Source organism: Phocoena sinus, chromosome 21, assembly GCF_008692025.1.
Source record: "Phocoena sinus isolate mPhoSin1 chromosome 21, mPhoSin1.pri, whole genome shotgun sequence".
Classification (NCBI taxonomy): domain Eukaryota; kingdom Metazoa; phylum Chordata; class Mammalia; order Artiodactyla; family Phocoenidae; genus Phocoena; species Phocoena sinus.
Window position 1 is genome coordinate 10,846,483 of NC_045783.1, and position 288,358 is coordinate 11,134,840.

The 288,358-nt window shown below is 48.7% G+C and overlaps 4 protein-coding genes, 2 long non-coding RNA genes and 1 pseudogene across 24 annotated transcripts; 4 read left to right on the forward strand and 3 right to left on the reverse strand.

The window, feature by feature from the left end:
• Nucleotides 1-5,914: 5,914 nt before the first annotated feature.
• LOC116746650 lies at nucleotides 5,915-31,372 on the reverse strand. Of its 7 annotated transcripts, XR_004347821.1 has the most exons (8): nucleotides 30,846-31,372; nucleotides 30,036-30,270; nucleotides 29,598-29,709; nucleotides 21,757-23,524; nucleotides 21,115-21,223; nucleotides 15,790-15,911; nucleotides 11,568-11,718; nucleotides 5,915-10,443 (listed from the first exon to the last, which is right to left on the reverse strand). XR_004347821.1 is itself a non-coding variant. In XM_032618179.1 (7 exons), the coding sequence occupies exons 1-7, from the start codon at nucleotides 30,895-30,897 to the stop codon at nucleotides 21,197-21,199; spliced, it is 843 nt and encodes a 280-aa protein (XP_032474070.1). In that variant the 5' UTR covers nucleotides 30,898-31,372; the 3' UTR covers nucleotides 21,042-21,196. The 7 variants fall into 7 exon arrangements, 1 of the variants encoding a protein (XP_032474070.1); XR_004347819.1 differs by having other exon boundaries at nucleotides 5,915-11,718; XR_004347816.1 differs by lacking the exons at nucleotides 5,915-10,443; nucleotides 11,568-11,718 and having other exon boundaries at nucleotides 14,867-15,911; nucleotides 21,757-21,836; nucleotides 21,991-23,524.
• On the forward strand, nucleotides 14,790-18,560 carry LOC116746652. The gene is made up of 2 exons (XR_004347822.1): nucleotides 14,790-14,874; nucleotides 15,105-18,560. It is a non-coding gene; the product is annotated as an uncharacterized LOC116746652 (long non-coding RNA).
• LOC116746653 lies at nucleotides 20,971-27,701 on the forward strand. The gene is made up of 2 exons (XR_004347823.1): nucleotides 20,971-21,043; nucleotides 27,007-27,701. It is a non-coding gene; the product is annotated as an uncharacterized LOC116746653 (long non-coding RNA).
• Nucleotides 31,373-31,499: 127 nt separating the features above from the next.
• CLN8 (CLN8 transmembrane ER and ERGIC protein) lies at nucleotides 31,500-44,613 on the reverse strand. 13 transcript variants are annotated; one of them, XM_032618168.1, is made up of 5 exons: nucleotides 41,967-44,283; nucleotides 40,247-40,870; nucleotides 38,540-38,621; nucleotides 33,784-34,127; nucleotides 31,500-32,626 (listed from the first exon to the last, which is right to left on the reverse strand). In XM_032618168.1, the coding sequence occupies exons 2-5, from the start codon at nucleotides 40,853-40,855 to the stop codon at nucleotides 32,561-32,563; spliced, it is 1,101 nt and encodes a 366-aa protein (XP_032474059.1). In that variant the 5' UTR covers nucleotides 40,856-40,870; nucleotides 41,967-44,283; the 3' UTR covers nucleotides 31,500-32,560. The 13 variants fall into 13 exon arrangements, with proteins under 13 accessions (XP_032474059.1, XP_032474065.1, XP_032474068.1 ...); XM_032618166.1 differs by lacking the exon at nucleotides 31,500-32,626 and adding an exon at nucleotides 44,363-44,554 and having other exon boundaries at nucleotides 32,633-34,127; nucleotides 41,967-42,174; XM_032618169.1 differs by lacking the exon at nucleotides 31,500-32,626 and adding an exon at nucleotides 32,633-33,253.
• A 3-nt stretch (nucleotides 44,614-44,616) lies between these two features.
• On the forward strand, nucleotides 44,617-46,792 carry LOC116746897 (putative cuticle collagen 155). The gene is made up of 3 exons (XM_032618664.1): nucleotides 44,617-44,687; nucleotides 44,776-45,548; nucleotides 46,308-46,792. Exons 1-3 carry the CDS (start codon nucleotides 44,617-44,619, stop codon nucleotides 46,325-46,327), a joined length of 864 nt encoding a protein of 287 aa, XP_032474555.1. The 3' UTR covers nucleotides 46,328-46,792.
• Nucleotides 46,793-47,430: 638 nt separating this feature from the next.
• On the forward strand, nucleotides 47,431-48,995 carry LOC116746808 (annotated as a pseudogene).
• Nucleotides 48,996-75,150: 26,155 nt separating this feature from the next.
• Nucleotides 75,151-220,939, reverse strand: DLGAP2 (DLG associated protein 2). Its single transcript, XM_032618450.1, has 12 exons — nucleotides 220,882-220,939; nucleotides 169,105-170,174; nucleotides 156,937-157,148; nucleotides 128,283-128,430; nucleotides 123,161-123,380; nucleotides 101,843-102,192; nucleotides 100,900-100,941; nucleotides 94,903-94,988; nucleotides 92,859-93,274; nucleotides 83,779-83,870; nucleotides 77,764-77,916; nucleotides 75,151-75,369 (listed from the first exon to the last, which is right to left on the reverse strand). The coding sequence occupies exons 2-12, from the start codon at nucleotides 170,104-170,106 to the stop codon at nucleotides 75,151-75,153; spliced, it is 2,940 nt and encodes a 979-aa protein (XP_032474341.1). The 5' UTR covers nucleotides 170,107-170,174; nucleotides 220,882-220,939.
• Nucleotides 220,940-288,358: the final 67,419 nt, after the last annotated feature.

Sequence of the window (288,358 nt, forward strand, 5' to 3'; positions counted from 1 at the left end):
TAGAAGTATGAGGAAAGAAAGGGAAAGGAGGAAAGGAAGGAAGGAAGAAAGAAGCAAAGAAGGAAAGAAAGGAGGGAGGGAGGGAGGAAGGAAGGAGGGAAAGAAGGAGAAAATGTAGAGAGAATTAGTAGAAGTATGAGGAAAGGAGGAAAGGAAGGAAGGAAGAAAGAAGCAAAGAAGGAAAGAAAGGAGGGAGGGAGGAAGGAAGGAAGGAAGGAGGGAAAGAAGGAGAAAATGTAGAGAGAATTAGTAGAAGTATGAGGAAAGAAAGAAGGAAAGGAGGAAAGGAAGGAAGAAAGAAGCAAAGAAGGAAAGAAAGGAGGGAGGGAGGAAGGAAGGAAGGAGGGAAAGAAGGAAAGAAAGAAAGAAGATACAGTAAAAATAAAATAAAGTATAATATAGTTATTATACTAAAAAATATTTTAAAATATAAAAGGGACGGATAGAACCCTAGGACAAATGTTGGAAGCAAAGCTATACAGAGAAAATCTTACACAGAAGCATACACATACACCTTCACAAAAAGAGGCAAAGGGGGAAAAATCATAAATCCTGCTCCCAGAGACCGCCTCCTCAACCTGGGGTGATTCGCTGTCTAAAGGAGGGAAGGAAGGAAGGAAAGAAAGAAAGAACGAAGGTAAAGTACAATAAAGTTATTACAATTAAAATTAATTATTAAGAAAAAAAAATTTTTTTTAAAAAAACCACGGACGGATAGAGCCCTAGGACAAATGGTGGAAGCAAGAGTATACAGACAAGATCTCACACAGAAGCATACACGCACACATTCACAAAAAGAGGAAAAGGGAAAAAAAAATCACAGATCTCGCTCTTAAATTCCACCTCTTCAGTTTGGGATCACTCCCTGTCTATTCAGGTATTCCACAGATGCAGGGCACATCAAGTTGATTGTGGAGCTTCAATCCGCTGCCTCCGCGGCTGCCGGGAGAGACCTCCCCCTCTCCTCCCTGCTCTCACAGCTCACAGGAGCTCAGCTTTGTACCCGGCCCTGCCCCTGCGCGCAGGTCGCTGGAGGGCGTCTGTTTTTTGCTCAGACAGGACGGGGTTAAAGGAGCCGCTGATTCGGGAGCTCCGGCTCACTCAGGCTGGGGGTTGGGGGATGGGGGAAGGAGGGCACTGCGTGCGGGGCGGGCCTGCGGCGGCAGAGGCGGCGTGACGTTGCACCAGCCTGAGACCCGCCATGCGTACTCCCGGGGAAGTTGTCCCTGGATCCCGGGAACCTGGCAGTGGTGGCCTGCACAGGCTCCGCGGAAGAGGGGCGCGGAGAGTGACCTGTGCTCGCACACAGCCCCCCTGGTGGCAGCAGCAGCAGCCCCAGCGTCTCCCGCCCGTCTCTGGGGTCCGCAGTTTTAGCCGCGGCTCACGCCCGTCTCGGCTTGCGCCCGTCTCTGGGGGTCGAGCTTTTAGCCGCGGCTCGCGCCCGTCTCTGGAGTTCCTTTAAGCAGCGCTCTTAAACCCCTCTCCTCGCGCACCAGGAAACAAAGAGGGAAGAAAAAGTCTCTTGCCTCTTCGGCCGGTGCAGGCTTTTCCCCGAACTCCCTCCCGGCTAGTTGTGGCGCACCAACCCCTTCAGGCTATGTTCAAGCCGCCAACCCCAGTCCTCTCCCTGCGCTCCGTCCAAAACCGAAACCCGAGCCTCAGCTCGCAGCCCCGCCCGCCCCGGCGGGTGAGCAGACAAGCCTCTCGGGTTGCTGAGTGCCGGTCGGCACCGATCGTCTGTGCAGGACTCTCCCCGCTTTGCCCTCCGCACCCGTTGCTGTGCACTACTCCGCGGTCCCGAAGCTCCCCCCTCCGCCTCCCGCAGTCTCCGCCCGCGGAGGGGCTTCCTAGTGTGTGGAAACTTTTCCTCCTTCACAGCTCCCTCCCACTGGTGCAGGTGCCGTCCTTATTCTTTTGTCTGTTTTTTCTTTTCTTTTGCCCTACCCAGGTACGTGGGGAGTTTCTTGCCTTTTGGGAGCTCTGAGGTCTTCTGCCAGCCTTCAGTAGGTGTTCTGTAGGAGTTGTTCCACGTGTAGATGTATTTCTGGTGTATCCGTGAGGAGGAAGGCGATCTCCACGTCTTACTCTTCCGCCATCTTCCCCCGTCCTCCACCATTTATTTACTTTTGTTTTTATTTCCATTACTCTAGGAGGTGGATAGAAAAAGATCTTGCTGTAATTTATGTCAAAGGTTGTTCTTCCTGTGTTTTCCTCTAAGAGTTTTATAGTGTCCGGTCTTTAGGTCTCTAATTCATTTTGAGTTTATTTTTGTGTATGGTGTTAGGGAGTGTTCAGATTCATTCTTCTACATGTAGCTGGCCAGTTTTCCCACCACCACTTATTGAAGACACTGTCTTTTCTCAATTGTATATCCATGCCTCCTTTGTCATACATTAGTTGACCATAGGTGCGTGGGTTTATTTCTCGGTTTTCTATCCTGTTCCATTGATCTATATTTCTGTTTTTGTGCCAGTACCATATTGTCTTGATTACTGTAGCTTTGTAGTATAGTCTGAAGTCAGGAGTCTGATTCTTCCAGCTCTGTTTTTTCCCCTGAAGACTGTTTTGGCTATTAGGGGTCTTTTGTGTATCCATACAAATATTAAGATTTTTTTGTTCTAGTTCTGTAAAAAAATGCCATTGGCAATTTGATAATTTGATTGCATTGAATCTGTAGATTGCTTTGGGTAGTATAGTCATTTTCACAGTATTTATGGTTCCAGTCCAAGAACATGGTATATCTCTGTATCAACTTGAATTTCTTTCATCAGTGTCTTATATTTTCTGCATATAGGTCTTTTGTCTCCCTAGGTAGGTTTATTCCTGGGTATTTTATTCTCTTTGTTGCAGTGGTAAATGGGAGTGTTTCCTTAATTTCTCTTTCAGATTTTTCATCATTAGTGTATAGGAATGCAAGAGATTTCTGTGCATTAATTATCCTGCAGCTTCACCAAATTCATTGATTAGCTCTAGTAGTTTTCTGGTGGCATCTTTAGGATTCTCTATGTATCATGTCATCGGCAAACAGTGACAGTTTTACTTATTCTTTTCCAATTTGGATTCCTTTTATTTCTTCTCTGCTGTGGTTAGGACTTCCAAAACTATGTTGAATAATAGTGGTGAGAGTGGACATCCTTGTCTTGTTCCAGATCGCAGAGGAAATGGTTTCAGTTTTTCACCATTGAGAATGATGTTTGCTGTGGGTTTGCCTTTATTATGTTGAGGTAGGTTCCCTCTGTGCCCACTTTCTGGAGAGTTTTTATCATAAGTGGGTGTTGAATTTTGTCAAAAGCTGTTTCTGCATCTATTGAGATGATCATATGGTTTTTATGCTTCAATTTGTTAACATGGTGTATCACATTGATTGATTTGCATGTATTGAAGAACCTTGCATCCCTGGGATAAATCCCACTTGATCCTGGTGTATGATCCTTTTAATGTGTTGTTGGATTTTGTTTGCTAGTATTTTGTTGAGGATTTTTGCATCTATATTCATCAGTGATATTGGTCTGTAATTTTCTTTTTTTGTAGTATCTTTGTCTGGTTTTGGTATCAGGGTGATGGTGGCCTCATAGAATGAGTTTGGGACTGTTCCTTCCTCTGCAGTTTTTTGGAAGAGTTTGAGAAAGATGGGTGTTAGCTCTTCTCTAAATGTTTGATAGAATTCACCTGTGAAGCCATTTGGTCCTGAACTTTTGTTTGCTGGAAGATTTTTAATCACAGTTTCAATTTCATTATTTGTGATTGGTCTGTTCATATTTTCTATTTCTTCCTGGTTCAGTCTTGGAAGGTTATACCTTTCTAAGAATTTGTCCATTTCTTGCAGTTTGTCCATTTTTTTGGCATAGAGTTGCTTGTAGTAGTCTCTCAGGATGCTCTGTATTTCTGCTGTAACTTCTCTTTTTTCATTTCTAATTTTATTGAGTCCACTCCCTTTTGATGAGTCTGGCTAACGGTTTATTAATTTTGTTTATCTTCTCAAAGAACCAGATTTTAGTTGTATTGATCTTTACTATTCTTTGTTTCTATTTCATTTATTTCTGCTGTGATCTTTATGATTCCTTTCCTTCTGCTAACTTTGGGTTTTGTTTGTTCTTCTTTCTCTAGTTCCTTGAGGTGTAAGGTTAGATTGTTTGATTTTTCTTGTTTCTTGAGGTACGCTTGTATTGCTATAAACTTCCCTCTTAGAACTGCTTTTGCTGCATCCCATAGGTTTTTTTTTTTTTTTTTTTTTTGCGGTATGCGGGCCTCTGGCTGTTGTGGCCTCTCCCGTTGCGGAGCACAGGCTCCAGACACACAGGCTCAGTGGCCATGGCTCACGGGACTAGCCGCTCCATGGCATGTGGGATCTTCCCGGACCAGGGCACGAACCCGTGTCCCCTGCATCGGCAGGTGGACCCTCAAACCACTGCACCACCAGGGAAGTCCTGCATCGCATAGGTTTTGGATCATTGTTTTCATTGTCATTTGTCTCTAGGTATTTTCTGATTTCCTCTTTGATTTTTTCAGTGATCTCTTGGTTATTTAGTAACCTATTATTTACCCTCCATGTGTCTGTGTGTTTTATGTTTTCTTCCCTGTAATTGATTTCTCATCTCATACTGTTGTGGTCAGAAAAGATGCTTGATATGACTTCAGTTTTCTTAAATATACTGAGGCTTGATTTGTGACCCAAGATGTGATCTATCCTGGAGAATGTTCTGTGTGCACTTGAGAAGAAAGTGTAATCTGCTGTTTTTGGATGGAATGTCCTATAAATATCAGTTAAATCTATCTCGTCTATTGTGTCATTTAAAGCTTGTGTTTCCTTATTAATTTTGTTTGGATGATCTGTCCGTTGGTGTAAGTGAGGTGTTAAAGTCCCCCACTATGATTGTGTTACTGTCGATTTCCTCTTTTAGAGCTGTTAGCAGTTGCCTTATGTATTGAGGTGCTCCTATGTTGGGTGCATATATATTTATAATTGTTATATCTTCTTGGATTGATCCCTTGATCATTATGTAGTGTCCTTCCTTGTCTCTTGTAACATTCTTTATTTTAAAGTCTATTTTATCTGATATAAGTATTGCTACTCCAGCTTGCTTTTGATTTCCATTTCATGGAATATCTTTTTCCTTCCCCTCACTTTGAGTCTGTATGTGTCCCTAGGTCTGAAGTGGGTGTCTTGTAGAGAGCATATATATGGATCTTGTTTTTGTATCTATTCAGCAAGGCTGTGTCTTTTGGTTGGAGCATTTAATCCATTCACGTTTAAGGTAATTATCAATATGTATGTTCCTGTTACCATTTTCTTAATTGTTTTCGGTTTGTTTTTGTAGGTCCTTTTCTTCAGTTGTGTTTCCAACTTAGAGAAGTTCCTTTAGCATTTGTTGTAGAGCTGGTTTGGTGGTGCTGAATTCTCTTAGCTTTTGCTTGTCTGTAAAGCTTTTGAATCTCCATGGAATCTGAATGAGATCCTTGCTGGGTTGAGTTACCTTGGTTGTAGGTTCTTCTCTTTCATCACTTTAAATGTGTCATGACACTCCCTTCTGGCCTGTAGAATTTCTGCTGAGAAATCAGCTATTAACCTTATGGGAGTTCCCTTGTATGTTGTTTGTTCTTTTTCTCTTGCTGCTTTCAATAATTTTTCTTTGTCTTTAATTTTTGCCAACTTTATTACTATGTGTCTCAGCGTGTTTCTCCTTGGGTTTATCCTCTATGGGACTCTCTGCACTTCCTGGACTTGGGTGGCTATTTCCTTTTCCATGGTAGGGAAGTTTTCAACTATAATCTCTTCAAATATTTTCTCAGGTCCTTTCTCTCTCTCTTCTCCTTCTGGGACTCCTATAATGTAAATGTTGTTGCGTTTAATGTTGTCCCAGAGGTCTCTTAGGCTGTCTTCATTTCTTTTCCTTCTTTTTTCTTTATTCTGTTCTGCAGCAGTGAATTCCACCATTCTGTCCTCCAGGTCACTTATCTGTTCTTCTGCCTCAGTTATTCTGCTGTTGATTCCTTTTAGTGTAGTTTTTCCTTTTAGTGTAGTTTTCACTTCAGTTATTGTATTGTTCATCTCTGTTTGTTAGTTCTTTAATTCTTCTAGGCCTTTGTTAAACATTTCTTGCATCTTCTCGATCTTTGCCTCCATTCTTTTTCCGAGGTCCTGGATCATCTTCACTATCATTATTCTGAATTCTTTTTCTGGAAGGTTGCCTATCTCCACTTCATTAGTTGTTTTTCTGGGGTTTTCTCCTGTTCCTTCATCTGGTACATAGCCCTCTGTCTTTTCATCTTGTCTATCTTTCTATGAATGTGGTTTTCATTCCACAGGCTGCGGGATTGTAGTTCTTCTTGCTTCTGCTGTCTGCCCTCTGGTGGATGAGGCTATCTAAGAGGCTTCTGCAAGTTTCCTGATGGGAGGGACTGGTGGTGGGTAGAGCTGGGTGTTGCTCTGGTGGGCAGAGCTCAGTAAAACTTTAGTCTGCTTGTTTGCTGATGGGTGGGGCTGGGTTCCCTCCCTGTTGGTTGGTTGGCCTGAGGCGACCCAACACTGGAGTGTACCTGGGCTCTTTGGTGGAGCTAATGGTGGACTCTGGGAGGGCTCATGCCAAGGAGTACTTCCCAGAACTTCTGTTGCCAGTGTCCTTGTCCCCACGGTGAAACAGAGCCACCCCCCGCCTCTGCAGGAGACCCTCCAACACCAGCAGGTAGGTCTGGTTCAGTCTCCTGTGGGGTCACTGCTCCTTCCCCTGGGTCCTGATGCACACACTACTTTGTGTGTGCCCTCCAAGAATGGAGTCTCCGTTTTCTCTAGACCTGTCAAAGTCCTGCAATCAAATCCCACTAGGCTTCAAAGTCTGATTCTCTGGGAATTCCTCCTCCCGTTGCCGGACCCCCAGGTTGGGAAGCCTGACGTGGGGCTCAGAACCTTCACGCCAGTGGGTGGGCTTCTGTGGTATAAGTGTTGTGCAGTCTGTGAGTCACCCACCCAGCGGTTACGGGATTTGATTGTACTGTGATTGCGCGCCTCCTCCTGTCTCATCGTGGCTTCTCCTTTGTCTTGGGTGTGGGGTGTCTTGTGGCGAGTCCCAGCGTCTCCCTGTGGATGCCTGTTGGGCCGTCAGTTGTGATTCTGGTGCGGAGCGTCCCTGTGCTCGGCCATCCTGAAGCAATCTCAGTGCCATTTTTTTTGGTCAGTGCTTCTTCAGCAGCTGTGATTTTGGTGGGAATCCTAGGAGAGGCTGCAGCAGCAAAGACCAAGTTGAAGAGGCTGGAGAGCTTTATCCCCTTTTTGCCTCTAGTTTATCTAAAGTTTTCTCCAGCCCAGAAACCGATTTATGTCCTCACACTTGTAGGAGAGGAAATCAGACCTTTAACATTTTTGGCCAATGCAGAGCTCACCTTTTGGAAGGTTTGAATCCTTTCCTCCCAGGCCCAGGCAGCCCATCAGCCCCTTAGGGACAGTCAGTTGTGGAGGAGTTCCAACTCAGAGAAGAATGCACACTTTGAAAAATCCACCCCGTGTCTGCTGATTGGAGCATTTAGACTACTGACATTTAAAGTCATTAATGGTAAGTACACACCTATTGCTATTTGTATTCTGTTTCCCACTTCTTATAGTTTCTTCTCTGTTTCTTGTTTCTCATGTTGTGGTTTGATTTGTCTTTGGTAGTATGCTTGGTTTCCTTTCTTTTTGGTTTTTGTGTATCTGTGGTAGGTCTTTGATTTGTGGTTACCATGGGGCTCATATGTTGACCCATAATTATATGTACTTGCTTTAAACTGATAGTCAAATATTTAAGTTCAGACATGTCCTAAAATATTTTTTTTTACTCCCCTCGTACAGTGTATATTTGATATTATAGTTTACATCTTCATGTTTATCCCTTTACTGTTAGTTATAATTGCTTTTACAGTCTTGTTTTGTGTTTCAGTCTACATACTGGTTTCAGTGATCTTAAGTCCTTAGTATATATTTGCCTTTCCTATTGGGCTTTTCCCTTTCCTACAGATTCCCGTTACTTCTCTGTTTCAAAAAGACCCTTCAACACTTCTAGAATAGTTTTAGTATTACTGAATTCTTCTGGGTTTTGACTGCCTGAGAAATTCTTTATCCTTCTGTCTCATATGATGATCTTACTGGGTGCAGTATCTGAGGTGGCAGGGTTTTCCCTTTGAGAACTCTGTTTATATGCTGCCCCCTTTAGGCCTGCAAACTTTCCACAGGGGAATCAGCTGATAGTGTTATGGGGATTCTCTTGTATATAACTCTGTTTTCCTGTTGTTGCCTTTAGAATCCTCTATAACTTTTGCTGTTTTAATTGTGGTATGTCTCAGTGTGAGTCTCTTTGTGTTCATGTTGTTTGGGACCCTCTGCGCTTCCTGTACTTGGGTATCTGTTTCCTTTTTTAGGTTTGGGAAGTTTTCAGCCATAATTTCTTCAAAATACATTTGATCCCCCTCCTTCTCCTTGTGGAGAATCCCTATTATGGAAATGCTGACACAATTTTATATTATCCCATAGATCCTGTATGTAGCTTTCTTTTTTTCATGTGTCTTTCTGTCTGCTGTTCTGATTGGGTGATTTCTATTCTCTCTCTCAGTTCACTTATGTGTTGTTCTGTCATTCAGTCTGCTATTCATTGCTTCTAGAGCGCTTTTTAATCTCAGATTTAATTACCTGTTTTTTTAAATTATCTTTTTGATTAGGCTGTCTTTATAGTTTCTAGTTCCTTATTAAAATCTGTGCTTAGATCAATTCTTAATTCAGTTAGCATTTTTAATTCATTGTCTGGTAGACTCATTACCTTTGTTTCATTATTTTTTCAGGGCTTTGCTCTCTTTCAGTTGAGAGTAGTTCCCCTGCGTTGTCGTTTTTCTTAAATTTCTGTCTGTGTCTGAATTTAGGTGAAACAGTTACCTGCTGTGATCTCGAAGGGAGTGGATGGCTCTGTTCCTTGAAGTGTTTTTTCCTTCTTTCTGCATTGGGGCCGTTGCTCCGAAGGAGGGGATTGCTGGAGCAAGTGGGGCTCATGTGCTCACAGAGGTCTGTGCTGGTGTCTGCCCTTCCGCTTGGATGCAGCCCAGTGTCGCGTCTTTCCCGTTGTGGCTGTCCGAGACCTAGTGCAAGGCTGTGGCGTGGAGTGGGTGGGTGAGCAGATTAGCTCAGCTGGGAGTGGGGGATCGTGTGCTGCAGGGGTTCCAGCAGCCCCACTGTTGTTAGAGGGTCTGGGCTGCCTGTGTGGTGCACCGACAGTGGCTGCCACCACCCCATCTGGACCTCACCCCGGGCCCCTAGGCCACTCCTGTGGCCCTCGATTGAGTCTCCTCCCAGGGCCTGGCTTCCCTAGAAACACTGCTGAGGTGTGGCATGGAGTGCATGGCATGTCTCCTCACTCGGACTGGGGAGCCTGGCAGGCTGGGAGCCACTAGGTCAGACCTCTCTCCAGCCTGTCCAGTGGCGAGCCAGCACCTATGCAGTCCTCGTGAACGGAGCCTAGGCTTCTCCAACCAGCCAAGGGAGGCTTGTGTCCACTACACAGGGCCCCAGGCCTGGGAGGCCCAGTCTGGCTTGCCTGGCTCACTCCCAAGGGCACGTGTCCACCTGCACAATCTCCCTCTTCTTAGTACCCTCCCAGGGGCAGGGGTCCCGAACCAATGCTTTTCTTCCTGTCCTCGCTGGTTACGTATCTTCCTGCAGCCTTGGTTGTACAGCAGCTCTGCCAGTTTCCACGTAGTTCCCCTGAGAACTGCTCCACGTGTAGATGCATTTGACGTCTGTGGGAGGGGGTGAGCTCCACGCCCTCCGCTCCCACCTTGTTCTCCCTCCTCTGGGGGTCTCGACAGTGCTGTGACTCGGCCCCTCCTACCCAGCTTGTGCTTCCTTCTTTATCACTTGCAGATCTTTTCTGGTAGGTTCGAGTCTTTGTCAACAATAGATTCTTCGCACACTGTAATTCTGGTTTGCCCTTGAGAGCAGGCGAGCTCAGGGTCTCCCCTCTGCCATCTTGGGAACTCTCTCTCCTGCGTGTAACTTTTGACTCCCCTAAACTCAACTACTATACTATTGACCAGAAGCCTTACCGGTAATGTAGTCAATGAACATATTTTCTATGTGTGTATTCACTGCATCGTCACAGAGAAGTAAGCTAGAGAAAACGTTAACGTCATAAGGAATACTTATAACACTGCATTTATCGATGATGTACGTTTACAAGGTGAGTCATCTGTCAGTATGTCAATATTATGATATAAAACACTGAGAGGTTCCATATATTACTAACACTAGGCATCAAAAACAATGAAAATTCATTTTTATTTACAGGAATAATGGTTCAGGCATTGATAACGAAGCAGCAGCAATATGATGTATGTAGTGTGGACAGGAGTGTCACCTGCCATTCCAGTAAACAAAGATACTGGGCACAATCTGGCCACCAGCCGCTGCAGCTGTCCTGAGGGCGTGCCCTGCGGGGATCCAGGAAACATTCTGTGCTCTGGGTACCAGCCCTAGATCGTTTAAGTGCACATCTAAAGAATAATTTCAGTGAGGCCAGATTCTTCATCTTCCCATACATACAAAAGCACTAAAATTATTAACCTGAACTGTCTGGGGCTTTGGTGTGTGTGATAAGCAGTAATCTTTGACTAAATTCTTGTCTTCCAGCATAAACTCGATGCATCTTGGTACCTCCCTTACCTGCTGAGAGGCTGTCTCCTGGGCTTAAAACTTTAACTTGCAGCTTTTGGGTTGTATGTTTTCCTTCAGTCAGCGGCTTTGGTGACCTGAAGGGAACGTGGAGCAGGCTTCTCCTCTGCCTGAGCCCTGCAGGGACTGGCCAGCAGAGGCCTCTTGTGCCCAGCCGTCTCCTTGGTGAGCCCCCCTGGTCTCAGATCTCCTGTTACTGGCTGATCCTATTGTATTTGGTGGTGGATAAATCCCTCACTGGAGGGGAGGAGGTTTTCCTTGAACTTAATTTCAAGAAGAAGTACCTGGGTTATCCCAGTTGAGGGATGTTGGGGAGATTTTACTCAGTTGAAAGACACTGAGTTTGGTTGGACTGGGAAATTAGGTGGGAGACTGACATGTCATTTTTCCTTTATTTGGCTACTTTAACAGATTATTGGAATAAAAATGAAGATGTCCCTTCTTTGGAGCTGAAAGCCCTTATGAGCCATCTCCTTCCTGACAGCACTGGCTTTCTCAGGCAACTGGGGAACTTGTGGGAGTGGTGGAGGTAAGTCCTCATACTGGGCTGCCATCTGTAGCGGGAAACCCACTCATCTCAGCTGGGGACACATAAGAGCCGGCCACTCGGTGCTGCAAGCACCCACTGTGGTCTTAGGCTACAGAAAGTAGGACCTGTAAGAGCGCTGCACTGGCTCCGGGCTAAAAATCCCAAGGAATCAGGCTCACAGCCAGCACACTGGCCCACCACGGGATCATCAGTAATGATTCTTACCTCAACAGATGGACCTTGGAATGGGAAACAAAGCTTTCAAAACTAAAAGGACAGATTGCTAGCCTCCAACTAACACCCAGGCCAGGTTCATGTACAATACGTATGGAATTTATACCTGCAAATACTCACGTGATTGGAGAAACCACACTAAAGGAGATCACAACCTAAAATGGCCATATTTGGGTTCTTCTGACATTCCAAAATTTTCTTGTGTATGCAGCTAGCGAAAGCAGTCCATAGGATCAGATGGAGTGGAATGCTTATGGATATTTAGAAGCTTCTAAAAGACGAAATGATAAGCTTTTGCAGGAAATCAACCAAAACTCTATCAACATTTCTGAAAGCTGCCAGTATTACCCCTGCCTCTCCCTCTGCTCCCCCTCACTTTTCCATCCCCTCCGCCCCTTGCTGCTTCCTCTCCCCCCAGCAAAGGAGGACATTAAATCAGAAGTACTTCTATCCCCCTTTAAGGAGAAACCTTTCCCAGGAAGAGGGCAACTGTCCTCTGTGCTTACATACACACCCTGGACTTGAGCAAGACTTAGGGCTTTAGCTAAGGGGTTTCCTGACCCTAGTCAAGGCCCATTGGGATATGCAGGGAATATGAGTTAGCCATCCAAACCCGTGAGTTTGGGTTTGCAGATATGTATCCAGTAATACAGCTATTCCTTTCTGAAAGTAAAGCAAGGCGATGGATAGAGAAAGCAGAATGGAAACAGCCCTTAACAAACTTCGATTTTCGAGTAAATTACTCATTTATCCCAGAGTTTTTCCCAAAAGCCATAGCCTAGACAAAAATTCAGCAGTGCAAACAAAAACAAGATAAAATCCTAGATTATGATGTGAGAGAACTTCTAAACAATATTCTGGCATAACATCTGAATGTTCTCTAACCACCAAAATGATCCTTTGCTTAAGTCCATTTCAGAAGGTATAAATGAGGAATTGGCTACTGTAATTAAAAAACACAACTTAGGTTGGTCAGTGTTACATACAAATGCCCTTACCACGCTGGCTGATGAGCTTTTCAAAATCAAGTCATCAAAGGAGAGGATACATCTGTAAAAATCGTGAACCTTCGGGACTTCCCTGATGGCACCACAGTTAAGAATCTGCCTGCCAATGCAGGGGCTACAGGTTCAAGCCCTGGTCTGGGAAGATCCCACATGCTGTGGAGCAACTACTGAGCCTGCGCTCTAGAGCCTGCAAGCCACAACTACTGAAGCCCGTGCTCTGCAACGAGAAGCCTGCACACTGCAACTAGAGTAAAGCCCAGGCACTGACGCACTGCAATGAAGACCCAACACAGCTAAAGGTAAATTTATGAAAAAAAATCGTGAGCCTTCAACTGTGCCAATTAAGTAAGCAAGGTCAGGCTACAGTTAACAACCCCCCGTTCAGTCCTCGACTGACAGAGGAACCTAGCATTTCCTTTTACTGTGTTTAAAAAAAAAGAAAGAAGGAATGTAGAAAAATGAAAGATCTCAAGAACAGACTAGATTTCAGATCAGAATACCGAGTTAAACAAGAATAGGGCTCCTCTGAGGGAACAGTGGGAGTCTTTCTTCTGTAACACCCTGGGAGAAGCAGAGAGACAAGACAGAGAGAAACAAAGCCCTAATAGATACAGGGACCACCTTTTCAGTTTTAAACCAAAACCAGAGGCTCCCTCCCATGAAGTAATACTTCAGTGTAGGTGGTAGGGATTTCTACTGCACCTCTTTATTTAGGAGAACTTAAAGGAAGGCACTCATCTTTTCTAGTAGAAAGCACCCCTATTCACCTGACAGGAAGATTTATTAGAAACTTACGAAGCCCATATTTCCTTACTCCTAAGGGGGAGATGTTTTGAGAGCTGATTTCCTTCATCATACAATGTTTGTGAGCCATGGTCAAGGTGATGCTGACGAAGACTTGCTAGGCTTAGTACCTGAAGAGTTACTGACATATGGAAGTACATTCCACACGGCCCGTTAAAAGGACCCGAGACGAGAAGAACCGCGTCAGTACCCAAATGGAGGCAGGCAGCCAGGGAGGGAGTAACACCTGACACCAGCTTACAGTGAGAAAGGCTTCACGCCTTGCACCGGCCCTCGTAACACGCTCATTCGGCCAGTTGGCAAACCTAATGGCAAGGGCTGGAGGTTTGTGGGGGGTTTGAGCTCTAGCAGTGCCACCATTACTCCTTGCCATTTGTGTAGTGCTAACCCCCATGCCTTTCCGTCCTGTGTTCTAAACAGTGACTTTTCTGTGGCCTCTGCAGTGCACTGTTTAGCATCCCTGTGCATCCTGGTAGCCAGTACCCTTTGCCTTTACTTGGGATGAACGGCAGCATACATGGACTGTAACGCGGCAGGGCAATACTCACTTTCCCCAGGTATTAAAAACGTACCTAGATGATCTAGCTTTTCCTCATAAATCAGTTTTGATACAATGTGCAGGTAACTTGCTATTGTGTTCAAATTCTTTGATAAATAGGAAGACAGCCTGTACTTCAAAACTAGCTCAAAGGGACAAAGTGAGGAAAAGTTACAATTTTGTAAGGCTAATGTGAAATCTTTAGGACAAATGATATCTAAAGGACCTTTAATTGACAGTGAAAGACATTTTGGCTTTCCCTGCCCCTAGGACAAAAGGGCATTCGAGGGGTTTCTAGATCCTGCAGGCTATTGCAGGAACTGGATTACAAAGTTTTTATTTTAGTGGCCCAACCATTATGTAACTTGTTTAAACAAGGCCAAGCCGAACCTCTGGGAAATAAAACATTCTGAAGCCAGAGAGACACTGAAAAGAACCCAGCTTTTTATGATTTACCCCTTTTTCTCTTTGTACGTGAAAACAAAGGTGCCACACGGAGTATTAACCCAGCAACACGGCGGTTACTACCCACCGATAGGATATACAGCCAGCAGCTAGCTGCAGTAGACAAGGGCTTCCCCCGCCCTTGTCCTGGGGCTGTCTCAGCAACAGCTGTGCTGCGTCCTGAGTCACTCTCACCATCTTTGTGCCCCATGCCATGGAAGCTTTACTAAACTCTCATCACACACTTATTCAGGCCGATTAACTTCTAACGAGATTGTCTCGCTCTCACCAAATGTCTCCCCACGGGTGTGACAACTTAATCCAGCTACCTTGCTCCCAGAAGACTCAGACGTTATCTTTTCTATCCCAGGACTGATTTTCAAGAAAGCCCAATGGATAGTCCTGACTTTGTTACTCATGGGTGGTGTGTGTCTGTGAGGACCTCACGGGAGGTGCCAGGCTGGCTGTGCCATTGTTCCTGCAGTGTCTGTCCTAGAAAACGGTCCCTTGTCTCACGTCTCTTCTGTCCAACAGGCTGAACTAATAGCACCGAGAGCCTGCCCGTTGGCAAAAGGAAAGCCCGCTAATAGCTACACAGACGGCCGCCATGCTTCTGGGGGGGACCATGACTTGGGTATGCTTTGGCAACAGGATTTCTAACATCCCGAGGACAGCCTATTAAAAATGGTAAACATGTAGCAGACTTGTTGGATGCCATTCTGCAGCCAGGTGCACTTGCCATTAAGGTATCATTCAAAGGCTGACACTGCTGAAGCAAAAGGAAACTCTTTAGCTGATCACGTTGCCAAGACTGAGGCTCTGCAAAACGAAAACAAGCAACTAACCACTGCCTTTCCCTTTCAGCCTCCCAGAAACCTTACTGACGTGGTCCGGTTTCAAGGAGAGGCACCAGAAAACAGACACCTGGACACACAAGGGAGGCAGCCTGAACTCACACAAAGAGCTGTGGATACACCCAGACGGGAGGCCTATCCTTCCCTTTGAAGCTCAATATTCTATTTTGCAATATATTCACGAGTTAACACACTGGAACCCAGGTAGACGGTATTATGGGGTAAAAAACTGTTGAAAGGCTTTTGTGAGAGCTCGGGAATTATTCAAGATGTACCACTTGTCCAAAATATAAGCCAGGGAAGCCGTTACATAGTTCTCAAGGGAATCTGCCACGACCTGCAGGTCCCGTTGCGACTTGGCAGACTGATTTTATACAACGCCCCCCTCTCAAGGTTATCAGTATGTTCTTGTTACGATTTGTGTGTTTTCACACTGGGTTGAGGCATCCCATGCTGAAGGGCCACAGCCCAATCTGTAGGACATTTTATTTTACCAAGAGTGATGCCCATTTGGGGAGTCCCCTCAGAACCACATAGTGACAGAGGAACTCATTTTACTGGACAAACGGTTAAGATTTGGCCAATTATGCAGCATTTCCATTGTGCTTATCACCACCAGTCCTCTGGGTTAGTAGAAAGAACAAATGGAACAATTAAAACCCAACTGGCTAAGATGATGAATGCTTATTCCTTACCTGGCCTGAGGCCCTTCCATTGGTTCGCCTCAACCTCAGATCCACCTGTTTTGGAAAACATTTGTTTCCTTTTGAGATTATCAGGGGGAGACCAGTGAGACTGGATGAGGGATTATATGAACCTATAGTAATGAAAAGGGATAGATTACGTTATTGCAAGGGTTTAATTGAATTAACAGGACGTTATAAGTGTTAATGCATAAGTTAAAGCATAACTTATCACAGTACGCTTTCTGTAAATGATGATCAGATGCCCTATGACCTATAACCAGGAGACTCTGTATACTGGAAAAGGCATCATTTAAAGGACTCTCTCCAACCTCGATGGAAAGTCCCTATCAGGTTCTTTTAAGTAGCTCATGCACAGCAAAATCGAAGGTAACTGACTCTTGGATTCATATTTCCCACCTAAAGAGGCACCGGTCTGGTCTATAGAGAGGACTGCTGACCTCAAACTCACCTTAAAGCGATGCTCTGATAGGAAAGAAATACCAATGCCAGGACGAGAAGACGACGACATCAGGAGACAGCTATCCCAAGGTGCTGGACCTGACCGTATGATTATTTATAACATTTTTTGATTTCTTGGACTTTATGCACATGAATCAAATGTTTTTCTGTCATGGGTACGATCCTATGCAGGTTTTAGAAGTCATTGCAGTTGTTGGGTTTGTGGTCAGTTACCTACATCCACTACTTCTGGTTAGTGGGTTTCTCCTCTCCAAGGCTCTGATTGGATAGCCTGTAGAAAATTTTAGAAAAAAGTAGTTCTGTCTGAGCTGCAACTGATGCTCCTATGGGAACCCCTCACTTGGCCAGTCAAGCATCCTTGCTTTGACTTTGGCCATAAATGAGTTTTCCCTTAAAGTTACTCAAGCTCAGTCAGAGCAACAAGCTAAATTTCAGTCAAAAATGATAACTTCCTGACTATTATTAGGAGGGACCCCCCCCCCCCCTCAGTTATATGGCTAATACCAGGCTGTGGTCCCTTAAGGCGCCCCCCTATGTTGGGAACAATTAAATCACACTAAAGATATTCAGCCTAATTAACACCAGAAAATTAGGCTGGGTGCCTTAATGAAAAATGTCAGTGTATCATCATTTCCCTTAAAGATAGTGATTGATATGGAACAGACTGGGTCAGGCACCCAGGAGTATGCTGGGTTGCACCTTATGGAACTCAGTGGTTTTGTGGCACCAATCTGCATCCCTGGCTTCTTCCAGGATGGATGGGAAGATGTACTTTAGGATTCCCTAGGGCTCAAGGCCACTTGTGTGCTAATTTAGAGATGACTCCAGCAAATTTACCAAGAGATCTGTATTCCCCTGGTATGATCATGTAGCATCTATTTTTATGCTATTAGTAGGATTGGAAGATGTACCTCCCCATATCAAAGCCTTAACAGAATTCACCCAAAAGCCCCTAAATGATTAATCCTTGAGGCCGCCTCTATGATGAGAAAAGTGGTATTACAGAATCACACGGCCCTTGATAGCCTTATAGCATCTCAAGGAGGCACCTGTGCTATAATTCAAACCGAATGCTGTGTTTTCATACCAGACAAATCCTCTGCTAGGATGCATTTAATGACCACATGAAAAACCAGATTTCTGCCTTAAGTGATTCACTTCCTAGTCTTGGTGATGGTTGTAGGGAGCTGGTTTGGTTCTGGAACCTCATGGCTTAATTCCCTACTTATGACTTTATTAATGTTACTACCTGTATGATATCCTGTCTGTTTTATAAGATCGTTGTCTCTTGTATTACCCAATGTGTAACCAGGCCTTTGACAAAATTAATGAGGCAGTCAGTCACATATGACTCTATATTGAATAACTGGAATGGTGCAACTCTAGATATGAGAAGAAACAAGGAAAAACACTTCCCGGATCATAACAGATTAGTTAAGACAGGTGATCCAGAGAATTTTAGTCAACAGGGCCTAATCCAAAAATACTACATTGGCCTATCAAGTCCTCATCTGACCTACGAAATGAGAATTCCCAGCACCGTGGGACAAACTGGCCATGAATGGAGGGTAACAGGCCACATTCTGTGCTCTGGATACTGGCCTCAGTTAAGATGCACACCTGAAGGATATTTTCACTGAGCCCAGACTCCTGCATCTTCTCATGCATAGAAAAGCACTAAAAGCATTAACCTGAGATGCCTGTTTTTGTGGTTAGCAGGAATCTTTGTTCAGCATTTCCTATTTCAAGCAAAAACCTCCTGCATACGTACCCTGGCTCCTCCGTTGCCTCTCAGGCCTGACAGGCTACGTAGTCTTCAGTAAGGCCCCCACAAACTGAAGGTTGTGCGTTTTTCTTCAGTCAGCAGCAGCCTGGTGCGGCTGACACGAGTGCTTCACAGTGGCCTAGCCTATACGGTAATGAATGACTCGGTATGTTTTTTATGGCTTATAAGTCATATTCATAACACAGTATTGGAAACATTGTTACATAAAAAGACATTTATCTGTTATCTGTGATAGGCTAATCCACCATCTGTCCAACTACGAGAGAGGCAAAGATCTAAAACGTAAGAGCACTAACACATTCTTAATTTTATATCAAATACCACTCACCTTATGCCTGTGTACGGATACACTAGTACCTACATGTATTTCATGCATTCATGACATACCTGACTCTCGTTTCAATATTTCTAGGCTGTGTGGTTTGAGTTTTTTTCAGATTGTTGCGAATCTCCAAAAAATTTCGAATATATTTATTGAATAAAATCCACCTTTAAGTGGACCCATGCAATTCAAGGTTCACCTGTATAAGGGGCTGGACGAGAGGAGAGGGTCTCTACAAATTGGCAGATGATTACATGGGCTCTGTCCCACCTGTTTGACAGGTGAGAAAAGACATGGCTACCTGGCGAGCTCTCCCAGCCCATCGTTAGTGAACCAAACTGGGGTGCAAGGCCAGGTTGTGGTGAAGGAACGTGCAGCGTTTGTAAGGCATCCAACAAGGAGGACGGGCAGCTTGTGCCCCAAAGACCCGGACCCCCTGCACCACCACCCCATCTTTTAGGGGAGGGTTTGTAAAGACAGTGTGCGGGGGAGGGTTGCAGGGTGTGTTGCCCTCAGTGTTCAGGATAGAAAAAAGATTCTCTAGTGAAGTTGTCACATGAATTTGTATCAGTTCCCTTCAGCTTCACTGTGCCTGACCAACTTTAATTAGGAGTCTGGGACTAACAAACCCCACAGGACCTACGGCGTATAAAGTAAACAAGGACCTACTGCATAGCCCATAGGACCTACGGTATATAAAACCCAGGGAACTACACTCAACACCTTGTAAGAGCCCGTAAGGGAAAAGAATTGAAAGAGCAGAGAGATATATATGTACACGTGACTGAATCACTCTGCTGTACTCTTGAAACAACACTGTAAATAAACTATACTTCAGTAAAAATTAAATATCATTGATGCTTAATTAAAAAGTAGTACCTCGTAAGAGTCCTTCCATCTAGGTTGGAGACAGTCCTTTCAAGGATGCCTTTTCCAGTATGTATGATCTTTATCCAAAGAGACTGCTGTGATAAGCTTCAGAAACAAACTTGACAATTATGTAACATAGCTGGGATAGTTAAGGAGTTTGGGATTAACATGTACATGCTACTATATATAAAATAGATAACCAACAAGGACCTACTGCATAGCACAGGGAACTCTGCTCAATATTATGTAACAACCTAAATGGGAAAAGAATTTAAATGAGAATAGATACATGTATATGTATAACTGTATCACTTTGCTGTACACCTGAGACTAACAACCTTGTTAATCAACTATATACTCCAATATAAAATAATTATGTAACATAATGAGCTACCTGGGAGGTGAGTCTTAGTAAATAGACCTCAATTAACAAAACTAGAATTATGATATTTTATCAACCACCAGATTTTTCAGAATTCCATATAATTTCTAGAATATATTAATAACATTTACCCATACAGTATAACCTAAGGAGGCTTAACACTCATTTGAGAATGCTTCCCATGTAATTAAACATACTGAGCAATCTTAGTTTAGTCTCTCTCAGATGCTTTGGGGTTCCGGGTTCCTTTTTTTTAACCTGTCACACCTTTTTTTCCATATTAGCTTGTCCCTTATTTTCTTTCCTATTTAGAAATAACCAGCTTTAGGACCAAATTACTTTTCCCCTTAACAAAATGCATTTTCACTCCTCTTACCTTCTTTTAATGAAAACAAACATCCTACTTTTCTTATATACTGAAATGTTTCCCTTATTTTAGTAGCCTTACATATATTACAACTTTTAACCCTTAAAAACTGTAATCTCTGGCAAAAACAAAGAAGCAATTGTGATCATACCACCGTTTACTGATTGGAAAACTTATGAATATATTCTACAACCTCCGGAAACATACATCTTCTCATAGCATAATTTCTTTCCTCAATGTGGTATAAGACATGTGTCTCAAAAACCCAAACCCAAACGTGTTTAGGTTTTCTCTCATAAGACAAAAGTGGGTAAACTTAGACTCATTTAGCAATTAATTTAACAAAACTCTAATGTTTCAAATTGCCAAAATTTAACAAAACTCTAAAGTTTCAAACTGCCAAAATCTAGAGAGACTATTTTTAAGTAGATTTTCTAAAACCTAGTTATTCCCAAAGTTCAACTCCCAGAACTCTTCTTATTTACATTTAACTTATTTAAAAGTTCCATTGTATCAAGTTATTTTCCTTGTGACGATTCTGTAACAGGATTAATAAGATCTTACTAACTTTCCTAAATACAATAAAAATTATAGTTCATGCCTCTGAAGGCATCTCTGTCTTCAGGCATCAACAAGCTTAAATTTTAACACCAGATATTTAATACCAAATATTTCCCAGATCATGTGAACCTGAAATTCATTTGGGTTAGTTACTTTTATATTTCTGAGAATTTAGATAAGCATTTAATTTCCTTTAAGCCAATTACATAGAGCTCATTTACAAATTAATTTTGATAGCATCTGGAGGTAAACACATATCTCTATAACATACAGACACCCATACAGACACAGATCTCAGTTTTCCTGCTTGAGTTAAAACTCTCCTTCCCTTTTTTCTCTTCAGTCTCAGGAACTGGAGATTGTCAGAACATCTGTATCTCCAAGGCACAGGGAGAGTAAAGCAAGTTCCTCTTAGGAAGCCAGCTTCCTCTCACTGCATATGCAGGAACCAGTCTTTTAGAACATCAAGAGAGCCCCATTTTGGCCATTTTCAAGGTGAGAGTTCCTTCAGTACCCAAATAGCCAATTCAGTTTAAATAACACAATAGCGCATATCATTCACTCACATTCACACAGCTCACTTCCGGACAAACTTGTAGGTGGCTCTGAGTCAGGCTGAAGAGCAAATTAAGCAGTTTCTACGAGTGTCTACACCACGTTCAGGTTACCAGGGCCCTATAATGAGGGTCAATACCAGGACGGTCTCTGAGAACAATTAATCTTTTCAGTGGGGTCTCCCCCAAAACCAGGACCCCTAACAAGGTTCAAAACCAGGAAGAGAAAACAGGGTTTGGACTCGTGCACCATACCTACCCAAGATAAGAGCCAAACCCATTCCAAAAGGCTCACTTTGATTCAATAGTATAAAGGCTAAAGAATTTCATACCATTTACCTTCCCTGGTTTTAGATGAAATATGGTGGTGTGATTTAGAGAGCTACTGGGGCCATTTCTCCCTGGACCCCAAGAAATACTGGGGCTAAGCAGTGTTACAACAAAATAACATTTTCTTCCTTTACATAGGAGCCTAGCTGAAAATGTCCCAGTTTTGTAAAATACACCCTAGGGGACTCCAAGATGGAATAGAGCTCTGATTTCACATTCTTTCACACAGCCAGTGTCACCAGAACCAGACTAGTGTCCAGGGCTTCTCAGGGTCACAGTTCCCTAGCACAAGCATCCCTAGCACAAGCATGGAAAGTTTCCCACCTGCTGTTCCAACCGGCGTGCAGATGAGCCGTGGTCTAATAGGGGGCGACTGTAGGCAGTGCCAGGAGACCGAGACACTCCTTGACCCAGAAGGGAAAACCTAGTTAAAGTGGTGCTCTGCTCAAAACCAGATGACTAAGTCCTATGCCTCCCCTCTCCCCAAAAGAAAAATCCCAACCAAGGCACCCAGTAGGGAAGAACACCTGGTGTTGACACACAGGTTCCACCACTTACCAGATGTCTCAGACCAGGACCACAGCCTTGCTTCCTTCATCAGGGAATCGAAAGCACCATGGCCCAGCGATGTCCAGTCAGCGGCAGGCACTGGGGGCTGTGCCTGAGACAAAAGCGCCCGGGCAGCTGCTGGACAGAAAGAAACACAATAAATTCCAAAGTAACAAAGTGGTCATGTTCTTTCTAGAACAGGACAATACATTTCCAAACAAATACCAAAACGATAGACTTTTTTTTCTAAATACCACATTTTTGGAAAGAAAATAACATTACTAAATAACGCTTGCATTTAAAAGTAAATCAGAAGGGGGTTAAGAAATATTTAGAACTGAATGAAAATGAAAACAAAAATGTCAGAATTTGTGGGACAAAGTTAAAGCAATACTTAAAGGAAAACAATATTCAATATAAAAATTTACAAAGAGGAAAACTAAATAAACTCAAAGTAACAAGAAGGAAGGACATAAATATAAGGACAAATAAATAGATTATTGGAAAAAAAAATAACCAAAAACCCCTACTGCTTGGAAAGATGAATGATATAAACAAATCTTGAGGAGATACAAATAAACTATAGAACCAACCAAAACAACTAGACATTAAGAGGTTTGCCAAAATATATTTTTAAAAAGCATGCATTAATAATGATGAAGTGTAGATGAAAGACATTTTTTGAAAATATAAATGGTGAAATTGCAACAAGAGCAAAGTGGGAACTTCAATCAATACACGTTATAGAAACTGGAGGACAATCAACGCTCTCACGTCACACGATACGGAATAACCTGGACTGACGGGCGAAGGATGAAGAACGCGATTCCCAGAGCCGCCCCTGAAAGCTGAGTGCACAGTTAAAAAGGAGAAATTACAATGGAGCATGAGAACAACAGACCGACTCAGAAGCGGCATGGGCACGATGAACAAGAGCGGATCAGGCCTGCGTCCACCCAGATGAGTAGTTACGTTAGATGCATCAGACTAAACAGAACCGCGGTGTTGGGCTGGAGAACACGCTCTCATGAGGCCCTCCCCTGCGTGACCTGCACAGGCGCAGAGAGCCTGGGGGTGACGGCTGGGGAGACACCGACTCCGAGGTGCTCGACGGGCAACCGGGCTTCAAGAGGCACAGAATCATCAGGAAGAAGAGGGACACCCCACACCGCAAACAGATCAACGGGAACAGGGAGCCCTCACGATGAGCCTGCACCGGCGACACAGCTGGCAAGCACGAGTGGCCACACGGTCGGAAGAGACGGGAGGGGCGGTGCCGGGACCCCAGCGTCTGCTCGGGCCCGGCAGGGCAGGGGGCCAAGCCACGTGGACCTGAGCCCCCTGGTGTCAGCCGGGAGAAGAAGATCCACAGAGGCCTGGACCCAGTGCTTCCACTCCTGCGATGACCCCGAAGCTCCGGCCCACAGCAGGTGGGGCACACGGGTGTCCCCTGCAGCACGGCTGTGACCCTGCGGAGCCGGAGCCCGTCCGGGTGGGCGGCGCTGAAGGCCTGGATCGGAGCGACACGGGTCCCCTGCTGGACCTGGAAATGACAGAGAGAACGTCTGTCTCCACACAAAAAAGTACTGAGTGGGTGAACAACCAACATCCGTCCCCAATGCCATTTGTACAAAATGACAACAATACGTGCTTTTAAAGGAACATGTTCACATAAAACTTGCAGCCAGCAAGTACAGTCGGCGCCCTGACCGTGTCCCCTGGCCAGCTGGTCCCTCTGTCTGCAGAGTGGCTGCACCCAGGGCAGGCAGGGAAATGCTGGCACTGACGCCCAGAAGCAGCCCCACCCACTACTGCCGAGCCGGGCCTCAGGGCTGTCCGTGCTTCCCGGGCCAGGATCCATCCGGCTGCCAGCGGTGGACTGAGAGCTGGCCTCCTCCCCCCCTTTCCTGCTCCAGCCGCCTCCCTCCAGCACTGAGTGTGCTACCCGCCCTCGTCTCAGTGTCTGCTGGGAAGCGATCCGACGCGGGACAGCAGCACAGGGCGAGCCCCACAGAGGACTGGGGGACGGAGTGGGGACAGGGAAGAAAGTCACAGTCCTTAAGGGAAAAAGGCCCTGCCGCTGACCAGTGGTGCCGGACCTAAGGAGGGTGATGGGCCCAGTGTCCTCACCTGAGGCCTGACAACAAAGGCTCTGCCTGCCCTGATCTCAGGAAGTGGCCGAGGAGGACAGTGGTTCCTACTTGAACTTTTTAAGGGTAAACAATTCTTTTATAGACCTAGTATACTAAGTATACTAAAGCTTTCTCCTCACAGCCCAAGAGCCTGTATGATTCGTACACTGAAACTAACTGGGCTCAAATTCATGTCCATAAGTTTCAGAGTTTTGTTAACTGGCCTATAACATTTCCACTGACAAAACAGTAAGTGATTTTTATTTTCATCTTCTGCTTAAGAGGCCCAGTCAGGTGACTGTTCGGCCTGAATGTTAAAAGCTACGAGTTTATTTTTTGCAGGATTGTAAATGACACCCAAGATACTGAAAGTAATTGTCAACTGATGTATTAAAACTGAGTTTCATTTCCCAGACTGTGCGTTCTAAGCATGATTTATTAGAACACCTTACTACACTAGAACTAAGACAGACAAGAAAAAAAATTACCTATCACTACATAGTTACATGCACAGAATCAGTTATCTCAAAACTCTCTTTAAAATTTTGAAATCTGAATTTTCTATTTTGAGTTTCTTAAGAAACTTACTGAGGGGCTTCCACTTCCCTGGTGGCACAGTGGTTGAGAATCTGCCTGCCAATGAAGGGGACACGCGTTCGATCCCGGTCCGGGAAGATCCCACATGCTGCGAAGCAACTAAGCCCGTGCGCCACAACTACTGAGCCTGCGCTCTAGAGCCAGTGAGCCACGACTACTGAGCCTGTGTGCCTAGAGCCCGTGCTCCACAATGAGAGAAGCCACCGGACTGCAATGAAGAGTAGCTCCCGCTGGCCACAGCTGGAGAAAGCCCACGTGCAGCAATGAAGACCCCACACAGCCAAAAATAAATAAATTACTTCTTTTTAAAAAACTTACTGAGACCTCTATGCAAACAAAATTGAAAATGTAGATGAAATAGATAATTTCCTAGGAAAAAATTTTACTGAATTCAACCCCAGTTGTGACAAAGCATAAAGGGGCTGGTTTACACAGAAGAAATACAGAAGCTCATCAGGGAACTACCCCACAAAAAAAGGACCAAGCCCAGGCAGTTTCAAAATAGAGAGTTCCACCAAACTTTTACAGTTCCGATAGCTCCAATATGAAATTACTGCAGAGAACAGATTTCAATTTTCTTTTATCAAGCAAGCATAACATACCTGAAACTGATTCAGAGAGCCCTCACACACAAAAGAAAATTTTAGACCAATATCATTTATGAACTTGTAAAATTCAAATAAAATACTATGTAAAGTTTCAAACAAAATATTAGCAAGTAAAGCAGACTCTCATACCACATTAAGAAAGCAAAAGTCGGACTCCCCTGGTGGCGCAGTGGTTAAGAATCTGCCTGCCAATGCAGGGGACACAGGTTCAAGCCCTGGTCCAGGAAGATCCTACGTGCCGCGGAGCAACTAAGCCCGTGCACCACAACTGCTGAGCCTGCGCTCTAGAGCCCGTGAGCCACAACTACTGAAGCCCACGCACCTAGAGCCCGTGCTCCACAACAAGAGAAGCCACCGCAGTGAGAAGCCCGCGCACCGCAATGAAGAGTAGCCCCCGCTCGCCACAACTAGAGAAAGCCCTCGCGCAGCAATGAAGACCCAGCACAGCCAAAAATAAACTTAAGAAAAAAAAGCAGAAGTTAACAACCAAGCGAGATTTGTGCAGGAACACAGGGTGGTTTGATGTGGGAAATCTACCAATACCATCTTAATAGGCCTGAGATGAAAAGCTGCATGATTACCTCCAAGATGCTGGAAAAAATTTTAACAAAATTCAACACCCATTCTTAACAAGCACTTCAGATAATCTGAACAGAGGGATACTTCTGATCACGAAAATACCCTAAAGGCACAGGTTCCCAGAAGGGGATACCGAGGACTCTGCAAGGACTTGACTACCTCTGCTGTTTAACATCCTGTCGGGCATTCGCCAATATAACTAGACAAGAAAAAACAAAGATGGGCCTAACAACTGGAAAAGCAGTACAAAAGCAGTACAAGCATCTCTATACACAGGGTGGTATTATGCTTGGGAACTCTAGATAACCAATGACAAAACTAACTCAAAAAAAAATTCAAGTTAGCAGGATATAAATTGACATGCAAAAAGCAGTAACCTTCATGTACAAAAATTATAAGCAAATACAGTGGGAAAGAAAAGCCCTTTAAAGATAGCAAGAAAAGCAATAAGCAGCTTAGTACACCAGCCAAGGCGTGTGCAAAACCTGCATTAGGAGAAACTTGAAACATCCTGGACACACAAAAGCGGACATGTCAGACTGAAGCCGGCCGCGAACCCTCTGGCCTGGCTATCGCTGAGCTCAGGGTCCCACGCCTGCCTGCCCTTGGCTCTGGGTCAGCTTTGTGACAACAGAATGTGGCAGGAAGGATGCTTGAGGGTTTCAGGCAGGATGGGACTGGCAGCCTCGCCTCCTGTCTCTGCACCATGAGCCTGAGAAGCCACAAGTCCTCTGAACTTGCGCAGCTGCCGCGGGAAAGGCCTGAGGCCACGTGGAGGAGAGGCCCTCACCGGAGCAGCCCTCCCGCAGGTGGCAAAGCTGCCCCGGGCCCTGCAGGGCGGCTGGGTGACCGCATAGAACAGAGCAGGGCCCAGCCAACCACCTGTGACTCCTGACTGAGAAGCGGCAGGTGTTTCAACCCACAGAGTTGTGGGCGGTTGGCTGCGCAGTGCTGGTGACGGGAAGAGCAGATGTGAACAAGTGGAAAGGCTTTTCTTGTCCTGGGACTGGTGCCTCTGCACCACCAAGATGTCAGACGCCTCCAAGTTACTGCGAAATGAATGAGAACTCGACAAAAGACCAATAACCCCCTTTTTTTGTTTTTTGCAGTTCAACAAAACTATGATATTATAGTTCATTTGGAAAAATACACAAAAGTAGCTAGAAAACACTGAAACAACCCACAGAGTCTCTATGATGGAAAAACCGCTGGACTGACCAACAATGACCAACGGGAGAGGACACCAAGACCAGAGACGGAGCCACGCGCCCAAGAAAATCCAGCTCGAGAGAAGTGGCATTTCAAACCAGTATATACAACAGTGATTATTTCTGTACGTTACAAACGGATCTCCAGGATAAGTCCCGTTACCGTCTGTCACCACGCAAGGATGCTACATAATTATTGACTGTTTTCCCCACACTGTACACTTGATAAATGGATGAATTGGATGGTATGTGAATTATAGTTCAAGAGAGCTGTTAACATGAATGAAATCTGTCACGAGGAATAAAGAGAACAGGATGGAGGCAACAGAGAAGGCAGTGACCTTTCTCTAAACACAGTGTTTTGAACAGTTTTGACTTCTGGATAATATTCTACACGTGCAAAAAAATACAATCAGATTAACAAGAACTGGAGAAAACCCTAACACTGAATGCAAAAAGAAACAAGTGCACAGGACTGTCTCTCTAGTAACATGATCACCTGAAGGCGAGGTGGGGAAGGAGGAGGTTAAGTAACTGAACACAGAGCACTGTGACTGTACACCCTCGGAATAAAGAAAAAAATTCTGCAAACTCTTCTTGGTTGTTGGGTTCTGTGCACGGGTGGCAGTTCTGCATCTGTGTGCACGTATGGACGTGTGACCCATGTGTGACCTCACTGATACCATAGCCAGAGTCCCTGCAGAGCAGGACAGGATGGGGCGGGCGAGGCGGAAGGGCCTAGAGGCTGTGATAACCCGCTAGCAATGAGCACATGGCACACTTACATCCCGATTCCCAGACACCATTCCTCACGAAAGAACCAGGTCCTCGGAGAAACGGGTGAATCCAGCACCGGGACAACACAGCACGAGGGCATCCTGTCGCAGAGAAATCAGGGAGGTAATCGAAAACAACGACGGGTGTGAAAAAGGACACTGGGGGCAGCCTGAACGCCCCGGCGAAGCAGGGACAATGTATAAGGACAACAGGGAGTTACACATAACCTCCAACCTGCTGTGCACAGAATAAAGCTACGGAATGAACCCATGAGCCCGTATTGATAATGCATTAAAAGTAGGAAGACTCTATTTACGACAGAACGTGGCTAATCAATGTGGAAGGAACGATGGTCGGGAAGTTGACAGTCCGCGAGCATTGCGGGAAGAGTGGGGTTGTGAGCGGACGGTAAACCTGGGGCAGGAGGCGGCTCCGTGCAGACACGGGACCGTCGGTGTCACCGCCTCCCCCCACGTTCCTCATTAATGACAAGAGGGATGATGACAACTGTCTAGTGAGAACCAGACAACACCACGACCCGGCCACCGAGTTTCACACACTAACGCCTCAGGGTCTGAGGCCCAAGAAGGACAGCGACGCTTACCTGGTTCTCCAGCCAAAAATGCGTCCCTGAGTCCAATCCTGACAGAGCTCCCGACCCGCCCACCCTCAGGGGGCTTCTACCGCACAGCTGGCTGCTATTCCTCCGAAATACCCAGGCTGTCGAAGAGAAAGAGGCTGAGGGACGTGACACCCAAAGGCCGCAGGGATCCCGGGCTGCGTCCGGGCCAGGAGAGCGAGGACAGGAGGATGGACGGGGCGGCCACCCGGCTAACCACCTGGCTGCACATCAGACCAAAGTGCAGACTCTGTGCCATCTCTCTGGCTGACGCCAGGTGAGGCTACTTAGGAGGACGTCCTCCGTCACAGGCTCACGCACGCAGTTATCGAGGGGTGACGGACGCGGGGAAGCCGGGAGACGGGGAAACACACGGCAACATGGTAAGAATCGGTAAACCCAGGTAAGGGGTGTATGGGGTTGTTTGTTTGTATTTACTATTTTCCCAACCTTTTTCTAAGTTTGAAATTAGTTCAAAATAAAAAGTTGAAGATAAATATAAAATGGAACAAAGCGCACACTTCTGGGGGCCTCGCTTCCGAGAGGGTGCCGAGTCCCGCGCCACCGCCGCCTCCCCTCCGTCAACGAAGATGCTTTTGACAAAGGTCAGCAGGGCTTCCCTGGTGGCGCAGTGGTTGAGAATCTGCCTGCTGATGCAGGGGACGCGGGTTCGAGCCCTGGTCTGGGAAGATGCCACATGCCGCGGAGCAACTGGGCCTGTGAGGCACAACTACTGAGCCTGCGCGTCTGGAGCCCGTGCTCCGCAAGAGAGGCCGCGATAGTGAGAGGCCCGTGCACCGTGATGAAGAGTGACCCCCGCTTGCCACAACTAGAGAAAGCCCTCGCACAGAAACGAAGACCCAACACAGCCATAAATAAATAAATAAAATTTTAAAAGCCAAGCATTAAAAAAAAAAAAAAAGGTCAGCAGCTTCAGACTGGAAACATCCTCTCTTGAGGGCTAACTGTCACAGGCTGTTCATCTGAACCCAAATGAAAGACCACGAGCAGGTGGGATGAAAAGGTTCAAGGTTCGCATTTCTGTAACTGGGCCTCCTGTGGGGATGGGGACTCCAGGGCAGAAAGTCCTTCTCACCTGACAGGCGATCCAGAGGGGGCGGGCCGGGCCGTGCAGCAGCGCAGAGATGCCCCCGGGGACGCCTGCTTCCCGGGCCTTAGGCTTGTCCCCGTGACAAGGGTGGGGGAACCTGTGGGCGTCAAAACTGCGTGTTAGGCAGAAAGGACGCAGGAAGGGGTGATGGCTTCCTGCTCCAGGCTTACCCTCCTTGGCAGAAGACATGCACCCCCAGGACCCCTCCCACCCTCCCAAGCCCACCTCATACCCGGGGGTGCTGAGGGGCGAGGGGGCTGCAAACCCAGCTGGCAAAGGACGAACTGATGAAGGTTAACCCACGGTTGAATAACTGGCTCCAAATTAAAGTGTAAACCATCATTTTCAGTGAATGTGGTGTTTTTCTGAGCTTTTTTTTTTAAAGTGAATACATGTTTCATTTTGAGACAATCAAGCAATTACCGGAAGACGGAAAATGAGAGTCCTGGCGTGGCTGGCCTTGAACTTTCTGAAGCTTGACTTTCTGCACAAAATCCGTGAAGGCTCCAACATTCCGGGCTCTTGGTCTGTCTTGTGCGGAAATAAAATCTCTGGAGTGGACCAAATAGGCTCCGTATTTCTTGGAAAAGAGCTGAGGGTGATCTCGATACAAACCAAAGAAACTGTGGCTGAAATGTGCCCCCTTCCAACTGTGGTTCTGTTTGAAATACAAGTAAATATTATGAAGTTTACAAAGTAAAAGTTTTCTAGTAGAATGTCAACAGGGCACTTCCAGATTAGAAGACTTGACCTTCAACACCTTTCTTTAATAACTGAGGATTTTAATGCTGGGTTAATTTTGGGAAACTTTTGACTTGGGGGGTTGGGGGCTGCAGGGAGAAAAGGCTGAGGTCACGGGCACCCAGTGACTCAGCCCCGGCTGTTTCAGCAGGTCACCGCAGACCTGCAGGCTGGGAGCGCAGGGTCAGGGTGGAGGCAGATTCGACGCAGCTTCACCTGGGAGGGGGAAGGGGGGGACACGCTCTCTGTTCGCGTCCTGTCAGGGCACTGATCCCATCACGGGACCACACCCTCATGACCTAGTCACCTGCCGCCGGCGCCACCTCCTGACACCGTCACGCTGGGGGTCAGGATGCCAGCATGTGAATTGGGGGGGCAGGGGGAGGGTACACAGACGCACAGAGAACACCCACAGGCCTCCACCTGACACTGAAACCGCACGACAGTAAGAGGGAAATACACACATACAGTGAGAGAGGAGTGAGTTCTCACCGTGGGCCCCCCGGGGCAGAAAGTTAGAAGCGGCTCCCACGGCCCTTCCCATCGTGTGGGACGGGGTGTCACGGTGCAGCTTCCTTGCTCTGCGTAGCTGGGCTCGGCCGGGCTGCGGGGAGCTGCAGGCCCCGGACGGGCAGGGTCCGCTCCAGAGCACTCAGAGGAAGAAAACATTTCTGAGATTTCCACTTCACTAAACATGACCTGGCAAGACAATGTGTACCGTATAGTCTAGTTACTGAAAAACGGGAAGATTTATTTAAAAAGAGAAACGTTGAATTAATAAACTCTCCCATTAGAGCAGAAGTTTAGTAAAGATACAGGTAAACTGAAAGCATCCACATGCATCCATAAGGGGTGGGCATCACTCGGGGTTTATTTTGGGTGTCAACCTCACTCTTACAACTAGAAACGAGTCTGACCTTTGGGGACGCTGGCTCACCTGGCATCCAGTCCCCTCCTCCCGTGGCCGCTGCCCCCAGCGCGGGGCTCCAGCCGGCCACGTGGGGAACTCCGTCGCAAAGGGCCAGATGAGGGTGAGCCCAGGGCCTGAGGAGGGAGGAGCCTGAGGGCGCCTGCTGGAGCCGCCCCCCCACCCCCACCTCGTGCTCTGATCCCGAGCCCGGCCATGTGCACAGTGCCGGTGCTGGAGGGAGAGGAGACAGGTGCCCTGCTTTGCTGCTTTCAACACTCTGAAGTACGTGACAGCCATTCCAGCCCATCACCCCATCACCTGACCGGCCCTGACGCAGACACGGGTGCTGCAGACAAGGCTGCATGGCCCCCCAGGGGCGCCCAGCCTCTCGCCCAACCCAGAGACCCCAGCCCTGCCCCGGGAGAGTCGCCCGCGGCCCCGGCCTTCCAGGTGCCAGAGCCGGGCCGCCGCTCCCACTTCCTAACTTTCTAACTGCCCTTCCCGGTGGACCCCCGTACCTGCCCGCTGACGCCGCCGCGGCCTCGCTCACCAGCGGCCGGGCATCTGTCCCGCGGGGCTGCGGTACCTGGACAGACACCGCAGTGCTCCAGTGCTCTGCGTACGCGGATGCAGCTGGGTCTGGTGGCCAGGGTCAGCCGGGGCCTGCCGCTTGCTTTCTGTGCTCGTAGACGCAGTCTACGGGCCTCGGCTTTAAAGTCAGGGCGTGGCCGCTGACCGCCTGCGCCACCTCGTAGCCCCAGGCCCCAGCTCTAAATGGGATCGACGGTGCCTACTTCCTAGAGCTGTTCGTGCCAGGAACCGAGGAGCCCTCGGTGGCCAGCGCGGCGCCTGGGAAAACCCAGCGGTCCGCAGCAGGGACAGCTGGCGGAGCCGCAGCGATCAGAAAGACGGGGTCTGAGGAGGGCCAGGGGCCGACACCCCCCTGCACACCCCCCGACATCTCTCTCTATGGCCTCATCCCGTTCGTGCACGGGCTGGGCGGAGCCCGCAAAGCACCCACAGCCCGGAAGGCAGCACCTGTCTGGGCAGCGAAGGTGCCTGGATGCTGGATCACAAGCCTCAAAAGGCCCTTTCTGACCAAACGCCCCTGCCTCTGCGGTCCTCACGGGAAGTCGGGTCGGGATGGAGGCAAAAGCACCTTCACTGAGATGAAGGATGTAGAGACTGAGCCCGGGGAAAGTCAAATTCCCAGTGAGGGTCACGTAAAAATTAAGTATTTTATACCTTAAGCTGAGTTCAAACCTTGAGCACGTGCAGATTTATCATCACAGTTGTATCACCGAGACAGAAAACCTCCACAGCAATGTGAACAGTGTTGAAAGAACGGACATGCATTCGGGTTCTGTAAACATCGGTTACTTTATTAAAGTTCTGACCGGCTGGAAACACAGCCAGCTCCCCCCCACCACCACCACCGCTTGCGGACGGGAGAGTGGGTGGCAGGTGCCCGGGGTCTTCAGCGAGGGAGAGAGAAGTCTCAGCAGGGACACGGTTTGCTGGATGTTTCTAGGATTGAAACACTTCTCAAAATGACACAAGCAGGTATCACATCTCCTGACCTACGTACAGTCAAGTCACAGTACCAGAAATCAGCACACACCCTTCTGAGGGGCCAAGTTACAGACCAAGCACAAGGTACACGTGATTCTCACGACCAACAAATGTGTTTTTCAAAAACAGTTCAAGGGCACTTTCAGTAAATACGAGATTTTCATTTTAATTGCCCACTCATGGCAAGAATAAGATGTCAGTACGTATTCGTCAGTAAAATTGCGGGTCGGCGTGTAGATTCCACCGGGGCCCCACACGGTAAAGGTGGTGCCCGGGCTCGTCACCGGGAGGTGAGGAGGGGGCCCTGCAGCCGGGCACTCCAAGGGGCCAGGTCCACCCACAGCTCGCAGGGAGAGTGACCAATGCCCCGACTTGAAACCTAGAGACACACCAACCAGGGGGTAGGGTCTGGCGAAACCTACAGAGAGACACCAACCAGGGGGTTAGGTAGGGTCTGGCGGGGCACCTGTTTGAAACTTAGTTAAAAACAGCTCTAAAATCTAGACAAATCTGATTACTAACACCTCTCTTAATGTGTCAACAGAGAAACACAAAACGGAACCAAAACTCTTCACCGGATGAGCTTCCCTGGTGAGAAGACCCCTCCGCCTCCCCCAGCCGCAAGCCAGGCCGATGCTCCGCGCTCACCACGAGATGGCGCTGCGGAGACGCGGCTTACATCTCAGCCCTGGGAATGTCAGCAGGGTAAGGGACCGGATTATGTTCTCGTGGGACAGTTCTCTCCAACTAAAAATAACGGGGCTGTTGAATAAGACGCACACACGCTTTAGTGCGACCCGTCCACGCGGGCCCTCCTTGGGGCGACGGCGCACACAGGCCAAGCTCGCGGGAATGAGCACATCGAGCCGTGATGTCACCACGGCGGGACTCTGTCCCCGAGGCGCGCTCAGGTGTAGTACTCGGTGCCACGTGGAAGTCAGTACTCACGCGGCCTGGGGTCGGCGCCGCGGGGACAGTCGGGGCCGAGGCCGCTACCTCGTCTTCTTCGGCGGCGCCGGCCCGTTGGGGCGGCCGGGCGCGAAGTTCCAGTCCACAGGGTTGAGCAGCTGCTGCGTCTTCTTGCGGGTCCAGTAGGGGTTGATGAGGACCGTGAGGAGGCCCAGCCCAACCACGAAGAGCGCCCAGTGCGGCGGGAAGAGGCTGCGGGCCAGGCTGTCCCAGTGGCCCAGGCACACCCACCACATGTGGTAGGTGAGGACCATGCGGCAGTGGAACAGGTGGACCATCAGCCACTGGTTCAGCCTCCAGAGCAGCGAGTCCGCACAGCCGGCCTGCGGGCAGAGCGGGGGTCAGGGCGGGCTGACTCGGGCTCACAGCGCCGCGCCCTGTCCCCGCCCCCTCCCGGCCCCGCCCAGCCGCCCGCAGACCCACCCAGCGCGGGCCTCCTGCTGGTCTGCGCCCCCGGAAGGAAAGTTCACACCTTCTAAGCTCACCTCCAGTGCTTCTTCCCTCGACCGACCGTGCACCGTGCACACATCGAGCAACTAACTACCCAACTACCCAACGCTGACCCAGTGAAGCTGGAAGACACGCTGGTCGTGTCCAATCAGGCTCGCCGGGCCCCGGGGGCAAACGCTCTCAGAGGAGACAAGCTCAGGATGAGATGTGTGTCCTCACTTCTTTGTTTTTCGGTATTTTTACCCCAGTAGACCTTGGACACAAGCCCAAATGGACTTGCCTTAAAATTATTCTAAATTCACATTAAAGCTAGCTGTAGCTAAAACCAAACAGGGAACTTGAAAATGCTATACAGCAGACTGTGGGCACAGAGGCGGGACATTGTGGCGGGGACGTCAGCACCTGGACAGCCCGGCACCAGGACAACAGGTACCAGGACAGCCCACACACCTCAGACCCGTGAGCTTGTGCACACCGGCCTCTCCCCGCTGCGTTCTGCCCGGGCTGGAGCGTCCTCCTGGGCAGCTCCCCGCCCCGACACCGCCTCCCCAGGGTAGGGGCACGTCTGGCACTTGCAAGAGGAAAGGGGGCAGTGGGGAGGGGCCGGGAAGGTGGGGACGCCTCGCCAGGCAGCAGCCCGGTGACGCTGGGAACGGGCATGGCCTCACTGCGGCCACACCTGCGGAGCCACAGGGGGACACAGCAACTGACCTCTGGAGTGACGACATTTTAAAAGAGAAAGAAAGGGGAATTCCCTGGCGGCCCGGTGGTTAGGACTCTGCGCTCTCACTGCCGAGGGCACGGGTTCAATCCCTGGTCGGGGGACTAAGATCCTGCAAAAAGAACCCAGCCTCCTGCCTGGATGATCCGCCTCTGGGCGACCCAGAGGTCTGCAAGGCAGGGAGGCAAGTAAACGAAGGAGATGACGGACCTCACTTCTTCGACTTTTTTATATACATTTCCCCTCCTTCTGGGAACGAGACCATCACCGCAGAGGGACTTGAAAGGAGTCTTGGATGAAACGAGGCACGTTATCGTTATTATGTGCTTGGATGGAAAACACTCAGAAGACGTTACATCTTCCCTGCTTGAATGCATCCACAGATTTAGTCCAAATAAGAGGATACATCAGTATTTTTGTCAACTTGTAACAACTTTAAGTAAAGCCACTCATGCAGTGGAGTAAATGCACGAGAGCAAGGAGGGCTGAAGGTGCCTCAGCAAATAATGAGATACGATGATGCTTCAGAAATAACAGATAAACAATGCAAAACGCAGAAGTGAATAAAATACAGGGAGAGTTGGCACTGGGCAGCGTTTCGAACCCCCAGGGAAAGGATGGATAATGTAATTCCATTAGGATCCTTGCTCACCTCCTGGGAAAATCCAGTTGGATCTTACTTAAAAATACTTTCCAAATGGACTAAATATCAATGTTTAAAAGGAAAAGAAAACCATAGAGTACTAGGGAAAAAACCACAGTTTTACAGAAATAGTTTTGTACTCATTGCATGGGTAGGCATTCTCCACGTTATGCTAGAATCATGACTTATACAAGTAAAATTCCTTGAACTGTGCAATTAGACAAAAAAACAATGTTTCTCAAACGCAAAAACACTTGCGGTTTGAGGTTCTCAATGATAGATTCCTCACGTGGGAAAGATTTAGCCCTTGCTCTGGCCTGAAGGACGTTAAATGTACAAACTGTAGAGTGGGAAGGTGAGCTAAGTGTGTCTTGGGGTGAACATACAAACTGCAGAGTAAGCTACATGTGCTTGGGGGCCGGGGCGCTGCTCACCCTTCCAACCTTGCAGGCACTGGCCAGCAAGCCGTCTTCGTTCCACTTGCTGCTTCCTTCAAAGTTCACAAGATGTACTCCTTTCCATTATCTTGCCCACTTACTAAAAGCAGCCATCCTAAATTCCTAATATTCATACCAGAAGCATGAACTTCTACTCATACAGTAATTACATTAAGTTCAGAAAACTCCAAGCTTGAGAAGTGAGCATTTTTGGTCCTACTCAGACACTGAAATTTTTGGGTTCAACATCACCAAATGCTTTGAGAAAAGCAGGGTCAGTAACAAAGTGAGACTTAACCGTGCAAAGGTTACTTTGTATAGCTGGGGTCCCAGCAGGTAGTGTTCCTGGTGTATACTTATTTACACATAAACTGACTGTTTTTTGTACCACGTCGTTTGCATCTGGACTAGTGTCTCCGTGGATGAATCATGTTTAGATGTTTGAGTGTGTAATTCATTTATTATTATTTCTAAACAACATTTCAGAATCAAACTGGAGGAGGAAATGGAAGCATGAGCCCGTCTGGGGTGTAAACTACGTTAAGTTAGTGGTGACACTGGGTCCTGACATCTGTCTGTATCTCATCAAATCAGACCCCAATGGTGAGGATTCCTGGACCCTGATGCCCAACAAGGAAGAACTTGGCAGCTTTATGAAAAGCTTAAAGGATTTCAACGTTTTACACGGCGTTTACTCACAAGGTTCAGTAGTATCTGAACTAGACCAAGACCAGGGCTGTGTAGGCACACGGGCCCTGGGCTGTCTTAGCCGAGGGGACAGCTTTGCCGTGGAGACACGGGCCGCGTGGTGAACACGGCAAGCGGGAAGAAGTGGGTTCTGGGACCACCCTTTTCCGTCCTGAACGAACGGCACCCGAACACTTTAGAGAAAACAGAAAAAACCCCAAACAAAGTGCCTCCCTCTGATGGCCGCCCCACAGCTGGGGTCTGTCTGCTTCCTGAGCAGTGGGCCCACCCGAGCTGGGGAAGGGCTTCCAGAGACCCCCGCCCAGGAGCCTGACGCGTGAGGGGCCCCAGGAGGAGGCCTGGCTGAGCAGCAGCTCACAGACAAACTCTGTCGTGACGAATCAGGGGCCCATCGAAAGGGCCCTGCACCCGGGACAGACTCGCCGAAGCGGGCAGGGACCCCAGCAGCACCCTGGGGTCAGGAAGAGACCCTCGGCCCGCAGCTTCACGCAGAAGGGGGAGGAGCTGGTTCACGTGCTCAGCCCCCCAGCTGTTTGGGGGGCTCCCTGGCCGCTGGCCCACAGTCCAGCTGGCAGAGGAGGTGGAGGCGGTGGCCTGGGCTGGTGGACACACAGCCTTGCCCCACCCAGGATCGGACATGTAAGCAGACAGGAGCCACAGCTGCCTGCCCTTCCCTGGGGAGGGAGAATGTCAAGGGAGAACCTCCAGGGCCCTGGCTAGGCTGACTGGTGGGATCTCTCCTGGGTGAGGACAGTCACGAGGCCAGGGAGAGGCATCTGCTTCGTCTAATGCACAGACACCAACAGAGAGTCACGGAAAATGAAGAATGAGGCAAAGACGCTCCAAACCGAGGAATGAGACACATCTCCAAACCCTGCTGGAGAGCAGTCACACGATGTACCCGACAGAATTAAAGGCATCTGTCATAAGGGTGCTCGCCGAGGTCAAGAGAACACGTGGGAACAAGTGGAATGTCAACGAAGAGACAGAAATGTAAAAAAATGTACCCAACAGAAATCAAGGAGCTGAAGAATACAATAACTGAACTAAAAAACTCACTAGGGGGGACTTCCCTGGTGGTGCGGTGGTTAAGAATCCGCCCGCCAATGCAGGGGACACGGGTTCGGTCCCTGGTCTGGAAAGATCCGACATGCCGTGGAGCAACTAAGCCCGTGAGCCACAACTACTGAGTCTGCGCTCTAGAGCCTGCGAGCCACAACTACTGAGCCCGCATACCTAGAGCCTGAGCTCCGCAACAGGAGAAGCCACCGCAATAAGAAGCCCACGCACCACAACAAAGAATAGCCCCCGCTCGCCGCAACTAGAGAAAGTCCACGTGCAGCAACGAAAACCCAACGCAGCCAAAAATTAAAAAAACACGAAAAACAAAAAAAACTCACTAGGGAGGTCACCAAAGTAATCTACAGTCTATAGGTTCAATGCAACCCCCGCGAAAATCCCAGTGGCATTTTTAACAAAAAAAAATTTCTAAAATTCATGTGAAACCACAAAAGACCCCAATAGCCAAATCAATCTTGAGAAAAAGAACAAAGCTGGAGGCACCAGGTTTCCTGATTTCAAACGATATTACAAAGCTACAGAAATCAAAACTGCATGAACTGCCATACAAACACACAGACCAGTGGAGCAGCATCAAAAGCCTAGAAAACATCCACACAGACACGGCCAACTGATCTTCAACAGGGTGCCCAAAACTCACAGCAGGAAAGGGGTAGTCCCTTCAATCGGGTGTTGCTGGGAAAACTGGACACTCACCTGCAAAAGAATGAAACTGAACCCTTATCTCACACCTTACACAAAAATCAACTTGAAGGCGGAAATGTAAGACCCAAAACTCCTAAAAGAAAACATAGGGAAAAAGTTTCATGGCATTCGTTTTGGCAATGATTTCATGAATATGATACCAAGAACACATACAACAGAAACAAAAATAAACAATTGGGACAACATCAAACTAAAAAGCTTCTTCACAGCAAAGGAAACAATCAACAGAGTGAAAAGGCAATCTACAAAGTGGGAGAAAATATTTGCCAACCATATGTGTAATAAGAGATTAATCTTGAACATATGTAAAGAACTACAACTCAACAGTAAAAAAATAACAAAGAACCTGAGTTAAAAATGGGCTAAGGGCTTGAACAGTTTTCCAAAGACAACATACAAATGGCCAACAGATAGACGAATAAATGGTCACTGTCACCGGTCATCAGGGAAATGCAAATCAAAAGGCAGTGAGATGTCATCAGAGAAACAAAGACAACAAGCTTTGGTGAGCATGTGGAGAAAGTGGACCTCTGTGCACTGCTGGTGGGAACACACAGCGCTGCAGCCGCTGCGGGAAACAGTGGGGGCGGTTTATTTTCTAAAAACAGAGCTACCTGATGACCCAGTAAAGGAACCGAAATCAGAATGTGGAGGAGATATTAGCACCTCTACGTTCACTCACAATAACTAAGACTGAAACACCCAAGGAAGATGTGCTTCACACACGCAATGGAAACCCGTTCAGCCTGAGAAAAGAAGGAAACCCTTCAATGTGCAATGACATGGCTGGACCTTGAGGACAATCACTCAGCGAAATAAACCAGGAACAGAAGAGAAATATGGCATGAGTCCACTTATATGAGGCATCTGAAATAGTCCAGTTCCTAGAATCAAAGTGTGGATGGCAGTTGCCAGGGGCTGGAGGGAGGGGAAGCGGCGAGTTACTGACCAACAGGAGTGAAGTTTCAATCGTACAAGACGAATAAGCTCCAGAGGCCTGCTGTGCACCTGTGACTACAGCTGACGATAATGTGCTGGACACTTAAAGATTTGTGAAGAGGGCAGATCTCATGTTGGGTGTAAGATAACATAATGTGAAATAAAAATTTTAAAAGATATGTATGTAGACATATATTACTTTGTTTTTTTAAAAAAAGTATTTGAGGGGCTTCCCTGGTGGCGCAGTGGTTGAGAGTCTGCCTGCCGATGCAGGGGACACGGGTTCGTGCCCCGGTCCGGGAGGATCCCACATGCCGCGGAGCGGCTGGGCCCGTGAGCCATGGCCGCTAAGCCTGCGCGACCGGAGCCTGTGCTCCGCAACAACGGGAGAGGCCACAACAGCGAGAGGCCCGCGTACCGCAAAAAAAAAAAAAAAAAAAAAAAAAAAAAAGTATCTGAAACAAAGAAAAAGCATGTTTTCTAGGGCTTACAAATACTGCCAGTTACTGAGTAAGACACACGATCCACCGAGTCTTTTTTGCGATGGGGCAGGAAGCCTAAAAGAGTTGTTTAAAATGATTAAAATGGAATTCAACGAAAATGAGCTTCTTACGGACTGTAATACTCTAATCCAGCCTGGTGATGCTGTGACAGCACAGGCCACAAGGGACCAGCAACACGGGCATCAAGCGGGTGAAGGTGCTCACTAGCCGCTCACCTCCCGCTGCGGAGCACAGATGCCGTCTGGGGAGCGCCTACCTTTAGGAGCATCCAGGAGATGCAGGTGAAGGGCGTGCTCATCTCCAGGAGCAGCGTGATCATGGGCAGGTAGTGGCCCGCTTGGAGGTTGACCACGGAGCCGAGAAACCCGAGGAAGGCGAAGAGGTGGTGGACGGCCAGGAACCCGTCGAATGTGTGGAACAGCGCATTGGACACATGGAGCGCGAGGTTCTCAAAGAGGAAGAATCCGGTTGCCGTGGTGATGTGGAACCAGCACCAGTTCTGCTGGCCAAGCACTTTGTCGGCCTGCAGCACGGGGTCCAGCAGCAGCGCCCGTAGCCCCGCCGCGGTGCCCTGGAGGCCAAAGACTGCGCGCGTGGCCGCCAGGTTCCAGAAGACCTGCTCTCGGGCCCCCAGGGAGCGGTAGGTGGCGTTCAGGGAGGATGACAGCTGGTGGCAGGCCACGAAGACGCCCAGGTAGAAGGTGCAGCCGGCAGCCACCAGCGCCCAGCGGACCTGCCCGGAGGTGCAGTCCAGGTCAAAGACGCTGCCCGCCGGCCCGCTGCTCGGGAGGCTCATGCTGCCGACGTCGTACAGGCTGGGCCGGGGTCCACACGCTGCACCAGGCCACGGCCCCGGGACCCTCATGCGCCCATCCTCCACCTGGACAAAGAAAAGAGCCTTGACCCTCCCCTGGCTGAAAGGAGCCGGGACGCAAGGCTGCTCCAGCACCACAAAATGGATGTTAACAACTCTTCTCCTCGAGCTTATGTGTATTCAGTGACACAAAAACAGCAAGAAAACACCCGCTGGTGGGACAGGAGCACGAGAGAAAGTGACACGAGGGACGGAAGGGGCAGGCGTGGACGCGGCAGGAAACAGACACGGTCCCGACTCTCCAGTGGATGCCCCCCGTAGTGGCAGTGACAGCCCACAAAGTCCCCCAGACAGAGCACACCTAGAGGAGGATGTGCTTCCGGAACCCACGGTGGGAACACTGCCAGCCAGCGCCCCATCCAGAGCTCCTTGGACCCTCACCTACGCTGGACAGCAAGCTCCGTACTTAGGGGAGTACGTGTGTGTACATCTATGTGTGTGTGTGTGTGTATATATTTCTGTCTACTGTGATGCTCTGACATCGTTAAGTCCCGCCTGGCTGGGCAGAGACAACCCCCCGCCAGCCAAGGGCCCAGCCAGGAGCCCGCCTGGGACCTATGCCGACAGCCCGGCCAGGCCCGGCCTCCTCTGCCTGCCCCGCCCCCGGGGAGGTGGCCCTCCTCTGCCCGAAACACCCGGGCCGGGTGCCCGGCGGCTCGGGGCAGCCCTGTCGCCCAAAGCCTGGCAAAATCACTAAAAGCAGCCAATCGCACGTGTTCCCCCCGCCCCGCCTGCCTTTCCTCTGGGAACCCCAGTAAAGGCCGTGGCCTCAGTCTTCCCTCCGTCCTGTCCTCCGCCCCCTGACCCCCTGGCCATCCCCCCACGTGCCCGGCGTGGCCCTGCCTCTAGGACCCGAGAGCATAACGAGCTTTGCTTTCCTCTTGTGGCCACACCTTACTGAGCCTCTCATAGCAGAATCCAGAAGCATCTGGTCCCGTATTGTGGAGCTGATGGGGGCGGGGTCAGGGGCGAATACAGGGAAGGGAGAGGGGGTCTCAGTGCTGGGCAGAAGGAAGCTGCACCATCAAGAACTTAACCCCATGCAAAGGGTCGCTGCACAAACTGGAAAGTGCCGAGAAACAGGCTCCTCCGGAAACCTCACCTTGTCCTTTCCACGAGCCTGTCACGCGGTCTGGGCGACTTCCCATTTTGCCACGACTGCATCTCTACGCTCCTGTGGAACCTCTGCCTTGAAACGGGAGGGTCCCCAAGACTCTGAAGAGCTCTGACTAAAACAATGACTCAAGCTTGCCCAGGGCGAGTGGTTGGTATAGGTGCCCCTTCACGAAGGCTGGGGGGACTCCAGGGCACTGGGACCAAAGAACAAAACAGTGGGTTCTGATCTTGGTTCCACTATTTCGGAGCAAGGAAAACAGGACTCCAGTGTCTGACTACAGGAACGAAAAATACACATAAATACAGCAGAGTGGGTGCCGGGTGCTAATATGAAGTACCTACTCCGTGCCAGGCACGTTCAGTTAGGCCGTTTAACCTGCTAAACAGGGAGTCGTACATTTCCAATGGAAAGAAGAGAGCTCAGGTTTAGTTATTTGCCTCAAATCAAGAAGCTACCCAGTGGGGCCTCGGATTGCACCATGATCAGGACTCAGAGCTCTGGGCCCAGGTGCATTAGATCACCTGCAGGTTCGTCTGTCCTTCCCACACCGAGGACGATGCCCAGGCCCTCTCCCAAGGTCCTGACTTCGCTGCCCTGGGGCGGGGCCAGGCTTGGGTGTTTCTTATGTGCCCAGGCGCTCTAAGCAAGTGCAGAACCACTGAACCGGCATGAATTCCAGTCCCCCCAGATGTAAGATCCTGTGACTCCAAGGAGGGAGGGTTTAGTGGCTTCCTTTTCCTAAAGCAGGCAGTGTCCTGAAGACCTGAGAGGCTCTTCTGTGCGCCGCAGGTGGTTTTAAATGTAAGCCAATCCAACAAACCCTGCTTATCCTGGAGAGAAGGCCTGAAACAGCCCTTTTCCTCCTCCCACCAAGAGGCACAAGGAGACAGACGTGGGGTCCTGAGGGCCGGGGCAGGGCCTGAGAGGGAACGGAGAGTGGACAAGCGAGGCTACAGCACAAAGAGCCACCCGCCAGCCTCAGGCTCCGAGCACGCGGGAGAAGCCTGCTTCTGAAGCGTGGGCCCAGCCAGGGTGGAGGCCGGGGCGCAGAGCCAAGGCCCAAGGAAGAGGAAGGCTCCAAGGCCCCAGAGACCCAGGAAAAACCACCGTCATCTCAAATTCACCACCGAGAAACCTCAGCCCGGCTTCTGGGTCCTCAAGCCTTCTAGTAACCTTTCTACAGAAAGAAATGCAGGCGGGCTAAGGTCAGACGCTGAAATACTCAGCTGAGACCGATCAGTGGCGGCGGAACGCTCGGGGCCATCACAGAAACAGAAACAACTTCCTGTAAAAACCCAATGCTCGCCGCCCTTCAATCCCTATCAACTCTCCCCCATCTGGATCGCTGCTCAAACCCGCCTCGGACACACCCTCCTACACAGCCGCTTCCACAGAGCTTCTGGGCCGGCTGGTCTGGTCCAACCTGTTGCCCTGGGTCCCGGGGACACACAGGTGAGGTGGGTGACCCACTTGAGCCATGATGGGATGAGGCCAGGCCTTGGGTGGGGGTCCGCAGCAACCCAGGCGGCCCCCCCGGAGCCCTGCGGTGGCCCGGCTGCCCCGTGGCTAGGGGGCACCCCAGGGCGTGGCCAGGCCCTGCTCCGGAAGGCGGCACAGACCAGAGGCAGGCAGAGCTCCAGGGCTCGGCAGCCACCCACCCTGACCACACCCCTCACCCATCCCGGCACGGGGGCACTGGGTCACCCCGTTCACCCCGAGCCCAGCCCTAGGGCTTCTTCGTGTCTCCTGAGGCCGCCGTCCCCGTCCCCGTCCCCGTCCCCGTCCCCGCACAGCCGCAGAGCCAGGACCCCCGCTCCTCCAGTCCGGGGTCCTCGGAGACCCGCCCCGCAGCCCCTGCGTCTCAGCCGGCCCAGACTTCAGTCTGTGAGGTCAACCCAGCAACACTGATAGGGTGATGAGGCACCGTAACGCCCCTCTCCCCCCAGGGGATAATCCCAGTGGCTCCCTCCCCGACCAGCATTCCTGGTGGCAGCCTCTGGCGGGCTTTCCTCCGCCGGGTCCTTCCTAGGCGATTTAACCTGACCTGTGCTCCCTGTTTGCTCAGGAATTACGTTTCTAACATTTTGAGAATTATACTGCGACAGTTTGTAAACATATTTTTCCAAAATTAAAATACACGCTCAACAAACAAAATTCAGAAAATATAAACAAGTCCCACAGAGAGCACGCCGTGGACGGTCTCGGCCCGTCTGCCAGTGTCCTCTCTCGGGCTCGCTGCCCGCGGGCCGGCCGGCTGCACCCCTCCCACCGCGGCCCGAACCGCGGCCTGAGCCCACGCCCGGCTCACCTGCGGGCGGAGCTGCCGGAACTCTGCCCGCCCCGCCTGCAGACGGAACGACCGGACCCCCCGCCCGACCCACCTGCAGATGGGGCGACCTGAGCCTCTGCCCTGCACACCTGAGGACGGAGAGGTGGACCCCGCCCCACCACCCACAGTCCAGGCAGGGCCGCCAAGCCCCGCGGGCCGCACGCGGGGAACTCGGGGCTCCTCCGCGCCAGGACTGGGGGCTCTCAACTCCACGAGAACACGCCGACGGGACCCGGAGACCCCGCCCCCCCGCCCGGCGCCTACCTGCGTACGGATGTGTCGTGACCGGCGCACACGTCGCCGCGCATGCGCACCCGGGGGCGGGGTCTAGCGGCGGCCGGGCGCTACCAAAGCGTTAGCCGGGGGGGCCTCGGGCTGTACCACCAGCTGGCCGCTTGGGGGGCGGGGCGGAGGCGGACCCGATGCGCTCTCCGCCCCGCCTCTCCCGCCTCTACAGTGAGCCAGCCCCGAACGCACCCCTCACGCCCCAGGTCGATTCCTCCCGGACAGTGATGAGCAAGGCAAGGGTCGCCCTAGCCGACTGCACTCGCGCTGGGGTCCTGGGGCCCCCTGGGGGGAGCGGCCCGGCAACTCTTCTGTGCCCACCGCCCCGGCCCGCGGACAGGACCCGGCAGAGCCCCCATGTGACCCCGAAGCCCAGCCCCCCGGAAGGCCCGCTGGGCCGCGCAGCCCGGCCGTGACTCAGCCCTGCGGCCCTGCCGGGTCCACGCGCAGAGGCCGGCCCGAGGCCACGGCGCCCGGGAAGCAGGGTCAAGTGCAGTTTCTCTTCGCCACTCCCTGCGGCCGTGCGCAGGGGACCCGGCTTCCCTCCACCCTGTTCCGCTCAGGCCGGCCGGCTGGGCATGCGGCCCGAGGGTCGCTGGTTGTGACGGGGCAGCAGCTGGCATTGCTCAGCAGGCGGCTCCTGTGGTCGGCGGACTGCGTCCCGCGGGGTGTGGGATGGACGTGTGAACCGCCAGCCGGCGCCCTCCCCGCCCGCGGCCTCCCGCCCGCGAGGCCCGCAGAAGATGCAGCCGAGGGGCCCAGAACCTGGCGCAGCCTCCCGGGCTTGGAGTCGGACAGCCCTGGGCTCCAGACTCGCCAGCTGGGAGAGGTTGAGAGAACCTGCTTAACCTGGAGCCCGGCCTCGGGTGTGAAGGTGGACGCCCGCCTGGCCGGGGGCGCCCCGAAGCTCACGTGTCCCCATGGTCTCACCCCGCAGCCTTTCTTACTTCAGGGTACTTATCACCATTGGGCCTTCTGTACTTTCATGGGTTTGTCTTAGTTATCTGTTGATTTTCTGTGTCCTCTGACTAAAATGCCAGCCGCATGAGAGGGGAACATGGTCTTGTCAGTGTTTTATCCCCAGCCCTGGAACGGGCTCGGCACGTCACTGGCGCCCAGTGCACGTCTGCGGAAAGAACAAGTGAAATCGCACCGCGGGTCGTCTATGTCCCGCTCCCCTCCCCGCACCTACCCCCCAGCCTCCTGTATGAGAGGCACGCAATCGTTTTACAGAGTTGAATTAAAAGCATGACAGCATTGAGGCTCGCTCTTGTTTTGTGCTGTCCCCTTCCCTGTAAGGTGGTGCAGAGAGCCACTGCTTCAGCTACCTCTCAGGACTTCTCCGAGGACGAAATAAGGGGTTTAAATTATCAACGCCCCTTGAAAATTCAGTACATTGGGGAGGTTTACATTCACGGTCAAATTAGGCTGCTTTTCTGATTCTCGTCTAGGCTGAGGCTAAACCCCGAGTCCTTAGTGTCCTGTGAAAATAGACGTAAATGCTCGCGGTGCCACCACCTCCACGGTCCCTGCCTTCATTCTCGGTTCCTCTGCAGTGCCCAGGCCTGCCTTTCAAAGGAGAAACTGGGGCTCAGTGATGACCTGCTTAGTCATGCAGGCGGTAAATTCCTCAGCTTGTTCAAGGATTGTGTCTTTCTGCTCTGCTATCTTTAAAGCATCCTGTTAAAAACATTTTTTTTCAAAATTTACAGGTATAACTGGTGATACATAACCCAGCAGAACTGAGAAGACTTTGAATGAAATGCACCCTGATTCTTGCTCACAACCTGTCATACCCAGTGAGGCACCCAGGTTTCCAGCCTGGCCACTGGCCCCCCGAGGTCCATCTCCTCCCAGCTCCAGCCCTCTCCCTGCCTGACAGCAAGGTCACTGTGTGTGTGACATCAAGCTAAGCCCTTTCTGTAAATGGTCCTTTCCCACCTCAGTTGAACGGCAGGCTCTTGGACGCTCTTACCCACGTGTCTTAGATGAGGAAACAGGTTCACGTCGGTGAGGTTGGGCCTTGTTCTGCTTCCTACAGCAGCTCAGGATGAGGCTGAGTTTTGGGGTTTCACGCCGTGAGGACTTGAAGAGGACTAAAAACTCCCCAGGAGGCGGCCAGGACGGCATCTCGTTTTTTTCTGATCGTATAAGTAATACATGCTCATTGTTTGTTTAATTAAGAAAAAAACGGGCTTTTAAAAGACATTAGCAGAGGGGTGGTGCGATTTATCCTCTGTGCCCATTTCTTTCTAAGAAATAAGCTGGTGAGGGAGGGAGGGGTCTCCCCAGTTTTAAACCTGGGAGTTACTCAGAAGAGAGCATGGCTGGCTCTGGAGCACAGATGTCCCCACACCCTGCTTCCAAACGGCAGTTTAAAGCCCTGGAACCCAGGCTCGCCATCTGCGGACGATGGGTCCTAAATAAGCACGGGCCTCTGGATTTCTGAATACCAGTGAGCGGGGTCTCTCTCCCTGACCCAGCGCTAGCTGGGCTTCTCTCCATCCTCAAGGCCTGACCTTGGGTCTGTCCCTGCGTGGTTAGTTTAACTTTAGCAACCCCCCCCCCCCCCACAACCCTGGATATCTGATCAAATTCCTCCCGCCCCCACCTCGCTGTGTGATCACCTGAGCTTGCCTTCAGCAAGAGTCCTGCTGCGTCCATCCCGTTCAGGATGCCCCTGGCCTTGATGTTTGCTCCCAGTCATGTCCAGTCCACCGCCACTCCAGACACACACCCTGCTCCTTGGCCGTGATCCCCACTTGTCCCTGTTGTATTCGGAGCTGAGCCAGTCACCCTTCCCCCCCCGCAGGCCCTGTGGTGCTGGTCCCTACACCAGTCTCCGTGGTGCCCTGAATTAGAGCTGCCTCACTGTCCTTAGCTAGTGCCATGAAAACTCCTTCCTCCACAACTGTGGCAAAATGAAAGCTTCCTGGGCCGCCACCGCCACCTCGGAGCCCGGGCCTGGAGGGCGGTGGGGCCGCGCACGGAGCCCCCGCCCACCCGGAGCTGCCAACACCGCCGCTGCGCTACACACAGGTACCCCTGGGATGGCGTGAGCGCTCGCCCAGCAATGGACCCTTGTGTGACGCTGTGGCAGTTTCTGTTGCAGCTGTTCAGAGAGCGAGGCAATGGCCACATCATCTCCTGGACCTCCGGGGATGGCGGTGAGTTCAAGCTGGTGGATGCTGAGGGGGTGGCCCGGCTCTGGGGGCTGCGCAAGAATAAGGCCAACGTGAATTGTGACAAGCCCAGCCGGGCCTGGCGGTACTACTGTGATAAGAACATCACCCGCAAAATGAGTGGCCAGAAGTTCATCTCCAAGTTTGTGTCCTACCCCGAGGTCGTGGGGTGCTCCACTGAGGACTGCCCGCCCCAGCCTGAGGTGGCTGCCACCTCCACTGTGGCAGATGCGGGCACCACAGCTGTACACGCCGTCCCTGGGGACACTGCCTCTGGGAAGCCAGGCACACCCAGGGGTGCAGGAGTGGCAGGCCAGGGCGGCTTGGCGCGCAGCAGCCGGAACGATTACGTGCGCTCGGGCCTCTATTCCGCCTTCCTCATCCAGCCCCTGCAGCCGCAGCCACAGCCGCCCTCTCATCCTCAGCCTTCCACAGTGCTCCCCAATACCGCCCCTGCAGGGGCAGCAGTGCCCCCCAAGCCCCTTGGAGGCCTGCCTGGAGGCTGAGGAGGCCGGCCTGCCTCTGCAGGTCATCCTGACCCCACCCGAGGCCCCGAACCTTAAATCCAAAGAGCCAAGTATGGAGCCTGGGTTGGGCCGGCCACTGCCCCCAGAAGTCAAAGTGGAAGAGCCCAAGGAAGAGTTAGAAGCCGCAGCCACTGGGGAGGCGGGTTTGTCTTGGAAGCCGTCAAGGCTGAGCCCTTTGAGCCCAAGGCCGAGCCAGAAGCCCCTCCCGCGGAGGGCGTGCCAGCCCGGCTGCCTGCGGTCATTATGGAAACTGCGGTGCCGGTGGGCTTCCCTGCTACCTACGCACACATTGACCCCGGTGCTACTGACGCCCAGCTCTCTGCCCCCCAGTATTCACTTCTGGAGCACCCTGAGTCCCACTGCACCCCGTACGTAGCCCGGCCAAGCTCTCCTTCCAGTTTCTGTCCAGTGGCAGCGCCCAGGTGCACATCCCTTCCATCAGCGTGGATGGCCTCTCAACCCCCGTGGTGCTCTCCCCAGGGCCCCAGAAGCCATGACTATCACCACCACCACCACCACCCCTTTCTGGGGTCACTCCATCCATGCGCTGAACTTCTCTCCAGCCAGCCGTCTCAAGGAGAAACACAGTTCAGCTGACAGACTCGTGCTGTGGTCGTGGTTGGGTGGGGATTCTTAGGAAAGAGGATCTCTCAGTAACTCTTCCACAGAAAACATACAACTTCTCCCTTCTTGGTCAGTCCCCCAGTGGCCGCTCTTACACGTCTCCTACTGCAGTGGTGGGGACAGTTTATTTATTTAATTTTTGAAGGCCACCAGGAGGAGCCTGGCCCTCTTTGGTGGTGGTGGGGGAGCGGTTGGCGAGGGCATCTCCCCCATCTCCACATTTTTTCCCCAAGGTGAGACAGTCGGGGTCTGGCTTGAGAAGGAACTTTCCTTATTTATTTCTCAGGCTGCCCTTGGGGAGCTGAGGGAGCCCTGTCTCCATTTTGGGGTGTGGGTAGAAGAGCTAGATTGCTGTAGTTTATTAATCCTGGCCGTCCCCAAGGGTCCAGGAAGAATTTGTGCTGTTTAACGGTTTGGGAGTTTTGGCCAAGGAAGACTCACACCCTTGGGAATGGGAATATCCACCTCCCCGGCCTTTCTCTCAGACAGCTTGTCCTTTTTCAACCACCTTTTTTGGCCGGGGAGGAATCCAAACTCCTGGGGTCCTGCCTGTTACCTCCCAATGGAGGGCTTTTTGGGGGAGTGGCCCCCGTCTGGGGGGCCCCTCCAACCAGTACTCCAGGTCTCCCTGTCCCCCACCCCCTGCCACTTTGATAGTATAATCTATTTTTAAACAGGGCTTTTCAATAGGGGAGAGGGAGGCATCTCTTCCTATATCTGAGATAGGGTGGGTGGGAAGGGAGGGATTTTGGGGGGAGTCTTCCTGCCACCCCCAAGTGTTTATTTTTGATACCAAACGTGTATTTTCAGCTCCCTCCCTCCCAGCCCCCCAATTTCCTGCGGGTGGGTACAAAGGACTCTTTAAGTGTCCCTGGAGTTGGGAGGGAGGAATGAGGGACATAAAGCCTGTCCCGTGTGAATTCCAGGCTGGAGAAGGGCGGGGTCAAAGGACTCCTGGGTTCACCTCCCATCAGCAACGGCCCAGCCTGGGCCTGGGGACCTGGGGGTTGGTGATTTGGGGGACGGTGCTACACCTGTCTCCACTGTTTGTTTTACTTCCCCCAAAATGGATCTTTTTTTCTAAGAGTCCCAGAGAATTGGGAATTGTTCCTGTAAGTATATATTTTTAAAGGTGAAAAGAAAGAAAGAAAGCTTCCTGGAAAGAAAAAACATTTTTCATAGAAAAACATGTCTTCTTAGAATCATTCCTGCTCCTATGAGTATTCATTATGTCCATTTCTTTTTCTGAAAAACATATTTTGAACCACAAAACATGGTGCCTATGGCTTGGGTCCAAGAGTCTCAAAATGTGCTAAAGGCTCAAACTGGGGGCTCGACTCTTCCAGATATTACTCCTACTGGCTTGTAACCCTGGAAGGGTGGATTAACCTCTCTGAGCCACAAACACGCAAAGAGGAGATTGGTCTAAAATCTCTTCCAGCATCAAGGCTTCTGCTCCTTGAGTGTCATATAAGTCAGGGCCGGGTTCTCTCTGTTGCATATGATGACCTTAAAGCTAATGGATGTAATTATCTTGGCACACAAAGAATCCTTAAATCTCAGTTGGCCAAACACCGGAACAACCAGTTTTTAAAAACGCCTCGATAAGATTATATTGGTTCAAGGGCTACAGAACCAGGCTGTGCTTTTGGGGTCGACCACCTCCCTCAGGGCCAAGTCTGGACATTTTTCACAGCTGGTGGGGGTGGGGCGGAGGTGCCATGGGCATCTAGTGGGTTGGGGCCGGAGATGATGCTACATGCCCTACGATGATGCATTGGGTGGAGCTCTCAACAGAGAAATGTCAGCCATGGGGGGGCCGGGGAAGAAAGTGCCCCAGTTACAAACTGAAACCCTGCAGAGAGGCCCCCAAAGTAGTCGGTCCAGTTCCATCTCTTGGGTTGGTACCAGATGGTATTCAGGTGACCTGGAGGGTCAAGTGCAACTTTGAGAAATGCTTAATTCATATCCACAGAGAGATTAATACCCTTGATCTTTCACCTCGGTTACTATCTTAGAAACAAATGTACAGGCTCAAAATTCGCCCTCCCTTCCCCCACCCTCCAAACACAGAACAATGTGATACACAGATCAAATATATAGACATACAACGGAAAATGGAATGTAGTGTTTCCAAAATGTCACGTAGAATGTTGTAAGGTAGATCCAAAAAGCCACACACTGAGATGGGACATTTGCAAAATCGCCAAACGACGAAAACCTAGTTTCCAGTTTTCCTCCCTGGGAACTGCCCTGTCTGATGCAGAGACAAGGATGTGAGACTTCGGATCAGCTGACCAGAAACCATCAACGGCAATTCGGAAACACACTCTCGATTCTGAGGTCTTTCTCTCTTGTTAAGTCACTGAACCAAAGTCATCATGAAGGAGCCAGGTCCCAAGGCTCTCCAGCTCACCATGGACTGAGGGCCACCGATAACCAGACAATCACTTCTCCTCACGACGCCCTCTGCTCAGTAAGACCAGGGCAGAGCTACTCTGGTCTTAATAATTACTTGGTAGGCGTGAGGCATGTTACAAACAAGGTCTGAGTCATTCTGCACAAGAGTCACCCAGCACGAGGACCACAGGACGCCCATACGTCACACCGGGGCCGTGGTCACACCTGGCATGGGGCAGGGTGGCCTGGCACCACATCCAAACCCGAGCCCAGCTGGCAAACCTGTTTAGTGTAAGTCGTCTGAAGGTAAAGAGAGGCAGCAAGACTTAGGACGAAGCCTTCAGTGGGTCCGACAGGAGATGGTCTCGCCTTCACCAGGTAAAGCTCACCATGTTGGGGTGACATTGACATGCGCTGACCTAAGAGTCACATTTTCCAACAAAAGTGCAGACAGGGTGGCTTTACTTCTGCACACTGCCGACTGGTCTTTTGTTCTTTTCTACCAATAAATATTAACCCCGAAAATCAATGTGCTTTCAACCTCCAGGTACCTGGGAGTGAACTTCTTGCTAGTACACAATTTACTTAAGAAAATAACAGAATGGTTTGTGCTAGGGTTTACAAATACCGAGAGAAGAGACAGGGCCTGAGCTCAGGGTACTTACTATATTGTAGAAAACAATAATACCCATGTAGATAATGCTTTAGATTATAAAGTTTGTTTCATAAACTTTTTCTTCAGCATGTGCTCTAAGAATACTAAAGTGAACAAGTAACCACAGCCATTTCAGTTAACCCTGATCCATTCCAAAAGAAGAAGAGATATTGCTATAAGACAGAATGTATTCTCAATTGAGAAAGTCAATCTTGGTTTAAAGCGTTGTGTTTGTGTATTAAGGATGTGTATTAAGGATGTTTTTATTGTCTGTATTTACGATGCTTTGATATCTTGGGGCCTGTCTGACCAGGGAGGACTGCCCCTCCCAGGCTGAGCAGACCACATGTAAACCACGCAGGACAAGCAAAAGTTAAGAGAATTCAGCACCACCAAACCAGCTTTACAACAAATGCTAAAGGAACTTCTCTAGGCAGGAAACACAAGAGAAGGAAAAGACCTACCAAAACAAACCCAAAACAATTAAGAAAAAGGTAATAGGAACATACATGTCAATAACTACCTTAAATGTAAATGGATTAAATGTTCCAACCAAAAGACACAGATTGGCTGAATGGACACAAAAAATAAGACCCATATATATGCTGTCTACAAGAGACCCTCTTCAGACCTAAGAACACATACAGACTGAAAGTGAAGGGATGAAAAAAGACATTCCATGCAGATGGAAATCAAAAGAAAGCTGGAAGAGCAATTCTCATATCAGACAGAGTAGACTTTAAAATGAAGACTATTACAAGAGACAAGAAGGACACTACATAGTGATCAAGGGATCGATCCAAGAAGAAGATATAACAATTGTAAATATTTATGCACCCAACATAGGAGCACCTCAATACATAAAGCAAATGCTAACAGCCATAAAAGGGGAAACTGACAGTAACGCAATCATAGTAGGGGACTTTAACACACCACTTTCACCAATGGACAGATCATCAAAATGAAAATAGATAAGTAAACAGAAGCTTTATATGACACATTAGAGAACATGGACTTAATTGATATTTTTAGGACATTCCATCCAAAAACAACAGAATACACTTTCTTCTCAAGTGCTCATGGAACATTCTCCATGAATGGTCCATATCTTGGTCACAAATAAAACCTTGGTAAATTTAAGAAAATTGAAATCATATCAAGTATCTTTTCCAACCACAATGCTATGAGACTAGATATCAATTACAGGGAAAAAAACTGTAAAAAATACAAATACATGGAGGCTAAACATTATGCTACTATATAACCAAGACATCATTGAAGAAATCAAAGAGGAAATAAAAAATAACAAAAAAAATATGACAATGAAAACATGAGGACCCAAAACCTATGGGATGCAGCAAAAGCAATTCTAAGAGGGAATTTTATAGCAATACAATCCCACCTCAGGAAGCAAGAAAAATCTTAAATAAACAAGCTAAACTTACATCTAAAGCAATTAGAGAAAGAAGAACAAAAAACCCCCAAAGTTAGCAGAAGGAAAGAAATCATAAAGATCAGATCAGAAATAAATGGAAAAGAAATGAAGGAAATGAAGGAAACAATAGCAAAGATCGATAAAACTAAAATCTGGTTCTTTGAGAAGATAAACAAAATTGATAAAGCATTAGCCAGACTCATGAAGAAAAAAAGGGAGAGGACTCAAATCAACAGAATTAGAAATGAAAAAGGAGAAGTAACAACTAATACTGCAGAAATACAAAAGATCATGAGAGATTACTACAAGCAACTATATGCCAATAAAATGGACAACCTGGAAGAAATGGACAAATTCTTAGAAAAGCACAACTTTCCAAGACTGGGCCAGAAAGAAACAGAAAATATGAACAGACCAATCACAAGCACTGAAATTGAAACTGTGGTTAAAAATCTTCCAACAAACAAAAGTCCAGGACCAGATGGTTTCACGGGTGAATCCTGTCAAACATTTAGAGAAGAGCTAACACCTATCCTTCTCAAACTCTTTCAAAATATAGCAGAGGGAGGAACACTCCCAAACTCATTCTATGAGGCCACCATCACCCTGATACCAAAACCAGACAAAGATGTCACAAAAAAAGAAAACTACAGGCCAATATCACTGATGAACATATATGCAAAAATCCTCAACAAAATACTAGCAAACAGAATCCAACAGTACATTAAAAGAATCATAGGCCACGATCAAGTGCAGTTTATCCCAGGAATGCAAGGATTCTTCAATATATGCAAATCAATCAATGTGATACACCATATTAACAAATTGAAGAATAAAAACCATATGATCATCTCAATAGATGCAGAAAAAGATTTCAACAAAATTCAGCACCCATTAATGATAAAAACTCTCCAGAAAGTAGGCATAGAGGGAACCTACCTCAACTTAACAAAGGCCATATATAAAAAACACACAGCCAACATTGTTGTCAATGGTGGAAAATTGAAACCATTTCCTCTAAGCTCAGGAACAAGACAAGGTTGCCCACTCTCACCACTATTATTCAACATAGTTTTGGAAGTTTTAGCCACAGCAATCAGAGAAGAAAAAGAAATAAAAGGAATTCAAATGGGAAAAGAAGAAGTAAAACTGTCACTGTTTGCAGATGACATGATGCTATACATAGAGAACCCTAAAGATGTTACCAGAAAACTATGAGAGCTAATCAATGAATCTGGTAAAGTAGCAGGATACAAAATTAATGCACAGAAATCTCTTGCATTCTTATACACTAATGATGAAAAATCTGAAAGAGAAATTAAGGAAACACTCCCATTTATCATTGCAACAAAAAGAATAAAATACCTAGGAATAAACCTACCTAAGGAAAGAAAAGACCTGTATGCAGAAAACTATAAGACACTGATGAAAGAAATTAAAGATGATACAAACAGATGGAGAGATATATCATGTTCTTGGATTGGAAGAATCAACATTGTGAAAATGACTCTACTACCCAAAGCAATCTACAGATTCAGTGCAATCCTTATCAAACTACCAATGGCATTTTTCACAGAACTAGAACAAAAAGTTTCACAATTTATATGGAAACACAAAAGACCCCGAATAGCCAAAGCAATCTTGAGAAAGAAAAACGGAGCTGGAGGAATCAGACTCCCTGACTTCAGACTATACTATAAAGCTACAGTAATCAAGACAGTATGGTACTGGCACAAAAACAGAAATACGTATCAATGGAATAGGATAGAAAGCCCAGAGATAAACCCATGCACATATGGTCACCTTATCTTTGACAAAGGAGGCAAGATAAGACAGCCTCTTCAATAAGTGGTGCTGGGAAAACTGGACAGCTACATGTAAAAGAATAAAAGTAGAACACTTCTTAACACCATACACAAAAATAAACTCAAAATGGATTAAAGACCTAAATGTAGGGTCAGACACTGTAAAACTCTTAGAGGAAAACATAGGCAGAACACACTTTGATATAAATCACAGCAAGATCCTTTCTGACCCACCTCCTAGAGAAATGGAAATAAGAACAACAACAAAAAAAAAAAAACAAATGAGACCTAATGAAACTTAAAAGCTTTTGCAAAGCAAACGAAACTACAAACAAGATGAAAAGACAACCCTCAGAATGGGAATAAATATTTGCAAACAAAGCAACTGACAAAGGATTAAACTCCAAAATATATAAACAGCTCATGCAGCTCAATATTAAAAAAACAGACAACGCAATCCAAAAATGGGCAGAAGACCTAAATGGACATTTCTCCAAAGAAGATACACAGATGGCAAAGAAGCACATGAAAAGCTGCTCAACATCACTAATTATCAGAGAAATGCAAACCAAAACTACAATGAGGCATCACCTCACACCAGTTAGAATGGGCATCATCAGAAAATCTACAAACAACAAATGCTGGAGAGGGTGTGGAGAAAAGGGAACCCTCTTGCACTGTTGGTGGGAATGTAAATTGATACAGCCACTATGGAGAACAGTGTGGAGGTTCCTTAAAAAACTAAAAATAGAACTACCATATGACCCAGCAATCCCACTACTCGGCATATACCCTGAGAAAGCCATAATTCAAAAAGACACATGCACCCCAATGTTCATTGCAGCACAATTTACAATAGCCAGGACATGGAATCAACCTAAGTGCCCATCGACAGAGGAATGGATAAAGAAGATGTGGCACATATATACAATGGAATATTACTCAACCATAAAAAGGAATGAAATTGAGTCATTCGTAGTGAGGTGGATGGACCTAAAGTCTTTCATACAGAGTGAAGTAAGTCAGAAAGAGAAAAACAAATACCGTACGCTAACACATATATATGGAATCTAAAAAAAAAAAACGGTTCTGACGAACGTAGGGGCAGGACAGGAATAAAGACGCAGACGTACAGAATGGACTTGAGGACACGGGGACGGGGAAGGGTAAGCTGGGACGAAGTGAGAGAGTGGCATGAACATACATACACTACCAAATGTAAAATAGCTAGCTAGTGGGAAGCAGCCACATAGCACAGGGAGATCAGCTCGGTGCTCTGTGACCACCTAGAGGGGTGGGATATGGAGGGTGGGAGGGAGACGCAAGAGGAAGGGGATATGGGGATACATGTATACGTATAGCCAATTCACTTTGTTATACAGCAGAAACTAACATAACATTGCAAAGCAATTATACTCCAGTAAAGATGTTTTTAAAAAAAAAAGAAAAGAAAAAGAGGAACAGATAAGGTCTGCGGAGCTTCTGTCCTCCTGTCTCCTGTTGACATATGACTGGTAAATTCAAGTCAAGCTGCCTTGAAAGTTCTTTCTGTAAAGTAAACCCAGGAGCCAATGATGCAAAGGCTCATCCGTGAATCTGGGACAGGGTGCTACCCAGACGCCGACACCATCCATCTCCAATCCAGGCTTTAATTTGGCTTCTTAATGACCATTTTGGTAACAGACATTGAATTATCAACAAGCAGGAAGCAGAAGACTGTGGGGCACCCAAGGCTGGCCTGGAACTGGGGTGCAGCTGGGGGGGGGGCAATGTGACGAATCTGGGTGCCACTGGGGACCTGTCAGGTGGGGGAGGGCAGGGGCTGCCTGGATCCATGGAGACACTCCTGTTTTAGGCGAAATCCCTCTGAGCTCAGTCATGTGAGACACGGAAGAATTTAAACATTAAATTGTAAACTCCGCACATAAAGCACCTCGGGGCCAGACAACCACCACTGTGCGGGGCGTCCCTGCAGGCGCTGCACCCCGGGCCCTGTGCAGGGCGCTCCGGCTGGTCGCAGGGGTTCCGTGTGAGGGTTGCGGTTGAGCCCAGTGGCTCGGACCCTCGTTCAGTGTCCACTACGTGCCGGGTAGGCCGTCGCTGGGGTGGAAGCGTGAAGTGATGATTCGGCATCACTCGATGCCTTCCAAGAGCTCCGGGTCCAGGAGAAAAAGAGGCACCTCTTCTCGTGTATCCCATACGGCCTGCTATAGACTGTGTGTGTCCCCAAAGTCCACACGTGGACTCCTAACCCCCAAGGTGGCGGTGTTGGGAGGGGGCCTTTGGGAGCTGATGAGGTCACGAGGGTGGAGCCCCCGTGATGGGACCAGTGTCCTGATAAGAGCTCTCTCTCTCCAGCCCCATCCCCTCCCTGCCACCTGGGGACACAGGGAGAAGATGCCGTCGATGAACCTGGAAGGGCGTCTGTCTGTCCTCACCAGACATGGGATCTGGACGTCCAGCCTCCAGTATGTGAGCAGTGAACGTCTGCCTTTTAAGCCCCCGACCCCTGGGGTAGTTACAGCAGCCAGAGCTAAGACATGGGTGCAGCCAGCGTGCACCCAGGACCACATCTCTGTCCGTATCTGTCATTCTATTTAGAATGTGGATGTATAATATGTGCATACAATAGGGAAATCAGTGCAGAGAAATTGTGTGTTCTCACTGCTGAGAAGTGCCCAGCCGGGAGGCAGGCTCAGGCCCGGCCGCCTGCACTCAGGACACAGTCCCTCTCACTTTAGGGTCCTGTCGGTGTCCTGGGGCTGCTGTAACCAAGTGCTACAACCGGGCAGCTTAGAGCAACAGGGATTTATTTTCTCACAGCTCTGGGGGCCGAGCTCCCTTGGGAGGCGCAGGGGAGGGTCTGTTCCGGGCCTCCCTCCTGGCCGGTGGCAGCACACTGCCAGTCCTCACGTGCTGTGTCCAGACCCCCTTTTCATAAGGACACGTGTCATATTGCACTAGGACCCACCCTAATGACTTCATTTTAACTTGATTACCTCTATAAAGACCCTATTTCTAAATAAGGTCACATTCTGAGGTGCCAGGGGTTAGGACCCCACATATCTATTCTGGGGGGTAGGGGGGGCACCTAATCCACATCCCGTCTCCACTAGATGCTGCTGAGAACAAAGCTTTCATACCCAGGAGGCTATAGCTTTCCCACTGAATTTTCATGGCCGCACGCATTTGGCAAACTTTAGAAGCATCAGGACTGCGTTTCAGTTTCATGGTTTCACCTTCAGAACTTAACTACTGCACCATATCCTTGGACTATATAGAATTCATAGAAATTTAAGTCAATTTCAAATATCCTTGGAATTTCATTTTATATGAAAATAATTCGTGAATGAACGCGTTGCCCGGGGCTGTTGTGAGTATCAGGGCCTGGTTCACCCAGCTGGGGCGCGAGGCAGCCAGGCGAGAGGGCGTGCTCGTCTCTGGCTGGTTCGGTGGAGTCAGCAGACACATGACTCACAGTCATGAGCTGGGGGCGGGGGGCGGGGGACCCGGCCCTGCTGCTGGGCCCCAGGCACTCACATCTGGGGGCAGGGGAGGGTGGCCGGTAATTCCGGCTGGTTCAAGCAGGAAGCACTTTGCAGTCAGTCCTGGGAGGGGAGGGGAGATTCTGGTTTGTGGTCCTACAACCTCTCATGTCTGGGGGGACGTTAGGGATCCCTGTCCTGTCCTCTTTTCCTCCCTATTGGCCTCGATATCCTTCCTTTTTCTTCTTCTTTTTTTTTTACAACTTTATTGGAGTACAGTTGCTTTACATTGTTATTTCCTGCTGTATGACAAAGTGAATCAGGTATATGTATACATATGTCCCCATATCCCCTCCCTTTTGCATCTCCCTCCCACCCTCCCTATCCCACCCCTCTAAGTGGTCAGTTCTCTTCCTTTGGGGTTTGAGGCAGAACAAGAGGAAAAGGTCGGGGTGGGCGTGAGCAAAAACGAGAAGAGAAAGTGCAGGAATGGGGCTTTCCTGAGAACAGTGCCTTCTCAGCAGCTATCCCTGGCGACTGGACAGGCGACTCAGGACTCGGGCAGCTCAAGGGGGCGGGGAGCCTCCTCCCCACGTGTGGAATGTCGGGAATGTCCCTGTGTTTTGGTCAAGCTTCAATTCCAGCGTGTGGATCCCCAGGTACCCTGTAGGCACCGAACACGGAGAGCTGGGGGCACAGAGAGCTGTGGCTGGTAATCCGGCCACAGGGTCACCCCAGAGCGACGACAGCTGAGGCCACAGCCGAGGTTGCCGTCCTCCTCGAAAAATATTTGGAACTACGGAGTCGGGGCTTTGGTTTTGTTTTGCAGAAAGTATTAGGCTGGAGGGAGTGCCATGCGATGTTCTTTTTTTTTTTAAATGTTGAGCCTTCTTTTTAATTAATTAATTTTTTTATTTTTGGCTGTGTTGGGTCTTCGTTTCTGTGCGAGGGCTTTCTCTAGTTGTGGCAAGTGGGGGCCGCTCTTCATCGCGGTGCGTGGGCCTCTCCCTGTCGCGGCCTCTCTCGTTGTGGAGCACAGGCTCCAGACGCGCAGGCTCAGTAGTTGTGGCTCACAGGCCTAATTGCTCCGCGGCATGTGGGATCTTCCCAGACCAGGGCTCGAACCCGTGTCCCCAGCATTAGCAGGCAGATTCTCAACCACTGCACCACCAGGGAAGCCCCGCCATGCAACGTTCTTACAAACTATTAGAGACTTAAGATTTAAACCCCTTCAAGCATCAAAACAACCCACAAGGAAGCTGGAGCAGGCAGGCGCAGCCTCACGTCTGGGCCGTCACCTGGGAGTTGCAACAGCAACACGCGGTCCAGAAGTGAAAGGAGTTTCCAGCAGCGCTGACTGAGCAGCCGCGTGTCCCAGGGCTGCATCTCGGGCCACGAGGGTTAGAGTTAGGGAGTGTCTCCACCACCTCTATCCACGGCAACGCTGGGTCTGCTTGGGGAAAACATTTCATCATCCTGGAGAAGGACGATGCATTTCGCCACTAAGTCACCAGGGCTCACCCAGTGTTTACTCGGTGCTTCCTGTGGGCCCGGCTCGGGGCCCCGAGAAGCTGTTTGGCTTTTCTTGAGATTTTTTTTTTCTCCTGGCCCTTTAGGGAGAGCTTTGGCGCTCACAGGTCACGCCTGCACTTCGCTCCCTGTGCCGAGGTGTCAGAGGTCCCCGCCGCCGGCCGCCCCCCGCCCCCCCCCCCCCCCCCCCCCCCCCCCCCCCCCGTCTCCACACCTTCTCCCGTGACGTGACCCCTCCCCTGTGCCACAACCATCCGTACGACTCTCCATCTTCCCGAACTGCCGCTCTGCCCCAGTGAAACACTCACGCCCATGCCTCTCCCTGCCAGCCCCTGGCAAACCCAGGACTTTCGAGTATTTCTGTGCAGCTCATGTCTGTGACCGAACTGCTGGGGCGCCAGCCCTCCCCACGCCCCCCGCCGGAAGCGCCAGCACAAGCACTGAGCACGGCTTCTCCGTCCCCGCGTGCCGCCCCGGACCCCAGGGTGGGCGGAGCTGGGCGCACCCCAGGCGGGGAGGGACAGGCGGCAGGGACGCAGGGACCATACCCAGCACCCGCTCAGCTGGGGGGAGTCGGGTGGGAGGGGGAGGGGGAAGGAGGAGAAGGGAAGCACAGTTAACTGGGACCCCCTCTTGCCCTGCCTCCCCCCTCAAGTACCTTCTGGCGCCTGAGACGTTTCTCCCTGCCTTTGGTGTCCTGCGGTCTGACTGAGGTCGCCCAGGTGCGACTTGTATTTACCCGTCTTAGTGGTGCAGGTGCTTCTTGTAGCTTCACGCCTTTGATTGGTTTTGAAGGACGTCACCGGCCGTTTTCTCCTCCTTCCTCTTGCGGGACCCCGATTGCACGCACATCCCACCTGCTCTCCTGGTCCCGCTGCCCTCGCGGTGGCCCTCACGCTCTGCTCAGCTCCACGACCGCTTTCTCCGCGCGTCTGCGACCCTATAAATTCTTCTCCTTCGCTACATGTAATCGGCCTTAGAGTTCTCATTTTCGGTTATTACATTCTTTTCTTTCTAGAATTTCCACGTGATTCTATGTATATGATTTTCACTTCTCTAGCGAGACTCTCCATCTGCTCTGAATACAGAATCACATGACTTTTTAAGCAACATCTCATAACTCTGATTCTGGAATTTCCCATGAAACTGCTTCTACTGTCTGTTCTTATCTCTTGGTTTCTGATAATTTTTTTCTGGTATTATCTCTGCCAACAAATTTTTAACTGAATGTTGATTATTGCATCTGAAAATATTGTAGAGATAGTTTGAGGATCTGGACGTATTTTTCTTTCACTCTTGGCAGGCGTGTGGGTGGGGCGAATCGTTTTAATCCAGTCAGGATTGAATCCAGTCAGGGGCTGGGCTTCAGGGTTTTTGTATCTTGTTTTTGGTGAGCTATTCAGGTAGTGAATAGTGCATATGTTTTGTGTTTAGAATTGTGAATTGGAAATTACTTTGTACGCTTGGTTCAGACAGACTGGAGGAATGCGAGCTCAGGGATTAACATGCTCAAATTGTGGCAGCAAGTAAGTCAGCGAAGGATCAGCCTGACTGTGCAGTCAGGGCCCCGGGGGCTGGGGGCACAGGCTCGCAGATGGCCGAGGAGGTTTGGTGAGGGGGTGAGCCTACGGGGCCAGCTGGGGGGTGCTGAGCACCTGCCGGGGGGGGGGGGACTCAGCTGTGTCACCTACGTTACCTTAAGGCTCAGCACAATTCCTTACGAATTCTCATTTTTCTTCTTTTACAAGAACAAAGCAACCAAATTAGTGTGGGGAATGGTCCCTGTTAATCTCCGGCCTTGAGACCCAGCCTGGCCTCAGGTAAAACAGGAACTGGGTGTTATCCTAACCTTTCCCATTTTGTGCCTACATCCACTCTCTACCCTCCCCACCCGTTTCTCTTTTTTTCCTTTCTTCCCCCGAAGTGTAGAATGATTAAAACATTTGAATTATGAACAAGGCCCTACTGTATAGCACAGGGAACTCCACTCAATATTCTGTAATAATCTAAATGGGAAAATAATAGATACATGTGTATGTATAACGGAAACACTTTGCTGTATACCTGAAACTAACACAACATTGTAAATCAACTATGCTCCAATTTTTAAAAAAGTAAAAAAAAAAATTTGAAACATGAATGTGGACTTGAAATAGTGAAATAGTTTATGAGTTAAACCAAAAATTAAATTTGTGTACTTCCCTGGTGGCGCAGTGGTTAAGAATCTGCCTGCCAATGCAGAGGACACGGGTTTGAGCCCTCGTCTGGGAAGATCCCACATGCCACGGAGCAACTAAGCCCGTGCGCCACACACAACTACTGAGCCTGCGCTCTAGAGCCCGCGAGCCACAACTACTGAGCCCACGTGCCACAACTACTGAAGCCTGAGTGCCTAGAGCTCGTGCGCCGCAGCAAGAGAAGCCACCGCAATGAGAGGCCCACGCACTGCAACAAAGAGTAGCCCCCACTCGCCACAACTAGAGAAAGCCTGTGTGCAGCAACGAAGACCCAACGCAGCCAAAAATAAATAAATAAATTAATTAATTAAAAAAAACACAAAAACAAGAATTAAATCTGTGAAATATATAACCTGCAAGGTACTGTCCAAACTCCCCGACTAGCTGTGGACAGCACGGGTGCCCGATTCATCTCCGTCTACAATGCCTTCTGCCCAGAGACGCTCTCTCTGCAGCAGGAGTAAGAAGGCTGTTCGTGGAAGAGACCCTGTGGGGTGAACACTCTGGCCCAGTGTCAACTGATAAATATTGTCTGCACAAGACATGGCTGCTTAGAGGCAACAGTTACTGGTTGATTTTGACTAGGGATTAAAATAAAAGATTTGTCGTTTCCTACTACACCGATCGTATTAATTTTCTTATTAATCCAACTTGGGGTTTGCTTTCTGAGTCATCTCCTGTCAGTTCAGAGAATTGCTAGTTACAGAATATAATCCTTATTTCACGTTTTCCAGGGTGACTATAACTTGGTGACAGCTTGTATCAAACTGCTCACATTTTGAAGTATAACGTTGTTTTACCAACCCCTGTTTATTCAACATCCTTGAACAAAGATCGATATAAAAATGACACTGGCTTTATGTATTTAACTAAAAAAATCAGTGTTTAATTTCAGTGTTTACAGCTGAGCCTCAGGAGGCCTGCTGCCCTCTAGTGGACGATCCTTGAGCTGCAATGCTCTTCACCTGTGATCTGGTGAATCCAGCTCCATTCACTGCAGCCAAAAATACCCCTGTATCCCCAGCAACGGTAATGAGTTGTTGCTGAAGTTGTGCCCTGTGCAGCTCCTTATTATGCATAAATATGCAAAGCAGATTTGCTGGGTGTCAGTTACTTAATTCAAATGAAGACGCCTGTCCAGTCTCTTCTTGGTTATTATGGAGGAAGCAGCCTTGCATGTGTGCAGCAAATTGCTACCCTCAAAAGCCAAGTCCCTGTGTCACCTCGGGAAGCTTCCATCCATCCTGCTTCAAATGGGGGTGCCCTGACGCTACTTCCCAGGGAGACTGCTGTGGGGATGAGGGCTGTGGAAGGCTCTACAGCTTTGCTTGGTTTCATATCTTACGAAACTACTTTCTTTTTTGCATAGTTAAAACAAGCTCTTACAAGAGCTAAATATTTCCTAAGTTTTTACGAAATTACAGGTCCAATACCCTGAGTGAGCACGGGATCACCTAGAAAGGCTGGACGTGGAGAATTTCAGGGGCACCACAGAAGGTCAAGGATTCATGAGGATGAGGCTGTAATGTTTATGAAGGAAAGTCACATGTAAGAGGAGTTCTGTCCAAGGACCCTCTCCCACCCGCGTGGTGTGCGAGCCTCGCCAGCTGGGGGCCAGCTGACCCGGCCTGCACACAAGGTCTGGCCTCCCCCTGGGGCTCAGATCACAGGGGCCCAGCAGACTCGACCTGGCAGAGGCCACAGGAAGGGAATCATGGGAGAAAGTGGGGTTTGAAACAGAGAAAAGGCAACGGGAGAAACAGAGTAAAAAAACCTGTCGCCCAATGATCTCAGCACGGGCACCTGGTATCTTGGCAGGTGCAGAACAAGCGCTCACAGCAGGGAAGCCACGCTCCAGGCCGTCCCCCCCACCACACGTGTGGGGTGTGCCATGAGGGCGATGCCCTGACTGCTGCTTCCGGGGCCATCGCTCAGGGTCCAGCTCGCTGTTCACAGCCTGGAGGGCGAGGCAGCGTCTCCCGCGGAGTCCAAGAGCATCCCTCCTGAGCGCTGTCTATGAGACCAGGGCCCCCAATTCACTGTCCCTCAGCCGTGCCACCAACACTGTACACACAGCATCCACCCACCACCTCGCATGGAGCGAGGCTAGTTACTAGCTTGTAAGCAAAGAACATCTGTGACCTGTCACAGACCTAACACCCTCTGAGAGAAAATCTGTCTGGTAGTTGAACATAAGTGCTAGGTCCTATAAGTCTCTCTCTCTTTTAAAATGACAGTATCTCCAGCGCGGTGCCCAGGGCATAAATGTTGTGCCGACACAGGCAGGACCTCAGCTCCCGAAGAGGCTGGATGCTTCCAGCAGGGGCTGCGTGTGGAGAGACCGAGGGGGTGGCAGGGGGAGACTGGAGAAAGGGGCTGGAGGACCTGGGCCTCAGAGAGAGGAGGCGTCCCTCGGGGCCTCTCAACACCGGGGTGTCTGTTGCGAGACTGGGTCCCGGGAGAGGCAAAGGGGGCCGTGGGGATGCACACGAGGGTCCCACATGGTCTGCATCGTCCCTGAGTCTTGGCTTTGCAAAGCCTGTTGTGGGTATTTTCACACTCTCAATTGTAGAAGACCATAGCGGTGGAATGAGATGGTTTGGAAATGGATTTTCAGGGGCACTGACTGGACTCTAATTGTTTGGGGGAAATCCATCTAGTCGATTTTTTTTTTTTTTTGCGGTACGTGGGCCTCTCACTGCTGTGGCCTCTCCCATTGCAGAGCACAGGCTCCGGACGCGCAGGCCCAGCGGCCATGGCTCACGGGCCCAGCCGCTCCGCGGCATGTGGGATCTTCCCGGACCGGGGCACGAAGCCGTGTCCCCTGCATCGGCAGGCGGACTCTCAACCACTGCGCCACCAGGGAAGCCCCATCTAGTCAATTTTAAAGTAGCACAAAAGTTGCAGCGAGCACTCCCGGGAATTCGAAGGGGTGTAATTTGTCTGGAGGCCAAAGCTTAAAGCTTTGAAAACCTTTGTTTCTTTCCTGACATAGCATCTGTGTAACAATTCTCTGAACGTATTAAGTGATGATAAGTGAAGAGCTAACAAAACAAAAATAAACAAAAGTAAGGAGCAGAAATCTTTCCAACATCCTACTTTTCACAAAGCAACTCATTTAAAACTTCAAATAATGGAAAACAAGCTGAAAACATCCAAACTGTGGTATCTGACTTTTCTAATCATTGTTTCTTGCGTTGACGTTGTTTTAGTTCATAGGCTATTTTGGGGAACATATTGGTTTACAGAAGAATCGAGTGGAAAGTACAGAGTTCCCATATAATTCTTCACCCTTCCTCCCAGTTCCCCTGTTAACACCCTCATGGATGTGCTACATTAGTTACAACTGACGAACTAATATGAATACATTTAAAATGAATATCATACAACTTTCCATGCACTTTTACTGACACCTGGGAAAACAGCATTAAGCTGTATGTGGATAAAAGCGTAAAGTTTTCAATGAAATGCCGAGTAAATTAAAACTTTCACGGAAGGATTATGGGATTAAAAAAGAAAAACATATAAAGCTTTCTTTTTGCTAATTATAGGTATGTTATAGCAAGAAGCAGGGTGATCACCTAATTTATGACAAAGGAGGCAAGAATATACAGCGGAGAAAAGACAGCCTCTTCAGTAAGTGGTGCTGGGAAAACTGGACAGCTACGTGTAAAAGGATGAAATTAGAACACTCCCTAACACCATACACAAAAATAAACTCCAAATGGATTAAAGACCTAAATCTAAGACTGGATTCTATAAAACTCTTAGATGAAAACATAGGCAGAACGCTCTCTGGCATAAATCACAGCAAGATCTTTTTGATCCATCTCCTGGAGTAATGAAAATAAACATAAAAACAAACAAATGGGACCTAATTGAACTTAAAAGGTTTTGCACAGCAAAGAAAACCATAAACAAAACGAAAAGACAACCCACAGAATGGGAGAAAATATTTGCAAATGAAGCAACCGAAAAGGGACTAATCTCCAAAATATACAAACAGCTCATGCAGCCCAATATCAAAAAAACAAACAACCCAATCAAAAAATGGGCAGAAGATCTAAATAGACATTTCCCCAAAGAAGATATACAGATGGCCAAGAGGCACATGGAAAGATGCTCAACATCACTCTTCATCAGGGAAATGCAAATCAAAACTACAATGAGGTATCACCTCACACCGGTCAGAATGGCCATCCTCAAAAACTCTGCAAATGATAAATGCTGGAGAGGGTGTGGAGAAAAGGGAACCCTCTTGCACTGCTGGTGGGAATGTGAATTGGTACAGCCACTATGGAGAACAGTATGGAGGTTCCTTAAAAAACTAAACATAGAGTTACCATATGACCCAGCAATCCCACTCCTGGCATATATCCAGAGAAAACCATAATTCAAAATGATACATGCACCCCAATGTTCATTGCAACACTGTTTACAATAGCCAGGTCATGGAAGCAACCGAAATGCCAATCGACAGACAAATGGATAAAGAAGCTGTGGTACATATATACAATGGAATATTACTCAGCCAAAAAAAGAATGAAATAATGCCATTTGCACCAACATTGATGGACCTAGAGATTGTCATACTGAGTGAAGTAAGTCAGGTTGAGAAAGACAAATATCATATTATCGCATATATGTGGAATCTAAAAACATGGTACAAATGAACCTATTTACAAAACAGAAATAGAGGCACAGATGTAGAAAACAAACTTAAGGTTACCAGGGTGTGAGGGGAGGGATAAATTGGGAGACTGGGATTTGGGATTGACGTATACACACTACGATATATAAAATAAATAACTAATAAAGACCTACTGTGTAGCACAGGGAAGTCTTCTCAATACTCTGTAACGGCCTCTATGGGAAAAGAATCTAAAAAAGAGTACATATGTGTATATGTATAACTGATTCACTTTGCTGTACACCTGAAACTAACACAACATTGTAAATCAACAATATTGCAATAGAAAGTCATAAAAAAAAATAAAGAGGTAGTGTGAGCGAAGGCTAAAATATTAGGTATGTGCTCTCAGTTATTTTGAAATGGTTTCTCTTAACTGAAAACTTATAAATCATGATTGTTCTCAGGCGAGTTGAACGGAAAGGATTCGTAAATGGGTTCAGTTTCCCGAACAGTCCTTACGCGGAACTCACGAGCCTCGGCGGGAATTCTCAACGAACGGCACACAACTCACCGAGGGAAATCAGACCACAGTCTCACCCGTCCTGACTAGAGACTTTTTTTCTCCATCTTGCCGCCGCCATCAACTTACCTCGAAACCTCGGCGAGGCCGGAGCGGGTGGAAGGAAGAAAGCAGTTTGCAGAGACGGGAAGCAAGTCCGGGGTGAACATGGGGCGGGTGCTGAGGAGCCTGGTTGCCCCCACCAGACTGTCCATGCTTCCTGGGGGGCTGGAGGGAGAGGCTCAAAGGGGGAGCCGCCTGCACTGACCTCCTGCAAAAGCCAAGGGGCCAGAAGCAAGGAGGCGGCAGAAGCCACGGGAAAGCAGGGATTCCCAGCAGGCAGCGCGAGACTAATTGGCAACAGGCGGGAGAAGGAAGCACAGGTGCCCTCGATCACGCTGATGCGAGAAGAGCTACCCAAGCAGAGCGGCGCCCAGCCCGCGCCCACCCAGGGGCCTTTCCCCGCGGCGGCCTGGGGGTTCCGCGGAGACAGCATCCCCCGCTCCCTGAGCCTGAGTGGCAGACCCCACACGTGCCCTGACACGCCTCTTGTCCTGCAACGCAAGAGAATCTAAAACACGCATTAACTGGTTACCGTCGTACTTACTAGTTTTAAGCTCGTTTTCATCTGTGCCATTTTTTGCATCCATAGGAAACCTGTCGCCTTAATAAATGTCCTTTTCTTTTCAGCAGGTAGAGGAGGCGAGTCCATTTCAACAAGGAAGTATATACTGGGGGAAGGGTGCAGTTCTCCGGATAAGATTCTTGGGTCTATATAATTATTCTGAGTTTAAAAATCACACGAGAATTCACTCCAATAAAAAGTAGACATTACTTTTCTCCAAAAATTTAATCGCAGAACTATTTACAGGAGGTGAACATCAACAATACAGAAATCAGACGAGAGAGGCATTATCCTGGAAGAAAAGGTGAGCGCGTTTTTCTTATCATCAGCGGAGAGTGAAAAGAAGTCAGGAGGAAAAAGAACCCAAATGACACAATCCTTCAATGCCTCGAAGGACCAACATTCTGAGAAGTTATTGACAAGAAGAAAGAAAGTGTGGTGTGGACTGCGTCCTGTACATTCGGCGCAGGCATCCTGCATGCTAGGAAACAGAATTTATCAAAAGAACCAGAAAAGCATGAGAAAGAGAATTCCATAAAATCGTTTAATTCCAGTGAAGAGTAACTTTGTACAGATGTCGAACATTTGGCTCTCTGTTCATCCTCATTGTTGATGTGACTTCATATGTATATATATTTATATACTTTAAAAAAAAAAACAAAAAACTTTAACAGCTCGTTTCCTGGTTCTAACATTCCTCGAATTTCTGTAGGAGGCATTTCCTTTAGTCCTCAGGCCACACCTGGGTATTGTGGCATGTGACATGGGGGGTGGGTGTGTGGACCGCTCTCCGGGCGGGGAGGACCCGCACGGGGAGGAGAGTGACAGCATTTGGAAATAAGAGTTCAGAAGTAGCCTAGGATTCACTACCGGCGAGGGGAAACTTTTTGAATTCAGCAAACCGGTTATAAAGTGGAGGGAGAGAGACGTACTGAGCCCTTTAAGTGATGTGATAGCAGTCAAGCGATGGGCTGGGCCGTGGCGGGGTGAGATGGGCAGGGGGGTGTCAAAGAGCGGGTGAATGGCACCTGTGAGGTACCACAGACAGCCTTGGAGCTCCCTTCTTGCCTGTTCGCCAGCACGAACCGACATCCTCTCCCTGGTCTGCTTGAAAGACAGAAATGTGTACACAGGTCTGGCAGAGACCTTTCCTTTCACCGTCGCCTCTCCTCCACTGAGGATGTGATCGCTTGCGTTCCCGAGGCTTTCAGGTTCAGAATAAGCACCCATGATGAAGAGTCACATAAAATCTAAGAAAGGGAGGTAAACCCCTGTTACCTGTGTATGTGTGTGTGTATATACAAAATCTTTTAAAAAGTAGTGTTGTCGTAGGTAACTAACATTTCCTCTGCAAAGAAGTCATCTGTCAAGAGTTGAGATTGAAACTTGAAATAATTTCTTTAAATGCTGGATCAAAATGCCAGGGTTAGGACAGCAATTCAGGAAATTACGTGGATTTCTCGATGTTGCAAGGATGAAGAGGTGGAGTTTCCTCGGAGCGTTCCCACGGGGCACTTCACGTTCTCTGAGGTGTGAAACGGGGTCATTATAAAAAGCCAGGCCAAAGGGGCCAGTTTCACAAACCTTCAGCGATTTTGGTACGTCTGATTCCATCCTTGGCACTGTCCCACATGCTCAGCTTTCTGTTTCCAAATTATTTTTTCTTTCTCACGTTCACGTTTCACTCAAGAGCTCGTCATTTCATCTAAGATGACGCTGTGCTTAAGCAGTGGTGAGAACATCACCTCATTCTGGGTGGTGCCTGGTCCTTGTTCGTGGAAACATCTAGAAGCGCTTGCCATCAAAGCCAGAAGAAACGGAGAAAGGCCCCCAGTAGTTCTCCATTTCCAGGCCTTCACGGAGCTCCTGGCTCCTGCCGAGCCCAGACAGCCCTCTCAGGAGGGGACCGCTGCGTTTGGTGGTCCTGACCATCTCTGAGATGCTCAGGAAGCGACTTGACCTCCGCACACATCCGCCACACAGAAGGGGGCCGTGGGCATCGGCTTTATCAAGAACGGACACTTTCACACCTGATTCCAAGGAGCTCAGAGGACGTGAATGTCATCAGTCTTCACAAAATGTCTGTGAGGGCGACGGGGATGGGAGAAAACTGAGACGCGGGGTCAAGAGAAGTTGCGGCTGATGTAGGAACAGAAGCCGGGCTTCTCATTCGACTCGAGAACCGTCTGCAGCCACTCTGTGCTAAAGGGCGTTTCCTTAAACTGTAAAAGGGCGCCTTTCCCAGCATTGCGTCCACTGCCCACACTTACTGCAACTGTCAACTTCGTAAAGGGACCAGGTGGACCCTTGCTGTGAAGGCACAGGGCTCTGACGGGACCTGATGCCGCGAGCTTTATGACAAATGGTGCAGGGGGTGCTGGTGAAGCCGCTTCCACGGCTCCAGCCTGGTGGTGAAACGTACCAACTAACCAGCAGCTGCTACGGTCTTGGTTACTGACGCTTGAGGTTTTCTATTTTATTTTCAAATTCTGGAACCCTGTATTCAACCAAAACTTTCAAACAAGTGTAAACAAGTATGCAGATAAAAACAAAGGAGAACCTCAGGGGCTAGTATATGAAACCACTGTCTTCAACTACCTGATTAGTATGTTAAATTTGCAGTAAAAAGAGAAAAAAAATCAGCGGTTCAGGCTCTGAGAAGAAAGGAGGTGCCTGGGAAACGTGCACAGGTGAAAGATGTGGGATGGAGCAATATGGCTCATTGCTGGGAGACGTGACAGGATTGTCCCACTTTTCAGAAAGGCAGGGAGGTGCGGCATCCAGGTGCCCTCCCCAGGCTTGAACCGTTGGGGCTGCCCTTCTCCATCCGAGGTGGGCACGTCCCTGCCTCACTGGCTGAAGTTCTTGGAGGCCTCCACTCCCCTGGACCAGGTGCTGGTGACTCTGGCCAGCCTGGGGGCCCACACGTTCCCAAGCTGGTTCCAGATGAGGCACGTGGGACCTTCCGGGAACCCGACAGAACCCTGAACGAGGCTGATGGCTCTGCCAGCAAAAAGCAGCTCAGGCCTTGGCCACGTCTCCCTTGAGATGCCCCAGTGGCCTCCAGATCCTCAGGGCGCTCGAGGTCTGTGCGATTTGACCCAGTTACTGCCAATGGGAAAAGGCTTTCTGATGAGGACCGTTCCTCCTTTCTTCTGCTCCCTACTCGCCACTGAAAGCTTTGGCCCAAATCAGGCAGCTGCTTTGAAGAGCCCACATTCAGAGTCACTCCAGGCACTTGGACCAAACGTCTGCAACATGACTTTTCTTTCCAGGCAGAGTCCACCCTGGACCGGGCCGTGGATCTGAGTGAATATGCAACGCGGGATCTTTGAACTAAAGCGATGGATACGGTGGTTGCTCCACATGGTATTGGGAAAGGCCAACGGGAGCACAGACCCCAAAAGAAATGTTCAAAGCCCAAGCATCTGTGGGCTCTGGAATCGTGTTGTCTTCTGGTCATAAATTTGGCCACTTCTACAGGATCTAGCAGGGAGAGTCCCTCTACTTTTAGGGTCACTGACTTGCTGGTTACTTTTTTTTTAAAGAGGGAATCTTAAATGTAATCTGTTATTTTTCCTAATACACTTTTCTACTATTTACTGCCGGAAGTCTTTAGTCTCGATCTTGAGGTGCAAACATCAACATTTCCTTTTAAACAAAAATGTAATGTTTTGGTATCATACAACAGTTCGATTCTTCATACCCCATTCTAGGATGGTTCTATAGATTTGCTGAGGAAAAAATGGTAATGATGGTCACTGAGAACAACTACTTTTAAGTTAAAGCCAACAATAACAAATGAAGACGTATGAGATGAATTACATCGAAAGCGCACTTGTGAACAAGTGACATTTGCCTTGTTTGGGTTTTGTTAAACTTTAGGACCCTGTTTATCATACTTGTGTTCTGACTTGGAAAGTTAAGTAGGGCCTTCAGCATGGCAACATCAACTCGTTGGCTGTGAGGAAAATGATTTCTAAAGGGGTACCTGGGTTATAACGGTTATGGGCTGTATCTTCAGGGAATACAAGTCTGTGATCACAGAGAACATGGCACTTTCCATCACAATGTTCCTAGAACATCGTGCATTATTTCAACCATATTCTCAAATTTACGTATAATCTTTTAGTAAAGTTATATCCACGACGTGGTGAAACGATCACAGGATAGTTCTGTGTCTGTAGAAGTGACTGTAATAAGTTAGTGTGATGGACTGACACAGTATTATAAACAGTTTTATTTTTCTTTACATGTACAATGTGTAAACATGGCTTATCGTCTGCATTTCATGATGGGATGTCACCATGAGAACGGATATATTGCACTTGGTCGTGTCACACAAACGGGTACCATTCCATCAGACCCAGCCGCAAGCATCCCCCCTGCCCCCCGTCACACGACCTTCTTTGGAACAACGTGGACCAAACAGGGGTTCGTACACGTTCCCCACTTCGCATCAACAACTGATGTCAAATTTAGTTGTAGGTGAACTTGCTCACCAAGGGATGGTTTAGGCCAAGACTTTTGGGGATTTTAAGATAAAAATGAGTCTACAAAACATAAAGAAAATTAATCCAAATCCAGCGAGTACTTTGGTTTAAGTCAGCATCAGAGAATCTGGGATCTAAAATCATTATTGTCTAATTTTATCATTTGTTGGTATATATTTTGTACAAGTTCAAGGAAATGAGATAAAACCCATCAGCTTCCAGGCGAGGCACACGTGAGTAGGTTGGCAAACACGTATGCAGTTTACATTTCCCCACGTGAATGAGTACACACCGAGTTTTCTGTGGTTATTCCTAAAGAACTGTTCGTCTTAATAATACATCATGTTTAGCGTCTAAAATGCCAATGCTTGCAAATACGTTTGTCTTTAACATAGTATACTGAATACAGGAAGGAGCGTCATTATTGTATACTACTCAGGATTTAGGTATTTATTTAGGTAGAAAAAATGTTTAGAATACTCTGGGGGAAATAGGATTCATTTATAGAAGAATATTTCAGGGAATTTTTTTTTTTTTTTTGCATTTTTCAAGGATATACATTCGTACTGATTTTTGCTTCCAAATATATTTTAAGGCTGTTTGGTAAAATATATACCAGATATGAGGTTCCATTTACAGGGTTTTGTCCTTACAGGGAATTCTTAACTACTCAGCTTTAAAAAAGTAAAACTTTGAAGCTAAACATGCTTTAATGTCATCTGTGCTCCTACGAACCCCATGCTTCGTGAAATGTAGAATACGAGGAAAAAGAAAAGCTGCAGGCGTTAAGGCGCGCCCCAGCTGTGCAAGGACCTTACCGAAGGCTCTCATACATTATCAGGCTGCAGGGAGAGCTGGGTGCGTCTTAAAGTGCGAGTCAAGGTAGGAATACAAAGTGCTATGGGGGAGGGTCTGTGCTGCTGGGCTGGGGGCACAGCACTCGGGGGGCCACAGGGGACCCGGCGTTCGGGCGGAAACGCCGCGTCACCTGCTTTTACCTGGAGTCACAGCGAGGACTCTAGTATGGGGTCAAATGGATAAATCCACAGGCGCTTCCTCTGAAGTGATGTCTGAACAGACACACACACCGTCGGATTGGAACAACGGTCACGGCATCTAAATTTCATGAGACGAACGGGAAACCTTCCGTTAGAGACCTTCCTATTTTTCTCTGGTGCCAATCAGAACCACGAAAACGAAGGACTTTTGCTGAAGTCCACAGGTGGAAATCACCATGTGCCCTTGTTCTTTTTGTCTAAAACAGGCAAGAAATGTATTCTTGACTTTAGCCATACTGCATAGGACAAACGAATTCTGGAAAAATACAAATGTAAACTACGTTTCTTCTTTACCATTTAAACTGAGAGATACTTACCACTCACATTCATGTTTCTTAAACTTTTTACAACATCACGACTGTCATTTTAAACAAGCAAACGTTTTGTTTTGTTCTGTTTTAAAAGGATACCCTGGAAAGTCAACTGACAGAGCATTTGAGAATATATATACATCTATAAAGAAAAAAATCACATGGTGCATAAAGGGTGAAACTTAAAGACAGAACCATGTGTGACATTTTAAGTTACAAAGGAATAAAAAATAAATGACTCTTTTATCTGAGTGAGGACAACTCTTTGCTCTTTTCTACTCCTGCTACAGAAGTGCCAGCCTTTCTTAAGACTCTGCTCTGTTTCCATCTGTCTCTCCCTGTGTGAATGAACATTCAGCTGACTTTCTGACTGTGTAGATGCTGCACTGAATATCTGTGGCGGGGGCGGACTCCTCACCCCCCAGGTTTCTGGAGAAGCACACGGCGGGGAGATTGGTGGCTGGGGAGATGACTTCTCATCACCATAGACTTGGCACAGAGAACCACGTGAGGGGTCAGCTGGGTTCAGGGCACGGTGACCCCAGGCCACGGGTGGGGTCTTTCTTTCCTGCACTCAAGCTGTAGCACCTTCCTCTTGGGTGTCTAATGCCTCGAGTGAGTGGTGAGATGCACCCATTCATAGTTTTTTTTGTTATTCTTGCCTCTAATATCACACAATTTATAAAAATATAAATAACAAAGTGTGAACTGGGTTCCATCTCGAGAGGTGTTCCTCGTACCCCTCTGAGAACAGAGTGGGTATGTCAGGTGTCCCCATGCCTCTCCATCCCTGCTGACGGGAAGCCAGGCCATCCGGGGAGAAGTCGTCGTGGCCGTGAGCTCGCGAACCGTGGACGTCAGGGTGTTCCAGGGTGTTTATGGCACAAACACAACAGCCGGGGCGAGCTCGCTGGAGGAGTGACACAGGAGTGACCAGGGATGTGATGCACGGCACGGGTGATGGGAAGAAGGGGAGGGAGGGGCGGGCCCGGAGCCCTAGAGCCGGGTCTGGGCCTCGGGGATGTAGATCTCGATGCTGTCGGCCCGCTCGCTGGCCGAGCTCTGGCGGAAGGACGCTGCCCTCTTGGCGGCCGCCAGACGCCTCCGGGCCTCCTGGCGCTGTCTGTCCGGCAGGTCCAGAGACTTCTCTCGGGTGATGGGAAGTTTCCCTTTGGGGGGCTTCTTTGGTATTGGAGGGGGGACCTTTCTTTCTTCCTGAAAAGCATCACAAGTCAAAATTGGGGCAGTCAGAGGAGCCCGGCCGTCCCCCCAGCTCACAGCCCCGCGCCCACCCGATGCCGCGTGACCCTGCCCGGGGTGGACCTGCTGTGCCTGCCCCCAGATCCCCGGGGCGGGGGAGTGTTTACACACGAGGACATCCATCCTGCATGTGTGCGTGGGACGCCGCCCTAGTCTTAGAGTTATTTTGACCCTGTTGCTGGGCGAACACTTGACAAGTGCTCACAGGCTCGCTCACGTTCTTGAGTTTCCCAGGGGTCTCGGAAGATGCCGCCCGACAGCCCTGTCCTATGCGACAGTCTTTTCAACAGACTCCAAGGTCCAAGGACACGGAAACCTTCTCGCAGGGTGTCCCAGGGAACCGACGTCCAGATGCTCTACTATGGGCCTTAAGCCCTTTGACATGAACTAGATATGATGTTTCGCTTCCTTGGTAAAAGGATGCAAACAACTATTTCTGACCCTTAGCTCGTGTTCTCAAACAAGTCACCCCAAGATACGTGTATGCCTCTTCCAGAAAGAGAAATGGCACAATTCTGCCGCAAAGGAACACACAATGCTTGCAAGGGTCCTGGTGGAAGGCCTGTGTCCCACACTGTGTTCTCTATTTGCTGTGGCCCCTCGCTAACAAGGCTGGACCTTCCCAGTGGATGGAGGGCGGGAACTCCGCAACCAGTATCCTTGTCAGGAAAGGGGATGTTACATACGGGGCCTGGATGCTGCCTTTTCTGAGAAGATAGCTGTTGAGGGGGGCACCCACTCCTCTCTTTCCCTTCAGCCTCCAAAAGAATCCGAAGGGCACTAGATGGGCCCGGGCTTGGCCATTAGCACAGGTTCAGGTGAACACATGGCAGAATCTTGATGTTGTGTGCTGTTGTTTTTGGCAGGAAGATGGTTTTGGTGTCTGACACTTTGTTCCCATGACTTATTTTAAAATGACTTGGACCAGAAGCAACGTCCCTCCCGGCTTTTCGGCAGGGGTACAATCAGGGGTAATTAATTTGTGAAGACTTGCAGCTATTTCAAAATTTAACCCCTGCCTTAAGTGCTTGACTGTGATTATCTCTCTCTCTCCTCTCCTTTCGCAGCCTCTGAAATATGGGACTGTAAGAAATCAACCATTCTTGTGAGTCTCCGTTTTCAAGAGGCTCACAGATTCCCTGCAGTGGAAGCGGGGGTGGGGGGCAGGTGGCCGAGCAGATCTATGAGGCAGAGGGTCAGGACTTGTGTCCCGGGTGCAGGACACGGAGCCTCGGCCGCGTTCAAGGGCTGCTCGCCTTCTGGACGGGGTGCTGTACCCTCAGCAGGAACCGTGTTCATTTTGAGGACTACTCTCTGTGTGCAGTTGAGGTGGAAGGGATTATATTAGCTGTCAATTACCGAAGAATGAAAAATAGGGAGGATTTTTGCATATCATCAGACTAGTTTGATAAGTTGTATTTTTAGTGATTTCTTTGAAGAACTTTTTCATTTGGAATCATTACTTATGATTTCCTTCACTTCAAAACCAAACCATAGATTTCCTGGACTTGCTTATGTACAACCTGATGGTTGGCGGGCCCCTCAGCCCCGTTATCTGCGGTGGAGCGATGGCCTCCAGCCTGGAGCCCCACAACGATGGTGGGCAGCACGTTTCTGGGAAAATGGCGGCTGCTGCTGCTGCTTTCATTCTAACTATCTAGATATACACCCTGAACGACAGATTAAACACCACTGTCCCAAGTATGTTGGATTAATTTTCTTTATCATTTTAATTGATAATGTCTGTCCAGAAACATCAGATTATGATAACGTAGAACTTCTCTAAAATGTGTTAGGAAGTCAATGTCTTTATAGCTAATTCACACTTATCTATCAGCCCCAGTAAAGATGATCTCTAGAGGGAAGAGGTGAAACCATAGCTTCAAACTTAATGGACATTTTCAGCCTATTTCAGGGCCAGGAAGTCTACCTCTTCAAATTGTTCAGGGAAGTTTCAAGTGTTCCCTGTCTTCAACTGCAGATGTGCGACTGGAAAGTTTATCTCCACAGGAGGCATTGTAACTGAACTGAAACTTCCCCGGTGGGAAGCAGTCTCCGTACAATCCAAGCAGAGGTTTGATGGCGATAACGCAGGGGACAGACCCTACCGGAAACCAGACCGCGGCAGACAGCGTGAGTTTTGTTGGTGTCTTCCGGGAATTGTCAGCAAGAAAGGGTCTCATTACACATGCTGACGACTTTAGCTCCACCCCGATCACGTACACATGGGTTTATCCCTGAAAATCGGATCCCGCACTGTTAATCAAAGACCGAGACACACATAATAACGTGGCATTTGGAGCACGCGGCCTGGACGCCGGGAGGTGGCAGCGGCAGGTGGGGGGTTACCTTCCTCTCCGGGGACGCCAACTCCTTCCAGTCACTGAGCTTCAGCTGGTGCAGCTCGTCAAACTTCATGCTGACGTCCTGGACGGACAGCTGCAGCATGTCCCAGTACCCGGCCAGGTCCTGCGAGGTGGGCCTGGGCATGGCGCTGGGGTCCTGCCGACACATAGGCGCAGGTTAGAGCTGCTGAGAACTCGGAGGGCGGGGGCGGGGCTGCTCTTCCCAAGGAAGCGGGTTAGGGAGAAGCCCCACGAGTTCAGAATCGGGTGCAGATATTCCCGAGGGCCCACGAGGATTCAGGAACAGTTCCCTTAAGTATTTGCTGACAGTTAAAAAGTCTGAAGAGGCTACATTCTGTATGGTTCCAACTCTAGGACCTGTTGGAAAAGGCAAAACTATGGAGACAGTAAAAGACCAGTGGCCATGGGGGTTGGGGGGAGGAGGGGTGACCAGGTGGAGCACAGAGGATTTTTAGGGCAGTGAACCTGCTCTGTGGGATGCTGTAATGGTGGATGGGTGTCATGATAACTTTGTCCAAACTCGTAGAATGTCCAACACCGAGAGTGAGCTCTGATGGGAACCACGGAGCCTGGGTGGTGGCGTGTCACTGGAGGTCCATCAGTTATAATAAAGGACCACCTGGTGGGGATGCTGATGGTGGGGAAGCTGTGGTGTGTGCGGGCAGGGGGTGTATGGGATTTTTCTCTGTATTTTCACTCAATTCTGTTGTGAACCTAAAACTGCTCTAAAAAATAAAGTCTATTAACCTGATTAAGAAAATGGGCAGAGGATCTGTCTTCCAAGGAAGACATACAGATGGCCAACAGGTGCATGAAAAGATGCTCAACGTCACTAGTCATCAGGGAAATGCAAACTGAAACCACAATGAGATGTCACCTCACACCTGTCAGAATGGCTACCAACGAAAAGACAAGAGATAACAAGGTTAGTGAGAACGTGGAGAAAAGGAAGCCCTCGTGCACCGCTGGTGGGAATGTAAATTTGTGCAGCTGTGATGGAAAACAGTATGGAGTTTCCTCAAAAAATTAAAAATAGAACTAGCACACAATCCAGCAGTTCCACGTCTGGGTATTATGTGAAGAAAACAAGAACACTAATTCTAAAAGATATATGCACCCCAACGTCCATAGCGGCATTATTTATCAATACAATAGCCAAGATGTGGAAACAACCTAAATGTCCATCAACAGATGAATGGATAAAGGAGATTACATATATATATATATATATATATATATATATATATATATATACACACACACAATGGAATACTACTCAGCTATAAAAAAGAACGAAATCTTACCATTTGAAACAACATATAAGTCAGATAGAAAAAGAAAGATACTGTATGATTTAACTGATATGTGGAATCTAAAAATTAAAATGAGTGAACAAAAACCAAAATGAGTGAAATAGAGTCATAGATACAGAGAAGAAACGGCTGGTTGCAGAGGGAAGGGGGTGGGGGGAAGAGAGAAATAGGTGAGGGAGATTAAGGGCTATGAGCTTCCAGTTGCAAAATAAATGAAATGTACAGTGTGGGGGATACAGTCAACAATTATGTAATACCTCTGTGTGGTGACGTATCGTAACTAGATTTACTGTGGTGATCAGCTTGAAACATCAAATCACTATGTTGTGTTAACAGGAACTAACAGTGTCGTAGGTCAGTTGTATTTCAAAAACAAACAAAGAAACAAACTCTTAGAAAAAGAGATGAGACTTGTGGTTACTGGAGATGGGGTGGGGAGTGGCAGAAGGGAGTCAGAAGGTACCAACTTCCAGTTACAGGATAAACAGGTGCTAGGGATGCGATACCCAACACGATAAATACCACCAACGCTGCTGTGTGTTATACAGGTAAGCTGTTAAGACAGTAAATCCTAAAAGTTCTCATTGAGAGGAAAAATATATTTTTTCTATTTCTTTACCTTTGTACCCATAGGAGATGATGGATGTTCGCTAAGCTTACAGCGATAATTATTTCATGATGTATGTAAGTCACATCATGATGTGGTCCCCCTTACATTTATTCAGTGCTGTATGTTAATTCTATCACAACGCAACTGGAGGAAATGAGAAGAAGAAAAATAAAGTCTACTGAAGAATACACGTGTAGTTACAGGCCTTCACTGTTTCATTTTGAAAACGCTTTCTTGGAACCTGGGGATGGTGGCACGTGTTAAGGCTCCAGCCGCTTGACAGTTTATTCAGGCCCCAGGGTTCTGGTCGCCTGTGGGGTTACTGGGAAGCTGGTGCCCGGGGAGGGTCTGCAGTGCTGCTGGTGGTCATAGGCGCTGGGGAGATGGGCCTGGAGCCACGGCCGTTTCTGTTTGTTCCCTGAGCCGTCTCAGCCCTGCTTCTGAAGGTCAGGGATGCCCTACAAATGTACCATGTATATTTCGTCGCTCCCATGTGGAGGGAGGGCAGGCACGTTGATCTCCTGAAGGGTCAGAACTGTCGTGCAGGTGATGTCACGGAGCGGCACACAGGCAGCCAAGGGTGCACGTGGCCCCGAGGTGGGTTTGCTTCTGCACATGGCACCTGATGTATGTTTAGTTTCAATGAGTAGTCTCTACTTAAAGCTGGGTGACTCCACAGGAGCAGAGAGCCAGTGGCCTGGCCACGCCCCCGGCGCCCAGCGATGGCTGGTGACCACGGCCTCAGGTTCCCCGGGCTGCGTGACCTGCCTGCAGGCACCTGAGTTTGCCACCCTCGGTGTGTGGATTTTTCTGGTGTGGTTCCCTCGATTCAGTGCGGGGCTATCTCAGGTTAAACAGATAGAGAAATTTCTGATAGGTAAACATTTATCTGAATTCGCTTAAAATGTGCCATTTCCGGCTTGTTCATAAGTCCTTCCCATGAAGCACATCAGGAACTTCTATTTGGTTGGGTTTAAACTTCCTTTAACCTTTGTCTTAGTCCATCTGGGCTGAGAGAACAAGAAAACCACAGACTGGGGGCTTATGAACAGCACAGTCTACTTCTCCCAGTGCTGGAGGCTGGACGTCCAAGGTCAAGATGCCGGCAGATCCTGTGTTGGGTGAGGACGCCCTTCCTGGTTCACAGACGGCGTCTTCTCTCGTGTCCTCACGTGGAGGAAGGGCTGGGGGCTCCCTGGGGTCTCTGTTATGAGGGCACTGATCCCAGCATGGGGGCCCCACCCTCATGACCTCGTCATGTGAATGTTTGGGGACACAGACATTCAGTCCTGGTTCCACATCCACATCCACTAGGTCACTCTTTGAGCCCCGCCTGTTCTGCTGATGCAGCCAGATGGCAGCTGTGCTGACCTGAGGGCAGACGGTAAGAACCACTGTCCAAGCGACTTGCACAAAACGCCCTCGTTTTCTCCTTCTCCGTCTGGAGTGAAAGTTGCAAGCCAGGGCCATTGTCTGCAGTTTGAAGCTCGTTCTCCATTGAGCCACCAGGAGGCGAACTGGGCGTGTGGATCGAGGAGCCCAATGGGCAGGTGCAGTGTCAGGTGCAGGGTCAGGTTCAGGGTCAGGTGCAGGGTCAGGGTCAGGGGAAGGTTCAGGGGCAGGTGCAGGTTCAGGTGCAAGGTCAGGTGCAGGCTCAGGGGCAGGGGCTGGGGCAGGAGGTTCCTCCAGTCACCTGGGTTGTCATGTACTTGCCTGTCTGAGCTCAGCCACTGCTTGTGAAGAAGAGCAGAGCGAAGGTCTTGCCTCTGGGCCGTGCTCTGCAGGTGATGGGGGTGCACGGGGCTCTCTGGACAGTCGGGGCTGGGGGGACTCCTCCCCCCAAAGGCGGGTCCTCAGCTGCTCTTCCGGAAGGTGACACAAGTACAACGTCCTCTCCCGCAGGTGCAGGCGTGATGGGGCCTGAACGTGTCCGAGGGATGGAACGGCTCCCCAAGTGGGACTTCGGGCCCTGGTCCTGCCCCACGGCTGTGCTGAGGCTCATGTCGCCCGAGAGTGGACTCTGTGGTCACCTACCCTCCCCGCTGGACTGGCGAAACCTTTGTCCTCCGGGCTCCCAGGGAGCAGAGGCCGTGGTGTCGGTGGAACTGGGCACGGCCAGGGTCTGGCTCTGCACGGGAGGTGGCTGCATCCGCGTCCACTGGACATTCGGACGCCCGATCTGTTTGTGTCATTTTTTCATGTCAGTGGTGAACCAGGCCAGTCCCCTACCCCAGCAACGTGTACAGAGCCATCCGTCCTTGCTAACCGCAGGCCGTGGGGTCCAGGTGGGATGTGGGCTCTGAGGCGCCATGTTCCGGAACATTCTTTGGGAGCTGTGTGTCCTGAGAAGGGCTGAGAAGAGACCGTGGGTCGTGTTCAAGTACACCGTTAGACCGGCCGGTCTGAGCGTGACTCCATTTCTCCCTGCTCTGGGGTGCTGAGCCGCTGGCCCGAGAGGTACCGATATCGACCCGCCAGCTTCCAGGGTGGGTCCTGCCCAGTGTCGTCCATCCTAAACAGCTGGTGGGCTCTTGACGTGTCTCCTTGACTGAAAACTAGTCACCGGCCTAAAGTTGCAAAGTGTGGACAGCGTGGCTTTGCTGAGCAAGGCCCCTGCTTGTACGGTCAGCATTTCAGCATTTCTGCTGACAGGCCTGTTTAGGGCCCCAACCTGACCTCCTCCAACAAATGCTCCAGACTCTTTTGGTCTAATCCTAGACGGAGGTCAAAAGAAATGGAAGCAGTCACGCCAGACTTTTGAAGGTTAACACAAAACGCAACCTGACATGTATAAGAGGGTGGATAATTTTTAAGCTTATAAAATGCAGATTTTATAAGCTTGAACAATGCGTCTCTGCTGAGTGCAGGGTGCTGGAGATGGGGACGACCCTCCCCACCAGACTCGGTGGAATGCGGACCATGCTCTCCAACGGCCTACATCAATTCCTTAAAGATGATCCATTAAATACACACGACGGAGGACGCTAGAACATGCCCAGTAAACGTAATAACTGAATGTTTCCACAGCTGTATGCTTCTTTCAGGGACTCTAAACCTGCCTGTTTCCCCTTTCAAATGTCGATTATAACTGCACGTCATAGGCAACCAGGCGGTAACTCTTTAAATTTCATGATGAACTGGAATGGGATTAATTGGAAAATATTAGAGAAAACATACTTTTTAATGATCCTGATTAAAAGGGATAAATTGGCAACTCTGACGTGCTCTGCTGCCTTTGATGTGGAAGAACGTTCTGTAAATCCACACGCCTCCTTGTACATTTAAAAGCCGAACAAAACAAAATCAAATCACCTTGAACCATTGCTATGGGAGACCTTGCAGAGACTTGTGTTTTAATGAAAATGTTTGGTCTGAAAGAAGTCAGTGTATGGATTATAAATAAAAGAACCTGTAAAGTAGCGTGATTACTGTTTAGTTATTTCTCCAAATAATATCAAGTGAATACTTTCTTTAGTCAGATAAGGAAAAGTGCGTGTGTAACAATATATATTTATATTTATTTATACATAGTATAGTATACATATAAGCATACATATAGGTAAGAGTGTCCCCTTGATCTTTTCAGGAAGATCAGAACCAAGTTTAATGCCAACCGTATTACCTAATTTAGTCCATGGTATTTCTGTTCACTCCTGACTGTAACATATAAAGCACAAATTACTTCTAAAATCTCTTCCTAATCTCTTGCATTGTGGTTGTTTACGTGTTTCTATTCAAGCCACCTCCTAGCACCGTCCTCACTGTGACATCCACCGTGACAGTGATTTACGCTTCCCCTCCATCCTGGGGTCCCCTGGGGGACAGCCAGGTGGCGGAGCACACCCCTCACGGCTGGGGAAACACCTGTCTCCTTCCCACCCCTGCCCATACCCCCATGGCCTCTCTGCTTTGGCTGCACTTTTAAATCACCCCCAAAGCTGGGAGTGTCCCCCTATTCATTCACCAGGCTGCACATGTGCAGGGATCTTTTAACAGGCGGGAACGCGGTGAGCACAGAAAGAACGGACGTTCAGCTTGGTTACAAGGGGCCGAGGTTACCTGAGGATCCACTTACCATGTTCTGTTGGCAAAGCCAGTAAAACTGTTGGAATTTCTGCGACATCAGAAGCTGGGCACTGCCAACAGCGCTCCTGATTTTCCCGAGAACTGTTAAGAAAAAAACAAGGTCAATTAAAAAACAAGAGCAAAAGCATCACACAAAGGGGATATGACCCAAAGAGCAAAAGCTATTATTCTATCATCTCTGTTACTGGAGGTGAAACTGCTGAGTTATTATGGCCACGGGCTGAACTGTCTTTCTGTCTGCTCCATTCCTGAGCAGGAAGGAAATTCAAAGATGACCTGTCCTACGGAGAGAAGCAAGTCAGAAAGAGAAAGACAAATACCGTGTGCTGACACATATATATGGAATCTAAGAAAAAAAAAAAAGGTCACGAAGAACCTAGGGGCAAGACGGGAATAAAGACACAGACCTACTAGAGAATGGACTTGAGGACACGGGGAGGGGGAAGGGTAAGCTGGGACGAAGTGAGAGAGTGGCATGGACATATATACACTACCAAGTGTAAAATAGATGGCTAGTGGGAAGCAGCTGCATAGCACAGGGAGATCAGCTCAGTGCTTTGTGACCACCTAGAGGGGTGGGATAGGGAGGGTAGGAGGGAGATGCAAGAGGGAGGAGATATGGGGACATATGCATACGTATAGCTGATTCACTTTGTTATAAAGCAGGAACTAACACACCATTGTAAAGCAATTATACTCCAATAAAGATGTTAAAAAAAAAGAGGACCAAATGCCAGCTACTAGGATACTTCAGTGTTGGGGGAAATTTAGCTTAGAAAGGTACTGCTAACACCACCAAGCCCTTCGGGGGTCAGCAGGGTGACCAGTTCCCCCGACCTGCTCACATCACCATCCGCTGACCCGTGGAAGTGCCACGTTCGGTGGTAGTGAGAACATCCCGCTTTGGGGCACCCTGTGGGCCAGCTCAGCTTTCAGGGGGTAGGAAGTGTCAGTTTAATCCAGAAGCGATTTCTAAGTTGTAAGACTTTAATCAAATAGCACTTAAAAAATGTAAATAATATAGTTTTGTCAGTGGAAAGGATTTAACCAATTACCCGATAGCTGTGACAACTCTGGGATTTTCACTGGGCAGATAAAAGACTTTGGGCATGAAATTTCTGGGAAAACCCCACACCTGCTACCTCCAGGGGCCTCCATGCTTCCCATCTTTCTGCCCCAGTCCTTCCTTAGCCTGTGTAAACGTCGTCATTATTTTGGAAATAATAGCTTTGGTGGATCCCAGCTCCCATGATCCTCAAAAGCACGTAGCAATCTGTAGGAGAACGTTTCTGGCGACTATACCCAGGCCCACTTATCTCTGATGTTTTGTCTATATGCAGCAGTTCCCAGCTATTTCACTGAGCTTACACAGCATCTTCCTCTGATGGCCAGAAGCATCTTCTGTTCTGGGTCCCCCTTGAGACTCTGTGCAGAACACAGATAACAACCAGCCACACGGACCCCCTGAAACTCAAAGTCGAGCCAGTTTGCTAGGCTGGCCATTCCCTCAGGCTTTCAGGAGAGCAGGGCAAGCTTGTCTCCAGTGCCCTGCGGGCAAGCCTTCAGGAAAAAGGGGGTTTTAGCCTGGAGGTTCGTCCGTCGTGAAGCAGACACAGCCATCACCACTAACAGGCTAGTTAAGTACTTACTCTGGACAGAATGCTTACGTCCTTGAGGTTTTATCTGGAGAAGAGCCCACAAAAGCCAACCCTATCAGCACGTGAGTCACCTGGGGGTCTGGTTACAGGCAGATTCTGACTCAGGGGGTCTGGGGTGGCGCCTGAGACCTGGCATTTCCACAGAGGTGGAGCCTGAGTCCAGAGAAGTAAACTCAATTTTGTTACCTTTCTCCCCAATTTCCCAAACATTAGTAATTTTGACAGGCAGCCTTCAATAAAATGACTTGAGACGTTTAACGTGCGTTAGAAAGTGGCATCAAAGACTGATTTCTGAGCCTGGCCACACAGCTGCTGAGACCCTGTTCCTCGGCCTCCCTCGAAGGGAACGGAGTCACAGACACCGTTGGGAAGGGCCTCGATACCACGTAACCAAGTGTCACATGTTGGAACTGATGTCCCAGAAATAAACCCATTGCTGTGAGGGGTGCTGAGGACACATCCTAATGTAACAGAATCAGCCACACAACAGAAGGGATAGCACAGCCTTCATCTTTACAGGGTGAGGACGTGGCCCCACAGACAACGTGTTCGTAACATGATGCTCTCCTGGGGAAGTTCATGGACTGCCACACTTCTTAGTTTGCCTGTGTTTTCTTACTTGTCCAGATTGTTGCTCTCCAAAGTTTTATTATGGCAAACTTCACACGCAGAAAACTTGAAAGAAAGTATCACAAGCAACTCCACCCCATCCCTTAGAATCACCAATCTCGGAGTGCGTTTATTTTCCTGACCCACTTGGATAAGCTGTGGCCAGAGCCCCATCCGCCATCATCCTGTACGACCACAGCGCCATGACCGCTCCTAAGAAATGAATAGTTCCCTAATATCATCCAATTCTAGCTTGCTCCTAAAATATGAAGAAGAATTAAAAATGTAACTTTTAATACAAGTGAGTTAGCTGGATAACACTCTGGCAACCTTTCAGACTTAAAAAAAAAATGTTGTCTTGTCAGCATCTTGACACCTGGGCCCTCGTGTCTCCTACCAATCCACTGCGGGAGGGGCTTACTCCCCCAGACCCCCCCATCCCGCCCACCTCCTCTGTCTGCTTTGCCTTCAGCCTTGCAGGAGGGCAGTGGGGTTGGAGCACCTCCTGGAAGGGCCGAAAATACTTCCTACTTTGTTTCCCCAAACTGAATATGTTTCTGCAGCTCTGGTCCCGCTGCTGCTGAGTGGAAGTTAGTTTTGTTTTTGAAAAGTTGAATTTTCACTTGTAAACCCCTGTAACTTGCATGACTGACGAAAACCTTTCAAGAGACTTGTTTTAACCAACCTGTCACTGCAGGACTATATAGAAGTGACTCATGGATAAGTGCACGTCTTTTCACTGACTCTATGCTTCCTGAAATGGTATTTATTTATTTATTGTTAATTTCTCTAAGCCTCAGTTTCTTTTTTTTAAAATTTAATTTTATTTATTTTTTTATACAGCAGGTTCTTATTAGCTATCCATTTTATACATATTAGTGTATATATGTCAATCCCAATGTAAAAAGTCAGTTTTACCCATTTTGAGGTTTTAATCCCCAATCTTCATATTCTTCTTTAAATGCACTTCCACGGAAGTGTTAATATAAAGTACTTCAGTTTATCATCTTTAGCACAACATGGATAGGTGGGTGATATGTGGGTGTTGACTTAATGCAGAGGAGACTTATTATAAAGGGTATAAATTGATGATTGCTAGAGAGAGATAATGGCTGTGAGAGTGTAGCTGATGACCTGATTGCAAATGGCAGGAGAATTTGCTGCTCAGTGAATGGGGATGATTCTATCTGATACCTATAATGTAAAGAGCTTCCTATAATTGCAAGGAATTTGGGGCGAAAATTCAATTTATTCTTTTCCACTATCCTTCCCTCGTTTTGTCACAGTTTAGACACTTTCTTTCAAGAGCTACAGATTAGGACGTATGCTCATCAGAATGCAAACCTACAAAGAACCTGAGACAACCCTGGCCTTTGATGTACAAAGAAATTTGATGAACTGACTTTGCTCCTTTAATTTATTTTTCACGCGTGTTCCACAATTTTCAATTCTATCTAAATTTGCTGTGAAATGCCAGGACAACATTTACACTATTCTTTTCTTTCAAAATTCGAGGTGGGTTTTTCTAAAATCGGCAGACTGTTTGAAATGATCATTTGAAGATGTATTACTCCGGGATCTCTTGGGATTCCTGCCTGACTCATTTCGTAGAGCAGGCTGGGGGGCACGGCTGCTTCCACAAACCCCCTCGCTTCCGGACCTCTGGCTTTATCATTTTCGTTTCGTTTCGTGTTTCTTGAGCACACGTTTCTTTTTATGCTCCAGTTTGCCTGCGGCCACTGGGTGGCTGGGCTGCGTGGGGACATCTCCGTCGGGCACTTACCACATCCTTAGCAAGAGCCGGGACACAACCAGGCTTGTGTGTCCCGGCAGGGGTCTGGAAGCAGTGGCTGCACGTTCCCTGGAGGACTGGTCAGGTCTCAGAGGCTGTAGCAGCTGTGCTGCTCAGGAGCATATCATTAGCTCTGGTCTTCAATGTGCTGTCTTTGCCGATGCGGACTCCTGGGCAAACTGCAGACCCAGGGGCAGATTCTCTGTGGCCCATGATCTCCTCGTCCCCTGCATTGCCACGTGGCCCACGAATCCTCAGGGTCACTCTACTTGTTGTCTGCTCTTCCCCGGGCACAGCGACCGAGCCACGCCCCCTGCCACCGCCGCCATCCAGGGAGCATCGCCCCTCCGCACGGAAGGACTGGGGGACCCATGCTGGACACCGAACCCCGACGCCGGCGTTAACGTGACTAGTGAAGCCGGGGTCCCTTAGATGAGGAAGGAAATCATCAAAGCCCCCAGCTCTGTGAGTCTGTGGGTCCATGCATCGGACTTGGTGATGTTCAGATTATTAGCTTTGGGGCAGAGCTGTTTTGGGGGCGAGAGAACGTCCCAACACCTCTCGAGAGACCCCATTGTTGAGTTCCTTATACCATTCATATTTCTACAGACCTGCTGAGTGAGATCTTTGTGGTTCTGGAACCATTTCTTTTATCTCAGAAAACATACTATTGTTTTTATGCCACTTACCCGTTTGGTTTAACATAACACAAAAAATCCCAAAACACTAGTCTAGTGATGGTTTACAATCCCTCCAGAAAATATAAATATATATATAATATAAATATATTATAAATATATATTTATATATCTATATAAATATAAATAAATATATACCTAAATAAATATATATTTATATTTATAATATATAAAATATATTATAAATATATATGAATATATATTATAAATATATATTTATATAATATAAGTATATTATAAATATATATAATATTTATGTATTAACAATAGGAAGCCTGCTTTAACATGCCTTAACTTAAACCAGTATTTAACTGGGCTCACGACGTTTTTATTAACCACAGAGGGCGGAATGAATCTAAATTTGTTCAATCGATTCAGTGAGCTGTGATTATAAAATTACAGCTCGGGAGAAAAGTTATCTCATGTAATGGAAATTTCAATATTCCAAGCTCAGGGTTTTGGTTCAACAGCCATTTAATTTAAGTTTCGCTTTTTGAAAGGGCCGTAACCAATAACCCTGTATCTGTTCTTAAAATGAGGACTGGACTTGCAGGTGATCCGACCTTCAAACATGACTAGGGCAACAGCTAAATGTGACTGGCACGGCGCTAGTTTAACGGGCAAAGCATACAGTTCAGGTTCAAAACAACTGTTCTGTCATCCTTGGCCACAAAAAAAGAAAGCCAGGCAAATAAGAGAAGAAATTAAGAAAATCATAAAAAGGATCCAGCAGATCTGTTCTCTGTTCTTTGCCTCTGAGCCTCATAGAAATGCAGTCACACGTGGTTATTAAACGGTGGCAGGAAAACCCACGCAGAGTCATGATTATTGAGCTGGTGCCTGAGGAACGGGGTCTTCCCCAGCCTGGCCGAGGGCGACTGCAGGATGCGTGGGGTTTAGATGCTACGCTTTAAGAAGGTGTGAGCAGGGCTGTGACCACCCCCCCCCCCACCCCCCCCCGCCGGGTGTGAAGGCTGCACCTCTTCCCGCCTTCTTCCTCTCTCTGACCCTCAGCTGCACAGGGCTTCTGCCAGGCACTGCTGGTGGATAATCGATGTACCAAGTGTGAGCCTTCCAGGAGCCTAAGATGTCAAACGACAGCGGGGCCGGGCGGTAAGAGCTCTGGGAAAACGCAGAGCCGTCCCCGCCTTTGAGCAGCACGTCCCCAAGGCAGTGGAGGACGACAGAGCCCAGGGACTCGAAAGGTAGTGGCTCAGCCTTCCCCTCGGTCAGGTGCAGAGTCCACGTCTAAGGGAAGGTCTTCCTGGAGGGTCTCCCAGCCAGTTCTCTGCCTCTGCTTGTGCCCCTGATCCTGCTCTCTCATCACCATCCCCCCACCCCCACCTGCTTGACCAAACCCACCTCCCCGTAAGGTCCAGCCCAGATGCCACTGTCACCAGGAAGCCTTCTCGGACTTTCCCTGCTGGCAGCATCTCTCAGGCTCCTGGGAGAGTCTTTTAAAAGCACTGGATCTGCACTGCTCTTTCTACACTTTATATTTCTCACTCGCCATGAGCAGCTCTGCCCTGGTCTTACTTCACCCCTTCTTAGGTCACTGCAGCTTCCGTGCTATACACTCCTTTTCGTATCCACCTGCAGTCTATCGAACGACTCATAGTATGGGTTCAGCAAATATCTGCTGGGTGTTTCCAAGATACAGAGAGTCCAGAAGAAGGTCCCAAAGGTGCCAAAGAGGAAAAAAACTTGTGTATGGAAATACAATTGAGGGACGGCAGAAACTCCCTTCCCTCTCTGCCTTGTTGAAGGAAAAATGTGTTCTCCGGATGTCCAGTAATAAGACAACTGAACATCCTGAGTGATGGACTGTTATTGTTGATGTGGGTCACTGCAGATCATCAAATCGTATTTTAGACACAGTACACTTACGGCATTACTCCCAGAATTTTCTTGAACGCCCCAGTGGCAAGAAAATCATAACTTAGGACAATGCTTCAGCGCTGAAGCCTTTTAATTTCACCTCTTAATTTCCAAGGGCTGAGGCAAAACCAAGTATGTATTTTAAGGCTCAGGGATTCTCTCTGGACCACAAATGGGTGTCACAGATTCAGAGAATCAGAATGAAGTAAACGGCCAGGGATAGGGGCTCCACATTTTCTAAAAGAGCAGAAGAAGACAGTGTTAGGATACAAAGGACAAGTTCCCAGGAGTGGAACATCTGGATTGAAGAATGTCGGGCAGCGTGGTGGGAAAGCACAGCTTTTGACAAAAGACAGCTCTGACTTTGAGCCTGGATTCCACTGCTCTACTCTGTGGAATGTGGTGCCAGATTTTAAGCTCTCTGAACCTGTTTCTTTACTTCCATAAAGGCGACAGTATTTTCTAGGTATCATGATATGCTGAGCCCTTGAAGATATAAGTGATGCCCTTAGCGTAGCCCTTGGCACTGCGTTCAGTACATGACGGCTTCGGGATTTCTTTTAAAAAACATATCTTTAAAAAAAACTATAATCCTTGATAAAATCAAAACTGAATTAATGGTACACACTAAATATGGAAAACCATGACACGGCGGGTTTTGCTCTGTGTTGTCTTACAAACACAGCAAGGACTAAAGGCCTCCGTCTCTTCCACGCACAGAGGGAGACCGGAATCTTGTGGATGTGTCCTAAATGGTGTAAATCCACATGATTCTAGAATAAAATGCTACAGACATACTGTGGGGTAAGCCCTGACAAGGGTTACCTCTTGCTGAACTGTCCCCCCATCTCCTCCCCTTCAAAGGCATTTCATGGAGGAACCACAGGGTGTAGGAAACACATCCCCACTCATCAACCTCAGGCTCACGTCTTACAAGCCCCGAGGACCGCTCACCAAGCCCGGGCTGAACGCGGGGGTGTATACAGAGCGGGAGCTGACAGTCTCCTTCAAATCCCGGGTCAACTCTGGGTAAAGGGTATAAATCCCTGATACAATTCAAACGGTTTCGCCCCGTTGAAGCACATACTGACAAGTGAAGAAAGGCTGCGGGAAATGAGGGATTTTTAAACATCGGATTGAGCGCAGTCACCGTCGGCTGTGCCCTCGGCAGGTGACACGTGTGGACAAACGCATGGGGGCGGTGTGACTTTGGCAGCTACATGCAGCGATGCCGCATGGCCGGGGCACAGGCTATACTTCCTCCAAAACCCTCAGCGTCTAGTACCCACTCCGGTGAAGGAGGTGTGGGGTGTGATGACTGACAGAGGGATGTGGGAGAAGAGAATTGGGGATCTGAAGGCATGGCACTCTCCCCCTTTCTTCCTAAGTTAACAATGTACATTTTAACAACTCAGGATCAAAACACCAACCATTTTCTTGGACTCCTCAGTGGCCAGGGCCACTGTGTCTATAAGTTACCGTCCTGATACTTTCATCCTTATGCCTCCACTGCCAGGATTATTGACATATTCTCCTACAGCAGAGTTCTGGACATGCAGTGTCAGGGCGACATTTCCAAGGACATCAGGTGTGCTTTTGAACTTCAGGATTTATAGTGATCTAGCAATTGTACAAAGGACTTCATGGAAAAAGAAAAAATTTAAAAGAGCATGCTTTGTCGAGGTAAGACATTCAGAAACGCCTCTGTGAAACTGTATTTGGTAAAGACAAAATTTGTTAGTTGTATGTACGTTGCAATCATTCTCGTGGTATTCTTGGTCTATAAACAAAAGTCAGGAGGTATCTGTTTCGAAATCAACACAGCAATTCATAAAGGATGCTGCTTCCGGACAATCCTGACAATAAGTTTCTTCAGGGAAAGGGGAGGCTGGTGCCTTTCTGCGCAAGAGCCGGAGACCCACCTGGCATAAAGGGTTGGGAGCAGATCTGCGCTGCCCACACGAGGTCGGGGAACTTAGGTCCCCACCCGCCCGGGGATGGGGAACCGGGAGCCGCCATCACCAGCTGGCTGGTTAGTCGTCTACCGCAGCCAACGTTGCTTTGGCATAAAGCCAATGCAATTTCTTCTAAACACGGGACAGTCATGATTCTAGAAAACAGCTGAACTGCTCCATATCAAGTCTTTGCCAGAATTCAGGAGAACCGGCACGTGGGACACGAGATAAACTGCATCCCTGTGAGCACAAGCCATCCTGTTATCCAACAAACAAAACAAAACAAAAGGATGCCCTTTAATACTCTAGCGATTGCTTTTCTGCTCGTTTACTGTGTCTGAGAATTGGGGGGAGGCAGTAGGAAGCCCACTCATTTAAATTTACTCAGGGACCCAGGGACTCTGCCTGGGGATTCTGCCATTTGTGTTACGGCAACATCAAGAGTGTCTACAAGCCTCAGAGGAGACCTGGGCCCTTACTTTCCTCCGCGAGGTCGTTCTCCTCCGCTTCCCTCTCCATCTCTTTGCACCAGCCTTCCATCCTCTTTGTCTCGCTGTGCAGCAGCTTCAGAAACCAAGCGCCGTCCCTGTGGCACGGAGACACGCGGCCGCCATCCACCGTGTCCATGGACGGCTCCAGCCAGGGGTCGGGAGGGGGCAGGTCGGCAGTGTCCACGGGGGTCCGATAGTCCTCTCGGTAGCTGAAGAGCCCCTGGGTCCGGACGGTCCGCACCGCCCCGTACTGGGTCGGGGTGCTGGGCTCCGAGTGCCTCTGGAAGGAGGACCCGAACTGTAGGCCCTTGTCCTCCGTGGCGACATGTCCTGGGAAGCCCTCCAGCTCCAGGTCCGCCTGCACCGCGGCCGTCACGCTGTTGGAACGCTTAAAGCGTCCGCACCTGCAAGGGAGGCAAGGGGGACAAATGGGGCCTTTGCGAGGTGGCCTCGTGTAGCAAAACCTAGATGCACTCATCAGGAGTGCGCCTGGGCCACAAGCCGGCACCTCGCAGGGAAGACGAGTGTTTTCATCTCTATTACAAGCACTTTGGTGCTTCATCTGTGGCAGAACACCATTTGGCTTTGCAAACAATGAACCTCTACCTTCTACCTAAGTTTCAATGTCTAAATAATGCCCACTTAAGACTTAAGTTTATTGTACGACACAAGGAGGCTTGATGTATCCCGTGAAGCCACGATCTTGGGGTGGTCACTTGCCTTTCAGAAAGACGCTACAAGTTTACTGTCTTCTGTTTGTGGCATACACGTAAAACGAAGCCCTGCTGCTTCTTTTATGTCTACAATTCCTTTAAGTAATAACATCTGTGTCCTACTGAGTTTTGGTGGCTATTCCTATCACAGCTTAGGACATGAGTTTCTCCTCCTATCTGAATAATGTAATATCATCCCAATTTTGTCTTTTATGCAAAACAATGAATCCAAATTCTGACCTCGGCAGGTGTTCAAAAAACATTTTCATCGTATGTATTTAAATGTCAGTCATCCCACACAGCCAGTTACTGAAATGACTGGCAGAAGTGAGCTTATAACAGGAGTGCAGATTTTGCTGGTGAGAACTGTGTGTGTGTGTGTGTGTGTGCGCGCGCGTGCGCACGTGTGCATGTGTGTCTGCACATCCAAACTTTGCCCATGCTACGTGTTTTGGCTCCGCAGTAACTGGCCCCCCAGATGGCACACAGCTGTGAGTACAGCTGGTTAATGGACCTGCCACCATCTCCTGCCCTGGAGGCAAAGGAGCTGAGAACAAGCCACCGCGGGGGAGGGAGACAGCCAGCCCAGGTCCCCAGGTACAGACGACGACGTGCGGGTTCTGAGAGCTTGGCATCCTGGGGAAGCCATCAGTTTGTGTTCTGAATTCCTTGGCAATCAAAATCTTTGCAGGTTGGTCCTAAAGCCCTCCACCGTGAGCGAATCACCGGGGCTTCACGATGTAATGTGCCCATCAAAATTTGTGCTTATGAAATTTACAAGATATGCTATTTTAAATATAAAATAAAATAGTCATCCTGTTTTTGTTACAAAAACAACACTCCTGTAATGGACTTCTCTGTGTTTGACAGTTTGAGGGGTTCCTTTGAAGTGTCACAGTCCCAGCACAGCTAAGGTCTTAAACTTCTTTCAATCTCCCTCCCTCTCTGTCTTTCCTTTTACTTTTAACATGATAAGGTGAGAAAACCTGTGTTTGTTTCACCCTCAGCCTGTTTTTTCCCTTTGGATAAAGGACTGTAACATTCAGAGCTGCCAGCCCCCCTGCTTTCGTAGGTGGTAAATTACTTTAGAAGAAGCGGGTCCCCTGCCGCTTGCAGAAACAAGGCATAGGAGGACGTTAATTCACACTTAGAATGATATACGTTGAAAAGTATAAAGATATGACCCTGTTTCCTGGCCTGAATTATTGATGGTCAAATGGCCTGAATTATTGATGGTCAGTGTCGTCTAGACACTTGCAGTCAGGTTACAAACCAAGAGCCCCGCTTGGGAGATGGCGGGTATTTGGGGGGCTGGTTACCGTTTCTCGTTCTCCACCTGCACGCCAACAGACTGGTACTCCCGCAGGCCACGGCTCTCCGTGTCAGAGTCGGTAGCTGTTTCCACCTAATTCAACACAGAACACCTTATTTTAGAACCGAGACAAGGGACCTGGGTCAGGGACTATTTGTGTGTGTGTATTCATTTGTGGTAATTAATTATGTATCTGTTTAATTAATGCAGAGATGCACTTGACCCAGGAAAATGACAGAGAGGGAAATGCACTCATAGTGGTGTAAGTTGCTACTGTGTTTCGTCAAATTCTGTGTCACCACTTGAACTCAACACGGCACCTCAGTCTTTTAAATGTATGCAAATGAAATGGCTTTGTTTCGCTCCGGCAAAAAATAGGCTCGGTTAGATTGCATTGTGAGAGGACTTAAAAGCTCTTATCACACCCTACAGGTACAGCATGAACCAGAGAGAGCTAACAAAACACACACGCGATTTAATTGGACTGTGCTGATGGCTGCATCCACATACAAGAACACACGGAAGGAATTTAGGCATTTACCAGGAGCACCGAGGCAACCTCTCCATCTGCGCCTACACAGAGCTGTCTCTCTTTTTGCTAACGATGTGCCCAGAGCAGGGCGATGTCAGAACAGAACAGAAATCGTACATTCTACACACAATCCTTATGGCGGCTGCGCTTGCCAAAAAGTCTCCCCAAACCCAAAGAAGCATTTATGATCACCACTGGTGTCAAGTTAACTCATGAGAGAATTCTAGTAGCGCAGGTTTTCTAAACAAACAAACAAACAAACAAACAACCCCCCACCTGCCCCGCAAACTCTCAGTATGAAAAGTCTGCAAAACCAAAGGTTAGTTTAGTCAAATATTATCCCAGCTACTACACTGTCCCTTTTCCTTTTCACAAAGAATATTGCCTATTGTCTCAAAAGGACTTTTGACCCCAATCCACAAATGTCATAACTAAACTGTCAAACACATCTTTTCTTAAAAATATTAATGATCGCTGCAAAGGTAAGATACAAACCATTAAACGAATAATCAGGACGCTCTCCTGTGAGTTATGAGAAAAAAGGTGTACTTAACAATCGTGCCTGTAACTTGGAATGCCCCTCGGCTAAGCCTTTGTCACTGGGGGCTGACTCATTTTGTGGTGAGTAGAAGTCGTGGTACTAAGAGCGAGATGGCATTGGTTTTCCGCTGACCCCGCACCGGGTACCATGCTAAGAGCAGACAAGTGTTACTACACCTGGTGCACGTGATACCCTGTGTCGTTTCCAGCCACATCGAACACTGAGGAATCAGAGAAGGTGAGTAACTTGCCCAGGGGTGCGCAGCTTGTCGGGGGCAGAGCCATGCTCTGCACTGATCCGCTGTGGCCAGAATTAACATGGCCACGTGGAGACCCTGCAGCTCCCGGTGGGCTGTGGAGCTGGGGACAGCAGCCGGGGGCTCCCCACTGTTTATTGGTGTAACTCTGAAAACATGCACAGAAGTCATCTCTCATTTGTGTTGCATATTTTGGCGGCTGGAACAGGAAATAGGTTGACTGCAGGGGGAAACGTGCTTGAATAAAATTCCTAACCTTGCTATTAATCACCACGTCTTTTGAGTTTCAAGTGGGTCATGGCTCACATAAATGTTACCTTGCTGGGTGGGGAGACTGTTATTGTTTTACACAAAAAGATTGCAATAAAAGTTAATATATTAAAAATGTTACCCCATGTCAGTGCAAAAGGAGCTGCCTTGTGCTTTAACTGCTATTCCACTCTATGGCTATAACCTGATTTATTTAATCAGTCTTCAGTGGAGGGATAATTTGGTTATTACTAGTTTTCTGACATTGTCAATGACACCGCTATAAATACATGTCTGCACGTGCATGGACTTTGGTGACTATACTCCCAGCCCATGTGGTGGCTGAGGCAAAGGTATCCCATTTTACAATTGTGGTAGGTATTGTCGAATTTGATAGATACATAATATGGGTGAAATTGCTTCATTCGTATAGTTTTAGAGAGGTATTTGTAATGGAAAGAGCATTAGCTTTTCATCATAAAAATGTTCCAAGTATTTGCCTTACTTTTTCCAGTCTTAGGATTCTGGTCTAAAGAAGTCACCTCGACTTCTAACAAATTATAAGGTGACACGTGGGGACAATAGGAGGCTAGGAAAGTAGGATAATAGTAACATATGGTACGTTTTCATTTCTCATGACACAGAATAGCTGTGCAGCTATGAAAATGATGGCTTAAGAATGACACCACGAAAGATGCTCACGATACAATGTCTACTAAGGAACGTAGACTAGCAGGTGGCGTGAGCGGTCAGATCACAAGACGTGTGTGCACACATCCAACATACACATCTTCACAGGTACATAAACATGCCATAAAGTGACGAAAAAATACAGCCAACGTATCACAAAATGCTTTTTTCTTCCTTTCTCCAGTGTGTACGTTTTCTCTTATAATTCTCTTATTTTTACAGTGAATGAGGAAAAGCAGCTTTGCAGGCAGTCAAATCCTGCCGCTTGCCGGCCGTGTGGTACTTGGGTAAATCTCTTAAATTCAGTGGAGTCTTTTCTTCCTACTCTCAAAAGCGAGGGAAGCGCTGGGCACCTGGCCTGATTGACGTAAGACTCTTTGGGTGGAGCCAGATTCAGCTCAGTTTCTCCACAGCACATCTAATGCTCTGCCCTCCCACGCCCGCTTTTAAGATCATCAGCTATATTAACGATAAAGTATTAAATTCAAGGAGTTTATATTTAATGACTTTTTTAGATTTTACAGTGTTTGTCATATGAAGCCTTTGTCAGAAAAACATGAAGACAGCTCTACTTTTCAGAAGGTAAAGGTGAAGGGGGATATGATCCCGTGGTACAAGGCCAGGGTGAGCTAAATATGTATCATTTCAGAAATCCTGGGACAGCTCTATGTAGATGGGGAAAAAAAAGTAAATTTGGGACACAGAAAATGAATTACTGTTTTGCACGGTGGAAAGGAAATCAAAGGGATCTTTTCCCGAGAGAAAATTCTGCCTAGGAGGGTGAAAGGATTGTAAAGGTTTGGAGAAATATATGCGTACATTCATTTTTTTTTTACAAGATCCATGGTGTTCCAGGCATTGAGAAGAAAGATGAAATCAGCAAAATCCCTGTATTTTAAGCGAACTCTCTGTGAAGCAAACGCTGTACTGGAGGTGCTCACTGATGAAAGGGGAAAGGACCACCCCATCACTGCAGTGAGTGGTGGGCGCCGGGATCCGGAAGCCCCCGCCTCACTCTCCCCGGGCCTCAGTGGAGGGACGGGTGCTGAGCCTCGGGCCAGGAGGAGCAGTGGGAAGGGCGGTCCCGCACAGGCCAGTTAGGGAGCAAGGAGTTTGGTGTGGCCGGTGTGTGTGTGAGTGCACACGTGTGTGCCTGTACACGCCTGTACGCATGTGTGCAGCGCACGCATGTACACGTGAGCGCACACGTGTGACTGTGCACGTGTGCGCGTGGCCCGCGTTTTCGGGAGGTGAAGGCTGATCGCCCGTAGTTGGAAGCACCAGAGAGAAGCAAGCTGTCACCAGGATATTTGCTGGAGCTCCAATCTCAAGTTTTTGCTCTAAACTGAGCTTATTTTAGGCTCTGCCTTCAAAACTTCACACATAGCAAAGTGGGTACATTGCTTCCCATACAAAGTCCCCGCAGTTCCCTCAGGGACTTATTACAAGTCCAACAGTTAAATATGATTTGCCAGCCCTGCTCTGTGAGATGCTTGCAGCCCCCGCAGGAGCAGTTAGGAAGGTGGGGGTGGGGGGAGGGAAGGCTTGCTGGAAACGTGAAACGGCTGGGACTCCGAGGGCGTCCTGGGTCAAGGTAAATCAGCATCACCACAGAGAGGACGTTTAAACCCAGTAACCAGCTGGTGACACCGCAGAGTGGGAATCGCTCCCATTTTAGAGATGGGGTGACTGAGGCAGACGGGATTGAAGGATCCCTGACATTAAACCACATCCCAGGGTCTGGGAACAGTAAACGTGTTCTACAGAGTTTCACACGCGCACACACACACACATACAAGTAGAAACTGCAATAACAGACAAACCACAGATAAAAACAAAAGTGAGCACAAAGAAAATAGCTAAATGTCACCACCATCGTGAGGAAAAGTGAGGTAGGGCCAGGTGTGGGCTCCAGGTGAGAAGACAGGTGTGCTGGCCGGCATATGTCACCAGGAGGGACCCAGGTGTAGTGCACACCTGCAGGGCCTGGGGCAGGATGTCACGAGAGGAGCCCTGAGCTGAGCCCCTGAGGACCCTACACATCAGTGCTCATCCTGGGCCCGGGCTCCAGGGAAGGTGCAGGCAGGAGGGCGCACTCTGCTCGGTGGGAAGGACAGTGTCTGTACAATGAACAGACTCTGCACTGTCTAAGTTTCCCCGACAGCTGTAGTTCTGGGGACCCGTCAGGTCCTGGTTCTGGCAGGCCAGGCGGGAACCCGTCCCCCCAGCGCTGGACGGGCTCGCAGAACACCAGCCACCCTGCCCTGCAAGCTGAGGACAGCGTGATGGGGCCGGGGGCGTTGCCGCCCTCCACGAGGGGTCATGGGGTGAGAACCACAGCAGGCTCCCGGGGGCGTGTCACCGCAGGACCCTCATTTCTTCCCCTTCTGTGTGCGGCAGGAGACTGCGGGCTGGGGTCCCATCCTCCCCCTGTGGCTGTCGACCTGTAGGCAAGTGACTCACCCCCAGCCTCGGGCTCCCCGTCCCTGACGGGGATGTGGCTCCAGCCGGCCCGTGGGGCTCCCGTGAGGATGAGGGCAGCTCGGGGCGGGGCTGGGACGCAGACTCAGCAGATCCACACGTGGCCCCAAGCCAGCCCCCTTCTTCGCCCTCAGCGTCACCTCTACATTGTGCCCCGCCCACCCTGACGCCCTCGAGCAGTCTTCTAGAGCTTTCTAGGCACCTAGGGGTGGTCCTTCCATCGGCTCGGTCTTCACTTCATCCCTCTTCCCCCCTGTGCCCTCGAGCTGGCGCCCCACACCCATCTGTCTCCCAATTATCCTGACACTCGAGTTTCTTGGACGACATCTTCTTTGGCTTCCAGCTCACTTCCCTTGGCCACCGCGAGGTGACAAGCTCGCATCGTGCTGTGACATGCCACCAGGAGGAAAGCGGAACCCCTGCATTCGCACGCTTGCCCACACTCGCCCACCGACACTGACCGAGAGCTCGCTATGTGCCAGGCGCTGTGCTAGGCGCTGGGTACCAAGAGGCGGCAGGTGCGCCCGGCCGGCACGCGATGCGCAGCTGGGGGCGGGTCCGGCGAGGCTGGTAGGGAGGGTGGCCTGGGCAGAGCGGGGCACCTTCTGGGGAGAGGCACTGCGGCCGGAAGCAGAATGGGGCGTGGGGGGGGGGTGGCTCCTGGGGTGACTTGCAGGCAGGAAGTGGTGGCCGGATAAACTCGCTTTATGGGCGTCTGGAATTACCTGAAATTATCTGAATTACCTGGAAAGTTCCCGCTATTTTCGGGTAAGTTAGCAACTCCTCGTGTTTGGAAGTCGACCCTCCAGCCTTGTTTGTGGCTGGGTGGGCCGTGCCCCTGTGGGAGGGGGCGGGTGGGCAGACCGGGGGGCACACGTGCCCAGGAAGGTGACCTCGGCCTCCTGAGCTTGGGGGCCTCACAAGTCTCGTCTGGAGACGTGAGTCTAACGGCAGAGTGACCCCCGAGTGAACGCCAGCTGCCCCCGTACCAGTACCCCCCGCCTGGCCAGGCCTCGGCTGCAGGAAGTCGCCTGCCCGTTTGAGCCCCAGTTTCGTCCTCATCAGAGTGGGGCTGATTCTGTGTCAGCAGGGGATGCAAGGGTTCCCTGCAGGAATATGGGAGCACCTAGCATAGAGCCTGGCATATAGAATCAGGACAGAGAGAGGTGACATGAGCAGTTGTATGAATAATCCAAAAAGGGAGAAAAAATAAAATTCATGCGTACTTGGCTTTGGAGTATATTTTGGTACTTACATCTGACCTTGGGTATGGCTGATGCTCTGGGAATTCAGAATCCTAAACAAAACAACGAAGCCACAGTGTGGAGACCGGGTTCAGAGGACCCAGACCAGCGGGCAGTCTCCCCAGCCTGCGTCCCCCGGCCCCCGACGCCCAGGACACGGCTCCCCTCTCACACCTGCTGAGCTCGCAGGCCCTCCTCCCTGGCGCCAGGGAAGCCCTCGGCTGGACTCGGGCTGGTGGAGGCGCCCGAGCTCGCCGAGGACGCCACGGGGAACCTGCCTGGCTGGCCGACACCACCTCTTGCAGGGAGTCACAGCAGAAATCTTGGGAAACGTGGTCCGCGCGAGGCCTGTCCTGGGCCGTCCCCGGGTTGGGGCAGGAGCTGGATGGTGCTCTTCCTAGCCAGGCGCCTTCCCCGCCCCTGCACCCGAGTGGACGCGGTGGTGGGAGCTGGCGCAGGGGCAGCCCCTGCGGCCTGAGTGGAGGTGGCTCGGCCCTCAGTGCTCAGAACACAGTGAACCAGAGCTAACCCACCAGCGTCCTGGGGTCGGCGCGGGGACTTTCGGGGTCACCTCGAGTGGCTGTGAGCCCCTTTTTCGTACAAGCAGCCCTTCCCTGTCATTCACCTTTGGTCCCAATGCCCTTCCTCCCCACTCTGTTCGGCCACAAGACTAAAAATCAGGTTTCAACCACAAAACCTCCTTCTTAAGTGTCAGAATAACCTATTTCCATACTCTCCAAGCAGCTGGCAGCCCCTGGAAATGCCTGGGGGGGGCCCTCCGGGTGGCGGGTGGGCCTGGCCGGGGCATCCCGCCCGCTGCACCCACAGGCCGGTCTCCCCTGAAGGCCGGGCCCAGGATCTGGATCCTCTGGCCCCGGCGGGGTCCCTGCGAGGGCCCGGGCCAAGGCCAGCAGTGCTTGGTCTGTGTCACCGTGGGGGGCACGCGGGAGGTACCTGGACCCCGATGGAGGAGCGCCGGCTCTGGAGGAAGCTCTCAGCCTTGGACACGAGGGGGGCCTTGTCACTGGTCCGCGCCGAGCCGCCCTGGCCCTCGGCGGCATGGCGCTGGGCCGCGGCCGTCTCCAGGGCCAGGCTCATGGCCTTGTTGCTGTCCAGACTGTCCGTGGAGTTGTAGAGGCCGCGGCCGTCCTGGGGCCACGGGGCCATCCTCTGGGCGCGGCTGTCCTGGTAGGCGTCCTGCGTGGACTCGGTGCTGCTCTGTGCCGTCACCGAGATCAGAGGCTTGGAGGTGGCGCGGGGGGGTACGGGCGGTGGTGTCTTTTTGTAGTTGGTGTAGGACACGGCTGGAAGAGAGACAGAGGCCCGTCAGCGGGGCCGGGTCCCCGCCGCCCGCAGGGAATCTGGTCCACGAACGAGCCCTCCCTTGGCCACTGGGCAGGTCTCTCCCCGACGTCTAGCCTAGCAAAATGAGGCAGAGTGTGGGGAAAACCCTTTATGCTCAGAGAGAGTCGACAGGGATGTGTGTATAACCGCGAAAAACTATAAAAACACCCCCAAGTCCAGCAGAATAAGTAACGTCTGACTCAGCGGGGCAGAAGGAAGCCACACCATCGTCTACACGCCGGTCAGGGTAGCAGGCGAGACGCTTATAACTCCAAGTTAAAAAAGCGGGGCCTACTCGATTCTATCCAGCCTAAGATGCAATATATTGTAAAGAAAACCTGTGAATGGAGAAAGATGAGACGCACATTTTAACCACGGGCATCATTCCTACCAACGCTTCTGATGAATAGGTATTCTTTTAATCACGGAGAAAAACACACAGTATCAGAAAGCTCTTTGCTCCCCATAAGTACACACTCCCTGGGTACAAACCGTAGGAGGCAACTGAGAGGGGACCCGGGTCTCCACGTCTACCCGGTTCATAACCACCACTTCGCCTCCTCTGAGCCCTGCACACACTGGAGTTCTACACATGACGCTGACAGTAAACCCCCCAAAGAAAATAAGTGCAATTCGACATGAAATGATATTAAATGCCTCTTAGAAGGCACCCAAAATTCATCAGATATATTTGCTGGGCTCTGGGTGTTACCAATTTTCACAGCAGGAATATATCACATCTGCTCTGAAGGAATGGGTTTTCCATAGGTGCTGGTCGTGTTTCTTTACCTGGAAGGAAGGATTGGCAGAAGTGTTTCCGAGAGGGACCCGGGCACCCTCATCACCACGCAAAGCACGCACACCCACGCAGGGTGCAGGCGTCGGGGGCTGTTGGCCTGGGGACCAGACGTGCCCAGGAGGATGGCCTGGGAGGGCCGAGCCTCATCCGTGAGGACAGACGGAGCAGCTGTTTCCTTTCAGGGCCTCCAGACACTGTGCCCGGGGATCACCATCCTGCTGCTGTGTGGAAATGCACCATTTCCTCTCCTGTTTGTGGGGACTTCAACCAACATTCCTAACCTTTACCCTCTGTGCCAGTGATTTTTAAATCTGCGTGAATGGATTTTCCCAAGAAATAAAGCCTCAAATGTCATCCCAGATGAACACAGGCAAATAAAACAAAATGAGTTTGTCATGTCAGGGTGATCTTAAGACATAACAACTTCGCATGAACATTTATGAAATGCACACATTTTCGGAAGGATGAATGCGAAAGAGGTGCTGAAGGGTAGGAAACACAGGGGGGCACACGATCATTAGAAAAATGGGCTTTGAATATGGTTTACACCCGAGAAACCTCTAAAAGCATTCTCTTTAAAGACACTCACCAAGCTCTAGAGGAAAACTGTGGAAAGCTGACTTTATTCAGGGCTTTACTGTGGGAGATTCCGGTGTTTAAGGAAAGGCTCCCAACCTCCAGCACTTACCACTAGTTGCTGTTCTAAATAAGCCCGAGTCTGGAGGCTGTGTCGCCAGCCGAAGGAAGTGGCCCTCCCGGACGTGGGGCTGTGAGTGGCTCTTCCTGTTTCCCCTGGAACGTCATCCACACCCCAGGGTCCTTGTGCCTCAAGTCCGCTTCTTTAGGGCACCTTCAACATCCTCTCAGCAGGCCTGTCCACCTGCGCTGTCCTAGTGGCTAAAACACTTTGGTTTAAGGAGACCTCTGTCCATCTGGGTTCAGTCAATCACAAGGCATCCACCACCGACCCTGTGGTCCCTCCTGCCCTGGTCCCGCCCTCTGTCCTGTCCTCTAAAGCCTGCAAAGCCTTGGGACCGCCAGACCTGCTCGACACAGCCTTTTAACCTCCCTCGCACACCTACCGTCGTGGCCCTGCCAGGCCCCCTCAGAGCACACCCAGGACTGAACGGGCTTGCTGAAAGCCCAGCATCGTTCCCATGGGGCCCAGGTCACTAGGACACAAGGTCCTAGGAGTCAGGGAGCCCGGCCCCGTCACCAGGCTAAGGAACTGCTCCAAGAGAGGAAAACTGCAAAGCAAAGAATACCTGCCTCTTCAAGAACGTTAACTGGTGAATGTTTTATAAAAACATGCTGTCACAGACATAGAGAATGGACTTGGGACACGGGGAGGGGGAAGGGTAAGCTGGGACGACGTGAGAGAGTGGCATGGACATATATACACTACCAAATGTAAAATAGATAGCTAGTGGGAAGCAGCCGCATAGCACAGGGAGATCAGCTCGGTGCTTTGTGACCACCTAGAGGGGTGGGATAGGGAGGGTGGGAGGGAGACGCCAGAGGGAGGAGATATGGGGACATATGTATACGTATAGCTGATTCACTTTGTTGTACAGCAGAAACTAAGACACCATTGCAAAGAAATTCTACTCCAATAAAGATGGTAAAAAAAAAAAACCAAACACGCCGTCAACCTGTGGATGCTGTGACTCCGGATGGTTGGAGTTTGCAGCTTCTTCCCCGTGGGCATGAAAGTCACCGGCTGGAGAGCGCGTGGAGAACAGGGAACCCGCCTGCACTTTTGGTGGGAATGTCAACTGGTGCAGCCACTATGGAGAACAGTGTGGAAGTTCCTTAAAAACTAAAAATAGAGCTACCATATGATCCTGCAATCCCACTGCTGGACATATACACAGAAAAGACAAAAGCTCTAATTTGAAAAGATACACGCATCCCTATGTTCGGAGCAGCATTATTTACAAGAGCCAGGACACGGAAACAACCTAAATGTCCATCGACAGAGGAATGGGTAAAGATGTGGTACATACATACAATGGAATATTACTCAGCCATAAAAAACAATGAAATCTTGCCACCTAGAGATTATCACGCTAAATGAAGTAAGCCAGACAGAGAAAGACAGATATCACATGGTATCACTTATACATGGAATCTAAAGTATGACACCATGAACTTATTTACAAAACAGAAACAGAGTCAGACATAGAAAACAAACTCATGGTTAACAAAGGGGAAGGGATAGATTAGGAGTTTGGGATTAGCAGATACAAACTACTCTATATAAACTAGATAAACAACAGGTCCTACTGTATAGCACAGGGAACTATATTCAATATCTTGTAATAAACTATAATGGAAAAGAATATGAAAACGAATATATATGTGTGTATCTATCTGAATCACTTTGCTGTACCCATGAAACCAACACAACATTGTAAATTAACTATACTTCCATAAAAAATAAATAAATTTTTAAAAAAGAAAGGGAAATCTCCCATATTTCCATTCTGGTTCTTTCAGAGCTACAGTAAATCTTCCTTGCTTCAGACATAAAGTGATGTAAGTGATGTAAGCTGCCTTCTCTCAGCCTCAGTTTGCTCATCTGTGAAAGGGAAGCAGCCACAACGTCACTTATCTGCGGTCGCGAGGATGACGGGGAACAAAGCTCACGCAGGGGCGGCGGAGCGCGGTCTCGGGGAGGGCGGCCCTGACAGCGGAGGTCGCTTACAGCTGCTCATGGCTCCTCCCCCAATGGATAGAAAGACAAACACCCACAGCAACCAGCACTCGGCGCCACCTCATTTCTTCGGAGGCTGTTACCAGGTCACCGTAGGGGTGTTTATGAGACACAGCCTCGGGGAAGAACGATCAGTGTGCACCCCGCCAGGAGCACACCCAGGGGCACGGCTACAACTGGGAGAGCGTCTCTGTGGCCATCTGAGCTCTCCATCCTTTAGCCTCATGGAAGCTGCAGAGCAACCTTGCCCATTGATGGCACTTGTTCTTCCATTTCCCAGATGAGAAAACGGAGGTTCCAGTATCTTTAAACATTTTCCTGAGGGCAGCCAGAGAGTCAGCGGCAGGACGGGACCCAACGCCCCCCCAGCTGCCGACTAGAGAGACTCCTTCCTCCTTTCCCTGACCTCGACCCGGCTCAACCTGCTCTAATCCCTGGGGTATTCTGGATGGGACCCCTGCATCTAATCCCCCGCCATCCTCTGAGGCAGCTGTCCTCAGGTAGGCAGTGTAGACTCGGGTCCTGGCAGCCTTGCCGGCTGCTTTGCACCACTGGCTGTGGAGTTCCAGGGCTGCCACGCTTCCACGATCTGTTCCAGGGGACGACCACGTGACGTCCCCCCAGAACGTGGGGCTCCCCTGAAGACATGTGGGCCGACGTTTAGCTAAGTGGCCCAGGGACCGTTCTGGCTGAACACGTGAGGATTTCCCGCCCCCTGGGATCCAATCACCATCTTCTCGATGGGGGAAGTATGTGCAAGGGTGGGACAGTTTTAAGCCCCCGAATGTATTTATCACTTGTCACTTGATTCCCCTTGAAATGGCTCCAGTGAAAATCCAACACATACATTTATAATGAAATAAATAGGCGCTACCTAACGTTTTGAGAGTAAATTTACACAAGTGAAAGAAACACATTCAGAAAACACACATAAAAATTTCCAGGCACCCAGACATCAGATCCATTAGTACACATTAGTACAGAAGTCCAAATGGGATTTGTAGCTTCAGACGTAAGACAGGCGTTTAACACACATTTTGAATGTCCCTTTTGCCACCCTCTCAGGCCCTATAGGCACACGATGTGATCCCTCGTGTGACTTTGAATGAGGCTGTTTACTGCTGACAAGGCAACACTCTTATATTCTTGGTCAACTGCATGCTTTTGAATTGGAAAATTTAAAAATTAAGCGTCGGTTGTCAGTCTTGGGTAAATAAAAATTAATGTACACGAACTACTTTAGATAAGTAAAATAACACGGTGACAGAAGTTTTGAAAAATAAAGTGTATCAATGTACTCGTTCATAAGTCCATTCTTTTGACCAATACATGTTGGTACCTACAATCTCATGGAGTAGAATTGTATATTCTTAAACGCCTCCTTAGAATTAGAATTAGAAGCTGGGAAACATAGTAAAGAAAGGACTAAAAATGCTAATTTGAGCATGTTAATTTGCTGCCACGGATTAAAATAAACCATTATAGGCAACATTTTACACATTCAAGAAAAACATTCGATTATTCAGTTGAACAGTTTAGGTAATAATGAGTGAGCTCATTGGTAGTTACAGGCTGTATCATCTATCATTTTCTACATGTAGGTCAGACAAACATTATATACGAATGAAAATTGTAATTTTAACTTAGCAATGTAATTCTGCCAAAGTGTATACAGCTTCAAAAAGCAGATGGATCAACAGAGAGATTTCGAAACATCCCAAGATTTGTTTCAATAAAAGTGATCGGAGATAAATTTTGAAGTAAAAAATGAAATGATTACTTAATCTTTAGGTGTCTGACGGCCTGACTACTCTATTCTTATTTTTTAATTGTGTCCAGGCAGGAACATTCTTTTGGGTTTAAAAGCCTGTCATCGATCGCTTTCACCATGTGTCTAATGCTGTGAAAACCCCTGGAGATTTTCAAGTGGCTTCCTGATTCTAGGGAGAAAGATTAAAAGGCACTTGTGTTTTAATCCATTTCCTGAGTTAGTCTGGACTCTGCTTATGTCTTGGGGATCAGATGAGTTGGTGAGACTCACCCTGAAAATAATGGGGGTGACAGAAAGCAGCGGCTCTGTGACGTGCCTTCCCTCAGTCTTTTGATACCAATGTGAGATTTTGTGCCACCAAGAAAAGGTTAATTACACTATTTAAGATGGAAGGAGCCATGCATATAATACATTTTAGGGAGATTTCTATGAAAATTGTACTAAACTAATAGCAGTGATACTTAAGGGGCATGTTTCTCTTCCCTGTTAGAGCGGAATGAGGACCACGTTAGAGGCAGGTGAAAACCGTACTTTCCCAGATATGTGCGGTATATATATGCGGGATTGAGTTAATCTCATTGGGACCCTTTCTGAAGAAATGGCTCAAAGCCCTGGTCAGAAGGGTGTGAGCCGGGCAGCTGGGGAGAGGCTGCATCTGCTGACCCTGCTGGCCAAGAGAACTGTGCCCAAAACCTCGTAGATGATTTATCCTGATTGCGTGAGAAGGGCCGCATTCCAGACAGCTTTGTCCAACAGCATAGCCCGGAGCCAAATTTAAATGACCTAAACTTCTGAAATATCTTAACACCTCAACTCCACCTAAACATCAGTTCCTCCGCATTTGAGCTGCATTTCAACTGCTCAACAGTCACGAACAGCCAATGGGGACAGTACTGGACAGAGGCCAGAGAACATTCTCATTGCTGGACGGTGCTGGTCTAGAGGTTTTCTCCAGGCAAAGTGGAATCAGTATAAGCAGCCCCCATCTGTTCAACAGATGACATAAAGCAGAGGACATCGGTCATAAGGACTTCCCTTTAGGTCTTCAAAGTGTTGGGTTAGCGAATCTACTGACGGAGAATTTGGAGAAACACGTCTTATTGGAGGTAAACTAACTTGAATGGGATGAGATACACTGCTGCTCAGGCTATACTTCCACATGGCTCTGAGTAATCTCAAATGTGAATACATCGTTACTTTAAATGCGTGCCTAGTTATCCCTCCACACCTGGAATTAGCATTCTGTCATATAAATACGTAATCAAGATAAAACATTTTTCGAAAGTCAGGCATCGCCGCCGTTCTATATGAATGTAACAGCGACACTTAAATTCACTGCACTCTTAATTAGAACTTCAAAGATAACAGCATAAAAGGAATTACAGTCATCAAGCCCATGAATGTCTGATGAGAGTCTGGATACTGGAGAAACCAAACCAAAGGCAAAGATTCGACACAAAAGATTAAAGCTATTTTGACACTTTAATTAATGTTAGTCTCAAAACATAAGTGTAGATCAAACAGGACACAGGAGTCCTATCCCACCGGGGTGCACACAGTGGTTTCCCTAAAGTTACAAAAACTTGCCTGGGTCCCCCAAGTTCTGGGGCAACCTTGATGGGCTGGTGGCACAGACATCTACCTCGGATGTGTTAATTGGCAAGAAATTATAGTCTAACCAGCATCTAACATCTTGCAGACAGTAAAATGAAGTGATGACAGCTGTTTCACGGTTTGAGACACTTCCTGTTTTCATTTTAAATATTTAAAACTCACTTTGCACAAGAAGAACTTGGATTTTCTGAAAAAGAAAAACTGAGAATGAGCCAACTTTTAAGGATGTGAAGAATCAGATAAGTTTCTAAGTACAGAATTCTGAGTGTTCAAGGGCCCAGGCAGTAAACAAAACGGTAACACAACAGGGAATTGATTATAATGACGGTAAGCGCTGAGCTTACAGAGATCAGATAACAAGACAAAACGATGAAAACGTACGGGTAGCAGAGGGTGTCTCTCCCCACCCCGCCCAAATCAAGTGTGACACAACCGTGTCCCGCGTCTTTTGAGAATGGGAGGCTTTAAACTTAGATGAAAAAATTTTTTGAAAAGAATGATTTATTTCAGTGGAAAAGCTGACAGACCAATCACAGGGACACAACTGGGTGACTTGGGTCAATCTGTTCATGGAGAATTTGCAGATCAAGTAGTGGAAGGCGCTGTCCTGTCCTCACAAGCAATATGTGGGCTGCTCTTTGTTTCACTTAGGACGTTTAATCGTGAATAAAGTCTACATTAAAATTGTGCCAGAACTGTATTTTTACCACCAAGATGTGGGAGGGGGTAATTCTTGGGTGGGGTTTTGTTTGATGGTGAAATCACCGATTTTCATGTCTGCTCATGGCAAATAAGGAGTATGTAGCTGTGACCCACTGGAGTTAAAGTATCCAGAGTTACTACACTACTGTCTCTTGACTCAAGGAAAGAAAACGACCTTCCAAAGAAACAATAAATAAAATGATAAAGCCGATGCTACTTGCAAGGGTAAAATCAACCCATAACTTCTGAGCTATTTATACCTACTGATGCTCGGCGTCTAAGGAATACATCCTAAAGATTGTCTACTTCTCCCGGAAAGTTCCATAAGAAGGTTGGAAGACCCCCCAAACCTCTAATACGGACAACATAGTCACAATCTCAAGGTGACTGCAGTAGAAACACAGTCATCGATCCTGACGCACAGGACAAGCGTCAGAGGCATCTTCTGTGTGTGCCGTGTTGAGATCAAGCAGTCAGCTGTGCCAATAAATCAGAGCTCCCGGCTGGGGGCTTCCCGGTGACCTTTCTGAGCCTGCTTGAATCAGTAACCACTAACAGTTTGAGCACGGACAGCTCGTGCGGCCAGGATGCTGGCAGCCACTAGGGGCGTGGGATGGGGTGTAGCGGCTCTGCCTGGACGCAGTGAGACGGCCGTCAGCGGCCATGGGGCTCCAGGCCCCGCTCACCTTCTGCAAAGGATGGATCCAACTCCCTTACAAAGCTTGCAGACCCAGCACAAGGATAAATACTGTGCAAAGACAACGTGTCTGTGAACTCCTGCTTCGTCCTGGCCATGGAACTATATCTGCTCTGAATTCCCCATTAATAATGGGACCCTGAAAACCAGAGGCCTCTAACAGCGTGAAGGGCTCACTGCAGCCTCCGATCTCCAGGAAATCGTGTCCCTCCCTGGCCTGCAGGAGAGGGTGCATTGAGAGGAGAGGTTGGCATGGAGACTGCACAGTGAGTCATCCCCGAGCCCGGCCCTGAGATAAAACAGGGAGGAGATGAGACATGGACCAAAGTGGCCATTTACTGTGCTTTTCAGAAACTGCTGGCAACGTGTCAGTCTGCCAGCTGCCTTCCATTCCTGGGCTCCACCTCCCACGATATTCTTTATTAAAAAGAAAACCTGACTCTGACACCTGGAGCTGGAAAACAGATGACGCAGAGTCTGTAATGAAGCACAAAGAGGTTCTAAATGAGTCCCCACAAAGGGCTGGTTTGCTGATCCGTGCGTCCCTGGGTGTTTGCTGGTGACTGCAGTGTGCTGTCAACGTTACATGAAAAGTTTTATTCTCAGCTCTGAACTCATAACATCAATCACAGAGTGAAAACCACCTGCACTGGGAACAGCGCTACCACCTGAGGGCAGCTCAGAGAGGAAAACATCCCTTACTAATTAACCCGTTTGTTCATTGTTTTCATTAAAAACTCACAACTATTTCTTCAATGTTTAGCACATTCCAGGCCATGGGGACCCAAGAGTGAGGAAATCCTGGCTTTCCTGGTCTTTTGTCCCAGGAGAGGAGACGCTGAGCCAGACGCATCATTAAAACACACAGGATGCTCTAGGTGACAGACTCCAAGTGCAACTTCATGACATGTTTGTGAAAAGTACCACGGTGTGTATAAAACCCAATTGACTTTTCTAGTTTAATATTCAGTTAGCACCAGGTTCATGGAATTATTTTCTTAAAGGAGAGAGAGAGAGAAACACAAACACCTCCAAATTCCACACCTGCATGTTAATGAATGCATGACTAGAAAAAAAGCCAACCTAACTGAAGGGAAAAGCGGAATCATTCAAACGGGACTTCAGAAAAGGAACTCCCTGATCTCCAGTCACGGGCAGGGCTTCTAAGTGCCTGGAGTGTGGGCGGGGCTTGCCGTGCGCGTCCACACCTGCACGACGGCATCCATCTTTCTTCTCCCTAACCTTTCATATTTGGCTCTGATGAGCACAAATCCAGACTGAGACTAGACACAGAAGCTTTTCTGCAGCCTGGAAGGTGCCCAGTCAATCAGGCATTTTCCTGCGTCTAACTCTCAGCGGGGAGAAGACTCCACCTGCCCCGGTGGTTCTGCGGATTCGCGCAGTGAACAAAGACATCAGGGCTGCGTGTGAGGTGTCTGGTAGCCGAGCACTGCAGGCAGGAGCTGAAGGGCCACGCAGACCATCCTCGCGAGGGATGGAAGTCCAGTTGCCCACAGCTGCCTCTGTGGCCTCCACCCTCTGGGCACGCTGGGGCTTTGGGCCTCCCTGACGATGGAGCTGACACCTGACTGAAGACCAGGACAGCGGGGGTCGCTGATCAAGAGCTGAGCTGAGCTGAGCTGGAAGACGCTCTAGCCTTGACGCTGAGGACCCTGGGCTCCCAGGGGACTTTCCCGCTGCTGTGGCAGGTCTCGCTCATTTCTGCCAGCCTCAGGGCTGCCCACTGAACACATGCAACCTAGCGGGTTCCCCGTTTCAGCCACGCAGGACACCTGTCAATCCTATTGGCTTCAGCACTTGGACCTTGGGTTGTAGGTTTGAGAGAGTGAATGGGTTTCTTTGTTAGCACTACTCCCCAGATGCTTGCCGTGTGATGCCAGAATTATGCTGAGTGGGGATTTTCTTGGCAGAAGTGGGTATGGAGACCTAGATTTGGAGCAATAGTAATGGAGCCTGTATCTGTCCTTTCCCAAATATCTCTGCTTCAGAGACTCTGTCCCCACGCTCCTGTCATCTACATACGAGGGATGCAGATGTAGGCTCTGAGCATCCTTTGAGAAGCACACGGCACCTGCCTCTTCAATGACCCCAAGTGCCAAAGTAACTCATTTCCTTTCGGCACCGTCTGCCACCTAGTACAAGCCTTTCAGAAAATTCCCTCACAGTGACAACTAAGCCTCAGTCTGCAGGGAAGAGTATGTGGGAGGAGACTTCTCTGTCCCACAGTTAGGATCTAAGTCCATGCCGTAAATATTCGGAAGAGAAGAGAACTTAGAGCATTTCGTGAATCATAGCCCACTTTGTAATAACTCACCATAGGGATCAAATGTTAACTACCAAGTATTCGCAGAGAAAATTTGAGCATGGTGATTATCTATTTGCAGGTGTGTCCAGAGCTTCTAAATCTATTTCAAATTCTGTTTCCCTTCATTTCATGAAGCATCTCTTTAGTACTTTAGAGACATCAGACACAAAATAAAAATCCGTGGATTTGATTCCGTTAATTGTGTGACTGATCAAAATGGCAGTGCAGGAAAGACCTGCTATAAACCCATAAACCGATAAAGAAAACACCAGCTGTCCACTAGAGAAAGCGATCACAGCACACACAGACAATTTAAAGAACTGGAAAGGTGGCCTTGTCCCATATTTGCCGTATGGGTTTTTCTCCAGGAATTCAGCGGACCTACACCTGTTCATGCCAGAAACGAGCACTGTTCCTTAGCTGGCGAGCCTTTCCCTTCTTATGTCTTACACTCATGGTAACACTGGATACGATCAATCAGTTCATTCTTCCTTATGTAAAAAAGTAATAAACTTCCAAAAAGTAATAAACCGATAAACAGAAGTATAAATGTTCTTTACGATAAATCTGCTGGGAATTTCAAAGCTCTCCCGTTATTTGTGTTTAAAAAGCACAGCATGGCTCTGCATCTTAGTGGCTATGTTAGGATGAAATAAATCCAATGTAATTATTTATTTTATAAAGGAATGCTTTACACATATGAATATGTGTTTCCTGTGGTCCATAGAACTACTTCCTTACAATGTTTCACTGCCACCTATCTGTCATCTGAAAGGAATCCAGGCAGATATAACCCAAATCCCTAAAACCATGAACCAAGCCCACCATGTATATGTGTATAGCACTCTACTTTTCTTGGCTTCTGAAAAGGGGTTGAAAGATTAACCTCAACCTCATTCAATCTCTTCCTCCAAACCTGGGAATGTTAAAATGGCCTAAACAAATTCTGTTTTGGCCTAATACCTCTACTGAAAATAAATGATAACCAGCCAGCACTAACTATAAGGTCGAGTTTTGAATAGCTCCAGTATCTTCGTAAAGGCAAAAGGAAGTTAGCGGTGGAATTTTTTCCTCACTTAAAAAATATTTTGAGCTATGTGTATTTGGCTTTTGGACATCCTCAATGTTAGAGAAAGGCAGTTCCCTCAAATTCAGTTATATGCCTGAATAATTCTTACCTTTCCAGGGAATCAAAATCAAAATTGGAAGGATCACCTGAAATGATTTTGCAATTAGTGGGCCGCTAAGGACCTCTTTTCAGAAGTTCTCAGATGTCATCTGAGGGGTAATTAACAGGCATGGGTTGCTGCCATTCTGGGAAAACCTCTGCACTTGACCTACATTGCAGGATAAAACTTCGGGATATTATTTGTATGTCTTTTCCCACAATCCTTCCCGTTGCAAGCAGCTCTGGGGTTCCTCTCTGCAAAGATTTTGTTGGGGGAAGGTAACTCCAGCTTAACCTTGTCTTGACTTTGGTAAAAACCTAGACAACAGAGGTTGCCCAGGGGTCAGCGGGGAGAGGGCAGAGAGCAGAGTTCTGCAGAGAATGGCGGCAGGAGGAGAACCTGTGCGTCTCTGAGAAGCTGAGTCCTGACCATGCAGTGGAGGCCCAAGGACCCTGAGGCCACACGGAAAGGGACACGGAGACCTTAGGGCAGCGGGTGTCTGTGACCGGGGGCCTCCAGATGCCTTGATGCCACATGGGAGTCCTGGCCTTGTAATGCCCCGGGTTCACCCCAAAATGACCAAGGCTGAACACTCAGAATTGGTATTGAACTGATTTAAAGAAAATAAACTACTGTGTTATTTCTTGCCCAGCTAAGTTGTAGGTGATCCACTCACATGTCACACTGAATATCTGATAAAGAAGTTGGTGGGTACCATGAGTTGGTACCGTCCAAAGAAAAACATCCGAGAGAAAAAGCAGAACGGGAGGTCTGAGCGAAGGGCTTAGCAGAGGGGGAGTTTAAATACTGAATTTTAAATATTAAGTGAGTGCAAACTGTTAGTGTAAATAGATTTAAATATTTCATACACTGTAAATTCTCAAGTCAACCGTTCTTACATTCAACAAATATTTACTGAGTCCTGTACAGCCCAGGTGTACAGATCAGGAGACTGGGCAAATCGAAACTCAGCGGCAGCAAATCCCAAAGTGCCCAAGTGTGGTCCTGACCTTGGCTGATACTAGGGAATACAGTAACCAAAGATCAACGACGCCCCAGAACCATGGGTTTGTGCACTGTCTTGGGCAGGATGTGCCAGCCTGTGAGTGGCAGCCTTGCTTAGTAGTGACAGCGGCATTTGTGATCTCCAGCTGCTTTCACCAGAGCCTGGTGGGGTAAGACTGGTCATGTAGCTGCAGGTGCCCGTGTGGCCAGCGCGCCATCAGTGCACCATGAAAGACCCCACCCCGAGCACACCTCGGGCCTCCTCGCCCTGCGGTGTTTGCACACATGCTGCTGCTGCTATCAGAAGGCACGTTCTCTGTGACTAGCAGTGAGAGGACAAAGAAACCCTGGGCCTCTCTGGATGCATACTGCCCCCCTGTTGTGTACTGTGTCCTTTGATGCAAACTGAACACTCGTGGGTGGTAAACTCCAGCCCCTGCTCTAGAAGTCTCTGATACAGTGTCTAACAGCCCCTAAAGGTGCCCGCTCTCGTGGCAGTGGAGGAAAGACAGTCAACAGTAAAAGTTAAAATAATTTCTGATATCGATTATCTATAAGGAAACCCAATACTGCAAATACTGAAAACTGCACACATCGAGCAGAGAAATCCTACTGTGATACCTGCCGCCGGGCTGTGACCCGTCAGCAGCTCGGTCAAGCCGACACCCTCCTTCTCAAGACAACGTTTTAAATTCAAAAACTAAAATGCAGAGGATTAAAAAGTTACATAAAATATAATCATCAAAATGTTAAAAATGTTTGTGATATGTTCCTGTCCATTAATGCAGTACATGATGAGATCCGGCAACGGGACGAATAACCACTGTAATTTCCAAGCCTGATGAGCGTAAACGGTGTTTTCACGATCCCTGCAGGAATCGTAGGGCGACTCTGAACTGACACTCCCGCACGCTGAGTTAGACGCGCTGCTAACATGAGCGTGTTCCGTAGCATTCCTAACCCAGGGCATTGTGAGTTACAGTTAGACGTCAGAAAAAATAAAGATCCACTTTTTATCCCAGCTCAGTTCATGTGGCCCCGAATTCCTGGATATATGAGGGACCCCCAGGGGCCCATGGATTCCAGGTTGGGGACCTCAATTCTGGAGCCCGTGGCCTCTGTGGGGAGACTGTTGCCAGCTTCCTTGTTACAGTTTCCTGCAGGGCGTCAGCTGCAGACCCGCCAGGTGAGGGTGGGAACCTTCTCCCTGGAACTACATGCCCTTAACCCAGCGGTCAGGATGAGCTCCGGGCCCTGCAGCTCTGCTTCTGCTGAGTCCTGGGCCCTCCCTCAGCCAGCTGTCTCTTGGTTGCGTCTGATGCTGGGCCTCTCACTCCCTCCTTTATGGTGATGGACACTGGCTTCTCCGGCTGCCACCCTCGGTTCTCTTCCTAGACCAGAATTTCACTTGCCCTCCGGCTCAGGCATGCTGACAGCCCTGGTTAACGAGTCACCCATCCAGTGCCAACCCAGTCCCGGCAGCGGGGACACTCTCAGGGACTCACCTGAACCGCCAAGTGGGACTTCTTTTCTCTGATGTCCCCAGGCCCCAGGGGAGGGTGTGGCCCCCAGAAGGTAGCATTTGCTGCCTTGGGTGTGAGCCTGGGCCCGCATGTCCACAGGGAGCACACTGTCCTGTAGGCCGGCTCCCTGGACGCGCCTAAAACCTGTCACGTGATTGTTGGTAACCGCCGGCCTTCTGAAACGAATAGTGTTTTCATACTTTTAGATCTACCTGATTGACCATTTTCAACGTAGCTTATCAACATCTGTGAAAACGCCTTTCATCTTAATGAACCCTCCCCCTGCCCCGTCCCCCCAGCCACAAGGACAGAAGATTCTGATCCATCTCGTTAAAGTCCAGGTTTTTGCCAGAGAGAGAGAAGGCCTGCTGGTGAAAATTCTCTGTGTAAATACTCTGACCATTTAAAATACAGAACCTGAAGAAATATTCTTTGGAGATACTGTATTAGTCACGTCCGTCCAGAGAAACAGACCAAGAGAATGTATCCATACATAGAGAAAGAGGTTTCTTGTGAGGAATTGGCTCATGTGACTACGGGGGCTGTCAGGACCGGAGGTCTGGGGGGCCTGTCAGCCAGCTGGGAGAGACAGCTGATGGGTAAGTTCCAGTCCGAAGGCAGGCAGGCCCAAGACCCAGGAAAAGCTGATGTTTCAGTTCAAGTTCTAAGGTAGGAAAAAGCAGATTTCGTACAGTTGGGCAGGGGGAATCCTCTCCTACTCCGGGGAAGGTCAGCTTTTTGTTCTGTTCAGGCCTTCAACTGATTGGGCACGGCCCACCCACATTAGGGAGGGCAATCTGCTTCACTCAGTCTATTCACTCAAAAGTTAACTTGTCAAAGAAACACCCTCACGAAAACACCCGGAATAACGTTTGACTAAACATGCAAGCCTGGCAAGTTGACACATAAACTTAACCATCACCGGTATCACACATAGAATTTTCCAACGTTCCTCAGCTGGAAACGCCTTAGTCCTCAACCACTAGTCCAAAGCAAACATCAACCAACCACTAGCAAACAGAATGGGAAAGACAGTGATAGCATAAGACAAACAGGCTTCAGGCAGTCTCCTCTTCCCTTTCTGAACGATGCTTCAAAGGATAATTTTTCTTAAAGGCGAATTCTCCAGCAAACAGAAATACCTAACAGGAAACCATTTTGTGTAAGTCCAAATACACCACATTAAATTGTCAAAGTGTTTCTTGGAAACCATAAGCAAAGAAGAAAAATCTGAAGTTGCAAAAGTAACAAGTGCATTATATTTTTTAGTGCATTTTAAAGATAATGTATGGAAAATTATTAAGTCCAGATAATCAATAAACTCTGTGTACATACAGGACTTTATGCACACATTTCTCTGATTTCCAATGTTAATTCTTTTCTACCTCATCGCAAGGAAAGAAAACTAAATCCTGACGGTGGATGATTTGATTGAAAAGCATTGCTACACTCTTTCTTCCTGAGAGCAAAATTATTTTCTTTTCAAAGTTCTTAGAATATTTTATTATTTTGTGAATTTAAATAACTTGCTTTAATTTAATGCTTTTTTAACTAACATATTGTAAGAAATAAAAGCCATAGTATCAATGCTTTCTAAACATATTTATAAGAGGATGTAAGTATACGCAAATAGTGAATATAATTTGCTACCGTAGCCTAAATGTTTTGCCATCTCATATCTCTATATCTTTAAAAGGGAAGTACATTTTTTTTATTTTTTATTTTTTTGTGGCCAAGCTCACGGCCTGTGGGATCTTAGTTCCCCGACCAGGCATTGAACCCGGGCCCTCGGCAGTGAAAGTGTGGAGTCCTAACCACTGGACTGCCAGGGAATTCCCAGTACATTTTAAACATAAATGTAAGTTAGGATTTTTTTGTTTTAGTAAATATGTACTTTTGTTGGAACTCATCTGATGAGGGATAGGAGGGAAGGAATTAGATGAAGAGCAAATCAGTGAAGCCTTCCTGGAGGAAATGATTCCTGCGTTGACTCTGAAAGCATAGTTAAGAATTAGGCAAAAAAAAAAAAAAAAAAATCCGAAAAAGCAAATTCTGGCCTCAGCAAATAGGATATGCCAAAGCCCAGAAGTGAGAGACTGTGAGGAGGGGTGAGTGCCAGGCGAGGGGGTGAGAGGGCAGCTGGGGGCCAGGCCAGGTCATCCAGGTCACACACTGAGTACAGACACCGTCGCCTCGGCTCATGGAAACCACAAAACCATGGGGGTACCAGGTGGGCAGTGCTGGACCAGGCTGAATTTTCAGAAAGTTGGGTGGAGGGTGGGTGAGAAGGCACTTAGGGGACCAGCTGGAGGGCTAAGCAGAGCTCCAGGTAAGCACGGCCAGGTGCGCAGCAAAGAGGGGGATGCAGATGCAGGGGGCGGGCTGCCTGGGAGGCCTGAGGGGTCGGCCCCACAGCGTTTGGATCTCTGCAGGATCCTAAAATCTAGCTGAATGATTCATTCATCCATCCGTTTCTTTATGCAAGCATAAATTAATTCATTGAATCACCGATTATTCAAGACGTAGGATGTTAAATGTTAAATCCGACTGGTTCACTTCTCCACAAGTTAAACAGTTATTTCTTATAGTGACTGATCACTCCTGCTGTCGTGATGGCCCCATGGAATCCCCAAGGGTCCTGGCTCGAGGAAGGAAGGAGGGTGGGAGTTGGAGGGGATGTCATGGGGGAACAGGCTGGAGTCACGTGGCCAGAGCTTAGGAAGGTGCCTGACTGCACACGATGGAGACTGTCTTGGGAACTGGAAATCATGATGTGTGCTTCAGGGACAAGGTACCATAGAAACATAGACAACCAAATAAAACAAGGTTTATGGCTGTTTCCTCTGTCGTGCTTTGAATGGATTTTCCCTTCCTTGTAACGACTTCTGGAATCAGTTCTGACATATGTTGAGACAATTTTTGACCCAGAGAAAAATCAGTATAATCTAATTTTATAGAATTTTCCTCCATGATATCAATAACCTTCTCTCCCTAGGAAAATCGGGTGAAATGCATATTTAGACAAGTAAATCTATCTGATAAATCATTTCACAGATGAGAAAGAAACCATGTGTGAAACGAAAGTAGATGTTTTCAAAGCCACTTCATTTAGCGAGAGGACCCTAATCAGTAAGTGGATTTTTTCGTAACAAGAGAAATAGTGGGATGGAGATACGCCCAGGTTGCAGGTCCCAGGGCAGAGCAGTGGATTCTGGTCCTATTTCAGCTCCCTGGAGATTAGATCGCAAGCATCTGTTTCAGCTGAATCACCACCGCCTTGAAGGGTTGAGGGAAAAACCGGTGCACTCAGCCCCCCAAACAAGCAAAACATTTACTAGCAGCATGAACCTGGCAGGGTTGAAAATAGAATGCCTAGCATCAGAAAATCTACAAACAACAAATGCTGGAGAGGGTGTGGAGGAAAGGGAACCCTCTTGCACTGTTGGTGGGAATGTAGATTGACACAGCCACTATGGAGAACAGTATGGAGGTTCCTTAAAAAACTAAAAATAGAGCAACCATATGACCCAGCAATCCCACTACGGGGTATATACCCTGAGAAAGCCATAATTCAAAAAGACACATGCGCCCCCCAATGTTCATTGCAGCATGATTTGCAGTAGCCAGGTCATGGAAGCAACCTAAATGCCCATCGACAGATGAATGGATAAAGAAGATGTGGTACATATATACAATGGAATATTACTCAGCCATAAAAAGGAACGAAATTGGGTCATTTGTAGAGATGTGGATGGACCTAGAGTCTGTCATACAGAGTGAAGTAAGTCAGAAAGAGAAAAATAAATATCATATATTAACACATATATGTGGAATCTAGAAAAATGGTACAGATGAACCAGTTTGCAAGGCAGAAATAGAGACACAGATGTAGAGAACAAATGTATGGACACCAAGGGGGGAAAGTGGCAGGGGTATGGTGGTGGTGGGATGAATTGGGAGATTGGGATTGACATGTATACACTAATAGGTATAAAATAGATAACTAATAAGAACCTGCTGTATAAAAAAATAAAAAAGAAAATAGAATGCCTAATACATATTCTAAAGCTCTTAATGAGGCTTTCATGCATATGGTTGATATTTAATTATTATTAGAAGAATATTAATACTACATATTTGCATTCATATAGGTGAGACAACAAAAGAACACCAACTTTCATGTTTCAAGCTCAAAAAGAAACATTTAAATAAATCTTATGCTTCAAAATAATCACCGGGAATGTCTTTGCAAATAATGTTTTTTGGGAATTATTTTCAAAAGCTAATTTTAGAAGTATAAAAGAAAATCAATGTGTCAAAATAATCTCTCTCTCTCTCCACACATATGCACACGTCAACCAAGGATAGCTATTAAATGTTATATGATCTTCCAAGCAGTATTTTAACACAAAACCATTGAAACCCTGTTTTTGCCTCTCCGACAGGAGACTCTGAATCTAACTGGAAGTTCAGCTTTAATAGAAAGTGGGCATTTACATTGTGCTCACTTGCACGCTTTCGTTTTTCTACGTTTTTCCAGACAGAGGTTTCTCATTTCTTTGGTATTTTTCACAGTCTTATTAAGTAGGCTACTGTTGCATGCCATCTCAATTCTATTTAGGAAAGAAATATAAATATTCAGTTTACAATGCTTAGAGTAAAACAGGGAAGGGAGGAATTAAGGATTCACCTGCACCTACATTTCTTCAAAAAGGCAACTTGTAATTCGATATCTCAATTATTTCAAGGCAACTCGCTATTTCTCCTAAGGTTTTCCATCTCTTCTCTTACTTCCCAGACCATTCCCTAACTCTGGAAGGCACGCCTGCTCTCTGGCTCTACCACAGTCTTGAGGAAACTGTGACTCCATAACTAGGCCAAGATCCAGGAGACACTTTGAAGAGAAGCATTCTGGGTTTTTTTTTTGGTGCACACATGTTGGGAATACAGAAATGTACTTGGTTAAATGATACGTACATAAATTAGAATTGTAGTCTGAGCTCTGCACTGGTTCTTATATTACCTCTATGAAACCTGTTTTATTTTTATTCTTCCTGGAATGACAGCTCTATAAAGTCATTCCCCACTAGGTAATTATTGTTTCAAAGCATTTCTGAAGGCCAGGAGAGAGCTTAATTGTCACTTGCTCGCAGGAGACACTCAGCGAATACGGGTGACTATATCAGTAATTACCCCTTAAGTGTGTTTTTATAAACTGCAAGGACGGTAAGGCTCGTTACTTCCCTAAGTTTGCTCATTTTCCACCCCTACGAGGGGCAGTCCCCAACTTCACGGACAACAGGGTCCCCAAGGGGTGCAGTCCTGCCACCCACAAGCCCCCGACGGCCGCCCCTGCAGCCCCGCGTGGCTCCCGCAGGGCCGGGCTTCCTGAACAGCACCCACGGTGACTCCCGGCGTTTCTTCGCAAGGAAGGCCCCGGGCTCAGCCGTCGGAGGGCACCACCACCTCCACCCCGGGCCACAGGACAACATAAAAAGATCACCGAGGCCCACAGCACTCTGCTCACTAATCCTCAGGCTCACCTAATCAGTTACTCAGAGCTACCACTTCTCTTGGACACCACGGAGAACCGAGAATCTGACAAGCTAACCTGCCCAAGGTCTTAGAGGGATGATGGAGTGGGTTTGAATCTGGCTCGCCTTGCGTCCCACCTACAGGTGCTGCGTGGGACAGCAGAGGTTTATGGCAGCGGCCTGAGGCCTGCAAGTTGTCATTACATGCAGTCGCCCCAAAGTTGTGCTCACTGCCTTGGCTTCAGACACACCCAGCTCCGTCCATGGCGTGGTGACACGGGCCCTCCCCCACTCTGGTCCCCAGTGCTGTCACCTGAGCCAGCTTCTCTCCAGTCCTTCCCAGAACTGTCCCTGTTCCCCCTACCCCACACGACCGCAGGTCCAGATCTCACACTCTTCGCGTCACCACTGCTTGTGCCTGGGCTGCTCGGCTTGGCCTTTCTATGCGGCTCGGCGACTCTGATGCTGGCTGTTTTAGGGGTGTGCCCAGGCCATGCTTATTCACTGTGTTGTATAAATAACCATAGTGCAGTGATATTTAGTTTAGGTGGTAAATTTTCAAAGGGGTGGATGTGGTTTTCCCTAAGAACTGAAGGAAACTGTGACCTTGAACCTGCACAGCCCCGAGAAGATGAGTGAACTTACACTGACAATCGATTTGCTCTACAGCACTGAACCCTGGTTATGGATCTCCTCACCAGGCCACAGAGACTCAGGCTGGACCTGCACCGAAGGACCCTGGGAGGCATCGCACGTCAGCTGAGGCTTTCCTGCAATCTGTTAATCTTTGGGATTTGAAACACAATCACCATCCAAATTTTCCTATATAAAACTTTATGAAGACTCTACTTGAGTATTGTAAAGTACCTTGACAAGCAACAGATTTCATCCTAAGAAGAAGAAAGGTTATCTATGAAAGAAATGTTTCAAAACATCATTGCAGACAGGACCGTGTCACAAGCGTAACTGGGAAGTGTCCAAACATTTGGAGGGTAACTTACACCCACTCCTCGCAGGACAGAGGTGGCACATGCCTGTACGTGCCCCCGGAAGGTCAGAGGGTGTGCCTTACCTGCCGAGGGTCTAGCAGTTGAGCTGACGTCAGAGGGAATCACCATGGGGATACGTTCATCGTCTTGGGAGTAACCAGCTTGAATGGCTCGGAGGTAACTGTGACTCCGCGTGCGGAAGCCTCCCGGGAGGTCCAGGGCGTCCATGGCCTGAGACTCCACTTCACTGAAGACGGATTCACACACCGACTCGAGCTGCCCATTGACGTCCGCCTCGCTCATCTGGAACGACCGACAGCCCGGGTGATGGCGAGACCCAGCCGAGGTCATCACGGCCACGTCGCAAAAGAAAAGAGAGCACAGGTCACCCCCACCTTCACTTACCATCTTCCATTTTCAGCGTAATTAATGTGAAATCAGCACTGGGAATCGTTACGCTTGGGAAACAGCTTATTGTGTTATTTCTTACAAAACACTAAGGAAAACCGCCAACTCCCAAGATGTCCTTGAAAGCCTGTGGACCCCGAGGCAGAACTTTAAAGCATGGCTGGTAGTTACCACCAGCGCAAGAGAGACGGGGAGCTTAAGAGTTTCACACGCTGTTCACAACGTTAGTCTTCCCTCTTTCTCCGTTTCCAGGTGATGCCTTTGCGTCCTGGACTGTTTACAGCTCAGACAACCCCAGGCGTGGAGGCTGTACCCGCGAGACTCATGGAAACGGCTCAAGCTATCTCACGCTGCTTCCTCTCAGCGGCCTGGAAACTAGCGCCCAGCTCGGCAACGCGCTCACATCCTTGTCCCAGGAGAGCAGCACAGGCCCGTGTCCGGGGCGGTGCTGCTGGGTACACACAGCACGGGTATCACCTAAACTCCGGCGGTGCTGTTTCCCTCCTTCGGTCTGGGACGGTAGTGCCTGCACTTTGTTTGATGGTTCCGCAGGTAAAGTCATTATTTTCAAGCCTGAGATTTAAGTTCCAGGTAGAGAGTCACCCTGGGGACCTAAACGTTCCAACTGTATTTAAAAAAGAAATGATCAGGCTTTGGTGAGTGGAGGGGTCATAGGAGATGTGCACGCAGGGGCCCGACCGTCGGGTGAGCTGAGGGCCTCCATGTGTGCAGTTGATGGCGGGACATACCTTCTGAGGTTTCTAGGTGGTAACGCTCGTGTGTTTCCCAGGAGCCAAGTCTAGAGGTTTTAACTGGAAACCCAACAAAGTGACATAGAACACTAATGCAAGGTTAAAGAGCACGGGGTGGGGGAGGGATGGGAATTTTAAGAACGAAAAGCCCCAGTTGGGCAGGTGACGTGCAGCTGCTCCCAGGCCCAGGGTTCGTGGGCAGAGGCGGGGGTGGGCCTGGGGGGCTGGTGTTTGCCCCGTGGTTGGAGGGGACTTGGATGAATGGCCCCGCCTTCACTGCTCCTGTATTTAGGGCCCACCCCCCGGGGGGCACCGTACATGTTCACACGGAAGTGTGTGTGGGGATGCCTGCGGTGACCCTGACACGGGAGAGCTGAGGCTCTGGGGGGCGTGGGAAGGTGTGAGTGGAATCAGGGCTCAGGCAGAGGCCACAGACGGGGCTCGTGGAGGGGCCCGGAAACCTGGGCTGGTCTCCCTGCGCAGGCAGACCCTGCTCTCCGAACCCCCCTGCTCCCCAGCACCCAGTCACCCCTCCCAGCCGTGTCCTTACAGCTGCCACGACCTGGTCACTGTCTCAGCCCAGCACGTCCATTAGTCATTCATTCCACTGCTTGAAATGTCACCCACAACTTCCTGAACACCCCCGGTTATGTTGACAGGTAAATTAAAAAGTATTGTTTTAAACACCAAATTAATCCTTTTCCTCTAATTGTTCACAGAGTAAAAGCAGGTAAAAGAATCAGATTTCCCCTTCAATAAGGAAGACACCTTCTGCCCACCTCTAATTTCACACTTGGGTATGGGTCCTGGCTTCTACCTGAGATGCTTTACCTGGCTCCCCTGCTTCTACCTGAGATGCTTTACCTGAATCCCCTGCTTCTACCTGAGCTTATTCAGGAGCTAGAATAATGGCTCTTTTCCTTTCACTGGACAAATCCCAGTGAGAACAGCCCATGGAGGAAGGTGCTGAGAGGGACTTAAAGGCGGGACTGCTGGCCCGAAGCCCAGGGTAAGAAAGAGAATCTTCAGGTTGTTCAGTCAGAAAAGACCAGAGAAAAATTACTGGGCGACTGCATCACCCGAGGGTGTCTGACGTCGGAAAGAGACACAAATTCAGGGCAAAGACGAGTGACGACACCCCACCACGACCGCCTTGGGTGCCTAGTGAGGGAAACGCATCTGAAACACTCGCACTGGTCTGAAACGACATTTTCTGGAGTACAACTTCCTTCCAATCTAAGTTTTCCCTTATGTGGAATTATATCAAAAAGGCTCAGATTGTGTTATGTCATTTACGTCAAAGATCCACGTCAGACAACCTGAAAAAGCCAGAAACAGTCATGCTGCCAGCGTCCACCAGCTCCAGGACGCAGGATTTCGGTGGATCCCTCCCTTTCTGCAAACCCGCCTGCGCCCAGGAGCTTCTCCATCGGGAAGAGACACTGTCGACCTTGCACGTGCATTCCACAAACGAGTGATGGACGTTTCCGTGAGGACCATTCGGCCAATGCTTCCAGCTACAAAACTGATCAGTGAGGTTCTAGAAACGAAGGGGACTTTTTTTTCACCCAAACAAGTAGTTGAGAAGGATCTCAAACTGGTCTAGACAGGAACTGAAGTGACCTGTTCTCTGAGAGCTGATTCGTTCACTAGCTTGAGGGAGATTTGGAAAAGTGGGTGTTTTGCTTGGCAACTCAAACCACAGCTCGGGCCCACTGGAAATGTCCCAGGAGGACGTTAAGCCAGTGCGGTAAATAACCAGTGTGGGCTGAAGCAAACAATTTCTTTTGTGAACTATAAACGCAGGAAAGCACTTAAAGTGCTTCTGGAGAATGTGGGCACCGAGAAACGAAAGAAGAGAAAATTGGGAAGATGGTGAGGAAGGTGACTGTCCCGTTGGTAGCAGAGAGGTCGACATACAGCTGGGGGCGGGCTCCTCGGGCGTCAGGATGGATGACAATTCCAGAGCAAGCATGACGGTGAGGGTATGGGGGCCCTGGGACCGTGCGCACAGCTGCTAGGGGTGAAAGATGGGGCGGCCGCTGTGACAAACCATATAGAGTTTCCTCAGAAGGTTAAAACTAGAACTCCTGTCTGATGCGGCAATGCCACTTTTGGGTATACGTGCACAAGAACTGAAAACAGGGACGTGAACAGACACTTGTACACCCGTGTTCACAGCCGTGTTACTCACAGAAGCCAAGAGGGGGAAGCAACCCAAGTGCCTGTTGATGGACAAACACAATGTGGTCCATTCACCCATGGAACATAATTCAACCTTAAAAAGGAAGCGAATTCTGAAACAGGCTACCGTGCGGATGGACCTGGGGGAAAGTGAAATAAACTAGACACAGAAGGACACATACTGTATGTGTCACTCGTGTGTCCCTGGAGGCCTCAGATCCACAGAGACAGAAAGTAGACGGTGGGCAGGGGCTGGGGGAGGGGAAAGGGGAGTCAGTGTTCAGTGGGGACAGTGTCAGTTTGGGAAGACGAGAAAGTTCTGCAGATGATGGCGGTGTTCGCCCAACAATGTGAATGTACTTAATGCCTCTGAACTGGACACTGAAGAGTGGTAAAGACGGTAAATTTTATGTTATGTATATCTTACCATAATTAAAAAAGGATGCGTGACAGAGAGAAGCTACGATCACACGGAAACAGCTTTTCAAAGATGAGAAAAAGATAAGAGACGACGGCAGGACCTGACACGGAGGAAGACAAACGTCCTTCCTTCAGTGAGGGAGGATGCAGGGGGCCCCCCTGCCCCCGTGCGGGTCTCCTGACATCCCCCTGCCCCGGCACCCGTCCTGATGTGCAACAAAGCATCCGCCGCAGCCCTGAGCCTCCCGGGTTCCTGGGAAAAGGGAGCATCGTCAGAATCATCCGAATGGTGGATGAGCAGAAACAAAGTGAACGCAGACTGTCTAGGGACCGCGACCTCAGGAGATTCGGCCAGGCGGGGCCGCAGCACAGATGCCGCCCCAGGGGCAACAGGAGCAGCTCAGAGACTCACTCACGCCCTCGGCCTCGGGACCGTTTTTTTTTTTTTTTTTTTTTTTTTTTTTTTTTTTGCGGTACGCGGGCCTCTCACTGTTGCGGCCTCTCCCGCTGCGGAGCACAGGCTCCGGACGCGCAGGCTCAGCGGCCATGGCTCACTGGCCCAGGCACTCCGCGGCATGTGGGATCTTCCCGGACCGGGACACGAACCCGTGTCCCCTGCATCGGCAGGCGGACTCTCAACCACTGCGCCACCAGGGAAGCCCCTCGGGGCCGTTTTGTCTTCCCGCCCAGGGAGTCGGCGTAGCTGTCCCGTCCTCAGAGCTTGCCCGCTCCCATGACAATGGCCACATTGTGAATCCCAGGGCGAGACTGAAAATATTCCATCGCACCGGCCATACGTTGGGTCATAGGCACACTGAGAAGCAGGCAGCGGCGTGCACGAAGCGGCGACTAGGATGTGAGGGGTGCGGAGGGCCGGGTCCAGGGGGGGAAGAGGGAGAAGGTCTGTAGGGACGCGGTGAGGCCCCCCCGGCAGGTCCTCCTCTTCCATCTGGGGCCTCCGTCTCGCTCAAGCAGTAAGAAGCCAAGGGGAAGGTTTGGACACACCTGCCACCTGGCATCTTCAAAGCATAAGGGAGGGTGTGACCTTGCCGTCTTTCCTGGAGCTGAGAGGGTGTCTGTCCCCAGAAACACCAGCAAACTTGGGCAGCTGGCGCTGGGAGACCCTGTGTGTCCCCTCGGGGTGGGACCCAGACCCTCCACATGGGGGGCGTGACACAGGGAAGGAGGCTGCTCAGCACGGAGTGGACGGAGGGGACGGAGGCCGAGACGGCCAGCTAGTCAGCCACCCCGGCTCAGAGCAGGTGGGAGAAAGAATGACAGAGCCATAAATGCAGCCCCTGCCCCCCGCAATTAACCTTATAATGTTCCCGGGGGTGCAACCAGGCCAGGATGACTCCAGGCTGGAATGTGCGTCTGCTCGCGGCCTGCGGCCCTGGCAGGGGCTGACTCAGGGCGGGGTGGGAGGGCGGAGGGACCCCACCTGGCTGACGCAGCTGGCCTGGCTGAGGGTGCTGACGGCCCGCATGTAGCTCTGGTTCCGGGAGCGGAATTTCGGGGAGCTGTAGTTGGCAGAGGGGTCCAGGCTGTGGCCGGCAGGCCCGTCACTGGCAGCTTGCAGGTAGCTCTGGCTACAGGAAAGACACGGAGAGAAGAGAAGAGGCTTCCGTGAGCATCGCCGCAGGGCCTGTGCGAGCATCGCCCGGAGGCTGTTACCAGACTTCGTCCTGCGGTGGACACACCTTTGCCTCATGTAAACATGCCTGACAGACACTCGCATAGATGCGATTTCCTCAAAAGCAATAGGGGAGCCTATTTACGAACTTGCTTTGAAACCTGACTTTTTATGATCAGGTAGTGACATCAGGATCACTTCACATAGAATAAAAAAGTGCTGAAAGCACAGGTAACTCACACACCATAAGGGTGAATTGGGGTCAAAAAACCATGAGAGTCTCATAAAAATCATGGTAGCTTTTAGCAACTTTACACACTCAGAAAAATAAAAGAAAAAAAATCAAAGGCTTGCCTTCAGTTTTAACTTAGGAGAAGTGTGCAGATCACGCGATACAGGCAGAGAGCAGACCGAGAAATCAAATCCACATTTTGTTATCGTAATGACCATTTTCTCTCAAACAGCTTAAAAAATCTATTTCCTCTGGTATCCCTTCTTGTTATTTTGCAAAATGTGAGAAGTACGGGAAAACCTTGAGGGTGTCTGGCACGTAGAAGCTTCGGCTTAGCTTACGTTTCTGACTAACTGAACTCCTTTCAGGTTTTGGCGACAGACTTTCCACACTATAGTGAGAATTCCTCTTATTTGACCCCAAACTGGAATAATGTGGACACAGATAATGAGTTTATTCTTCTTTCGTATTGCAGATCACAATGGGAACATGAAATAGGATCAGTGCACAGGCCTGGGTATAAAAACGTGTATAAATATCAGGTTGCTAATTCTGACTCTGTACTTGGCTGAAGAATGTTCCCTTGTTTTTCAAAGTAAATTCTTGATGTAAATTGTTTTCTCTGTGCCTTACTTCTTTAGAAATGGGGCAGAAGAGAAAAAAATGGGCTCAATGAAAAGTTCTGATTAAGCAAAGCCCATTTCTTATAAAGTCATTACTTTGGGTAAAATTAATAATATGTATTTTTAGATATTAATAGAATACAATTTATATCATAACTTATTATAATAATAATTTTTGTTTTAAAACCAGGTGTATAACATATTCCAGCTCCTACCTTCCTTCTCTCTACTCAAAACAAAAAAACAAAGAAAAAAAAAGAAAAGGAAAGGGAATGGGAGAGAAGTGAGTGTGGAGCCAGCTCTGACCTTGGCTCGTAAAGGGTGCAAGCCCCTGCCCACGTCCTCGTCAGCCCCGCTGCTCCGGGCCGGGGTCTGCACCAGCACGGCCGCGGGTCCCTTTGCGCCTCCGTGGGCCCGCAGCTGGAAGCAGGCAGGTGTGCGACCACCCACAGCGCTCACGGCCGCCACGTGGGGCGCAGGCTAGCTTGGACGTGACCTCGTCAGCCTCACCTGCACCGTGTTTAGTCCAAGGCCACCTGCAGGGGCCTGAGCATCGCGGCCTCGGTGGTGTGTGTGGAGGTGTGCTGCCCGGACGCTCAGGCTCTCAGCCTCATGTTTGTGTTTGCAAAAATGAAACCTTTCTGGGTTCCCCTCTCCTTCTGTTTCCTTGAATCGCTGACCTCACACTACGATTTCTACCTGTTAGCACTTTTAGCTTCCTTCCTTCCGATAGAAGAGCTTTCCCTGCTGAGTAACACCGCTCTTCACCGTTTCAACATTCTCAAATTGAAGTTCTGAGAATCTTTAAGAGAAGGGCTGTGTCTTCTTGATCTCTGTATCCAGATTTCCAGCCCACAGCCTGGCTCCGTGAGCCGGGGGCTGACTCAGAACTACAGCAAATGCCCCTTTGGTGGTGGCTGGGTGGGACCCACACACGATTCCATGTATTTGTGATTCTACGTTTCAAATACATTTTAAAAAACTCCCAACCATCTCCTTATTCCAACACAGGGTAGCCCCTTAAAGAAGAGCTTCCGCTATAGAAAGCTAATCAGGTTGTTTTCTTTTACAGACTCAACAACAGTTAACGTTTGCTATACACTGTTATGCTGGATCCCTGCAAGCTTCTGACCCGGTACCAACCCATTCAGCGCTCGCGGGAACCCCACACGGTAGGGCCTCGTTGTGCAAACAGGCAGACCGAGGCGCACCTTGCCCAGGTGCCCCCGGGGCGAACGCAGAGCTACACTCCGGGGCCAGGCAGCCTGGCTCCGAAACTCACACTTTTAGCCCCAAGATTGCGGCTGGTGAGTCACAGGAGCAGACGGCCCGAGAGGTCTGGTCCTCTATCACCAAATGCTTTACACAGTTAAAAAAAAAAAAACCCAACTGTGCCTCATTAGGGTTAATAGCACTTTCAACATTTTAATAGCTTGGCATCTTCTAATACTGCCCAGGAAGGCCAGCGATCCTCAGGAATCCCAGACCCCAGATAGATCAGGAGCTGAGACGGGGAGGAGAGTCGACGGTGGAGGGGCAGGGCTGCCGGGACCCACTGGAACCGGGGCCGGGACCCCAGGACCTGTCCCTCTCCCTCAATTCCTGACGACGGAGTTCTGCTCTTCAGAAATCCGTCTTCGGGAGTTGATACCACTTTGAAGTTCCCTTGAAGCCCCCCAGTTATACCCTCCTACTTCGACATCCCAGTTGTCAGGCGTGGAAATACATCTTCATGCATAGACTTTCCGGTGGCTCAGAAATTCTTAAGAGGAAACCACAGAACGTTTTCTAAGATAACATGAAACATTTTTTTCCAGGTTTTTTCCCTTTCAAATGATGCCCACGTTAGACAGTCATATGTGCGTAAATGAGATTGGCAACCTATTTTGGAAAGCTGTAAGAGTGAAGAGGAGTCGTATAAAAGAGGTTTCCTAGTTTTCTACTTCTTCCTTTCCCTCTGCAGACTGTGTCAGAGTTGTTTGCTGGATCACAGGCTCACAAACCTGTTCTGTGACTCCGGATCACTGTAAAAACAAATTCACGTAACAAAATACATGCCAGGCCTCTGTATCCAGCTATTCAGATCCACGTGGATATGCTTGAATATTCAGACAAAATAAACAATTCTCTTTTTGTCACCTTAGAAAAACAGTAAAGACTCTAAGTAGGTGGTATGAAGGAGAAATAAAAGAAAACAATTTTTTTCAAACTAAATGTGTTTATTCTAGATACAGAGGGCAACTTTACATCTTTATAAATGGAATCTGACTGGAATGGCGTGCATATATGACCACTGTCTTCACTGCATTACATGGAGAATGGAACATTCTAAACATCATTACATCATAGGGGTGTGAGAGTGTGTGTGTGTGTGTGTGTGTGAGATACAGATGTGTGTGCTACTCCTCCTACAAAATGGAAATTATTCTAATGTCTTTCAGCATGCATGTCACATACGCTTGCAATTAAGTGATTTCAGAAAATTTTTTTTCCAGATTATTTCCATATTTAGACTAAAAGGGTCCTTTAAGCTTTAATTGGAGTCGCAGGAGATGAAGGTGTGCTTGTGCCCTAATTACACCATGCTGGGCCGGGGTGTCTGTTGGTGACAATGCAAGCGCTCAGACCCTAAAAGTGACCCTGGAGGACCTGGCACTCGGGGCCTGGGGACAGCTGAGACCTTCCCGCCTCTATGGAGGCTTCTGAAACGGGTCAGGAATCAGGCTCAGAATCAGGTTCCTTCACCTGACTTGAAGGCTGGCGGGGCTCACGGAGGAATGGCTCATGTCACGTGGCTGGAAACGCATCCGGAGAGGAGGTGGCTGACGTCCGGGGTTCATTTGCAGCCCGGAGTCCGTGAACTTCCTATACTCTGCCGAGGCTGCCCTCGCGTCCTGCACTTTCCCCTCGTGCCTCGCTCGACCGTTTGCACCTGCCGCTCTGATTCTGCTCCTCTGTTCCTCACATGCATTATTATACTGACCAGCACCCCCTACGGGGTAAGGCCTTTGTACCTTCCCACTAAATTCTGCAGATTTCCTCGAGCGGGTGCAAGGAAAAGCGTCAGGCACGGAAGACAGCAAAGATGGAGGAATAACTGCTGGATAAAAACGCAGGGCACCCAGTTGAGTTCGATGTTCAGAGGAACAGCAAGTACCTCTTAATATCAGTATGTTCCAAACGTGTCCCAAATGGGATATCCCCATACTAAAAAAATGCACTGTTGACCTGAAACTCAAATTTCACTGTTTGTCTTTCTTACATCTGGCAGTGCTACAACGGAGGTGTGCTCAGGGTCATGGTGTCGGGGACGCAGACGGGAGCGTAGGTGTTCCTAATGCACAATGTCTGGGAGTTTGGTAGAAACGTCTTAGGACACACCTGGGGGAGCTGACGGGGGCGGGGGGGGGCTGCTCAGATGGGGCCCTCATTTTTCCGGGTCAGATTTTGTCCAAACGAAACATTTCAACCGTTTGATTTTTTTGAAAAGAACAAACCTAGGTGAAGTCATCAAAAGAACATATTTTTTTCTAAAATAGAAATCAAGGAATAGAAAAATAAATACCACTACATTGTGATAAATTGAGACAAACTGATACACGTGAAATGCGCAGATCTCATATTCAGGACTCAGGGAACTCTGACAGTTTCTTTTCTGTAACCCTCCCCCACATGCTCAGCGGCATTCTGGGTTGTCACTGTTCTCAAGCTGAGCCATTGGACTGAAAGTGAAGTGGTGTCTCGTTAAAGTTTACTCCCCATTTCCTGGATGACTAATGACGTGATGATTCGTTATTTGTACATCTCCTTTTGTGAAGTGACTTTTCAACTTTTGACCCCCATTTTTAATGGTGTTATTTGTCTTTATAGCTTTGTTTTGTGGGAGTTCTTTATGTATTCTGTATTCAAATCCTTTGTCAGATATGCATTTTAAACATTTTCCTTCACTTTGTGGCTTGCCTTGTCCCCTCCTTATTGGAGTCTCTTGGTGAGCAGAAGTTTTAAATTGTGATGGTTAGACTCACTCTTCTGTCACATTGATATATTCTGTCTTTTTGTGTTTTCCTTATCCTGAGAGATTTCACCTCCCGCGGGACAACTGGAAATGCCTGGAGATATTCTGTTGTCACAACTTGAGGGGGGGTGGTGCTGGGCAGAGGCAGAGATGCTACCAAAACTCTATCGTGCACAGATAGTCGTCAACTGAAAAGAGTCGTCTGGCCCCAAATATCACTAGTGCTGAGGTTGAGAAACCCTGGTCTATTCTGACACCAATAGCTCTCTGTCTTAAGGGCAGATGGTCTCCAACCCAAAACAGCATCATCCATATTCTTCTCCAGTGAGTGCACATTGGGCATTCATCAAAATAGACTATATTATAAAACAAACCTTAACAAATCTGAAAGAACAGAAATCATACGAAGTATGATCTTGGACCAAAATAAATTAAACTAGAAATCAATAACAGAAAGATTTCTGGAAAATGCCCAAATATTTGAAAGTTAGGTGTGCAGTGACTCAATTTCGATATGAAAACAGGTTCTGAAAAGCGACCTGTTTGGTCCATCTGATTAGACTATTTGATGTCCATGTGATGAGTATTTGTTCATCTTTATTAGCAAGGATTAAAAGATGAGCAGATTATCAAGACTCCTACATCTTTTGGTCAGACTATGTATTTTGGCAGAGTATGTGAAGAAGAGACTCAGTTTCTAACTGAAGAACTCTACCTTTTCTCTGTCATGCTGAAAAGCTGATATATATATAATACTATGTAGGTAATATTCCTCCCCTTAACTATGCCTTTCTTGGGTTTGTGTATGTTGAAAGAGATAATATCTTTTGAGGAACTTTGGCATGGATTTGGTTTCAGTTGTTTTAAGGAATAATTAATGAAATGCCTTTATCAACTTTCCAAACTTTGTTTTTAATATATGAATAAAACAGACCAAGGAGCTGGATCTCCTGCGATACTCACATGCCTGCTACCCATCAACTAAAGCTATCATTACTGTCTTGGACAAAGTGGCGGAAGATAAAATAAAATCTTTGTGCGAATTAGTCAGTAGGGTCTGACACATGCTAACGATGTTGCTGACTAGCATAGCACCTCAGTATTTCAGCACCTTAGTACAATAAATTTCAATCAGTCGACAATAAAGTGAGTGTTTCAACTAGAAAAAACAAAGACAAAACAAAACAACATCAGTCTTCTGAACTGGTTCAAAGAGAAGTCTCAATGGAAATTTAAACCTGTCCTGTACAGATAAGCAAGGGCAGGGAGAAAATCTAGAATGAACCATGTTGTATTAGATTACAGTCAGAGACATCGGTATGAATTCATGTTCGGCTTGATACAGATGCAGATGGGTAGACAAAGTAAATAATTATAGATAGAAGCGTGTATCCCAGCTCTGCCTGCTAAGGAAACCAGCAGTGAGCACACCCAGTGCCCAGATCTTGGTTTCTAAACACCATTCTCCTGAAAGGCAACAGGGATCCTTGAAGAGACAGCTGGTTCCAGGGCTGGAAAAAATCAGATAGTGCAAGTTGTCTAACTTTGTTCTTCTTTGTCAAGATTGTTTTGGCTCTTCTGAGGTCCTTTGCATTTTCACACACATTTTAGAATCTTCCTGTCCGTTTCTCTAAAAAGTGAGGCTGCTTTGAATTGCATCGGCTTTGACTGAGTTGGCACTGAAATGACCTCAATCTGCAGAGAATTAACATCTTAGCAACATTGCAGTTTCCATCACAATTTCTCTCTCCGTTTGTGTTGGTCTAATTACATGCATACATGCTACATGTATACGTGCACATCTCATACATATACAGTGAATTCACAGATAAATGTCTCACACAGATATCTAGCACATTCATAACACACTCCAGAGTGTATGGCTGCTTTCTGTAGCAGAGTTAGTTCTCCGGAGCTCCTACCTGGGGCGTTTTATTTTTACATAATGTGGTGGTGGTTTTTGTCATCTGTTTGGCTCACAGACGTCTCAGTCCTTTTGTTGTTGTTTGTTTAGAGAATTCGCCACTGTGACAGGCGGAGGTGGGCTCCTCTTGCAGGACTACACACGTTAACTAGTTCCTTTCTCAGACTCCCCTGGAGCCGGGGGAAGGGCACATGACCTACGGTCCTCTGATGAGATGCATTCCCCCAGACCTGGGTGAAAGCCAGGATCACGAAGCAGAGTCCACGCTAACGGCGGTATCTCGTTTACAAGGTCATGTGGCCGGGGTTCAGCCCGTGGGTGTCAAACCGAGAGGTGTCTACACAATGGGGCTGGCAGGCACTGGCTTCACTACGGCAGTTCCCAGTGAGGCTCTTTCCCTGCTGGAGATCCTCCCTTATTTTCTCATACATGTCCCTTCTGCTTATTTTAAGAGCCCGCTGCTGAGTTTATGACCCTCTAAGCCCTCTGTGTGATGATGAAACTGTGTTTCATGGATGCCGAGTATTCCAAGTGGCAGCTGAAGCCACACCTGGATTTTTACAGAGAACAGCATCCCCCAGGGTCCCTCTGGCTCCACTGAAAGGCTCCTCGGGTCCATTTTACCGAAAACACTGTTGATCCCAAGACCCTCTAAGGCACATATCACAAAACTGGCCTTACTACCCATATTTGTATTAGAAATTGCTGAGTGTAACCAGAATAGAAGGTATCCACTTAAACCTTTGACATTCAGCATTTCTGAGGTTTATTCTTTGAAATTCAATTTGCTAGCATCTTTCCCTACAATTTATTTTTCCAAAGAGACACAAAATAGAGGTCAATATTAGTGAACTGTGTACGCAGAGTCCGTATAAACAGAGAGGAACCCAGAGGCCTGCAGACCAACATCATCAGTAAGGACCACAGCAGAACAACCTCTCTTAGGAGATGTTTTTCGGTGTCAAAATGCCCTCCCCAAATATGTGTACCCAGCAAAATGAGTCATTCATCTAACACACATTTATTGGGCACCAAGGACAGAAACAAAATGATTGAATACTCGCACTTGTTCTCAAGGAGCTTGCTGGGTGGCACATAAATTTTAATAGAATTCGATTTTCCAAAGGATATATTTAAAGAGACCCAATGTCTTTCGAAAAATCCTCTTCTTCTCCATTCAAATTGCCTTATAGTTCAACTTAAGAAATGTATTTTAAGGAAAAGGTGGCACTATTGCTCAAAGGATTATGAGCTAGATTCCACTGTAAGGAAAGCAGAGAGATTAAAAAATCAGAAAGAACGACGAGTATTAAGGAAAAGCTCCAATTATTTATCTTTCATGTTATGACACTCTAGCAGCACCAATGGATGTAAATGTATCAAGGTTCATGAAAAAATCTGCTCTTGTTACAAAATGATGTGCCTGTAAGCCTTCAGAGATGAAAGCATAAATGGATATAAATAAGAAAATTGAAAAGGTAAAATGAGGGATACATTTTATACAAACATATTTATATTTATACATACAGCACAATATAGTACAGAATACATTGAAAATTTACATTATTAAGTAGATGAGGTTCAGCCAGTTTAAAAACAGTCTGGGAGCACAATAGCCAGGACATGGACGCAACCTAAGTGTCCATCGACAGATGAATGCATAAAGGAGATGTGGCACGTATATACAATGGAATATTACTCAGCCATAAAAAGGAATGAAATTGAGTTATTTGCAGTGAGGTGGATGGACCTAGATTCTGTCCTACAGAGTGAAGTAAGTCAGAAAGAGAAAAACAAATACCGTATGCTAACACATATATATGGAATCTAAAAAAAAAAAAAAAGGTTCTGAAGAACCTAGGGGCAGGCCAGGAATAAAGACGCAGACGTAGAGAATGGACTTGAGGACATGGGGAGAGGGAAGGGTAAGCTGGGACGAAGTGAGAGAGAGGCATGGACATATATACACTACCAAACGTAAAATAGATAGCTAGTGGGAAGCAGCCGCATAGCACAGGGAGATCAGCTCGGTGCTTTGTGACCACCTAGAGGGGTGGGATAGGGAGGGTGGGAGGGAGACGCAAGAGGGAGGAGATATGGGGACATATGTCTATGTATAACTGATTCACTTTGTTATAAAGCTGAACTAACACACCATTGTAAAGCAATTATACTCCAACAAAGAGGTTGAAAAACAGAAAACAAGCAAACAAACAAGAAAAAACCGTCTGGAAGCTCCTCAAAAGGATACATCTGATGTTCCCAAATGACCCTGCAGCTCCACCCCCAGGTATGAGAGAATGAAGATAAGCGTCCATATAAAAACTTGTGCAAGAATGTTCACAGCAGAAGTATTCATAAGAGCCCCAAAGTGGAAATAACTTAAATGTTAATCAAGTGATGGATGGATAAATAAGCGGTGATGTAGCCACACGACGGAATATCATTCAGCCAGAAAAAGAGAGGAAGAACCGACACCCACCACAAAGTGGAGGAACCTTAAAAACGTGCTGAGTGAAGCAAGCTGGACACACAGGGCACGTATCGTAGGATCCCACGTCCATGAAACATCCAGAACTGGCAAACCCGCGGACACACAAAGCACATTGGCGGCTGTGGCTGGGGAGGGATCTGGGGAGTGACTGCCGGTGGGTGCGGGGCTCCTTCAGTGTGAAGACACGTCCTGACATTGATCACAAGGACCTCTGCGAATATACTACAAGCCACTGAATTGTATACGCCAAGTGGATGAATTGCATGATCTATAAACTGTATCCTTAGTAAAGCTGTTCGGAATCAGACAAGAAAAGGACAATATTTAGTTTTCTGTCACTTGTCAATTGAAGTGAAATGTATGTTCACAAGGATGATTTGGGAGGAATTTTCCAAAGGAAGCTGAGGCCCCATCCACCAGTTCACGGTGTGTTCAAGGGCCCTGGGCATCACCGAGAGGGGAGGGGAGGCCCCAAGGCCGCACAGGTGACCACAAAATGGTTTCACTGTGCTCATCGCCTTTGAGGCTGTCTATGATTCTCTGGGGAAGGGACGACAACCCACTTACTTCATGAAGACAAGGGGATCCTTCCTGAGAGGAAACCCAGGGCCCAAAGGTCCCAGAGCAGGCACTACAGATTCTGCACAAAGATCACTACCTCCAAAGCCTGCACGTGTTACTTTAGTATTATACATATATTTTAAAACATCTGCAATGCATTATTACAACTGTGTGATAAAATAATATTTCAGAAGAATACAAAACCGTGCAACGGTTTCTCTCCAGAGCAGAGAGCTGCCAGCTTTGGTTCTGGCGCCATCACTGACCCAGGGCCTCAGAGCCAGCACAGGGCCTCGTGCTTTGTTTCCTCCTTTAGATGAGAGAACTTTAAGTCACGGGGCTGGGGGTGGTCGCTGAAATGGAGCAGAGCGCAAGGTCTCAGATTGCTAAGTGGAAAAATCCTACCCTGAAGCGGCACCTTAGGCAAACAAGGATGGGGAAAGTTTGTAAAGCTAATGGAAAAAGTACAGGCTGGTCTCACGAGACGGTCCGATTGGTGCAATCGGGAGAAATTCTTGCCACCATCCGCTTTCTGAGCTGTGAACAAAAAGACCTCATGAGGATATGGAAATGGCCTTCCTTCTCCGGGTTGTGATAAACCTTCTACTCTGAAAGGACCTGCACGTCACCATCCACGTGACCGGAGACAAACGCAAAAGGAGGGCTTTCAGCTTCACCTTAACATGAGCCCCCCAACCAACCCCTGCAAAGAGGGAGGGGCTGCGGGCCGAGAAGAGCAGAGGTTTGCAGCCAGGGGACCTGGGTCCGGGGTCTGAATTTCCCTCTGTCCACCCTCGCAGTGTGAGGCTGAGCGCGTCACTAACGTGCTTGACCCAGACTTTCTCCCTGTGACAACAACCAGCCCAGCCCCACGCACTTCAGGGCCGTGCAAGCGGTTCAGTGACTCAGGCCGCGGCAAAGGTTCAGAGAAGCTCGCTGCCGAGTCATGACCTCCATCCCAGTTCTCTTACCAGGGCTTCAAAGACAGAGGCGACCGCAGTATGTACCTCGTCACACCACGAGGCCCGTACAGAGTGTCAGGCTTCCCTCCGGCAGTGCTGGGCAAGGGCTCCGCTCAGAGACTACTCGAGACCATCGCAGGGGAATCTTCCTCTGGCCTGAGATCCTTTCATTGCTATTTACATCCACACCTTCTTCTATGCTTGAGATGGTTTTTTAAGCAAGTACAGAGCTTTTTTCTTTATTAAAATTTCTGACAGTTGCCGGTTTATAGTAAAGGCTAGTGTCGGGGCAGCAGGAAAACATCCATTTAACGGTCTCACAAGTGCTAACCTGTATCACAATCCCCTGGGGGCTTGCCAATAATGCAGATTCCTAGATCACATTCCCAAGATGGATTTAAGGGTGGGGTCAACCCCAAATCCAAATTTTAATAAACATTCTAGGTGATTCTATGCCAGGTGGTCTATGGACCAGCCCTCACTTTGAGAAACGCAGGTCTACTTGGATAGAAGAAGAGGGGAACCCACTGAGGGACCTTTTGGAGAATCTAGATGTTTATTTCATCCACAAACAATAATAAACACACTCTTGGAAAGTCTTTCCGCTGGTGCTGGGAGACGAGGTTTGTATCTGCGTGACGGGGAACTGCCGAGCACTTAGAGCTGGGCCCCCAGGGCACAGTTCACTCAGCCCTGCTTCCTGGAGAGAAAGCCTGAACCCACACAGATGCTGACCACCTCCGGTCAGAGTCCAGAGTGTCTGGTCACCGGTTTGGTCGTTGTTTAAACATCTCGGGCACCCCTGTGCCAACTCTGCTCTGAGCACTGAGAGTGGTGACGTGTGACTGTGGAATCCCTGACACAGGGCAGGTGGGGATGCAGAAATGGGGCCCTGAGGTCCTTGTAGGGCGGGGAGGCAGGGTCGGGAACTCTTCTCTTGGAGGAGACTCGAGTGTAATCATTGCCCTGGAGCTCATCAAACATTAAACAGTCACGTATTGACTGGTGTATCCTGCCCGGAGAACAGTGAGGGAACGTGCAGCCTGGCTTGGAAGCATCCTAACCCTTTCCCAGGCCTGGTCCCTTAGACAAATAATCACCAAGACAGGATGTATTGACTGTTCAGCCCTGAGCTGGGCTTGGTGCCTCACCCGAGGGCGGGGAAACGGGACACCAGATCAGTGACGTGACGCTTATACTGATGTCATCGCCTGGCCCAATGGTTTTACCAATGGCCAGGACATTAGGGGTGTGGGTCAGACAGACCTGCGCCTTCAGGAAAGGCGCTCTCGGGGCCTGTCCGAGGTGGCGTGCGGTCCAGTGACCAGCTTTCCGAGTCCCTGCTACGTAAACATTCAGAAGAAGCCTACCAAATAGGACAAGACGAGCACTGCTGGTCGGGCTAACCAACCTGTATGGCTTATAGGTAATGGCGGTCCCTTAGGGAGTTAATTCCATTAACACGCTAACTGGTACATTGGATGAATACCTTACCACTGATTAACTTGCTACCTATGTATTTAACTACTATACCTCTTGGGTGCCACCACGCTGGGCACAGACGTGAAACACAGAACTCGCCTGCACGTGCACGGAGCTCACGCTCTCGGGGGGGAAGAGACTGCACACAGACGATGATAATCGACGCTAACTAAATACCTTTGGACCGTGGTGGTCAAAGAAAAGTCAAAGTCCACATTCAATGACTCCAACGTACAGTTGGCAAAAGGAAGCAAGATAATGGCAGTGTGGATGGAAAACCCAGAGAATTTGTGAGTGATGGGTGCAATCAGCCAGCCGTGGAAACAGCGGCCGCCCTGGGAAGCACTGCTACGGGTCCAGCACCTGTACCGTAATCGCTTCTGGATTAGCCAGCACAGTTACTGCAAGGACGGTGACTTTCTCAGAAATTCGGCTGTCTCACACCCAGAATCTGACTGTTTCTTGCTGTGGCTTTTTCTGCCCTGCTGTGGCCTCCATCACCTGAATCAGGAAGGCTGGTTACTGCAGCATGACTGGTCTCCCTGCCTCTGCCCTTGCAGCTTCTCCAGGCCAACTTCAACCCCGGAGCCAGCGTTCCTGCTGACAAAGAACTTCTCCTTGACAGGCTTCAGTTGGGCCCCTCCGAGCCCCGGCCTCCTGACTCTGCCCCCAAAGAGCCCAATTTTAGGGAGAATCCAGCCAAGTCGGAGTAGCCAGCATCCCTCACCCGATATCTGCTCACTCCCGGTTCCGATGGGGTTCCCTGTGCCCCACTCTCCTCCAGGTGAGGTCTGATCACCTGCCCGCCTGCAGCAAGAATCCTGTAAGGTGTGTTTGGCCAGAATCCCTGAGCCCTGATGTTTCCTCTTGGAGACTTTCCGTCCGCGACCCCACCCTGCTCCCGGGCTGGAACCCCTGCTTGTCCTTGTGTGTTCACAGTTGGGCCTGGTCCCTCTACCCCTGTAACACCCATCGCAGTGGTGGCCACACCCACCGTGATGGCTCTGGACAAAGTCGGCCTCACCCTTCTAATCAGGGTCATGGGTGACTTTTCTCCTTAAGGCTGTTAAGACATGAATTAGATGACTTCACCTGTCTGCTCAAACCACTGGCTCCCTCTGCCCCCAAAGTAACGCGGCCATGGATTTATGATCGTGTGGATGGTGGGGCCCCGCTAACCTGCCCTCCCACCCAACCTATCGCCCCTCGCCTCTCTGACAACGTTTCCCCTCCTGGTGACTTATTCCAGCCTCACCGGACCCTGCTTCTCCCGTGACTCTACAGCACGCCCCGCTCCCCACCAGGAACTCAGACATCCTCTCAGAGGTCCTCATGCCAACACCTGCGCCTGGCTGTCCCCTTCCCGGGAAGCCCACCCTGACCAGGCCACTTCAACTGCAACCCCCTCCCCAAGCCACCCACATATCCACACTCGCAGGCCTACCAGACCCCCAGACTCGGATCAGTTTTCCCTGTGGCACTTCCCGCCTCTAACATGCGACGCCCTTCGCTCATTTATTACTGACTAGTTATCACGTGAATGGTGTGTCTTCCCCTGTTGCACACTAAGGACCACGAGGCCTGGGATTTCCGTCTGTTTTGTTCATTATGTTTCTAAAGCACCTAAGCAGTGCCTGACACCTCACAGGAGCTCGGTCAGTATCTGCTTGACGGGAAATGAACAAATGCCCTGAACTGGACTGGGCAGTGCCAGCCTGGATGGGCCATGGCCATCCCTCCCTGGCTTGGGAGGGTCTGGATGTAGCCAACACACAGCAAAGCAGGAGTGAGTCTGCAGGGTTGCTGCCTGGACCTCTGCGGATGCAGGCCTCAGGGTGTCTCCAGCCCTGGACACTTTGGTTTTATCAGTCAGCACATTCCCCACTTTGCTTGAGCCTTTCGCCTTCAGAGCTAAAGATCCTGGATCAGACGTGACCTCCAAGCAGTGATGTGTAAACGGATGGCGGAATTGCTGAAGAAAGACCTGATTTCAGTGACATTTACCAGCCACAGCATATCATTAACTACAAACAACGTTTTGCAATAATTTTGAACCTACAAAAAGTTCCAAGAATATTGCAGAATGTTTCCATACACCTTCCCCCACCTCTCCTTAATGTTCACATCTTACATAATTGTAGTATAGTCAGAAACACCAGGAAATTGGAACTTATTAGAATTTGACCAGTTTTCCCACGAGTGGTCTGTTCATGGTCCAGGATCCATCCCAGGCTGCATTTGGTTGTCCTGGCTCCTGAATCTCCTCCAACCTGTGACGATTCCCCTGTCCGCCCTTGTCTGTCATGACGGATCTTCGGAAGAGTGTTCATCACTTATTATGTAACTATCCCCTCACTTGGGGTGTGGACTTTTTCCGTCATCAGGTGGAGGTGATGCATTTCTGGTGAGAACCCCTCAGAACCCCTCAGAAGCTTGCTCTGTGCATCGTATCCAGGGCGTATGATGTCTTTGAATCTCAGACGGTTGATGTCAACCCTAATTACCTGGTTAGGTGGGGGAGGGTCCTTCTGGTTCTCCACTGTGACATTTCTACTGTTCCCTTGATAACTAATACACGTCTTGAGGCCAAGCAGACATGAGCCTTCGCTCGCCCAGCGGTCACTCTTGCTGCGTCAGTTAACGTGGCGGTGCCGGCCCAGGCGTGCTTTTCTTTCCCCTAATCCTCCTATGTTAAAACTTCTACTGCAGAAAAGCACTGTCCTGCTTCCCCATCATTTATTTATTCGGTGCTTTGGAAGTATCAGTATGGACTCACGGGCGCTTCTTTTGTGGATGACAATCCAATACTTTTATTATTTCTTCTGTGGCTCAAACTGTCCTAGTTTTGGCCACTGGGGCTCTTTCAGTTTAGTCTGTGTCTTTCTGACATGTCCCCACCATGCCCACCCCTCCACCAGGCCCAGAAGACAGAGAGAGCGGGCACTCGGCAGGTAGGCAGCACCGGGTCTGGGAGGTCTGGTCTCTTACCTGGTCACCAGGACTGCGGGGGCCACACCTCTCCGCCACTGTAGACTCAGTGTGTCCAGGCTGGACTCAGCACCTTCCCGATGTCTGCTTCTCCTGCCCCCTCTCACTGACTCACACCCCCAGCCCCGCCCAAGTTGCAGCCTTGGGGGCTCGCCTGTGCCTGCTCCTGTGTCCGGCTCTGTCCCTAACGTGTACCTCCCGACACATTTTCTCCACCCCGACTGCCATCACTAAGGCAGCCCCTGACAAGTCATCTGGATTTCCTCATAGACACCTAATTCTGTCCACCCAGACAGACCGATCTCTCTAGAATAGAAATCTGCTAGCCTCTTTGAAATCTTCAGTGGCTCTGTATGACCTTCAGGAACCATTTTTAAAGAGAATTATTAGCCTCACAAAGGAGCTGAGCGGGACACAAAGTTACAGTAAAAATTATCTCTAATAACCACACATAATTGGCCCCAGCTAAAACTTCCTTATAAGCAATTCCATCCATCAAATATTATTAAGCACTTACTCTGTGTCAGGATAACGAAGACTTGTTCTGTGCTCTCAGGAGACTTAGAGGGAAGTCTGGTAACGGAGACCACATCGAATAAATAAATTCCACGTCAGCTGGTGTGCGCAGAGGACGGGGTATGTAGGGAGGACACATTCTGTTCTACCCTGCAATCACTGCCTTTGTTCCAGTATTTTCCCTACTAGCACCTGAGATTAAATGCCACTGAGGCAGTTAAATACGTATTTCCATTTTTCTCACTCCATTATATTTTCTGACTCTTGATTTTATAGGTTAAATATTTGATTACCTACCACTGTATAAAATAAGAGGTACATGCTACTTAAGAAGAAAGAGTTCTTTGACTATTGCAATGTTTAATGACAAATGCTGAATTTAATAACAATTTGATACTCACTGTACAAACGTAAGAATCAATAGTAGAATCTACTATCCTGTTGTGATAGGAGATAATCACTAAATGTACCTCCATTTGAAATAAAAATAAGAGTGTAACTGTACCACAAAGAGATCATAAATGGGGTCCCAGTCAGCTAGCCATGTTTGTTGAACATTTACTGGATGACAATTACAGGGATAATAAAAAGAAATGAGCATACACTGTCATTCAACTTAATCAAGAAGTAGAGAAAAACACAGAAGATAAAAAAGAAGAATTATGACATCAACTGTGCAGGAAAATGACAGATGGAAAACTCTCAGTATGGGAACTCTGCAATAGCTGAAAGTCACCCGATGTTGGGAAGGGGGCCCGATGCTGGGAGGGGCATCCGTGCTGGGAAAGCCCTTGACTGTCTGGACCAGGGGTATGTTGGAGGCTCCTTTTCCAAGTGCTCCTTGTGGTGTTGGACTTAGAAGTGATTTTAGAGAACTCCAGGTAAGTAACCCTCAAATGCTCATCCCTTTCACTCCATCATGGAAGAGGTTCCCTGGTGACAACACCAAGCCACAACTACTCCCAATGACACGCATCTCTCCACCAGCATCTCTTACTGTAAGTCTCATGTAACATGAGCCTTGGAGACACAAAATGTGGGGATACTACTGGGAATACATTTCATTTTATGGCTTTAAAATCCACATAAAATTATAATTCCACTTGCAGCTGAAAAGTCTAATGAAGTCACTGAGCATAAATTTATTACTATTGTAACTTTACAACACAAGAAAATTCATTTAAATGCAGTGTTATTATTGGAGAGACAGTAATTACAGGTTACGAGGGGGCTTAGAAGACAATACAACTGATTTTCAATATCTTTTCTTATTTTAACATTAATATATGCTTTTGGAAAAAGTTTAAAAATATTAAAAAAAATAAAATTCAGCTACAAATCCACCACCCAAAGATAACCATTACTAATATTTTAGCGACTTCCTTTTTTTTTGGCTGTGCCACTGGTTTTCAGGATCTTAGTTTCCTTACCAGGGATTGAACCTGGTCCAGTGGCAGTGAAAGCGTGGAGTCCTAACCACTGGAGTGCCGGGAAATTCCCTAGTGACTTCCTGTATTAGTTTGCTGTGGCTGATGGTTCATTTTATGTATTGACTTGGCTACACTGTGGGACCCATATATTTGGTCAAACAGTATTCTAGATAGTGCTGTGATGGTTTTTTTTTTTTTTTTTGGCTGCAATTAATGTTTAAATTGGTGGACTTTGAGTAAGCAGATTGCCCTCCATTATATGGGTGGGCCTCATCTAATCAGTTGACAGTCTTAAGAGGAAAGACTGACCTCCTCGGGAAGAGAAATTGTGCCTCCAGACTGTCTTCAGACTTGAGCTACAGCCTAAATTCTTCCTTGACCCTCTAGCCTGTCAGTCTGCCCTGCAGAATTTGAACTTGCCAGCCTACACAATCATGAGAGCCAGTTCCTTACAGTTAATCTCTCTGTCTCTGTCTCTCTCTCCACACACACACACACACACACACACACACACACACACACACACACACACACACCCTATGTTTCTGGAGAACCCTGACTAATACACTGCATAATACATTACCATAAATTCATTGGCTTAAGGCAACACTCAAGGGTTAGCTCACATCAGAACTGTAGGTCACAGTCTGGCCCATCATGGCCGGGTCCTCTGCTCACGGTATCACAGACGGACACCAAGCCTCCAGCCAGACTGAGTTCTCACTGGAGGCTCTGGGAAGAATGAACATAAGTGTTTTTTTGATACATATTGCCAAATTTCGCAATAAAAGAGATTTTAAAAACACTTTCAACCATGATAAAATGATTATTTCAAAAGCAGTTTAGCTCATCAAAACCTCACTTTTTAAACTCTATGAAAATGATTTCTGTCATTTAAAATTAACTGTTTAGTTTTAGATGCCTAGTTAATATCCTGGCACTCTGTACATTTATTCATTTATTTACTTGATATCTTATTTACACACCCAGCTCTTAACATACACTTACTTCTTGGATGAACAAATAAATGGAGAATTCATATATTAATTATCATACACCAAGGAAGACGATGATTTCAATAGACTAAATCATCTTTACTACATTTGGGAGAATTGCATATAATGTGACTTAGTAAAAATCACTGCTGCTTCAGGTTTACTATTCGGCTTAATTTTATTTAATTTTGCACCCAAATCTTACAGATTTGCCTCTCTTTGCTCTAATCTCTTTATTCAGTGCATTCTCTGGAAACAGTCAGTGCTTTGACAGCCACTGGCTTCTGGTTTATTAACAGAAAGCCCTGTCTGACCTCTCACAAGTGCTCAGCTGATCCGTGTGTCACTGTTAGACGTTTGAAGTCCACAGAGGTAAAGACAGTGACTTGTGTTTAAAGAGTGATTGCTTTCAACACTCTTCACTGTTCAAGCGTGACAAATTCTTTGTCCATTATGCTATCTGAACTCCGGCACTCAGCATGGGGTGAACTGAGGAAACGTCCTCAGCTCTGTGCTGGAAAGCACATGTCACACTTAGATGAATGGGAGCACAAAGGCCAAAAGTAGCTCTGCGGTAGACTGGAGAGTGAGTGAATGCATATGCAGCCGTGAGAGTGACCGGGAATGACGACTTTTGGGGGAATCGAGAGCTCATACAATGAGAAATGGGAAGACATTGGAAAAAAGAACAATATTTTATCTGTTTCTCTAAAATCAAGTTCCCTGCCCAAAGGGCTGGAAAGGAAAGGTGGTCAGTATTAAAAACTCTACACAATACTTAAGTTTCAAAAAGTAATTAAAAGGAAGAAAAATAGTTACTAGTGGCTACTACATTTATCCTAGTAAGTTGATCTTTCCTTCATTTAATTCATTCAAACCCTTGATCAAGGTGAAAATCAAAACAAAATTGCAGACTATCCAGAAAGTAGGGACAACAAAAGCATCACCTATCAGGGTATGTGTGAGGCAGGTATAGGTACACCCTTAGGAACATTCATCATAGTCTTAAACACTTTCACTACTAAGTAAGCATTCAGCTGAAGAATGAGAGAAATAACAAATTAGATCTAAGGAAATACAAAGAAAAAATTAACAATAAGAGCATAATTACTGAATTAGAAAACAAGAAAACAGTAGAGAATAATAACACAGAGCTGATTCCACAGTCTGAGAATCAAAAGCTGAGGATTTACTAGAGAAACAATCAAAATAAATGAAGAGGTGTGAGGGTGAGATCCTGGTGACATCCATGAATAGAGACAGAAAAAGGCCACAGTGCTGTACAGGTCCACCTTCCTTCACGGACAGACGCCTGCGGAGTCTGCAAAGCCTGCAGTGGGATTGCTTCGCCAGTGAGGGGAGACCTGAGGGGCACAGCGCCAGGTGTCCCTTGGTCCCTACCTCCTGTTCAGTCTCTGATGAGAGACATTTTCAGCTACCTGGGAAGCCAGGAGGTCGCACTCTTCAGAGCTGCAAATACACACTCGCAGTGCTGGCAACAGCTTTAACGTGACCTGGCACAGAAAAAACCCCCGTGGTTTCCTCCAGCTGAAATGGAGGGTGTGGAAGTCACCAGACCATGGGTAGCAGTGGAAACTGTGAAAGAGAATACTTCTCCATGGAGCATATGGTTCCCTATTGGTTGAAGATTTGCACACTTAAGGTGTGTGATATTTTCAAGGAGGCTAGCATCTGGTCCTTTTGGGACTAATTATTAGAGAGTTTAAGGAGTTGAGTGAATGTGAATGGGCTTTCACACATCTTTTCAACTTATAAGTTTTACTTTTAGAAACTTTAAAAATGATGATTTTACTGGTGCCCTTAATAGCAGTTCACTTATTAAGTTGATTAACAATGATCCCTGACTAGGGATTCACAAAAAGTCAGTTTTCTTCATTCGTTCAGTGTGTATGGGGCCCGTATAAAATGCCACACAGTGAAGATACGATGGCTGTTATAGACAGGACATCTCTCTGTTAGGGAAAGCAGACACGCGTATGGTAGAGGCAAGGGCGGAGGACTTGGGAAGCGCCCAGCAGGGCACTGACTCAGGAAGACCCTCAGAAGGAGGGAACCCTGAGCTGGTACTGAAGGGCGAACAGGAGCGCGGAAGTGTGAGCCGATGGTGCAGTCAGGAGGCTGCAGGGAGTTCAGCAGGGCTGGAAGGCAGATTGCCAGGAGGCTTGGGAAGGGTGAGAAGAAAGGCTTGCCAAGCTGCGAGGGGCTGGAGGGTGAGGGATCTGCCCTGGGGCGCAGCCAGGTGCCCTGGGTGCGAGGATGCTCAGAAACGGGACGCTGCGGGGAGACAAGCTTGTGATACACTGGGCCTGGGGTCGGTATGTGAGAGATGCTAGGAGCTGGCGGGGGGTTTTGCCAAATTCAAAAGGGAGCCGCACATCAGGAAAGAGCAGAAAAGTCAAGATTGATGGCCCTAGAAATGGGGAAAGTGGCCTTGCGGGATGCTCAGTGAGCTGTTCTAGATGGACCCTGCACGCCCTGTGCCTTTCGGGGTTTCTCGGGTTGACCCCACTGTGGCCCCGAAGCAGACCTGACCCCTCCCCAGCGGCCAAGGGGCACGACCAGTTACTACCGGCCAGTGAATTCCAGGAGAGTCACAGGGCAGGTGTCTAGGTCATCGAGACGACCAAGTCAGTGTACATCTGGAGAAAAGGAAGCTCCCTTCTCCGAGCGCACGTGAGGAGCCAGAGGGACCATCTGAGCGCATCTTCCCAGCTCTTCTCCAGCGCTCACCTCCCAGCTGGGGTTCTCTCCTGTGACTCGTTCGATCTCCTCTCCAACCAGCGGCCAAGGGGAGTGTCTTATGTTGCCTGATGTGAACCAGCAAAAAGGGGGTGAGGCTGCAGGGCTCTCCCCTCCTCCTGTCCCGGATTAATGTTTATGCCTCGACACAGAGGAGCTGCTTGCACACACTCCATTTTACCGCCCTCTGTTTTTGATTTCGCAGGATTGGGTTTTCCAGTTCTGGTTCAGTTGCCCACTGTCAGCATCCCTCCCTTTCCGCACAGCTCTGGGCGTGGTGGCAGGCGCACGGTCCTGTAGCTATTATCACAACGCAGATATGGAACGGTCCTTTTTTTGCACAGCCCCAGATGTCTGTCTGTCCTCGTACTATTCCATATTCGTGCCTGAAGAACTTCCTTTAATATTTCTCCTAGTACAGGTCTGATGGCAATGTTTTTCTCTGCTTTTGTTTTTGTGAAAAAGTCTTTATTTCACTTTCATTTTTGAAAGATACTTTCTCTAAGTCTAGAATTCTGGGTTAATAGGTTGCTCTTTTAATACTTCAAAGATGTTACTTCATTATTTTCTGGCTTGAATACTTTATGACAAAAAGTCTGTGAAAATTTTTTGTTCCTCTGTATGTAATGTGTCTTTTTCTCCAGCTTTCTTTAAGATTGTCTCTTTATCCTTGGTTTCTGGTAGTTTGAAAATGACGTGTGTGGCTTTTGTTTTGTATCTGGTACTTATCTTCCTTGAGATTTTCTGAGATTCTTCAATCTGTGATTTAATGTCTTTCATTATTTTTATGAATTCTTGGGTGTCATGTCTTCGAATGTTTCTTCTATTGACTGCTTCCCCTTCTCTTTTCCTCCCAGGATTCTGGTGTGTTGGACAGTTTGATATTTTCCCACAGTTCTTGAATGCTCGTTTCCACTTTTTATTTCTTCCATTTTTTTCTTTGCGTTTCCGTTGGGTGATTTCTGTGGACCTATCTTCAAGCTCACTGATTATCACTCAGTTATGCTGAGTCTGCTGAAGAGCTCAGCAGCAAAAGTCCTTACTTCTAACACCATGATTTTCATCTGTAGTATTTCTAGCCGCCTCTTTCTTCTAATTTTTCTCTCTCTGCCAACTTCCCTTCTGTGTATGCGAGTCGTCCACGTTTTCCCTTAGATCCTTTGGCATTAATTCGTTATTTTTAGGTTCTCTCTGATAGTTCTGTCAGCGGCTATCTCTAAATCTCCTCTTGGCTGCTCTGTTTTTTGAGAGTGGCTTTTATTTTCTTTTATTGTGTCTTCTAAGTTCTGATATTTCTGAATAGATGGCACATTTGCATAAATGAAGGTTAACACTATATACAGAAAAGGGACATATTGAGATGTCCTGGTCCCAGCCCTATTGCACCTACTTCCTCTTTATTCCTTAGAGGTAAACATTTTTATTAGTTTCTATTTATCCTTCTATTGTTTCTTTATGTAATATAAATATGATTATTTATATTTATATACATATTTATACTATAATTTATAAAAATTTATAATATAAATATGATGACTTTTAATCTTATCTTCCCATTTTATTATAGAAAAGTGGCAGCTACATACTAATGTCCTATGCTTTGCTTTTTAAAGGTGATGTAACCTGGATCGCTCCAAATCGGTACATAGAAATCTTCCTCATCTTTTATAGCTGCCTAATATTCTAGTATATTCTATGAATAATATTCTACCATTTTAATGCTTGTATATCTATTATTCAATCAGTACGACAGTGGTGAACTCTGGATTGTCTTAAACTTCTGCTATTACTGATGATGTTGCAATGAACATCATCTTACTTGTGTCACCGCTTACAGGTGTATCCAGAGGCTAGACTGTCCCAAGCGGGACCCAAGGCCTACGGATGGGCTAGTAGGCAGTTTACAATTCCTTACAGTGATATACAATGGAACTGTGCGCATGCTTGACAGCAATTTCTTTAGAATAAGATTTTACATTTTTGGCTTTAAGTGGAATGCTAAAATACTCTCTAAAAGTTTCAATTATCGATAAGGTATGTAAACAGTCTTTTTAAAAAACTAAATTAAATTATTTTTGGCTGCATTGGGTCTTCGTTGCTGCACGCGGGCTTTCTCTGCTTGCGGTGTGTGGGCTTCTCATTGCAGTGGCTTCTCTTGTTGAGGAGCACGGGCTCTAGGTGCGTGGGCTTCAGTAGTTGTGGCACCTGGGCTCAGTAGTTGTGGTTCGTAGGCTCTAGAGCACAGGCTCAGTAGTTGTGGCACGCAGGCTCAGTAGTTGTGGCACACGGGCTTAGTTGCTCCGCGGCATGTGGGATCTTCCTGGACCAGGGCTCGAACCCGTGTCCCCTGCATTGGCAGGCAGATTCTTAACCACTGTGCCACCAGGGAAGTCCTGTAAATAGTCTTTTCTGGCCTTTGTCCATTTTTATAGCTACAGTGCTCACTTTTTCCTTACTGATTTGTAAGGCATCTCTTCGTATTAAGAGTACAAAAATGTGTCACCTGTATTATGGAACATTTTCCCAGGTTTTTATGGTTGTTTTACTTTGGTGACAGTACTTTTAGCTTGTTGATTTGTTTGTTGGCTTTTACCATGAATACGTTTTTAGTTTTATGAATTAAAATCTGTCAGTGTCTTGTAGTTTCTCACTGTGGAATAAGGTTTGGATATGCCTTCTCCAACCCAAGATTCTAAAATATTCATATATACACATTCATGTATCTATATACACATGTATACACATACATGTATACACTCACATATATACACACACACACACACCTGTATATACTCACACATACAAATATGATTCTTATGCTTATATCTGTAACCCACCTGAGTTTATCTTTACATATGAAGTAGTTCTTAAAATAAGCTCTCCTTTCTCTATAAATTTAAAATTCTGCCTTCTTGAGAGAATGACTCAGAGATGTTCAAAATTATTAGAGCTTTGACTTCTCAATTCAACTAAGCAGAAAAAAATACCCCCGATTAAATCAGTTGGTCTACCTTTCATAATTATAAAAAGTGAATTCTCCAGATACTAATACATAAGCTAATTTAAAAATCTAGTAAATCAGATTCAGGAGCATCGTGAAATGTGCACTTCATTTAAAATAATTCTAAATTGTGTCTGCCTATGGGCAGGGTCTGACCCACAGAGAGACAGGGTCTGTCCCCGGCCTGGGGCTCTGATTTTCCTGATCGCTCAACAAAACTGTTGAGAATTCTGAGCAGTAAGACAGCTGTGACAGGTCTTTGCGTGTCTGTTTTTGTTTCATTTTTCTTTCGAGAGTGAAAAGACTTCCTCTCACCTTGCACTCTATAGAGAACACAGCAAGGTGAAGGCGAAAATCCTTGTATGTGTAATAAGGACATGCACTCAATTATTAATGAGAAGACTGACTTTTTTCTCGGTTTAACAGCAGGAAAACAAGACAGCGTTCAACAGAATCACTGTTCCCAGAGGTCAAGCGTTTTGAGTGCGTGCAGCCTTCACAGAAGGGGTTTTAGATTATATGGCTCAAAAGGGCTGGTAACAGGCAACTAAACAGCCAATCTCGTTTCAGGTCTTAGCTGGGCAGATTGAAGAAGGGCTGCTGGGAAAGTCCATTTTATACCAGTGTTTACTGTGACTTGGGAGGCTCGTAAAATTCCTAAGGTTTCAGTGTGCCCATATGATAATTCAACGATAAGAACATCAATCCATCAAATTCAAACTAAAGTATAATTACTAGGTTCACCTGACTATTTCATCTGCATTCTCAAATACCATTATGAGTGTGAACAGAATGAATGGTGCATACTGAGAATAAAACCTAAAGGAGGTCGGCAGACACCAATTCTTATGTTTATCCCTCGACTCTTAAACCGTTCTGTCAGTCAGCTCCTGCTGGTGAAGTTCTGTGGTGTCAGAGGGAAAACATTCAGTGCACTGCTAAATCTGATGGCTTTCAGTCATATTTTAAACACAACTTTAGAACTACCACTTCCTTTCCCTCAGAGATCACGCTGGGCCCCAGGCACACGACCCTGCTATTTGGGTGAGATACTTTCCTCGGACATGGGATTAAAAGAACTTTTCATTTCAAACCCCTGGTCCCTTCCGTGGCCTTCAGTACCTCGTTCCTCTGACTCAGGGCTCTGTTCCATAAAATGGGCACAGTTTTTATTTCCCTGGGTAAAGAGTTGAGTTTTCATGACGCCATTTAGGACGAAAATAAGTGAAATTATATTGAAACCTATAAAATTCTAAGATGTGCTAAAAGCCTAACAGACAATAATAACAACTTACTTGATATACCTCCCAGTAACATATTTTAAAGAGAAATTTCATATGTTAACACAAAGAGCGACTTGTTACGGGAGTTTCACGGACTTTGCAAATAAGCAGAGGAGTCCTGCAGGGCACGGTGTCGTCTGGACATGTCACAGGGTGCTGCCCCCTCCCCTTCACATCTCCATCGCAGTGTCAGATTTGGGGGAAAAGAATAATCCACACACGTGTGAGGAGAATTTAGCACAGTGCCTGGCACGTGTCGGAGGTATGAACGGAGTGATAAACACAGAATAACGGGAAGAAGGGCCCGACCGAGGGCTTATCTCTGCAGACAGAGTGGGCAGTGTTTGCAAGGCCAACGCAGACGTAAGTGAGCTGAGAACAGGAGCAGGTGTTAGGCAGCATCTTCTATTCATTTCCCCCCAAGTTTCCCAAGGTATGAAGTGCAGTGGGTGTGCTGGGGTTAGAAGCCTCTGTGGATGAACCCCCGGCTCCACTTCCACACGCGGATGGTGAATGGTTACTCTGTCCGGTGGCCTTGCCTCTCCATCACTCTCTTGGGTTTTTGAGGGAATTTTTACGATGGTGGGTAATGATGCGGGTTTTACGAATGTAAACTCCTAACAATATCTTCTGAACATCGTCAGCACTGGCGCCTGGTACAGATGAGGGGAGGGACGAGAGGCAGGTGCTGACCGCTGAAGAAGGGAATCGTGGTCCCGCGGGGAGGACTCAAGGGTTGGGGACAGGGCTCCAGGGAGCACGACCAGTCTGGGGTCAGCAGACAGGGATAAGGGACTTTGTCAATAGGAAAACAAAGTGCGTAATTCTTTTTTTTTTTTTTTTTTTTTTTGCGGTACGCGGGCCTCTCACTGTTGTGGCCTCTCCCGTTGTGGAGCACAGGCTCCGGACGCGCAGGCTCAGCGGCCATGGCTCACGGGCCCAGCCGCTCCGCGGCATGTGGGATCTTCCCGGACCGGGGCACAAACCCGTGTTCCCTGCATTGGCAGGCGGACTCCCAACCACTGCGCCACCAGGGAAGCCCCCGTAATTCTTAAAAGGCCTGATCCCTGGTCACAGTTCAAACACTGCTTGCTTTTATTTCTTTTTCATGGTTTGCTTTCTGAGTGCACAATCATGAAATGAATCATGAACTTTTAAAATGAGGAGTTAAGTCGGTGGCCCTACCCAGTGGATCAAAACCCCAAGACCTGCTAAGCACAACTGCTGCCCAGGGGGGTGGGGTTTTCAGATAACCCAGAGTTCTCAGATATGTCTTCAGGCACCCCCAAATGAAGCTGGGGAGACCGATGCCTGGTCCAGCCCTCGACGGCTGCGTGCCTGGGTCAGGTGATGCCTCTGGTTCCCCACCCCTAACCCCTCACTTCTTAAGTTCCCAGCACAACCTTCCACTGACAACCTCTTCCAACGGTTTGCTTTCTTTGCTTACATGCCCCCTTCCCATTACCCCTCTGTAAGCTCCACAGGGCGAGCCTCTGGCTTGGCTCCTAGGCACTGATTCACAAACCTCCCCTGGCCACCTCCTCTGTGTAAGGCAGCGCCTTACCTTAGGGGACCCGTAAGGGACGAGACAGGCGTCACTGCCTCCCTCATCTGTTCGTGCCTGGCATCCCCAACACAACTGCCGAGGGATTTAAGTGAACGAAGTCATAAAGGTACCGTTCACGTTTGTCAAATGTAGGATACGGGTCAATTCAAAATTTAAATTTTTCATCCTGTGAGGTAACATTTAACGGATGACTGGATTTATCAGGAGAAATCACACCATTGTTTCACATGTCGCCGTGTGCACGGGGCACGGGTGGGGGATGACACAAAGGTGACACCCTGGTCACAGCCTCATCCTCTCACTACGTTACGAGAACAACTCTGGATGCAACACTGGCAAAGCACTGAGCTGCTGTTTCACCCTCTTGCTGAACCTTCACACCAGAGAAGCCACAGCTCGTGGTGGGAAAAGCAGACAGTTCTTTGCACTTATATCCAGACTTAGCTGGAAGGACCAAAAACACACAAGGTGACTGCTAAGAATTACAGTCATATTTTCATAGTTCAAATGAATAGCCGAGTTCCTAGTTTCCTCTGTTTATGTTCTGGAAATTAGTTAAATTTACCAACAGTGTGTCTTTGCATGCACCCCTATGTTCACTGCAGCACGATTCACGATAGCCAAAACGTGGAAACAACCTAAATGTCCATCGACAGAGGAATGGATAAAGAAGATGGGGCACATGTATACAATGGAATACTATTGAGCCATAAAAACAATGAAATAATGCCATCTACAGCAACATGGATGGACCTAGAGATTATCATACTACGTGAAGTAAGTCAGAGAAAGACAAATAACCATATGATATATCACTTACACGTGGAACCTAAAATATGGCACAAATGAACCTATCTATGAAACAGAAACAGACTCACAGATACAGAGATCAGACTTGTGGTTGCCAAGGGGGAGGGAGAGGGACGGAGTGGGAGTTTGGGATTAGCGGATGCAACTAGTATATATAAACTGGATAAACGACAAGGTCCTACTGTAGAGCACAGGGAACTATATCCAGTCTCCTGGGATGAAACATAATGGAAAAGAATATCAGAAAAGAATGTCTCTGTGTGTATAACTGAGCCACTTCGCTGTACAGCAGAGACTGGCACAACATTGTAAGTCAGCTACACTTCAGTTAAAGAAAAAACAAAAAAAAACCCAATGTATTTTTGGACAAATATATAAAGCATATGCTATGATATTTGTAAAATTAATCCAGTTCCTGCCCCCACCGTGCAAAAAACTTGTTGCCTACATGTGCACTTGTGAAGTTATAGTAAACAAAAAATTCCCCATTGTGATTTTCACACACACACACTCACACACTCACACAGATGTGCTCCTGATCAATTGCTGGAATGATCACACGGATGGGTCATCGGCTATGATAGGTACTTGAAAATTAATATTTGACATAGAAACTGCCCAAGTGTATTTCCTTAATTACTATGCAATGAGTAAATAACCGAAGGTCTGATTGCTTTTTTTTTAAAGGACTTGAAAATCGACGGCCATTGAGCCTAATATTTTCAACCCAGGACTTTTTCTAGGGTGTTTGGACAACCGGCCGCGGTCAGTGTGAAAAGAGCCCTGGGCTGGGGTGAGGGAGGCGCGTGGGGGGCTTACGTTTGGAGGTCTCCCGGCGGCCTCTGTCCGATGGACTTGAGCAGGGGCTCTGGCCGGAGCGCCACCTTGGGGGGCATTTTGGGGCTGGAGTCCGACTCCCCGCTTTCCTCGTCACCCATGGCTTTGATGTAACTGCCACTCCTCGTCCTTCTGCAGGGAATTTCCTCGTCTTTGCCCCCCGTGGGGTACCCTCCCCACTCGTCCTGGGGCACCTAGGAGAGAACAGATAGGGCGTGCGTCAGCCTTGGCGTCAGAATCCCGTTACTGCCTCTTTGGGGACAAACCCTCGGAGCTCGTGAAGACACAGCTTGTTATGGTCACTCAGCAGTGAAAGTCACACGCTTCTTAGGGGTCTGTCATTCAAATCCCCAAAGGACATTAATATACAACTATTGTTTTCTCCCCTGTTATAAAAGTAATAAACGTTATGGGAAAAGTGAGACAATGTTAGAAAGAAAAACCCGTTTGTAGTCTCAAAACCTGGAAAAAAGCACCACTAACATTTAGATTTATTTCCTTCTGGTAGGAAAGCAGTTGAAACTTGAGAAAACTGGAAAAAGAGGTCCCTAGTGTGGAGAACAAGAAATAAGAGGAAGAAGGAGACCAAAGGAGGACGCCCTGCTGCGTGGTGAGGGCTGACAGGGGTGCACCCCACAGTCGGGCCCCCACGCCAGGGCCCTGCACGCCCGGGAAGCACACACTGCACTGGGTGGGGACTCAGACCCCGAACTCTGTCCACGGCGTGGGTCCCAGCAGAGCGACGCCCCCTCAGCGCTTCTGTGTCACTTCCGGGGTGCATGGGCTACGCCGCGTAGAGGATGAAGCAGGCCTGTACTCCGTGTCCACCCCCCATCTGGGAAACCCGGCGTCCTCACACAGCACACACAAGTCTCAGGGTGTCTACACCGCACGCACCTGCCCCGTGCAGCTCACCTTCCACCGGCCGTGACCCTTACAAAGACCCAAACCACGCCAAGCAGCGGCCGAGGGTAGAGGGCTGCACGAATCCGCACGTGCCCGCACCGTCACACGGAGTTCCGCAGTCCAAGGACCTAACACACGTGCTCTCCGTGCTGCAGGACGCGATCTCCCAGAGTACTCTTCACCGAGACAGAGGACGGAGCAAGTCTGTACTGACGGTCTTCGGAGACAGGGTTCTTCCTGTGGTGACTATTCCGAGACTTCCGGACACTCAGATCACCCCAAGAGGAGTCCTGCCATTTTTCCAGCGTTTTTAAAAAATTTTATTGAAGTCCAGTTGGTTTACAATGCTGTGTTAATTTCTGCTGTACAGCAAAGTGACTCAGTTATAGACGTATATATATATATATTTCATATTCTTCTCCCTTATGGTCTATCACAGGAGACTGAATAGAGTTCCCTGTGCTATACGGTAGGACCCTGTTTTGTATCCATCCTATATATAATAGTTTGCACCTGCTAACCCCAAGATCCCAATCCACCGCTCCCCCAGCCCCCCTTCACAACCCCAGTCTGTTCTCTGTGTCTGTGAGTCTGTTTCTGTTTCGTAGATATGTTCCTTTGTCATCTTTCCAGTTTTGATGGCGCCAGTGGGCCCATTTGTCACCATCCCCGCCAGGGACGCGCATGCCTGGATGGAAAGGCAGAGTTTTCAGCTGAAGGCACCTTTTCTCCATTTTCTTAAAACACATCTTCAGACATCTCGCATGTTACAGCCCAGGAGGGGAAACGGGGGATGGGACAGGATGTACCTTCTGCGGTTCCGGCCAAGACAAGCAGGGACAGGGCGGCCCCTCACTGAGAGGTGAGGGGGTGGGCATCAAGCCCCTCCAGGCCCCGTGGTGACACGTCGTGGGTCCTGCCTGCAGTTTGTGTTTTAAAACAGCTCCCCCTCCGCCCACCCCAAGCTGGCTTAGGTCCACGGGAAGTGCGTGGAGACATCGCAGCCACACACAGGAAGAGGAGGGGGCTTAACAGGGTGGAGATTCCAGGTCCTCAGTGGACCGTGGGGGTCCGCAGCCGAGTCCCTGCAGCTGCAGAGCAGGGGCCGTGTGGGTGGCGTTTCCAAGCTCCGTGTTGCCGGGTGCTGAGTGCCTGTCTCCAGGGGGTTTCAGGAGGACAGTGACCCTGGGGGTGGTCCAGAGTGGGTGGGCGGGCACGAGGCCACAGACGGCAGTGCAGACCCGCCAGAGACACGGTGGGAGGAGAGAAAGGCCCGGTGACGGAGCAAGCAATCAGTCCCCGGGGAAACAGGCGTAGATTTACGCACATAGAAGGTATATCCTGACGCTCAGGATTTGGGGCACGAGGAAGAAATGACTAAGGAAGAAGGAAGACTGAGCTTCTCTGGGCATTTAGGTCCTCATCCATGGGTTTTCTTAACAAAAGTCAGTTTTCCACCATCAGAACAAATTACCAGGATGGAGACAGATGTGGGCACAGGCATTTCCACGCCATTTCACGCCAGGTGGTAACGTGGGTCCAACATTTACAGCCACGTATCAGAAGACTTCAGACTGTGGGCGCCTCTGACCCAGCAATGTCCCCAGGCAACAGGATTCATGCCAGGGACTGTGAACCATTCATTAGGGTCAAAGGAGGAAAACTGATAATATCTGATGGGGTGGCGTGAAATATTTACTACAAGCATGCCGTGGATACTGTGCAGAAGAACTGATAATAGCCGACGGAGGGGGTTCATGGGCGGGAGCATTTTTAGAGTATGCGCTCCATGTTCTTATACTCTAACGACAGATATGCCTGCAACATGCATAGACACATAGCCGGAAGGATGTGGAATCATCCCTGGGAGATACTGACTGCGGGTTTCTCAATGATTTTTCTTTATACTTATGTCTTCTAAGTTTTCTACGTGGACCATATATCTTGCTAGTGTAATAAGAGGTAAACTTTAGAAAATTTAGTCCCGAATGACAGTACATTTCAGTAGGAAGGCAGGCATAAAAGAAAGTGAATTATGGTTTGATTAGGGCTACTGAAGCAGGTGTGGAGGGAAAACAGGGAAGCAGCCAGTGGAAGCTGTGGACAGAGAGGAAATGATCTGGGAAGGCCTCCTGGAGAAGGGGTCTGGGCTCTAATTTCCTGGGATTTGAGCAGCAGGCAGATAGCCAGGACATGGAAGCAACCTAAGTGTCCATCAACAGATGAATGGATAAAGAAGATGTGGCACATATATACAATGGAATATTACTCAGCCATAAAAAGGAACGAAATTGAGTTATTTGTAGTGAGGTGGATGGACCTAGATTCTGTCCTACAGAGTGAAGTAAGTCAGAAAGAGAAAAACAAATACCGTATGCTAACACATATATATGGAATCTAAGAAAAAAAAAAAAGGTCATGAAGAACCTAGGGGTAAAGACGGGAATAAAGACACAGACCTACTAGAGAATGGACTTGAGGATATGGGGAGGGGGAAGGGTGAGCTGTGACAAAGTGAGAGAGTGGCATGGACATATATACACTACCAAACGTAAAATAGATAGCTAGTGGGAAGCAGCCGCATAGCACAGGGAGATCAGCTCGGTGCTTTGTGACCGCCTAGAGGGGTGGGATAGGGAGGGTGGGAGGGAGGGAGACGCAAGAGGGAGGAGATATGGGAACATATGTATATGTATAACTGATTCACTTTGTTATAAAGCAGAAACCAACACACCATTGTAAAGCAATTATACTCCAATAAAGATGTTAAAAAAAAAAAAAAAAAATGAAGAGGGAGGCACCAAAGGCCCAGGAAGGAGGAGGCCGGGGGTTCCTCTATGGGCCGGGCGCTCCTGGGAGGGAGGCTGCAGACGGCAGGAGACAGATGGAGAGGAGCCGGGAAAGATGCGTCCCCACTGGCAGCTTCATGGAGTTTTTGTGAATTAAAAACATGTTTCCGTAAAAAAAAACAAAGATTTCTTCCCCAGCAGCTTGTGAATTAACTAACAAATGAGAGCAGCTTGTATTTTTTTGTTTCTGATGTAAGCCGCCAATTTCGCAGTCTCTGACAGGAGAGATTTCAATACAGAAGGAGTGTAAACCAGAGTCAAGCGTGGGCTCTGAATACCGCTTCCAAAGCACATGTCTCCAGACTATCAAAAGAACAAGGGAGTGACACGAAAATGCCACCGTGCCTGAGTCAATAACTCTTTCTTGGGTACATTACAGCGTCAAAAACCTACAATGGCAGGTAAGGGTGGCCAGGGTTGGCCCCAAACCAACAAGTGCTTTAATGAACGAACAAATGAACCTCCTTTCACAGTGACCACTGACCTCTGCTAATCCATGCGGGATCTTTGCTGCATTTAGCGATAATTATTACTTTAGTTCCTACTTGCACAGAGTGATATTTACGATGTCTAAATAGGCATTTTCCTAAGGTTGAGAGTGTACAGTTCAGTGTCTCCTGCTCCTTGCTTGAAGGAAACTTCAACGCGGCAGGTTAAAATGTCCTTTCTTCCTTTCAAGCAGCAAGGCACGGGTGACAAGGGCCAGGGTTTTGTAATAATATTCTCTTTCGGGTGTTGAAACAAGGAAGAAAATGCCATCAAACGCTGTGTGACCCTGTAGGGAAATGTCTTCTCCATTCATTCCAGAGAGTTTTTGTGTTTTGTTTTAAATGCATACCAGGCACGCTCGCCACTGGGAATATAACTGAGAGCAAGACAGCTGGGCTTCTCAGTTCCAGGTTGTTACAGTAAACAACAACGGTTCCAAGTGGGGACACCCTCTAGGGCCACCCAAGACATCCATCGGGGGCAGCCGCGAGTGCCACATACTTGGGGGACACGACCAGCATCCTGGGGGCCAGAGATGCTCGTCCTCAGGAAAGCACGACACAATCCCATCCCCATGAAGAACTGGCTTGTGTGCTGTATGCTTTTCTGTCTATAATGACCTGAGCCTTGAATCTAACTCTTCTTTGTATGTAAACTAAAGTTTTTTTGCTTTTTTCATTTGCATGGTTTTAATGAACAGTGGATTTTTCAGGAATGCAACTCACCACGTAAATCAAGGGAAGAGAGAACTTTGTTTGGTGCGATGCTTCCCCAAGAACTGTTGACCGTTGCCGATAATCCCATCTGGTGGGTGAATCTGCTGGTGGTGCGTGAATCATTACTACTCCCTCCACGGGTCTAAACTATTGTGTCTTCATCCAGAAACAAACTTCCGAATACTTCCTTCTGTACATGTTTGTCATGTGCCCAGACATTTTTATATTAAAATTCATGTTCTTAGTTAAAAGTGACCCTCCTTTTATCTCTCTGTTTTATTAGCGTTTGGGCACATTATACACGTAAACAAACCTATCCAGTTGACCCTTGAACAATGCAGGTGTTGGGGTGCTGACCCTCCATGCAGCCAAAAATCCGAGTATAACTTGTAGTCAGTCCTCCAAGTGCTTCGCTCAGCATCTGAGGAGTCAACCAGCCGTGGATCATGTAGTACTGAGCATTTACTACTGAAAAATTCCACCTACAAGTGGACCCATGCAGCTCCAACCTGTGTCGTTCAAGGGTCAAATCTATACTCAGAATAGTGTGTGTAGGTCGGTTACACGTGAATTTCATTTTAGAACAGTCCGGGAGACACCGTGAAATATTTGCTATAAACAGGATACTTGGTTTGACATGTTTAGGAGCCATGGTTACGGGCAGGAAAGTTGTTTAAACAATAGCACAATGGGTATAAATGCGTGGACTTTGGAGAGGGCGTGGTTTAGCTATCAACAGGCCTCCTAGGACCTGAGAAGGCGTCTCACAAGAAGGTGTCTCACATGTTCCAGAACCACTGTGTACAAAAACAACTTTCTGAGGTTACCAACTTAAAACGAGGGATCAAGGTGAGCATTACCCCGATACGACATATAAACATCACGTACCCCTTGATATGATGCACTGAACAGGACACGATATCACTTTTGGGTATTCTTGCCAAAAACGCATAACTTTCATCATGAAAACATCTGAGAAACCCAAATTGAGAGACATTCTACAGAATAACTATAATTCTTCAAGAGTGTCGAGGTCATTAAGGTAAGGAAAGATTGGGGAACCACCATGTATTGGAGGAGATTAAGGAGACACGATAACTGAAAGATTGTGGGAACAGAAAGAGGCCATCGGGGAAAACTGGTGAAATTCAAATGAGATCTGTTTCTAAGTTAATAATATTATAACGTTGTTAATTTCCTGATTTTGATAACGGTGCTAGGGTTATCTAAGTTGTTAACACGGGAGAAATGGGGCGAAGGGTATACCTGTTTTCTTTTCTATTATTGCAACTTTTATGTAAATCTAAAATTATATCAAAATAAAAAGAAAAAAATTAAAAAAAAAAAAGGAAGGCGTCTCATAAGAAGCCTTCCCAGCTGAGCTCGGACACCTGGGAGGTGGGTGGTGCTGGGAGGGGTGCTGAGGGCGGGGAGGCAGGGCCCGGGAGGAGGTGCAGGCGGAGGGGTCCCTGCCCCCAGCCCAGGAGAGTCGGCTTCTGATGAACCCAAGTCCACCTAGTTCTAACTCTCACGCTCTTGGGACGATCCCAGTGGTTCTCAGCTGGGGGTAATTCTGTCTCCCGGGGACACTTGGTGACGTCCGGAGACAAGTTTGGTCATCTTCAAGGTGGGGGGACTGCCTCCTGGCCGCCGGAGGCTTGAGGCCAGGGATGCCGCTAACATCCTTCCCTGACCCCCGTGCACAAGAGAGAACCGCCAGCCCAAGCGTCAGCTCTCCTTTGATTTCCACCGTGCACATTCACAGTCACACACAGCCCCCGTCCTTCCTAACTGGTAAACGTGGACAGAGTAGAATATTCACGCACACAATATTATTATAGGTTTATGTAACGACTGATGATTTTCCAAGCGCCTTTCTTACGCTGTGTTGAGTCTCACCGCAAAGGGTGATGTATATGAGTTCAATGAGGCAGAAAGGTTGACAGGGCTCACGGCTGGCAAACACTCGAACCCCAGCACCCTTCAGTGAAGAATTTATCTCAACAGTATTTCCCAAATGCCTGTCACAGGCCTGAGACCATACGAGGGACTCAACACTGAGTGGGCCGCGGCCTGCTGGAGGTGATCCTGTGTGCTGGTCATCCATGAGTCCCCTGTCGGCACTGTCCGTATCTGCCGGGCACTGTCCCCATGTGCTGGGCACCGTCCATATGTGCTGGTCACTGTCTCTACGGGCTGGTCACTCTCCTATGGGCTAGTCCCTGTCTCTGTGTGCCGGGCACTGTCCATACGTGCTGGTCATGCCCCCCATGCCCTCTCCGGTCCCTGGTCTCCTCCCCCCACACCCTCCCCTGTGCCCTGACACTGAGGGAGCCTCTTGCCAGTCCGTGTCCCTTAGCCTTCGGTTCTGGTTGGCTCTGCCGAGGGCTGCACTGCGGGGGGAGCTGGGGGGGTGGTGTGGAGCGCCTTCCAGAGCTCTCTCCAGCTTCGGGCCCACGGTCTGTCAGGAGCTGCCTCAACCAGGCCTCCGAATGCTGGGGGTCCTGCTTCCACGGGCCCCCTCTCTCCAGACCCTGCCCACAGGCCTAGGATGGTAATGGTTTCCCCTGTGCTCTGGGAATGGCTCCTTTCAAACCCTTCCCAGGGGATGCCACTGCTCTCCAGGACCCACCCATCCACTGTCACGAAAGAACAGAGACAGCAAAATGACCCACGATGTGAGCGTGTCTTATGTGCTGATGAAATCGGCCAAGATGTGCACGTGGAAACACAAGAGACCGATTGTGAGAAGTGCCCGGAAGAGGGACGAGGGTTTCCATGGGGACTCCGGGGGGAAGGGACCCGCCACCTCAGCAGGTTTGGGGAGTAACCCAACCCACAGAGGGGCCAGAGAAATCTCCTAGTGGCTGCGATGCCAGCCATTCCCGGCGGGGACAGCCCCTGGGCTCCGGGGTCTGGGAACTGGGTGAAACAATTAAGTTTGTGAGAAGCTTATCAGAATTACTGGTTTTCTAGAGTTGGATGGTCTTTATGAGCCCTAATTCCAACCATCCTGAAGAGTCATGAATCCCGCGAGAGCACAAGAGGCTGGGGGCTCATCCATCCTCCCGATCACCCCGATTCCAGAACCACCCAGATGCCTCCAGTGCCTGGAAAGACGCTGGCTTTGTTGAACTGACATCTGAGTATCTTTTCACTGCATCCAGGTGTCCTGCGGCATCACAGGACAAACGAGCCTCCTCGTTCCTTCATTCGGGGCTTTATTACGAGTCCGACCCCACCAGACGCAGGGATGATGCGGTGACGGGGGTGCGGAGTCCTGCTGGGGAGACAGATCGTAGACCGGCGAGCAGAGCAATGCAGGCGGAGGGAGGGACGGGGACACGAGACACACTCAGGACAGTTGGGGCGGCCACGTCAGCCAGGGTGTGGGAGGTGGTCAGTGTCAGAGCTCAGCTCTTAGTCAGGAGTCAGCTCTCACTTCCGATCGCGTGGAAGCACACGTCCAGGGCTCTGGAAGCCTGAGGCCCCTTGAAGTGCTTACTGCAGAAACCAGAGGCGGCCCCCTTTGGTAAAGGTGGGTGGTTTTTCTAAAGCACAAACAGAACCCGCGGAACGAATGTCACCGGGAAACGCAGTGTTTGTAGGATGTACTTCTGCGCGCGCACCGCGTACTTCATCAACTCTATGACCCAGCTTCCGCTCTGGGATGGAGGATGCTCACGACTCACGGAGCGTTTGGAGCCCTTTCCCGTGAAGGACGGTGGGGCAGGCTCGGTGCCCAGGTCTGGGGGCGTGCGGACCTCGGTGGGATGGAGGTTGGGAGCGGGGCTGAAATACTCTGCAAGTGTGGGAAGATTTTCACGCTTCCCAGTGGCTCTCGCCGCTCCACGGTCCTTCTGCCCCTCCCCTCCGGCGGCTCCCTGGAGAGTCATGTTGGGACGGGAACTCTTCCTGAATTAAACACCAAAGAAGATGCTGCCTTTGGAACAGCAGCATCACTAGCACGGACACCGGGGTAAGACCCCCCCCCCCGTCGCCAGGAGACCCTGCGGGTCTGGACCACCAGTCAGGCAGAGACAATCAAGAGAGGAAGCGGGGAGGGAGAGTGAAGGAGGCCTGCGGAGAGGCCAGGAGACCAGGACGGGAGAAGGGGGTACCGAGCTGGTGCTGGCCCCGGGCTACGTGCCGCTGCAGTGCGATGTGACGGGGGCCAAGGCCTGTGTTCCTGGCATGTTCCCACGTGTCCCCGCCGTGTTCTCTAGACGACGCAGTTGCCCTCACCTGTCCTCCCATCAGGGCCGGGAGGGCACCTCCTACCTTCGTGTCCCTAGAACCCAGGGCAGCACGTGACAAGGGGGCCACCTGTTCCCTGAGCGAACCCCCCGCAGGTCACCCGCCCAATTAACGTGACATTCATTAACACTCTGACCTTAGACGCTTTGTCTGCTGATGGAGAAACTACCAAAACAAGCTCTTTCAAAGAAAAGGGACCATAATTTTCTTTCAATTCTGCCTATTGTCTGTTTTGACCTACTTAAAAACATAAAGACTCTTGCTCTAATGTTAACTATGTATTATGTACAAACCAAAGGTAAAAGTGAAAAGCAATCCTTTGTTCGGCTTCAAATCTCTCTAGCTTTTGGTGGAAAAAGAAAAGCGTGCGAGCGTTTATTTCTCCCTTCTGTTCTTGTAAATCTTATTCCTACGGTAGCATCTACAGACAAATTCTTCCGATCCCCCTACCTTCTGGCTGTGATATTAAATCTGCGCTGGCGAGGATCCAGAGTTTTGTATCCTTCCCCAGAAAGCATAATGCAATCAGCACGGTGAAGCCCCGTAGCACAAGGTCCTGGAAGTCCTAGGCCAACAGGACGAAGGAGCCTGGGAAGGAGGCGGAGCTCGCGATGCTCCTGGCCTCAAATCTCCCCCCCCATCCCCCCGTGATCCAGCGGGGCCCCAGGGAGGGGGGCGCTTGGTGGGAACCCGTCTCCTGAGTGAGCGCCTCACCCGCGTTTCTCTGGGGCCCTGTGGCGCCGCCCTGCCTGCGATGTGGCTCCCACCGCGGGCGACCGTGGCCCAGACTGCTCTGAGGCTGCATCGTGAGTGGCCTCCAGAGTGTCCCTTCACGAGGACCACGCGGCTGGGTCTACGACTGCCCACTCCGAGTGAGGCCCTGGGGGGTTTGCGGGCCTGCATGATGTCATTCAACACCGGGGGTTGTTCCACCAAATCACAACTTTTCACGGGACCCAGTCACTTGTCATTTCTCACACATTATCATATAAGGACGAACGTTCCGAAGTCTGGAAACGGGGTTTTGCTGGAGCCACGGCTGGAGGGACGACCCTCTCGCTCCAGCAGGCGAGGTCCTTAGTGACTCTCACGCTAGCAGTGGGGGACCACGGGCGGGGGGGCTGATGGTGGAGGACCGACCACCGCCTGACAAACACGAGGGCCCGAGATGCGGCTGTGTGACCCCTTGAGACCCCACAGTTGGAGCCCAGACTGCGGGGAACGTCAGACAAATGGGTTCCTAACCACCCCCCAAAACAAAATCCCTGGGGAGGACAGTGGTGGCAAGAGAGAGCAAAGAGAAGGAGACAGAGGAGAAACCAACAGGTTTTTCATGGACAGGTGACCCCACCCCACGCAGGCCCCTGATCTGGACGCTGATGCCAACACACCGTGAGAGAGGACTGTGGGCAGACAGGGAACCCTGGACATTGACCAGATATTGACACTCTGAAGAACTGTGATTCCTTAATGTCTTAATGGCACTGCAGTTCTGCTTCCAAAGGAAGAGCCCTTACCTTCCAATGTGGGTCTTTTAGAGATAAATACAGAAATACCTACTTAGGCTATGTGGGCTTTGTTTCAACATAACCTGGACCGGAAGGCAGGTGAGGTACTGATGGGACAAGACTGGCCCTGAATCGATCGCTCCCGAGGCTGGGTGATGAGTGTTTGGGGTTCCTTATGTTGCACTCTTGCCTTTATATCGGATTACTAGTTTCCATGATTAGCAGATATTCGGTAAGTGGAGAGGGGACAGAAAACGTTTAAGAGGGAGGCCCTGAGGGGTACGAGGTGCCCCAAGAAGTGTTGTGGAAAAGTCAGGTCACTGAGTCGGGCACCCAGGGGCCCCATACCCCAGCCGCAGGCCCATCTTGTTGTGCTCAGGGGACACTGCATTGGAGATTTCCCAGGACCAAACACGGACACAAACAGGAGAGTTTTGCTTCTCTCACAATGACTAGACTGGGCCCTGGATGGATTCGTCATATTTCTTTAGAGATGTACAGGTAAAAATTTCATATTTATATATCACTGGCATTTGCTACCTACAAGCAAAATTTAAGTCTCTCCCATTGCTACAAAAATACTATTTTATCCATCTGCCAATTCGCCTCCTTGAATAAATCTTCCTATAAAAGCAATTTGGTTAGCATTTCCTTTGCAAACAGAACCGCTGGGTTCTGGACCACGTTCCAGGACGGCAATTGGAGTTGCTAGAATGATCTGTAGCCACCTGACGCCCGAAAAGATTCACAGTTGTTTATCTGTTCCATTAATTGACCGTCTGATGACTCAGCCAGCGTTTAGCGCGGTTACTCATTATTCCGTGAGGATTTCTCTAACCCAGAGCACAGCCTACAGCAACTGCTGTTGGCCAAGTCGAAGGGATTGTGAATTGGAATACAAATTATACATACACTGGAGGAAAACTTCAGACTTTCCAGCTTTGCTAACAGCACTGTTAGCTAACAGAAGTGATTGCAGAGGCCTCTTAAAAGGGGTGGGTGCCTCTCAGTGGGTGGCGCTCCCCTAGCTCCCTCAGGGGTGGCATGGTTAGGGGGCCCAGGGGAGAAGGGAATGACCTAAAACAGAGAATTCCCGATAATGCCACCTCCAGCCAGCCACTGCCTTTAATCTGCTTTTGCCTTTGGTGAATGTAGTTCATCCGCACCCCAGGGGAACGCATGTGGTTTCCATAATCACGCTCCTTGGCTTAAAGATGCTACTGTCGGGTAAGACCTGTGAACTCACTCAAGACCAAACCAGCCACTTTCAAATGGGAAAGCACTACCATGGGCTGACACACGTCTGTGGCCGGTGCTACATCCTGGCCCGTCGTACCCAGGGCTACGGTCTGGAGGAAGGACGGGGCGTCCTCCAGGGCCCTCCCCACTCGGCCTGCCGAGACAGCACGCAGTGCCCTCCCTTACCTGCAGGTAGTGGCAGGGCCGCAGTGGCGGCTTCAGCTCCGGGGGCCCCAGCGGCTTGTCCAGGTGCAGGGAGCTCTTGCGGTAGGCCTCCTTGGCCTGGCTCACTGTGAGTGTGGACCAGGAGCTGCGCTTCATGTACTTGGCGTCCGGCGCCAGGGCCAGGCCCTCACAGGCTGAGCACTTGACGTCGCTGTTGCTCTTGGAAATCCTCAGGGAGAGGTCCCCGAAGGGGCCGGCCAGGGCGTCGGGGTAGCAGTGGGCCACGGGGTCGGCGGGGTGACGGCTGAGCACGCTGGAGGCTCGGTAGGTGCTGTCACTGTCCAGGTTGTCGTCCGAGCTCCACCAGCTGCTGAGCCCCGAGCGGTGCCGGCCCTCGGCCTTGCGCTCCCGGCTCTTACTCCGTTTGCCGTGCTTGGAGTGGTGGCCGTGGGCGTGCTCGTCCGCCCGGCCGTCCCCCTTGGTGCCGTTGACGTGGCCCTTGGACGAGCCCTCCAGGGAGTGGGACTTGGTGAAGAGCTTCTGCACGGAGTGGACCAGGTGGCGGATGCGGCCGGGGCTCTCGCTGCGCTGCTCGGCAGCCGCGGAGGTGCGCTGGTACTGCAGCGTGTGGAAGCCGTCCCTGTGCAGGGGCAGCTGCTTCTCGAACTGGTCCAGCAGGTTGGCCGGGATCCGGTTGGTCTTGGCGCCAGCGTGGGCCACGGCACAGTCGTCCCTGGTGTCGTAGTGGGAGCTGTAGTGCATCCGGGGAAAGGTGCTGCTGGACACATGGTCTCCCAGTGCCACCGGCAGCATCACGCAGTCGGAGTGGACGGAGGCCCGCGGGGAGCAGCGGTGACGCTCCATCGGGCAGCTCTCGGCCGGGCTGAGCAGGTAGGGCTGCCGCACCTCCGGGCCACGGTGCAGGTAGCTGTGGCTGTGCTCGCAGTCCTCGGGGGGCGTCAAGCCACAGGTGTGGCCGGAGCACAGCGGGGGCTGGTTCCGACTCCCGGGTAAGCCTTTCATAGCCCTCAGCGCAGGGGAGTACCTGTCTTCATTGAAGTGCTGAGTCGGGGACCATGAGTGCGGCTGGTCTGTCGAGAGAACACAGAAGCACCGTGTCAGACTCGGTGGGAACACGGGCGGGAGCCCTCGCTTGACACCCTTCCCTCTACGCGTGGACTATTTGTATCCCGTGGCCACTCCTGGTCTGGACGCTCAAGTGAACAACCATTGTTTTATACCACATCGCCCGCTCCAAAGTGTAAGAGCATTAAAAGCAACTTTGATATTCCCCGGTGTGGTTTGACAACTACGAATACTTAATGCCTAACACATTCATCAGGTCTCCTGACAGCAAGATTTTGTGGTGTTAAACAGATGAACTTTGGGGGAAAAAAACAAGTTACATTTCAACTAGACTCGCGTGTTGTGGTGCAGTTTAAGAAGTCTGAGAAGTCACACCTGGTATTTCATCAGCGATGCTGCCTGGTGGGCTGACGCACCACGTGCTAGGGCGTTGGTCACGAATCATTTAAAGCTGTGTCCTCACTACGCAGGCGAGCAGCGGGGGTGACTTTCTCAAGGCCACCGTCCGCGTCAACGCGAGGATGGAACCAGGATGTCCTGACTTCCTATTTCAGATGGTTGACTTTGAGTTGTACGGTTCTACTCAGAAACGTCAGGGAAGAAAGGTCTGATTTTGTGAGCTGCACTATTGAACACAGACCCCCGAACCACCAGAGCTGATCTCTGCAAGATGCTGGGTTTGCTGCTGCTGGGTGTCCCGGTAGGAAGAGAGCTGAGCCCAGTGGTCGAAACGGGGGCCTCTGGGCGTGGACTAGTTAGGGTTAGGGTCCCAGTTCTGCCAGCACTAGCGTGGGACTCCCGGCAGGCTTCTGTCACCTCAACTGCGTGCTGGCAACAAGCAGAGGTCCAGGAGGAGGACCCGCTCAATGATTACTTTTAGCTACATTATGATTATAAGTGTTACCATTTTCAATTCTCTTGGGTCAGCATGTATAAAGTCCAGGGTTTACTGGATTCCAGGCTTTGCTAGAGAAGCCCCTTGCTCCACTTCTGCTTCCTGATGTTCCAGCGTCTCTGCTTCTGTTGCTTCCAACTGGTCACCAAACAGATGCAGGAGACACAGACTCTATTACAGTATATGATATGCCTGTATACTGTGTATGCATAATGCACATATCCATATAGAATATGCAAACCTAGTATATAATATGCATATAATATAATCTATACAGGAAATACAGACTCTATTATAGCATATGATATGCCTATATACTATGTATGCATAATGCGCATATCCATATAGAATATGCAAACCTAGTATATAATATGCATATAATATAATCTATACAGGAAATACAGACTCTATTATAGCATATGATATGCCTATATACGCATAATGCACATATCCATATAGAATATGCAAACCTAGTATACAATATGCATATAATATAATCTATACAGGAAATACAGACTCTATTATAGCATATGATATGCCTATATACTATGTATGCATAATGCATAGATCCATATAGGATATGTATACACAGTATGTTATTTGCATATAATATATAAAGGAAATAGACTCTATTATAGCATATGATATACATATGTAGCATGTACACATAATGCATATATCATATATAATATGCATACATTGTATATAATATGCACACCTTGTACATAGTACGCATATAACACATACAGGAAATACAGACTATTATAGTATATAGCAGGGGTCCCCAACCCCTGGGCCACAGACAGCTACCGGTCCATGGCCTGTTAAGAACTGGGTGGCACAGCAGGAGGTGAGCGGCAGGTGATCCACGGAAGCTCCATCTGTATTTACACCGCCCCCCATCGATCGCGTTACCGCCTGAGCTCCTCCTACTGTCAGGTCAGTGGCGGCATTAGATTCTCACGGGAGCGCGAACCCTACCGTGAACTGCGCATGCGAGGGGTCTAGGTGGCATACTCTGTGAGGATCTAATGCCTGGTGACCTGAGGTGGAGCTGAGGCGGTGATGCTGGTGCTGGGAAGCGGCTGCAAATACAGGTAATCATCAGCAGAGAGGTTTGACTGCACAGAGACCGTAATAAATCGATTGCTTGCAGACTCAAATCAAAACCCCATCAGTGGTTAGCAAGTGAAAACAAGCTCAGGGCTCCCACTGATTCTGCATTATGGGGAGTTGCATAATTATTTCATTATCTATTACAGTGTAATAATAGAAATAAAGTGCACGATAAGTGCAAGGCGCTTGAATCATCCCGAAACTATCCCCACCCCCCTCCTCCCCCGTCCGTGGAAAAACTGTCTTCTACAAAACTGGTCCCACGCGCCAAAAAGGCTGGGGACCACTGGTATATAGTATACATATATAGTACATAATATGCACATATGGCATGTAATGTAATGTATACCGGAAATACAGACTATTAGAGCATGTATATATAATGCATATATCCATATAGAAACTGCATATACAGTATGCGTGTAATATATGGAGAAAATAGATCCTATTAGAGTGTATAATATGCACGTATAGCATGTATGTATAATGCATATATTTGTATATAACATGCATGCATAGTATATAGTATGCGTGTAATATATAGAGGAAATAGATCCTACTATAGTGTATAATATGCACATATGACATGTATATGTAGTGCATATACTCATATGTAATATGCATATATAGTATATAGCATGCATATAATATACACACAAAATAGCTTCTATATTATAGTGTATAACAGGCACACATAACATGTATACTTAATACATATATTTGTGTCTAATATGCATATACTGTCTATAGCATGTGCAGGAAACACAGACTCAGGATGGCAGGCTCCCTGAGGCTACCGGCTGGCCCCAGCCCCGTGCCAGGCCCAGAGCGGATGCTCCAAGCTGCGTGGTGACCAGATACGCCGGCAGAGCCCCTCACTCTAGGTTCATCTCTCAGCTCTCCTGGGAAGTATCCTGTGCTTTGTCACATCAAACTGCTGCTCCTTCTAAAACTTCCTCCGCAGGTCCTCTCCACGCTCTGCTCCCCAGGCTGGGGTGCTTTCTCCAGGATTTGCTCTCCGAGACTCGGCTCCAGCACCACCCACCACAATTCAGACAATGCCTGGGCCCCCTGTGCGCTGTCCTCAGGCTGAGGGTCCAGAAAGGGATGATAAGGGGACCTTCTCAACGCGTGAGAGCCTCGTCTCCTCAGGAAGGAAGCCGTCTGAGCCCCGACCTACCGCGGTGTCCAACAGCCTCTCCCCAGGGCCACTGCCCGCCTCGGCACCACTGTCCTCCTCCATCAAGAGTGTCCCCCACTCACCCTTAACTCACAAAGCCTCGCCTGAGACACGCACAGAGCCACCCACCCTGACCCCCAAAGTGGCCTCCAAGGGCCACTGTGCGAAACAGGGAAGAAAGTTGAGAGACATGAGGCTTCTCCCTGATGACCGCCAACCCAGCTCTCCCAGTGACCCACACAAGGGAAACGTCACCCCCTGCCAAGGACACTGGCCCAATGACTGGTCCAAGGTGTGGAAATGGAGCAGGACCCCATGGGGCCCCCCAGGTACACAGGCCCTGCCGTGTCCCCCGTTCTTGCTGGTAGAAAAAGGCTTTCGTTTCCTAGGCCTTCCACGAGTCCCAAAGAGGAGACTCAAGCGGTTACTAGTTAGGGAAGTGAGGGAATTGCAGAAATAAAGGAAAATCAGTCAAGCAAGAAAGGTAATGAGAGATTAAACAATAGTTCAGTGATAAAACAGAGTCCTAGTTCCTCCTCAAGGGATGTACCTATCATCTGATACATAGCTTGGGGCTGCTCTGCAGAAACCAGGACCCCTGCCCGGGTGGAAGAGGGTGACTACAGGCTGAGACCCCAGACGGGTCGGAACCAGGAGGTTGAGGATTGAGATTTCTGGAGCATCACCCCGTTGCCTCACCACCGACCAGAAAGTCAGAAGAAAGTCACGGTCCCTGCAGCTCTCACCCCAGAGGTTGCCTTTAAAAACCTTATGCTCAGGCCAGCCAGTAACACGGATCAGAGACAAACCTACGTCTCCCATCTTCTTGGTTGTTGCCTCTGGATCAATCGATTTGTTTGGCCTCACTGTGCATCTGGCACACGGACCTGGGTTCGACACCAGTGTGGATTCCAAAGGTCCCCTTTTCAGGCTCCAGAACTGCCACCTGTCAGGCCAGCTCAGATGTGGGAACGCATTATAAGAAAGGGACTCGGTTTCACGGATCCCTGAGAAGTTAGGGGCACCCTGGGAGCAACTGACAGCAGGAGAGAAAGTAAACCTTTTCTGAGGATCCCAGGGGCCTGTCTCTCACTCTCTCCTGCACGTTCAGAGCAAACGGTCCCCAATTCCAGGGTCCGTGGGCCCTTTATCTCCAAACAGAGCTTTGCTTCCTCCCAGTGTGAGGTGCTTCTCTGTCTCACGGGAGTGGTCATCCCATAATAGCTACGCAGTGTCTGTCCTTCTCAACAGCCAAGTTATAACTGGAGCGCTTCAATATATCAGGAAAGGATATTTCTGATTATGTTTTAATATAATTAAATGCAAGTTTTCAAAGGAAATTCAGTATTCAATTGATAAACAGCAAAAACTGTGCTCTGTAATGTAGACTTTACAGCAGCATGAAGTTGGCATCCTATTACCTTTTGCTTTATTTTTCCATTAACATGTAATTTAACACAATTCTAATCTTCCTCCATGTTAAAAAGCCAGCCCATTATTGCTCCACTCACGTATCCCGTTTCTACCTAATGTTTAGCCTGCAAGCTACACTATGAATGTGGCTCCATAAAAGAACAGCATAAAAGAGAAAAGTTTAACTGAAATGAATTAAATTTGATTATGCCACACATTGATAATATTCTCATTTCCCCTGAATTCCCTGACATATGCGTGGAAGCTCACACATTACCTCTCAAAAATAAAACAGTGACAACACACAGGATAATAATCCACCGTAAATAATGGTGATACCAAAACATATAATGAGGGCTTGTACTCTATAGGTTTTTTAATAAGTCTACATAACATATAACAAATACCTTAGGGGCTGGTAGTTTCTCTTTGTGAAAGTGAGGTAACAAACACAAAATGCGGAAGGCGTCTTAGCTTCCTAATTTACAGCTATTCACTGAACCCTTCTTTGCTATTAAGCAAAAGAAAACAGCAATTATCATCATTAGTCATTAACTGTCTCCCCAAATTCAAGCTAGAATGTAAATGCACATTCTACTGCTGGATTTCATGAGACTGTTGCCATACCCAGTCTAAAAAATATATTTTGAGTGGTGGAATGAAACCTTTTAAAATACAGCTAATGTGATGCAGTGCTCACTGTGTGTGAATCGTGTCACAGGCTTTACCCTCCTGGCGGCCCCCTGGGAGCAGTGACTGTCCCCAGTGCAGGCTGAGGGGGCCAAGGCTAGCAGGGCAGTTGGGCAAGGCTCCCTAGGTGGCACCACACGCAGACACACATATGCACAGGTACACTCTCGTAACAGAGCTGCATCGGAACCCCAGCATCCCAGCTCTGGGCTGCTGGTGGATAGGGAGGATGGAGGGGGCCCCTGTGCCCTTTCTGGTTAAACCAGGCTCATGGTTCCAACACCAAGCCCAGCCTGAGCCACCCAGGCTGGACACACACACTGCGGCAAGGGGCCCAGGCCCAGGTGTTTGGGGAAAGCGTGGAGGCCCCTGCCTCCGGGTATAGACAGGCATGGCCAGGCCCTCCCCAACCCCACTGTGGGTGCTTGGAGGTCCTTCCCCCGAGGAAACCAGCTTTGTCTCCCTCTGCCGGAAGCTCACTTACACCCAAGCTGCCTGCCTGCTTGCATCTGCCTCTGATTTTATCCCCCATCGGGGGGAGGGACAGACCTTCCACTGTGTCACTTGCCCCTGCCCTCACTTGGGAAGGAAAATCCTGTAGGAGGGAGAGGGCCGCTGAACTAAATGGAAAGAACAACCCAAGGAAGACAAAATGAAGAGGCAAAAACGTTATCCAGTGGACCACGGTGTTGCTTGCTAAATAAAGAAGGATATATTTTCCCCAAACTAGTGGAACTTATCAACATTTCCTCAGAAATTTCAGCTGGGTCTTGTGCAAAGCCGTGAGGCCTCCCTGGTGGTCCCTGGAACCGCCACTCCCTTTGCCTGCTGACTTGTCCTCCTCACCACTCCTGTGTCCTCCCCGCTGGCCCCAGCAGCACTGGCTCAGCCCACTTCCCTTCACGACTCCTCAGGAGCTGCAGGCCACCTGGCCATCTCGCCAGGACCTTGCGACACAAGTGCAGGTCAGGGAACCCAGAAAGAAAGAGCCGAGTGGACCTGTTCCCGTATGTAACGTGTGAAGGTATGAAAGATGGGGCCCACCATGTCAAAAGGAGCCTATCTGAAGCTCCTTTTAAAAAGTTTCCTCAAAAACTAAACAGAAAAGTTCAAGATTTGTATCCTGACAGCTACAAAATATTGCTGAAAGAAATTAATGATGCTCTAAGCAAATGGAAAGATATACCCCAAAAAGAATGTATAACTGAATCACTTTACTGTACAGCAGAAATTAACACAACATTATAAATTAACTATAGTTCAATAAAAAATAAAGATATCCTATGTTCATAAATTGGAAGAATTAAAATGGTTAACATGGGAATATTCCCCCAAATGACCTACAGATTCAACAATCCCCATCAAACCCCCAACTGGCTTCTCTGTCAAAATTCAAAACCTGATCTTCAAATTCATATAGATAGAAAATGAAAACTAAATCTAAAGCTAGCAGGAGGAAGGAAATAATAAAGCTCAGAGTGGGGACAAATGAAATAAGAAACAATAGAGAGAGTCAGTGAAATCTTCAATATATGCAAATCAATCAACGTGATACACCATATTAACAAATTGAAGGAGAAAAACCATATGATCATCTCAATAGATGCAGAGAAAGCTTTTGACAAAATTCAACACCCATTTATGATAAAAACCCTGCAGAAAGTAGGCATAGAGGGAACCTTCCTCAACATAATAAAGGCCATATATGACAAACCCACAGCCAACATAGTCCTCAATAGTGAAAAACTGAAACCATTTGCACTAAGATCAGGAAAAAGACAAGGTTGCCCACGCTCACCACTCTTATTCAACATAGTTTTGGAATTTTTAGCCACAGCAATCAGAGAAGAAAAGGAAATAAAAGGAATCCAAATTGGAAAAGAAGAAGTAAAGCTGTCACTGTTTGCAGATGACATGATACTATACATGGAGGATCCTAAAGATGCTACCAGAAAACTACTAGAGCTAATCAATGAATTTGGTAAAGTAGCAGGATACAAAATTAATGCACAGAAATCTCTGGCATTCCTACACACTAATGATGAAAAAATCTGAAAGTGAAATTAAGAAAACACTCCCATTTACCATTGCAACAAAAAAAATAAAATATCTAGGAGTAAACCTACCTAAGGAGACAAAAGACCAGTATGCAGAAAATTGTAAGACACTGATGAAAGAAATTAAAGATGATATAAATAGATGGAGAGATATACCATGTTCTTGGATTGGAAGAATCAACATTGTGAAAATGACTCTACTAGCCAAAGCAATCTACAGATTCAATGCAATCCCTATCAAACTACCACTGGCATTTTTCACAGAACTAGAACAAAAAATTTCACAATTTGTATGGAAACACAAAAGAGCCTGAATAGCCAAAGCAATCTTGAGAACGAAAAACGGAGCTGGAGGAATCAGGCTCCCTGACTTCACACTATACTACAAAGCTACAGTAATCAAGACAGTATGGTACTAGCACAAAAACAGAAATATAGATCAATGGAACAGGATAGAAAGCCCAAAGATAAAGCCACGCACATATGGTCACCTTATCTTTGATAAAGGAGGCAGGAATGTACAGTGGAGAAAGGACAGCGTCTTCAATAAGTGGTGCTGGGAAAACTGGACAGGTACATGTAAAAGTATGAGATTAGAACACTCCCTAACACCATACACAAGAATAAGCTCAAAATGGATTAAAGACCTAAATGTAAGGTCAGAAACTATCAAAATCTTAGAGGAAAACATAGGCAGAACACTCTATGACATAAATCACAGCAAGATCCTTTTTGACCCACCTCCTAGAGAAATGGAAATAAAACCAAAAATAAACAAATGGGATCTAATGAAACTTAAAAGCTTTTGCACAGCAAAGGAAACCATAAACAAGACCAAAAGACAACCCTCAGAATGGGAGAAAATATTTGCAAATGAATCAGCTGACAAAGGATTCATCTCCAAAATTTACAAGCAGCTCATGCAGCTGAATAACAAAAAAACAAACAACCCAATCCAAAAATGGGCAGAAGACCTAAACAGACATTTCTCCAAAGAAGATACACAGATTGCCAACAAACACATGAAAGGATGCTCAACATCACTAATCATTAGAGAACTGCAAATCAAAACTACAATGAGATATCATCTCACACCAGTCAGAATGGCCATCATCAAAAAATCTAGAAACAATAAATGCTGGAGAGGGTGTGGAGAAAAGGGAACACTCTTGCACTGCTGGTGGGAATGTGAATTGGTACAGCCACTATGGAGAACAGTATGGAGGTTCCTTAAAAACTACAAATAGAACTACCATATGACCCAGCAGTCCCACTACTGGGCATATACCCTGAGAATACCATAATTCAAAAAGAGTCATGTACCAAAATGTTCATTGCAGCTCTATTTACAATAGCTAGGAGATGGAAGCAACCTAAGTGTTCATCATCAGATGAATGGATAAAGAAGATGTGGCACATACATACAATGGAATATTACTCAGCCATAAAAAGAAACGAAATTGAGTTACTTCTAGTGAGGTGGATGGACCTAGAGTCTGTCATACAGAGTAAAGTAAGTCAGAAAGAGAAAGACAAATACCATATGCTAACACATATATATGGAATCTAAGAAAAAGAAATGTCATGAAGAACCTAGGGGTAAGACGGGAATAAAGACACAGACCTACAAAGAATGGACTTGAGGATGTGGGGAGGGGGAAGGGTAAGCTGTGACAAAGTGAGAGAGTGGCAAGGACATATATACACTACCAAACGTAAAATAGATAGCTAGTGGGAAGCAGCCGCATAGCACAGGGAGATCAGCTCAGTGCTTTGTGACCACCTAGAGGGGTGGGATAGGGAGGGTGGGAGGGAGGGAGACACAAGAGGGAAGAGATATGGGAACATATGTATATATATAACTGATTCACTTTGTTATAAAGCAGAAACTAACACACCATTGTAAAGTAATTATACTCCAATAAAGATGTTAAAAAAAAAGTTGATTCTTCAGAAAGATCAATAAAACTGACAAACCTTTAGCTAGACTGAAAAGAAAAAAAAGACTCAAATTTCTAAAATCAGAAACCAAAGTGGCGGATTACTACTAATCTTATATAATTAAGAAGGATTATAAGGGAATACGATGAACAACTGTATGCCAGCAAATTAGATAACCTAGATGAAATGGACAAACTCAAAGAAACACACAAATTACTTTGAGAAGAAACAGAAAATCTTGGCAGAACTATAAGACGGAACTATTGGGTTGGCCTAAAAGATCGTTTGGGTTTTTTGTGCAACCCCAAATTCGCAGGATACAAGATCAAAACACAAAAATCAGTTGTGTTTCTACATATGAGCAATTTCCAAAAAGGAAATTGGGAAAGCTATTCCATTTACAATAACATCTAAAAGAATAAAATACTTGTGTCTACATTTAACTAAGAAGGTGAAAGGTTTGTACACTGAGCATGATAAAGGAGTGCTGAAAGAAATTAAAAAAGACCGAAAGAAATGGAAAGACATCCTATGTTCATGGATTGGAAGACTTAATATTTTTAAGAATTCAATACTATCAAAAGTGACCCACAGATTCAATGCAATCTCTATGGAAATTCCCGCTGGCGATTTTGCAGAAGTGGAAGAACCAATCCTTAAATTCAGTGGAAATTCAGTGGGCCCCAAATAGCTAAAACCATCTTGCAAAAGGAGAACAGAGTTGGGGGACTCACACTTCCCAATTCCAAAACTTGCTAAAAACCTACAGTAATCAAAACAGTGTGACTCTGGTATAAGGATAGACATATAGACTAATGGAATAGAATTGGGAACCCAGAAATAAACCTATACGTCTAAGGCCAATTCATTTCTGGTACAGGTGCCAAGAGTGTTTAGGGAAAGAGTAGTCTTTTCTATAAAACGTGCTGGGACAACCAGATTTCTACCTGCATAAGAATGAAGTCGCACCCCTATCTCACACTGTGTGCAAAAATGAACACAAAATGGATCAAAGACCCAAAGAAAGGTGTAAAAGTATAAAATTCTTAGAAGGAAACACACATGTACTTCTTTGTGAATGTGGATTAGGCAATGCTTTCTTAGATATGTCATCAAAAGCACAGGAAAAGAAGAAAAAAACAGATAAAATGGACTCCCTAAAATTGAAAACTTTTGAGATTTAAAAGACACCCCCAAGGAAGTGAAAAGACAACCCGGAGAATGCGAAAAATGTTTTGCAAATCAAGTATCTGATAAGGAAATTGTATCTAGGGTATATAAAGAGCTCTTATGACGTAATTATAAAAGACAAATAGTTCAAATAAAAATGGGCGAAAAATCTAAACAGACATTTCTCCAAAGAAGATACACAAAGGGCCAATAAGTACATGAAGAGATGCTCAACCGTCACGGGCCATCAGGGAAATGCAACTGAAACCACAATGAGATACCATTTCACATCACTAGGATGTCTAAGTAAGAGACAAAGTAACAAGTGCTGATGAGGATACAGAAGAAATGGAACCTCATTCCCTGCTGGGGGGCGTGTCAGATGATGCAGTCGCTTTGGAGACTTCTTCAGAAGGGTAAACACAGAGTAACCATGTGACCCAGGAATTCAAACGTGAGGTACATGCCCCAGAGGAATGAAAGCAGATGTCCCCACAGAAACTTGTATGTGAATGTTCATAGCAGCGTTATTCGTAATAGTAAAAAAAAGGAAACCACCCAAACGCCCATCAATGGATGTACAGAAGTGGTTATGTCCATCCAAATGGAATATTATTCTCCGATAACAACCAATTAAGTATGGGAACACCGTACAGCATGGATGGACCTTCAAAACAATATGCTAGTGAAAGGAGGCAGTCACAAAGGACCACTATGACATGATTCCACCCATATGAAGTGTGCAGAAGAGGTAAATCCATAGAGACCGGAAATTGATTGTTGAATGTCAGGGGCTGGGGCAGGAGGATAGGGGGTGACTGTCAGGGTGTGGGGTGATGAAAATGTTCTAAAAGTGACTGCAGTGGTGGTCGCACATATCTGTAAATACAAAAAACACTGAATTGTACATTTTAATGGTGAACTGTATGGTAGGTGAACTATATCCCCATAAACGTCTTATAACTGAATAAATATATACGAAGAAGACATAAAAACACAAAATTGACTATATACGAAGTTCCCTTTAAAAAATTTTCCTCACGTGTTTAGAACTCAGTAAAAGACCTGTTTAGTAAAATTTAGGAAAGCAGTATGCTTGTTGGTTTGCTTTTAAACGTCCTCTCTCTCCATGGTAGGACGGAGGTGATTGAGCTGAGTCCCATTAATTTGACTGCTAGGGAGCTCAGGGCCAATTTGGGGTCCACAGACAGTCACTTGTTTCCCTTTGCTCCTTCCTTCTTACTGAAAGTTCTCAGATCATGGTTTCAAATTTGCATTTATATTTCATCAGTATATTTTACATGTTTTTGCTATTCACGCGTCACATTCTTATAAAATGAGATGAGGAATAAATTAGTGAATAAATTAACTTTAAGTGGTATGGTAATATTAGTTCAAGTTATACAGTAAACGGATGAGAGTTGTTGAGTCACCGGCCGGACGACGGCTGGAGAAGCGCGAACGCACTCCGGCTGCGCTGGGGTCAGGGTCAGGAATCCAGCGAGCTGGGGGCCAGCGCTTTGCTCACTCCTGTTATCCAAGGTCTGACAGCTCACGCACATTTGAATTTCCTTACCCATTTGTGGTTTTGCCTTTATTTGCCAAACAGTTCAAAGCCCTTCAAACCTGGGCTATGCACCAGTATCACCCGGGAAGCATTTCAAAGCGCGGTCCCCAGGCATTACCCCGGACACGGTGGGACTCTGTCTCTGGAGCCGTGGCAGCTCCCCAACCCGTAAATGTCGGACCCTGCCCTCGGCTTCACGTGGGGCACTGCTGTCACTTGTCAAGTCCTCCCCTGTGGCTTGTGTCCCCAACTAGCGCCTTTCACCTCTGAGTCACCGTGTACCTGGTGGGGGGCGGGGAGCGTCCCTTGAAGGACTGTCACGTCTCCATCATGGCTGGTAACTGAATGAATATGTAAACAAGCAAAATTAATAAAGAGGATTTGTGCCCTGGGCTTTGCCAGGGGCAGGACTAGCAGGGAGGGCTCCAAGGTTCTTAGGCAAAATTTATATCCTCTACCAGCTTCTAGGCTGGAGTTGCTGGAATCACAGAACTGCTTTCCAGCAGCTGGAGCCTTTTGAAGGGAAGGTTCTGTATGAAACGCTCGCCGCTTCCAAACTGTGAAGCACTGGGGGCAGTACTGTTGAAACGGCTCTGCTGCCGAGCTTTTCTGGCCCTTCTCTCTGCTTGTTCTTTAATGCTTTTCTTAAATTCTGCTTTTGTAAAATCACGGCCCCCAAGGGAAAAAACGCTCAAAGCTTGTGCACTTTCAACCCGTTTTCAGAGGCACAGCCGCGTACCCCCGGGGCGCTAACGCTGCCACGGTTCTTAAGCTGAGGGCCTTCGGGCCTGCGGGGCTCAAGACCCTCCCCTGTGCTACAGATGCAGGTCAGCTCCCTGGGCCCCTGGTACTGTCCGTGGAAGCAAAGTTCTCAGCTGCTCCCTGACCTCAGACGGGACAGGCCCGGAGGAGGGGCGTCTGGGCCGTGATCCAGGTGTTTTTCTTTTACTCGCGGGGTCACAGATGCTCGGACGGAACAGCCCCGGGGGAGAGGCCGAGGCAGGTCGTCCGCGGTGAGAGCCTGTCGTCCCCCTCCTCTCGTAATGACCTGACCTCATGGTTCAGTCACCAGTCCACCCTGCATGTCCCAGAACCTGCCCAGATGCAGGCGGTGACAGGTGACAGAAACAAGCGGCACGCCGCAGGCCAGGGACGGAGGGAAACGCGGACAACCAACCCGGGAGGGGTGACAGTGTGTGTGAGAGCCTCTCCCCTCTCGTGGGCCTCGGGGTCTGGGAGGGGTCGGGCCTGGGCCGGGGAGGGGCCTGGCGGGGATGCGCGGACAGGGTGGAATCTGCGGGCAGATCAGCTTGGAGGCTGCACGGACTTGGTCTACTCCCCGGAGCCGAGCAGCGGCAGAGGGCCGTGTCTGAAGCGCTCCGGAGCTGTGAGCACCGTAGGGGATGAGGCCACGCGCTCAGGCCTCCTGCACGCCCCAGCCCAGGGGGCGGCGACAGGCAGTGCCCTGCACCCACGTGCCCTGTTCACAGGTCGCAGCTCTGACCCCCAGAGAGTCTGGAGACGGGGCCCGTGAGGAGAGCGCTAAAGGTTAAATGAGGTCCCCGCAGGGCCCTGACCCGCAGCACTGGTGCCCTCAAGGGAAGCGGGGAGGACACAGCGAGGAGGGCCCTCTGCCCCCGGGCACCCTGGCCTTGGACTCCCAGCCTCCAGAGCGTGTGAAACAGACGTCTGTGGTTTAAGCCTCCGGCCTGTGGCGTCGGCTGTGGAGGGAGCGGCAGGGGGGTGGGCGGAAATGCCGGCACGTGGGCAGTGTGACCCCCAGCGCCACCCTCCCCCGAAGCTCACCGTCGGCGTGTCCCTGGGAGGAAACGGGGTTCAGAGGGGGCAGTGGCAGCCCTGAGCCCGGGCCCCAGCATGGCTCTGAGGCAGCATGGCTCTGACGCGGGCTCCAGGCCCCGCCCCTGTGGATGTGATTGCTGCCCGCTACCTCCAGGCCCATCCAAAGCGGGGTCCGTAATACCGAGTCACAACCGTGTTGTAACCCCTGGTCACTCCTGTCCCCGTATACAAAGGTGTCCTCCTCTCAGGAGCCTCATGGGGGTGTGAAAACCAACACCGACACGTCCACAAGTCCACCTCTGACCCCCGAGCCAGGGCCCCGCGAACACACGTTGTTTCAGCTTCTTCGGGTCCCTTTGGACACGAACGCTGTTTGTTACGAAAACAAACAAAACCCACAAGCGTCGGATCCCATCCTGGGGAGGCTGGAAGACAGGATGAGGAACGTCTTCCGTGACAGGAGGGCGTGTGCCAGAGCCAGGAAACCTAGGCTCCGTCCTCCGACCCCGCAGACACGGCCTCCGCGATCCGGCAGCTCGGTCCTTTCAGAAGCTCCGGGGGAACAGCGTGGGCCTCCGTCTCGGACGACAGGGTTTGAATCATGAGGGTAACATCGAATTCCTAGAGGAGGGGTCACAGCACCCGGCAGAATCTCAGTAGACAAGGCAGCGCGAGCCGCCCCCACCCTCAGGAGGAGGAGAGGGTCACAGCATCTCCAACCCCCGCGGCCCCTGCAGGGCGACCACCACCCGGGAAGAACCTTCCTCTCCTTACAAAGAGCTTTACCGGATCGTACGCTGAGCCTTAAACAGAGAGCAGGGATCGAAACAAACTTAACATGCTTTCCATTTTCCCTCCATTCAACTCTGGTCTGGTTTCCAGGGAATTTCGGATGGTGGAGGGAGCGCGTTTGGCGGTGAGAAGAAGGCACAGCCTTTCTGAGGCACAACACAGCCTGCGGGGGAAGAAGAGTACTGCGGCCGTAAAGTAGTTCCTGAACGCACTGTAGAGCTTTGCGTTAGTGCAGAAGTGTATTTTGGGTGGATTTAGGTGGAGATAAAAAGAAGACAGAATTCAGCATGGACGGCGGGGTAACAGGAAGGACAGGAAGAAGGGAGGAGAGAGGAGGGGGCAGCCCTGCAGGCTGCAAAGAGGTTCCTGGCCGAGGGGCTGCTTTCCCTCTGCCAGAAGCCTGTGGTGGCGGGGGGGGGGGGGGGCCTCCCCGCCCACTCCACGCAAGGCCACGCCCTCCGCAGGGACCTGCATCAGCCTGCATCCATGATCTCCCGCGAGGCGAACAGCTCTCTTCCCTCCAAGGTCCTCCCTGTTCCCAGGGCGGTGCTTCTCTCTGCGTGACCCTCCGCACTTTACTGGACCCCACCCAGCCTTGAAGACCCACTGCACGGGCTTTCTCCTCCCACGGGTGTTTCCCCAGACCCTCCACCTAAACTCACTCATCCCTCCTGTGAACGTAAACAGAGTGTCTCGGCTCTGACAGTTACACATTCATTCACACATTCTTCCATCTACCCATCCTCACCCTCAGCCGCCCAGCATCCACAGGGCACCAGCTCACGGTCAGGTGTTGGGACCGTCCCTGTTCTGAGGCAGCAATGCCTGAGACGCTCATTTCAGTGGAGGAGCGAGCATGTGAGCAAACAGAAACCTCTGCGCCAGAGAGAGGCACGTGCAGACGGCGGGGAGCTGGGTGAGAGGGACCTGGGCTGGCGAAGAAGGGTCAGGGGGTCATCATCCACAGCTGACACGTGACAAAACCACTGCTCTAAGAACGCGATTTCCCAGGGTCAAACGGCTCAGGGGTCCAAGTTCCCGCTAGACCCCCAGTGCCCTGACTTCAGCTGTCCTCCTTCGGCCTGCCTGCAGCTTCATCCAGGACAGCGCTCACTGGTCCCTCGCCTGCTCCAGGTGCTGGGGACCCCACGCTGCTTTTTCCTGCTCCTCTGAGCTGACGCTCGCAAAAGGTTTAATCCCGTAGATGGATGAACTGAATGGGGGCCGAAGCTGCCCCCTGTCACCCCTGTTGCATCCCGGCAGGGACACCAGCCTTCTCAGGTCTAGCCATGCGGGACAGCACGTGTGTTGTCTTCAGCCTGCTTCTCTTCTGGCTTCTCCACCTCCTGGAGAAATGGCTCACCTCCCAGCCAAGCCCGGTGCACTCACAGTCTAAGGGGCCCTGGGGACGGGGACAGAGCTGGCGTGCGCGGCCGCCCACACTTCGCAGGCGTCTGGACTGTGGGTGCTCAAGCGTGGTGCACCCAGGGGGGCTGCGAGAGATTCTCAGAAACACCTCTTCCTGCAGCCCTGCGGCCGCCTTGTTCAGGTGGATAAAAACGGCCGTCTGTACAAGCACGTCAAGGAACAGTGCAACCCCAATTCACTCTTTTTAGTAAAACCAAATCCACTGCCTATTCTTCCAACTATGCACATGTGGACAAGAGGTCAGTGTGCTGCCCCAAGGCACAGCTGCCTGACCTCTCATGACCTGCCCACATGTCACACGACCTTCCATAAACCCTGCTTCCCGGCCATCCTTCAGGGGATGAGGGACTGAGGGAGGTTCCTGTTCCATCGTGGTGTGAAGCCAAGCCAGCACATTGCGGGTGCGTTGATGATGGAGAGAATAAATCACACCTTCTTTCTCAGGGATTTGAAATCCAGACATTTGGAGACAGAGTCTGTCAGTGCCGTAGCAGCAAAGCAGGGGGACATCTCAGAGGCTGTGTGGGATGCCCAGGTCCGAGGGCACGATGCCCAGAGCAGCAGTGACCCCATCTGCACGGCCACTCCATCTGGAAGGATGCTCTGGTCCCCTGCAAGCAGCAGCTGGGTACATGCTGACAGGGTCCTGTCTCCTTGAACCCTCGTGACCCCTGCAGCAAACTGACCTGAGGCATCTGTTCCCGGCAGCAGAAAGAGCTTCATAAGGGGACACTTGGGGGATGAAAACTGCACCTTAGGCAAATGGAAGCAAACTGCCAACTTGCAAACTTAACTGACCAAAGGAGGATTTCACCCATTCAAACCCAGTCTCGGCTAATATTTAGGATTTTATTAACTCCTGTAATTTGTTCCATAGTGTATCCTGCAGTGTTGATTTCGCGCACACACACATCCTAGTGATTTAACTTGGCTCTTAGATCGGCAGTTTCAATCAATAATTTGTAAGACATGCAAGTAGCTTTCTTTTTTACCCCCATTAACTCCACACAGATCAAAGTTCTACTTTAAAAGAAAAGTTGCACCTAGATGTCTTTTGAAAGGACAATGTCAACATGTGGAGTTTTGTGATTCTAAACTCAGGTGCCGAACTCTTCAGCTACTTTTCAGAATTTCCTTATATTTTTGATTAAGCATTTATGGTGAGCACGTTGGCAACTTAATTACCAAATGACTTCTTATTTATGGGCTAAATAAATAGTTTTTTTTTTTTTTTTTTTTTTTTTTTTGCGGTACATGGGCCTCTCACTGTTGTGGCCTCTCCCGTTGCAGAGCACAGGCTCCGGACGTGCAGGCTCAGCGGCCATGGCTCACGGGCCCAGCCGCTCCGCGGCATGTGGGATCTTCCCGGACCGGGGCACGAACCCATGTCCCCTGCATCGGCAGGCGGACTCTCAACCACTGCGCCACCAGGGAAGCCCAAAAAATAGCTTTTAAACAGATCTTTATTCTGCACTCAAAAACAATGGCTTCCAAAGCACAGAAGAAAATTGCTATCAGTTGTAAACCCAAGCCCGTTACTCATGAGGCCCAAAGTCATTTCTGACTCTTTATCAGGAAATTTGCCTTGTGAAATACGCGTGTAGCTTCACAAAATTATAACTGTTTTCCAATTCTCTTTCTCCCTGAGTTCCTTTGATACAAATCAGTCTCCTTAATTTAAATCAATCTCTCTCTCTCCTTTTACATAGTTTTTGATGATTATCTTATATTTCTGCCTTGACAAAAATGTATAAGCTGTCAGCAATGTCTGTTGCCAATTCCCAAAGTATATATCCAGTAAAAGAATGCTTGTTTTAAAATATTTGATTTTTGACAATTACTTCATAAGCAATTTTGAAATAGGAATTCATAGTAAATTTTGAGGTAGTGATGGTTACCTTAAATGTCTCAATTTATAAACTTGAAGTTTTATGAAAATGAACTTCATTTTAAGATTTTAGATGATGGAAACTCATAATACAATCCCTGGTGTAAACATTTTAATTTAAAATCCATGCTCTCCACCGGAAAGGAGTCAAGACAGGATTCATTTAGCGCCAGCGGTGCCCGGCAATTTCCAGCAGCAGAGGGCTCTTTTGCTAAATCAAATGATAAAGGAAGCAACACCAATACGGATTTACGCCGTTAGCTCATTTTCCCCCAGTATCAATGACTACGACTGAAGCTTCATTAATAGGGAACATTTCTTTGGGGAGAATGTCTCACTGGAGAACATTTAGATCAGCCCTATGCATGCGAATGACGCATCTGGAAATAGTTTACATGTGGGAAGAGGAGGGAGAAGTACAGGGGCAGGTGCGCGGGGCCCACCTGCAGCAGGTGTGGTGCTGACGTTTCCTGTTCCGTTTGACCATACTTCTCCCTCCTACAAAGATCCGTTTTCAAAACCTTTGAATAGAACTGAACCTTCTTTTACTGTGTTACAAGTCAGAGACAGAGGTGTGTCTACAAACCAGCCCCTCCTTTCTACTCACGTAAAAAATAAAATTGAAGTCAAAATATATCTGCACATTGCTACGAATCAAATAGGTATGTTAATAATTAAAACAAGCTGTTGTGGCCAGAAAGTGGCAAAGTGTGAATCCTTCACTACGGGAGGGTGTTTATAAATTAGTATGACCTTCTGGGAAATAAATGAGGCAAAATCTTAAGAGGCCATGAGAATCTTTATACCTCCCAGCCAGGGAAGCATGCGTACAGTCTTCTGCAGAAGGGGCAGTCTCAGAAGATGAGGTCACCTCTGCACAAGGACGTTTCCGGTGATCTTAGAAAACCGACCTCCTGTTTGTTTGCTGGTTTATACGCTGACACGTTCCAGTGAGGATTTAGTTTGTTTTTACAAATACAAACGAGAAAGTGAACTAAACTGAGAAAATTTAACTATGAAGCAAGAGAAAGGAGAGTAGGAACGGTGATGGGGCCAGGACCTCCTGTCTTAGCTACGGCTTGATTCTGACGCCCATTCGAGGAGAGAAACACCCGATTCGGTTACCTGCATGCTAGAGACACAAGAGTCACTCAGAAAAAATGCAATTTCTAAGTCACAGGATTTGAAATCCAGACATTTGGAGAGAGAGTTTGGTTTAGTAAAACCAAATCCATCGCCTATTCTTCCAACTATGCACATTTGGACAAGAGGTCAGTGTGCTGCCCCAAGGCACAGCTGCCTGACCGCTCATGACCTGCCTGTGTCATTTCCTCCTCTGTGTCCCCTTGCAGGATATATTTTCCCAGCTTTGTTGGGACATAATTGACATATGGCGTTAAGTCTAAGGTATATAGTGTGATGACTTGATACACGTACGTATCGGGAAATGTTTACTACAAGAAGGGTAGTTAACACGTCCTTCCCCTGACGTCTGTAATCACCATCTGTTGTTGCTGTTGTTAGGATGAAAACAGTAAAACTCTCCCGTCTTAGCAACTCCAAGTATACAATCTAGTGTTGCTGACTATAGTCGCCATGCAGTGCGTTATGTCCCCCGAACTCGGTCACCTTATAACTGAGAGTTTATAACTGACAAACATCTCCCCATCTCCCCACTTCTTAGGGAATATAAAAATTCTTAGAGAATATCAAAATATTAAAAAGGAAAGAAATATCCCAAATACTAATATCCTCAATGTTTAAAGAAATCATGAAGGTAAGAAAAATAATTCCCTGAAAAAATTAGCAGGTAAAATGAAAATAATTTCATAGACACAAATTACTAGCAAAATATTTTAACCTCACTAACAATCAAAGGCCACCAAACCACATGAATAAAATATCTTTCAGAAGCATAGATCCATTTTCCAAACTGTGGCACCTGGGGCTTTGTCCTAGAAAAATAATAGAACAAAGAGAGGAGGATGGTCTCATTGCACAATCACCTTTTGTGAAATTGGTTCCAAGTCAAGAATACACACACACACACTTGCATACACACACAGGGCTGTCTAATCATCTCAGTATTGAACAGGTCACCATAGTTTTAATCAACTGCCCCACTTTTTTTGTGGGGGAGGGAATTTAAGTTACTTCTAAAAATAGACTTTAAGAAAGTTAAAAAGAATAAACTTTCAGCATATTGAGGGCAAAGTGAAGTTATAGAATATACTTTGTGGGGGATTTGGGGTTTCTCAACATTCGTTAAACACAAAAAGTTGGAGAGAAATTTCAAGTTAAAGAGTGTTAGAGAACAAAAGGAATTGTTGTACCTAGCCAATTATATTTGGAGTCCAAAGATGCTCTTCAAAGTGGGACATTTCCGCTGAGTTCCCCGTGGACCCCTGCCCCGAGCCCTCAAGTGCCCCTTCCCAGAGGGGACGTCGTATCCACTGAGATCACTGAAACCACGGTCACAACAACTTTTACGCTGGATGGGCCAATTTCGGACACGTTAACTGCCTGCTCAAGGTGCAATTATTCGCCAATTTTTTCACGTTGTACAACATCAACTTCTGTTATTTTTAGCCACTCACCGTACCGGCACTGGTCTGGAGTTTGTAGCAGCCCCAGTTCTTGGTGACGAGTGTTCTTTGGGTAGTGAATATTTTTGGAATTGGTACTTTTTATAAACGTTAATTTATCTCAGCATTAGATGAACACTCCGTTCTCTAAATCATCACCTTCCTTCCAAAACCCGTGGTCCATCTCACTGACCACCGCTGAGGCAACAAATGAAGGAAATGATAAACATTTCCTGACATCACAGTTTGACCAAAATCAGGAAAGTTAAACCACATGAACATTTAAAGAAACACTGGGAAACAATAAGGAAGAAAGTGGGATTAAATACATGGATGGACCTAGAGATGATCATACTAAGCGAAGTCAGTCAGACAGAGAAAGACAAAATTATATGATATCACAAATGCGGGATCTAAGATATGACACAAATGAACTTATCTCCGAAGAGAAACAGACTCACAGGCATAGAGAACAGACTTGTGGTTGCCAAGGGTGGGGGGACGGAAGGAATGCGAGTTTGGGATTAGCAGAGGCAAACTAGTACATATAGGAAGGATAAACAAGGTCCTACTGTGTAGCACAGGGAACTATAGTCACCATCCTATGATAAACCATACTGGGAAAGAATATGAAAAAGAATGCATATACATGTATAACTGAATCACTTTGCTGTACAGCAGAAACTAACACAACATTGTAAATCAACTATCCTTCAGTAAAATTAAATGATTTTTTTAATGAGAAAAGGTTCTTACTTTTCCCTAGCATCAATATTTACTTGTGGGGAAGTCACTCAGGGAACTGGGGCTTTGGTCTGCGTTCTTCCTAGTCGGGCCCTCTCCTCGGTGACACCGTCCCGTTTCTGTCACGTTTCTTGGCCTTTTCTCCTGTTTCTAAACAGGAAACCAGAAATGCTCGTTTCCATACCCTGGGGGCCCCTGCTGCCCGCAGGATGGGGGAGGTTGGCGGAGGCCTCGGCAGCCCACGCCCCCGTCCCCTTGCTCCCAGCCCCTGCACACACCCCGTCCCCCATCTGGCCCCTCGTAGGCCTCCTGCCTCTGACGGGGACTCTGCACGTGCCCCTCCCTGCCCCCTGCGCGCCCCCATCGTCAGTTCTCTCCACCTCCTGCCGCCTCGAGGGTGGGGCAGCCTCTGTGACCCCCCCTGCCCGTGAGGAAGCCCGCAGACCCTGCCTCGCTTCCCAGTCAGCGTCTTGACGCCTCAGGGCAGTTTTCTGTATCTATTTCAGTGCAGAGTTTTGGAAAAAAACAGATCGTTAAGAATGCAGGTACCCCGCCTACGACCAGGACCACCGGCCACCGCACTGTCACGTGGATTTAGGTGGTTCTGTGGCAAATGCCCGTCGCCCCTGCTGGACGATCACCAGAACGGGAGGGCCAGGTGACACGGCCCTTCTCCTTCCCGAGGCCTCGCCCCGCCTGTAAACACTCGGACAAACACTAACAAAGTTTCTATCAGCTCAGGGCCGCTTCCCTGGGAGACCCCAGCCCGAGAAAACAAGGTGCTGCAGCCACACCTGAAGACGGGCCCCGTGTCCCAGCCTCTGGGCGGGGGGAGGAGCCCGACTTCCCTGAGCCCCAGGCAGCAAAGCAGACGGGGTCCCCCCCCCCCCGACCAGCCCCCTCCTGGCTTTGTGACGTTCGCTCCCTGACTCTACTGAGTACCCCCCAGCCCCCAGATCCGTCACGCATCCTTTAACCCCTACCCCCTCCGTCACCTCTGCACAAACCAGAGTCGAGTCCAGATCACGCTGGCCTGTCCCCTTTGGCCGCAGTTACACTGATCGAAATCCGTCCTTACACCTGCCGGGTGTCAGACGCCGGGCAGACGGCACTGGGCGCTCGGCGCGTGCTGTGGGATTCCTGTGCTCGTGGGTTCTGCTGTTTTCTGACATGTGCTTATGTGATGCTCCCTCAGGCCTTCTTTGATGGATGACGATGGAGAGAGAGGGACTGAGGGCCAGTCAGACACGGCCCCCAGAGGCAGGAGGATCGCAGTCGGGACGGGCTGACGGTGGTGGCGCTGGGGTCCGGACCGTGGCTCGGTCGCGGCCCGACTCTATTCCCTTGCGGAGGGGCTGGGGGACGGAGAAGGCTGGTGGGGGGCTGCAGGGGACGCTCCGAGGCTACAGCTGTGTGCAGGACCGATGGACGATGGTCTGGCTACTACGATGTGTGGGGAAAGAAACCGCCTCGTGGGCGAAACACAGGAAGGAATGACCGTTCCCCCTTTGAACTCCTGTGTCCCCCCAGTTCATATGTAGGAGTCCTACCCCCGTGCCTCCCGACGTGGCTGTATTTGGGGGCGGGGGACACTAGAGAAGCACTTCAGTGATGGGCCCTGATCCAGTGTGATGGGTGTCCTTAGAAGAAGAGACGAGGACCCAGGCACGCACAGAGGGGTGACCGCGTGGGGACGCAGGGAGGAGGTGGCTGTCCACACCCAGGACAGAGGCCTCGGGGACCAGCCCTGCGACGCCTCCCTCTCGGATTCCAGCCTGCAGGACTGGGGAGTAAATGCAAGCCCAGGGCCCTGTAAAGAGGCCGCCAGCGAGAACACCACGGGTCGCTGGCAGAGGCCGGGCTCCGGCCCAGCCTTGGGACCCGAGGCCGATGCCGTCCCATCCCTCAGGGGCCCCCCGGGACAGCCAACTCGGTCCTCTGCTGGGAGGACCCCTGCTCATCAGAGCACAGACAGCACCTGCTGCACCAGTGAACCTTTCCACAGACGAGAAGTAGTTTACTGGAGCCTCAGAGCCCGACTTCCTTTCTTCCAAACCCGGCACACGAAGAAACCGCTGAAACCACCAGGTCCTTGGGAGGCCAACGCCTGTGCTCACGCGCCCGCTGGTTTTTCCAACGATGTAGCGACTTCCATGGGCCCTGATCTACCATACAATTCCTCTTGAGCCACGAGAGAAATTCAACTCACTGACTGAATTTGTCATACTGAGTTGTTTTCTTCAGTCGTTTCATTCAATAGATTTCTTTTGAATCCCTATTAAGTTCCCAAAGTGCTGAGAGAGGCTGGGATGGACGCGCCCTCGGGGGCCGGTCCTACATCAGTGAGAGCAGATGCACTCCAGCGCCTGGATGCCAGGTGTCACTCCTGCTGAAACAGACAAAAATGAAGCGCGGAGGCCCCCGAGTTCTCAGGGACTGCAGTGTCCTGCCCTTCAGGATCTGGACGCCTCAGCCGTGGTCTGGGCAAAGTTTGGGATCTGCCTTGGGACTGTGGAGAGCTGGGCTCGTACCCAGAAGTCCTTCCCAGTTTCTGAAGGATGGCTCCACAGCCCCATTGCAGACCTGTAGTGGGATTCCCAGGACGGCCCAGAGACCCCAGGGCCGCCTGTGTGGGGTAGGGCAGCAAGTCCCCACATCTGCATGGAGCCTTAAACTGCAGGCCAGTGATGCTGGTTTCAACTGGGCCACGGCCACTGGCCCAACGTACGGCTCTCCCCCTGGAGGCTCTCCACGGGAGCAGTGGATTCTCCTCTGAACGTTTCACTGAAGGGTCATGTCTTAATGTCATGGTGTCCACTGAGAGCCCAGAGTTGGGGGACTGGGGTCCCTCCCACAACTTATTTTTTTTTTTAATTTTTGCGGTACCGGGCCTCTCACTGCTGTGGCCTCTCCCGTTGCGGAGCACAGGCTCCGGACGCGCAGGCTCAGCGGCCATGGCTCACGGGCCTAGCGGCTCTGCGGCATGTGGGATCTTCCCGGACCGGGGCACGAACCCGTGCCCCCTGCATCGGCAGGCGGACTCTCAACCACTGCGCCACCAGGGAATCATCCCCCCCCCCCCCCCCCCCCCACACACACACACAACTTATTTTATTTGAGGAGATTCTCCGGACGGACGATGAGGTCGCCCTTCAAGGTCGTCCTGCTGGTGTTTGGCAGAGCCTGGACACCGGTGATGATCGTTCCTTGGACAACGGTCTTGCCAGCACCCCTGCCCATCTTTATTCTCTACAGTTATTGTGAAAGACAGATGAGAAAATGTAAAGCTGTATCCTTCTCAGTCTGCAGAGCTATTCCTTGGTTTTTATTCCAAAATTCACACAAGACTACAGAAAGGATAAATGGCTGCTGTTTGCTAGTTAACATGATTTATTTGTTTGGGACACGTTTAATGTCCTACAAGTTGAAAGTTTTGGAATTACTATCCAAAATAGGTAATTTCCGTCCCCTCATTCTGCTTGCTCATTTTTCTTCTCTCTGACAGAACAGAAGCTTCTGCGTTGAGCTCCCACATCTGGCCGGCTGCCTCCCATGGGTTACCTTTGTCCTTCCGACAGCCATGCTCAGAAGGTGTCCGTACCCCGTGTACTGATGAGGAAACCAAGGCACCACAGGCACCAAACCTGAGCCCAAGATCTGCGGTGGGGCGTTGCCATGTGTCCTTGGCACCTGGCATGAGCTGCGTGCGTGTTTACTGGCTGAACCAAAGGAAGGTCCCCAAGACAACTGCCCTGACGTCCGACCTCTCCTGACCTGCCCCCAGGCCCACCGACGGAACGCGGCCGGCCTCCTCTGTGTCCAGCCGACCCAAGTCGCTCCGGGCGGACCTGGAGCTGCTGAGGCAACAGAGTTTGGTGGGGAAGAGAAACCTCTGTGTTACCGGAGACACCACGCTAGCAAAATGTTTTACAGTAGGAGGAGTCGAGAAGGGATATGGTGAGCGACTGTGCCCCATGACCATCGGCTCCATTAAAACGTGCTCTACATTCACCGCATCTGGCAGCTTCCACCGAGCCATCGCTGTGACATCGAGAGCATACTGATGGCTCCAGCCGTCCTGTGACTCCCTCTGCAGCCAGCCTCCTGCTTTCCCACCCCCGCCTCTGCCCACCTGCGCGGGGACCCTCCCTCACGGCAGCCCCTTCTGCCCCCCCAAGGGCCCCCCTGCCTACCCCGCCCATACTGCATCCCTACAGCTTTCTCTTCCAAAAGCACAGCCCCGACACTGCCCCTCCTCGTTAAACAAACAAACAACCCCAAGACCTCTGAATTGCTCAGTATAAAATCCAAACTCTCCAGACAGGCGAGGTCCTTTGTAGTCTGTCCTCAAAAGGACCCTCCACTTTTATTTCTCTGTTTCTCCTTCACATGCTGGTTGCCCACGACCTCCTTCAGTTCAACCTAAACATCAGCTCTTCTGTGGGCGGGGCCACCGGCGGCTGAAGTTGCCGGCGGGGCTCGCACCCCTCCTCCTGCGTGCAGTGTCCCTCCTTGCTTGTCCCCCACCCTCACCGCCACCACGTTTGTACGGCTGAGCCCTTCCCCTGTGTTAGTTTCCTCTGGATGCTGGGACAACTGACTGACTGTCAGGAGCTTAAACAGCACTCGTTGGGCTTCTGGTCTCTGGTCTGGCAGGTACGGAGCTTGAGGTCGCCACCCCCATCCTCACAACGAGTAACAAACTGAACAAACTGAACGCCAGCGACTCTTCTTAGACACAGCAGAGAACCAAGGTCACTGATGCAAGAGTTGAAGACGCACACAGGTGGATACAGAGAATCACAACTTACCAGAGCAGAATCCAGGGCTGGAGCAGAGGAAACTGAGCTGTAATTGAGGACTTGCTGGAGGCTCTGTGGGGACAAATCTGCAAGGGGAAAATTCTAGGGGACCCAGTCTTGGGGGACCCACGCTTTGTGAGAGGTACCTCCAGGAGCCTGCCTGGTTCTCCCAGTGAAGATCTGAGAAAAATCCCCTCACTTGCAACAGAGGGAGGGAAAGGAGCCACACTGAAATACACCAGAGCATGCTGTTCTCCTTAACAAGTTCTCTCTTCTGCAGAAACTATTCTACCAGAGCTAACTTACTGGGGTTGGTTAGAGCCCGGCTGAGCTGGCGGAAGCCTCCCTAGCCTTCCTGTCTCACCTAAGTGGAGAAAAAATCCAAAACAACAAAACACGAAGTTTTAGCCTCTGACACCTACAGCTATAGTGTCAGTGAGCACAGCCCAACTACTAGAGAGAAAAACATGGCACCTCACACCAAAGACCTTTCACCGAGTACATCACCTGTAGCTTTTAACCAAAGGTTATAAGGCAAACTAAAGACAACACGGTTTGAAGAGATGCAGAGCACTAGAACCAGAGACAGATATGGCCAGAATGTTGGAATTATCACACCAGGGTTTAAAACAGTTATGATAATTACACTAAGGGTTCCCATGGCAAAAGTGGATGTAATGCAGAAACAAAGGAGTAATGGAAGCAGACAGATGGAAACTCTAAGAAAGAATCAAAGGAAATGCTAGAAATCAAAAACACTTTGACAGAAATGAAGAAAGCCTTCAGACTGAACACTGATGCAAAAGGAAGAATCAGTGAGCTTGAAGAAATGTCAATAGAAACTTCCAATACTGAAATGCTAAGACAAAATGATTTAATTAAGAGGCAGGACAGAATATCCAAGAACTGTGGGACAATTAAAAAGGTGTAACACATTCATAGTGGGAATACCAGAAGGAGAGAGAGAAAAAGGAACAGAAGAATATTTGAAGCAACACTGACTGAGAATTTCCCCCAAATTAATGACAGACACCAAACCACAGATCCAGGAAGCTGAGGGAACACCAAGCAGGATCAATACCAAGAATATACATGTAGGCACATCATATGCAAATATTCAAAATCAAAGACGAAGAGAATATTTGAGAGAAGCCACAGGAAAAAACAGCTTCCCTGCAGAGGAGCTAGGGTAAGAATTACACTGGACTTTTCTTCAGAAACCATGCAAGCCTGAAGAGAGTGGATGAGATATTTAAAATGTTGAAAAAAGAACCTCACTAATTTGTAGTTCTATATTCAGCAAAATATCCTGCAAAAGTAAAGGAGAAATAAAGACTTTCTCAGACAAACAAAAATTGAGGGCATTTGTTGCCAGTAGATCTGTCTTAAAGGAAATGTTAAAAGAAATCCTTTAGGAAGAAGAAAAATTATATAGGTGAGAAACTCGGTCTATACAACAAGGGAAATCCATTAGAGAAGGCATAAATGAAGTGAAGTAAATTCTCCTTTTTTTCTTATCTAACAGGCAACATTTTGTTCAAAATAATAACAGTGACCAGTGATTACAGCTCATGGACAAGTAAAAGAAAAGACAGCAATGTTATAAGGGATAAGACAGAAGGATTCAGATGTTCTGTTATAAGGTCTTTTCGCTACCTATGAAGCAGTATAGTGTTATCTGAAAGAGAACTTGCATTAGCTGTAAACGTATGTTGCAAACCCTTAAAAAAGTAGGAAAAGAAGTATAGTTCATGTGCTAAGGAAGGAGAGAAAACATAACCCTATAAAATGTTCAATTAAAACCAGACAAGGCAGAAAAAGAGTGGAAGACAAAAAACGAAACAGAACAAAACAAAAAAACAAAAAACAAGGATAAGGGCAAAACCAGTAACAAATATGGTAGATATTAATCCAACTATATCAATAATCATGTTGAAAATCAATGGTCTAGGGACTTCCCTGGTGGTGCAGTGGTGAAGAATCCACCTGCCAATGCAGGGGACACAGGTTCGAGCCCTGGTCCAGGAAGATCTCACATGCCGCAGAGCAACTAAGCCCATGCACCACAGCTACTGAGCCTGCACTCTAGAGCCCGTGAGCCACAACTACTGAAGCCTGTGCACCTAGAGACTGTGTTCTGCAACAAGAGAAGCCACCGCAATAAGAAGCCCATGTAGTGTATATATGTCCATGCCACTCTCTCACTTCGTCCCAGCTTACCCTTGCCCCTCCCCGTGTCCTCAAGTCCATTCTCTACGTCTGTGTCTTTACTCCTGTCCTGCCCCTAGGTTGGTCAGACCATTGTTTTTTAAATAAATAAATTTATATATAAAAAAATCAATGGTCTAAATACACCCTTCTAAGAAAGATAGAGACTGTCAGAGTGGATAAAACTGAAACCCAAGTGTACACTGTCTACAAGAAAACCACTTTAAATATAATGACACAGAAAGATGAAAAGTAAAGGGATGGAGAAAGCTATGCCATGCTCACACTCATCAAAACAAAGCCGGGATGGCCATATTAATGTCAGACAAGGCAGACTTCAGAGCAAGGAAAACTGTCAGGTGTAATGAGGGGCTTGACATAATGATAAAGTGGTCAATTCTCCCAAGAGACATTACAATCCTTAGTGTATGTGTGTCTAAGAACAGAGCTTTCCAAATACACGAGGCAAAAACTGATGGAACTGCAAGAAGAAACAGATAAATCCACAATTATAGCTGATTTCAATACCCCTCTGTCAGAATGGGCAGACCCAGCAGGAGAAAATGAGTAGGGATGTAGCTGAACTGAGCAGCGCCATACGTCAAAGGGATCTGACATCTGTAGATGACTTCGTTCAGCAACAGCAGACACACCTTCTTCTCAGGGTCACACAGAACATTTACCAAGACAGACCACTGAGCCGTAAAACTCACCTTAAAGATTTTTAAAAAACAGAAATCACATAAAACATAATCTCAGACAACAATGGAATTAAACTGGAGATCAGTAACAGAAAGATACCTGGAAAACCCCCAGATTTGGAGAACAACACATTAAACCCCACATAGGTCAAAAAATGAGTCTCAAAAGACATTTAAAAATATTTCAAACTAAATGAAAATACAACTTATCAAAACTTGTGGGAGGCAGCAAAAGCAAGGCTCAGAGGAAAGTTTATGATACCGAAGTGATGTATTAGAAAAGATGTAAGACCTGAAATCAATAATCTAAGCTTCCACCTTAGGAAACCAGAAAAGAAAGAGCAAATTAAATCTAACATAAGCTGAAGAAAATAACAAAAATTAGAAATAATAAAAATTAGAGTAATAAGAATAAATGAAAATGAAAACAGGGCATCAGAAAAGAAAATCGATGAAACCAAAAACTGATTCTTTGAAAGATGAATAAAATTGATTAGCCTCTAGCCTACTGAAGAAAAAGAGAGGGAATACACAAATTGCTAACATCAGAAGTGAAAGTGGGGCCATCACTAATGATCCCACAGACATTAAAAGGACAGAAAAGGAACATTATGAACAGCTCTAAGCCCACAAATTTGATAACCTAGATGAAATGGACCGATTCTTTGAAAGATACACCTCCCAAAATTCACACAAAGAGAAACAGGCAATCTGAATAGACCTATACATGTTATAGGAAATTGAATCAAGAATTAATAACCTTCTAAAACAGAAAGCACCAACCTCAGATGGGTTGAATGGCAAATTCTACCAAATATTTAAGGGAGAAATTATCAATATATCAATTCTCTACAGTCTCATCCAAAAAAATAGAATCAGACGGTATATTTCCTTACTCATTCTATTAGGCCAGCATCACCTTAATATCAAAATCAGACAAAGATGACAGTAAAGGGAATCTATAGACCAATATCTCTCATGAACACAGATCAACAGACTATTAGCAAATCAAATCCAACAGTGTGTCAAAACATTTATATACATCATGACCAAGTGGGATTGATTCCCTCTTGGAATGCAAAGTTGATTCAAAATTTTAAGATCAATTATGTAATCCACACATCAACAGGCTAAAGAAGAAAAATCTATTCAACATAGTATTGGAAGCCCTAGCCCAGCAATCAAACAAGAGAAAGAAATAAAAGGTATCCACATCAGAAGGGAAGAGGTAAAACTGTCATTATATGCAGAAGACTTGATACTCTATATGGAGAACCCTAGAGACTCCACGCAAAAACTATTAGAACTGGGACTTCCCTGGTGGCGCAGTGGTTGAGAATCTGCCTGCCAATGCAGGACACACGGGTTCGAGCCCTGGTCCGGGAAAATCCCAAATGCCGTGGAGCAACTAAGCCCATGTGCCACAACTACTGAGCCTGCGCTCTAGAGCCTGTGAGCCACAACTATGGAAGCCTGCATGCCTAGAGCGTGTGCTCTGCAACAAGAGAAGCCACCGCAGTGAGGAGCCCGTGCACTGCTACAAAGAGTAGCCCCTGCTCGCCACAACTAGAGAAAACCCGCGTGCAGCAACGAAGACCCAACACAGCCAAATAAACAAATAAATAAAAGTTAAAAAAAACCCAAACTATTAGAACTAACAAATGAATTCAGCAAGGTAGCAGCATACAAGATTCACATACAGAAATCTGTTGCATTTCTTTACACTAACAATGAAATAATCAGAAAGAGAAAGTGAAAAAAGAATCCCATTAAAAAATACCTAGGAATAAACCTAACCAAGGAGGTGAAACACTTATATGCTGAGAACTATGAAACATTGATAAAGGAAATTGAGGATGATTCAAAGAAATGGAAAGCTATCCCATGCTGTTGGATTGGAAGAATTAATATTGTTAAAATGGCCATATTACCCAAAGCACTCTACAGATTTCATGAGATCTCTATCAAATTACCCATGACATTTTTCACAGAACTAGAACAAATAATCCTAAGTTTTACATGGAATCACAGAAGACCCAGAATTGCCAAAGCAATCCTGAGGAAAAAAGAACAAAGCAGGAGGCATAACCCTCCCAGACTTCAGGCAATACTACAAAACTACAGCAATCCAAACAGTGTGATATTGGCACAAGAACAGACAAATAGATCAACGGAACAGAATACAGAGCCCAGAAATAAACCCACACACCTACAGTCAATGAATCTTCAACAAAGGAAGCAAGAATGTCCAATCGAGAAAAGACAGTCTCTTCAGCAAGTGGTGTTGGGAAAGCTGGACAGCCACATGTAAACCAATGCCGTTAGGACACACCATCATACCACATACAAAGATAAAAAAGTGGCTTAAAGAATTAAATATAAGACATGATACCAAAAAACTCCTAGAAGAGAACATAGGTAAAACATTCTGTGACATAAATCGTACCAATGTTTTCTTAGATCAGTCTACCAAGGCAAAAGAAATAAAAGCAAAAAATAAACAAATGGGACCTAATCAATTTATAGCTTTTGCACAGCAAAGGAAACCGTAAACAAAATGAAAAGACAACCTACAGAATGGGAGAAAACATTTGCAAATAATGCGACTGACAAGGGATTAATCTCCAAAATATACAAACAGCTCATACAACTCAATATCAAAAACTAAATAACCCAATCAAAAAATGGGCAGAAGACCTAAATAGGTATTTCTCCAAAGAAGAATACAGATGGCCAACAGACACATGAAAAGATGTGCAATGTTGCAAATTATTAGAGAAATGCAAATCAAAACTACAATGAAGTATCACCTCACACTGGTCAGAATGGCCATCATTAAGAAGTCTGCAAATAATAGTTGCTGGAGAGGGTGTGGAGAAAAAGAAACCCTCCTGCACTGTTGGTGGGAATGTATGTTTAGTGCAGCCACTACGGAGAACAGTATGGAGGTTTCTTAAAAAACTAAAAATAGAGTTACCACATGATCCAGCAATCCCACTCCAGGGCATATATCCAGACAAAACTCTAATTCAAAAAGATACATGCACCCCAGTGTTCATAGCAGCACCATTTACAACAGCCAAGACAACCTAGATGTCCACCGACAGATAAATGGATAAAGAAGTTGTGGCACATATATACAATGGAATACTACTCAGCCATAAAAAGAATGAAATAATGCCATTTATAGCAACATGGATGAACCTGGAGATTATCATACTAAGTGAAGTAAGCCAGACAGAGAAAGACAAATATCATATGATATCACTTATATATGGAATCTAAAAAAAGTGACACAAATGAACTAATTTACAAAACAGAAACAGACCACAGACATAGAAAACAAGTTTATGGTTACCAAAGGGGAAAGGGGTCGGGGAGGGATAAACTAGGAGTATGGGATTAACAGATACACACTACTATATATAAAATAAATAAGCAACAAGGATTTACTGTACAGCACAGGGGACTATATTCAATATCTTTTAATAACTTATAATGGAAAAGAATCTAAAAAAGAATATATTAGCTACCTGTCTGTCTATCGGTCTATCTACCTACCTATCTATCTGAATCACTTTGCTGTATACTCAAAACTAACACAATATTGTAAACCAACTATACTTCAATAACAAATCAATTATATAACCCACACATCAACAGACTAAAGAAGAAAATAAATCACACGATCATATTGATAGATGCAAACAAAACATTTGACAAAATCCAACACCCATTTACGATAAAAACTCTCAGTGAACTAGGAATACAAGGGAACTTTTTCAACTTGATAAAGAACATTGACCAAAAACCTACAGTTAATAGCATACTTGGCGGTGAGGAACTAGACATTTTCCAACTAAGATCAGGAACAGGTAAGGATGACCCCTCTCACCACCTACTTGACATCACACTGGAAGTCTCAGCTAATGTAACGAGACAACAAAAGGAAATAAGAAGTATACAGATTGGGAAGGAAGAAATAAAAACCATTGTTGTTTGCAAATGACATGACTTTCCATGTAGAAAATCCCAAAGAATCAATTGAAAAATACCTAGAAATAATAAGTGACTATAGAAGGGTTGCAGGATACAAGATTAATATTCATAAGTTAACTGCTTTCTTATATAGCAGCAATGAGCAATAGGATTTTGAAATTAAAAACACAAAACCATTTATACTGGCAACAAAAAATGAAATAATGCAGCGCAAATCTAATACAATATATACAAGATCTATATGAGGAAAATGACAAAATGCTGATGAAAGAAATCAAAGAAGATCTAAATAAATGAAGAGATATTCCATGTATATTGGAAGACTCAATATTGCCATGATATCAATTCTTCACTACTTGGTCTACAGACTCAATGCAATCCCAGTCAAAATCCCATCAGGTTATTTTGTGGATAATGACCCACCACCTATTATAAAGTCTATAAGGAGAGGCAGAAAAGTCAGAGGACTGGCTGTCTGACTTCAATACTCACTACCAAGCTACAGTTATCAAGACGGTATAGTGTTGGTGAAAGAACAGACGAACAGATCAATGGAACAGAACAGAGAGCCCAGAAATAGACCCACACAAATATAGTCATTGATCTCTGACAAAGGAGAACGGGAAATTCAATGGAGAAAGAATAGGTTTGTTTTTTTTTTTTTAAACAAATGGTGCTGGGGGATTCCCTGGCAGTCCAGTGGTTAAGACTCCATGCTTCCAATGCAGGGGGTGAGGTTCGATCCCTGGTCAGGGAACCAAGATCCTGCGTGCCACATGACACGGCCAAAAATCCCCCCCAAAACAAGAAAACAAATGGTGCTGGAATAACTAGATATTCACATGCAAAAAGAAAAAAACCAATCTGGATACAGACCTTTCACAAACATTAACTCAAAATAGATTGTAGACCTAAATGTTCAATGCAAAACTATAAAACTCCTAGAAGATAAGAGAACATAGGAGATAATCTAGGCGGACCTTGGGTTAGACAATGAGTTTTTACCAGAAACATCATCCATGAACGAAACAGCTGATAGGGCAGACTTACTTACAATTAGAGACTTATTCATAATTCCCCATACTCGGAAGCATCCAAGATGTCCTCCAGTAGGCTGATGGATAAACAAACCACAGGCCATCCAGACAATGGAATATCATTCAGTGATAAAAAGAAATGAGCTATCAAGCCATGAAAAGACATGCAGGAAACGTAAATGCATATTCTTAAGTGAAAGAAGTCAGTATGAAGAAGATACACCCTGTATGATTACTATTATATGACATTTTGGCAAAGGCAAAACTATGGAGACAGTATCAAGATCAGGGGTTGTTAGGGTTTTAGGTTTGGAAGGAGGGATGACCAGGTAGAGCACAGAGGGTTTTCAGGGCAGTGAAATTACTCTATGATACTGTAATTGTGGATACATGACATTGTACATTTCACAAACCTACAAAATGTACAACGCCAAGGGTGAGCCCTAATGTAAACCATGGACTGTAGTTAATAATTATAGTTAATAGTCTGTAATAATAATAATGGAACCATACTGGCTCATGTACCACATTAATGCAAGATTTGATAAGAGGGGAAACTGGGGCGGGGGGGGTTGATATATGGGAGCTCTGTATTTTCTGCTCAACTCTTCTCTACACTTAAAACTGCTCAAAATAATAAAGTCTATGAATTGAAAACGAACAAAACAGAACCTCCCAAGCGACAACACATGTTTATCTTAGATTGCTTGGCTCAGAAATCTGAACTAGATTCCAGTGGGCGGAAGTCCAGACAACAGCAGGGCTGGGTCCTCCCGGGGCGGGGGCGGGGGGCAGGGGGCTCCTCGGGGAACCGGTTTCTTGCCTTCTCCAGCTCTAAGCGCCCCCCCCGCCGCGTGGGCTGGGCCTCCTTCGTCTTCACAGCCACGGTGAGTCCTTCTAACTAGGCTCTCTTCTCCTGTCCCCTGAGGATGCCGGCGGCTGCACTGGGCACAGGGGGTCCTGCACCGTGCACGGCCTGGGGCCCAGGATGGTGCTGGCTGTGCAGAAGCCCCCTTCCTTCCATCAGACCCAGCCTGAGCAGGTGGAGACGCCCCAGGGTGACTCATCGTCCCGCCACAGAACGAAACCACGACTTAGAACACGCATGTCACAGGCAGCGCGAGGTGCGGATGGGTCAGAACCCCGGGGTCCGGATCTCAAGTCCAGTTCAGCCCCTCCCCAGCTCTGCCTGAGTGACCTCCACCATGCTTGGCCAGGAAAGCAGTGGGAAGACCCTGGTGCAAGGATTCATTTTACAAAGTATTTAGGGATCAGCCAGCACTGTGAAGCATATATGCACAGACATATACTTCACGTGTGTGTGTGCATGTGTATGTACGTATGTTTAGGATTAAAACATAATTAATACAGCTGATTTTTTCAGCGGCCAAGAAGGTGACTAGAATAGAAATATCTCACCTTGGCCAAGCTTGATTCTCAGAACCCTACAGAATTTACATATTACTATCACAGTGTTTGGAAACTAAGAAAGGTAAAGCTCAAAGATTCACCATAACTTACTTAAATTCACAGTAAATAGCAAAAGGAGAAATAAAAATTTTTATCTGACTCCACACCCTCCAGAAACACTAAAGCTGCCAGGAGACCTGGGCCCAAACCATGTTGAGGTCACTTCCTAGCCGATCAGCGGTTTGACAAGTAACCTGATTCTGAGACTCCATTTCTTTATTGGAAAACTGGATCCTCACAATAGCTTTGCCGTGAGCGCCAATGTTACGTAATTGTCCGCTAGCTCTATTCCACATACCTTACGTCCACACCACCCAGACACGTAGTATGTATTTGCTTTTTCCCTTTATAATGTGCATTTAAAAGTCCGTTTTTCACTTCGACTTGGTCTGCCACGGCCAGAGATTAGACAGTTTGAAGACAAAGCAAACAAAACCCCACAATAGCTAATAGGCTCCGTCCCCGTAAACGAGGATGGAGCAGACAGATCTCATTACGCCCGGAATGCAATTTGGGTGCAGCAGCCAGTCCAGCTGGGGCAGGGCAGCAGCAAACTCGATTTTGTGCCTGAGTCCCGTGGACAAGTCACCCAACCGGGGGAGGGAACGCTCCGTGTTCTGGACGGATCCGTGGGCGGCTCCCAATCAGCGCCGCCTGACACACACCAGACTCTGTAATGGAGCAGGGCCATCAGTTTCAATCACTCCTAAATGTTTCTACTGATGTCATTTCAACAAAACAGTGTGCAGATCTGCCTTGAGTAGAACTCAGTTACGGAGTCGCCGTGACCCCGGGCATTCCTTCACGGCAATCGCCCAGTTGCGACGCCCACGCCCCCGGACGCTTACTTGGGGCAAAGCCCCCTAATTCCCCACCCATATTCCATCACTACCCGGGGCCGTATTACAACGTGAGGCCTTGTTTTTGAAAAAGAAACACGGATTTGTGGCTCCTGATGCAACGAGTACGTGGGTACTGACTTCTCGCGTTTTCATGGAACCAACAATCCAAGCGTGACAGCAAAGAGAGGCTTGCAAAGGCCACCTCCCGTCCCGACGAGGACAGTCATGTCCAGAGACGGTGCGTCCCTTCTTCTAGCAGGCGCGGCTGCCTCGGGATGGAGGGTCCCCCGCCAGGACGTTTACGCAGAGAGGCGCTCCTTAGTACTGTGCTAAGAGGAGCGACTCTTCTCCTTTCCTGGAGGTGGCCCAGGCAGTGCTGTCACTCATGTACACGGTGGGCAGAAACGCAGTGGGGACGGGTGTGGAAGTAGGGGGGAAAGGGGGCGTGTACACCGGGGGTAGGGGACGGGGTGTGGGCCTCTCTACTGTGGCCTCTGCGCTCACCCTGCGGGTCCTGTCTTTCTCCCATCGCTGCAGGTCTGACTGCTCCAAATAGGCCCCGGGATGCCGCAGATGTCCGGCTTCTCCCTGGTCAGGAGGTGGGGGCTTTGGGGGCTGATGTGGTCCTGAGGGTGGATGCCTTACAAATGGGATCAGAGCCCTGATAAAAGGGACCCCCGAGAGCCCCCAGCCCTTCCCCCATGTGAGGACACAGCACGAAGACGCCGTCTGTGAACCAGGAGAGGCGTCAGCAGACACCAACTCTGCGAGCACCCTGACCCGGGACGTCCAGCCTCCAGAACTGGGAGAAGCAAATGTCAGTCGTCTAAGGGGCCCGGCCGACGGTGTCCTGCTGTGGAAGCCCAGAGGACCGAGACAGCCGCCCCGCTTACTCCACGTGGCTGCCAGAATCCACCCCCAGGCCCCAAGCACTGTTCTTCCAGAGACAAAACCAGACACAACTTTCATGGCTTCGGCACCTTCCGTGCGCAGGAAGCCTATCCAAGCTGCTGGTTGGTCCAGCCTCAAGCGGCCGCCTTGGCCGCCACCCGCTCAGCCCGGCCTCACCCGCGCGGCACTGGGAGGGGGTGAGTGCAGAGGCTGGTGCTGGGGCCCTGCGGGTGCCGTGGGCGTGCGGGCCCGTGGAAACGCTTTCTGGTGCTGCCGGCCCTTACCCTCGCCCTAATGAAGCCAGAAATCTGGACGATGAAGGAAAAGCTCCCCTTCCGTTTGCTGTTTGTTTGCTCACTTGGTTTAAAGAACAACACGTGGGCCCCACAAAATACGTGCAAGGGGCCCTCTGGGGGCTCGCAGGGGCCGCTGTCACTTCCAGACGCGCGTCTGCCCTGTGCTCAGGGTGAAACACACACCACCGACCCCTGCAGCACGTGCCCTTCAGCGCCCACAAGACGTGCACCCCCCTCCGGGGCCTTGAGGGCTTCCTTCACAGCGCCCCCCGGCGATCGCAGCTGCAGCTGCTCCGCACGCCGGGCGCGGCGGCTTCCCCACAGCAGCAGCCGCTCCCCCGGCCCCGGCACGTGCGTGTGCGCGAACGTGATCCTGTGTCTGTGTGCGTGTGTGCGCAGTCTGCATGTACACGCATACCGTGCACGTATGTGCACGTGGTCGTGTGTGCTTCTGTCAGTGCGTGCATGTATGTTTGCGTATACATGCACATGTATGCATGCATGCATGTGTATGTGCTCACACGTGTGCATGTGTATGTATGTGCACGTATGTGTGCACATGAGTGTGTGTGCACGCACTGGCCGCCATGCTGTGTCTCTTTCTGGGGAAGGGACAGAGACCTGGTCTCTCCCTTCTCCTCCCTGGTGGCCACCCGTGCAAGTCTCTCATGCTGGGACCTTCTTCGTATGAAATGGAAGGACGACACCTGAGCCAGGCAGACTTTCACGCCCAAAGTGGGTTCAGCCACCATCCGTACACACGATAATTCTCTACGGCTTCTGCCCTAGGTGTCCAGCTAGATGCCCTCGTCCCACCCTGATGTGTCACCGTCCCCACGTGATCCAGACTCTGTGTCATCGGTGCGTGGTCCTCGCCCCTGTCCCTCCTCGGGCCCTCACCCAGCTCTTCTCCATCACCTGATTCCCAGGCTGAAGCGCCAGTGCCCACATCCAGGATGCTGCACCTTCTCCCACCCCCGTATCATGAGACGGGGGCCACACCAGCCACGGGGTGGTGGCGGGGATGGGGGAGGGACAAATAAACCAGTCCTACAAGTGAAGGAAGTGCTTTAAGCAGAGCCTGGAACTCCAGACCGGCCCATTCAGTGTAGACCCAGGGGCCACCCAGGTTCCCCAGACCCACACGTCTACCATTTACTCAGACACGAGCACTCCTGTCCTGAATCCCTGTCGCATCCTCCTACCCAGCATAAACTGTTTTCACTCTCCTCTTGATACAGTTACAACCACACTAAATTTTATAACATTTCACTTCATCGAGTTTTAAAAATGGAGTTTCAAATGCACTTGCAGATTCTGTGCGATAAGTTATAGAAAGCAGAAAACAGGGCTTCCTGGGTGGCGCAGTGGTTGAGAGTCCGCCTGCCAATGCAGGGGATACGGGTTCGAGCCCTGGTCTGGGAAGATCCCACATGCCGCGGAGCAACTGAGCCCGTGCGCCACAACTACTGAGCCTGCGCTCTAGAGCCCACGAGCCACAACTACTGAGCCCACGTGCCACAACGACTGAAGCCCGTGAACCTAGAGCCCATGCTCCACAACAAGAGAAGCCCACGCACCACAACGAAGAGTAGCCCCCGCTCGCCACAACTAGAGAAAGCCCGTGCAGCAACGAAGACCCAACGCAGCCAAATATAAATAAGTAAATTCATATATATAAAAAAAGCAGAAAACACGTACATGAAATTTAAAAATCCCTGGGCTGCTCGGAATTAACCTCACTTTGTAGGATGTATGTGGCCTTCTGGGAAGATTGGCGTAAGCAAAAAAATGAGGGTTGAATTTAAAATCAGGCAGGGAGAGGACATCTTGTACTGGACAGAGAATCTTATTTCTGACTAATTATGGACACTTGCGTCCCCTCCGATTCCACTTCCTCCCCGCCCACTGTCTAATTCGGCACCAGCCCCACGTCTCCCGCTGCCCGCTCAGCAATGCCCACAGGATGCCTGCGTAGCCCTTCTCTGCAGGGAGAGAAACGTGCTTGGTGAAAGCAAATCTAACCCCCTACATGGCCTAAAAGAACCAAATAATTTGAGAGAATATGTAGAGTTATTTGCATCTTTTTGTTCAACATCTAAACAGCATTTTGTGCACAGCGGGATTTCAATAAACACTTGACTGGATGCTGGCTGGCTGGACCTCTGAGCTCTGCAGAGTTAGATGCTGTGCTGTTTATCACGATGTGAGCATGGGAGGGTACTGGGAGACGGGGGCCCTGACCTCCCGGCATGGGTTCTGTAACTTCCCCTGGTTCTACGATTATTTACTAAAGAGTGTGCCTTCCAGTTTTGAGGACTGGAGTGTAACTAGGAGCTTTTGCTGAGGAAGGCGGTAGCTCCCAGGCCTTGCTGCAGGTGAGGTTGGGAAGTCTTGCCACCATTTTTGGGTTCAGGAACTCTGTCTCGTCAGTCTGCAGCCTGTACCTGTGTCTTGGAGGTGGGTGTACGCTGGGTTACGAGAGGCTGGTGCGTACACAGATGGCTGGTGTTGGTGACAGCTAATGTCCCTGTGACAATACAATGCCTTTCTTCCTCTCTCCCTCCTCCTATTGCTGCCGGGCTGGAGGACACAGGGATGGCATCTTTGTAATAACTCTGCGCAGGCTGGGGCCTGGGGCCACGTGGACGCTCTGTCCCCTCTCTACGCTGCCCCTGAGATGCCAATGTGTATAGTTAGAACAGCATAGCTGCGTGCTCACCTCCCAGGCCAGAGCCAGGGTCACTGGGAAGCCAGATTAGAAACTTGGATGTCGGCCCTTCTTTAGAAAATGTTAGTAACATACACACAATTTGTCTAATGAGTCTTCAGATGAATGAGTAAAAGATACTAGAGCTTCCTGGTCTCCCCTTCACGGCCATGGCAGTGAGCTAGTGGGCATGGGTATTTGCAATCAGCTGGTTTGCAGAATTTTCAGCAAGGAGATTGCTTGACAAGACCGATCGCTACGTCGTTTGTTTTTACTTATTAATAACTCTGAGTGTGGGTGCTTTGTACTTTGGTTGCTGTGAGTTTTGGCTTCACTTAAGAGTATGAGGTGAGGCACGTGGGGGAACCCGAGGGTTTGGGGCTATAATTTTCTAAAACTAGACGCTAAAGTATCAATGCATTAAGGCTCAAGGAAGAATTCCCATACACCCATGGGTAGAGCAAATTCCCTTTAACCTCCATCCCTAACCTCTGGTAAGTTAACGACAATTTGCAGGAATAGTGATGTTCTGTTAGGAAACTGTGTGAAATAAACAACTTTGACTATATTGTCAGGGTAAGTATAATACAATTCCTGGGTTATTTTAGTGCCCTTGGTGCAGTTAAAATTTGTGTGTATTAGGTCATATTCCTGTCCTATAATGTAACTAAGTGTCTGCTTTCTGCGATTTGCATATGGAGTTCCACTGTAGTCTCTCCACCCAGGGCTCTCCCGCTGCAGCGTGGGAGCTGCGGGGTGCGGGTGAGTGGGCCCCCAGCCTTCACCCTGCCGCCTGGGTGACACAGAGCAGGTGCAAGGGGCACTGATGCAAGGAGCCTTCTGCAACATTGTTAGTTACAAGTTCAATGTTAGTTACAGCTAGCATTTATTTGAATCAAATCTGTGATTTGGGAGAGCTAACCCTGACACAAAATATGTACGTTCTTTACTCCATTTTGATAAGACGAAGCATATGTTGCTCTTTTAAATTACTAAACAGACTTTGGGGTTCAAATTTGTCCACGTGGCACATTGTCATAGGCTATACAGCCGTCATCCCAAGGAAGACCCTCACCTGTGGAAACGCTTTTCAGCTCCATTTTGTGGTGAAAATGGGGATGCTTGTGTATAACAAAGGTTTTCTGCTGAATTAAGTCATGGCCTGGAGAGCAGTTTCTGGTCGAGAAGCTGGAGCACATACAGACACGCATCCAATTCCTGAATCCAACCGGTGAAGCAGATAAACACATGCACTCACACACACCTGTTGGTCTATGTTTATTCCAGGTGCAACTCATTATCAGCCACATAACAATTCAATTTCAGGTGCCAAATACAACAAACTAGATACACTGGACCGGACACAGGGTATTTTGGTTTCTTGGGGAAGGAAGACATTCCCACCCTGGTTTAGCTCAGAGCCAGAGCGGCCGCTGATTCATCAGGGACCCGGTTCAATCGCTGACCTCTGTGGGCTTCAGGCCCCGCACAGGTGCACTGAGGATGCTGTGGGGTTCAACTCACTGGGCTGGGTGCCCAGCGGGAGCAGGGAGCGCCGCAGGGGTCCTCGGAGACACCCAAGTCCCCTTCCCGCTCCTCTCCCACTTGGTCCCCTGCATTGCCAAGGGCCATCTCACTCTTGATGCCAACCATAAACATGGAATATTGGTAAAATTTCTCAAAAGCCCAGGGCATCTGCTACCTTTCATTTTTCACAACTACAGAGTTCCTCTAGAAGCCCAGCACTGGGTCAGATAATTCTGCTCCCTTCCCTGCCAGCTGACCGTTCATTTCCTATATCCCGGATGCCAGACTTCACAGGCTCGAACACCCGAAAAGATCAGCACGCCGCCCCGTTTCTACCAAATGCTGCATCCACTCGACAACACAAGCGCATCTCCGGATGGCTTCTGACTCACGTCTGAACGCACGTGTGCCTGTGAGTCTCCTGCAGTTGGAGCGGCGAACCCTTACAGGCACACGAATCCTTCAGAATCAAAGCGCAGTCTTGGAATCCGTGTTTTCAGCTTTTGCAACCTGCATACAAATTTAGTAGCCATGGACATCGTGTTCTAGACTAACACTGAGGAAACCAGACGTCCGGGAGCTGGCGCCCATCTTCCCGGATACGATCTCCGCCTACGCATCCCTCACTCTTTCAGGCTTGGATTAGTGAAGGTGGGCGGGTGACAGCACAGTGGTCATGACGATCACAAGGGTGACAGTACAGATGATGAAAGCTAACCGTGCACCAAGTGCTAATAAGGCTTGCTAAGGCCTTATACTTTTGGGTTTAATCATTCTAATAAGCCCGGGAGGTAGGAAAGTCCCCTTAAGGCTTCCGCTTTATTTGTAATAAACAGGGAATCAAAGGCACAGTAAAAGTAGGTGGAGGTGAGGTTCCCAGGTGCAGGATTGCGTGGATGCGAGGGCTTCAGGGCTGCCTCGGTGCTTCTGTCCAAGTCACACGGCGGGATCCCTCTCATCTCCCGCCGGATTCTACAGGGCGCAACTCTGCCAGCAGTTTCCCGCCCACGCCCATCGTGCCCCACACACGAGATGCCTTGTACATTGGCACCTAGTCCACACACACACACACCCGAGGTTTCCTTCAGCGATACTTGCCCTACTATGTGTGATGTGCTTTGATATTTTCTACTCTATACATTCCATACTTTCCTGTTCTTTTTTTATTTTAAAAAATCGCTGGTAGCGACCCAGTAACTTGAATTCACGACCCCACCGAATGGGTTGCAGCCCACGGTTTTACAATCAGTGTCATGGAAATATAAACAGGAGAGACAGGAAACGAAATGAAAATTACATGCTGACTCAGCCAATGGCCCATTCAACGGACGGTCTCTTCTCTGATTAGATGGCTCATCCGTCACCCTCCTCCCTTCCTGTCGGGATCTGCTTCCACCCAAGACCGTGTCACCCAGCGCAAAGGCCATCGCTTACTTGTCATAGAAGCTGACGTTTTGAGGCGCGATTGCAGAAGTGTCATTTCAGGAGGAACGGCTTTGAAAGGCGAAAAGAAGACTTCCCATAATACTCCAATTTGCATGGGTGTGCGTGTGTATACTAAGACAAATGCACGTGTGGAAATACTTGCTTCCTTTAAGATAGACGGATTTCTGCAGGAATGGACCAGAGAGCGGGTGTGTTGCAGACGTAAGAGCATCTGGGCAGAATCAGGAGGTGGGGCTGAGGGGATGCCCCCTAACTCTGGCTGGGTCTCCGGCAGAAAGAAGCACGTGGAAGCTGGGGTCTCCTTATGCTCGGCCACTACACAAGCCCAGCGTCCTCACCGGGTCCCTGGCACCTTTTCTGACCTCACATCACTGCACCCTTGTGACATCTACACACTGTCCGCTAGACCCAAGTCCAACCTCCACTGAGTCATCAAGCTCTGAGCCCAATGCGATTCTATTTTGCCATAATCCCATACTGAAATGCCGATTTTATCAACAGGTCCGTAAAAAGATGCTCAAGACAATTAATCACCAGGAAAATGCAAATTAAAACCGCAATGAGATATCATCCCACACCTGTCAGAATGGCCGTCATCAAAAAGACTAGAAATAAGTGTTGGTGAGGGTGTGGAGAAAAGGGAACCCTTGTGCACTGCTGGTGGGAATGTAAATTGGTGCAGCCGCTATGGAAAACAGTATGGAGGTTCCTTAAAAAACTAAAAATAGAACTACCATATGGTCCAGCAATTCTACTCCTGGGTATTTATCCAAAGGAAATGAAAACACTAATTTGAAAAGACACATGCACCCCAACGTTCACTGCGGCACTATTTACAACAGCCAGGACATGGAAGCAACGTAAGTGTCCATCAACAGAAGAATGGATAAAGAAGATGTAGTATATATATATATATATATATATATATATATATATATACACATATACATACAATGGAATATTACTCAGCCATAAAAAAGAATGAAATCTTGCCATCTGTGACAACATGAATGGACCTAAAGGATATCGTGCTAAGTAAAAATAAGTCAGACAGAGAAAAGACTGTTACTAAATGATCTCACATATGTGGAATCTAAAAAATAAAACAAATGAACAAATATAACAAAACAGAAACAGAGTTATAGATACAGAGAACAAACAGGTGGTTGTCAGAGGGGAGGGAAGAGGGGAGGAGAGAAATAGGTGCGGGAGATTAAAAGGGACAGACTGCCAGTTACAAGATAAATGAGTCATGGGGGTGACACCTACGGTGTGGCGAACACGGTCAATAATAATGTCGTATCTTTGCATGGTGAGAGAGGGGGTCAAAAGGTACAAACTCCCACTTACAAGATGACTAAGAACTAGGGATATGATGCCCAACATATAAACAGAAGCAACACTGCTGTGTGTTATACAGGAACGTTGTGAACAGTAAATCCTAAAAGTTCTCATCACAAGGAAAAATACAAAAGAGAAGAAATAGAAAAAAGGGGTCATCACTTCACGATGTATGTAGGTCACATCATTATGCTGTACACCTCAACCTATAGAGTGGTGTGTGTTAATTGTATCTCAATTAACTGGAAGGAAATAAACTTGATGTACAATTTGCAAAAAAAAAAGGCTTATTTTACTCAGAATGAATTCATCTAGCTACTTTTTGATTAGTATTGATACTTTGTGGTTTTAAAAAAAAATGATTTCAAAGCCAAAATGTAATCTTGGGAGTTGTCTCTTTGTTTTCTGCATTATTTTTTACTGAAATCCCCCAATTTTCATGCTGTTCAGGGGAGGGTCTGGAAGCACAGGTCTCTGTGAGGGTTGCTCTGTCCAAGGGCACGTGTGGCCATGTTTGCCTGGGGTTTGGGGGACGCTCAGAGCAGCCTCCTGGATGGAAAGCAGCCTCCAGGTTTGCAGGACTGGGGCTGAGAAACCCTGGTCCGGAGCTGACTGAATGGGATACAGCTGGTGGGCTTCACCGTGAGAGTCCCTCTCCCACCCTCTCCTGAGCTTCTCCTCCCTCCGAGGTCTGTCTGTCCCCTCCCTGTGGGCCTGGTGATTCCGCTGGTGGGACCACTGATGCACCCCCGGTAGCCCTGGGTCGGGCTCACAGCCCCGCACGTTCCATACGAGCCTGTTTCTCTCCATCTGCAGAAGCCAGAGGGTGGGACAGTGTCTAACTCCTGATCATCTAGTATTTACACACCGGGCACCTTGTCTGGTCCCGCCGCTCCAGACCCGCGGTCACCCTGTGACCTTTCAGAAGCCCTGGCGGGAGGGGCCTTGGTACAGTCCCCCATCACCCCGCGCCTTCCAGGAGGAGCCCTGCCCAGGCCAGCATCTGGGTCCATCACTAGAGCACTTTTTTTTTTTGCGGTACACGGGCCTCTCACTGTTGTGGCCTCTCCCGTTGAGGAGCACAGGCTCCGGACGCACAGGCTCAGCGGCCATAGCTCATGGGCCCAGCCGCTCCACGGCATGTGGGATCTTCCCGGACCGGGGCACGAACCCACATCCCCTGCATCGGCAGGTGGACTCTCAACCGCTGCGCCACCAGGGAAGCCCCTAGAGCACGGTTTTTCAGAATGCATCCTTAAGGTCCCGAGTTCACATGCTGCCCTGATGGACGTGCTGAATAGAGTTCAGGGGTGACCCCGTGCCCACGCGGCCCTCCCTGCCCGCCCCCAGCCCCCTGGAAAGGTGCGGGTCCTGACGCGTGGCCCCCTCGGTGCTCAGGTGCTTGGCAGCAGGAACGGCCTTACAGCTCCTGTGTCTGGAAACCTGCTCATCCCTGGGACCCCAACTGAAGCCGCCCTGCTCACCAGGCTCTCTAGGTCCCTAGTCTGCAGCAATTTGATTTTGGTCACAGTATAGCGAGTACTGTCAGTGCCTCTCTAACTGCACTGAATTCCTTTTCTCTTATACACATAGCGGTGACGCACTTGGCTTTTTCTAACTCCTCAGCGTGTGGAGGCCGCTGCATCAGGGAGCTAGCTGGTCATGCTCGTGGGCGCATCCTTCAGGGCAGAAAACGCTCAGTAATTGTTGTTTGAGTGAAATCTGCTATAGACTGAATGTCTGTGTTCCCCCAAAATTCATGTGTTGACTCCCAACCGCCAAAGTAATGGTGTCAGGGGGGGCCTTTGGGAGGTGAGAGGTCATGAGGGTGGGGCCCCCAGGATGGGATTAGTGTCCTTCTAACAGAGACCCCACAGGGCCCCCAGCCCTTCCTCCACGTGAGGACACAGGGAGAAGACGCTGCCTGTAAGCCAGGAAGAGGGTCCTCAGCAGATGCCGAATCTGCCAGCACCCTGATCTCAGACCTCCAGCATCCAGAACTGGGAGAAATAAATGTCTGCTGTTTATAAGCCCCCAGTCTGTGGCATTTTTTTTCTTTCACAGTAGCCCAAATGTAGTAAGACAAAGCCACACATGCACTGATGGAGGCGTGAATGCATCAAATAAAGATTTACTGTGTGAGGAAGGGAACCAACATGGGAGAAGGTACCGTAATTCATTCGGCAGCAGCCAGGCTTGGAAACTGTGCAAGGTAAACACTGATATTTAGCATAAAAGCTAGGCAGTGCACTCCAGAAATCTAGATGAAAAATCCCAATCTCCTAAGTTCTACAGACACGTGTTAGTAGCTTTAAAACTGATTTTGATTTGTTTGTACAAAGTTTTAACATTAAATTGTCAAATAAAATACATCTTTTGGACTGTCCCCTTGATTAGCTGGCATGTGACCTTCCCTCTTCTGCAGCACGTGACGGGGACTCGACGTCACACGCTGGGAGGAGCGTCCCCCGAGGGGTGTCGGGATCCCCAAGGGGCAGGTGGGTAGGAGGGGGCTGCACATCCTGAGGGGTCTCCGCTGTGGAGGAGGGAGGATGGAGGCATGCAGTAAATAGATACATTGTTACTGTCCAGACAGAACCTTGGCAAGGCACCGTGTCCACTATGTCTAGAAACTTCTAGAAATTTCCCTGAAGGAAATAAGTGTGGATGCCCCTCAAGTTACAGAGTTACACATCTATACGTACGTGTAGGGGTGTTAATAAAAGGACACAAAAATAAATGTCTAAAAGGGGACTTCTTTTAAAATGAGTTATGTATTATAATTACTTTGAGACATTCATGCAGTTAGATGGTGTGCAGACGTCAAACAACGCCATCTAACATCCTTCATATAAAAATATTTTCACAACATGTGCCTGTCCCGAAGAAAGCTTTAAGTATTGGCAGGTATTATTTTATATTCAGGTATTTAAAAAATTACATAGTGTGTCCGTTTTCTCCGTGCTGTCTCATATAATATCTGCCTAATATTCTTTAATTGATCATTTCATTTTGTCTGCCTTTTTTCATTTCAGTTTGCAATTGACTTGCCAGTGCAAAATTTGGTTCAACAGAACAGTCCTCATAAATGCTTATAAGTTACCAACTCTTTACAACTGACTTAAATTTAACATTCGTGGGAATGAAGAAAACCCATTATTAGCGATCACATCTCCTATAAATGAGCCAATGTCACAAAAATTACTGGTAGGGCAATTTAATTTCAGTGTGTCTGAGGGCCTTCTCTCAAAATGTTTCTCCTAGAAAAAGTGGGTTTTCTCTTCCATTGTAGTCATTTTGAATGTGCTGTATTAATCCACTTTTATCACTGACTTTAATTTCATAGAAACCTTCTCTATCTTCCTCTGTTCCATGGCCATTTTCCTCATCATAAAATTACTTTTCATACATGGCACCCTATGAGCTTCAGAGAATGTCTGTGCCCTAAAATGAGATTGTTAATGGCAAGGGCATGGGGTGTGATACTCACTTCTAAAAAGATGACTTTACTCATTTGTCTTGTCTGTCACTAAAGAAGATTTTAGGGTTTTCAGTAAATGTCACTCACCTTTCCTTGGAGTTTTTAGATACTGAGGCCAATTGGAAAAAAAAAAAAAAAGATTGGTATTTTGAACTGGATGAGAGGCAAATGCTCCTGCATTGTTTTGTGCCTTTAGCCTCTACCAGGCTGCAAAACGTCCCTCAGTACTCTGTAAATGACAATGACTCATTTCACTGCAAGAGCATTGACATGACTATAAAGCATTTTAAATTTTAATGTGGGACGGTAGAATCAGAGACTCGGAGGAGATGTTAAAAACCTGTCCAGTTTCACCCTCTCGATTCAGAGATAAGGAAACTGGAAAACCCAGTTTGGAAAATAAAACGTCTAAAGTTATGGTGCTTGCTCCCAACTAGTTATTGTCATAACACTGGGAACATAACTGATTCCTTCTCTCCTTCTCTCCGCCCTTCCTCCCCCACCCTCCTTCCTTCCTTCCTTTTCTTTTTTTTTTAAACCTTCCTATAAATTATCCTTTCACACACTTTACATCAGCATCCCAGACCCGAGGTGCGAGTTAGAATCACGTAGGGAATTTTTCTAGACAATAAGCCCACCAGGGACCAGTATTTAAACGCCCCCCAGGTGACAGGGACCCACGACAGGCAGGTTGACCCTCATGTTTCAGCGAAGGGGCTGCTCAAGACCCCTGGATCCCAGTGTGAATGCGCCTGGCGGGGGCACCTCGGTGCTAAGTCCACTGGCCGGTCCACTGGCTACTTGGCTTGCCCGACAGCTGATGTAGGGTTTCCCCTTCCCATCAGAACCCACCGCCGCCCACTCGCCACCACAAGTGGGAAACTGGGCAACATTTCGAGAACTCTTTTGTAGCCAACCTCGCCAAATCCTTCTGTCAGTTTCTTCCCAAGTCCTTTAAAGTCTGACTCTTCTCATTATAACCCCCAACCATCACCTCATGTCCACACTGTAGGAACGGCTCACTAAGTACTTTCTGTCCCTAAACATTATGGTGGCTTCTAAAAATTTTTTAAATAGAATTACCATAGGACAAAGCAATTGCACCTCTAGGTGTCCCCCCAAGAATTAAGTCCAGGCCCTCGGTGCCCTCGGGCTGTGCCAGCCCAGGTGAGACAGCACCCCGAGTGCCACGTGCTGTCCAGAGGCGGACGGCAGCCTCTGAGTCAGCCTCAGGTCCCTGCTGCCACGGAGACGGAAACGTGGCCTCAGGATGTATAGGTCTTAGGTTTTGGCAGGTCCCCCTCCCTCTAAAAGCCTGTCACAGAAAAGAACTGGTGCCACAGACACAACTGTGATGCTGAAAACTCTTAGACCCAGTACAAACGTGGGTGAGCTATTGTCGAGGTCTCATGAAACGGAAGTCAGATGACTCATCCATTCATGCGTGAAACAAAACATAACGCATGCTTATTGCAATGAGATAGCCAGTATTCCTTCTAAATAAAGAGGAGAAATAATTTTATTGGCCTATTTCCAAGTAGAGAAAGGCCTGGTTAGACTGGCATTTAGAAATAAAGCTCTAACTCAATCATAGTGGATAATACACTGTCATTCTTTTAGGACTATACCTGGTTTCATAATTTTACGTTGAAAAGCAAACTTTTTCTGGTTCTAATTTCCTTTAAAAGAAAGCGCAGCTTTACACAAAAGGACTCCTGTGATTTTCAATATTATTCTTTGAGCCAGTCAAATGAGCAACAGATTCACCGGCTAAAGATCAGATATCAGTTAAGAAAAACTCGAATTTAAATAGAAATCAAGCTTATGATCCATAAGACAACCTCTGCGCGGTCACAGCAGATGGCCATCAGAAGCCGAGAAGGCAGCTGGAAGTCTCTGAGGCTGGCGAGTAACCATGTTAGGTGCAGGGCCAGGAACCCAGAGCCACGGAGAGGGTGTCTTTTCTCAGTTACATTCCACGTGGATCTCATTCAGCCGTTCGATGCTGAATTTATCCGGTACTCCCCATTTCTAAAGGAGCATCTGCCCCGTTCCATGTAAGCCCGACTCCCTGTCAAATGGTGATGGCCAGCTCCAGCTCCAGCTTCACTGTGTCTGTGGCAGCATACAGCTAAAATTTCCACGTGATTTCTACGAGCGCCGGGGAAAAGAGAATGTGATAGTAACTCGGAGCTCCCTTGGAAGCAAGCGTATAGTTGCACTCAACACCCAAGCCACGTGGAGCTGGGCTGGCCTGGAGCAACCAGCTGTTTTATGTCAAGTAACAGAGTTACCTGAGAAAAATGCAAATACAAAAGCTTTTCCCTCCCTTAGACTGACTTAGGGTTTCGTGACGAAGGAGGGAAGGAGAGATGTGTCATTCCACATGTGCGGACAGGTCTCAGTTATGTTCATGCAGTTTTGCTGATTAATAATCTTAATTATGTAAATAACCGCCTTAATGATTAATCTGTGATGATCTGGAGCCAACTGTGTTCTCATCTAGATCTTCCATAACGTTTACAAACCGCTATTTAAAAAAATTTCACTGCATCTTACTTAGTTCTCATTAGGACCCCCTAAAGTCGAATGTATACATAAAACATTTTGCGGGGAGGGTCACCGGTGACGGACGTGCACGTCGCCCCCGCCCGGAATGCCCGTCTGCTCTGTGCCGCACTGGTGTGTACTCTACCTAGATCCTCCTTGGCCGGCCCCGGAAAGCTGATGCCCGGCTGGACCAGGTCCCCGCCCTCTTCCTCTGCAAAGAGAGAAACAAAGTCACTTTTCAGTATGTTGCTGGTGCGGCCCGCGTAAGCACAACGCATCCCCTACACGCCCCCGCGACGCTCAGGCACGAGCCACGCTTTCCGGCTTACGCCACTGCTCGGGGCTGGCGTTTGGGGCCGAAGCCCAGGAACCACCACCTTTTCTGACAACAGTCCTGCGGTCGCAGGTGCACGTTTGCCCCACGGAGGCGCCGACTTAGGTCGCCATGCAAGGGATTCACGGCTGCTCCTTGGTCTCCTGCAGACTTTGTAGACTTTGTCTGCATGTGAGCTGGATTCTGTAAACTCGGCCGCACGATTGTTTCCCGGCTGGTGAGTCCCCTGTGAGCCCTACACGGTCCTGAGCACGACTCCTCTGACGTCTGGAAAGTCTTGTACTACCTGAGGCCTCGTATGGCAAAATTGGAAGCCTGCGGTTACTGTTGTCATCTTAATACTCGTTAACCTTAGGTCAATTTTGTCCACATCTCATTTCCTTCTGTTGTGACAACAGGTCACCGGCATTGATTTTCGATTGCTGAGTCTGTGATTAGCGCAGAAGCAGACACGGCATTCTTAGAGGCACACGTCGTGCGGCTGTATAAGGTCTCGGGGGTCATCTCGCTCTGGCCCTCCCTACCCAGATGAGGCAACAAAGCCAAAGGGACAAAAGGCCTGGGCTCTGTGTCCAGCCGGCCCTGGGGAGCTGGACACAGACACAGCAGCGGCCTTCCGTCCTGGGCTCCGCTCGGCGAACCAGGCGCCTTGGTCTGCCGGCCTCTCTGGGCCCCATGAGTGCTGGCAGGCAGCTTAGATCTGCTGATGCCCAGGGACTGTCTGCCCCGCGATGCGTGGAGAGCAGCGGGGTGGGGGGAGGGGGAGCGGGGTGCAGACAGCAGGTCTCCATACAGAGACAGGGAGTTTCAGATAAGCTTCACATATGTGCCATCATTTGGGTGTGTGGTCTGTAAATATTATTCTAAATATAATTACATAGTCAGACGTGTGTTCACGCAGGCTTCCAACATTTGCGAATAAGCTTTGGGCAAATATTCTAGTAGGACATCCATTCTAGCAATCCTAAATACAGTTACCATGTTATAGTCGTGGGGGGCTTCGTTTTAGGACATTGTGATCAGCCCACTGACATTTTCACCATCTTCAAGTCAGCAAATAGGCACCTTCCACTTTCAGCAAGTTTACAGGACGTTAAAGAGAGAAAGGGAGGGTTATTTGTAGTGAGGTAGATGGACCTAGAGTCTGTCATACAGAGTGAAGTAAGTCAGAAAGAGAAAAACAAATACCGTATGCTAACAAATATATATGGAATCTAAAAAAATAAAATAAAAATGGTTCTGAAGAACCTAGGGGCAGGACAGGAATAAAGATGCAGATGTAGAGAATGGACTTGAGGACACGGGGACAGGGAAGGGGAAGCTGGGACAAGTGAGAGAGTGGCATGGACATATATACACTACCAAATGTAAAATAGATAGCTAGCGGGAAGCAGCCGCATAGCACAGGGAGATCAGCTCAGTGCTTTGTGACCACCTAGAGGGGTGGGATAGGGAGGGTGGGAGGGAGGGAGATGCAAGAGGGAGGGGATATGGGGATATATGTATACGTATAGCTGATTCACTTTGTTATACAGCAGAAACTAACACACCATTGTAAAGCAATTCTATTCCAATAAAGATGGTAAAAAAAGAAAGAAAGAAAGAAAGAAAGGTAGGGGGTTTGGCCATGAAAGATGCTGTGGAGCTGTGGAATTTACCACGTCTCAGGTAAATTGTGGTGGAATTTCATCTTACGGGGTCTCCCAGGCACTGCTTTTAAGATATATACAATATACATGAATATACATGTATATATGTCTAATAAATGTCTGTCTGAATTGGGGTAAGTATTTTAGAGAGAGCTTATTCGAATGCATTCACATAATTCAGCTGCGCCCCGTTTTTCATGGCTAAGAGTACTTCTTGCACGTTTGAAGTCTTGTTTTACTGCTAATAAGCCATCGATGACAAAGCTGGCTGGTCAGGTGACCACAGGGTAATATGAAACTCAAGATGCCGTGTTTCATTTGTTTAGAAGCATAATGTAATAGGATGCACGGTGCTAATTAAATACGGTTGCCACGGAGACTATGTTCACGCGGTCAGCATTATTAACTTGAAGACCGTCTACGTTAGGTGGGGTAGAAGAGAATTAGGAGCATAAACCGAAACAGTGAACCTTCGATTTCGATCCCATTTGTTCTCTTTGAACACACACACACAGAAACAAAGGGACGAGCTTTACCAGTATGAATCTGAACGAGCAGCTGACATCACACAGTGGAACCGCGAGCACGCGCTGAACTGACAAAGACGCCCAGCGGATGCAGACGAACAGACAGAGCCCAGCGCAGCGCAATCAACCGGCAGCTTCACAAAAGGGCGAGTCTCATTATCCCGAGAACGAGACTCCAAGGACGCCGCCTGAGGCCGTGCGGAGGCCAGCCCTGGATTGTGAGGGTGGACGCCACCAGCTGCCTATTCCCCCTCCGCTGTCCTTCCTCAGATCAGATAAAGCGAGGCCTCAGAGCGGCTACACTTAGGGAAAACCTTTCAGTCAAACACGTGGAATGTGGGTTACGGGCAAATGCATTAGACGTTTCTGTTTCTGGTTTTACCTCTTAGCCCCTTGAGCCTCGTTCAAAGCGTGTGTTGGTGTCATTAGTGGCCGTGATCCTGCCTTATCCAACCAGCTTTGTCTTTGCAGCTCACATTTTGTGGATCCGCCCGATACCTACTCACAGCCCAGAGCACTGATCTGGGCACCGTCCTGTTCACATGTACAGACGGGGTCTGCGGGCCGGTCACCCAACGTCCTGTGTCCGCAGCGGGACGAGAACGTCCGAGGTGACCGGCGAAGGAAGCACGTAGGGCGCAGGGCACGTCTCCTCCTCTGATACCTCTCGGTCCCCAAAGCTGCCACTGCCAGGCTTACAGAGATGTGCCAACACGGGTTCTTCCCGATTCCAGTCTCTGACCCAGCCTGCACCAAGGAGAGGAAGCATCTCTCCTGCCAATGCTGCACAGACAAGTGGCGGGCCCAGGGAGCAGCCCGGCTGGAGCAATGAGCCGGCAGCTCGGGGCTGCGCGTGCGACCCCCGGGGACTGCGACACCTCCCCGGCCACACGAGCACACCACAGCCTGGGGAGGGGTCGGGCAGCCACCGTGCAGATCACACATGTGAGAATAATCACGCTGTAAAATGAGGAGTGCCTGCATTGGACACCATGTTCACATTTCAGCATGTTTTCTTTGCAAAAATAGAAACGTGCCACAGACTGAAAACATTTGGAAATCATCCACAGACACGTCTGAGTGCATCTAGTGAGTTCCAGTCTTCACTAGAGCATCGGCCCTTCGCTCTTAGGGCTCTGGACCCTCCTCCCTGCACACTGGGTGCTGACAATACCTTCCAGATGAGTTCACCTTACGGATTAATCGTCTGATTTACCAAGTCGCTAACACATGACCTAGCGATTCGATAACACCTCTAGGGAATTGTAAGCAGGTCTTTTTGTGGTTCTGGGCCACGGTGCTTCTTCAAAGGGTCAATGCCTAATTCCATGTGTGCACCGAACTTCTCCCAGATGAAATCCAGGTGAGGGGGGATCAAACGTGGCTGGTAGAGCTGAGCTACCACCACGGAAGCACCATGCGGGCCCGTCTCTGAAATCGCCTGCACACGTCAGACAGTCGCCACCCTCGTCCCCTGCACCCGGGAGCTGAGGAAGTTATCCGAGAGAATCCTACGATCCAGGGAGTGGCCATCATCTCAGAGGACGAACCGTGTCTGTCGCCTCTTCTCACGGATGCACCGTTCATGCCCCCTCAAGGGGGACGGGGTCAGCTCGGGGTGTCCTCACGGTCAGACCTCACATGCACGTTCCAGGTGGTTGCGGCATCCACACTGTGCAATGAGGACCAGAGAGGCGGGCGTGTCACCTGGGGAAGAGAGACACTGGAGGCGGGGGGCCCTGCTGGGACAGAAACGAGAGCCGTGGGTACAAGAGCCCACAGCGGGCGCGGAGACAAGGAGGCCGGGATCCGAGGTCCCGAGAAGCAAAGGCCCCACCTCAATGCAGACCAAAGTCGGGTCCCGAGTAAAGAACCCCCCAGCGAGGGTCAGAGCCAAGTGTGCTGACAGCACCATGTCAGAACGAGATCTGGCCTCACCGCGCTGCGTGCGTGGACGTGGGAGTGTCTCCTGCTTCGCGGAGAGGGTCCTTCAGGAAGCGACGGGGCCGAGCACCTAACACAGCCCCTGCCCCGCCCCCGCCTTCCTCTCGTCCTCCCACTGGATATGATCCAGGACTCGGCCCCTTTTCCAGTCTCGGGAAGTGAGGGCTGGCATCAGGACCACCAGGCAGCACTGCTGGGTCTGCTTCCCAGCTGGCTTTTGGTCATTTGGCCAGATTTTGGTGAAGCAGAGAAGAAAAGCGATATGTAGGATAATTTGTGTGCACGTTTGCAAATCCTCAGGCCTCCATTACCTCACTTCATTGACCCGACCGACCGCTCTGCACTTATGGCACGAAGGGCCCTCTGTCCTGATGGATGCAGAAGTCGAGGCCCGCGAGGTTCCGTGCCTTCCCTGACGTCACGTTAAGGGGCGGATTCCCAGAGGTTGAGCCTGTCCTGATGGAAGCTCCGGCTCTTTCACCCCACTGTCTGGGGACATCTGTTTGGAGGCGTCAGCAACATGACCCTTCATTTCTTAAAGACATGACCCACGAACGCCCCACTGCCAGGCTCAGAAAAGAGCAGGGAGAACACACACTTCCAGTCTTTGGGCTTCTAAACCCTCTTAAGCACAAGTACAAATTATACCTTTTCAGGGGGAAAGTTGTCTCTGAATCATGCCCACTTGGAAGCAATATTAAGAAAGCGTTAGAAGGAAAAACAATGTTTATACACGAAAAGGGAAATTGCTCATAAGAAAATACTGGATTTCTTGGTGTAAAGGAGTACAATACCGTTACTACCTCATAAACACCAAGGAAATGAAATGATACGCTTTGTCCACTGTGCTTGGGACTTGGCAGCATGTCTTGCTCCGAACGGTGTTTTTACTTATGCGCTTAGTCAGTTTTTCCCCACTGTGACCCTGTGGGCAGTGAGGGGGCAGAGACCACTGTCCTTGTGGACACAGGGGCCACAGGCCTGGAGCAGAGAAGTGATTCACCCACAGTCCCCAGCAGAATCGTTATTTCTGATGGAGATTTTCAGTAGCACATCCTTGTTTTTTTGTTTTTGTTTTTTTTTCAAATGCCGCCTACACAGAACTCCAAATATAAGAAAGGATGCTATGGGGGCAGTCTGGGAGCATTGGGTTAAGAAGGGGATGTGGTGGGGTGTCTGCCCCCCCTTTTCTTCTCTTGCAGCCTTCGGAGCTTCTCTGCAGAACCCAGAGCGGCCGGGACGCACGGCCGCCCAGGGAGACCACAGGGGTGAGTGACTCTCACTACTTTTTGTTTCTGGGATGATACCTTTTGAGCTGAGGGTAGTAGCATGTGAAGCTTTTTTTTTTTTTTTTAAAACCACATGGACTACCGCCAAACCTATACAATTTTTTTCATATTTCTTTGCTGCTTCAGTCCATAGCAGGTTTTCTTAAAATAATTAATTTATTCATTTATTTTTGGCTGTGTTGGGTCTTCGTTTCTGTGCAAGGGCTTTCTCCAGTTGCGGCGAGCAGGGGCCACTCTTCATCGCGGTGCGCGGGCCTCTCACTGCCGCGGCCTCTCTCACTGCCGCGGCCTCTCTTGTTGCGGAGCACAGGCTCCAGACGTGCAGGCTCAGCAGTTGTGGCTCACGGGCCTAGTTGCTCCGCGGGATCCTCCCAGACCAGGGCTTGAACCCGTGTCCCCCGCATTGGCAGGCAGACTCCCAACCACTGCACCACCAGGGAAGCCTCGCATGTGAAGCTTTTGCTGCCGAATCTATAGCTTCCAAAGTCTGACTGATGTTACCAAAGACCCTCCACCATGCCCACCCTGAGTCCAGCTGCATCTCTGGGTCTTCCCTTGGGATCGGTCCCTCTGACAGTCATTTCTTTCCTCTTCCTTTTCCCCCAGGCCCAGGGGACCGGTCTGGCTCAACCCACGTGGGCTCCACACACTCAGCTTTTTTCCAGCCTCACTTCACCTGATCCATCTGGTCTACCCGCTCACTTCAAGTTCACTCACACCTCCGATCCCGCCCAGATCCTCTGCCAACTAAAGAAGGTCACTCGCACTGGGCTCTACAAGGACTGAGCCACAAGCCACCGCAGCTGCTGACCTTCAACCCACCGTGAGAGGAGTCCAGGGCGGAGACCAGGAAGGAGGTGCTCTGTGCTCCAGGAAAACTCGTGAACAGGCCTTCACATAGTCAGGTATTTTCAGGAGATATTACGAAGCCAATTTCTCACACCTCCCCATACTCAGAAAAGTGCTAAGACCATTAACTAAGGCATGTGCTCCTGTGACCAGCAGAACCTTCCAGCCAGCTGTGTGCTTGGTTGCACGCACCCTTCACCCGAATCACACATGTGCTCACCTCCCCCAGCTCTGGGGAGCAGGTCCTCAGAGCCACCGGGAGGCTGTCTCCGGCTCATCGTCCCCGGTAAGTCCCCGAATAACCCTGAACTCACAGCTCTCAGGTGGTGCGTTATTTCCCGGTCTCCACCTCCGACCTCTCCTCAGTTAAAAATTTTGCTTGTGAAAATGTCTCCTGACTGTGTGACTGGTTGGAAACTCCTCCCGGTGGATAGAAAGGGCACAGGACACGGAGCCACGGAGTCAGGGTGACGACCACAGGTGGAGTGACCGAATCTCCAGGTGTGACACCCGGCAGCTACTTCTGGACGCGCCCAGGAGATACTCTGCAAATTCAGTTCTTGAAGAAGCCACCCACAAAGTTTGGCGATCTGACAGTTTTGCCCAATTTCGAGATTCTTCTCCGTCTTTAAAAGTTTACTCTGCAGAAAGCACTCAAGTCCCCATTTCAGCCGTTTCCCTAACGACAGGACTTGAAGCTGCTCAAATTAAGGGTCCATCTCTGCTCCTCGAGGATAAAGACACTGATTAATGCAACCGTCCCTCCTCACAGCTGTGCCTGCAGCCTGCATCCAGCCCCCGCCAGGACCGTTGCTAATGGCTTTCCTTTGAAACACATAAAAATGCTCATAATTTTACTTTGGACCAAAGATCAAGGCTCCGAAGAAGCTGCCCGAAAGTCTGCAGAATTTTCACTCCTAGTCAAGTGTCACTCAGGTGAGAGGAAAACTTGGGGTCGCAAGAGGGAACAGCGGAAGCCCCGATGGTGGGTGTCAGGGTTCACACCCCTCGGACCCAGGCAGGGCAGTGGCGTCCCCTGTTTGCAAACTTTGAGGGCCTCACCACACCTTCAAACAAATCACAAAATCGTCTTCCACAGGAATTCACGTGCGACTAAGGGCAGCGCACCCTTCACTCTGAATTCCTCTGGACTTGGACACGAGAGGAAAACATGCTGAAGTAAAAAGCAGACTTTCTTATGTAAGGAAGGAAGCTTCAGGATGAAACGTATCTGTCTGCTGTTAAACTCGAACATTCGTCACTTCAAAAGTGACGTTAATTACATTTTATATAATATGTTGTAAATCTAGATTCCACATGAATGTAGTGTCAAATCCTCTGCGCTACCATCTGTATTTAATAAGGTTCTACACCTAAGTTTGCTGGGAGATATGTCCACCACGTTTAAAGTGGAAATACAGTTGTAAGGACAGAGTAAAGGGCATTTTACGAAGCTTAGAAAAAGCTGTCCTCTGCAGCCTGAGGTGCCGCTGCCAGACCCTGGGTGAGGTAACCACCTCAGAGACGGGAGTGAACCATGCTGACACCGGACACCTTCTTTATCTCTGACGGGTGGCTTTCTGCTGGTTCATCAGAAGTCCCTGGGTAGGGCGGCCAGAGGACACCCAGGCATTTGAATTTCAGATAAACAAAGAATAATATTGAAGTATATCCCAAGCGGTATCTGTTGTATATCTGAAATTCAAACTTACCAGGTCATCCTGGATCTTTATTTGCTAAATCCTGCCTCGATGCTCTGGAGGCTTTGAGAAGAATGCAGATGCTCTGGCCTCAATCCTGGAGGTGCTGGGTCCGGAGGTTCTGGGTGGCCCGGGGTCAGTTCACCTCACTCCAGAGGCGACTTTATTGTGCAGCCGGGTTGAGAACAGCCAACTTCACAGAACGAACAAAAGCGACGTATTCAAGGCCCCCATTCCACCCTCCCTCCAGGTGGGGTCCAGGTGGCTGCCGTCCTTGGCCGCTGGGAGGCCCAGCGCGGCCCTACTCCCCGCAGGCGCCTTCTGGAGATGCTGACTTCATACCAAGACAGGGAGTGGGATTCTCTGCCTGGAAAACTCTCTCCCATTTCCTTTGTGATACCACCTACTTTCTGGAGAGGAGTTTTCCAGCATTTTAACGTTACAAAAAGCCACAATGTTAACTTTTAAACACTCTAAATCCTTCGTTTGATGTATCATCTTAATTTCCTACACTTGATGAACGTCCGGCATCTCCTGGCTCCTTCCAGAGACGTCCACCCGAGCGTGAGGGGCTTTGATGACCCAGGAGTAATGAGAGCTCCAGTGATTTTGTGTCTTTTCCTGGATTTTGTGCAAGTGACTCGAGGGTAAGTAGTGACGCTCCATTTTCTCCCCCCTCTAACAAAATCGGCAAGCCTTGATTTTCAAATACCCAATTAAAGCAGAATGGTTAAATAAATTACGCAACAATCACAGCATGGAATGTTAGAGAGCTTTTAGCCATTTTAGAAATTCCTGATGTAATGCTGAGTGAGACAGCCGAGATGCAAACTCTTGAGTGCTTCACGATCCTCGTCTGCTCTGGAGAAAGGACGGGGGCCGTTCACCAAGATGTCAAGAGCGATTGTCTGCAGTTGGAGGGATTATGGCCATGCTTTATTCTTCTCTTTAAACTTTTCGTGCTTTCCAGATTTTCTTCGACAGGCCTGTGTGCGCTTTATAAATACAAAGGGGATTATAAAAACACTTGGTGTTCAGCAGTTTCCAGTAAAACCAACATCTGTTTTCTCCTTTGCTGAAATTAGATGGCCTGGTTCCCAAGTCCACCTTCTTTCGTATTCCACGTGTGGGCATTAACCGCTCCTCTACTTGCAGAGCCCCTTGCGGCCCCTCCAGGCTTAGGTGGGCGTGGGATTAGGATCCGTCTTTGGGAAAGTGACGGGGATAAAATGTGTCCTCGGCATTTTTACTTTCACTGTCTTTCTTGGGTGTTCATGTGCGTGCTCTCCTTTCCTAGTTCCTCTTTAAGACACTCCTTTCCCTGCATCAAAATCTGGGCTCAGAAATTAAATGTGCTAAACTCATTCCTAGTAAAGGGCAAAGGGACCCCATCAGTCTTTTTGAACACGGCCTCTGCGTCCAGGGACTGTCTGTGCCCAGAGGGGCGGGGCCTGCTGTGGACACCACCACGCAGGGGGTTTCACCCCGCGGATCACGGCAGGGAAGGAGGGCCTGGGCCGTCCACCAGCCCCGCTGCGGCCATGACCGGACCCCGACAGGCATTCTGTGGTTGAACCTGCTTCATCGTGGGTTCGTCCTACAGTGATTAAAATTCCTTTCAAAAGATATCATTTAACAGCAAGGACCTGCTATACAGCACAGGGAACTATATTCAACATCCTGTAATAAACCATAATGGAAAAGTATCTGAAAAAGAATATATATAGATAGATAGAGATAGAGATATATATAACTGCATCACTTTGCTGTACACCTGAAACCAAAACAACATTGTAAATCAACTATAGTTCAATTTAAAAAAAAAAAGAAAAAAATGATATCATTTATTTGTTTTTGGCCGTGCCACACAGCATGAGGAACTTCCCCGACCAGGGATGGAACCCGGTCTCCCTGCATTGGAAGCGCGTTGTCCTAACCACTGGACCACCAGGGAAGTCCAAGCCGCCATTTAAAAGGTAGCATTTTCACATTTGCTGTTTCACCGGACCTAGCGCTTCCTGGAAGGGGACTTGAGAGGGATGATCTGAGGGGAGTGGTCCAGGGGTGGCTGTCCCCCACCCCCCGGCTGTGTGAACGACGCCGTCCCACACCTTGCCCACACTCAGCCCCTGAAATCCCCCCCACCCTCACGTCTACCCCACACCTGCCTGCTGACACCAAGTGCTGGCACTGTGACTCTGAGATGGGACCCACCCCCTCCAGGGGCCCACAGTCTGGCAGGAAAATTACATGAAACAGTGACCGCAGGGCCCAGGAAGGAAGGGCAGGAACAGGTCTTCGCGTGGACGAGTGCCATCCGTGTGACTCCATAGGGCACCTAATTTAAAAATACATTTTTAACTCCCGTCACTCCGGAGTTAGACGTATCACGCTCAGGTGTTACACAGACTTGAATAAACTCAATTATGGACAGAATTCATCGTATACATCTATACAGTAAAATATTTCCTAGCCAAAACGTTATGCTCATTCTTACTTTCTAAAACAAAGAAACTTTGGAAATTTGATTTGTGGTCGGTTGTTTCAGACCCTGAATCTTTGTAAACACCCACTTTCAGTGCCCCTTTGCCGTAAAACTGAATTTTGATCTATATCCCCAGGGCCTGCCATTAGTCATTTATTCCTCTTTGGATATTAATCAAAGTGAATCACATTTGTTAGAAACTGACAGATGAACCCGGTTACCACCATGCATCGACAAGTCACGTCCAAGGCATCGCTCTTCTGTTTTTGAAATACATCACACGACAAGTTTACTCGCAGGAAACCGAGTAAGTACAAGGTTTCACGGCAGCAATGCGTTTTTAAAGCCCTCGGATTCCAGATCGCGTCTGGTTTAACAAATGATGTGGTCCTTGACCTGAAACCCAACCAGAAGTGGCGCGCCCATATCGTTTCCATCTCCAAAATGGCTGGTCTCCTGGGTCAGCTGGAGACATTCAGGGAGTGGAGACGCCAGCTTTCCCATCTGCTGGTGCTTCAGGAGATCAGCAGCGGCAGGACTCACGCATTTCAGCATTTTAATGTCGTGTTTGTGACACAAGTGTGTGGTTCTCAACCTCCTGGCTCACTGGCAGTGAATCTGTCTCCAGCAATTTGTGTTTTCTATTATGAAAAACCCTGGTAATTTCACCCCACTTGGCAGGAAGCGCTTCGCTGGCTCAGCGCTGCAAGAGCCAGAAGCGATGGCTGACGGGGACCGATCGGAGGTGCGGGGCCCGCGAGGAGAGTGGCACGGGGGTCCCTGTTCCTGGGGACACGGCATGCGTCAGCTTGCCTGGGGACGGAGAGCAGACAGCCTCCTCCCCAGGACCTTCCCCTCTCCAGGCAGGACCACTCTCGAAGCTGCTGGGAACACAATGGACTCCATCCACCTGATGGTGTTGCCGTCCTTTCTAAATCACAGGGACTGGCCATCACCCAGCTCTGAGCTGAGAGTCCCGACCTGGTTCTGAGCACACTTCCCTCCACCTGCCTGGGCTCCACTGCCTTTTACAAATGCCAGGGGAGCCCAGGACCCTTAGCGGAACATTTGGCACTAATACACCTTCACCTTGGACTTCTCCATGGAAATCCAAAGGGCTCTTGCGGGACGCTGCTCATCTGTCCCTTCCCTTCCAGCGTGAAAGCTGAGCCACACCGGGAGGTCTGGCCGGAGTACACGGCCTGGTACCGAGGGCCCGGGCAGGGATGGAGTCTGGAAGAACACGAGACCCTGAAGACAGGCACTGCCTGCTTATTGGTTTTCTGAGACCCACCTGAGCCCTTCAGAGGCTCACCCTGTCCTCCACCTGTAAGAGGGGCTGAGTGCCAGACCGCACCCGGCCCTGGCGGCTGAGCTTGTGCGTCTCCAGGGGGCCCAGCGCGGTGCCCGCCCCCAGCCGTGCTCACACGCCCTGAGCTCGGGACACCCAGCTTCCCCCACATCTCACTGGCTGTCTCCACCGGGAGAATGTTTGCTCCTTGATCACGTTCCTGAAATCTGTGCTTTCCTGCTTCTCCTTCCCACGTAGGGCATCATGGCTGGTCCATTCTAAACTGGTCTCCCGGGAACTTGGCAGACGCGTGGCTGCTTCCAAACACACTTTCTGCATGTGAATGACAGGCGAGTCCTGCCTGATTTCTAAGGTGGAAAAACTAGAGAAAACCCGCAACTCGTTAACCGTGTTTGCAGCGTACAGCAGGGCCTGGCTAATCAACCCGATCTAAATTATACTGGAAAAGCTTATCATAATTATCTGGCAAGATGAGAGAAAAAGATGAGACAAAAATACATCTTTTTCTTACAGAAAAGTAACAGGGCAGCTGCATTAAAATCAGCCCAATTTTCCAAGTCATTTCTGAAACCACTTGTCAAGGCGAACTCAGCATCCACACAGTTCTCTGAGGCTCCGTGAAAGAGACCATGGAAACGCCTGATGTTAATGGATAATTTTCACCCTCAATTTATCCACTCTCATCGAAATGGAAGACAACGCCTCCTCACCGACATGGCAGCCACGGTGGCAAGACAAAGTTTCTGCAGGGCAGATGGCAGCGAGACAAAAGGGCGGGGAAGTCAGGGTGGAAGGTGTGGTGAACTGTGAAGGGGACAAATCAGTGTTCCGTTGCCGCAAGATTTTGATACAGTCTCCTGACTCAGTTTGAGAGGAAATGAAAGCATCTCAGAAACCATAACATGATCTATCGTTGTCCCCGTTCCTCATATGTTTATGGCCAGTTAGGTCTAGTTTAATTTTTCATGGAGCTCCCATAACTGTTCATGCACTAACAACATGAATGTTTTTGTATCAGCTGCTACGGCCATTTGGAAGAGAAATGCCCTCCCAGCTTATACCTGGGGTCTCTATTCACTGCACTGGCTGGAGTGAGCAGGAAGGACCCTGATGCTTCCGAATCAATTTGAACCCCCTTTGCGTTTCTGGATCGGAGTTCTGGACTATCACTGATGATAAAGAATTAACGCCCCACGAAGGACACCGGGGGTCATTGGGATTTCCAGGGACAGAACCTTCCACTGTAGGTCTAAGCCACTAGGACTAGAATTTTCCTTCTTTTCAAGTATTTCTGGGCAATAAGGATCTAAGGAACTCATGTTAGCATCTTAAAAGAATCACCATTGGGGCTTCCCTGGTGGCGCAGTGGTTGGGAGTCCACCTGCCGATGCAGGGGACACGGGTTCGTGCCCCGGTCCGGGAAGATCCCACATGCCGCGGAGCGGCTGGGCCCGTGAGCCATGGCCGCTGAGCCTGCGCGTCCGGAGCCTGTGCTCCGCAACGGGAGAGGCCACGGCAGTGAGAGGCCCGCGTACCGCAAAAAAAAAAAAAAAAAAAAAAAAAATAGTATCTTTGAGACCCACGTATTCTGAAGCACAGAAGATCTGATAAAACTACCACAATTTCCACCATGCTGTCGTGTAAGCAGATGCTCGGGTGACATCCCACCAGGGCAGGGACGGCTCTCTTCTCTGTGTGTGTGAGTGTGGTCACGTGCTGCCCTCCTGAGGAAGATGGACTTGGTCCGGTGGAAGCACCGAGGCCCTAAGGGTCATAGGTCAGGGGCCAGTCCCGGGAATCTCCTCTCAGCTGGTCATTCTCAACGATGGTGGAGACGTGGCCAGGTGACCGTGGCCAGGTCCACTGGGGAGGACAGCAGCTGGGGCCCAGAGGAGGCAGCCCCAGAGGTGCCCAGGATGAGTTTAATTTCTGGGCTGGCCGAGGAATCAGAGGTTTTTAAAATTCTCTTTCCAAGAGTTTAATGCCTTAGACAATAAAATCCAACAAACTGTCAACTAACTCTGACTTTTCCTCCTAAGATTTTTCTGTTAAAGGCTGTGCCATTGCAAAGAAAAGCGTGCTTCCTCTTTCCAGCTCAGGCCGGTGGGCGCCATGGCTGGTCGGCCATCTCTCGGTTTCACAGGCTCGTGGCCTCACACGATGACCACGTAGGAAGCACATGAAACCCACACCCAGAGACTTTCGGAACACGCTGATGGCTCTCTTTCATTTTTGTTGTTCTTTTATTTTGTTCACACCAGCTCTCCTATCTGGCAAATCATTTATAAACCATCCGCTGGGCTGCCAAAGGATCAGCTGTCTGCCTGCGTGTCTGCTTAAATTAAGTCTCTTCCTTGGTTTAAGTTGTTTTAAAGCAAAACGTGTGTGCGTGCTGGCTCGTCCAGCACCAGGGGTGCTGCCTGGTGATGACGTGATGCTGAACAAAAGCAAGCAAAGACTGAATTGGCCCTGGACCGTCTCCCACCTCCCGCTCTCTCCTCTTTCGGGAAAACACAGGGAAAACCTCACCAAAGTCATGTGCAGTCTCTGAAGAGCCACACCACAGAAGCCAAACCGCACCCTTGGAGACTCCAAAACCCTCACCGGCCACACGGGGTTCCTTGAGTCATCAAAAGCTCGGAGGCGGAGGGGGGAGATTTAGTGCAGTTATTACTCTGTGTGCAGATTAGATGCCCGGCTGCAGGGGGTCCTCGGGAAATCACGGTCCTCTCTGGGCGCCAGAGAGAATAATCGTACTGCCGCCCAGGTTCACGTGAGGATTAAACGGACTAATACTTGGAAAACATTTAGAGTACTGACTGGGGCTTTTATTAAAAAAAAGTCAAACAGCACAACCCAGTTTAGATACGCAACTGAGGTGCCCTCACAATAAATCCTACACAATAAATCCCGCCCAAATCTTCCATCCAGAGGAAGGTTTCCACAGCGGATTCTCTTGGCCGCTATTATTACTTTATTACAAAGCAAACTGGAGCAGAGATGCCAAAAAAACTAACATCCAGCTTGGACCTTCGGGTGAGGCACAAGGAAAAACCACCGCAAAGCTGACTTTTCTCCAGTGTAGGGCTGGCCGAACCCTCTGTATAAGACGCACGATAAGCGAGGCAGAAATCGATGACTGGCCGGAACAACACAGAGGAGGAAACTGTTACTGCTTTCAAGGCTCAACCCGCGAGGAAAGTGAACTGCACGTCACCCGCCTCCCGCTTCGGAAGCAGATCCCCGTTGAGCAGGCTCGGACCCCACCCCCTGGACGGCCCGATTCACCACCTGCCACAGCACCACAGTGGTGTAGCGCCTGGGCAGGAAGTGATGCCGGCCCCACCTCTCAGGACAGAGCTTCCTCGAGCCAAGACAGGGGTCATTTCTGTCCCGAAAGGGCCCAGGGTGAGAGCTCTGCACAGATGCGAACGATCACTCTGATGGGCTTCGTATCCGACGCGCCCTTACGATTCCCGTCTGCGTTACCTGGTGGCTGAGTGACGTTCAGGACATGCCTTCAGGGTTTTGAAATGGAACATATTTTTAGACTCAGAGCCCCGCAGTCACCGGGTCACTGGAGGCCGTCCTGTCATCGGGACACTGTCAGGCTGGCCATCTTGGGTTCTGGGTGCTATCACTTCGTGTTATGGGGCCTGACGAGGTTGACAGATTTAATCGTTTCTGCATTATTTAGGGAGTGTTAATAAATTAATATTTCTTGGAGTTTCTGGGACATGAATCACATTTGGCTAACGCCGCACTCTGACCTTCGATTTGTTCCTCGACCTCACAACTCTTCTTAGTACCCGGCTAACGATGCGTCTTCATGAAGGACAAAGATGGAAGAACAGCTCCTCCACCAGGCAGGCCCCCTGGGTTACCAAACACAACACTGCATGGCTCTGACATCAAGGAGCTGCCTAATTTAACTGGAGACCACGCTAATGGAGAGATGAGTATAACCGGGATGACCTCGGGAGAAAGAGTGGCCATAAATTTTGCACACCTACAGGCTCACCCAGGAAAATGAGGGTTTAAAGCTGCAGCCTTAACCTTTTGGGGAACCTTAGGAGAACCTTATGGGAATCTTAGACGGACTTTCTGAGAAAACGGGGACGTCCATACACAACCCTTTTCGCCTGCCTCGGGGACAATTTCCTCACAACCCTCCAACATTCATCAGCGTCCTCTGGGGCACAAGTCCCCGAAGTAAAGGGACGGCAGCCTGTAGCCTGGAACAGGTCACAAGAAGTCACCTGATGTCCAGGAAGACGAGAAATAAGCAAAGACAGCAAATAGTCTCTTTCGTAAGAGAAATGCAAGAAAACGAACAGGATGAAACGGAAGGTATTTCACTAACAGCATTTAAGGTCCTATGTGCGACAGCTCAGATACTGTTAACAAAAATCGTTTCTTGAAATCTGAGTGCTTCACAGCGTAGGCAACTGCCTGGTTAGCCAGACTTGCAATAATAACCAGCAGATCCCACTTGGAACTAGGGCTGGAACCATCCACCCACTTCTCACAGGCCTCTTCCAGCTGTCCGATGGTGGTGGTCCCGCCGCCACCAACTTGGGTCAATTCAAATGGCCACGGAGATTTTTTTTTTCTTTTGGCCACGGAGATTTTAACTGATGGGTTAAGACACGGTGATTATCGTAAAAGATGGCAGTTGGGGGAAAAGGAAGGTGGGCCATTTCCGAAGGTCACATTAACCCCTTGTGTACAAAGGAGGAACAAGGTTAAGCCACCCGGACAGAGGGAGACGAACAAACCCTCAAGAAAAACAAAACCTCCGTGCCTCCCACCCTGAAAAATGCTTTTCTGAGTGGCCAGACTCCACTGGCTCTGTCCACGAGAGCAAAAGTAGCGAGAACTCACTCTTCCCTGCCGATGACTGTTTCCAGAACCAGCTCTGTTCTCTTGGTTTGGGTTCTCATTCCATCAGGCATCGTTTTTAGTTCCCCACCGTTCAAATTCTTCTGGGCCACATCATCTCATTGTTGGTCAGCTCTGAGTCCGTGAACCCGTAATAACCCGTATGTTTAAACATGAGGAAATAAACGTCAGGGAAGTAAACTCCTCCGAGCAGATGGGAAGGATGCTGTCTGTCTTCACCACAGGCAGGTGAACTGTGAGAAATTCGACTCCGGATCAGACAGACGCTCCAGAGATGACTGACGTGGCCCCCGAGCTCGGGCTTTAAAGCCGCCTCTCTGAGCCAGAGTTTCAACAAAAGAGCATCATTCCCCACAGTGAAGGCTTAACGGGGAGAGTTCAGTCGAGTTGGGCCACGAGGGAAGGTAAAATAGAGTCAGATGGAGATGGAAGGAGGTGGGGAGGGAGAACGGTGTGTGGACGCAGCAGAACGGGACGGCAGCCAGCTGCAGCCGGGCAGTTGGGCTCCCGATGGAGCACACAGAGATTACAAAGCAGAGTGTGACTTAGCAAGAACGGGCTAGTCATTTTGGAGGAGCACACAGAGCAGCAGGAGTGGGGTCTGACCCAAGGCAAGGCACTGAGGGGAGACTGGCTTCTTAGAAGTGTCACTCCGATGACACTGACACTGACGCTCGCACGGGGGGAGGAACCGCGGGGAAGCGTGTGATCGAAACATCCAAGCTGGTCTCAGCGGAAATTAGCTTGACTCAGCTAAAACCACACATGCTGTGCTCAGCTGAACTGTGAAAATTAGACAGAACCTAGGAGAGTGGGTCAGGGACACCCTAGAAGCACAGAAGGAAAGGAAAAGACTTATTGGCCTCACAAGAGTAGATTTATATTTTAATATGGCTTCAAATGCGATATAGGAACACTATCAGGATTACGTTGTTGTCTCCCATAGATGTGCGTGTAAATAAGGCTTCGGAAGGATTTTAAAGCCGAGGCTTGCGAGCTGGATCTTCCCACATCCCCCCAGCTTTGAAGTTTGAACCCACAGGTGAGAAGCACAACTCGGAACTAAAAGCTCGTGGAACGGCAGGTTGGCACCGGATCATTACTCACTGTCACTTTTATTCTGTTAAACTCTTCATTCTGTTGCTTGCGGATTTAGCCAAGCATCAAATATTTAAGAGAAAATAGAATAAAATACCAATATATGCTTCTGCTTGCCACCAATCCACTGATTTGGCCGTATCTGAGCTGTTCTACGGAGGTTCGAAGAAGGGAAGGCATGACAAGATACCGTGTTTCCACAGAGGTGGTATTAAAACCATTCATCAACCGTGACGTCACAACGTCCACCACTTAGAATGAATTCCAACCCCAGTGGGGTGGCTGCTGGTCATAGGGGTCCATGAGGCTGTACTGGTGCAGAGCGGCTGGAAAACAGCCTTGGGATTAAGGGAAGCGTCTGGCTGAGCATCCCCGCAGCGGACTGGTCACAGCGGAAATATCGGCTAACAGCAGGAGGCGGATAGCCCCCGCCAGGCAGGACTTCTGCCTGGCGTGACCCTCCGCGATTCAGTTTCGTAGGGTTTCCTCTGCGTGCAACTCTTGCGGAAATGACCGTGGACCATCGGATTGAGGAGGGTCACAGATGGATTTCCGTTAGTTATTTCCTCTTGTGCAGTGGAAGCACTTCAACGAGGCCTGTTGCTGGGGGTAATTTCATTTAGGGCAACAAATCATAAATTTAGTATAACAAATTCCCGGGTAAATGCAGAGGCGGTGCTTCTGACATTGAAAATCATCTTGGGTAAGGGCAGAGAACAAAAGGAATCCTTTAGTTGCTAGAGAACCTCAAGTAAAAATAAGTCACAGGTCTTCTGAGGAAGGTAACCCTTGACAACAGCAGGACAGGTAAAGCCTCAGTAGCAGGGATTTCTCTCTGGGCTACTTTCCATGATCAACATCTTCGGATAGAAACAGGGAAGCAAAACTCACAACCGTTGCCTGTATAACGTGCCGGTGCTCACGGGCCTCCTGAGGGCTGGGTGGCAGCCCCCGGGGTCTTCCTGGGAGGAATTGAAGCAAAACACCTATCTTTCTTGGACGGGGTTCTCTCCACGCACCACGCGGCTCAGCGCCCAATGCTGTAGCCTATCTCCCCTGGTGCAGGGGACGCTGCTGCTTGTCTGTGGGTAGCCACCCCTGGCCACTGCTCTTTCCCACGCAGGAGCTGGACTGAGGGACACAGATCTAGACCCACAGGACCTTCCTCCAGAGCTCCATGAGGTGGGATCCTGCTAGGTCTTCAGGCCCCGGAGCCTGCTGTGCAGGGCGTTGGTAGCAAGTATTTCTTAGTGAGAAAGACTGATGGCAACTCCTGTGGGGTGATGTGTGGCCCCCACGCCCAGCCCCGGCACCTGTGCCTGTGACGCTAGTCTCTGCAGATGGGGTCACGTTACACCGGGGAGGGTGGGCCCTGAGTCCAGTGCCTGCTGACCCTTTGAGGAGACAGGGCTGTGGTCTGGGGAGGGGGCCACACTGGTGCACCAAGGCGACTGTGAACAAGTCAGTAAACGGAGGCCCCCCTCTGTCTGGAGCTCCCGAGGGGTGTCCCAGAGGTGGGGCCGCTGAACTGGGCTCTCTGGCAGAGACCAGGGTGGGGAGGCCATGGGGGCAGGACACAGGGGTGCAGGGGATGTGGACCTGGGGCAGGAGCAGGGAGGAGGGGCCGGCTGTCCAGCTTTGCCAGAACCCGGTCAGCGAATCGATCTACAAGGACGCTTGCTGAGAAAGGCCAGCAGGACTTGGGTTGAGACTTGGGTCTCCCAGGTGTCGTGCCTCGCTGGGCCAGTTCCAGGATCAGAGCTATCTGGGGTTCTTGTTCCCCCCTCGGGGTGACGCCTGCAGCACCCAGTGGGTCACTGGGCCTGAGCAACAATACACTAAGTAAAAGCCTCCCGTGAGACTACCCCTTCGCTCTGACCGCACTGAGAGCCAGCACCACGGACTCCGGAAGGACTCCCGGGACCGCAGTCCATCCATCAGGACGTTGGAGAACTTCTCTTCACAAGTGTTTTTATCTCATTCAGTTGCTTACGTATGTTTTACAAGACACACGACACAGCGGTTCTGCACTAGGGCGTCATCGTTAGTGAAGAACCAGCACGTGTCGGGGGCTCTCTTTTAGTCAGTGGCGCGAATGATTTTTAGTGTTGCTTAAACTTTCTCACGTGATGCAAGGAGGAGCGGCATTTGTTTCAGTCATTTGCTGGGAAGTAGCATTTTCTTCTGGAATCAACCCCTTTGAACGTAAAATGGCTCCGATAAATCACGTGGCGCTGTGCCCTGGGCTGGGGGCCTGGTGTGTTTCTGGGAGATAACGCTTCTCAGAAAGTAGCCCGGCGGATGCATCTCCCTCGCCGGCCCTGGGACTTGCTCAGTCCCGGCTCCCGCACCCTCCCACTGGTACCTGTTGCCGAGCAACCCAGGACGTTTAGCCCAAGTCCTGAAGGCTGAGTTACAGCAGCAGAGGAATTAAATTAATTTACATCTGCCTGATACAACAAAAATCCAGTGAAAACTGGGTTCTTTTCAACATGAACCCAGCTGCTCTCCCTTCTTTCTCGTCCTTCACCGGAATCTGTCATTTCACCAAGCTCACCGACTCCTTGGTTATGGAGGTGGGAAACCTAGCCTGGGAATTCCAATTTCAAAATTTAGCTTGTTGTTTATGTTCCATAGAGAGTGTGTTTCCTGAATCCCTATCAATTCAGACTTTTGTGTGGAAATTATATTGAATAAGAAAATGCATTGGTGACAGAAGATGAACAGATGAATAGTTTCTACGTGGGATACTGGAGTCTTCATCCACAAAGTATATTCCCTGAGTTAAAAACTAATAATAATTCTTTAATCTTGATTCCATCTCAAGTTCTCTAAAGAGATTGTACCACAAAGTGGATTATGAGATTTTGTCTCTTTAAGGTTGAGGAAATACTGCCCTAATCCAAAATCCAAAAATGTAAAGAAAAATGCACCAGGGTTATCTACAGCATCTCCCTATCTGTCTATAGAAAGCAATCAAATCCAGCATTCCTACAACTAAAACCAGAGCATGAAAGCCACGAGTGGATGAGTGTCAGTCGTGGTGCTTTTGATGTGACCCCCGTTGTCTGCAGGGGAAGTTGCAGAAAGAGGACCCCCTAACTCCAAGCTGGGGACGTCACTTCGCTTTGCAGGAGTTGTTATTAGGACAATGTGAAAGAAGATGAAAAAGGCCTAGCAAGTGTCTGGATAAATATTTGTTTAGACAGTTTTAAAAAATTAAAACAATTAAAAGCTCCATTAATAGTTGTTCCTTCACAGCTAATCAAAACAATTAGTTACAAGACACAAGTTCAATACTAAGCTGCTTGCATACAGGGGTAACAGCTACGGTGTGTTTGGGTGAGTGGTCTTAAATAGAAAATAACTTTAACTTGACAGACTCAATTCTTAAGCCTATGTAACTCCACGTTTCAAAGGAAAAATTACTAGGGACAGATGCCCGGAATTTAGGAGCCGTTTCAGGGAACGTGGTAGGAGGTTCCTGGTGGCATCATACACGTTTCCTGTTGTCTGGTTACTATCAGAGTTGTTGTGTCAATACCAGGACAGGATCTTGTTACTCACTTCATTCCATTAAATGCCAACGTGTCTGAAGGCAGCAAACCTTCTCCGCACTGTCTGCCCCCATGAAGGAGACAAGAGGACTTAAAGCCCCAAGAGAGGCTCCAAATGAAGCTGCCAGGCTCTGTCCCTGGGGTAGGTCTGCTGGGATTTCATGTGTTCACCCCATCAATCAAGTTTTTACAAATAAGCCATGCATGGTATGCAGCTCATCTGAGGAAGAAATGAATCCAAGCTCACTTCGAGTTTCCCCGACAGTGACAAATACGCCCTCTCAGAATGAAGCCCCTTCAGGGACCCCCAGATGCAAAGCTGACCGTGACGAGGGGCATCAAACCTTCAAAACAGGTACAGGATTTGTGACCGGCGACAACCCTCGACACAGCCAGAGGACATCACAAGGCTCGGAGGAGATCTGTGAGCCCTCACGTGGATGGATCAGGACAGCTGGGTGCCTCTCCAGCCCGGCGCCCCTTCCCATCTGGGAAGCAAGTGGAAGATTGGCCAGGACACCCAGGGATGTCCCAGGGCCTGTCCCAGTCTCCCTGACAGGAAAAGCCCTTTGCACCTCAGGGTGCTGAGCAAACCCTCCGAGTCCTCTGGCCAAGCCCGCCCATCATCGCCGAGTCACTAAAGCTGAGACACAACCCTTTCCCCGGAATTTCACCTGCCACGTCCAGCCCTGGCTACCTCAAGACGGTTCGGGGACATTCATGGGAGAGTCGGGGATTGCTTCAGGCTGCTAAAAAGTACAGACACATCTACACAGCATCTTCCAGAAAATTTTAGGGTTTCATGAACTCCCAGAAGCCGAGCCATTAGCCACAATGCCAACCAACACCCCACGTCTAAATATGAGGTTAAACCATAGGATCTGCCATTTCGAAAGGTCAAAGTCAGTGAAGTATCGTCATCTCATCTTGTTCAACAGACTAAAAGGAGAGGAATACTACATATTAGAATAACTTCCACCTGAAATCAGAAAAGGTAGTACGTTTTTATCCTGACTGAGGGAAAAGGCTCAGTTATTCAGAACACTAAACCAACCAAATGACTAAACTGCTAGAAAATTTTTAAAAAACTGTGTATTTCCAAACACACTGGAGGAAGAACACGGAGGTCTTGTGAAGACCAGAGAACAGACGCGCTGACAGGAGCGGTCACTTTTATCACTCGTCCGCATCAATTTCACGAGCCGTAGAGACATGCATTCCCTCCGGAACGGTATTAAGGAGGAAAACGACCAAGAGTGTGTGGCCTGTGACAGCAGTCCTGTCTGGCCCTCATGAAGACACACTTGGAATAAGAGAAGTCTCTCAGGAGGAAGGGGTGAGGTGCTGGGGGCAGCGCTGCGGTCCCTGGCTCTTCACCAAGGAAGCTAAACTTTGCGTTAGAGAAAGAGAAACGTGGCTGGTAGCCGCAAATGCAGAGGAAGCACCTGCAAGGAAGACGTGATTTTCAGTAAATATCACATCTCAGTCTGTCTCAAAATGAAGCTGGTTGAAACTATACTTGCAAGGATCCATCTGTCTTATCAGAACTGAAGGCTTGATTTGGTGCCATCAACTTGTTCTATTAGTATTTGAAATGGATCTTAAAGCTACTAATTAAGGAGATAAACCTATGTTTCTAGGAGACGGGGTATAGACTCACAGGCGGGAATACATTTCTCATTACATTTTTTCTCTTCTGGTGTGCACGGCCTGCACGAGAACTCAGTACAGCACTTAGAACAGGAACAAGGAAGGGGTCTAACCCCCGGTTTTCTCTCTGCGGCTACTTCCATGGTGGCCAACTGAGGACCGTTTGTATGGATTGGGACTATAACTTGAGAACAATCCTTTGGGTTCAGACCTTTAAAAAATGTCAATAAGCAAGATGAAAAAAATGGGATGAAAAAGAATACAGAAAAATGCCTGAGTTGACATATTTAATCTGCGGGAAGATAGGATGCCCTTAAAAATCCTATCACTCCCCTGAGATGGGAGTCTTTCACCAAGTCTCCCAAGGCTCAGAGGGAACAAAGACAGTGGGTCCTGTAAAGCCCGCGGTCTGCAGGCCTGGGGGCGGAGGCAGCTTGGAGCTCCGACAGGCTGGCTCAGGCCGGAGCACAGAGACTGTCGTAGCTCCTGGGCTCCGTGGATTGACTGCAAGCACTGGGCTCGCCGGGGAGACCCTGCTGAAGTTCTCCAGAGAAACTGCTGTTTGGCGATTATCAAGCATAAATCCTAGATGACTCATCAACAATCTGTCTCATTTTATTTTTTAATAAATGCAGTTTGTGTTTCTTTGGCAGCACATTTTTTTTTAATTAAAGAGCTCAGTTTGCTGCAGAAAGGTAACCCTTCTCATCAAAATTTTTTAAAACCAATTTTTACTATTAAATTGGACACTTCCGAGACTACATTTTCACAGTCCCAAGAGTTCCTTATTTGAAAGCAACAGTACAGGCACCCATCAATTTTGAACAGCTATGTGATTGTCTTGAAAACACTGCTGTAACACCCACACTGTGTTATTCATTTAGCGAGACTGACAGAATTTCAGTCATATTTAAAAGGGCAAAATGAGCAAACGCAGCATTGGCAGCTTGGAAGGAGGAGGAGGCTGGTGTATGGAAATGTTTCTTTCTAACCTGCAACGCCGTCTGTGATCACGAGACGTATCCTCAGGGTAGGCAGTGTGCCTCGCACACGGGGCTTCCGCAAGGAGAGGGGAAGCTTCGTATTTGCAAAATACTGCAGAACCTGCAGCGTTCTCAGGAAAGAGCTCGCTCCTAAACCATCGAGGGGGTCTCTTCCAAATCCAGTGCAAGATGGTAGCGGGAGCTGAATCCACGGAAACCACCGGAAAAACCTACAGGTCGGGCAGCAGGGGTTGCTCAGAATCAAAGCAATGGGTTAATGCGGGGTTAAAAGTCAACAGGGCGAGTTGGATCTTTCCCAGTGGGATGTGCTGTGGGGGCCTAAGCAGCATCAGGTCCCCCCAGCTGAACCTCCCAACCGCACACATGGTCTCAGCCACACCGGGAACCACACGCTGGGAAGCAAGGACACGCCGGCTACTGCCCTCCTGGCGCTCAGGCTGGCCGGGGCGCCTACGCTGAACAAGAAAGGACTCGTAAGATGAGCTTTACTAAAGGGAGGGTGCGCTGTGCTCTGCACACTTAGCAACGAGGCTCAGCCCAGGCTGTGGGTCTAAGTGCTTCCCGGAGGAGGTGACAATTTCATCCCAGAAAAAAAAAAAAAAAAGGGTTTCTGGGCCCCTAGGGGGTGGGAGGCCTGGGGAGGCCCTGAGAAGTGGGGGCAGGGCTGGTCAAAGAGGAAAGGACTTCAGCCACTCAGCAGAGCCCAGGGAAGAAGGAGGGCGAGGAGCTCTGCCTCGGGAGAAGGACTGCAGGGCACTGCAGCAGCCCCGACGCCTCCTTTGCCCCCAAGCCGGGTGACGTGGAGGCAGGACAAGGGCCATGGGGGTCGCTCTGTCCACACACTCGCACCTGGATCCCAGCTCTTCCCCAGTCTGGAGTCGCGACAGACATGGATGGGCTGGGACCCCGTGTGGACCGGGATGCCCTTGGTTCTCTCTCTGCGGCACATCTGCCCCCGTGGGGTTGGGAGGCGGCCGTCCGAGTGCTGGGCCTGAAGCCGGCAACTCTGTGGGCACCCTCACCCCCACCCCCCACAACCTGGCCTCCAGATCCCTGAAGCCAGTCCCCCCAGGACGCAAAGGACCCATCCGATTCTGACGAGGCTGGTGGCCAGGAAGCGAGGTGGGACCACAGCTCTCCCCGGAGTCGCTGCCAGGAACTCTGCCGGCTTCAGACAGGCCCTGGGCTGCATCCCTCCTGACTTGAAGACCAGAGGATCCGGGGAGATGCGTGCCCTTGGACACACCAGGCTGCACCTCAAGGCCTGTCCAGAGCCCTCCTCGCAGGATGCTGGGCCCCAGGTCGGCTGCAGTGCTGGACGCGATGGCTGCGCTGAACCCGATGCGTGGGCAGACGTGCCGGACCAGGAGCTCCAGGGAGGCTGGGAGCCAGCGACGCTCCCGCTGTCCTGGTGCAGCTTTTGCTCGGTGAGGACGATGCAGCTTCCCTGGACAGCAGGGCTGGGCTAGATGGTCTAGAGGCCCTGTGCCCTCTGCCATGGGCAGCTGAAGGGACGCGCACCAAGGGTGCTCGGGGCTCGAGCCAAGCAGGACTCGGCTAACGACTCCCCGGGTCTCTTCCCACTGCTCCTCCACCCTGCCTTCTCCAGACTCCTAACTGGACCCAGAGGAGAGAAAACGCCTCAAGTCCCAATGGGAACACAGATTAGGGAAGACGTGAAATAAAAGCGGCACATTGCGTATCTGGAAATGCTTCACTGTTTCCTTTTCACCCCCTGCAATGCAGCTCAGAAACGTGTAGGCATTTTATTTGAGAAAAATCTGTTTCCCTTGAAATAAACACTCACCTCAGCAAATCCCTACCACCCACTACAACGCAGGCTCATGGCTGTGTTTGGTTCATTTCACAGCCAGCAAAGCCCTTGCCTTCAAATACACTTAAGGATGAGAGGTTTCAGTATAGTCTAAAAACTCAAAATTCTACAGGGGAAGGAAACCCCACTCAGCCCAGGCTGGATGCTGCTGGCAGCGGGGAAACTGTGCTCTGAAGAGCCAGGCCGCTGGGGAAACCAGAAGGCCACGTTCCCATGGAGTCTCTCTGCTTACACGCTTGTCACCGGCATTGACAGCTGGCTCGTGAGAAGACCCCGTCCTCTCCCCAGCCAGCGTCCGTGCTCCGGCTGTTGGGAAGTTTCGTGGTTTTGTATTTCCCCAGAGTCAACCTTTCAACAGCAACCACCTGTGCCCCGTTTTCTAGCTGAATCCCACCGCCGACGTGAGCCTTTTCCATCGGCGCCTCACACCCTGTTCGCCGCATCTGGCTTTTTGTCCGTGCACGTGTCCAAATTCCAAGACACACAAAAAAACTCCAAAGACAAAAATATCTTAATGCATCCGAACATCCGGTTTCTATGGAGACGGAAATCAAAGTGAACTAATGAGAGGAGTTTAAAACATTTTTCTTTATACTCCCAGCCTGATGCTTTACATTTTTGGAGTATGTTGAAATGCCCGCGAGCTGGTTATTATTCCAAACACACTTTGCTAACATGCAATCCCGCATTCTAATGAGAATTATTGATGACAGCTCATTTTCATCGCCGTGGCCTCACTGACCCTTACAAATGCCGATTACACGGTAAGGTGGCGGTTTCGAAACTTCTGGGCTCTGAGAAAGCTCTCTGTTCCTTCTCAGGCCCAGCTTCAGTGTTAGCCTGGGTCAACAGGGTGCTACAGACACAGGTTACATGTGCTGCTCCGTTCAAGGGACCCCAAGAGATGTTTTGTAAGATGTCACCAAATTCAGTTGGCAAATGACGGCACTCCAGAATAAGCCACTTAATTTCTGGGCCTTTCGTTCAGAATACGTCATGACTGTCAAAGCACTCGCACACACGCACACACCCTGGCACACACTCCATTTTGTCATTCGTGTTATAGAGGAATTGGATTGACCCTGACAATAATCTAGTTAGAAAAGTACATTTCATCGTGGCCTGTATTGCTCTCAGAGATGTCTATAGGAAACACAAGAGAGATGGTGTTCTTTCGTGCTCAAAGATAACTGTGATGGAGCAAGGAGACTGTCTCACACATGGCTGGTACCCACGTAATCTCCCCAGCGGTGCTGAGCTCCAGTCCCGGCTCCCTGAGCTCAGCACCCCATCCCATCCCACCCCTGGAATGTCCTCACTGCAAACACCTGAGCTCATCTCTCCCTCCTTAGAGATGCAGCTTGAGGGCCGTATCCTCCGTGGAGACTTTTCCTCCGATTTGTGTCCCTCTGTACCCTCGACCTACTTCCAATGCTCCACGTATGTCGTCGTAACTCGTCTCTCCTCTAAACGGTGGCTTCCTTGTGCCTCATTCGCCTCTGTGACCTGAACCCAAGCACCACGCCTGGCGGACTTTGAAGCTCCGCAATCCGAGATGTGTACAGTCTGCATCCGTGGATAATACATCCCCCTGGTGCCAAGAGTGGTTGTCCAGCTTCATACGGTCTGCGTCGGTCATGTGGAGCAAAGCCCAGGTGATGCCGGAGGTGCCGGTCCATGGGCCGCACTTGAGAACCACCGATCCCGGCTGGGACGTGTAGCTCTGCTTCCCCGCCTGGAATCTGCAGAAAGTATCTTCCAGCCAGGTCTGTCTGCCCCCAACTTCTCCATTGTCCTCTCCTGTGTTCCTGGCTTCAGCCCCCTCCGACTGGGGCTTGGAGACCCTGGCCCCCAGGCCCTGCCCGTGTCCCACCGTGTGTGAGTGTGGCCCTTCCCTGTGTCTGCACCTGAAGGGCCAGGAGCCTGGCCTCGTTCTCTTCCCCCCGGGGCTGGTAAGTCTATCACACACGCAGTGTCCACGCCGTGTCCTGTGTCTGATAAGCTCCTTTGTCTGGTGGTGCCACCTACTACATGGAGGCCGCGCCTTTTGCTGGACCCTCGTGGTGACCGAGACAGGGCTCCTGGGCAGGATGGCCTGGTGAGCGTGTCGGCTGCAGCCGTGCCCAACGGCAACTTGAGGAGATGGACTGAGGCTCTGTGGGGCTGCAGAGCACCAGCGCTGGCGGGAGGCGGGTTGACGAGGAAAGGCTGGAGTCCATTCGGCGATGGCCTTTCCACCTCCTGGGTGTCTGAACTGAATACACGCCTCAGCCCAGCTAAGCCTCAATTCCTTCTCTGCAAAACGGCAGCAAGAATACCGGACTCAAGCTTGTTGTGACTTAAAGATGCTAAGGCTTGTGAGAGCCCGGCTGAACACCATCCCAGATTCATCCTCGTCTCAACCGTGCCCCTGGCTGAACCCCTTCTGCTCCCACACGCGCGCAGAGACACAGCACCAGTGGCAAAGGCTCCTGCCGCTCAATCACACCCAGCTCTGGTCCCTCTGTCCCTGCCCCGGAGGGTGACCCGCCACCATCACCACGTGGCACGGGGACAGCCCCCAACGCCTCGAGCGAACGCTCCGCCCTGCCCCGCGGATGCTTCCCTCCTTCGTCTTGGGTCCCTTCCTCTTGTGTTTCTGGCTATTTCCTCGGTGTTCTCACTTGTTGAGACCTGTGCGCTCCACGGTTACGATGCCTGATTCCCGTTAGTTTCCATCGTGATGAAGAGAGGGAACCAGGGACCTGGGACAGGCCCAGTACAGTCCGGACCAGCCACACTGGCCCGCACCGGAGCGCGTTAGGGCGTGTGATCTCAGCCCCACCACGGAATCGGCAGCCACGGTTTACAAGCCTCCCAGGTGATTCACAGGCACCAAGCCACGGCCAGAGGCAGAGACCCGATTATAAAGGCATTGTCACCGGCTGCGAATCCGTGAGCACCTGCCACGGTCCTCTCTCGATGCTCCAGATGCGGGGTCCACAGCAGGGAAATTGATCCCAGATTCCGCGTGTTGCCGGCTGAGTCAGAACAGAGATGACAGAAAGGAAGCCTCTGTTTCGTGGAGGCTCGTCCGAGCCGTGCCCCGGGCCGGTACCAGCCTCCAGCTCCCCTGGGTGACAGATAAGAGCCTGAGGCTCAGGAAGTGTCAGTAACTCACGGGCTGTGTTCCCTCGGAGCCAGGAAGGCGCCCAGTTGACAGATGCGAGGCTCCTGCCCTGCCCGTGGATGCTTCCCGGCCCTGGTGCAGCCTGGCTCCGCTGTGAGCAGGGGGGCTTGTGCGGTGAGGGCTTTGTGACCCTGCAGCGCGGCCACCCCCAGGGCACGGCTGTGCCTGTGTCTCCCTGGCAGGTGTGGGCTGGAGCCTCTGCATGGACGCAGAACAGGGGCGTGTACCTCAGACCCTCTCAACAGCACTAACGTCGAGGTTGCAGTGGTGTCAGCTGCCTGTCTTCTCTGTGATGCCACCAACAACAGTGAATGAGGCCGGTAGAGACGTGTGGGTTAGTGATACTCTCCCAAATCACGCAGCCCACATTCCAGCACAGGGATCTAACGACGGGGTCGGGGCTGCACTGCCACAGAGGGGCCCAGGATGAGAAGGTTCTCTGGGTGGGCGTCCCTGACTTGCACGTGGGGTGGGGCACCGTTTTGGATTGATGCCCAAATCTTGATTTTCTCCTTGGCTAGGATTAAGATAGTCTCAGCATTACTAGTCCAGAAAAACCTAATCTAGAAAGGGCTCAAACTTTGATACGAAATCATGTTTCAATATCTTCTCCTCCGACAAGAATGATCCAGGCCTCAAAACGACAAGTGCCGTATATTAAACCTTTATTATTCGCCAGATGCTGAGTGAAACGCATGCATTTTATCCCATTTGACCCTCAAAGTAATCATACGAGTTATAGCGCCTATTCTTCTTCCTGTTTCACTGAATTTAGGACTGAAAAGGTTACGAAATGGTCATCAATCCCCCAGGCGCTGAGTGATGGGAGTGGGTCAAACTCAGACCTGCCCTGAGAGTCAGGCAGGTGGCGGGGCTCTGGGGCTGGATCCGAACAGAGGCTACGGGGAGAGTATATGGTCGTCCACGCTTCCTGGATACACAGCCGCCTGCACTGCCGAGCCAATGAGATCCCAGCTTCACTCTCTTATTTCTGATGTCAGAGGAAAAAAAGATGATCTACTCGTTCTTGGGTCCTGCAAATGAATAATTTCGATTCTGTGGAGGTCAAGTCCTTCCTATTTGCGTGTGATGGACTTAACGTGAGAAGGAGAGAACATCACTGGCTCTGTTCACCTAAATTTGAATGAACAGTGAACACTGCAGCTCGTCCCTAAGTCACAATCCTTCTGGGGAAATGAAACGTTCTCCAACCTCGGAAACGATTCCAGACTTCAAACTACGCAGGGAAAAGCCCTAGGTCCTCCCTTCCTGACATCGCCGTGTGTGCACACGTGTGTGCGTGTATGGGCGTGCGTGTGCGTGAGGCTGGGGGCGAAGTTCAGAGCCAACGGCAGATGCTGGCTGTGCAGGTTCGCTGGGCTTTGACCGTCCCTGTCGGTTCAGAGAAGGAAGAGCCGTACGTGGCGAAGGGCAGGCAGCTCCAGGACCACCCTGACGTCCACGGCCAGTGGCACAGAATGACCTTGGAAGAGGGAGAGCGGAGGAAGAGGTGGACCCCTGGCAACCACTCAGCTGTCCGCACAGGAGCTCCTGACTGGACAGCCACACCTACTGACTCTTCGTATTTCAGCCAACTTTCCCGACACCCCCGACCCGGTAGAGTGTCCTGGGGGGGCAGCTGCAGGGGTAGAAAACGCTTGATGCCGCGCGTGACCTTGGGGTGGACGTGAGCTGGAACGGGGGTCATCCCTGCACGGCTCCCCAGCCTTGAACAGTCACCTCACTGGGCTCCGCCTTCTTTGCACATAAAACTGTGACCGTCATCACAGGTACCTTGCTGGGTGACTGAAAACATTAAATGAAAGAATGCACATCGTTCATATGTACAGGATGTTCAGTGAGTGCTGTGCATTCGGATCACAGCGACATGGAAACCGGCGTATATTCACCGACTAAATGATGACACAGTACAGGACGCTGACCTGCACGTGTGCACAAAGGTCGAGACTGAGACGAAGCACAGCACTGACCAGACGGCTGACGGGGTCTGTGTGAGGTTTTTTCTTTTTGATGCTAAATAGGACCCGTGTTACTCACGTAATTTTAAAAACTGCCATGGAAACCAACGAGAAGTAAATGGGCTGGAATTCACGACGACGGGGACTTGCAAGTTTACAATTTGAAGGTGTGATGAGTTTTCAAATAGAGAAAGTCATTCTATAAATACATCAGTGCCTTAACTTAAAAATCACGAGAACATGTTCAATAAGCAGTTTGTAAAGGACTGCTTATAACAGCGCTTCTTTTAAAATAAAAAGGAATTATTGTTTGTACTTTACTACTTCTCTCTCACTCTCTCTCTCTCCTACATATCTGCCCAAATGGCATTTTTCTGCCTCTCAGGCTTTTGAGCAAAAAGAGACATAAACGTCAGATGAGGAGAATTTTTCCTTTGCCCCTCGGCTGCGGTGACAGCTGGCATCCTCACACAACTTCACTCTGTAGCATTTCTGTCACCCCAGAATAGTTGGCACATCCATTATTTAGAACTGCGACGTCAACTAATTACAGGGCAGAGCACTGTGGGGAGGAAAGATCAACTCTGCAAGGGAAATGGCGCTGTGAGGGGGGGGGATGCGAGGAGGGGCCCCCAGGCGGCCTCTGTCAACACCACGGGGAGTGATGACTGCCCTACGGGCCCCTGCCCCTGCCAGCCGTGCTCTGAGATGCTCGCTTCTGGAACCAGCCCTTCTTCCCGTGAGTCTTCATAGGACTTGGAGCTCAGTGTCTTTCCCTAAGAGCCATCCTTCGGAGTGGCCGGGAGCCTGGTTCTGGTGGCACGTCTGGTGCCCCATTTCTAAGTGTGGCTCTGGGACCACAGCCCGCGGTCCTGGGAGCTCATGAGACTGCAGACTCTCAGTACCCCCGGAGCTCGGGGACTCATCCAGGCTGACGCACAGGCGCGCCTTCCCTGGCCGCCTCCCCAGCCCGTTCTTCCTGATGCTGACCCCACAGCAGCTTTGTCCATCTCGAGTCCCCCTGGAAGGCCAGCTTCTGATCAGCCTGGGCAGACTTCCTGGGTCGGCTCCAGCCCGGCAGACGGGCCTGCCTCAGCCCTCCGTCCTGAGTCACATCAGTGTCACCCGAGGGCCTGGGACACCCTCTCTGGCCCGACCTGTCTCAGACAAGTGCACGGGCATCCCTGGGTGAGGACAGCACTCGGGCAGGTGTGAAGACTCCCCAGGTGACGCCAAGGCTCAGTCTGGACTGAGAACTGCGCTGCAGGGTCAGGGTGACCACAGAACCGAGTCTCCCATCCTGGGCCATCTCGAGAGGAAAAGAGAGCAGTGAGGACAGTCACGCCAGGATGGCAGACAGAGCGCCCCTGCCCAGGGGGTTTGGTTCCGTGACTACGCTATGCCTCACGCTTGCACCGTTTTCAGGATGGGTATCGGCTTCTGAAGGAGAATATGAACTTCATCAGGGCACAGACCCTGTTCTGATGGTCTCTGAACACCCAGACCCACCATAATGTTTGATGTGTAGTTGACGCTCAGGGGGCACTGAAAAGTACACAAGGTGACACACGGTCAAGAGTCAGGGTCAACAATGGAACCCAGGCTTGCCATCCTTCCAATACTCTTTCCAGTACATCTTTGCCAACTTTCCAATACTTTATCAGGGTTATCAATGCAACGCACTGGTTTTCAAAGGCAGTGATGAAAAGGTGAGGGTAAATGAGAAAGATGAACCTCCACGTGAAAAGTAGGTTTAAGAAGAATAGCAAAAAGAAAAATCAACGTTTCCAAGACGGTTGCTCTGAAGTTTATGCATTTAGGTTTATTTAGTCATATTTTCTCTGGGCTGTGGCATTTATTGGGGTGTATAAGTCCCAACTGCTGGTGGTGTGATTATGAAAAGAGTCCGAAGGCTAGTTGGGAGTAAGCATCTGAGAAAAGAAGAGACCGTAGTTAATGACACTGTCATTAAATTATGGGATTATAAGTCTGAGAAATGAGAAGAAGAGACCCGGTGATAATGTGGAGGACTCCTCAGAATGTTCCATGAGGGGTCTGTCTTTTTAATCCAAGAAGAGATACAAAGTTCCACCACGGAAATGGTGGCAGAGGAAAGATGTCGAACAGAACCGATTAGGGAAGGCGTTAAATGTGGAAATACTTCCAGCAACGGGAACCCCTCCACAAATTCCCTTTTAGATAATAATCAGAGGATTTAATAGTATTGCTAGGAGTTAAAAACTGAGTGAAAGCACCCATTTCTCTGGGCTTGGTCCAGTACACTGTCACGTTGTTGTAGATTCTACGGATCCTGAACAACCCGTAGGGTAGGGTAGAGGGAGGGCAGGGGGTCATGCTTTTCTCCACCACAAATTCAGCGTGGTCGGGAAGTTCAGGAATGTGGGAAAAGCCACACAAATGTCAGAAGTATGTCGACTATGACGCTTAAGCCACAGCTCTATTTGTTTTGTTACAGAGCTAAGATTGCAATTTAAAAGATCAAGATGGGTTTTTATTTTTTAATCCGTTCCACTTCTAAGTAATGTGACCCTGAACATTTAGTCATACCACCTCGATGTTACAGAAAAAGACTTAGGGATTTGAAAAAATATCCCTAGAACATAAAGTGAAAAGGCTAGAAATACAGAATGATGTTTGATACTATAATTAACTACGCGCGGAAGGAAGGGAGGGCAAGGTGGAAATATAAATATTCAAACATTCACTGGGATCCTCTTTGGGGGGAAGGACTGTATCTTTACATGTTCCTCTGTGTTACCTAAACCTTCTATAATGATTACGAATTACTTTTGCAACATGAAAAAAATGTTATTTTAAAAGTATGTATTCGAGCTGCCCAGTATTATCTGTAGTACTAAAATGACAGTATAATAATTAACGGTTGCCTAGCAAAGACAAAATATTAAGCGAATGATCAATGAAGTTAACAGCATCACAATTAGAAGAGTAACCTTCACCGATGTATGTGTTTACTCTCAAAACTATTATTTATGGAAAAAGGTTTAAGCATGTCTATGTGATGAAAATGACTAGATGCTGGATAGCGTGGGTGAGTGGTACAGTCAGAATGGCTGAAAGGGTCAATAGCGTTCGGATCTAAGTAGTGATAAGACATCTCTTTGGTCCGGTTGAGGAAAAACCACACGTCACTCTGCACCTCCAGTTTAAGAAGGTCCTCACTGGCACCTGGACAGTCCCCATAGGAGCTGCTTGATTAGTAAAGCCCACTGTCACTCTATGTTATAAACTTGGAGAACAAGTTTCAGTTGCAACAGTGATACTTATTGAAATGAGAGGCTGAAGACACTTGTGTTATTTAACAAGTCCAGACATAAGTAAGGTATAATTTTATATTATAAATAGTACGTCCATAATTAAATCTGTAGAATCTATGAAAACTTGGAATGCATTCTTTTTTTTTTTCTTTTTTTTTTTGCGGTACGCGGGCCTCCCACTGTTGTGGCCTCTCCCGTTGCGGAGCACAGGCTCCGGACGCGCAGGCTCAGCGGCCATGGCTCACGGGCCCAGCCGCTCCGCGGCATGTGGGATCTTCCCGGACCAGGGCACGAACCTGCGTCCCCTGCATCGGCAGGCGGACTCTCAACCACTGCGCCACCAGGGGAGCCCTCGGAATGCATTTTAATGAAGAGATTAGCACTAAATAAATGCTGCACATTATACTATAATCTCTTCATTTAAACATTACTTCCTCAAAATTGTGTTCCTTTGAGCTTGATTTTTATCCTCAGATTACATTTCTAATATAAAATTTTCCTTTCAGTGGCTTTTACATACTTGAATTGTAACCACTGACTATTTCATTTTTCTGCATAAGTACCACCCATTTGGCTAGAAAATCCCAGTGGGGGGAAGGTTATCGTGTAGACGTAGGTGCTTTTACGTTGGCTTCGTTTTCTAAAAGCTATTTCAGAAGTTACTCCTCCAATCTGGGCATAAAAGTAGCACTTTAAAATGTGTGATTAAATGAACAGTTATCAGAATCTGTGTTATAAAATAGTACCGCACACACCAATGAATTCCTCAGGGATAAACGTAAAAAGAGCTATCGGCCATTGTAAGTCAAGAGGCGCCTGGTACCTCATCCACAGAAGCTGGTTTCTAGCAACAACGCCCTCCTCCTGCTGAGGTGACGGGGGCACGGAGCTCCGAGCTGCACCCATGACCCACTTCGGAGCAGAAGAACCAATGCTCTCAGGCTAAGCTAGTGGCAGGTCAGCCACCCTCCTATCAGAACAGCCCACCGTCTCTCTTAATTTCTGCAAACTTCCCCCTTTTGCTCTTAAATGATTCTCACAGCACACGCACATCTTCCAGCTAACAGGTCTCCTCCCTTTTCCCTTCTGTGGATGAAGAGCTCCCACTCTGTTTCTGCACTTGTGCTAGGATGGCAGCGCATCCACTGTGAAAGACACCTATGTGCCATCCTCTGGCTTCTGCACATGTTCTTGAAAAGTTAGCTTTGATGAAACATTCAGCTCATAAAATAGTTTGTCTTGCGAGTCCGTTTTAAACTTAGATTCAACAGACCTCACGGCACAGAATTCAACGGTGTGTTAAAATAGAGGCTGAACTCAAACTAGGCGCCCAGTTAATTGGCAGCACAATTGGGGACCATGTCTGTAACTTACACGTTTGGTGGAAGTTGTATCAGGGTCTTTTTTCCTCTTACTTTAACCAACTTCTTTTTTTCTTCTTTAAATTAAGAGAGGTAAACGCCAACATTTCCACTTCTTAGCAGGATGAGAGGTGAGAGCGGCTGAGAGCAGAGGTTGGAGCCAGAGGGCTCGTCTCAGCCCTGCTCTGCCCACCACTAGGGTCTGCCCTCGGTACCTTACTGACCTCCGTCTCCAGCTGAACTGAGAACAGCGTCAGGAGGTATTATAGGTGTTAAATGAGTTAAAATCTCTAAAGCATTCCGAGCACTGCCTTGCACATAGCAGATACTCAAATACCAAAATACTGTCACCTTAAAAATACTGGATTCATTACTCAGCCATAAAAAAGAATGAAATAATGCCATTTGCAGCAACGTGGACGGACCTAGAGATTATCATACTAAGTGAAGTAAGTCAGACAAAGACAAATATATGACATCACTTACATGTGGAATCTAGGAAGTGATACATAGGAACTTAATTACAAGACAGAAACAGCCTCAAAGATGTAAAAAACCAACTTATGGTTACCAAAGGGCAAAGCGGAGAGAGGGGAGGAGACATAAATTAAGAGTTTGGGATTAGCAGATACATGCTACTAAATATAGAACAGATAAACCACAAGGACCTACTGTATAGCACAGGGAACCATATTCAATATCTTGTAATAACCTATAACGGAAAAGAAGCTGAAAAAGAATATATATCTGTGTAACTGAGTCACTCTGCTGAAAGTAACACAACACTGTAAATCAACTACATTTTAACAAACAATAAACAAACAAACAAACAAAACTGGATTCAGGTTCATTGCCTAGTAATGGACACAGGAAGCAGGTCCGCAGCCGCAGAAATCTCTCCAAGTTCTCCTAAACACTCGGCATCTCCCAGAGCCCTCACCATGCTGTTCAAGGTGTCTGCACATGTTGAACTGAACCCAGAGTGTAGACAGAGGTAGGTGGGATTCAGGAACTCTGCCTGCGTTGTACTTTTGTTTCCACACTTCAGCCCTTCGCTCAGACCATCCTTCTGCCGCAATGGCCTCAGTATCTGTCTAGAAAACAGGGTAATGCCCTGTGCCTGAAAACACACAGGTTTTGGAATTGGGAACTGGAGAAGCCTTCGAATCCCAGCTCAGCAAGTGATGACTGTGCAACGTTGAACAAGTGCCTGAAGCTCTCTGGGACGTTGAAAAAGTGCCTGAACCTCTCTGAGCCCAGGTCCCCAGTCAGTGCGGAGAGACAGTCCTACCCACCTGCCTGGGTGCTGACGGAATTAAAACCAGAGCACAGAAAGCGCCCGGCTCGGTGTGTCCCTGGGGGCACCGCAGCCCCGTCAGCAGGGACAGCACTGGTGCTCATCCTGGGAGCCCGGACACGTCAGCACCTGCTACTCCACTGACCTCTCCGCGCGCTGGCTGGTCCGCAGCCCGGGGCACAGCTGCCTGGGCTCCGCCAGTGAGGTGCCTGGCTGGCCCCTACCTCAACTCCACTCTGACCACACTCTGTGCAGCTCCTGCTTTACCCTTTTAATTCCTGGCTCCTAAAAAGCATGCTCTACCTGGTCAATTATCATTGAAGACGAAGCCACAAGTTTTCTGGCACAGATCATTATTTCCTATTTCTCCTGTTTGTTCTCATCCAAGTCCAAACGGAAGCTGAGATTTCTGTAAAACCGAGAACTACTTTTAAATGGCCAAGCATATTTTAACGAAATGCTCCTATTTTCGTGTCTATATTTCATGAAAGTGATGTTATTTCTAATAAAGAATATTGATTAATATCAGGATATCAGTATTAGACCCCATTTGCATTCCAGCTCGATCCTGCTCAGGAAACAGTTGTGAACTAGTTTCCATAGCAACGAGCAGCGTATTTTTAGCGAGCGCTGCTGCCTTCCCTTCTGTGAACCTCACTGTCTTCAGCCCGCAGACGCAGTGCTTTTCTCAAGAAGCACGTATTGGGAGAGGTCGAACACCACCCTTGAGAGATCTTGATATGCACTGCCCTGTTTCTGCTCCCCTATGCAAACTAGTTCTTCCTTTGTTGCTAGTTTCCCTAAAATATTTTCAACATAATTAATTCTCTTTTAAAAGAAAAACTGGGGCTTCCCTTCTGGCGCAGTGGTTGAGAGTCCGCCTGCCGATGCAGGGGACGCGGGTTCGTGCCCCGGTCTGGGAAGATCCCACATGCCGCGAAGCGGCTGGGCCCGTGAGCCATGGCCGCTGAGCCTGCGCGTCCGGAGCCTGTGCTCCGCAACGGGAGAGGCCACAACAGTGGGAGGCCCACGTACCCCAAAAAAAAAAAAAAAAAAAAACAACATATGTATGTATATGTATATATATATATATATATATATATATATACATATACATATACATATATATATAAAAAGAAAAATTGCATGGTTGAAACTGAGTGGTGAGTCACCCCTTATATATACGCAGTGGGTTTTCCTCACAAACCACAGCTCTTTGGGTCTGGGTATGGTTAAGTCAGACCAACAATTTTATCCTTTAGAAAAACTCCCTTCTCAATCCAGGCAAATGGGCTCCTAATCTAAGCAGGGGAGCTGGTGAGACAACAGAGAAAAGCCAGTTGCAACTGGCCTCGTGGTTTTAATTCTCAGTAACGTTAAGATCAGGAAGGGCTCTGCAGCTTCCAGCCAGGAAGCAGAGTCGCTCGGTCACCTTGCTGCAGAGCTGGGATGTACGTGAGGCCTCTCTGACCCCCAAATCTGCATGTTTTCCAGTACACGGCCCCGCTCTGCCCCTCCAGGCAGGGAAAGGGAGAGAGAAGGACCACAGTGTCTGAAATATAAAAATACAGGTGGCAGCTCTGTCCCTGCAAAGTTCAGGGTAGAAGACGAGAGTTGCCTCTGGGGACAAGACAAGCATTCTGAAGTGGAAACGCCCATCATATGGCAAATCCTGTGCACAAAGTAAGGATTTTATTGTATCCATTTTGGGCGAAAATATTTATTTTTACTATACAAGCTGGGTGCTTTTTTTTTTTTTTTTTTTTTTTTTCGGTACGCGGGCCTCTCACTGTTGTGGCCTCTCCCGTTGCGGAGCACAGGCTCCGGACATGCAGGCTCAGTGGCCATGGCTCACGGGCCCAGCCGCTCCGCGGCGTGTGGGATCTTCCCGGACCGGGGCACGAATCCATGTCCCCTGCATCGGCAGGCGGACTCTCAGCCACTGCGCCACCAGGGAAGCCCAAGCTGGGTGCATATTTACTGAAAATGTTGGTGGCGGTGAAATAACCTTTCCTCACATAGTCAGGGACCGGGGGCGGGGCGGGGGAAGGAGCTGGCGGCCATACGAGGCCGAGGTCCAGTCTGGAGAGGCGGGAAGCCCCAGGCAAGAGGACCCCAGCATCCCGGGACCTCCACAAAGTGAGGTCCCCTCAGAACCTGCTCAGAAACAGGGTGAAACAGGGCTTCACTTAAACTGTGTTCTTGTGCCATAAACCAACGAGGATCTGACTTCTCAATATTAGAAGTAATTAATATTGCTGCGAGCTTTAGAGATTATAAAAACATTTGCTCACTGACGGTCTCATTTAAGACAGATATGCTTAGGAAACAGGCCTCGTTACCCCTATTTCACCCTGGGGTTGCGGTAGGTGCACAGTCCCCAGTACAAGGAACTTGATTAAGTCTCACAGCTAATGTGGGAAATCTTAAACTCCAATATCCTGACCTGAAATTGCGCGTCTGTTTACTAAATAAGAGAATAGCTTTGGAGGGCACTGGGTCTCTGTATCAGAAATCCCAACAGTCAGGAAGAGGGGGTGCCGTCGCTGTTACAATGTTGGCAACACTAAAGTTCCAAAAAGAAAAGAGAGAATATCTGTGCGTGCATCTGGATGGACAGCATCACGGCTCCGTTCCCAGCGGCAGGTGAGTGTTCACTGGGTGTCCTCAGCCCCACGTCGGGGTCCCCCCGCCCATGACAGCAGGATAAGGACGATCCCCACGACTCACATTCATACAGCACTTTCTGTCGTTCAAAATGCCTTCACTTTAATTTGCCGAGCAGTATTTTCAACGGCCCTGTGATCGATGTCGGGAAAATGGCCCGACCTCCCTCAGGGACAGAGACACTCAGGTGGACTGAAGCGATGGGTCACCATCCACCATCCAGAAACCGTCCGGGCTGGCTTCTCCCATCACCTGTTCTGCAGTTCAATGATCCCGCCTTCATCGACTCTGATAATCTGCCAGGGAAGCTAAGTGCGATTTCCTCAGGTCCCTCCAAGAAAGTTCCGTGTTTGCCAAGAGAACACCTCCCCGTAGAGCCGAGCTACTGGCGGTTACGATTGGTCCCCTGACGGCAGACACACGACCCCATGCGGCCCTCTCCCCACGCTCGGCCGCGGACCAGCTGACTCCTAATTAGGTGCTGGTGACACGACTGTCTGCAAAATGTCTTTGTTGCGGGGGGGGGGGGGGGGGGGTGGGGGGTGGGGGGGGGGTGGGGGGGGGTGGGGGGGGGTGGGGGATGGAGGGGCTCAGTGACATCCTGTTTCCTTTTGTCTCTCTAATGATATTTACATGATGAATCTTGGCTGGCGGCTCTCAGAAAGGCATCATCCTCTCTGTTTTGGAGCGCTTCAGGTGCCCCAGGGACTGGGGAGCACATTCGTCCGTTGTACCAGATTGCATACGCGGCCTGGGGGAAGGGTAGCAACAAATAAACATTTGCAGCATCTGATAAAATCTGGATTCCTGCAGAGACGATGGTCAGCCCTGTGTCCGACAGCCCGGCCGAGGCCAGCCAGCACGGTGTGGGCGGGCACCTCAGGAGGCTTCAGAGGTTGGCTGAACGCGTGTTTGTGGACCCAGAAAAAAATTCCCGAATCAGCAAGTCTGTGCTTTTACTGCCCAGTGTTTGATAGTTTTCCCGTATTGATTACGAACGTGCCTCAAGCACGCTGTCAGGCTGAAGGGCTTTCCCAGGTGGCTGGTGAGACAGTGGGTGCAACTGAACCCCTGCAACAATCACACCATCGCCAAGCAAAGCGATCACAGGCTCAGCAACAAGGCCTTGCGCAAAGGTTTACTTCCAAACCACGCTGTTCAAGGCGCAGGCTCGGCGGTCTGCGCACATAGGGGGCTGGCGGGAGCCGTTCATCCACGGCTGACGCTCCGCTGTGCATCACGTGTGTCCGTGACCAACACGCTTCACCCACGGGGATAGCTGGGTGGGTACAAGAGTAGTTTCAGAGCACCTAGAGAGGACTGGATGGGTGCCGTCCCCAGGAACGCAGGAAGCGTCTTAAGTGGTGGATTTTCAACATTAAATCCTTCGAGCGTTGGAGAAAGGCAAGCCTGGCAGACTTTCTGGAGGAGACATGAGCTTTCCATTCTAGCTCCGCTGCATCTTCTGCTCTTCAGAGCATCACTCTGGAACGTGTGGTCCAGCCAAGGTAGCCCCTAAAGGGTGCTTTTAGAAGTCTTTGGACTAAAATGCGCCTGGATCAAGAAGGGAGCGGGCAGCAGGGTCATCTTCACGGGAGGTCCAGAGGCCCAGGGACGAGCAGTCTCCTGTGGCCGTGAGTGAATTCACAGCCAGCACCCTGATCACCCAGGGCCCCAAAGTTGAACTGGACTGGCCAACTCCCTCTGAACCCAGCTTAAGCCAAACACACCGCAAGGGGAAATAAACGTGCTCTCCAGGCTAACAGGCCCTGCGTGAACCACTGCCACCCTGGCATTTTATTTCCAAAACTCAAGAACATGCCAAATACAACAGACAGGGGAAAAAATAGCTTGGTGTAAGTGCTTTCAATGGGGAAATTTCATATGTGTTTTACCATTAATAAAAAAAATGGCCCTGGCTTTCTAGAAAAGCATAAAAAGAAATTAAGTTTCACAAATTCAATACCCAGCACGCTTTTCTCTCTACCCCCCAGACAACAATTTCAGAAGACTACACCGCAGGAATTGTTACGGGACAATTAAAAAGAGACGCGCAGGCAAAACTGTGGTTTCCTGGACTGGACTAATCTCCTCACTCTCAGCCCTTGAAAGTAACTCGGTGCTTTATCCTTCCTCCCTCTCCTTCACGGCACGTAGCAGTTCTTGAACGTAAGAGCAGCTTCTCAGATTAAATTTGGCAGCGGTTTTGTAGAGAAAGCAAAGCAAATCAATGCGGAATTTTTAGGTGCTATAATCTTGATCTTGGCAACTGGCCGTTACAAACGGCCTATGCCAGTGGGATCTGGAGAAAAGGAAAAGCAGGGAGAGGAACACCTGTTCCCATCATGAGCGTGTGTGGTGGAAACCGCACCAGGCGGTCGGCATCCCGTCCGAGCCCGGATGACACTGGAACAGTGACCGGCCAGCACGGGGCTCTTGGTGCCACCACCGTCTCGGGGCTTTGCGATCATCAACCGATTTAAGCACCAAAGCAGTCCCTGATGGAGCTACACTGGCCTCTGCACTTTGTGGATGAAAACCCCAAAGTGAAGAAAGAAAGGGTGAGTGAGCGGCCCGCACACCCCAGAGTCTGCAGGGAGAGGAAACACTCAGCCCCGCTCCATCCTGGGAGCAGCAGCTACCAGCCTCACCCAGCCCCTCCACATTTCAGGGGGAGAAACAGGAGCCGCTCTGCCCGCAGAGAACCAGGGTGCGAGGGTCCTGTCCACCGAGGTGGTGCTGCTGTGGATGCCCTGTTACAGCGGCTCGTGGCACTGTCGGCCTGAGGGGGTGAGGCTGGGGCGAGCGAGACATCCAGCGGCTGTCCATGCCCGTCGGGCACACATCGCTGAGTCCGGAAATAAAACGCTACTCTACTCATTGCTAAAAAGTTAAATTTAGCGATTTCCAGCCTTTAAAAGCATCCTAAACATTTGAATCAGGGCTTGAACACAATGGTTCTAACCGAGAGGAGATGCAATTTTGATTGATGGCCTGAAGATGCACAAAGGGCAGGTCAGTTGAGTGCTCTACACTTGAATCCCGAGAGCAGTAAATGAACGTTTTCTGTGATGGGGTTAATGATCGCCACCTTGGCTTGTGTTCTCCAGTTTACAGCGTCACCTTATTTCACGTGCACACATTTCCTCTGCTCCTCACAGGAAGGGGGTGGCTGCCCCTGATGCCCAGAGACAGAGCCGGCTCTCCTGACGCCCCAAGAGCAGAAATCCTTGGTCCAGGGCGAGAAATAAGCCCTCTCCACTCCTCTCATTATTTCTTGTGCTTGATATTTACGAAGTTGCTGTTCCATTCCTGGCTGAATGTTGTCTTTTATTTTAAAGACAAACAGCCTTTGAATCACCACTGAGTCGTTTTGTTTTTCTTTGGAATCTGCAGTTGAAAGCCGTTTCTCAGTGGAAACAAACTTGTGTTTGTGTTAGTGACAGAGGTACACACTTCACATGATTAACTTTGATTTTTCTCAAACAAAGTACACAGGCGGGTTGTAAACTGTCCTGGATCTTACAGAAGAGCGATGACACGCTGGGATCTGTAGTCTGATTCTCATTTTAAACTCCGAGTCCCTGAGTCTGGAGGTATTCTGGGTTTGCTAGAGGTACAGCAGCCACAAAGCTTGTGGATCCAGGTTTTCTGAACATAATCCCGGCTCCTGCCACCAGGAGACCTCGCACTGGTTAAACAGTCCCCCGCCCGGCAAAGCACATACCACAACTTCCTTGTATTCTAGAACCGCGTGCCTGTTCACACACACAGCGTAAACATGCCTTAAGTTCCTCTACTAAATGTAATGATGCCTTTTAATATTTAAACTGTATTATTATTTTCTTACTATTTTTAGCAAGGACAATTTCTAATGCCTATTGAAGTTGAAATTAAAACCTAACCAAAGGGATCATGGCTCATTGAGGGATTAAAATCTTTTGCAGAGGGGCTACCCTGGTGGCTCAGTGGTTAAGAATCCGCCTGCCGATGCAGGGGACACGGGTTCGAGCCCTGGTCCGGGAAGATCCCACATGCCACGGAGCAACCAAGCCCGTGCTCCACAACTGCTGAGCCTGCGCTCTAGAGCCTGTGAGCCGCAACTACTGGGCCAGCGTCCTGCAACTACTGAAGCCCGCGCGCCTACAGCCCGTGCTCTGCAACAAGAGAAGCCACTGCAATGAGAAGCCTGCGCACCGCAACAAAGAGTAGCCTCTCGCCACAACTAGAGAAAGCCAGCACGCAGCAACAAAGACCCAACGCAGCCAAAAATAAATGAATAAAAAGTAAATAAATTTATAAAAAAAAATCTTTTGCAGAGAACCTTATCTTTAAAGTATATAGTGAAACAATTAATGAGTAATAGAATTATCCCAAAAGGCAAATTGTACTGCAGTGGTTTATTTTACCATATTGTCACATAACCCTTCTCATTAAAAATGAATTACGTTTTCACCTATAAATTGTCTCTCCACCTTCTATTTGCTTCCATTCCACAGCACAATAGTAACCAGTGTCCACCTGGAAATTATCCAGAAAGGCACAGGTAATGAACCCAAGGTGCAACCTAATGCAACAAGCGGTAAAGAGCTCCTAGAGTGCTAACACACAGAACAGTGACTACAGGCACGATAACTGTGTTCCAACCTTTAAACGCGCTAAGAGAGTAAAACAATGATTTCAATCGCTAAAAAGAAAGGAGATGGACCTAGAGATCTTCATACTCAGTGAAGTAAGCCAGAAAGACGCATACCATACGAGATTGCTTACACGTGGAATCTAAAATACGACACAAATGTACTTATTTATGAAACGGAAACAGAGTCACAGAGAGAACAGACTTGTAGTTGCCAGGGGGGAGGGGTGTGGGGGAGGGGTGTGGGGGAGGGAAGTACTGGGAGTTTGGGATTAGCAGATGCAAACTAGTATACATAGGATGGATAAACAACAAGTCCTACTGTACACCACGGGGAGCTGTATTCAATATGCTGTGATAAACCATAATGGAGAAGTATACGAAAAAGAATGTATATATAACTGAATCACTTTGCTGTACAGGAGAAACTAACACAATGCTGTAGATCAACTGTATGTCAATAAAATTAATTTTAAAAAAGGAAAATTCAACTATAGAGCATAAAAGAAGAATTATGTGGCATGAAGAGGTGCTAATTATCGCTACCATGGCAATCACAATGCAACACATCCGTGTATCTAATTAACATGTTGGGCACCTTAAGTTTGCCCATGTTACATATAAAAGATATTTCTAAATAAAATAAATAAAACGTATTCTGAGCATCTACTTTTGACCCCACCATTAATGACCCAATCACCTTGGCTGAGTTTGATGAGTATTTCTTGAATCTTGTTTTTAAAAAGTGAACACAAGATCTCTGCCTTTCTGCCTGAGAGGAGAGGGTGCTGGGGGAGCACGCGCTGACCCCCTTCTACACGGGGATGGGCTTGGGAGAGAAGAGCTCTGCCCCGTCGTGGATGCCGTGCCTGCTGCTGGCTGGCCTGAGCCGAAGGCTGGTCTAAGTCACGCGGACACAGCATGCGCTGGTGCATTTCTCCAGGCATTGCTGTGGCTGCCGACGGTCGTCTTCAGGACTTATTTTTTAGTAAGTTGCTGCTGTGAGAACGTTTCACAAAAGGGCAGCCCTCAGCATCGCTGAGTACTTTTCAATTAATCCAGCCTTTCATTCTATCGGCATCATTTAGTGTCTCCTGTATCTCCTGTACTTCATCAAGCGCTGCAATCACAAAGACCAGTAACACGGTCTCGGACCCCAGGAGCTTACCGTGGGCGACAGAAGCCGTCATGGAGGTGCCCACATCTCGCTGGAGCGGGGCGGTGCCCGCTGGACGGACGACGGGGGCTCCGGGAAGCTTCTAGTGAGAGAGCTGCGTCTGCTCGTATGGGAAGTAAAATACACGTCCTGACACAGCTCCTATCTGCCTCACGCTACCTCTAAACCTGTGCTCTGATACGTTTTCTGATATTCAACCATCTTTTCATTCCCAAGCTCAACCTTACTTGTTCAAGAGTAATCAGTACATGAAAATTCAGAGTATGTGCGTATTTACCGTGTTTAAATTTTTATTTACTATGCACCTTCGATTTTTTTAACGTTTTATTTAATGTTTTCCATCTGTGATCACAAATAAAACTGACTTGTAATTATCTTTCCTTGTACCGTCCGTGGCCTGTTTTGGTATCAAGAAGACACTATTCATAGTATTGGCTGAGCATCTTCCGTTTTCTGTGTTCTCGAGAGGCTCCCCTTAAGGCTCCCCTTCTAGTGATAACATTCTTTCCCTCCCTTCCCTTCCATTCCCTTCTTTATCTGCTCCCCTTCCTCAAGAAGAGTGGAGATTCAGATTATTTTTATTATGGTTTTATTTACTAGTATTTGGTTTATTGGGGTTCTCAGTTTATTCTCCAGCCAATTTGTTTAAAATTGTCCTTTTTAATCTATATTTAAAAATTTTATTATCATGAAATGGCTCACTGTATTATGATTTTTTAAATTTCTACTGTGACTTTAAAAAATTTCTGCTTTGGGGGATCAGTTTTTCTATTTTCAAGCTTTTTCTGCTTTCCATTTTGATTAATTTTTCTTTTACCTTGATCATTTTCTTTCTCTTTATTTGGTATACTCTGTTCTTTTTTTCCCAGATCATTTTGCTATTTACTTAACTCATTTACTTTCCCTTATCCTTGTCATTTTCCAATAAATGCATCTATGGAGCTTTAAAATTGCAGTCTGATTAATATTTTAGCCTTATTCCCACAAGTATTGATACTAGTTTGTTTGGTCCTTTTTAATTCCAAATACTTTATAACGTTCAGCGTGGTGTCATTAAGTCATGAATTACAGAGAAGACTCTTTCCTTTCGGCATCTGTTTTCCAAGTGTACAGGTATGTTTGCTCATATTATGATTTCTAGTTTAAGTGCATTATGTTTAGAACAAATAGTTTCATCGTATTATATTCATTCTTTAAGTTTTTCGTGGTTGATTTTTGAAAACGTTTTACTCAGTATTTGTTGATACATTGTTATACAGTATATTTGTTGTACAAATATACTGTACATTGTTGATACATTGTACAGTGTACATTGTACACTGTACAATGTACATTGTTGATACATTGTTGATACAGTATATTTGTCATTGTGTTACTCAAATCATCTATAGCCTCTTTTTTGTTGTTGTTGGCTTAATGACTTGTCTCTAAAACATATATTAAAATCTACCACTGTAGATTTGTCGATCTCTCCTCTGGATTTTATAGAATTTGATGTATGTCGTAAAGAGCACATTAGCGCATGCTGATTACACGTTCCTGGTTGATGTACCTGTAATCCTACACAGTGTTTCTTATCACCCTTTTTATGCATTTTGTCCTTATTAAAGTTATTTGCTGAGACAGAGAAGAGTCTCAACGCTTTATCCTAAGGAAATCATTTCTTTCAATTATTCAAAGAAGCATTCAAAAGGTTATTTTTAATCCTCAATAATTAATCAGGCTTACAAAATAATTCTGTTGGTTTAGCTGCTTGCTATCATTGCTTGTACCCTGTACCTGTCCTCTGTTATTTTTTTCTTGCTTAAATATACAGTTTAGCAACATTTCAAGTATAATAAAAGGTTGTGCTTTTGTATATCCGATACTATAGTATTCTACAGTAACTAAATTTTTATCTAGACATGAAGCTTTAGATGGGAAGTTATTTTTCTTCGATACTTAAGGGCTATAATTTGACCATCTTCTCATGTGATTGTGGCTAACGAGGAATTTACGGGGGCCTGATCCTTGTTCCTTTGGAGATTTTCTAGCTCACAGTATGAATTTCTCTTGATCACGGATGGTCTTGAGTTTAACTACAGTCTGTCCAGGTTTGCAGTGTTTCCCTTCCAGGCTGTAGGTAAACATTTTCAGTCTGGGGATGGCTGACGACTGTTCTCTGGCCACTGCTTCCTTGTCCTTCCCTGGAATCAATTCTTCTGGAAGTCCTCCCTCATGTACTTTGGAGTCTCTGAATTCTTCCTCCTTGCCTCTTAACTTCTGTTTCATATTTTTCATAAATCGATCTAGAGTTTATCCTGCCTGGTGCATTATTGTTAAGCTTTAGTGACTGTAATTTACCATTATTTGGTTCCCTCATTTTTTGGTATCTGTTCTTGACTCTCTTTTTCCCTCATCATTTTTATTCGTTTAGGATGGACGTCCCTCTTCTTTATTTCTGCGCGGAGCTTCCCCAGACCTGTTTTAGGTCCGTGTCACAGTCCTTCCGTCACTGGCTCTGCGTTCACAGTGAACCTGTCTTGCACTCGACGAGCCTGCATCTCCTCATCCGGCATCCCGTGCTGCTTCCTGCAGGGACCCTAACCCTCCCTCGGTGGCTCAGAGCTCTGTCCTGCTGGCACAGGAAGGCCACCAACCCCGCAGGGATCTGCTTCAGGTGTGACTGCGTTTTGTCTTGTTTCCCTGTCTCTGCTGTCCCCTGGTTGCAGGCCCTTAGCTCAGGCCATGCGCCCTCTCAGAGCTGAACTCGTGGCTGCCTTGGATGGCGCTGGGGTCCTGCAGCCTCCGCCCCACAGGCATCTCCTTGTGGGTTTATCCTTTCAGTGGGACACGGAGATACTCATTCTGATTCATGACCTGCACAGCCGCATCCGGACGCAGGACAGGAGCCCAGCTTGCCATCTGGGCCACGCCAGGTGTTCAGGGGATGGCCTCCCGCGCAAGGAGACAGCACGCTGGGCACTGCAGGGGCTGTGGGACCGGAGAGGCCAACACCCCCGACCCTGCTGCACAGATGCGTCCTCCCTCCTGGGCCTGCAGGGGAGTGACCTGAACACGGCACCCCATGGTCCCCATCAGATGCTTATCTTTCTCTCAGCCCGAAGTGAGTCACCAGCAGGATCACTGTTACCGCTGGCCATGCTGCCTAGTGACCCAGCCATCATTCTTATCCTTATCAAATTTCCAGGGACCCGCTGGAGAGTTAACACGAGGTCACGTTTTCACTCAGCAGGGGGCAGGGATTTACTCCTCCTCTGCCGATGGTGGGCACGGCTGAGTCATTAATGTTCTTTAATACACAGATGTGCACGTACACGTATACACACATACACGCACAAATACACATTAACTTAATATGTATATTTTATATATAATATATATTAGCTTTCATTGAAGTCAGTTCAGAGACTGCATTCACAATATTATCATGTCCGAAGCTATACAGTTAGGTGTAATTTATAAATGGAAAAGTCCTCCTGTTGGTCAGTGCTGAAATATAATTAAAACATAAATCGTTTGCAAAGTGCTGTCCAAGTTTACTAAGAACTGGACACTTCATTTTCATTTTTTAAAAGTTGTGGTAAACTACACATAGTACGAAATGGGCCATCCTGCCCGTGGTTAAGCGCACAGGTCAGCAGCGTCCAGCCCCGCGCACACCGCTGTACCACCACCCGCTGTCCGTCTTACAAGACCGACACTCTGTCCCCAGCAAAAACTCACTCGGCCGCCCCTGCCCCAGACCCCAGCCCCACCCGCTGCGTCCGGCTCTGTGAGTCTGACTATTCCAGTCCCGCGTGGAGGACGAATCACGGAACAGCCGTCCTGCTGTGACCGGTTTACTTCGCTCAGCAAACGTCCTCGACATCCACCCACGCGGCAGCACCTGCCCCAACTTCCTTCTCTTTTAAGGCTGAATCATACTCGACTGCACGGGTTTAAAGAACTGAGCATTTTTTTTTTTTTGCGGTACGTGGGCCTCTCACTGTTGTGGCCTCTCCCGTTGCGGAGCACAGGCTCCGGATGTGCAGGCTCTGGACGCTGCAGGCTCAGGGGCCATGACTCATGGGCCCAGCCGCTCCGCGGCATGTGGGATCCTCCCGGACCGGGGCACGAACCCGCGTCCCCTGCATCGGCAGGCGGACTCTCAACCACTGCGCCACCAGGGAAGCCCAAGAACTGAGCATTTTAATTCTCATTATTTCGTCTGGAAACCACAAACACCCCACGTCCCCAAGTGTCAGTGTGGTCCGGCCGGAGGGAAGTGTGTATCTAATGAGGACTGAAACACAGTAGGTGCTCAGTACAGACGTTTTAATAAACTTATTTAAGTCTCCTTGAAATTTAAGAATTAGCACAGACAGAGGACAGGCCTCTCTCACTGGAGCAAACTTTTTATTTATGCCCAATGATCAGCTCAACATCCAGAAGTCCCTAAATTTGGGTAAAGACAGAATTATTTGCAGCCGTACTTGTGTTTCCTCCCGGGGGGCTTCCCGTCACCCACGTGGAGTCTTTGCAGTGAATGAGGACACTCATAGGACACATCTGATTGCTCCCTTCCAGAAAATAATAAAAAAGGAAAACCTCAGTCCGATGGGTTACTTAACGTGAGCATTGAATTATTTAGCTGTGTTTTCGTTGTTGAACTCATTCAAATCCCGTGTGTTTATTTACAGAAAGAGTACGTCCATTTTTCAACACTGCTTGGTCATTTCAGGCTATTTTGAGGACGTACTTGTGCTTTCCTCAGCTCACCGTGGGGAATGATCGTGTATATGCCGGTACAGTTTTTGAAGAGAGATTAGCTTAACCTTCAGGAAATTCTTCAGTGACCAGGGGTAGCTCAAACAAGGGGGCTATTTCTTCTGCCCCACCTCCCTCACGCCACAGGTTCTGGGCACACTTGTCGATCACATTGACAGAGACGGGGCATCACACGTGGGTTGGTGCTGGGTTGCTACGCCCACCGAGCGAGCTCTACCAGAGCTCAACACGCAGAAGCCCGCCTGCCCGAGGGTCCTCAGGTGGTTCTGACAGTCAAGACTACTACGGAGCCGGGACTTGGGGACAGGTGACTTGAGGGCCAAGAGCTGGTAAAGAAGGGCTGAGCGGCCACCTGTCAGACACCAGGGCACGGTCATCAGAAGTCAGTGAGCACAGGAAGGGGAGCATGGGGGGCAGGAAATGCAGTTCCAACCCCACTCCCCCGTCCACGGAGTTAGCACCTCGAGGGCGGTCCCCGGGGTAGTCCGCAGGGCTCTGCACCCATAGAAGCCCTCACACCTTTCCCGTTCAGGAGACCCGTCTCCAACCGCTGAGAAAAGCTGGGGATGGGAAGGACAGAATCAGGACCAGCTGGAGTTTACAGCCCCACACACCTGTTTACATTAAAACGGTAAATCTCTGCTGATCGAATTAAAAAATATGTATCAACCCACCAACTGACCTGCGACCTCTGTGTTAGATGCTGAGATTTACTTACCCATTCATTATTCTGAAAACAGATCGTGCTCCCTAAAAGACAGACACGAGTCTGTGGTGTTGGGGTCATCTAAGCGTTTCAGAAGACCCACACTGCTGTGCCCAGATGTCTCATCGCTCCCCCCTGTCTTGTTCATCTACCTGTCTATGTACCCGCTCAGGTCCACGTGAGAACAAGACCTCGACAGTCCTCAGCTTCGTCGTGCACTTAGCTGATGTGATCAGGAAACGAGACAGCGCTCACCGTACGAATAAATTAAATACTTTAAATCAAGGAATCAAAAATTCAGAATGCAAAATCTTTGGGTTTATAATAATACTCAAAAAAGAGAAAGGGAAAATAAAGGAAGATTCTTGCCCGTTGGAGGCTAGCTAATAAATCTAGGACTGGTGCAATTAGAAAATCACCATTTTCAAAACCAACGTAATGACTGAATCAGACAAGGGCTTGTGTGAAGTTTGTTGGCCAACAGGATATTTATGTAGAGTTGAACTGTCACCTCACAACTGTCCACTAAGTGAAATCAGGTAAATACACCTTTCCAAGGGAGAGAGTTGTCACCACTGAGTGACACAGTTTACCATCACTGATGGTGCAGACACCTGCCAACATGTGTCTCACAGTGTGGTGTGATGTGAGCGACACATGGTCCCTAAGAAGTATTCTTGCCAAAATCATTTGGCCTGAGTCTAATCCAGGCATGATTTTCTGTTTGGAGGAAACACAGAGGTAGAAGGAGCAAATTACACATCCGACTTGGGCTCTGTCAAAAGACAGCATGACAGAAGGTCCAACATTTAAAGACACAAAAGTGATAAAATAACCAAATGCAAACACACGAAACTTGAGTGAGTCTGGATTTGAAAAGCAAAGTAAAAGCTGCAAAGCTATAAAAACTGAAAAAGCCATTCTTGGAAGAAGTGGAGAAATTGTAACAGAGACAGCATATTACAGAATATTATGGAATTATTGTTAGTTATCCAAGGACAATAATCCTAACCATTTTCATATAAACACCCTCCACGGTCATGGCCTCACTGCCCCGCCACTGTTCCCGTCGGCAGCCTCAGCTCAGATAAATGCAAAGCGCCTCATGGATGTCACCACCAGGACTTCCTTGCGGGCTCCTGGTGACCCCCCTCCACCCCGGTCTTCACTTCCTGGAAGACCCTTCTCGTCTTACGTGGCTCCGTCTCTCTTTCCCCCCAGCAGTTCCTTAAAGCTTCTGCATTCTCTGCAACTTTGGACTCTTTCCCCCTAACCCTTGGCAGGTGAATTCACTTAATTCATTTACAAATTGCTTCCTCCAGGAAGCCTCCCCTGACTGCTCGGTTGGACAGCCTTCTGGTGTGTCCCCAGCAGCCTGTGTGACCTTGAGAGAGCGTATATCCACTGCATTCCAGCTGGAACTGCACTGGACAGTAAACTCCACGGTGCAGACACCCCAGCCAGCACCCGGCCCCTTCCAGGCCATCAATGAATGCAGTTCCATGGATGAGGGTGGCTGCCCTGTCGGTCCGCCCTGAGGAAGCTGCCTCTTTCCACCTTCCTGGCGAGCCGCCCCTCCGGTGGTTTGATCAACCCCTGCAACAAGGGTTTCCCTGCGTCCAGAGCGGCTCATTCCCTTTCCGATGGCTCATCCACGTGGTCCTACTTCCGATCGTGAGAACTCTGAACCACGGGCTTCTGAAACAACGCAACCCACCCTTCATCCCGGAGTGTTTCTAGTATTTGAAAACAATTTCTGAGCTGAGCACTCCCCGTGCCTTCAGTTTTTCCTTGGTTGACAATGAATCGCGTCCTCCCACAGTTCGGGCTGCAGCCTGGCTGTGTCCCCCACCAGTGTGGGGCGGGTCCGCGCCACCCGGGGCCTGCCCGCCCTCTGAGCTGACAGACGGAGGGGTTAGGCCCTCTGATTCACCCAATCCCCGGGAAGTCCACTCCACCACCCGCCCCTTTTGGTAAAGGGAGTCTTCCGGCTTCATGGAAGGAAGATGCAGGTGTGTAAGTCTATAAACACAGAAATGCGGATTCTCGGCATCATGCGATCTGAGTGAATCCACCTCCATCACGGACATCGTGGCTTTCCTTTCTAAATATTCACAAACTGCATCTTAAAAGGCAGGCTGTGTGACTCTGCCTGCAGTGGACGCAGACTTCACCGCTACATAACTGGTTGTTAGAACCCCCCTTCTCCCTAGTTTGAAAACCGGAAGGCACATTTTACCCATCTCCGGGCACCTCTTCCAGTGCCTCCAAACTCCTCCTGTCGGTGCATCAGTGACCAGACCCACTAGCTCGTCAGCTCCCCGGGATGGATTCGTCTGCAAGCAAACTCATTTAGGACAATTATGCTGTCAGACAATCTCCTGGCCTTTCTCAGACCTCAGCTCTCTCCACAAACATGTGTTCCCCTCTTTGTGTCAGAAGATCGCTCTCCTTGGCAGAGAGAGCAGGTTCACAAGAGTCACGGCCCCCTTCCTCCCGCCCCTCCCCTCCTGGGGAGGAGCCTGGCTGCGCCTCATGTTTGTGCTTCACCGTGACTCAGACTCTGCGCTCTCAGTCTCAGGTACGTGGGGCGGTTCTGTAAAGGTCATTTGCACGCAAGACCCAGAAGCTGTCAGGGAGCCCAGCCCAGCCCTGGGCGGTCCCCACTGGAGCCTGTACGGGCTGGGCAGTGGGGCCGACCGAAGAGACTCAGGATCGTGGGCACCAGTCCGATCACCCCTTAGGCTTAGCTTCCCTGGGGATCTGACCCTGAACCCTAGGGAAGGACGCATGGAACGCAGAAGGAGCCATGTTCAATCACACGCTGGCTGCGTGGGCAGCAGAGGGCAGAGCCCTCTGCAGAGGGCAGAGCCCCACGGCTCCCGGAGGCCTCTGTGCCGGGGCCGCTGTGCCCGCCGACAGCCGAGCAACGGCTATGGGCCTCCAGCCTCAGCGCGCGTTGGTGCCGGGGCGTCGGGGCCGCTGAGCTCAGGCTGGGTATGTCTCTCCCTCCTGGAGGCCACGTGGCGTCGGGAATCACCCAAAGTCCATCAGCTCCATCAGGCCCCCGCCTCGCCGCCTGTAAAACGGGGGCAGAATCCCGCTCACCTTGCAGGGGTGTTCTGGGGACTACACGGGATAAAGGACACACCTGGCCCTCAGTGCCTGGTGCATGGTACATAAACCGCAGCGATTACGATTGCCGGTATGCTCACACGCCACTTTGACCGCGTACAGTAAACCCACATGCTTGCTTCTTGAATCATTCATCTCTCTTCTGGCTTTTTCGCAACCTTTGGTCTCTTCCATATATGGGAAGAGAATTTTCATCGTATTCCCAACTTTAATAACTGGAGCTCTACCCTCCCCCCAGTGGAGTATCACGGTGGTATAGCCCGACTGAGCTACAGGATAAATCTGATAGTCTCTTCAAGCGTCGTTGACTGACATTCTGATGCTGTGTGGGTTTGCTCAGGTGTCATTATTCTGGGACCCTCTGATTTTGATGTTGATGGATGAACTGCGGGCAAAACTTTATTCAAAACATCTCACGCATGCGCGACATATAGGCATGTTTACGAAATTCAAAGAGGAGCGCGTGGCAGCCGCAGCCGCTGACGATCACAGCTCCCATCATGGGACGTAAAGGAGCTGGACGTCACGCCGCCTTCCAGGGAAAGGAACCAGCTTTCCTGTTTACAAACCACAAAGTGAACACGTCTGGAACACATGCCTTGGACAAGTGGTTTCACCATTTTCTGTTTGTCACTTTTTGGAGTGGCTCAAGTTTTCTCGAGTGAGTGTTTTATTCTGAGTTGAAAAGATTATAAGACAACTGGCCTCCTTCTCAGGAGGGTGTTTCCCCTTGGGAAGCTCCCTTTCAGGGCAGCCTTAGAGCAGCCCCTGGAGCCGCTCAAATCCCAGACAGGCGAGTTCCCTGCGGGGCTCAGGGAGGTGGGCAGCAAAGACAGCAAACAGGACGGAGCAGACGGGCTGCCGTGGAAGTGGTCCAAGAGGTTTGCACCTGGATGCCTGTGGGGTTTCAAGCAAGGTGCGTGCGGGGGCGAGGTGCACTGCTAGCTAACAAGACCAACACAGAACCAAAGCAGATGAGGATGTGATGTTTGGGGAATGGCGCGAGGCTTGATTTGGTTGGAAGAAAGGGTGTCTTGGTGGAAGAAACACAGTTGGGATGACAGATTTGGCCCGGATGGTGTGGGGTCTTGGCCTGGAGGCTAAGGAACCTCACTAAGTCCAGCATAGAACACCTGACATCTTCAGGATGTACTGGGGATACCTTAAACATTTTGAGTAGGGTAGTGGCGTGCGTGAAATTGTAGTTCAGGACATTTTATGTGGGATGAATTCGAATGGGAAGAAATTCTAAGCGGTGAAATGAATGGAGATGCTAACATAGTCGTGGAGGGGAGAAAGGATTTTCTAAATGTTGACAGAAAGATTTGTTTCAAGTTCGTTTACCTAAAACACTGTGAAAGTAGACTTAACTCATTGGATTTGGGGCTTAAGAGAGACAGGAGGGCAACACAGCCGTGAATCAGGCTACGTGACCGGAAAAAAAATTACTTCTCCAAAATGAGAAAAGTTAAATCCATTCACTAGATTTTTTAAAAAAGACCTGAGGATGTATTCTAAAATGTAACAATTTTCAGGTTTCAGACCACTGAAGGCAAGGTCCTATAATATTTTTTAGGCATATAATTTAATGAATGGCTTAGTTATAACATGCTGAATACCTCTTTCTTCACTGTTCGGTGGTGCAGACTATTACACAGTAGGGTTTCTTTTGGCCAACCAAGATCAAGATCTTTGAAAGTGAATTTCAAGAAGGATACAGTACCTGTGGCAACACTGACTGACCGGAGATGGGGCGGGAGTTAGGTTTCTCCCGCTAATGAAGTCACTGTGTTCTCGAGGGCAGGGAATTCTCCATCCCGCGTTTAGGACCTGACGAGACCCAGACTCTGCTCCCCAAACACGTGCTGACTTCAGGTCTATCATTCTGTTCTGCGTGATGGATGAATGTGGGCAGCAGTCATATTCTGAAAATACAGTATTTCACGAGAGCCAAAGGCTCCTGGTGCTATAGCGTCTATGTTGTGAGCCTCTGAATTCTTGCCAGTGAAGATGGGGCAGTAATTAAATTCTTCAAATCCATTAGCAGCGTTTGTATCAACGTTGATCCATTTCCCTGAAATCATTCCAGGACCTCTCGGTCTGTTCAGAGACCCCCGGGGCATCTCCACACAGACCTCTGTCAAGTGGGCGGCGGGGCTGCCCCCGTGCCGATGGAGATGAGACTCTGAGCCCATCACCGCTGCTTCATCCGCCCCTACTTCCTCCCTCCCTCCGCCCTCCTGGCTCCTGTTTCCTCCAGTTATTTACGTCTGTAGTCTGCCTACTACACTGACCTGGAAAAGGGGCCACGTGAACCTGGCTAGAACCACTCTCATGAGAATGCATATGTATGTGTCACTGAGTCACTCGGCCGTACAGCAGTAATTAACACAACACTGTAAATCAACCATACTTCAATAAAAAAATAAATACACAGAACCACTCTCACGATACTAACCCCTCAGAGCAGAAGGACAAAAAGACATGGAATCAGAGAGAAACTATCTGGGCCTCAGCTTTCAGCATAAAGGCAGGATGACCGCGTAGCGAGGTCCCTGCAGCACTGGCGTCGGCAGGTGACAGGTGCCGAGCACACCTGGCCTCCCCGCCCCGTCCTGGTCTCTTCTGTTGGGTGCCCGGGTTGGGGTAGGGAGCGCACGCCTGGTGCACAAACAGACCCCACGCGGCCAAGTCCTGCAGCACCAGGGGCCTGGGCTTCCTAACCAAGTATGCCTGTTACTGGGAACAAAAGCGCATTCTTTAGAGATTCGAGCAGCGTTCACACTAACAGGCTTCGTGCAGAGAATGGATTTATGTTCATACTTTGGAACAAATGCCTGAAGACAGACAGGACGTGCAGGAGGAAGGGCTCGAGCAGGACGTTCACGGAAGGAATTCAACGGCCAGAAATGTTCCTTCCACACGATGCCCAGCCCAGAGGCCGCCGCGTCCTCCTTCCTTTTTTTACTTCTGTTGCTGCCCAGTAGATGTTTTGGCTGAACTGCCTTGGCGTTTGTCTCTCTGTGGACATTTCCAGCGGCGGAGACCATGGCCCCCACCTCCTCCCTCCATGGCTCTGTGACCTTGGGGGGGTCATTTCAGGGCTGTTGGAACTCCGCCTCTTCACCCACAAAGTAGGAGATACATACAGACTCTCTGAGTCTACCAACACACGAGAGGGCCAGACACAACTGTGTCAAAGTATAATAACCCCACAAATGTAAATTACAGTATCCCTGCACAGAAGATTTTTGAAACTTCACTGCCATAGAAAAGCGCGTATTGGGACTTCCCTGGGGGTGCAGTGGTTAAGATTTCCTCTTCCAGTGCAGGGGCCGCAGGTTTGATTCCTGGTGGGGGAGCTAAGATCCCACATGCCTCGGGGCCAAAAAAACAAAACACAGGACAGAAGCAATGTTGTAACGAACTCAATAAAGACTTTAAAAAAAAGTCTTCACATCAAAAAAAATCTTTAAATAAAGCACATATTAATTAATCTATGACAATGGAGGCAGGCATATATAATGGAGAAAAGACAGCCTGTTCAATAAGTGGTGCTGGGAAAACTGGACGGAAACAAGTAACAGAATGAAATTAGAGCACTCCCTAACACCATACACAGAAATAAACTCAAAATGGATTAGACCTAAATGTAAGACCGGATACTATAAAATTCTTAGAGGAAAACGTAGGCAGAACACGCTTTGACATAAATCGTAGCAGTATCTTTTTCGATCCACCTCCTAGAGTAATGAAAATAAAAACCAGATAAACAAATGGGACCTAGTTAAACTTAAAAGCTTTTGCACAGCAAAGGAAACCATAAACAAAATGAAAAGACAGCCCTCAGAATGGGAGAAAGTATTTGCAAACGAAGCGACCAACAAGAGTTTAATCTCCAAAATATATAATACAAGCAGCTCAGGCAGCTCTATGTCAAAAAAACAACCCAATCGAAAAATGGGCAGAAGTTCGAAACAGACATTTCTCCAGAGAAGACATACAGATGGCCCCAAAGCACATGAAAAGATGCTTAACATCGCTAATCATTAGAGAAATGCAAATCAAAACTACAATAAGGTATCACCTCACACTGGTCAGAATGGTCATCATCAAAAAGTCTACAAATAGTAAATGCTGGAGAGGGTGTGGAGAAAAGGGAACCCTCCTACAATGTTGGTGGGAACGTAAATTGGTGCAGCCACTATGGAGAAGAGTATGGAGGTTCCTTAAAAAACTAAAAATAGCATTACCATATGATCCTGCAATCCCACTCCTGGGCATATATCTGGAAAAGATGAAAACTCTAGTTTGAAAAGACACATGCCCCCCAACATTCATAACAGCACTATTTACAGTAGCCAAGACATGGAAGCAATGTAAATGTCCATCGACAGATAAAAGAATGTCCAAGGATGGATAAAGAAGATGTGGTACATATACACAACGGAATATTACTCAGCCATAAAAAAAGAATGAAATAATGCCATTTTCAGTAACATGGATGGACCCAGAGATTATTATGCTAAGTGAAGTAAGCCAGAGAAAGACAAATATCATATAATATCCCTTATATGTGGAATCTAATTTTCATAAAAATGACACAAATAAACTTATTTACGAAACAGAAACAGACTCACAAATATCAAAAACAAACTATGGTTACCAAAGGGGAAATGTGGGGGAAAGGGAGGGATAAATTGGGAGCTTGGGATTAACATACACACCACTACATATAAAAGAGATAACCAACTAGGATCTACTGTATGGCACAGGAAACTATAATCAGTTAATAATAATAACCTATAATAATAGGTTCTAATAACCTATACGGGTCAAGAATCTGAAAAAGAATGGATATATGTATATGTGTAACTGAATCACTGCTGTACACCTGAAACTAACACAACACTGTACATCAACTATATTTCATTAAAAATTTTTTAAAAGACCTAAAATTTAAATAATTAAATAAAAATTAAAAAGCACCCAGAGATGGAAACAACCTAAGTGTCCATCATCGGATGAATGGATAAAGAAGATGGGGCACATATATACAATGGAATATTACTCAGCCATAAAAAGAAACGAAATTGAGCTATTTGTAATGAGGTGGATGGATCTAGAGTCTGTCATACAGAGTTAAGTAAGTCAGAAAGAGAGAGACAAATACCGTATGCTAACACATATATATGGAATTTAGGAAGAAAAAAAAATGTCATGAAGAACCTAGGGGTAAGATAGGAATAAAGACACAGACCTACTGGAGAACGGACTTGAGGATATGGGGAGGGGGAAGGGTGAGCTGTGACAGGGCGAGAGAGAGTCATGGACATATACACACTAACAAAGGTAGTAAGGTAGATAGCTAGTGGGAAGCAGCCGCATAGCACAGGGATATCAGCTTGGTGCTTTGTGACCGTCTGGAGGGGTGGGATAGAGAGGGTGGGAGGGAGGGAGACGCAAGAGGGAAGAGATATGGTAACATATGTATATGTATAACTGATTCACTTTGTTATAAAGCAGAAACTAACACACCATTGTAAAGCAATTATACCCCAATAAAGATGTTAAAAAAAAAAAAAGTACACGTTAACTTAAAACTTCAAATGCTCCACTAATCACTGGAGATCAGTTTCCATGGAGACTACGGTAAGAACCTAGCAAACGTCACGCCGGGTCAGGTTAATAACCCTTGCGTCTTTGACACTGGCACCGTAGGGCACCATGTGGTTGATGTTCAAAGTGAGCATTTAAAATAATTTGAAAAGTATTAACAGCCCCTCTAGCTTATGTTATGAAACGTCTATTACATTTCTATCACCTAAAAACATCTCAGACTCTTCTGAAGTTATTTTTATATGCAGCCTTCAGCACTCTACTGCCCATCACACGTCCCCAATCCTTATTTTAAACACTTTGCTGTCAGTCATGAAGTTACTCTTTTAAGCCATAAAGGTACAATAGAAAGCCAGGAGGAGAGAATTAGAAATGAATGTTTAGTATCATAAAACCAATTCCTGGCTGCCTGGACTCAAGCTAAGTTCATAGACGGGAGAAAAGATATGGACAGACACAGGGAGAAGCAGTGCTGCCACGTGTGTGTGCGTGTGTGTGTGTGTAAACATACACACACACACACACACACACACACACACAGACTGGACACGTGGAAGACAGTGACCAAGGCTCTTTGAACTTATTTCACAAGCCGTCTGCTGCCTTCATGTCAAGACGTGTTGAGGACAAAAGCCACCTGGACGTGAAGGGAGAGTGAAAGTTCTGAGGAGGCCGCCAAGCACGCAGCATGGTCCAGCGAGCGCGCCCGTCCCGCTGGCTTTCTGCTCCCAGCTCATGGCTGCGCTGTAACTTGGCCCGTCGGCACCCAGCACTCACGTGCTCCTGTCTCCCGGACTTGGCAGGCTCTGTGGGGTCTCGTCCTGACTCTTACCTTCAAGCTTCTGGTTCTGGCTGGACACGAGGAGCTCCTCGGGGCCTCTTCTTGGCTGCAGCTTCGGGCACGCTGGCCCCAGTCGCCACCCACCAACAGGCTACGGAAACAAGACCAGTCTGCCACTGCAGACATACAGTGTTGTCCATGCACAAGCCACACTGCTTCAATCCCGCTGAAAGGCCACGTAACCCTCTGTCCAACCTTTCCCCATTTTTTCTGACTCTATCTTTCCTAACGTAAGTCCCTTTCTCCAACCCTAAGTATTTTCGTTTTCTTTCTCTTGACCAGCTCGAACTCTGACGTTACAGAACTTCAAAGGAACATCTTTTCCCAACAAGAGGAGGGGGCAGCGTTTTCATATGGTTACCACGTTTTCACTTGATAACATCCGTGTTTAGTGGAACCTGTGGATTATTTGCTTTTGAGCTCAGCATCCTGACGGTCGGTGTCTTCAAGGAACAGCTTATTACAGTTTCAAGATTCTTTTTGCAAAAAATTAAGATAAGAACTCATAGTTTCATGAGGATACAGTTGGCGCTTCACATCTGTATGTGCACTTCCTTACTTAGGCCCATCTGAGGCGTGTCTGCTCACGTGCCCTGGCGAGGCCCTGGGTTGTTCAAGAGAACCACAGAGTCAGAGACTTGGGGATATCTCCTAGTCCAAGATGATCTATAAGTATGACAAATAGTGAGTCCAGCACTGCTGAGTGAGGATTTTATTCCCTTTACGTCATTTCTCCATCCAGAGAAGGGCCTTGCAACGCTTCGTATTTCTTGACTTTAAGACGATATTTTTCTAATGTAAATGTTTTTTCATTTCTATTATAACTGCATGACAGATTTAATGTGAAACACTCAACAGCTTTTTGAGAATCTAAATAAAATATGCAGTGATTTCTGCTTGTCCTTAAATTTATTTGACTCATCTTGAAAACTGTCTGTTTTATCCTATGTCAGCACTGAAGCTGCACTTCCTCTAATAGGTGAAGATTATTTATGTTACGATAAAGTCATCCATCCCTTCCTCTGTTCTCTTATATATCTGTCCACTTGTCCGTTCTTCTAGTCATCCTTCTAGCCCTGTGTTTCTTCTTTTATTGACTTTATTTATTTCAAAGTGCTATTAATGAGTAACTGATAGTAGAGGGACTGAGCAGGGCAAAGGGCCACAAAATGAACAAGAGGTGCCATCACTGTGTAGGAGCCACAGTCCAGTGAGAAGACAGGGGCCGAACCAGAACATAACCTGGTAAACGTGAGAGCAGAGGCTTGCGAGGAGCACAGGGACCCAGGGGAGGAGGCCACCACCTGCACGGGGAGGGCAAGGGTGCCACAGAGGAGGTGGCCTGGAGTGGGTGTTGGGGGCTCTTCCCGGCTGGGGCGAGGGATTCAGGGAAAGGGAGTGGCACTGATGAGGTGTTGCACGTTCAGGAAATGGCACGTGGACCCGAGCGATGGAAGCATGGGGTATCGGACAGGAAGAGCCGTGAAGCAGGAAGGAGGTACCCGAGCCGGGGTGGGGATGACAGCTAATAATCGCCTTGAACTCATTCAGTTTGTACTACGCCCAAGAACAGGGCCACGGATGCAGTAATTCCACGTGTGAACACCCCTGAACTTCACAAGGAGCCCTCTGGGAAGGCTCAGTTGTTACCACCATTCCTCAGATTAGGGCCCGAGGCGAAGAGCAGTTCTCAGCGGGCCAGACATGGTGGAGGACGTGCGGTCCCACCCCCTCCGCCTACCGGTTACGGGGGGAGCTTCGGGGATCTCGAAGCACTGAGTCCGTGAGATCAGATACGAGCATCAGCCGCACAGCACGTGTCTGGGCAGAAGGCAGCCTGAGGGCCGGGGGTGGTGGGTGGGATTTCCAGAACCCACCCCGCAGGCCCTGCGCGTCCACAGGAACGGTGGGAAGGAACAGCCCGTGAAAGGCGCCGTGAGAGAGGATGGTGGGGTGGCAGGGAGGGTGCGCCTGAAGGAGCCCTGAGAACGAGGTCCTGCAGGGGGAGGGGCTGCCTAGCGGAAGGGCCCCGTGCTGGGGGAGGGGAGGTCCACAGAGGGCAGGGGTCAGGACCGGACGTGGGCTTGGTGGCAGGGCGAGCGGTATGGGTCCCATCAGAGGCGCCATCAAAGCCCGGCGCATCCCCCATAGCACCCCCTTCTCTGCCAGACCCTCGCCCTGCTGTCGGGCTCCGGGAGCAGAAGACTGGGAGCAGGCGATACCGATGCGGCTGTACACACGCCACGCACGGGTGCCCCAATTATCACACGGGCGGGGGACACGCAACACAACGAGAGCAGCACAGCCAACGGGTCACAAGGGCAGAGTCGACCGTGAGAAAATTATCTTTGGATGCGGCGACTTAGTGCTTAGCTTTCTATAAATTCAGGGTCTGGGAAGGTCATGAAGACAGTTTCGGAAGCTACTTAAATGAAGGCAGGGACAGCCTGCTGAGCTTGTGGGTCGTGTGGTGTAGACACTGCGGTTCAACAGGTGGTTCTGAGCAGGAGGGGAGGGAGGGGTGGGGATGGACGGGGCCAGAGGAGGGCGCGGCATGCACTGGTGTGACACCTGGTTGCCTCGTTTAACCCCCCCAGAGCCCGCCGGTTTAGCTTTCTTACTCTGCTTTACAGACTACGCACCTAGGCTCAGAGAGGCGACGGCAACCCGGCTGAAGCGAGAGTCAGAAATCGCGGCTCCCAGGGTGAACCCTGGGTTCTCAGGCCCCGAGGTCAGTGCTCCTTTCCGCTTTTCTGGTGTTTTAAGTGTTAAACCTGTATATATTAACACTAAAATTCCCTGCTTTCAACACTACATACAATTTTTTGGTGTTCTCATTACAGTCATCGGTTTTCTTCGAGTTATAACAGTATATAATTTAGCTGTTCGTTGTACACGATTAAAATACCTAAGTTCAAACAAATATAAGCAGTGATTTTCCAATCGAACGGCTGAAATTCATGATTAAGGGGAACAATTAGCCTAAGATGCTTTTCATTAAGAGTCACGGGGCTGCAGGGTCAACAGGCCCAGGGTGGGAGGTCAGTAGCCGTGGGTGGTATTTCTTGTGGTGACGCCTGGATCGTGCCTGGCGAAACATTGAAGATACTGGAGCTCGGTAACTAAAGGCCAGAGAAATATTGATTTAGCTGCTGATCCAAATTAACTTACAATACCATGGAATTATAACAAGGTAACTATTAAATATCTTCAAACAACTGTCTTTACAACTCCACTAGCACTCGCTGTTCCTTCGAGGATAAGACGGTTTAGGACGGGAAGAAACCAGACACTGGCTACGGAGTATATGCCGGGAGGTTAGAATGAGGAATGGTGGCGATTTGGGAAAATCCCGGAACAAAACAAAGGGGATCACGAACCAGCAGCTCTAACTACGCTGATGTGACAGAGGGCCTGGTGCCGGTCACACACGGCCGTGGTGGGCACTGAAGTGTGTGTCCTGTGATCTCTTCTTCTTTACGAGTGATCCTGGGGGTTTACGAACGTGACTTGGCTACACTTCACTCCGGGAAGAGAGCCGATCTGATACCTGGGCTTCAGCACATTTCTATCCCGAGCTCTTCGTGAATGGAATATTCCGCAGATCAGCTCCTGAGGGAGGCCCTTCTTCAGTCATCCTATTCAACTGTACGATGCTAAAATAAGTTACTTCTGCAGAAACAGGTGGAGGGGGGCATCAAATAAAAAGGACGAGGCTAAATACACATTTAAGGGATAAGAGTTAATCAACATTTGTTGTAACCGTTCACCGAGAGCTTAGCGGGACCACAACAAGCCCACGGATGCTGTCTTGCGTGTCAGGACCGTGCTGGTCTCATTGCCCGTCTCCTCAAAGCCCATGGATTCTGTGTGGTTCTGATGCATGTGAGACTCTGACAGCCCTTCGAGTGACGGGCACCGAGAGGGGCTGGCGGTCTACACAGAGGGCTGTGTCCTCTTGTCCATGTGGTGTCAGAGCCTGAAATCGCCTGGAAGGAGCCCTGTCTGGCTTACAGACCAGACAGATTTCCTAGTGATCCGCCACGGGTCTGCACACCTGCAGTGATGAGCACACAGACAGGGAGGGTGTCCAGCACCTCATCACACTCGTCTTCTTTCCTGAACTTGCCCCTTGAACTTGGGGGATTTCGGAAATCCATCTTTCCTGAGTCCACTTCCTCTGGCTCTCAGTCTCTCCTGGACAAATACCTTCTCAGGACTGACCATCAGGGTGAGACAGTGCCCGACACAACGGGGATGGCCGGGCGGTCTTCAGGAGGGAGACTGAGTTCTGGAACCAGGACTGGTGCCCCCCCTTGTCCCAAGTGGATTCACCTCTCAGGGAGTCAGTTGACGCGTCACCAATGGACACAGACGAAATGCCCATCTCCTCCATGTCGGTGGACCCGTGAGCCCAACAGGTGGCAGGACTCAGTGCCGTGAACTGTAGCTGTTGGCGCTCTACTGTCCGAGCCGTTAAAACCTCGATATTAAATCAAATCTTCCAATTAACACAGTGACAGTAGCAGGTGATTGGTCTCTCGGTGTCAGAGGGGTGGGGTTCACCAGCATCCCTGGACTTAATTTCATCAGAAAACTCTGCGCTGTCACGTGGAAGCTTATAATCTAAACACACAGGAAGGCCATCAGATGAGTGAGGGGCATTTTCAAAGTTATAAGTGATCAAATGTGTCTGCGCCAGACAATACATCAAAATTGTATCTATCTTCGCCAGACAAGGTTGCTGTCACAACGCACAGCAGCGTCCCCATCCTCTGGACCACAGGGCCGTCGTCCTCCAGAAGCTCAGAGGCAGAAGCCCCCTGGACCCCAGGATGCCACTCACATCTCACTGATGACCCCAGGTCCTGGCACAGTCAGAGGGGAAACGACAGTCTTGGGGGACAGGGGTGAGCTGCGAGTCTGGGATGTTTCCAGAAAGGATCGTGGATGTACTTCGGAGGGCAAATGGAAACCATCAGCAGCTCTTAAGGGGGAAGGAACTCATCCTGACTTTCAGAAGGAGCGAGAACTTTGAAAGTGGAATTGGGATTTCCCTGGTGGCTTCATCCTGGTCCAGGAAGATCCCACTTGCCACAGAGCAACTAAGCCCACGAGCCACAACTACTGAGCCCACGCGCTGCAACTACTGAAGCCTGCGTGCCCTACAGCCCGTGCTCTGCCACGAGAAGCCACAGCAATGAGAAGCCCACGCACCACAACGAAGAGTAGCCCCCGCTCGCCACAACTAGAGAAAGCCCGCGTGCAGCAACGAAGACCCAACGCAGCCATAAATAAATAAATATTAAAAAAAAAAAAAAAAAGAAAGTGGAATCGAGGGAAACTGAACGTGTGATGAGTGAGGCAGAGCCTAAAGAACACAGGGTTCCTGGAGGAAAGCTCCACTGCAGCTCTGGAGGGGAGGGTGGGTGGGAGAACTGGGCCGTAATAAAGACCAGCCTCTTGACCAGGGATGCTTCCCCAGGGGGCATCTGGCAATGTCTGGAGACATGCTTATTGCCCTGACAGGTAACCAGAGGGTGGAGTTCAGGGATGCTATGAAACATCCTAAGGTGTGCGGGACACTACCTGGGTCATGACCTTGATAGTGTGACTGTTGGGAAAGCCCGCAGTGGACCGTTCAGCACCCAGCAAGCCGCGCTCAGTGAGTCTGGGTGACAGCGGTGCTGTGACATTCTCATCAGCCCAAACGCCTTCCTGAAGCCTTTGTTCCGTATTTACAACAAAACTGGTCTGTCTGAATTTGGGGGAATAGCTGTGGGAAGCGCATCACATTTTTTGGAGACTCAAGCCCCCTTCAGACACGCAGACGTGTGAGCACGTTGGCAAAGTCCCCAGGAGCAGCAACAGCTGTCCCCACGACATGGAGCCCAGAGCCTGGGGCTGGGCTATTGTGCCCCTGTCCAGCTGAGCCCCATCCAGCGCGGCTGCTGAACCAGGAAGTGCTGACCCAGGACCTGCCGCGTTCCGGGAGCTGCAGAGAGAACCTAGCTCTTCATTAGCGGGTCCGGGCAGTCTCTGCTGGCTTCCACCCCACGTAAGGTCACAAGAAAAATTCAAAGTTAATAGGAAAATAACCAGGCTATTTTAGGCATTTTTGGACGAGGGTTATTTACTTTCACTCCACTGCATCCTTACACAGGGCAATAAAGCACAGCAGGATAATGACACTTAAAAAAGGGCCGTGCAAAGTGGGAGCAGATTGAGGCTGGACTCTGTTATAAAACGTGGCTGACTTGACCCAAAAGCTCTCCTGGGCGCTGCGAGCTCGTGGGAAGTCAGTGCAATCTTCTTCCCAAGAACACAGGTCACGGCAACCACCACGAACCGGTGTCGACACCGACCCAATCCCGGCTCTGACTGGTGGGAGAGTGGCCACCTCTGCCCCTCCCCCTCCCCCCAGCTCAGTGTTTCCCTCTGAAGATTCGGGGGCTGGATAAGACCACGTGCCAGCTCTCTGTGCTCAGTCCCGTGATCCGGGTTCTTCTGAAAGATATCGCAGCCCTGGAACAATCTGTTGCCCATCTTTCTCCCCAGTTCCTAGGGCGACACTGTGACCCCTCCATCAAGGTGGACACGTGGTCATGGGAGGGATGGACAGACAGAGACTGGAGAACAGGGCCACACGGTCGCTGCGTCAGTGAGCAAGGGTCACTCCCAAAGGTCAGCTGCCTGGAAGAAGGGCTGTCACTTACATCTAGAGAAAGAAACTCCCCCTTTTCTGATGTTAGCTCCTTAAATAACGGAGTAAAAGGAAGATGAGAAAACACGCCAGCGGCTCCGCCCCAGACACCTTTCAGGGATTCACCCTCCT

Bases quoted from the DNA above. Each gene is read 5' to 3' on its own strand.
- DLGAP2 (XM_032618450.1), bottom strand. From the start codon at position 170,106: ATGAAAGGCTTACCCGGGAGTCGGAACCAGCCCCCGCTGTGCTCCGGC. The intron at 128,431-156,936 runs GTAAGCCCCCCA...TCTTTCCTGTAG, and splicing joins CCGCCGGGAGACCTCCAAAC to CCAGAGCTACCTGCAAGCTG. The intron at 93,275-94,902 runs GTAACCAGCCCC...CCTCCCTTGCAG, and splicing joins CAGGTGGAGAACGAGAAACG to GTGCGGACGCTTTAAGCGTT.
- CLN8 (XM_032618167.1), bottom strand. From the start codon at position 40,855: ATGAGGGTCCCGGGGCCGTGGCCTGGTGCAGCGTGTGGACCCCGGCCC. The intron at 38,622-40,246 runs GTAGGCGCTCCC...GTTTTCTTTTAG, and splicing joins TCTCCTGGATGCTCCTAAAG to GAGTTTTGGGTCTTACATTT. The intron at 34,128-38,539 runs GTGAGTGTCCAG...CTCTGCCCGCAG, and splicing joins TCAGTTTCATTCTTTTGCAG to GCCGGCTGTGCGGACTCGCT.
- LOC116746650 (XM_032618179.1), bottom strand. From the start codon at position 30,897: ATGGGAAGGGCCGTGGGAGCCGCTTCTAACTTTCTGCCCCGGGGGGCC. The intron at 30,271-30,845 runs GTGAGAACTCAC...TATTTCAAACAG, and splicing joins TCTGCCCCGGGGGGCCCACG to AACCACAGTTGGAAGGGGGC. The intron at 23,525-29,597 runs GTGAGAAGGACT...TGTCATTTCCAG, and splicing joins CCCTCTGGATCGCCTGTCAG to GTCCAGCAGGGGACCCGTGT.
- LOC116746897 (XM_032618664.1), top strand. From the start codon at position 44,617: ATGCGCACCCGGGGGCGGGGTCTAGCGGCGGCCGGGCGCTACCAAAGC. The intron at 44,688-44,775 runs GTACCACCAGCT...ACAGTGAGCCAG, and splicing joins AGCCGGGGGGGCCTCGGGCT to CCCCGAACGCACCCCTCACG. The intron at 45,549-46,307 runs GTACTTATCACC...CAAAATTTACAG, and splicing joins GCAGCCTTTCTTACTTCAGG to GTATAACTGGTGATACATAA.